Source organism: Nyctereutes procyonoides, unplaced genomic scaffold (genome assembly GCF_905146905.1).
Source record: "Nyctereutes procyonoides isolate TBG_1078 unplaced genomic scaffold, NYPRO_anot_genome, whole genome shotgun sequence".
In the NCBI taxonomy this organism is placed as follows: domain Eukaryota; kingdom Metazoa; phylum Chordata; class Mammalia; order Carnivora; family Canidae; genus Nyctereutes; species Nyctereutes procyonoides.
The window spans coordinates 5,274,208-5,548,113 of record NW_026575131.1 but is presented as its reverse complement, the minus strand read 5'-3'; the positions used below and the strand labels follow the sequence as shown (position 1 = coordinate 5,548,113).

General features: G+C 39.4%; 1 protein-coding gene and 2 non-coding genes across 8 annotated transcripts; 1 reads left to right on the top strand and 2 right to left on the bottom strand.

Annotated features, from left to right (window-relative positions):
* Positions 1–31,399: 31,399 nt before the first annotated feature.
* On the bottom strand, positions 31,400–270,146 carry TMCC1 (transmembrane and coiled-coil domain family 1). 6 transcript variants are annotated; one of them, XM_055343373.1, is made up of 6 exons: positions 270,059–270,146; positions 213,687–213,742; positions 209,330–209,595; positions 57,410–58,344; positions 37,812–37,947; positions 31,400–35,411 (listed from the first exon to the last, which is right to left on the bottom strand). In XM_055343373.1, exons 3-6 carry the CDS (start codon positions 209,552–209,554, stop codon positions 35,097–35,099), a joined length of 1,611 nt encoding a protein of 536 aa, XP_055199348.1. In that variant the 5' UTR covers positions 209,555–209,595; positions 213,687–213,742; positions 270,059–270,146; the 3' UTR covers positions 31,400–35,096. The 6 variants fall into 6 exon arrangements, with proteins under 6 accessions (XP_055199348.1, XP_055199347.1, XP_055199352.1 ...); XM_055343372.1 differs by lacking the exons at positions 213,687–213,742; positions 270,059–270,146 and having other exon boundaries at positions 209,330–210,019; XM_055343377.1 differs by lacking the exons at positions 209,330–209,595; positions 213,687–213,742; positions 270,059–270,146 and adding an exon at positions 150,082–150,304.
* On the top strand, positions 186,292–186,395 carry LOC129522653 (U6 spliceosomal RNA). Its single transcript, XR_008666950.1, has one exon. It is a non-coding gene; the product is annotated as a U6 spliceosomal RNA (small nuclear RNA).
* On the bottom strand, positions 246,447–246,550 carry LOC129522640 (U6 spliceosomal RNA). The gene has a single exon (XR_008666940.1). It is a non-coding gene; the product is annotated as a U6 spliceosomal RNA (small nuclear RNA).
* Positions 270,147–273,906: the final 3,760 nt, after the last annotated feature.

The window sequence follows — 273,906 nt, the reverse complement described above, 5'->3', positions numbered from 1 at the left end:
CCCCATCCTGCCCTGTCTATCCTCAGCAGAGCCATGAGGAGGAGGAGGAGGAAATGTTTTTCTTCTTCAATTGGAAAAAATAACAGTGGGGCCAGGGCTGTACTGGGAGGGGTGCCTCCTGCCCCTCTGTCCCTTGGGCCTGACCTAAGAGAATGCTTTCCCTGCAGGAAATGCTCCTGACACGCTGACTGCCCCGAGTATGGATTTGGTGACAGGAAGGTGCTGGAAGCAGAATCCTCTGGGAGAGCACAGCACCCCCAGCAAGGGCCTAGACTGTGCCAGGAAGCTATCACTGCTGCTTCTAGGGACCTTTACCCAACTTGGTTCCTCCTGAAAGGAAGAGGTAGGTTTTATGATACCTGTTTTACAGATGGGGACGCTGAGGGTCAGGAGGGTGCCAGCACTTGTCTATAGCTGTACAGCCTCCTGGCCTCCAAACCCTACTCTTGGCCATTGCATCCCTCTACCCCCTTGCCTCAGCTGAGAGACCTGAGGTCCAGGGCCACCTCAGCCCCTAACTACCTATGTGACCTTGGTGGCTCCACCTTGCTTTGAGCCTCAGTCTCCTTATCTGGAAAAGGCGAATATAATCCATCTCACAAGACTGCTGTGAGGATAGAAAAACATAGACATGTCGTTTGCCTAGCATGTCAGGAAGTATGATATCCGTTGCTTTTCCTGCTCTGAAACATGGGGTCCTCTCCCTCAGACTCCTCAAACTGATCATCTGTCCTCGACTCAGGAAAGTCCCACCAGACCCAGAAAATATCATTCCCATAGCAGCTGCCACTGAGGTGTGTCTTGCTGGTGCCATTAAGGGCTCAGATTCACGAGATCACCTCGTTTAATTAACCCTCCACCGGGTCTCCCTCCCACTCATTAACATGGAAGCCAAGGTTCAGAGAGGTCTAGAGGCCTGCCTGAGGTCACACAGCAAACAGATGGCCCAGAGTGACTCCTACTCCCTCCCTTGCTAGCCTCACCCCTTCGCACTAGGTCTCCTGTCATTGCTATCATGTCCTACCGGAGTTGCCCAGGATGGGCCAGGGTGACCCTAGAGTGGCCTCGCTGACAAGAGGCACAGTACCCATCACACTAATGTGTTTAAATTACAGACAATTGGTGCTGCCGGTGTGGCTCCGATGATGCTTCCACAGTGCAGATGCCATGGAAAACTAGGGGGTTCTAGCCCCCTTTAGAGTTCTGGAGTATACCTTCCTCAGCCTCCATTGGATGTCACCCTGGGAGTAGGGTGGGGAGGGTGATCCAGAAAGTCTGGTTTCAGGGCTTAGGAGGGGTGGCCTGCCCTTGCCTGTGACAATGTGCCCCTGGTCATTGCTCTGTCTTTGTCTCCCAATAAGGCTGGAGGAAATGGTTCTCATTCCTGTGTGTGAGAGATGCCCTCTCTCAACTCCAGGCACATGCTTGCCCTCTGTGGAGCGGACACGGCAGGCTGGGGTGGGGACCTGGGGCCCCCATGCACCCATCCTGGGCGCCTGGCCTGACAAGCCCCCGCGTGGCCCCTTTGTGCTCTGTGAATCGGATAATGGGCGGCATTCTCAGACGTCCAGTCATGGCTCTAGGCCCGTGAAAGGACCCGGCAGCTCCACACTGAGGCCTCTGTCCAGCAGCAGCCAGGGAGGGGCAGGCCGCCCCAGGGGTCCCCACCCACATTCCCAGGCTGCAGCCATCTCCAGAGGACAGCCACCCGGGGCAGGGCCGACTAGGGTCAGGTGATCCCTGAGCAGCCGGCAGGTGCTCCATGAATGTCTCTGATGCCAGGAGCCAAGGGGGGGTAGAGAAAGCCCAGAGCTAGGAGGATGGGGAGTCACATGGGTGGGGCACCTCCTATACCCTAGACATTTCCCAGCCAGTCCTTGCAAGATCCCCACAGGCCTGTCTTGTTGATCCCATTTAATGGATGAGTAAACTGAGGCTTAGGAAAGCAAGCCGATAGCTCTGGATTTGAACCCAGGTCTGTCTGACCATGCTCATTCCGGCAGAGGTTGAGTAAGTACCTACTGCATGCCCTGGGAGCACGGCAGCGCCTGTGCCCTCAGGCAGCAGGGCTGAGGGGATCCATAGAGGACACTGGAACAACAGGCCCATGTGAGCAAAGCAAGGCCGGCTTCCCAGGGAAAGTGGCACCTGAGCCAGGTCTAGGGAGCGCTCACACAATTACTGAGTATCCAACATGAACTTCATCTCATCCCTTCCTGCTGCAGGGACTGTGGAGCCCAGGTAAAGAGGGGGAAACGGAGGCTCAGAGAGGGCGAGTGACTTACTCTGGGCCACCAAGCTGCTCATGGTACAGTTGGGACTTTCATCCAGGTTTGGCTGTTCCCTCTTCTCCAGGAGGGGGCCCAGTGACGATGCAGGGGAACCCCAGTCAAGGCTGTGGAGCTGTCACCCTGTAGTCCTGGCACCTGGGTTCAGATCCCTACTCTCTGCTTCCTATCGATGTGATCCAGGGTGAGTCCCTTCCCCTCTCTGGGTCTCTGTTTTCATACCTCTCCCGGCCGTGGGGATCAAATGAGATAATCCCTAGACAGTGTGTAGCCAGTACCCGGCCCTCAGTAAATAATCAGTGACATTTATTATTAAATATATTGATGGTAAGGTGTTGTGCCCACAATCCCTCCAACTCTGACTTCTGGAAAGTCCTGCCTTTGCCCTACCCTAGGGCTGGGGGGAGCTCAGAGCTGGCTTGGGTTTTTGTCGGATGCCCACTTCTCGCTGTCCTGCCTCCTCTCACCTGCAGCCAGGGTCCCATCTTGACACCCTTTTGCTCCCTCTCAGACCACACCCTCCTCTGGTCCTCATTTCCCCTTCTGTACATCGGGGTGATACACCTTGTGCCCTCCACAGAGCTGGCCAGTGGTGTTCAGTCTCTGCTCAGGGTGGGAGCTGGGTCTTTCCTCAGTGGCTCCCTGGAATCTAGACCCCCGCCTCCAGACCCCTCACCTCACTCAGCAAGTGTGTGGGAGATAACAAAATAATAATTACCATTTCCATAGCCTGACCCTGGCTGGGCCGAGTTCTAGGCACTTTGCATCTATTACTCTACTGAAACCTTACAACAGCCCTTCAAAGAAGCTGCCATTATCATACCCATCTATTGGTGGGGAAACTGAGGCACAAGGCCATGCAGTGACTTGCCTGAGGTCACAAGCCGGCATCTGGAGCCTGGACTCCAGAGTCCTTGTTCGTAATAGCACAGGGTATATGGGAAAGGCTGGCATGGATGAGCAGGGCCCAGGTCTTACTGGCCCTGTGGCCTATACAAGTCTGTAAAGAGAGTGTCCAGAGAAGATGTGTTTCCTGTCTTGTTTTCTGGGTGGACTTTTCTGCATCCCTCAAAACCCAGCCCAAATGTCACCTGTCCTGGGAAGTCCTCCCCAGTGAACTCCTAGGCATCCCTCCAGGCCTGCTCTAAATGACCCTTCTGAGTAGGCTCCCTTGAGCCCTGAAGCAGTGCTAGAAGCCTCTCCTATCAAATCGGTTACCCCATAGTATGAGGTCATGGTCTTCCCCAGTGAGCCGAGTGATCCCCTGGACCTTCCAGGGTGAGACACACAGTCACTATGTTGGGATGGCTGGTGGGCTGTATCACCACCCCAGGACATCTGCCAAGCAGAATCAGAATCATGTTTTTTGTTGGAGGCCTCCTCCCTGGGCCTCACTGGTCAGACCCTGCCAAAGCTGCCTCCTGACCCCTCTTTGTCCATGTGGCTATGCCGACCATCTATCTTCTGGAGACCAGGCATTCCTGCTCTGCCCACTGCAGCCTGGGCACCCCGCTGGGCCTCACAGTGACTCCTCACACCTGATTCCTGGTGCAGTTTCGAGGTCTGCCCCTCTCCGTTCCACCTCCATACACAGGCCAAGCCCAGCGTGGAATAAAACACAGGAACAGAGCCCCTCCTTCCTTGGGAATTGAGAATATTATGGGGACCCACAGGGGTGGTCCATACTATCTTCAGCTCAGCCTCATGGGGGAGCCTATCTTTATTTTTCATTTATTTTTTAAATTGTTTGTATTTATTCATGAGAGACACAGAGAGAGGCAGAGACACAGGCAGAAGGAGAAGCAGGCTCCATGCAGGGAGTCTGATGTAGGACTCGATCCCAGGACCCCATGATCATGCCATGAGCTGAAGGCAGACACTCAACCACTGAGCCACCCAGGTGCCTTGAGGAGCCAATCTTTAATCAAAGAACTCAAATTATGACATCACCGAAACTCAAAATATCCATCCTAAGAAGGAGGGATACCAGGTGATTCTAGGAGAGTTTCTCAGACAGAGGAGCCCACCTTGGGTTGGTGAGGGCTTCCTCAAGGCAGAGGCTTGAGACCTTGAGAGCTGAGATCTGCAGGATGCTGAGGGGTGAGGAAGGTGAAGGAAGAGCTTTCCCGGCAAGGGGAACAAGGGCAAAGACCTACAGGTGAGTGGCCGGCTGAGCCCTGGAGGAACAGAGCGGAGGCCCCCAGGCTCGTGGTGCGGGTGTAGCGGAGGCTGGAGGGCCGGCCGGGCCTGGGAGGGCCCTCTGTCCATGCCGCAAGCTTGAGAAGCCGTTGATGGCTTAAGAATGTCTTTCTGAGGGAGAGGGGTAGGTTGAGGATGGACCAAGGGAGGACAGGGATGGAGCTTCTGAGGACATCCAACCAGGTGATGCCACGGGCCTGAACAGGGGCTGGCAGAGGCAGAGAAGGAAAAGGTGGCCTGAGGGCTGAGTAGGAGGTGGGCTTGCCAGGCCTGGGGTACCTGGTATGGGTGGAGAGTGAGGAGAGGGAGGCTCCAGCCGGGGAGTTCCTGAGTCTTGGGCTCTAGTACACTGGGGTGCCTCTATCTGAGTCAGAGAGCACTGGGGAGGAGCTGGTGGGTGGGTGATCCATAGCTCAGTTTAGGAGAGTGAGTTGGAGGGGCCCCTCAGGTAAGTGGGTGCAGACTCTGCTCTGTTTGCACACTCCCGGAGCTGGGCACATACCACCCCAGGCTGCTGGTTCTGAAGGGGAGGGGCTTTCTCACAGACAGCTGCCTGAGGAATGAGGAATGGGGCCCGAGCCCCCTGGCCCAGCTCCCCGCCACCAGGAGAGAGGCACCAGGGGCCCCATGGGGCTGCTTCCCCACAGCCCCCACAGGCCTGTAGGAGCCCCTGCCTGGAGGCTCCTGGTCTGTGCGTGGGGAGATGGTGACACGGGCACAAATGTGAGGATCTATGTGCATAAGCAGCAGTGGGAAAGTGCATTTGTGTGTGTGTGGGGGGTGCACACTGGGGTCACATGTACACAAATGGGGAGTCAGGAGCATGTGGGGGTGAGTGTACAGCAAAGGTCTTGCTGTAGCTTCGTGGTTTCTGATGCGCAGGGAGTGCCGGAGGAGGGCTGTTGTGGGACTCCGATCTGTGGTGCACGGCGGGGATTCAGGACCTCGGAGGTCATCACCACCTTCTCAGTCCTGGTCCTGCTGCTCCAGGGACAGAGGAGGTTTCCTCATGAAACTCCATGATTGTGATGACCCGTAGCCCAGTCTCTGTTTTGTGGAGTTCAGGCTGACCTGAAGTGGCCAGCCTCTGGCCTTGGCGGGTCCTGCCTCTGGCCTTGGCTGGTCCAGCTCTTAACCTTGGGCAGCCCAGCCTGTGAATAATTTTCAGCCCGGCCAGAGTCCCTTCTGTTGAAGAACTTGGAATTGGTTCTTTAGGGACTTTTGGGTGATGCCATTCCTCATCTTACTCAAGAGCAACTTCCACTGACCACAGCTGCGTGTCTCAGCATGAGCCACCATCCTTTGCCAGGACTTCCTCCCACCCCCCAGAGTCTCTTATCCTTAGTCAGAATCTGAGCCCCAAAGGCCCACAGTCTCTGGGTCCCTCGAGTGTGCAGATTAAATCCCATAAGACCCTGAACTTCCTCCCTTACCCTGTCTTCCCATCTAAATCTCCAGGGTGTCCCCAAGACTTGGCTCTGGCTTCTTCTTCCAGGCAGCCTTCCCAGACCTCCCAGGCTGGGTTAGACCTCCTCCTCTGGACTGCTGGGGTGACCTGTGCTTCCACTCTCAGAGCACCCACACCGGGTGACAATACCTGTGGCTCTGGCTTCCCCACCAATCAGGGGGAATCTCAGGAGCTGGATCTTCTTGGGAGCATATATCACTAGGCAGAGTGTTAGACTCAAAGCAGGTTCACAAGGATAAATGAATGAATGAATGAATGAATGAATGAGAGGAAATGAACAAATGTTCTTCCATCATTTCCTGGGCCAGTGCCCATTCCATACAGCCTTGACCTTCTCTTCCCCCCCACCCCCTGGCCTCTCACGAATGTCCTCACCTGCACTCACCCACCTGCCAGGAAAGGTCAACAGCCCTTGCCCTGCCATGGGGAGAATTTGTGTGTCCAAAATGAAGGTTTTCCAGTGAGGATGTGACTTGGCTGGGTTAAAATTTATAGGGCAGTGGTACCAGCCTCACGTCCATCCCCTCAGCTCAGGGCCATGGGCAGGGGAAAGCCACTTGGGTCCATAAGCAGAACAGCGTGGAAGGCTGTGGCGCCAGCGGGATCCTGGTTCACATCCTGCTTCGCCACTTCCCAATCTGGGGACCATGGTCAGACCCATCTATCTGTGAGCCTCTGTTTCCCCATCTGCAAAAGGGGGGGGAGGCTGTGCCTCTTGGACTCACAGTAGTCTTGTCACCCATTGTGCAGCCCCTGGCAGAAAGTTAAGACCTACAAGGCCTGAGGTAGAAAAACACTTTTGGAATAAAAGCAGCTAATGTTTATCGAGGCTGCCCAGGAGCAGACACTGCTCCAGGAGCATCACAGGGATTGTTGTATTTGCCACCTTAGAGGAAGCCACTTTTACTCTTTCTTCTACCCATTTTACAGAAGGGGAGATGAGGCATGGCAAAGTTAAGTGACTCGTCCAAAGTCATAGAGCAAAGGAATGGCACAGGCTGGACCCAAGCCTAGGTAGGCCCCACTGCGGTGCGCACAGGGAGCGCCTAGGAGGTCCTGGGTGCCCTGTCCCTTCCTCCCACACATCCAGGGGTCGGCAGCTAATCACCGTCCATCAGTTCAGGACTCCTCCACCTCCAAGGCTACTGCATCCATCCAAGCCCCACCTTCTCCTGCCTGGATGCCTCCTCCCACTCCTTCCTCTTCCTCTCCCCAAATCACTTCTCCACGCAGCAGCCTCAGGGGTGCGATTGTAAATCGCACAAATTGTAAATCTGTTCGTGTTGTTTTTCTCTAACTTGAAATTCTGCAAAAGCTCTTGGGGTAAATAAAGTCCTGTCTCTTTTCCCTCATCCACAGTCTCTGTGTGGCCATCCGGCCTCACTCCAGGCCCACATATGCATCAGCTGGTCCCACCACCTGGTTGGTTCTCCCTCCTGCCTTCCTACTCAGCCTGAGGGTGGCCAGACACCCTCACACCCACCCTACACAGAGCTCATGGCACACTAGTTATAGGATTATTTAACATCAGCAGGTGTCTCAAGGGCGGGTCCTCATCTGTCCTGTTACCTGCTGCTGCCCTGTGGCCAGACACTCCAGGAGGTGCTGCTACATCCCTAAATGAGCCATGGTAGGACCTTTGGGTTAGTTTCACGTCCAACAGAACACAGACTTGGGTAGTTAGTGGTGGCAGATGCACAAGGTCTGTGTGGGGGCACACGGTGGTGGAGACTTTGAGCAACTGCCTGGGGAGGGAGCCCTATTTCCAGCCCCGGGAAACAGGAAGTGAGTCAGGGTCCCGAGAAGGCCTGCCGGACACTCGGCACCTTGGGTGCGATTGATGAGCGCCTGGACGGAAGGGCCAGCCGCACCTAGGGAAGCAGGAAGGAGACCAAAGGAAGAGGATAGGAGGGGAGACCCTCTCCCCAGCAGAACAGGCGGCCCTGTGGGGCCCCAGCGGAAGTGGATGAGGTCATCACAGATGCAGCCACCCAGCCCATTGTCCCGTTACACCTGGGGTTGGCCAGTGTGGCAGGAGTAGCCATGAGTCCCAACACCCCCATCCAACTGACACCAATCCTGGGTCCCTCCAGAGCGGGTGTGAACTTATTTCACTTACTCCCCATATCATATGAGCACAAGGTCTCACTGGCCGCATTTTCTAGAAGGCTAAAGAGAGGCAGGAGCTTGCTAGGGTCACATCAGCAGAGAGGGTAGCATGAGATTTGGACCCAGCTCTGCGCGGCCTTGGAGATTTACATGGAGATCCAGGGGCACAGGAAATTCAAGACACCAGCACTGGCCTGGAGGCACCATCAAGAAATCCTGGGGCAGGTGTCTGAGGCCCAGGCTGGAGCAGGTCAGGCTCCTAGTCCTGGTTCAGTCTCTACCTAAAAACAGAGCCAATCAGGTGCTCTCTCCCCGGGCCTCACTCAAGAGGCCGGGCTGCCCAGGCCAGTGTCAAAGTCAGGAGTCTGAGGCTGGAAAGGTCCCCTTTCCTCCCTGAATTACAACCGGGGACCCCAAGAGTGGTTTTGGCTGGGAGCTGGGGCACTACTCTCTGACCTGCCAGCCCAGAGAAGGGAGCTGGCCCGGGCCCTCTGTGGGCAGTCCTGTCAGAGATGGGATGATGCAGGGGGCACTTTCACTTCCTCAGTGGGCCCACGTCACCCCCATTCCTGCCTGCCTCTGCGTTCTCACTTCCCCATCAGTGCCCACGGGCAGAATCGAGCACCCCCCACTGGAAAAGGAACTGAGGGCTTCCATGGCCTGGGCTCCAGCCTTGGGATGTGGGATTGGACAAGCAGTACAGCTACAGATGGGCGTCCTGAGGCCCAGCCACTGAGGGTGTGCGCGCCCCTGGGTCATGGGGTCAAGGGCAGGCACAATCAGACAGGAGATGATGCTGGGGGGGAGTGTTGAAGATTTTCATGTCTGAATTTTCTAAGTCTCCTCAAAGAATGTGTATTAATTGTGTTAAATACAAGCATGAGGCAAAAGTCACCAGAGAGGGATGTGGGTCCCGATGGATTTTTACAGGGAGTCAGGCCAGAAGCGCAGCCGCACCTGCAAAGGGAAGGGTGATGGGGTGAGAGGGGTCTTGGAAGGGAAGCACTCAGCCCCCACCCAGCCCAGGATCTGTCCCCTCCGCACAGCCCAGAGTGAGGACGGAGAGCCTCAGGGCAGCTGGTCACCTGTCTCGGGTTGTGCACCCAAGGCCCCCCCCCCATACAACTTCCAGGGCTAGACCCACTTGGGTGGTCCTCGGGATCCCCTTGGAAAGGCAGCCTCGGTGGAACCCCAGCTCTGCAACTTCCTGGCAAGGAACTGCCTTCATCTGTGCCTCGGTTTCCTCGGTTGTCGTGGAGCATTACCTCGGGGCAGAGCCAGGCACACGGTGAGCGACACATGGGGGCCGACAGCCGTCTGCCAGACATTGGCCACGGTGCCGTGTGCATGCGGGAGGGGGACAGAGTGCCTGTGCCGGTGCCCGGGTCTGCGCGTTCCTGTGCATGGACAAGCCCCCAGTGACATCCAGCCAGAAAGGGGCAGCCGTTTCTCCCGAGACCCGCCCTCTGCCTCCTGTCCCCCTCTTCCAGTCTGTCTCTCTTCGTCAGCCCTCGGGGCCACCAGTGCAGCCTAAGCTGGAGCCCGGACACCATGACGCCCTCGGGCCGCCCAGCACTGCCCGCAAGGCTGGGGAGAGGCCAGGAGGTTACCTTCGCAAAGGCTCCTAAGTGCTGATTTACAGCAGGTGTGAGCCCCCCCACCGTTCCCCCCCCCACAATTCACTTCTATTTGCAGGACCCTTGCCCCTCTCTTGGAGGATGCTGAGAGAAGGCAGGAGGGCGGTGCTCACGTTATTCTTAGCACCAGTAGCTGCGTGGTCCCATGTGATTTTTCTGGGTTCTGCTTTCGCCTTCAGGCCCCAGCTCCTCGGCGCCGAAGAGCCCACCGCCAGGGCGCAGCCCCAGCGCCGGCCCTTGCTGCCCTTGCTAGGCTGGGTGGGCACCTGCAGCCCCCCCGCCCACGGCTGTAGGCTGGGGCTGGCCAGTCAGGTTAATCCCACCGGGTGGTGCTGCTATCCCCATTTTACAGAGAGGGTAACTGAGGCTCGGGGAGAACTCAGTGCCCAAAGTCACAACACAAGGTCCACACACACCAAGTCCAGCCCTGTGCCCTGTCCCTGCGCACCACCCCCTAACCCTGGCCTTCCCATCTGAGTGTGACTCTCCCTCTGCTCTCCCCCTACTGCCTTTCCCCTCCCAGATCAAAATGCCTGAGCAGACAGTGAGGACCACGGCGCAGGGGCTGGGTCCCCCTGTCCCTCCTCAATTTGGGTGGTGTCCCCTGAGGGCCATCTTTAGGCCTCCTGCGGAGGAGAGGGCTGTAAATCAAGGCAAGCAGCCTACAGTGGGAGGCGGAGCCAGGTTAATGACAGCTAGAAGGTGCCATGTCACTTTAGCCCTGGTTGGGGAGGTCCTGGAGGTCTTCCTGGAGGAGGTGATGTCTGGTCTGAAGGAGAGGGGCCACCAGTGGAGGCAGGCACTGAGGGTAGGGACAACAGGGCAGAGACCCAGAGGCAGGAAGAAGCACATCACATCTTCCCCTACTCCTTGCTCACCCTGCCAAGCCTCCCCGCCCCCTCCCCTCCGCCCTCCTCCACCCACACCCATCCTCTCCTGGGGGCTCCTCTAAGACCGGAAGGCAGAAGGCGAGGTAGGAATCTAATCCCACAGCTCTCAGATGAGGAGAAACTGCTCCAAAGGAAAAAAAAAAAATTTTAATTCCATTGTTTCCGCTTCCAGATCCTGCCTGAAAAACAAAAACAAAACCAAAATCAAACCCCAGCTGGGGAAACTTTATCTGGCAAAGCTTTCAAGTAGGGGGTGTCGAATGGTGGAGCCTCCTTAGAAGGTGGAGAAAGGAGACCCTGTCCCCTTGACCGTGGGGTGGGAAGGACCACAGTGGCCGTGCTGCGGGTGCAGGGGCTCGTGCCTCAACCTTTCACGTGGGGCCCCAAGCAGCCTCCCTCCACATTCAGAAAACCGAGGGGTTGGCCGTGCCCGCAGGGCTGGCGTTTGAACCTCGGTCTTTCTGATCGCACAACCTGGCGGCTTGTCCACTGCGTGCCACCGTTCACAGGGCCCTGGAAGCAGGGCCACCTGACGCACACCCCGCGGCCTCTGCTCACACTCCCGGGGAAGTGTCACTTCTCACAGCCGGCGCCTCCATGTATTTTACATCATCAGGAATGTCCACTCCGGCCCCAGGCCGGCCTGGCTCCTCATCTCTGATGGGGACTCCAGGAGGCTCTGAAGTGACAGGAACGGGCTTCGAGGCGCACCATGGTCCTGGGGGATCCCTTCAAACCTTCCCCTCCACTGCCCGTGGGCTCCGTGCCTGGTGCTTCCCACCCCCTACGGTCCTCCGAAGGGGTATGATTGGGCCCATTTGACAGATGGGGACACTGAAGCCAAAGCACTGTTCTGACGGTTCCAGAAGAGGCAGGGGGCCCGGGGCAGGCCAGGCCGACCTCCACGGGGGTGCTGGGCCACTCCTCCTTCCCACCCCTCTCCAGGGGGGACCTCTCAGCCCCTGGTTGGGCTTTTCCCAGAGCCAAAGCCGGAAGCACAGGTCCTGAGTGTTTGTTCAGGCCAGGCTGGGGCTCCGGGCAGGCGAGGCGGAAACGGCCGCAAGATGTTTGTCCAAGCGGGGGCTCAGGCTCTTGCCAGGAGGAAGGAGAAAGGCCAGAGAAGGGCCAAGGCAGCAGGCCGCGTGGCCTGGGTTCTTGGCTCCCGGCTCTGCCCTCCTCACCCGCAGGGGTGAGCTGCATACGGTAGGCACAGAGGAAACAAGCAATCGCACCTGGGGGGGGGGGGGAGTCTCCCTCAGCGGGGGCTCAGGCCACAACCCCAGGCCCCTTTATCTCCTCTTCCGCCCCCACTTCCCCCATCTATCCTCTGAGAAACCTGCTGACTCCGCCTCCCAAATGCACCAAGAGCCCTGCTTCCCACCTGCCCTGCCACCCCTAGAGGCCCAGCGTCCTCACTGGTGTCCCCTTCTCCCCTGGAGGCGCCAGAGAGATCCTATTAAGATGCAGATCAGATCTTGTCAGTTCTTGCCCAACTTGGCTGTCCCAGGCACCCCCCCCCCAGCAAAAACCATCCATTATGCCCCGAATTATGTCCCCGCCCAGCACCTCAGAGTATGACCTTGGTTGGAGAGAGGGCTTTTCATGAGGTGACTGAGTTAAAATGAGGTCATGTGGGTGGGTCCTAATCTAATGGGACAAGTGTCTTTATAAGAAGAGATGGGCGGGGGAGCGGTGCCTGGGTGGCTCAGTGGTTGAGCATCTGCTTTCAGCTCAGGATGTGATCCCAGGGTCCTGGGATCAAGTCCCATATCCAGCTCCCTGCAAGAAGCCTGTTTCTCCCTCTGCCTGCCTCTCTGCCTCTCACTCTCTCTGTGCCTCTCATGAATGAATAAGATCTTAAAAAAAAAAAAAAAAAGATTAGGATGCAGAGGGCGATCACACACACAGAGGAAAGACCACATGAGGACACAGCGAGACGGTGGCCATCTGCAGGCCAAGGAGGGAGGCCTCCAAAGAAACCAGACCTGCTGACACCTGGATTTTGGACTTCCGGCCTCCAGAACTGTGAGAAAAGAACTTTCTGTGGTTAAGCTGTGGCACTTTGTTAGGACTGTGGCACTTTGTTAGCTGAAGCCAACGAACATCTCGGTCTCATCTGTTTCAGCGCCTGGTCCCCTTTGCCTCCGCTCAGCCACACGGGCCTCGGGCTGCTGCTTGCCAGGCCGGGCACGTGCCCACCTCCAGGCCTGGGCCGGCGCCCTTTCTGCGGACTCCCCAGGGCTGCCACCGTCTGATCACTCGAGTCCCCACTCAAACGCCCCCCCTCAAAGAGGCGCTCCCCCAGCAGGCTGCTCACTGGAGCCGCATGTCATCTGTCTCCTCGGCCAGACTGCGCCCTTCCCAGGGTGGGCTTGTCGCCTGTGCCAGACAGCGCCTGGCGCGCAGTAGGTGCGTGACCGAGATCTGGGGAAGGCAAGCAGGCCTCCAATGCCGGGGAGTTGGGGGGGGCTCGGGAGGTGGTCCTCAGCGGTCCCCAACTGACCCTGCCTCCCACGCCCTGGCTTCCAAACCCAGCACCTGCCTTCACCCACCCCTTTCCCCATCTGTCTCTCCGTGATTCTTCCAGAGGCTGGGCTGTAGACTGAGTGTGGCCCCCTCAAATTCGTATGTTAAATCGTCACCCCCAGTGCGATGGAGGAGATGGGGCCTTGGAGAGGTGGTGAGGTCGCACGGGGGAGCAGCCGGGAACTAGGAAGCAGGCTCTCCACAGACACCAAATCTGCTGGTGCCTTGATCTTTGGCCTTACCAGCCTCTGGAACCATGAGAAAGAAATGTCTGGTGTTTATAAGCCACTCAGTGCCTGGTATCCTGGTACAGCCGCCTGTGTGGACTAGGGCAGGCTCTATATCTGGAAGGGAGGCGGGATGGCCAAGCAGGTGGGACTCAGGTTGAACCCGGCGCCCTGACTTTCAGTCTGGGGACTCCATGCCAGCTCCTTCCCCTATGGGCAGGAAGTCTGGGAAGGACTCAAGGACAGGAAGTTCAGGGACTGATGGGGGACAAGCATCAGCCCACTAGGGTCGGCACTTGGGCTGACGCTGGCCCCAGGACCCATGCCTGCACCTATGCAGTACTTGGAAGGCCAGGAAAGGCCAGGAAACCATTGGGACTTCCTTCCAGTGGGACTTGCTAAAGCTTAAGGGGTGCTCTGGGTGTTTACTCCTTTGTTTAGACCATAATACTCTCTGGACACAATTCCACACCCACTGGAATGGCTGAATTTACAACTGACAACACCAAGAGAGGACAAGGATGTGGGGCAGTGAAGACTCTCACACACTGTTGGAAGTGTGTTTGTGTGAAATGGGGCAGCCCCTCTAAAATCCCATTTAGTAGTCTTTTAAAAAGTCAAATGTAGGGATGCCTGGGTGGCTCAGCGGTTAAGCCTCTGCCTTCAGCTCAGGTCATGGTCCTGGGGTCTGGGGATGAAGTCCCACATTGGGTTCCCCGCAGGGAGCCTGCTTTTCTCCCTCTGCCTATGTCTGCCTCTCTATGTCTCTCATGAATAAGTAAAATCCTTAGAAAAAAAAAAGTCAAACGTAGACTTACACAACCTAGCATTCCTAGGTATTGAAATATGAAAATACATCCACGCAGAACCTGTACACAAATGTTTCTAGCAGCTCTGTTAATAGTTGCCCTAAACTAGAAGCCATCCAGATGTCCTACAACTGGTGAACAGATCAACTCATGGGAGTGCTGCCATACAATGGAATAAAAACCCACACGGGCAGCCCCAGTGGTGCAGCGGTTTAGCGCCACCTGCAGCCTGGGGCCTGATCCTGGAGCCCCGAGATGGAGTCCCACATCGGGCTCCCTGCATGGAGCCTGCTTCTCCCTCTGCCTCTCTGTGTGTCTCTCATGAGTAAATTAATAAAATCTAAAAAAAAAAAAAAAAAAAAAAGAAAGAAAAAGTTGGGATGCTTAACTGAGTGAGCCCCTCAGGTATCCCTATAAAAAAAAAAGAACCCACACAAGGGTTTATAAATTTATAATATTTTATTAAAAAAAAGGAACCCTGCTATTATTGGACAGAATAAGGTGGGAGGAATCTTAAAGCCAGTTTAAAGTCTCCACACTGTATGCTTCCAATTTAGGACATTCTAGAGAAAGCCAAGCTATAGAGACAAAAAAGAAAAAAGAAGAAAGAAGAAAAGAAAGAAAGAAAGAAAGAAAAGAAAGAAAGAAGAAAGAAAGAAAGAAAGAGAAAGAAAGAGAGAGAGAGAGAGAGAAAGAAAGAAAGAAAGAGAAGAAAGAAAGAAAGAAAGAAAGAAAGAAAGAAAGAAAGAAAGAAAGAAAGAAAGAAAGAAGAAAGAAAGAGTATCAGTGGCTGCCAGGGGCTGGGTTAGGGTCAGGGATCAACTAGGAAGGGGCCCCAGGGAATTTTCCCGGAAGCTGAGAATGTTCTATCTTGTTCTGAGAAACAAAAATTCATCAAACTTCACATTTGAGATCTGTCCATTTCCCTCTAGGTAAATTTTACCCTAATTAAAAAAAAAAAAAAAACGGGGTGGGTGGGGGGGATGTTTGAAAACCCCTGCTCCCCTCGCCAGGCCTGCAGGTGGGCAGCGCTCAGGGCAGAGGTGGGTTGGGGAGGACCCCTGGCCTCCAGGACGGGCGCCATGGGAGGGTCCCGGGGGAGGGCTCGGGGGTGTGTGTGTAGAGGGTCCCGGGGGAGGGCACGGGGGTGTGTGTGTAGAGGGTCCGGGGGGAGGGCACGGGGGTGTGTGTAGAGGGTCCGGGGGGAGGGCACGGGGGTGTGTGTAGAGGGTCCGGGGGGAGGGCACGGGGGTGTGTGTAGAGGGTCCGGGGGAGGGCACGGGGGGTGTGGTGGGAGTGTGTAGAGGGTCCGGGGGAGGGCACGGGGGTGTGTGTAGAGGGTCCGGGGGAGGGCACGGGGGTGTGTGTAGAGGGTCCGGGGGGAGGGCACGGGGGTGTGTGTAGAGGGTCCGGGGGGAGGGCACGGGGGTGTGTGTAGAGGGTCCGGGGGGAGGGCACGGGGGTGTGTGTAGAGGGTCCGGGGGGAGGGCACGGGGGTGTGTGTAGAGGGTCCGGGGGGAGGGCACGGGGGTGTGTGTAGAGGGTCCGGGGGGAGGGCACGGGGGGTGTGTGTAGAGGGTCCGGGGGGAGGGCACGGGGGTGTGTGTAGAGGGTCCGGGGGGAGGGCACGTGGGGGGGTGTAGAGAGTCCGTGGGAGGGGTGTAGAGGGTCCCGGGGGAGGGGCTGTGGCTCGCGGCTCGAAGCAGCGCCACCTCCGCGTCCCCCTCGCCCCGCGGCCCCGCCCAGGCCGAGAAAGGCCGGACGCGGGTCGGCCGGGTGGCGCGGGGGCCCATTGTCCGCACGTCCGCTGCAGCTCCGCCCCTGCCATTGTCCCGGGGTGAGACCCTAGGCCCGAGCGGTCGGCCGGCGGGCGCGGCAAGGAAGCGGGCTGGGGGAGGGACGTCCAGGTCGGGCCCCGGGGAGGGCACCGAGGCCAGGCCCTGCCCCCCGCCCGCCTGGGTCGTCCGAGGCCGCCGAGCCCCTCGATGCTCCCGCGGCGCGAGGCCGCCAAGGGGCGGGGAGAGGGCGGGGCCTCCACGGGGCGGGCCCCCACGGGGCGGGGCCCCCAGGGGGCGGGGCCTCCACGGGGCGGGGCCCTCAGGGGCGGGACCTCCACGGGGCGGGGGCTCCACGGGGCGGGGCCTCCAGGGGCGGGGCCCTCAGGGGGCGGGGCAGGGCTCCCGGGGGCGGGGCCTCCACGGGGCGGGGCCCCCGCTGGCGCAAACCCGCCCCCTCCGCGCCCTACCCGCACCTCCCCTCCCGGCCCCGAGCTCCTCGGAAACCACGGACGCCGCGGGAAGGACACTCCCTCGCGCTCGCGGGCGGTCACCTGGGAGCGGGGCCAGGGCGGGGGGTGAAGGGCCCGGGGACCAGCATTCCTGCCCGCGCTGACGTCCCCGCCCTGTGCCGGGCGCCGTGGGCACGCCGGGGAGCCGGCCGGGGTCCTGTCCGCGGTCCTGTCCGCGGTCCTGTCCGCAGGCATCCCCCTCCCAGCGCGGGAGACCGGTGGGGAGGGCTCGGGGCGGGGGAAGGTGCGGGCGGGCGGGTGTGAGGGCCGAGGCGCGTGGGGGTGGGGGGAGGTCAGGCGGCCGGACCCACACTAGGGGTGTCAGGTCTAGCGGGGGCTCGGTGGGGCTTGGATGCCCTGCTGGCTGAGGAAGGGGGCAGGAAGGCCTCGGTTCTAGCCACGCTCAGTCTCGTCTTCTCCGGGCCTCGGTTTCCCTACTTGTAGAAAGCATGTGATCTGAGTTGGAAGCTCTGAGATTCCGACTTCTTTCAAGCCGAGATTAATGTGACTTCACATTAGCTGTTCGCAGAGGCAGACGGATTTGAGCAGCGGGGAAATCGAGCCGGCGTAGGGGGGTGCGGCCGCGGGAGGCCGGAGCCCGCCGGGTGCCTGGACCCGCCTGGGCCCGGGGAGGTCGGGCGCCGCGGCCAGAGGCTCTTGGACTCGGAGGCTGCGCTCCCCAGGCCGGCCACCCGGGGGCGACAGAGACCAGGCTTCCCGCACCTGCTCGTTTTCAGGTCGTTTCCATCACCCAAACGCTGTGAGAACAGTACAGAGAACTCTCGCACCCCCTTCTTAGCCCCGATTCACCAAGTTTCCGCATTCTTACCCACTCTCTGCATATTCACATCCCCCTTCAAGCACCGGAGAGTAGGTCGCAGACGTGACGCCCCTAGACTCTAAACCCTTCAATGAGTACTTCCCAGGAGCAAGGGCGTTCATTCTGTTACACAACCACAGCAGAGTTTTCAAGATCAGGGGATTTCATCATGAGGCAATACTATTACTTAGACTGCAAAACCTTGTTCGAATATTGCCACTTATCCCAAGGAGGTCTTTTACAGCATGCTCCCCTAACCCACCACCAGCTCCCCCCACTCCACCCCCACCCCCAGGGTCCCCTCCAGGACCACATTTAGTTGTGGGCTTTTATTTTACTTTAAAGATTTTATTTATTTATTCATGAGAGGCACACAGAGAGAGAGAGGCAGAGACGCAGGCAGAGGGAGAAGCAGGCTCCATGCAGGGAGCCCGACGCGGGACACATCCGGGGACTCCAGGATCACACCCTGGGCTGCAGGCGGTGCTAAACCGCTGAGCCACCTGGGCTGCCCCCGCCCCCACCCCCTGTGGCTTTTATTTTAATTGAAAATAAAATACCCCGTGGGTATCCCGTGGGCTTTTATTTTAATTGAAATTTATTCACTAAGCTTTCCTGGGCTGAAGTAATTTGAGAAGATGGATATAGAGATTTCCAGCCTCACCATTCTTAACTGAATGACCCTGGGCAGGTCCCAGGTCCTCTCCACTGAAAGTGCCAAGGTCTGGGCAAGGCTCATGGGAGAGGATGGAGCAGACAAAGAATGCGCTTGCATTCTGACATGGAATCTTTCTTTCATCCTTCTTGGCCTGACCCATTTCCCCAGGCCCGTGGTCAAGGGGTTCATCATCTCCACGCACCACAGTCTTCAAATGGGGCACCGACTCTTTAAAAAAGCAGCTTCTTGTTTTGGGAAAGAAAGGCAAATGCCCCCGACCCAAGGTCAACAAAAGGCCAGTTGGAAGTCCTGCCCTGGGTCTGGAGAGGAAGAAGGGCTCTAAGGGCTCCAAAGACTGGGAAGAAATCCTCTTGCCAGGCAAGTAGTTCCCATGTTTTGCCTGTAACAAAATTGCAGGAGGGCCCTCATCTTCTTGTCAACCAATAGAGATTAAACATAATTTCTTTATTTTGTTTTTCATAATTTCTTTAAATGGAAACATACACAGAAGCAGAGGGACCAGTATAATGAACTCTCACTTACCTATCACCTAGTTGCAACAAAAAGTAACGCTTGATGATGGATTACTATTGATTTGGCATAAGACTCAAAAGGAAGTTAAAGGAATTTTAGAGTTAACTTGCTCCAATACCACTCCCTTTCTTTTCTGTTGCCTCTTTATGTGACAAGACCTCTGAGTGCTTATACATGAGAACTAGGATGAGATAAAAGTGAACACTGTCTCATCATAGACATAAGGAATATTTGTCGGGATCCCTGGGTGGCGCAGCGGTTTAGCGCCTGCCTTTGGCCCAGGGAGTGATCCTGGAGACCCGGGATCAAATCCCACGACGGGCTCCCGGTGCATGGAGCCTGCTTCTCCCTCTGCCTATGTCTCTGCCTCTCTCTCTCTCTCTCTCTCTCACTGTGTGCCTATCATAAATAAATAAAATTTAAAAAAAAAATTAAAAAAAACAAAAAGGAATATTTGTCCACTGATACACAAAACCAGGGAAATCTGATCAACTCATTAAAAATGCATTCCAACAATATTTTGGGGATGCCTGGGTGGCTCAGCGGCTGGGCAACTGCCTTTGGCTCAGGGTGTGATCCTGCAGTTCCGGGATCGAGTCCCACATCAGGCTCCCAGAGGGAGCCTGTTTCTCCCTCTGCCTGTGTCTCTGCCTCCCCTCCCCCCCCCCCATCTCTCATGAATAAATTCTTCAATATTTGTAATATTTTTTTTAATTTTTTTATTTGTAATATATTTATGTTTTGATCAGTTGCATACTAATAACATTTGTAATGATAACTTTCCAGAATAAGAGGGTTTTTTTTAAAAAGATTTTATTTATTCATGGGAGACACAGAGAGGGAGGCAGAGACGCAGGCAGAGGGAGAAACAGGCTCCATGCAGGGAGCCTGACCTGGGACCAGGATCACGCCCTGGGCTGAAGGCGGCACTGAGCCACCTGGGGATCCCCAGAGTAATAGTTTTTAAACACTTACGTGATTTACCATCACAGAAAATTTTAAATATTTGAAGCTTTACTTGTCTATAGTTTTTCCTACAGAGAAGTAGGAGCATGTAATCACATAAGAATATATTACCCCAAGCTGAAACTTTGTGGGTGCTGTGGATTCAAGTTTCAAAATATTTGTTAATAATCAACACATTCAAAAATAATGACATAAGGGGAGCCTGGCTGGCTCAGTCAGAAGAGCACACCACTCTTGATCTTGGGATTGTGAGTTTGAGTCCCACACTGGGTGTAGAAATTACTAAAAAAAAAAGATAAATAAAAATAAAAAAACAATGAAGTAAAACTTCATTAATAAAGAAGAACTTGTTTTTGTACTTTTTATGTGAGTGGTGGTGGGTATCCAATCACTATGCTCTTTAGATTCACTGGAAGTATTACCAATAGTGATGAGACAAAATGTCAATATTTAAAATATCCTGGAAAGCACATTCTTTACATCTGATTAAACTTTAAATATTGTGTCAATTTAAAATTGTGTGAGAAGATGAACAGTGTTTCCAAATTCCTTTGGGGGCCCACCTGTAAATTAGTTTGCAGGTCTGAATTGTGGGAACCCATTGCATACTGGCCTCCCTCCAGACTTACAAGTTCCTCTGGTACTTTTGCCATAACTGGGAGATTTCTAGTTCAATCTGTGACCATTTCACACTAGGTATCTCACTTTTCAAAGCTGGAACCAACCTAAAGTGCCCTCATGGGATATGTGTTATAGGCTCCCAGGGCCCCAGCCACCACCTATCCGTTGAGGGGCTGTAGGGTCCCTGGAGAGAGGAACCCCTTCCTGTGCTCCCCTCATAATCTGGGGGTGCTGACAGTTGGGTAAATGCACAGCCACACTCACTGCTTGGTGGTTACAAGGGCCCAGCCTAGCTGGGGCTAGAACAGATACTCAGAAAAGGGAGGGAAGACCATTTTTGGTCTGTTTGAGGGACATTCATTGTAGGGGAAGAAGGGTTGGTCGAGGAAGTCTTCTGAGAAGAGGTGCTTTTTGAAGGAAGAATAGACATTTCCTAAGTGGACAGAGGGATGGAGAAGCAGGAGGAACAACATGCAAAGGTGTGGAGGTGACAGCGTGTGGCAACATTGTGTCACAGCTAGAGCAAAGGACACATGGGAGCAGTGCTTCCAAGAATAGCAACACAAGTTGACATCCTCTGAGCCTGTATGATGTATCAGATTCTGTTCTAGTTACTTTGACAGATTAATTCATGAGACCCTCATAGCTTCATGAAGCAGGTGTATTTTTACCTCCATTTTCCAGCTGAGTTAAAGAGCCAGTGAGAGGTGATTTGCCTGAGGTCACGGGGAGTCACACTTGGGCAGAAGGCAGGTTGCCTGCTCCTAGGACGGATAAGCACTGGACAAAGTCAGCTGTGTGTCCTTGCAGGTGTCCGGTCAGAGTGCCGTGCTGGTGTTAAGGCAACTCTTGTGTCTTAGGAGCTTATGGGAGACACATGAACAGACAGATCAGGCCAAAAGGGGGGTTAGTTAGAATCATACTGGCATATGTTACCGGTCAATCCGTGGTGAGGATAGAGTGTGCTGACTATAGGAGTGGCTGGGGCCAGCAGCTTGGTGCCATGCTGTGTGTTGTCTCACCTCTCCTTGCTGGCCCGGCGTCTCCCTGCCAGAAGCTCTCCCTTACGAACTTCATGCTTACCTGCTCCTGTGACCCCAAAACTAGACTGACCCTCTTTCAGGTCCTGAGCCTGACAGTCCCAGACTGAGAATAATGGTGACTCTCATGCAGACAGCATGGCTGACGCTGGGGGAGGTGTGGCTCCACAAGGATGGGTCCTGGCAGATGGTCCCTCATGGGTCAACCATCACATGTGTCTCCCGGCTGCAGGTAACAAAACCCAACTGGAACAGTTTTAGCAATAAAGGAAAGTGAGTGGCTCATGCCATTGAGGTTCAAAAAATGAAATGGCTTTGAGGATGGCTGCATCCAGGAGTCAGGCTGGTTTCATGAGGAACCTATCTCTTGTCTCTGTGTCTTGGCTTTGCCTCCTTCCCTCTTGACTTCATGCTTAGTTAGGCATGTTGAGCTTGGGGCAGCTCTGGGCACACAGGACTCTTATAGATAGCAAAAGGGGGTAGAGTCCTTCTTTTCCAATGCAGCCCGCTAGAGCCTCAGGACTGACCCTGACTGGCCTGATGAGATCACTTGTCCATCCCTCCAGCCAGGGTTCATATGGGGTCTTCTTTAACTAAGGGGAGCAGGAGTGGGGAAAAGTGTTTCCTGAAAGCAGACTCAGTCACCAGAGAAAGGGAGGTAGCATGGGTACACCACACCTAAACCAATAGATGCCATTCAGTGCAGTGGGTGCTGCAACTGAGACCGCAACAACAGGCAGAGACACCTGAGTGTGTGAGGGGAAGTCAGGACAGGCTTCGCAGAGGAGTGGCACTTAAGACCTCAGAAAGTCACACACTGAATTACCATATGACCCAGCAACTCCACTCCCAGGTGTACACCCCCAAAGAACTGGGAACAGTTACTCAGACGGGTACATGTACACACATTTATAGCAGCTGATTTGGAACAGCCAAAAGGTGGAAGCAACACAAGTGGTCACTGGTGAATGGCTACACAAAATGTGTTCATACAACATAATATTATTCAAACATAAAAAGGAATGAGATGATGCCACATGCTACAACATAAATGAACTTCTTAAACGTTATGCTAAGTCAAAGTAGCCAGGCACAAAAGTCACATATGGGACGATTCCATTTCACCCCCTACTCTCACCCCAGTCCTTTAATCATTGCCTTGATGATACCATTTAAATGAAACATCCAGAATAGGTAAATCCACGGAGACAGAATCAAGAACGGTGATTAGGGGAGTGTGGAAGGGGGGATGGGGAGCATCTGCTGAATGGCTATAGGGTTTCTTAGGGTGGTAAAACTTTTTTAAACCAGATAGACAGTGGTTCCACAATATTTCAAGTGTACTAAATGCCACTGAATTGTTCACTTTATTATTTTATTTTACTGGTTAATTTTATTATGAGAATGTCATTTTAATAATAATAAAAAAAAACCCACCACATTTGACCAGAAAAAAAAAATCAAAATAGACAAATACTGTCTGCTATCTGATATTTGCCTCAAATGGATCTAGTTTGGGGGGAGAGGGGAGTGGAGAGCAAGTGCAGGTGAAGCAAGATAGACTACAAATTGCTAACTGTGGATTTGGGTTCATTATACTATTTGTTTTTTGCCTATCTTTGAAAAATTCCTTAATAAAGTTACGTAAAAGAATAAGAACTTGGTAGGCAGACAGATGAGGTGGTGGTGGTGGTGGGGTCATTGCAAGAAGAGGGAAGAGCATATGCAAAGGTCCAGAGGAGTAAAGTGGCACCAGGCATGGCCTAAGGAAGTGGGACACCCATGTGAGGGCCTGGGCCAACCAAGTTCCAGGTCACACAACTAGTGGTAGGCTGAGTTGCTTTCTTTCCTTCTTTCCTATCTTCCTTTCTCCCCCTTTCTTCCCTTTCCTTCTTTTTCCTTTTTAAAATAAAAATCTTGGGGTACCAGGTGGCTCAGCTTTGAGTGTCTGCCTTTAGCTCAGGTTACGATCCCAAGGTACCGAGATCAAGTCCCACATCGGGCTCCCTGCAGAGAGCCTGCTTCTGTCTCTGACTCTCTGTGTCTCTCATGAATAAATAAAGTATTAAAAAATAAAAAAATAAAAATCTTGATTTTAAGCAGGAAGTCTCAAAGCAGCTCTAGGTCAGCAGTCAGAGTCCAAGAATATTTCTTACTTATTGGTGGGGCCACATTCAGAAGCCATTTAATCTTACTTTGGACATAACTCTGAGTCAGGATATATGGGATCCTACCCTACGGTGGATGAAAAGTTTTTAGAGGGGAAATGGAAGCCTTTTAAGTAAGTCAAGCACTTAGGCAATAATGAAATGTGATGGTCGTAGCCTGGGTTGAGAGGATATAAATAGGAGAGCTAATGAAAAGATGTATTAGGATAAAAATACATAGTCATCAAGGAAATGCAAATCAAAACCACAATGAGATACCACCTCACACTAGCGAGAATGGGGAAAATTAACAAGGCAGGAAGCCACAAATGTTGGAGAGGATGCGGAGAAAAGGGAACCCTCTTACACTGTTGGTGGGAATGTGAACTGGTGCAGCCACTCTGGAAAACTGTGTGGAGGTTCCTCAAAGAGTTAAAAATAGACCTGCCCTACGACCCAGCAATTGCACTGCTGGGGATTTACCCCAAAGATAGAGATGCAATGAAATGCCGGGACACCTGCACCCCGATGTTTATAGCAGCAATGTCCACAATAGCCAAACTGTGGAAGGAGCCTCGGTGCCCGTCGAAAGATGAATGGATAAAGAAGATGTGGTTTATGTGTACAATGGAATATTCCTCAGCCATTAGAAACGACAAATACCCACCATTTGCTTCGACGTGGATGGAACTGGAGGGTATTATGCTGAGTGAAGTAAGTCAATCGGAGAAGGACAAACAGTGTATGTTCTCATTCATTTGGGGAATATAAATAATAGTGAAAGGGAATAGAAGGGAAGGGAGAAGAAAGTGGTAGGAAATATCAGAAAGGGAGACAGGAAAAAAAAAAGAAAAAAAGAAAGGGAGACAGAACATGAAGACTCAACTCTGGGAAACGAACTAGGGGTGGTGGAAGGGGAGGAGGGCGGGGGTGGGGGTGAATGGGTGATGGGCACTGAGGGGGGCACTTGACGGGATGAGCACTGGGTGTTATTCTGTATGTTGGTAAATTGAACACCAATAAAAAATAAATTTATTATAAAAAAATAAAATAAACTTGTTTATAATAATGAAAAAAAAAAACCCGCAATGAGATACCACGTTAGACACATAGGATGGCTATAATTTAGAAGTCAGATAGTAACAAGTGCTGGAGAGCCTGTGGAGCCTGCTGGTAGGAATGTAAAATGATTCAGCCACTTTGGAAACAAGCTGATAGCTTCTCAAAAGGTTAAACATAGTTACTATATGACCCAGCACTTCCACTCCTAGAGAAATGAAAACATATGTTCATTCAGAAACTTGAGCATGAATGTTCACAGCAGTGCTACTCATAATAGTCAAAAAAGTGGAAAAAAGCCTTAATATCCAATGATGAGTGAGAACGTGGTATATTCATACAATGCAATATTACTCAGCAGTAAAAGGAATAAAGTACTGAAACGTGCTACCATATGGATGAAACTTGAAAGATACCTTAAGAAACATCTCAAAGGACCATACATTTCAGAATTCCATTTGTATGAAATGTTCAGAGTAGGCAAATCTATAGATAGAAAGTAGATTAGTGGTTGCTTCATGCTGGGAAGAATGGAGGAAGAGGAGGGTGATAGCTAAGGGGTGTAGGGTTCCTTCTGGAGGTGATGAAAATGTTCTGGAATTAGCAATGCTGGATGAGCAACTCTGTGAATATACTAAAAACCACTGAATAGAATACTGTAAATGAGTGAATTGTGTGGTTGTGGGAGGCATATCTCAGTGAATTTAAAGCAATTTACTGTTATTAAAAAAAAAAAAGAATAAAGGTAGTCTGGGTTGTTTTAGTGCAGGGCCAAGAGTGTCATACTCTGATAATCCACGTGTGGGCTGACAGCCTGTCATGGCTATTAAATGAATTTCAGTAGGAAGTGTGTCATATGTTTTGGAAGATACCTACGGAAAATGAATAAGAGGGAAAAAAAAAAGTTTTCAGTACTTAAAGCAGTGTGTCAGGTACTCTATTAAAAAGAGGTTGTCAAGACCTCCTGGGCATGCAGAATGAAACTTCAGGGATTTACAATACTTGTGAGGTCAAGTTTTAACATGCACAAATTACACATACTCTTTGTCTGAGAAAAAGGTTCATTGATAAATTCGAATTTTATGGATATTTTGGGAAGTAAATAAAGGGGTTTTCAAATGGAAAATTGAACTTTATGATAGCCATTTATTTTTATTTATTTATTAGGGCATTCAAAATGGACAAAAACTTTGTTGCTTGATGTTTGAAATTCTTACATTTTGTGCTTGAAATATCAACTATTAAAAATACATTTTTTAATGGGTCATCTGAGTGGTGCAGTCGGTTAAGCATCCAACTCTTGATTTCAGCTCTGGTTGTGATCTCAGGGTCATGGGATCGAGCACCGCATCCAGCCCCATGTCAGGCTCTGCACAGAGTCTGCTTAAGATTCTCCCTCTCTAGCTTTGCTCCTCCCCGCTGTGCACTCTCTCTAAAATAAATAAATCTTTTTAAAAAATACATTTTTTAAAGGACATGAGGAAATTTTGAGCTGCCTGCACTACTTCTCTCAGATAACCCATTACAGTAAATGAAAAACTAAATGAGATAGAACTGTGATACTTTTTCTTTTGAACACTGGTTTTTGAAGTACCAGAGATGTCTTGATGTGCTCTGTGAGAATTTTGAGTAGCTGAACACAACTTGTAGATCTCATGAAGAGCATACTGAAGAGAACTGGCCCAATTATCATTCTTTTAATGCTCCCATTAATTGCTTTATATGTAGGGCAGCCCGGGTGGCTCAGCGGTTTAGCACTGCCTTCAGCCCAGGGCGTGATCCTGGAGACTCAGGATCGAGTCCCACGTCGGGCTCCCTGCATATGGAGCCTGCTTCTCCCTCTGCCTGTGTCTCTGCCTCTCTCTCTCTGTCTCTCATGAATAAATCAATCAATCTTTGGAAAAAAAGTTGCTTCATATGTCAACACCATGATACCTTATATTTAACTTTTTCTTTTAGATCAGGAAATATTTCATACAGTAAGAGAACAGAATGCCCATGTGCCCACTGTCATGCAGACACCTTGTTATGTCTGCTTCAAACCCCTTTCCTGGCTTCCTGCTCCACTCCTCCTCCCGTACACCCAATCCTATTATGGTCATACTCAGATCTCAGCTGCAAATCTCCACTTCATCCTGTCTCAATATTTAACTCTTCCCGTGGTTATGGCCAATGCTCCTAAGGAGATCTTGAGCTAGGCAGCAAACGCTAAGAATATCATTTTATTCCTAGAAGAGAACTAAGGTAACTTTATAGTAAGGACACTGGGATCCAGGAAAAATAAGTGATTTGCCTTCTCACACAAAGTCTGAAATCCACAAGTCTTGATTCATTGTCCAGCAAGATGGAATAGTAGAAACAGCATAGCCTCTAGAGGCAAACTCAGCCGAGTTCAAATCCTGACTTTGCCATTGATGAAACGACTTGTTCGTAGGGAAAAATCCAAACACTTATCTGAGCTTCTGTTTTCATTGCCAACATGAAAATTACACTAGCTCCTCTTCATAGCAGGGATAAGAACAGAAAGTAACACAAGTAGCACTGTGCCTGGCACAGAATAGGGATTCAATCGTGAAGTTTTAAATTCCACTTTTTAATGAGCACCTGTTAAATGTCAGGCATCATTCCTGGCACTGAGGATATAGCCCTGAACATGACAGTGTCCCTGCCACTGTGGCTAAGAAATCATCAATAAAATTATTAGCCAACTGTATGTCCATCCATTTGCAGGTTTTTGATCCCTATTGCTGTGTTCTCTTTTTGTTTACGTTTTCTTGACAAATACTGACTTTTCCATTTCCCAAACCAATTCCGTAGCCAGGGCTGCCAGGGACAGCCCAAATTCTGGCTACTGAGCCCCTTGTCAGCTGAGAATGGGAGTCAGGATATATTCTGAAGAGATCCAGATGAGAGAAACAGGTCCTTGTCCTCAAGGGATTCTTGGTCTAATAATAATAATAATAATAATAATAATAATAATAATAATAATTGAGACCATTTGTGGAGCACTTACTTGAGGTCAGGTGGTGGGTGAGACACTTTACAATTATTTCTTTTAATCCTCACAATCATCTCTTTAAGGTATGGTTTTTGTTTTTTAAAAGTAATCTCTAAGCCTAATGTGGGACTTGAAGTCACGACCCCGAGATCAAGAGTTGCATGCTCTACTCACCAAGCCAGCCAGGTGCCCCTGCTGTACCTTTTAATAGAATCTCAGTAACTGCTGAAATGAAGGAAAAAAAAAATTTTTTTAAACATTTATTTATTCATGAGAGAGAGAGAGGCCCAGGCCCAGGCAGCAGGAGAAGCAGGCTCCATGCAGGGAGCCCAACATGGGACTGGATCCTGGGTCTCCAGGATCACACCCTGGGCTGAAGGCGGCACTAAACTGCTGAGCCACCCGGGCTGCCATTCTAAAGGAAAATTTGATTGGACAGCTTAAACTGAAATTCATAAAGACAGAAAACTAGATTTTGTCGAGTACTCTTGCTCTAGGATTGAAGGATTCTAATGCCAAAGGTAAATTTTTTTTGAAGTAAAAATTGGGGTCTGATCTTCCTCTACCCTCAGTTTTCATACATCAATAAAATTTTGAAGCTCCTTCTGTATTATAGGATCAAAAGGCAAAAGACCAAATACCTCGGGCAGCTTTTCTCAATCACCCAACTGACCTGGGACAGTGAAAAAGAGGCTATTGGTTTCTTTTGAAATGATGACGATTATTTGTAAACACCAGGCTGGGTCACTACACCTCTCAAGACCTTTGATATGCCTCTCTCGTAGCGGTAGCTGTAGGGTGAAACTTTAACATGGCTTTCCAGATTTCTTACAACCTGCTCCCCTGCCCCCACCCTGCTTTTTTAACTTTGCTGCTGATTCCCACATTGTTCTAGGCAGCCTGCCAGTCACTCACAGCTCACACCCATTGCTGGAATCACTCACCTCGGGCTTTCTCACCTCCATGGCTTTAATACTGCTTCTTCAACTTGTAACCCCCTCCTTACCTCCACTCATCCCAAACACATCCCGTGCCAGCCAGATACCGCTGCCTCCTCCCAAGCCTTTCCCGATTGCCCTGTAAGAAGTGCCTCCTCCTCTCCTCTCCCACGCGTGGCCTCTGACTATTGCAACATGTATTTCATTCTACCAGTTCCTTTTCTCTTGATTTAGCACATCTCCGCAGCCCAGTCGCTGTACACAGCGGCTCTCAAATGCTGTGGGATAAGTGCCGGGGTGAGTTGAACAGGCTGTACCCACTACTGCGGTCACACCTCTCCATACATCCCCTTCTGGCAGCGGGACATCCTTTTGACCACCAAGCCTGGAAACCCAGGTTTCCAGAAAGCCCAGTAGATGGTTCACCCTGGTTCTAGAGACCCTTCTAGGGCAATCCTAATGCAGAAAATGGTCTATTATAATCTGGTATTAGAAACATTATCAACTCTTTTCATTTCTCCACAATGGACTGACCTTTTCCTTTTTACAAACTGTTGGTATCTTTAATTAGAAAACAAATACATTTTGCATTCAAGAGATTCGTATTTTCAGGAGTCAAGCATGAAAGCCCCCCTCACCCTGGAACGACTACGTGGGGACAGCTTACTGGGCAGTTCCATTTCTAGAGACTTACATACATACATTTACACAAACGAGAATATTTTGCATAAACAGGAGACAGTATACTACTCCACAACTGGCCTTTTTTTTCCATTTAATGTACTGATTTACACATGAGGCTGAACATTTTCTTCTGAATGCTTACTGTCCATTCATTTCCTTTTCTATGAGCTACTTTGTAGCCTTTTCCTATTTTTCTACTGAGCTGTTTTCTTCTTGGTTCATATTAACTCTTAGACTCACACATTGTAAACCCTCATCTTTTGTTATATATATTGTACTGACTTATTTTCCAACACAATTCATTTACCATTTCCTAACAGTATCATTTTGGGCAAGCCATTGAACCCAGGGTTGTTTCCTAACCTAGACAATGCGGGGACTGCCTGTGTGAGACTGTGAGGAGCAGTGAGAACTGCATGCCAAGTACTAAGCATTATGCCTGGCATTCAAGAACATTTAGTGAGTAATAAATGTTAGCCATTCTTCACTACCTAGACTCGAGGTCACAAGCTGGCTAGGTGGCTGGCTTAGTTCATAGAGTTTAAAAGTAGTACATTTGAATGTTTTGGTGAGATATATTTTCTGGTTGGCCATAACCTTGCCTGTCTCCCCAGCAGCTTCTCAGATTTGTTACCAGCCTTCCACTCTTCCAAGTTCTTAATGAATGAAAATAAAGCATGCTTTGAGATTATACATTATATAATTATTATAATCAGGCCCGCTCTTTGTACCTGTTATGCCCTGCACAACATGTGGATATACTGAGTTCATAGTGTAGCCTACTATGGGGTTGGGCAATGTTTAACGTGCATATATGTACATGGCAGCCTGGTCCACACTTCAAGAAATTTAAGGCATTCTCACTGCAATTTAAAAAGCTTTTACAGGGGATCCCTGGGTGGCGCAGCGGTTTAGCGCCTGCCTTTGGCCCAGGGCGCGATCCTGGAGACCCGGGATCGAATCCCACGTCAGGCTCCCGGTGCATGGAGCCTGCTTCTCCCTCTGCCTGTGTCTCTGCCTCTCTCTCTCTCACTGTGTGCCTATCATAAATAAAAATTAAAAAAAAATAAAAATAAAAGTTTAAAAAAAATAAAAATAAAAAGCTTTTACAGAGGCATTCTTTATTTTCACAACACCCACTAGGTAGGATCAAGATATCTCTAACGTTCAGATGGATAGGAGGCAGAGCTAGTAAGCTAGAAGTGTGGGTCCAAATATCTCAACATTCAAATTGTGGCTGTCAAGAATCAAGTCATCAGGTACCTGCTTGGTACCCTTGTCAAAGGAAAGATGAGAGCTTCTGGATTTCCAAAGGCTGCCCTAGAGATCATTAAGGAGAAACCATAATAAAAATTACTACCTCTGGGGTGCCTGGGTGGTTAGGTGGTTTAAGTGCCTACCTTTGGCTCAAGTCATAATCTTGGGGTCCCGGAGTGGAGCCCCACATCAGGGTCCCTGGTCAGTGGGGACCCTGCTTCTTCCTCTCCCTGCCCTCTGCTCATGCTCTTTCTCCAATAAATAAAATCTTTTTGTTTTTTAAATAAAATCTTTTCTTAAAAAAAAAATTACTACCTCTAGGGATGCCTGGGTGGCTCGGTCAGTAGAGCATGTCACTCAATCTCAGAGTCATGAGTTCAAGCCTCATGTTGGGCACAGAGATTACTTAAAAAAAATTACTACTCTCTAACAAAACCATAGATGGGATTTAGCTAGATAATAACCCCTTCCATGTATATAAGACCTCAAATGTCAAATGTTTTACAAAGCGTATTTATATACCCATCATAACATTTATTTTTTTTTTTTTTTTTTTTTTTTTTTAAAAGATTTTATTTATTTATTCATGAGAGACACAGAGAGAAAGAGAGGCAGAGACACAGGCAGAGGGAGAAGCAGGCTCCATGCAGGGAGCCCGACGTGGGACCCGATCCCGGGACTCCAGGATCATGCCCCAGGTGGAAGGCAGGTGCTAAACCCACTGAGCCACTCAGGGATCCCCCCATCATAACATTTATTAACAAAGCCTTATAAGAATGAACAGCAATTATGAATATAATCAATGGTATTATAACAGCATTGTATGGTGACAGTTGGTAGCTACACCTCTGAGCACAGTGAAACACACTTGTAAAAAAGAATGGACAGGGATTATTATACCCATTTGGGGTCACTAGATGAATCTGAGGTGGGGGGATACCTCTAAAAAACTTCCTCCAAATAACTAAAAGGCAATCTTACCTACCAGTTGAAAGGAATTGTGGCAAAGTGACAGTCTGAAATGATGGGTATAAAATCTTGGGTGACAGCCACCTACCTCTCAGTTATGGTTTCAAGATACTGAGTGTGCGCACACACACACACACACACACACACACACACACACAGATTTTCTAAATATACAAACTAGTGGAAAGTTTTCAAACTGACAAACTTGTCATGGAAACTGAATAAATATGCAAAAGAGCAAAATAAACCCGAGTCCAACCACCTCGTTAATAGCTGAGGTCTTTATTTCAATTTGTATGTACAGTAAAAGTGCTGCTGAGAATATGCAGCAACCAGACAAAACATAAATGTAATTCTCTCTCAACAATTAGCAGCTTAAGATCTATCAACTACAGTGTTAACGTTCACGCGTTCACAAGTGTCATTTCTGTACTTTTCAATTCGTGCAAGTGAGTTTTTATTCTGACACACTTTGATAAAACACACTTACAGTCTAGTAGTCAGTCCTGCTGAGGGCATCACCTAGCGTACACAACACACAGACAGAAATGTTCACTCTTAGAGCCACATTCAAAACGCCCCGTTTCATTGGGGGTGGGAACCATAATTTTGCCTGTGTCAATTTATTGATTATAGTTTTTGGTTTTGTTTTGGATGCAGTATTTTCCAAAGCTGAAAGGTAGCTCCTCACTGGAGCTTACTTGGAATTCAGCATTTCCTCTGACTGTACCTCAAAGGAATATGAAGTCAGAATCAAAACCAAATGCAGTGGAGACCACATAAAAATATGCTCATTATTAGGGCATGGCTAGCAAGGAAGGCTTGATCCCAGTGTTCTTCTTGGTCTCAGCTTTTTACTTCAGTTGGGTGAAGGGGATACAGGGGAGAAAGAAGACCCCAGTCAATCAAGTGTAAAATTTAATGTACTTTTGCTTCTGAAGGAGCCAGTGGAGTAGAAAGCCTTCCTTGCTAGGATGCACTGGGTATATATCAAGGAATTAAAATCGGAGCAGACAGAAGTGCCCTTCAACTGAGTCATAAAAAAAGGTAAAATATTAGTTATTCTACAACCTGAACAGAGTCGCCCAGGCTACCACAGCCAGCCTCAAGCACCAGCACTAACAGGTAATCCAGGAATGCTTCATTTCAAAGGGAATGCACGTAGTCTTTAAAAGAGAAGAAGCATTAAAGCAAGGGGAAATGTCCGCTCACAGAACAATTGTTAAACAACCATTAGAGTGAGGTTATAGAAGAGCTTTGAATAGACCAGAACCCAGGAACAGCCACAATGCAGAGAACCACAAAGGCAACAGGTGTGGGCAGCAAGAAGTGGGGGAAGGCATGAACACAGATGCATGGTTACAAATAGCATTAAATGCAGACAACTGTCAGGCCTGGTGAAGAATCAAAGGACAAGACAGCTGGAAAGCCATTACTGTGACTGACCTAGACTGAAGCTCCTTCCTAAGACAGTTTGAGAGAGGATGGTGGGCAGTTAGCATGGCCTGTTTGGCTGGGAGCTCAGGGGGCTGTCCAGAGGCAAAAACCTTCCTTTGATAGAAATTGTCCCATAGCAAATGGAAACAATTTCAATCTATCATCACAGTGACTTCTAGTGCCCACAAAACTTAGTAGCCTCTACACAGTTTAGGGGACTCAAAGGTTCTTAGAAAAGCCAGAGGATGGCGACTAGGGCCTCTTTTTGATAACTTTGTGGGGCTCTCTTCATTATTCTGAGTGATTAAGCTAGAGCAGAAGGTTAGGAGAAACTATGCTAGTTTGACAAGGTCATGGTGTCCTTTGGCACTCCTGCCTAAAGTCACTGCAATATTTTTAGGCAAAATTAACAACATTTAAAATACATAGGCATGGTAACAATTTGTTTTTGGCCTGAACATGAATTGGTTCCAATTATTTTTTTAATAGAAAATTCATCCCTGTAGTCCCTGCTTTGGGCACTAATTTTGAGAGGTCAACAGAGCTAACAGGTTGTACTACAATCATCTGGGGATGGAGTGAAGATTGGGGTACCTGAGTTAAAATATCAAAATGATTATGGAAACAACATGCTGACTCTGAGAAGGCCAGCCTGCAAAAGCTGCAGGAGGCTGGACCTGTCATGTAAACCATCCTCTCAGACGGACAAGGCAATGCTAATCTAGTTCCAAAAGAATTTCCTGGTATGGGAAGAGTAGGCAAAGCATGCTTTGCTACTCTTTTCAGAGCATATTATGTGCCCTTTGCTCATCACTTAGTTGCACAGAACTGAGGCCAAGAGGGAACAGCATTTGTGATTCAATACTATGAATATGAAAAGATTAACCAAGCTTTCTAGATATGCTCTAAAAGCCCAGTTCCATTCTGGTGGAACTGGTGATAGCATGGGGAAGAAGGCTCAGTCGTTTTTTCTAAACTGTCTATAAAAGTCCACTGAGCATAGGTATGTTAGTAAGTCAGTCTAGATGAATAGGAAGCAGACAACATTTTACACCCCAAACTTGGGTCCTTCTAACCTGACAGATCCTTTTCTGTTCTTTAGGGAGAACCACCCTCAGTTGATTCTCTCAGGCAGACAGAATAAAGCTTTGAAATTAAGGATGCTGGGGCCAAAATGCAGAGAGATTTCACATCACTTTGGTTTCAGTAATTAGGGGGTGTTAAAAATAAATTAAGGGAACACAAGGAATTATGTATGACTGTCATAATATAGTCTCAGTTTTTCCTAAAGACAACCCCAGCCCAAAGTCACTGGGTGAACATTTTCTTGGGGCAAAAAAAATCTATCCTATCATGCTGGTTTGTGGAAACAGCCTCCTCCTCTCCCTGCACACCCCTTTCCTCTCCAACCAAGCCAAGCCCATGAAGTGGTGGGGATGGGGTGGCAGGACACCAAAAAGCAGCAGCAGCCAGAGGAGGAAGTCTAAGCTGCATCTCAAAACAAGGGCATCAGAGGGAAGCTTTTATAGCAAGTCTTCCTTTACTCAAACTGTTTCAAGACAAGAGGGAGCAGCACACTTAAATATCCACACATTTCTTCATTTAAAAACATCACTTCTTTATTTCAAAGGAAAAATAAAAGACCCTCCCAACCCTTTCCAAAAAAACCCAATAATAATAATAACAATAATAAAAAATCCTATTAGAAACCATAAGGAAGCACTGAGAGTTTGAGTATTACATTCTTCAAGTATGCTGTTCGGATTTTCTGTTTTTTAAGTTGGTGACTATACACATATTTAAAAAAACCTTAAAAGTGCGGCCAAGGGATTTTGCTTAAAATTAAGTATTTAAAGGGCTACTTCAAAATACTGTAGTAGGGCTTTGCAGTGATCCTTTGGGGCATGATGCTCTCACTTTTGTATCCTAGCAAAGGTTAAGGGACCAGGTTCAAAAGTGATCATACTTCCAGGGTTAGCATGAGTGGCCAACTTGGGTGAGAAAGCCAGGGAGAGATCCATGTGTTCTTCCACGGACAAGGACAATCCACCCTGAATCCAAAAATTCAGACATGGAATGTGGTAGGATTTCACAGTAAAGTTAGTCTGGGAGGGGGAGAGGTGGTGAGCCCAGACGAGGCAGGGTGTTAGGTTTAACTGGTTTCCCTAATCAGGTTTTTGCATCTTTTTAGTGGGTTTTAGTGCAGTCCTTCAAGCCACAATTTAGAATGCCCTTCAGTGTGCTCCAGATTGTTGGTTCATATTAAAGGACTGTTTAAGATTTGCATCCCAAGGAAAATCATGCTACATAAAAATGATCCAAGATTTTTGCCCAAAAAACTTCTTGGATAAAATCTAAAAAATACTATTGCAATTGCGTCTCTTGAAGAAAAAAACATTATTCTAAATGTAAACAGATTCACTCAACTCTTTTGTTGTAGAAAACTTCAGAGTAGGTAAGTTGCTGTCTAATTCTTCGCTGCATGCACTCGCCAGAGGGTAGGGGAGCACTGCCTTCTTGTGCCAGCATCATCTGGGGGAAGAAAAGAACCGTTCCACATAGCTGAAGAGGGCATCCCAGTGCTTCCAGAGAAAGGCAATGAAAACCACAAGGAATAAAGTGCTGAACGTCCTGTTGCGAGTCTTCATAAGAGGAACCACGCAGTTGGCTACCGTGGAGACAAAGACCAAAAGGACCGCCATCACTGCCAGAAGGATGTTGATGAGTTTGCCCAGAAGGTTCCGGGCAGTGGCATTCTCCAGCCCTTCCAGTTGTACCACCTGCTGCTGCTGCTGCTGCAGCTCCATCTTGGAAATACGGGTCTGGCACGCCTCCAGGGCCTCCTGTGGGCCAGAACAGGGAATAGTTAAGCCTTCTATTCACAGTATTTTGAATAGTTGACATGCACTTTGGGTAAGCCAGATGCATCTTGAGCTATGCCAATGATTTTAAATGTGTTAAAGTCTCAAATATGAGAAGCCAAATGTGTAAGTCATTATTCAAGTGACTGTTATTCACCTAAACTGCCCTTCATTGCATTCCTTGTGGGATGGGTCACAGGAAGTACCAGCCACACTTAGATTTGGTCTCGAATGTTTTAATGCCAAGACCTCCAGTATATGATTTCTTTCCATTTAAAAATTACTAAATTAAGTTTCACAGGACAATGATCATGGCGGGGGGGAAATTTTATTCTTGTTCAACATAAAACATTTCAAATAGGATACACAGTCTCTCTTGATATTTTTCTCAAATTTAGGTCTTAGCCTTGAAGTAATACTGTCAGTTTGATATGTGTTTATTCTTTCACCTGTTTAACTGCATACAAATTTAAGCCTAGGGAAATGTATGGAATTATTTTTTGACTTTCTATCTTAATACAAATAGTATACTATAGGAACTAATCCAGAGCTCATTTTTTTTCACTCAACAGTGGGTCCTGCCAATCCTTTATATGTCAATGTGTAGAGATTTACCTCATTCTTTTTAACTGCTATGTGGCAGTTTATAGTATGGACAGATATGTCACAGTTTATTGAGTTCCCCGTTGGAGAGATTTTAGGTTATTTTCAACTTTCCCACTATACCAGCGATGAGGTGAATATCCTCTGGACATACTTGTACGTACTATCCATTGTTTTCCGAGTCAAGTCAATCACATACATGAGAGTATAGGGCTCTCTGATCTATTTTCGTAAGAAGAGGATGTTCCCTCCCTTTTAATGCCTGTAAGGACACTATGCCCAAACACTAGACCAAACGTTTTAAGTGATATACTCCCTTCAACCCATGAGTTTATATGAAATTTACCCTCAACATTCAGAGGACAGAACCTATCTCCTTAGCTATGGTCAGATATCCTCTAAAGTTCAGTAGTGGTGGGAGCTCTAGGTTTTTCTGGTCTTGGTTTCAATGTGTCCTGGTTTCCTGGGATTTGAGATGAAGGCTAGGCAACTTCAGACTGAAGCAAGCTAATGAATAGATAATGAATACTACCCAGCCCAGAATGATCATGGGGAAAAAACTGAAACATTAACAGAATTCCAGAGTCTGGAGAAGATGGCAGCTGGGCAAATGATTCAGACATTCCCTTGATTCTTTTAGGCTATAATACAAGATTCCTGGACCACTTCTCTTCCCTAAGACTAGCTTATTTCAAGATGCTTTCATGTGAAACCAGCAACTGTTCCCTTAGAAATACCTCCCAACTGGAATAAGAAAAAGTTACATATTCTATTTCCTCACAGCATAAACTAGAGGGTCTTAAATATAACTGTCTTATGTGTTACTCTCACGAAATGGCCTGTAAAAGGTTTGGGCTTGGCAACTAGGACAAAAGCTCCCTTTGCTATAGAAGAAGACAGGATGGCCATGAGTCCTGTCAGAGCAGCTCCTGAAGTAGTAATCAACAGATATAATAATGCATATGGTCTTCTATATACTGAGACCTGTGATCCTCAGAACATTTCTTATGAACCCAAGCAAGCATACCACCCCTACATGGTATAGACTTTTGAGAAATGTACCTCATTTGAAGAGTAGGTATATTACAGTTGGTATAACCTTCTCTTGATACTCTACCTTCCCCCCCCTTTTTTCCTAAAATTTTCAATATTATGGTAAAATATACCTAACATTAAATTTACCATTTAATTTTAACCATTTTAAAGTGTACAATTCAGTGGCATTTGGTAAATTCATAATGTGCAACCATCACTCCCACCGTATTCTATAACATTTTCATCACCCCAAAAAGAAATTCCTTACCTCTTAGCCATTACTTCCTAATTCCATCTTCGTGCAGCCCCTGGGCCCCACTATCTACTTTCTGTCTCCATAGATTTGCCTGTTCTAGATATTTCATGTAAATGGAATCACATAATATGTGACCTTTCGTGACTGGCTTTTTTTTCACTGAGCCCAATGTTTTCCAGATTCATCCATGTTATAGAGCATGTATCAGTATTTTATTCCTTTTTCTTCTTCTTTTTTATTGTGGCAAAAGAAACCTAACATAGATTAATTAACCATTTTTAAGTGTATAGCTCAGTGGTATTAAATCCATTCATAATGTTGTGTAGCCATCACCACCATCTAACTCCATAGCTCTTTTCATCTTGTAAAACTGAAACTCTGTAGTCATTAAACAAGAACCCCTCATTCCCTTCAACCTCCAGCCCCTGCCAACCACCATTCTACTTTTTCTTAGTCTTTTGCTTTAACATCTGATCCTTTATGCTAACCTGGATGTCCCGGGCCCGTTCATAGGACTGATATGCAATTTTCTCTTCCATGCTGGCCAATTCCTGTTTCAAGTTTAAAATTTCATTCTGGTGGAGCTCCGTTAGGTCATTTAGCTGTTCTTCTAATCGTTCACATCTAGGAAGGGGGAAAAAGTTAGAATTTTATGCATTCTATATTTTTCCTGGTATTATTCACATTTAATCCCCAAAACCCATTCTGCAAGGGAAGAAAACAAAAGCACAAAGAAATTAAGTCAGTGGCCTGGGGTAACAGGGCATGCTAGTGGGTAAAGCTCTTAGTCCCTGGACTGGACAGCTTGTCACAAGGCCATGTCATAGCAGCAACATGGTTTTTCCACAGTCTTCTCAACACACAGTATTTACAGCAATGCCAGCAAGCCCTGGTTAGCTTTGAGCATACTCATAATAAATGAGGCAGTTCTTATTCTGTTCTGAGCAGCATAGGGGAGAGGCAAAAACTAGAATACAATTAAGCAGGTCTCATCAGAAGATAAACAGCACATAAGTGGAAACTGACCTTCTAGCAGTCAGCAGTAGCTATTCTGATACTGGACAGATCACTCACCTGGATGTTCACGTTTCAGAGCCCATCATCCTCATGGCCAAGCATAGTGTCTAGGACATCTCAGTCAACAAATATTTACTGAGAGACTGCCTTTTACCATGTATGTTCAAAGTACTGGGAATACTGTGGTAAGCAACACAGAATGCCTACCCTCAGCAGTTTACATATTAAGGTGTGTGTGTGTTGGATGGAAGGAAGCAGAAAAAAACCAAGACAACTGAAGGTATGGATAAGTAAAATGAAGAAGATCAATAGGGGTATATATATGACAGGGTGCCTGGTGGTAGGTTAAGCTGGAATGGCCAGAGTCCTGTTCAGCACTCTCCAACAATGTCAGATAAAACTTGAACCATGATTTGAAAGGACTTACGAAGATGTGGGGGTCAGAGCATCTTAAAGCAGAAGGAATAGCAAGTATATAGTTCTCAAGATGGGAACTAGCTTGACAGGTTTGAGGGACACAAAGTAGGCCAGTGTGGCTATATCTGAGGAAAAAAAACAAGAATGGAAGGAGATAAGATTCTTTGGGAGGAAGTCATTTAATTCATCTTTTATCTCTAGCACTTGGGACTACCTATAAGAAGTTTATTTACATAAAGGTGGAATATGGGTAGGGCAACTAAGAACCAGTAGGATTGAAGAAGGTTTAAAGGGAAAGATCAGAGGTTTCAGGTAGAAAAAGAACACGGATAAAGCAAGGAGAAATGTACAGGACAACTGGAATGGTGAATCTATGTTGGAGAGAAAAGGGAAATCCGGCCTTAAAAGGTAGGTATGGGAGTTGGGATTCTGGAAAGACAGTAAATGGGCCCAAAGCAGACTGCTGATGGGGAGGGTGACATGATAAACACAATGTTTTAGGAATATGGGTTAGGTAGAGGAGAAAAGGATAGACTGGGGTAGGTTGTGTGTGGAAATCCCAGGAACCAAAAAAGAGCTAAGTAGGGAGGAGGATCGTTGAAAACTACACGTTAAAACAGACAGCCTCAGCAATCAGACAACAAAAAGACATTAAAGGCACTCGAATTGGCAAAGAAGAAGTCAAATTCTCCCTCTTCGCCGATGACGTGATACTCTACATAGAAAACCCAAAAGACTCCACCTCAAGATTGCTAGAACTCATACAGAAATTTGGCAGTGTGGCAGGATACAAAATCAATGCCCAGAAATCAGTGGCATTTCTATACACTAACAATGAGACTGAAGAAAGAGAAATTAAGGAGTCGATCCCATTTACAATTGCACCCAAAAGCATAAGATACCTAGGAATAAACCTAACCAAAGAGGTAAAGGATCTATACCCTCAAAACTATAGAACACTTCTGAAAGAAATTGAGGAAGACACAAAGAGATGCAAAAATATTCCATGCTCATGGATTGGCAGAATTAATATTGTGAAAATGTCAATGTTACCCAGGGCAATTTACACGTTTAATGCAATCCCTATCAAAATACTTTCTTCAGAGAGTTAGAACAAGTTATTTTAAGATTTGTGTGGAATCAGAAAAGACCCCGAATAGCCAGGGGAATTTTAAAAAAGAAAACCATATCTGGGGGCATCACAATGCCAGATTTCAGGTTGTACTACAAAGCTGTGGTCATCAAGACAGTGTGGTACTGGCACAAAAACAGACACATAGATCAATGGAACAGAATAGAGAACCCAGAAATAGACCCTCAACTTTATGGTCAACTAATATTCGACAAAGGAGGAAAGACTATCCACTGGAAGAAAGACCGTCTCTTCAGTAAATGGTGCTGGGAAAACTGGACATCCAAGTGCAGAAGAATGAAACTAGACCACTCTTTCACCAAGGCAAAAGAAACAAAAGCAAAAATGAACTATTGGGACTTCGTCAAGATAAGAAGCTTTTGCACAGCAAAGGATACAGTCAACAAAACTAAAAGACAACCAACAGAATGGGAGAAGATATTTGCAAATGATGTATCAGATAAAGGGCTAGTTTCCAAGATCTATAAAGAACTTTTCAACAGCAAAGAAACAAACAATCCAATCATGAAATGGGCAAAAGACATGAAGAGAAATCTCACAGAGGAAGACATAGACATGGCCAACAAGCACATGAGAAAATGCTCTGCATCATTTGCCATCAGGGAAATACAAATCAAAACCACAATGAGATACCACCTCACACCAGTGAGAATGGGGAAAATTAACAAGGCAGGAAGCCACAAATGTTGGAGAGGATGCGGAGAAAAGGGAAACCTCTTGCACTGTTGGTGGGAGTGTGAACTGGTGCAGCCACTCTGGAAAACTGTGTGGAGGTTCCTCAAAGGGTTAAAAACAGATCTGCCCTACGACCCAGCAATTGCACTGCTGGGGATTTACCCCAAAGATACAGATGCAGTGAAACGGGACACCTGCACCCCGATGTTTCTAGCAGCAATGTCCACAATAGCCAAACTGTGGAAGGAGCCTCGGTGTCCATTGAAAGATGAATGGATAAAGAAGATGTGGTTTATGTATACAATGGAATATTACTCAGCCATTAGAAATGACAAATACCCCCATTTGCTTCAACGTGGATGGAACTGGAGGGTATTATGCTGAGTGAAATAAGCCAATTGGAGAAGGACAAACATTATATGGTCTCATTCATTTGGGGAATATAAATAATAGTAAAAGGGATAGAGGGGAAGGGAGAAGAAATGGGTGTAAAATATCAGAAAGGGAGACAGAACAGGAGAGACTCCTAACTCTGGGAAAGGAACTAGGGGTGGTGGAAGGGGAGGAAGGCGAGGGGTGGTGGAAGGGGAGGAAGGCGGGGGGTGGGGGTGGATGGGTGGCGGGCACTGAGGGGGGCACTTGATGGGATGAGCACTGGGTGTTATTTTGTATGTTGGCAAATTGAACACCAATAAAAAATAAATTTATTATTAAAAAATAAAATAAAATAAAATAAATGGTGAAAAAAATAAAACAGACTAGAAAGGGAAAAATAAACACATCTCTAGCTTATGGTGAATAACATGTAAGCCCCTCTGTCAGACAGAATATACTACCACAGAACACTACCTGGGCACAAGTACACACCCAATACTAGTATAGAAGCCTCAGGGGACTGTGTATTAAAACAATAAAAATGACACCTAAAACTACCCTTCCTTTTTCTTGTTCTTAACACCTATATATATAGTACACAACTTTTAAGGAATAGAAGTTTTCTGTTAGAGGTAATTCTTATATTGCAGTATCAGTGATATTCTCCCTTCCAATAATTATATCCTAAACTCCATTCTTTCTCTAAGAAATGATTTTTTTTTTGTTTTTGTTTTAAAGGCACAGTCTGAACCTTTTTACTGTATTACTGAATCTTACTAAGTTCTCCTTTATCCTTGATAGGTATCTGTATTGTTTTCTTTCACACTGAAATTCTGTTACTAAAGTGATGGAACAAATCAGAAGGTGTTTCCACCCTTTACTTGTAACTCAGGCCAATATTATCTGTGACTATCTTTTCACTTCATCTGCAGCCCAAGATATGTGCTCAGAAACTGGTATCACTCCTGGAACTGATTTTCTATCAAATTTTCCACCAGTTGCCATAAGAATATGTTGATACAGTACTGCCTTTTCAGGTTCTTCCTAGTTTATTTAGCTCACTATTTCTTTGTTGTTTTTAGTATTTGATGATTTCATCATTCTCTCACCTTACTAAAGATGGGATAGAGACTCTATAAAAGGACTGTTCCAAAGTATCAGTCCCTTGAAATTTAAGGGAAGGGCTGGGCCTTGCTGCAAATAATCCTCCTAAGCTAGGGATTGATGTTCGGTGGCAGGGAGGGGAGAATGGCAGTGGTGACAATCAATCTGCTGCTGAGAACAGACCCATATGACATCTTTGGCATGTGTTCCATAATTGTGTAGTCTTTCAGGAATGTTGGAGAATCTTATTTGATATGAAATATGGCTCACACATACCATTAGAACAGAATAAAAAGTAACAGCAACAACAACTGCTGCCATATATTCAGTTCCTACTATATATCCAAATTTGTTTTTTTAAAAAGATTTATTTATTTGGGGGGAGGAGGGGCAGAGAGAAATGCAAACAGGGTCTGTGCTGAGCCCAGAGCCCAAGCCCGAGTTGGGCTAGATCCCAGGACTCTGCGATCAAGACCTGAGCCGAAACCAAGAGTTGGTCACTTAATTTACTGTGTCACCCAGGCACTCCTACCCAAATTCATTTCTAAAACCCCAAGAAGGGGGTTTAGTTTACAGTTAAGGAAACTGAAGCTCAGAGAGATAAAGTGACTTGCCTAAGGGCACACAGAAATTAAGTAGGGAGCAAAGATTTGAATCCATGTTTGTTTGACTTTAAACCCAAGTTCTTAACCTCTACACTGTGATGATGCCACTTTGAAACTACTCAGGAAGCCCAGATGAGCTAAACTCCCTTTAAAAGTAAGAAATCTGAGTCAGGTCTACAGTTGATCCAAATTACATAGCCACACAGGGAGCTGGACCGAGCTACAGTGACATGATTGTTTGGAGCTTGATGTTAAGGGTGGAGTCAATGGGAAGAGGAATGTAATAACTCTACAAACATAGATTCAAAAAGAAGATAATAGCAAGTGTTGGGGAGGATGTGGAGAGATTCGAAATCTTATAGAGCTGGTGGGAATGTAAATGGTGGGTGCATCAGCTTTGGAAAACGGTTTGGCAATTTCTCAAAAAGTTATAGAATCACCATATGACCCAGAAATTCCACTCCAGGTATACATTGAAAAGAGATAACAACTTATTTCCACACAAAAGGTGTACAAAACATTCACAACAACATCATTCTTAATGGCCAAAAAGTGGAAACAACTAAATGTCCACCAACTGATGAATGAATAAATAAAATGCAGTGCAACCATACAATGGAATACTATTTGGAAATAAAAAGAAATGAAGTAATGACATATGCAACAATATGGATGAGCCTTGAATACATTATTCTAAGTGAAAGATGCCAGTCAGAAAGGACCACAAGCTGAATTATGCCACATATATGAAATGTCCAAAATAGGCAAATCTACAGAGATAAAGGTTAATGGTTGCAGGGTCTGGGCAGAATGGGAAGATTGGAGGGTGATGAAAATGTCCTAAAACTGATTATGGTGATGGCTGCATATATCTGTAAATACATTAAAAATCACTGATTTATGTAAGTTGAATGGGTGAATTCCATGGTATTATGAATTAGAACTCAATGAAGCTGTTAAAAAAGATTATGATGTCTGCAATTTACTTTCAAATGCATTAAAAAAAATGAAGAGGGGGATCCCTGGGTGGCTCAGCAGTTAGCGTCTGCCTTTGGCCCAGGGCGTGATCTTGGAGTCCCAAGATAAGTCCCACATTGGGCTCCCTGCATGGAGCCTGCTTCTCTCTCTGTCTGTATCTCTGCCTTCTCTCTCTATGCCTCTGAGTAAATAAATAAAATCTTAAAAAAAAAATGAAGGGAAGGGGCACCTGGGTGGCTCAGTCAGTTAAACATCTGACTTGATTTCAGCTCAGGTCATGAGATTGAGCCTGAGTCCGGCTCTGCGCTCCGTGTGGAGTCTGCTTGAGATTCTCTCTCCCTCTGCCCCTCCTGTGTGTGCGCGCACACACGCGCACACACACAATCTTTCTCTCTCTCTGAAATCAATCAATCAATCAATCAATCAATCTTTTTAAAAATGAGAGAAAGGATGGATAGATGGAAAGATTCTGATTAGATGATATAGTAGAATGTAGAATCTAAGGGGTGGGTGGTATGAAGCTCACTGTACAACTATTTCCAACTTTGCAGCATACTTGAGGTTTATCATAAACACAGTGGGGAAATGATTATAGGTATTATAGCCAGGAAAACTTGGGTTTGAGTCCTTGGGTCTGCCTATCATAACCTACTGTTTAGGTTAGTTTGCTTTTCTGAGTAAGTTCCTTCATCTATAAAATGAGGGTAATAGTACAGAAGCATTATTAAAAAAATCCATTTTTCTTCTTTCATAATTTACCAAGGAACATAATGGCCTTTTTGAAAGTGTTTCTACATATTAAAGAAGGCATCATTTGAAAACATGCTCCCTGAAAGGAATTCATAGGCAATTTGAAAACCTTTTTAGCCAGCCAAGTATTTCCTGTGGTGACTGATTCATGGCCTTAATCTCATTTTAGGCTCATCACAGAAATAAATACAAATATCTCACACTTGATCTTACATGTCTTTAAGATTATCATTATTTAAAAAAAGAAAATCATAAGGACATATATTAAATCATTGTTTTCTATCTAAAAGTAATTATTATATGTCAATTATATTTCAATAAAAATAAATGGATATCTTAACAAATCAGAAAAAAAAAGATTATCATTATTTCATGTACCTCCCTACTCCTCAAGACTTGTTAAAATCAGTATGCTCAGAAGAGATATATACCACAAACATTTAAAGTATTGTTTGAAAAAAAAAGTTCCCTTAGTAGAAGGAATCTTAAACTCTGGGGGTTAGAAAATATCTTAGAAATCTATTACATCTCTTCCAATTGAGGAATTATTTCTATGACATCCCTGACAAGCAATCTCTCCTTGAACACCTCCAGTGGCGGGGTTTCATTTTTCTAAGATGGTTTTTTTTCACTATTAGAGGAATTCTTTTTAAAACTGAACTAAAACCTACCTACTTGTGATTCTCACTCCATAGTTTTGGAGCCACAAAAAACAAGCTACTCCCTTGCCTGCATTACTTCTGATAGCTGCATTCAGCAACAGTTAGTAGTTCCCCATGTATTTCTTTTTTAAAAAAGATTTTATTTATTTATTCATGAGAGACACAGAGAGAGGCAGAGACATAGGCAGAGGAAGAAGCAGGCTCCCCACTGGGAACCTGATGCAGGGGTGGGGGTGGGGACTCTCAATGCCAGGACCCCAGGATCAGGAGCTGAGCCAAAGGCAGACGCTCAACCACTGAGCCAGGTGCCCTCCCCATGTATTTCTATAGAACAAATCCCTGGTAAAGCCTTAACTGCACTTGCATCTGCCAGTATCATTTTGAATTCAGCCGCTGAAGGTGATTTCTTTCAGTGTGCTTTCTCTGCACGTATTTGTAAAGATGAGCCTGTCTTTTACTGTCTTCATCCTGGGTGAAGATACGGAGGCCAAGAGTGGGCAAGGCCAAGCCAGAGCTCACAGGCTGCTCCTATAGAATATCCCAGTCCCAAGCCTGGGAACCGTGCTTGCTAGGGTAGCAAACACTTCAGTATGCATTATAAAAGGTCAGGAGAGAAGAAGAGGTAAGAATTAGGAGAGCCTTTCTGTTCCCCCCTCAACCCCCAAATACAGGCATTTAAGAAGTCCATGTTGGGGGATGAAGGTTTAAGTTAGCCTATTTTGTCATTTTGTCTGTGTTTAGGAGTCCTGTAGCTACACATCTAGTTGACTTTTCTTTTTTTTATTTTTTTTTTTATTTACTATAGTCATACAGAGAGAGAGAGAGGCAGAGACACAGGCAGAGAGAGAAGCAGGCTCCATGCACCGGGAGCCTGATGTGGGATTCGATCCCAGGTCTCTAGGATCGCGCCCTGGGCCAAAGGCAGGCGCCAAACTGCTGCGCCACCCAGGGATCCCAACACATCTAGTTGAAAAGCAAAACTGCTTATTTGTGCTTTATTTATCCTAATGTTTCTGTGAGTACCCACTGATTGAAGAGGACAAGAATAAAGTGAACAGAAAGTTGCCAAGTGCCAGGCAGATTAAGGTACAAAATAGTTTTCTTCCCTTAAAGCTTTAACACTTTTTTTTTTTTTTTAGATTTTATTTTTAAGTAATCTCTATACCCAACATGGGGCTTGAACTAAATAAACCCTGAGGTCAAGAGCAACATGCTTTACTGACCGCGCCAGCCGGTGACACACACAGAGGCAGAGACACAGGCATAGGGAGAAGCAGGCTCCAGGCAGGGAGCACGATGTGGGACTTGATCCTGGGTCTCTAGGATCATGCCCTGAGCTGAAGGTGGTGCTAAACTGCTGAGCCACCCATGCTGCCCTCTTTTCCAGAATTTAGATCCAAATTGAAATAAGACATTTAGATTTTTTAGTATATATAATTTTAAGTCCCTACTTAATTAGAACATGCTTTACTGACTTATTTTACCCATTGTTTGAGGCCCCCCCTTCTTTTTTTTAAATTTTTATTTATTTATTTAATGATAGTCACAGAGAGAGAGAGAGAGAGACAGAGACACAGGCAGAGGGAGAAGCAGGCTCCATGCACCGGGAGCCCGATATGGGATTCGATCCCAGGTCTCCAGGATCGTGCCCTGGGCCAAAGGCAGGCGCCAAACCGCTGCGCCACCCAGGGATCCCTGGCCCCCCCCCCCTTCTTGAAATATATCCTTTAGTATTTCTTTTAGCAAAGGTTCCATGAGTGGTAATTTTTTGTCTACATATGTCTGGAAGTGTTTTAATTTCACTCTTTCTTGAATAATAAATTAGGTGCACATAGCATTCTAAGGTCACAGTTATTCTTCCCTAACACTTTGAAGGTATGACTGCATTATCTTCTGGCAGTATAATATCTTCTTTGGTCCATTTGACACTGAATTTCTTTCATTAACTACATTTCCTTGTGCCATCTGGAACTTTCACTTGAGAGTATTTTATACAATTTTATACTCCTGCATATATCTCTATTTTTGGGCTGTTTCATGGCTTTGTATTGTGATATGTTTTGGATATTTTCACTTGTGAATACCTAAGATGACTTATAAATAACACCTTAGGCTGCCCCTCAGATTTTTATCTGTTTGTAAAGAGGGAAACTCTGTAATTATATAACACTATATATAAATATGTAATACCATATGAGAATCACTGAGTACTTGCAAAAGTCCTCAGCACTTATTCCCAACACTCTTGAACCTTGTTATCTAAGCCAGTGTTTATCATACCGTGGTCACTAACATGTCAAAGATTCTGGAAACCATTTTCAGACTAGATTTGGTTCATCTCATATTATACCTAAGGCTCTCAGTCTTCACTCCTTCCACTTTGCACCTTCTTTGTACTTCTGTTTTTATGCAGTTTTTCTTTAAGAGATTCTTTTATTTGAGAGAGAGAGAGAGAGTGCAAGTCCGGGAGGAACTCCAGTCCAAGCACAGGAATGGAGGAAGGAGGGGAGGAGCAGAGGGAGAAGAGAAGCGGACTGCTGGAGGAGGCCGCTGGGCTCATCCCAGGACCCTGAGATCATGACCTGAGTCAAAGGCAGACAGACAGCTTAACGGACTTAGCCACCCAGATGTCCCTGTTTTCATGTGGTTTTATGCAATTTGTGCTCAGCCTAGGTTTGGGATTCAAACTCTGGCTCTGCAACTTACCAGTGTCCTCTCACAGTCACACAGTCACAACTTACAGTGACCCTGTGAGGAGGCGATCTACCTACTGCAAAGTGCAACTGTGAAGACTGAACAGGAGTTCGATGTCAAATGCCCTGCACACAAATGGAGCTCAGTGGGAGAGATCTATCATAAGCATACGTTTGGTTTCATTTTTGTCTATGATTTTCCCAGGTCTCTCCAACTAACCCTAATGAGGAAGTTCAAAAGAACTGCTTGTTGACTGCCATGTAGCCTCCCCAAGCTTTGGCTCCACTGTTCAAGGCTTCCTACTTCCTACTTCTTCATTTTTTATCTATCTCCACATTCTCAATTTTACATTTTCTAAGATTTTTACTGTTCCAGTATATTCATAATTTTCCCTGACATCACACAAATGAATTTTCTGGGTACACATTCTGTCCTTCTCAAGAAGGACAAGAGAGGCACAAGCCTCTTTTACTTCCTCATCAGGAGGGCCAGCACAAACATACAAATGGGTTCTTGCTATTTCCCTCACTCAAGTTTGCCAGATAACTAAATCCATTCACTGACCTGTTCCAAGCTTTCCTTTAAATTGATGAAACTGTCCTACCTACCTTCCTTTCATGGTATGTGTTTTGTTACGTGTGAGGCAGAAAGTATCTCAAGTAAATTTCATCTGATCTTTGGAAATCTCTAGACAGAGTCAATTAGAAATTGTTAATCCTCACCATGCTCTTGTGGAAAATAAAGTCCTTCAGAGATTAAACAATTTACTTACGGTTACATGAGAAGTAGCAAGATTTACTCAAGCTGAGAGTTTTTCTAAATGAGAAAACATACTATTGTTCTCAGATAATAGTAGTTTATTAACAAGTAGTTAAATAACAAAGTAGCATTTGGGTAAGCAGAATGAGCTCCAATTCCCCGCAGATGAAAACAGACCAACAGGTTAGGAGATTTGCCATGGTGACATAAAGCTGCAGAATTCAAGGGTGAAGCAAGACCCACAACTGGTCCAGTTGAAACAGCCCCATTAATTCACCAACTAATAACTACTAGCATTTACTTTCCTCTTTACATCATAAGAATTACCTGGAGAATGATGACTTTCTGAAAGAACAGAAAAGCCACAGCTGTTATTGTGTAGCTGAAACGCTATTACACTTAAACATTTTTCTTTCTTTTTTTTTTTAAAGTAGGCTCTATACCCAATGTGAGGCTTGAATTCACGACTCTGAGATCAAGAGTCACATGCCCTACCAGCTGGGCCAGCCAGGCGCCCCTACACTCACACAGTTGTGTTTGGGTTACCATAGTAAGCACCTCCAATCTGCAGGAAACATCAGGAAGGAAACCAAGAAAGCCATAAACTTTGAGGTTTTTGTAATATGTGACAAACAAAGAGGTTGGCAAGATGCCCTTGGTGTCTTGGAATGTAGGTCTTCTGGGTTGTCTCAGTAGAACTTTCCTGGGCCTCTCATTACTAAACATTTTTGCTGATTTGTTCACCCAGGTCATGGAAGTTTGTTCCTTAGCTTTTTTCACAACCTCACAACCCACAATTTGAAAGCACAAACCTGATAAGGCTTAGCAACTTCCAAACAATTTTCAGTACCATCAGTCATTTTTATGTGGCTTACATAATCTACATGTGAAACTATGGTATGAAATCAGGCTAACACAAAGAACCCAGTAAAGACGAAGTGATGTCATTTTGGGTGGAGGAGTGCATGTGGGGGAGGAATTTAGGGTTCAATCTATATCTAGTTAATCAATGTAAACATCAAAGCATCAAAACACCAGCATCAATAATAACAAGAACAATAACTACCCACCCCCACATCACATCGCATGCCTTTTTATTGTGTAGCATCTGCCTCTGATTCATAAAGACATTTCTACATTAATCCTTACCTCCTTTGTCCCTGGGAGGTACTTTAATTTGTAATTAAGAAATAGGAGGCTGTACTGAGAATCCAAACCAGTCGGTTCATGCTTCCTGTTTCTAGATTTTATTCTTTTTAAAAAGTTTTTATTTCTATACCACTAATTAAATGCAAAATGTAAACAACAAAAGGAAAAAAATACCTATTGCTCCAGCTCCCCATTGACTTTCCATTGCTCCCATTATTAATATTATAATCTTTTTTTGCTTTACTAGCTAGTGTTTACTTCCTACCTAAATCCTAAAATAGGGAAGTCAGATACCTAGGGAATTTGAAGAAAGAACACCTCTGTCTTCGCATTAAATATTAGTATCAAATCAAAGACTAGGGTAGGAAAAGGGGAATGTAAACTGTGTACAGCCTTTCACATGTGATTTTTTCAAGTCAAGAATTTTCTCTAAGAGATTTTAACCTCTTGATATGATGGCAATTAGAGCTCTCTGGACATGAAGGGGCAAGGTAGTTCTCGATCCTACCAGGTGTATAATTTTGACTGGTACATCCTTCCATAAGACTCCAGCTGGAACACAAAGTAGTGGGGGATTAATAATCTCATTTTGAGATGTTTTACTCAAAAGTCCTTCCCAAAGCATTACAACTCAAAGATAACTTAGACACTTGAATATGACTTAAGTTTAACTATTAGCAAACAGAAAGCCTTAAGACTGTGAGATCTTTTAAAAATGTAGGTTATGTCATATTTTGGCAGGTGAAATCCATCCCCCACCTTGAAGCAAAATCTACTCTAGTTACAAAATATAAAAAGGTATCTAGGGGCGCCTGGGTGGCTCAGTGGTTCAGTGTCTGTCTTCAGCTCGGGTCCTGATTCCAGGGTCCTAGGATTGAGTCCCGCACTGGACTCCCTGAGGGGAGCCTGCTTCTCCCTCTGCCTGTGTCTCTGCCTCTCTCTGTGTCTGTCATGAATAAATAAATAAAATCTTTATTTTATTTTAAAAAATATTTTATTTATTTATTCATGAGAGACAGAGAGAGAGGCAGAGACACAGGCAGAGGGAGAAGCAGGCTCCATGCAGGGAGCCCGACATGGAACTCGATCCCTGGTATCCAGGATCACACCCTGGGCTGAGAGCAGGCCCAAACCACTGAGCCACCGGGCTGCCCCAAATAAAATCTTTATTTATTTATTTATTTATTTATTTATTTATTTATTTATTTATTTATTTATTTATGATAGACATAGAGAGACAGAGAGAGAGAGAGAGAGAGAGAGAGAGAGAGAGAGAGGCAGAGACACAGGAGGAGGGAGAAGCAGGCTCCATGCCGGGAGCCAGACGTGGGACTCGATCCCGAGATTCCAGGATCGTGCCCTGGGCCAAAGGCAGGTGCCAAACCGCTGAGCCACCCAGGGATCCCCAAGTAAAATCTTTAAAACACAAAAAGACATCTAGATTTTGTTGTAGGTAAACAATTAATAAATAATAAGGCAAAAAATGTTTCAGCCACTGGATTAGTCAACACCATAGTCATCTTCTTAGATCAAAGATAAGCCTGGGCTCTTTTGGGTCAAATTCCTAATGAGTGAGAATATGGATGAGTGTCACACTGGGAATGTTTCATCTAGTGCATCACTCTTTGGTTGTGGCTCAAAGTTTGGAGACATCTCTGAGAGTCAGGGGTGCTTCCCTAGTTGGGTAATAGGTCACTAGGACAGGATGGCTGAAGAATCTTGTAGAGCAGGTAGGAGAAAAACAGGAAGAACCAGGTCCCAGGGCAAACACCAACAGGGACCTGAGGTAGCTTCTGCCAGTGTTTGACCAGAACAGAGACATAGCTAGATTAGGGGTATGCTGTGTGGTAAACACTTGAATACATTCCTGGCTGAATTGGGGAAAATGGATGTTCCCTCCTTTTAAAAAAAAAAAAAAAGATTTTTAAATTTATTTATTCATGAGAGACACAGAGAGAGAGGCAGAGACATAGGTAGAGGGAGAAGCAGTCTCCTCACAGGGAGTCTGATGCAGGACTCGATCCACAGATGGGGATCATGCCCTAAGCCAAGACAGATGCTCAACCACTGAGCCACTCAGGCATCACTGAATGTTCCCTCCTTAACTTTTGTTACCTCATTTGTGTTGAAGCTGGAAAAGATGCTAGGAAGCACTGATCTAACCTTTAGTTGGAAAGGAAAAATACTTTATTTGGAATGGAAGGACTTTCAGGGTAGGCAGTGCATGATCTTAAAGACAAGAAACCACAGATGCCTAAAGCATATAAAGAATAAATAAAAGCTGGGGAGGGGAGACTTTCTAGGCAATCTGGAAACTTGGTAATGACACCTTTCTAATTTCTAACACCCTGGCACACCACAGACCATATTAGGTGCTACACTTACAACATCCTCTTTAATAATCTGAACAACCTTCTACAATAAGTATCATTACCTTGTTTTTATATAGGAAACCAAAGGAACCAAGGCTCAGAGGAATTACATATGATCACACAGCAGAACTGAATACTGAATGCAGGCTTGTTCCACCTTGATTACTACTGAAGTAAATACTTTTTCTCTCCCTCTCTTCCTTCCTCCTTCCCTTCCATTCTTCCTCCAATACCTCTTCAGAGCTATACCGTGAAGAGCACATACATATGGAGCACATATGGAAGGTCTTACTCTTCTTAAGAACATATGGGCTTTTTTCCTCTACAGAAGCTAATTTGATCTAATATTCTCAGTTTCTATTTCAAATGTATTGTCCAAACTTACTCTATACATACTCTGGAGACTCTCAGATCAATTTATAGTTGACATAGGTCTAACACCTGGAGTAAAGGTCCCAAAAATAGCTGTGTCTGATCATATCTTCCTTATATCTAATGATGATAAAATAAAATAAAATTATATTTAACTGACCATTTGTTTAAGTTAAAAATCTGAAGGCTTGTGCCTAATTGGGCACCTAGTTACTGATGGTTGTACTGCATACAATGACTGCTCATGATGACTGCCGCCTTCTGTATTTTTGCTCTTATGACTCAGGGCAATTTAAAGTATCCCTGGGCTTAATACAAACAGTCTCAGAAGCTGATTTCCAAAGGACAGTAATCCCCTTAAAATAGAAGCTTTGAAAATGGCATTAGTGCTCCTTAACATGAGGAGGGTTTTTAGCCTGCCCTACATGACACTGCTACATACAGGTAGTAGCTGACTGGATTCCCAGCCAGATCCCCAAAGGGGAAAACTAAAAAAGGAACCTGTAAAACTGTTAATGAATGTTTTCCTAGTTCTCTCCTATTTTTTTAAAAAGATTTTATTTATTTATTCATGAGAGACAGAGAGAGAGACAGGCACGGGGAGAAGCAGGCTTCATGCAGGGAGCCAGTTGTGGGACCCGATCCCCCATCTCTGGGATCTGCCCCGGGGCCAAAGGTGGCGCTAAACCACTGAGCCACAGGGGCTGCCCCTCTCCTATTTTCAATACATTTTTGCCTCAGCTCAACTTTTTCCTATGGTAGCTCATTAATATATTATACCCACGTTGGGAAAAGGACTAGTCTTCCACTTTTTAGCAGATTAAATATATGTCAAAACCATTTTTACTGTGTGACCTGGCAAAAGTCACTTTATCTTTCTGGGCCTCAGTGTACTCATATGTAAAATGAGATTAAACTAGATATCTAAGGGCCCTTCTATCTCTGAAGTACTATGTGAACCCAGGTTCTACTAATAAACCTGTGATCATACTTTAATGGGTTGTACAGACTATCTGGACAGGAAGAATCTGAAGTCAGCACAATCCCATCACTAGAAAAAATGTCTAAACCTTGCATCCTACTTTCCCAAAATACATGCTCTCACTTATATCTGAGAGCCCAAAGTTCAGCTTAAAGACTAAACACCTAGTTCCTGATCAAAGGCTGAGGTGGAGCTCAGATCCAAGCTCTCTTACAGTGGATTCCTGGGCTGAATGCATGTGGGTGCTGAAGACATACTCAGCCACGGCATAGTTATGTGGGTGAAGAGACAGACTCTACTACACAGGCTTCTGAATGTTTCTGATTATTTTAGAGTGAGTAGATGATTTTGGGTAAAAATCTTAAGTTGGCACTACTTACAGGTAGAGAGGAATAAGAAGCACACTGAGTGAGTGATTACTGAAAAGGGACTCTGCAAAGGGGGAAGTAGGATAGAAGTCAAAGTTTCCTCAGTAGGTTTGTTTTTTTCTTTGCATTCACAGAATTTTATAAAATAAGTTAGGAAGACTCAGCTTTTAGTGAAACACACACTTTGACCTGGAAAAGGCCCAATATTCAATGCAGTCAATTCTTCCTAGAACTAGACTATGGGCTAAGTCTTTCAATCATATAGATTTCAGCTAGACTATAGTCTTTTGATCATAATAAGTTTCAGGGTTGAACTTGTGGGAAAAAAAACTGTCCTGAAATGAAAAACAAACTAACAAAAAACCATTGGCTTTGGAGTCCCATATACCTGAGTTTTATTCCTGGCTTTACCACTTACTAAGTAATCTTTTGGCAAAATGTAAAACACCACTGGGCCTCCATTTCCTCATCTGTAAAACAGTGATAATATAATCCACCTGAAGGAGCACTCAGAGTTGAGGATTAGCAAATACATGTAAAGCATCCAGCATTATGCACATCATAGGAGTTCTGTAAATGCTCTGAATGGTAATGCCTTCCTCTATCTCATTTAAATAATAAGCAGCAACCCTGTATACAACCTCCCTCCGGTCAACTCACATATTAATAAAATAAACTAAAGCACAGAAACAGAAATCCATTTAGAGTGGACTCTTAAGTCCATCCCTAGGCTAGCCTTCCTTCTTAGACAAAAAGCCAAGCCTACAACAGAAATGAAATAGAAATTAGTAAAAAGAGGGTGTTGCAGGCAGCTCAGTAAAAGTGTGGAGGTATGGAAAGGAGAAAAAACAAATTTTATAAAAACGAGACAAAAGAACTTTAAAGAGCAAGCTGTCTCAGACTGTTTACTGCAGAGCCACATAACCTTACTACTCTCACTGACCTGAGACTATCACTGAGCTAGAACACCACTGTTCTATACTATTTCCAATCAAGCTAAAGTTTAGTGTATAATTCTGTTAAAAGAAGGTAGAGAAATTCTCTAAAAAGGCTTAAAATGTGAAAAGTTTTGATGCTTAAGAATAAGCTTTAATGTGTGGGAAAATTTCACTTACATGAAATGGTTCAAAGATCAGCAAAATTAAGTATATTTATTGGTTAAAAACATGTAACAGAGGATAAAATTTCTAACTACTCACATGGAAATACTAGTGCCGCAAAATAGCTCAGTGAAACAGTTGTGACATTTCTTGGAAAGAAAGGCTTTCTTTCTTCAAGATTCTGTTTGAAGGAGAGTCCATTCTATAGCTGAACTGATATAACAAAAGTAAGATTACACATTATATATGTCTTCCCCTGGCTCTCCAAGTTTTACCTCTGTTTTTATTTATTTTTTTTTTTTAGTAATTTTTTTAAATTCATGAGAGACCCAGAAAGAGGCAGAGACACAGGCTGAGGAAGAAGCAGGCTCCCTGGGGGGAGCCCAATGCAAGACTTGATCACAGGACTCCCAGATCACACTCAGAGCCTAAGGCAGATGCTCAACCACTGAGCCACCCAGGCATCCCTGTACCTCCGTTTTTAAAAACTCTTAAGTTTTCTTTATTCTCTCTTTACTCCATAAAACTAATCATTTATTCACTATAGAAAACCCAAAATACTGTGAAAGAAATGCACTTCTCATTACCTCACAAGTGGTTGGGACTAGATTCTTATAAGGGGGTGATAATAACCAGCTAAAAGTTCTGTCCTGTCCCTGAATTATTTTAAATTGATACAAAGGTGGGCCTTGGGAAACCTGTTTTTCCCTCTGATTTTCTCATATTGGCCTACAGCTGACTTGAGGACATAACAAGCACTAAATGAATTTTAAGCTCTGAAAGAATTTAAAAACTGGAATGTTTTACCATCCATTCAAAATAAAGGGGTCAAAGCAGGGAGTTTGTGTTTTTTGTTTTTTTTTTTTTTTTAAGCATCTAACTGTGGGAGGCCCAGGTCTCCATTCAGAGGGGTCTATTTTAATAGCAACAGTAGCAGCTGCTACCTAACATCAATTGTGCACTCACAGGACCTGGCAATAAGCTATGTGCTTTACATAAATTATTCCATTTAAATGTCAAAACAGGGACGCCTGGGTGGCTTAGCAGTTGAGCTTCTGCCTTTGGCTCAGGGAGTGATCCTGGAGTCCCAGGATCGGAATCATGTCCTGGGATGGAGTCCCACATAGAGCCTGCTTCTCCCTCTGCCTATGTCTTTGCCTCTCTCTTTCTGTGTCTCTCACGAATAAATACATAAAATCTTAAAAAAATATATATCACAATAACCTTATGAAGGACTGTTATTATTCTTATGTTATAGATGAGGAAATCAAGACTTTGAGAGGGTTAGAAACGTGCCCAGTTTTCAAGGTTACCAAGTGGCAGAACTAGAGTTTGAACTTGGGAGTTGGGTTTCACACTGTACAGAAGATCAGGTGTTTTATTTTTAGAGTCCATTTGAATATTTGTTAGATTGCTCACTACTTTAGATACTGTCTTTTAAGTATATGAAAGAACATACAATACACTGAAATAATAGATAGTAATATATTTGCTTTTAGAACTTCATTTCTCTCTCCTACACTTTTCTTCTCCCTTGAAGTCTTAAATTAGAATTGAAGGACAGAAGAACAAAGAGGGAGGACTGAATTACTAATATTTTCACCATCTGAAAACAGTAGGATTCCCTCAAGTCAGTATTTGGGATAGACCCAAAACTCAGGCTTTTCAAGGCCTGCCTTAAGCTGTGGCTTCTGTATGACTGGCCCTTAATCTGTATCAATGAGGTGGCCTGTCTCTGGCTGACAGAGTTTGGACATGAATGAGTACTCTGTGGGGGATATAATTTCTCTCTGCATTGGATGGAAACAAGGGGAAAAATATGTATTTAGAGAACTAACAGTGGTCTAATATGAATATGGAATATTACATGAAACAGAAGGCAGACCACCTTCTTCTCTACTTTTAGCACAGATTATGACTCAAAGCAGCTAGCCCTTGGAGAATTCTCAAATGATTGTAGAGACATTTCATGTTTAAGTCCACGCCCATTCAAAGATTTGCCAATTCATAACAAAGGTAACAGACGTGCTTATCTGGATAGACTTTCAGTGTAATCTCTCTACACCAATTGCCCACATAAGTGTGTTTAAGGTCAAATACCTAGAGTGTTCATTACATTTTAGTCAGGCTATATCTGTGATTTTTTAAAGATTTCTTAGAGTTCAAGGGGTTATAGATCTTTTGAATTCAGTGTAGTATAGTTATAGGTTACAATGATTTGTGGTTCCGTGATTATAAATAAATAGGTGGAATACCTCAGAAAGCTTGGGCTTCATGTCAAAGTCCTAAACTGGAATGGAAGGCTGGAGAGCTACAGTAATTGTCATCCCCTGACTCAAATGCTTCATTGGTGTATGATCTTAGGAGTCACTTAACTGCTGCGCCTCTATTTTGCTCTCTATGATAGAACTATGTGGATGTCCTATGACATATCTAAAGTGCTCTGGATACTATAAAAGATACTCTAGACAGACATCTTAAAGCTTAAAAGCTTCCCCATATCCAAGGGGAACTGCAAACAAATAATTTAGAATTTTAATTCCATTTAACTTACCTATATCGTTCTTCCTGTAAGGCCTGCATTATTAATGAATAGTCTCTCTGATAATGTTCCTTGAGAGTCTCAAAGGATTCCTCTAGTCTGGCCTGGGTTTCCCGGATCTCCTGGATCTCATGTAGTAGTGCATCAAATCCTGAGCTCTGCATATCCAGGGTATTTGTTTTGGAGCTGGATGCTCCTACAGCAATGCCTCCAGTGGTACTGTTGGCTCCCACTGAGCCTGAAGTGGCACTAGAACAATCTTCCTCACTACCATATTTTGGGCTTGATTGAAAGTTTGAAATCACCCCCAAAGCCTTCCCCCCATCATCCACTTGTCCTTCCTCTAAAGAGTCCTTCAGGTTAGGGATGTTGTCTGCACTGCCAAATTTATTCCGAATTAGTGAGGCAATCTCTCTGGGTTTTGAGACTACAGCCCCTGCTGCTGAATGGGTTGCCTGGGAGAAGCTAGAAAGTCCGCCTTTGACACTGTCCACCACACCTTCACTGAAGCCAGTCACCTTTGCTCCCACATCCTTCAGACCCTGGTGCATGTCCCTGAAGACATCCTTTGGCTGCCGGGGAATCCCATTCTGCTCCACCTCTCGGAGCTTCCTGTGGTAGTGCTCAAGCTTCTTTTGTAGCTGGAGGATGGTTTGGGCAGATTTCTGGTTCTTCTTCTCAAAGACCTGCTTGATGCGGGCAGCCTGCTGCTTGTCTGCACTGTTGGCAAGCTTCAAGTACTCAGCAACGTTGTCATCCCGGGCTGTTTGTGCAATCTTGATCTGTTCTGTGAGTTTCAGGATCTTCTGCTGCAGGTGAGCAATAGCAGCCTTTGTGCGCTGAGGGTCTGGTGTTCCATCCACAGAGTCTGTGTGGATGCTGCCATCGGTGCTGGAGGCCACTGCACTGGAAGTCTGGGCGAGGCTGCTTACTTCCAACCGCTCGATCTAGTATAAAGAATAAGAAGTGGATGTTAGAAGGAGGCCAAGAATCATCAATAGGCCGGATGTACTGAAAATTTGCCTATTCTCAGATCTCAGCACGGATAGTTGACCGAATTTCTCCTGTCCTATACAAGCCCCATCTCTCTCTTGGATACTGTCTTTATATAAGGATACTTTGCCTTCCACAAAACAGACAAATGAAAAAAGATTTGCACAAGATGTAAACTGGGGGTATTCATCCTTTGTTAGATAATTACAATATTTCTTTAAACCCAGTCTCATAGTAAATTTTTTTTTAAGATTTTATTTATTTATTCATGAGCGACACAGAGAAAGAGATGCAGAGACACAGGAAGAGGGAGAGGCAGGCTCCACACAGGGAGCCGGATGTGGGACCTGATTCTGGGACTCTAGGATCATGCCCCAAGCCAAAGGCAGATGCTCAACTGCTGAGCCACTCAGGTGTCCAGATTTTTTTTTAATTTTTAAAAATATTTAATTTATTTATTTATTCGAGAGAGAGAGAGAGAGAGAGAGAGAGAGAGAGGCAGAGACATAGGCAGAGGGAGAAGCAGGCTCCCTATGGGGAAGCCTGATGTGGTACTTGATCCTAGGATTCTGGGATCATGACCTGAGCCAAAGGCAGGCTCAGGCTCAACCACTGAGCCACCCATGTGCCCGTCTCCTAGTGGATTTAAAGCGTGATTTAACTCACAGTTTTCACACAAACTTTTGTGAAACAAGGTATATCTGCATTTCAATTTAATTATATGAAAATAATTTTAGTATTCAGACATTGCTATAATTCCAATCCATGCTCTCAGATTTTGGTCATCCAAAATGTTGGTGAGAATATGTATTTTACTGGCTAGCTATAAAAATCCAACTTTTATCACAGTGTCTTATTACCCAAAGTAGTTAAGGGTGATGGGATTATTCTATTCTAATAGGGACACTCATTTGGTAGCTGGAGACAGGTGAAGGTAAGAATGAGAAGGTACTGCTCGAAGTGCCAAGGATGAATGTGGTATACTCTTAAGAGTATCTGTTCCAGATCACAAACAACTGTGATATACTTGGGCAAAAGAAAGTGAATACTCAGGGAGAAAGACAGAGGTAAGAAAATTTTTTTAAAAATATATTTTTATTTTTTTTAAAGATTTTATTTATTTATTCATGAGAGACACAGAGAGAGAGGCAGAGACACAGGCAGAGGGAGAAGCAGGCTCCATGCAGGGAGCCTGACGTGGGACTCAATCTGGGGGCTTCAGGAACACACCCCGGACTGAAGGCGGTGCTAAACTGCTGGGCCGCCAGGGCTGCCCCAGAGGTAAGAAATGAATCAAGTCAACAACTAAGTTCAGGCCTTTTGGAGCTCAACTTTTGTGAGTTCTATTCAGTAAAAGTTTTTTTTTTTTTTACTTAGATAAGAGATTCCTAAACACACACAATGACTATCCTTCACATGGTTGAGCAACTATTCAAAGGAGATGAAGAAAAAGACAAGCTGCTCAGATTTGAAAACTGAAACTATTCTATTTCAAAGCTGTTAGCCAAAGCTGGGGAGAGGTCAGGTTTCCCTAACAGGAGAGAAAAACCCCTGGGTGTGGTTTGTCATGAACAGGAGTAGGGCTCATGCAAAAAGTCTGTAGAAACTGCTCTCTACTGAGCAGTAACAGAAATAAATAATGAAAGAACGATCTCAGGGTAATAAAAATGCCCAGTATGAGTATCAAATTACAAATTTACCATCTTGGAGATTAAGAGCCTACCCCTTTACTTGGTCTTCATCTCTAAATCTATAACCAGCAGTAATCTGGTAGAAAGAACTGTATATAGTTATCCTCATATTTTAAAAATAGGAATTACATTTTTGTGATAACATACCAAATCTGAAATATTCGTGAAATACTAATAATTAACTTGTCAGTCTTTTTTTCATCTTGGTTGTATCTCCTCACAGTTTCCTATCTAAGCAAGAATTATGGTGATCTCTAACTCCAAAAATATTAGTTCATTAGTGGAAAGTTCATTACTGGAATTAACATATTACTGCTGATGTGAATAAAAACATTATTTCCTTTTTAGATGAACAAATTAGAAATAATGTGGATTTAAAGATAATTTAAAACTGAAATGAAGAGCAAAATGACATTATGTTCCATTGATAACAAAAATGTCCAGAATAGTTTATGGACTACCACGGTAATTACTTTGCATAACTTCCTCCATCTGCCCCATTCATTTTTAGGTGCAGTGAAAGGTCCAGAAGGAAGTAGCAGAAAGGAGAATAAGCCAGAGTTCCAGATAACTATGTTGCCAAGAGTTGAAAAAGGAGCCCCTGGAAACCCACTTTCTTCAGTGCCTTACAGTCACTCTCTTAAGTTGCACAGGATTCTTACCATGTGATTTTCTTTCTGAATGGGATTTCAGATCCCACAACTATAGTATGTAATAGACCCTGATTGTGTACTTATGTCTAATATAAACTCAAAATCTACTACAGGAAAGGAAAGGAAATATAAAATACCATAGATCCAAGATTACAAACTCATGCATTTTGTAGTTTTCTTAGGTTCTTTGCCATTAATTCCAATGTTACTTACATGCAGTTTATTGTCTAAAGAAGTGCAAATACAGAAATCAAGTTCAATTATTACTTAGGGAGGATAAATATTGATGAAAACATAGCTTTGGTATTAGAATCAAAATTTTATCATATTTCTAAACTTGAAAAAAACACAACAAAATTTCAATGTAATTATTTACAAATGATCACAGTTTAGTTGTGATTTTATTTCCGTACACAATAACTAAAGAAGTAAACCAGACTATCTTTAACCTGACTTTTGTTCTACCTAGGCTGTTTGGGGCCACACTACATCCTTCCAGTATGTGACTCCCACCCTGAGTCATCAATATCCCTGAAAGAGGACATCTGACAGAACCCACTGTTCTCAGCCTCCAAGGAAAACTAACCCACCGCTTCAGCAGGGGGGTAGTTTAACACCTGAAACCATGAATCACCTGATTACTCAGTAACTCTTCCCAATTTTGGCAAGCACTATCCTTAAAAAGGAAGGAGCGAGAAGAGGAGAAACTGAGAGGCGGAGAGGGGAAGAAAGAGGAATACAGGTGGCAAGAAAAAGATATACTGATCTAGAGAGTTACAGGACAGGGGCTGTTAGTATCCTCTTGGTATCTTTTGAGCTATGAACAAAAGCTCTCAGAGGTAAGAATACTTAGCCGTGAGTTATAAATGCACCAAGTGAAAAGTGGTTTTCTTTTTCAAAAACCTCTGCTGGCATATTAGGTTATCTATGTATAACTACATAAAATTAGATTCCTACCTCATTCCAGACAACTAAATTGCAAATGTGAAAAGCAAAATTTAAACCTTTTAGAAGGTAGTATTGGAAAATATGGAAGGATTTTCTTAAACATCCATGAAAAGGCACTAATTAGGGCAGCCCCTGTGGCGCAGCGGTTTAGCGCCGCCTGCAGCCCGGGGTGTGATCCTGGAGACCTGGGATCGAGTCCCATATCAGGCTTCCTGCGTGGAGCCTGCTTCTCCCTCTGCCTGTGTCTCTGCCTCTCTCCTCGCTCTCTCTGAATGAATGAATAAATAAATCTTAAAAAAATAAAAAAAAATAAAAAAGGCACTAATTAGAAAAACAAAATTATTGAATCTGATCACATTTAGTGTAGTAGTGAAGCATAGATTCTGGCAGAGAACTGCTTGGGTTCAAATCTAGCTTTGCTACTTATTAGTCACGTGACCTTGTTTGGGCCAGTTACTTAATCTCTGCATCCATTTCATCATCTGTAAAATGGAGATAATACTAATGCCCACTTCAGAAGACTGTTTTCAGGATGAAATAAGTAAATAAATATAAAAGCGCTCAAAAACAGTCCTGGGCACAGAGTAAGCAGTTAGTACTTGCTCTTATTTTTGTATCATTTTAAGTAGTTCTTTTAAAAGATTCAAGTTTTAAAAGATTCTAGAATATACTTCTTTTCAAGATCTTTCACATTTCAGGCATAATCATGGGAGATACAGAGTCTGAACCAAAGGAATAATGTAATTCAACACTACAGTAAAGGCAGTAAGAGTCCTTTCTTGACTTGTTGGTCTTATGGCTAGGCAGTTGCCTGGCAGCAACCCTATAGAGAGGCACTGTTAGCACTAATTTACAAATGAACCGACTGTGAGGTGCTTATTACTCCCTTATCACATGGCAGTTTGACAACAGCAGCAGCAATATCACCTACTCAATAGGGCTTCATGTGACCATAGCTTGAGGGCTTTAATGAATGACCATACCCCCTGGTATAGCAAGTCCCAACCACTTATGGCTTGGGACAGAATTAATTTGTACAGAAAAAAGCAAGGACCAAAAACCAATCAGTTAAATATATTTTGACCACTTATTGTAAGCTAGGCAATGAGCTACACAGCTAAAGGTATGGTCAGAGCCACAGTTCATTATCTAGCTGTTACTATTAACAAGTAGACATATTGTTTTGTTTGCGCTTTGTCTCTTACAATTAAGAATTCATGGGGCACCTGGGTGGCTCAGTGGTTGAGTGTCTGCCTTTGGATCAGGGCGTGATCCCAGGGTTCTGGGATCGAGTCCCACTCCCTCTGTCTATGTCTTTGGCTCGCTCTCTCTCTCTCTTTCTCTCTCTCTCTCTCGTCTCTCATAAATAAATAAATAAAATCTTAAAAAAAAAAAAGAATTCCTTTGCCAGGGGGTTCCTGGCTGGCTCAGTCAGTAGAGCATACGACTCTTGATCTTAAGGCGGTGGGTTCAAGCCCCATGTTCTGTACAGAGATTACTCAAAATTAAAATCCTCAAAAAAAAAAAAAAGAATCCATTTGCTAGGCTTACATTACCTATTAACAGATATGAATTAATTGATCAGAAAAAAGCCCAAGAGAAAATGTAAACAGCAATGCCTCAAAACTCCTATTAATCAGGGGCAGAGTAAAGCCATCTTGGGAAGAGTATTTGATAGTTTTATAATGGCTTACAGTTTTCACTTGCATACGCATTGAAGATCTATCAACTTTCTCTGAGTATACGAAAGTCTCAGAACAAGGCAGCACCCAGCTTTTAGCACAATCATGTATGAAGAACATGGTGGAAAAGAGCGGCGACAGAAGTAGAAGACCTGCGTTCAGACCTGGCTTTGCCACCTTACTAGCTAGGTGTCTTTGGGCCACCTTCTTTTTTTTTTTTCTCTAAAGATTTTATTTATTCATGAGACACACACACACACACACACACACACACACACACAGGCAGAAACACAGGCAGAGGGAGAAGCAGGCTCCATGCAGGGAGCCCGATGTGGGACTCGATCCTGGACTCTGGGATCACGCCCTGAGCTGAAGGCAGATGCTCAACTACTGAGTCACCCAGGTGTCCCTGGGCCACCTTCTTATTTTCCTTGAGCCTAAGTTTTCTCATCTATACAATGGGGTTATCATTTTCTCATGAGATTATATGAAAAAATGTTAAATGCATGTTAAATCAGATTATACCACCAAACACAGTGGTTTAATAAGTCATCAATTTTCTAGTCTTTACTTGGTTCATAACTCAAAATCCAAGTACTATATGTAACTAGGGGAGAGTCAGAAATCCCTGACTTAATATCACTATCTTCAATAAAACCCAACAGCAGTCCTGTCTACTTAGTGCAGTGAAGTCATTTTATCTACGCTTTTTTTTTTTTTAGATTTTATTTATTTATTAGAGAGAGAGAGAGGCAGAGACACAGGAAGAGGGAGAAGCAGACTCCATGCAGGGAGCCTGGGACTTGATCCTGGGCCTCCAGGATCTCACACCCTGGGCTGAAGGCGGCGCTAAACTGCTAAGCCATCAGGGCCACCCCTTATCTATGCTTTATAGAGTATTGGTTCTTTCAGGAAATCTCTGCACTATTTATTTACACTAAATAATCCACATCATTTCTGAGAAAAATAAAGAAGGCATTTTAAGGTAAAAGAAGGGGATAGAAAGTGAGGAAGTCTTTGTAATTTGAAAACAGAATCTGGAGTATTTTGGTTTTTCTGAAAGTGGATCTTTTATTTCTTTTCTTTTCTTTTTTTTTTTTTTTTAAAGATTAATTAATTGGGGTGGCCCGGGTGGCTCAGCGGTTTACTGTCATCTTCAGCCCAGGGCCTGATCCTGGAGACCTGGGATCGAGTCCCACGTCAGGCTCACTGCATGGAGCCTGCTTCTCCCTCTGCCTGTGCCTCTGCCCGCCCCCCCCCTCTCTGTGTCTCTCATGAATAAATAAATAAAAATTTAAAAAAAGATTGCTTAATTGATTGATTGACTCATGAGAGACACAGAGAAAGAGAGAGAAGGGAGAGAGGCAGAGACATAGGTACAGGGAGAAGCAGGCTCCCTGTAGGAGCCTGATGTGGGACTCAATCCTGGAACTCCGGGATCATGCCCTGAGCCAAAGGCAGATGCTCAACCGCTGAGCCACTGAGGTGTCCCTGAAAGTGGATCTTTTCTAAGGCCAATTTCACAGAATGGGTTGTGCAGCAGCAAATTGATTACTTAGGCACCTGCAGACCTAGTTCCATTGTTCTTCCAATATTTTAACCTCACAGATATGGGGCCATGGTTTTGAACCAAAATTGGGAGTATGTGGCTCAATTCAAGTGTGCTTAGTGGGAACAAAAGAACAGAATGTTGGATTTTTGGGAGACTCCCCCCATCCAATAAAAACTGCAATCCCTAGAGATTTATAATCTTGGTTTTAAGAACTGCACAGAAATCTATCTTCTAATCAATGAGAAACACAAAGATGCTCTGATTCATCATATACATTTTTGTTTTTCTGCCAGGCAAGTTGTATTGAGAACATACAACAGAGGAAAGAGTCCTGCCTTAGAAGTTATACAGCTCAGCCTTTGATTTTTGTATCATCATTTTCTTGAGGCTTGCCTTTGCTAACACCCCCAAAACCATATCCTTAACAAAAAGAAAAGAAATCCCACAGTCTATTAGCACTCTGTGCAGAAAGTATATATTCATTATGGGAAGACTTTTCACCTATTTCCAGAATCTCAGTAGAAATGGCATGCCCTACCCTTCTTACAGTAAGCACAACTCTGTTGAGCAATTCTCTCATGTGCAATTCTGACTGACATTTAGTCTACTGTGGAATGAAGAGGAAATCTCAAGTGCAAGTAGTAGAAAATAAAAATGAACTAAGTTCCACTAGCTCACAACCAAGCAAACTTTAAGCATTCCATTTTTACTTTGGAGCTAAAATCAAGATTCAATGTATATATATAGTCTTAAAAATAGACCTTTTGGGGATCCCTGGATTGCTCAGCGGTTTAGTGCCTGCCTTGGGTCCAGAGTGTGCTCCTGGAAACCCGGGATGGAGTCCTGTATCGGGCTCCCTGCTTGGAGCCTGCGTAGAGCCTGCTTCTCTCTCTGCCTGTGTTTCTGCCTCTCTCTCTCTCTCTCTCTCTGTCTCTCATGAATAAATAAAATCTTAAAAAAAACAAACAGACCTTTTTACCCTTAACAAAAGTTTTTTTTTTTTCTCACTTGATAAATAATCTTTGTACAAATGGAGTATACCTGTAAGTTCTGGGATGACTCTTTCATATTTTTACACAGAACTCTGGTTATATGCAACAGCCCTGGGTTCTATAGAGAGGTGTCTGGATCACTCCAGAGGGGAACAGTGGAAGAAAGTGAGCAGAGTATCTGATTACCTCTGTTTCATCTAATATTTATTTATATGAGTATTCTGGGAAACGTTTGCTTAGAAAAATAAAATGTCTTATTGCTTAATTTAATTTTATTTTTTTAAGATTTTATTTATTTATTCATGAGAGAGACAGAGAGAGAGGCAGAGACACAGGCAGAGGGAGAAGCAGGCTCCATGCAGGGAGCCCGACGTGGGACTTGATCCTGGGTCTCCAGGATCACACCCTGGGCTGAAGGTGGCACTAAACTGCTGAGCCACCCAGGCTGCCCTTATTGCTTAATTTGAAAAAGTGTGATATATAAATAATACTTACGATAATAATACTGGCCACTTTTTTTAAAAAAAGATTTTATTTATTTATCATGAGAGGCAGAGAGAGAGAGAGAGAGAGAGAGAGAGAGAGAGAGAGAGGCAGGGACACAGGCAGAGGGAGAAGTAGGCTCCATACAGGGAGCCCGATGTGGGACCCGATCCAGGATCACGCCCAGGGCTGAAGGTGGCGCTAAACCGCTGAGCCACCAGGGCTGCTCAATCCTGCCCACTTTTAAATCTGGCACTATAGTTTGTCTCAAACTTCCTTTTTGTACAAACTACAACTTTTCTATACCCAGCACTTTTCAGGTCCATTTTCCACAAAGAACAAAGTTTTAAAATTATCTCATGGGTGATACCACACATGTAAAAATGAGTAGAGGACATGCTCACTGAAATGCAAATTCTGGTGGGGTTTGATTGCTAGTTTTGTGGCTCAAGATCCTACCACATCCTTCAGCAAAATGACAAAAAACTGTATCATGGATTACCTGGGAATAACGGAAACCTTAAATTTAAATCCACATATGCTAAGGGTCACACCCGTAATTTAGTTCTTCTGACATAGCATGCTGTTTCACCTACAGGCTCTGTCCACATAGTCCAGGGCATGTTCTTCTTTCCCTTTCTGGCTTCTACTCATCCTTCAAGACCCAGTTCAGGTGTAATCTCCTCCAGGATATCTTTCGTGACAATCTCCCTCTCCCAGATGGATTAATGGCTTTCTTCATATTCCCATATAGCTAAACACACCTCTCTCAATGTCCTTATCACATTATATTGAAATGATTGCTTGGGTGTCTTGCATCTATTGACCTAAGTTTTTGAGGACAGGGATTAAATCATATTCATCTTTGTACTCTAAGAAGCTAGCACAATGCTTTGTGCAATGATACCCAGTAAATGTTTAATTTAAATTCTCACTAGTATCTCCTTAACATGATCCTTCTAGTCTCATATAAGTGACTGAGCCTATGTTACTACAAATGGAATAAACATGAGAATTATTATAAGAAAAATAGCTTTTAATAGATGATACTCATTCCTCCAAGGCTGCTGGGGAAAAACTGACTCTGTTCAATATCAGTTTAGTATCTGGCCCACCTTGCTCCAACCCAACTATAAAATATCCATTATAGGATCTAGGACTGCTATTCAGAATTGCTTTGTCACAGGAGGACTGGTTTCCTAGCTTACGTAAAAGATCTGATTGAGGATTAGCACTGCCAGGCCTGATGTTTGGACTCACGAGAGCTTGGTCAGATGATTTACTGTCATTTTAACAAACCTTTGAGGAATGTCTCCTATGAACAGGGCCTATCTACGTTAGGCACTGGAAGTAAAAAAAAAAAAAAAAAAAAATATATATATATATATATATATATATATATATATATAGGCACTTAAGGAGACTGCCATTCTAGCAGTGATGGTGTAAGTTGACAATAAAATGCTGCTTTGTTGTGGTTATTATGGTGAAGTGTTATTTTTATGAGTATAAGTTCTTTGAGCTAGAAGGAACTTAAGAGATCATCCAGTTAAGAAAATTTGATAGAGGAGTAACAGATTGTGAGAGAAAGATCTCTCCCTGATAACAAAAAGAATGAGTAACATTCAATGAAAATAAGGAAAGGTGCCATTGTTCAACCTAATCAGGGAGTTTCAAATATCAGTTCATGTATGCTACTGGAAGTATGCAAACAGAGACTTCATGCTTGAATGCTAAAAATGTCACATGAGGATACATGACATTTAGAATAAATGATCCAAAATTCCTTCTGAGATTATAATTTGTTAAAAAGAAATAGTGACTCAGGCTATGGATTATTCAAAAATCATTCTCACGAGGCTTCAGAATGAAGAATGAATAGTTTGAAGCACACAAATCGGCTAATGCTAAAATTTGTATCTATTTTCTGAGCATGTACCAACTAGGAAAAGAGAGTCACACAGAAATGTTGTCACTGCTGAGGATTTAAAAATACACAAAAAATCCATGTGTGGATTAGCCAATTTGTAAAATCTGCCCCCAATGAGTTCCCCTTTACAAGTTAATTCCTTACAAATACTTTTATGACACAAGTTTTCTTAAAAGATTTCTAAGCCTCCGCTTAATCCTATTTCACTCAGTTTTGATAAATTGCTAAAGCAATGAAAGAATTTGGAAAGCTCCATGGGGGTGTGATAACCTGATTATCCCTGAACTTGTTCAGTAGCTTGAAGGATGGAGGCTCTATCCAAACTATACATCCCCAAACCCTTTTTAGGGTCTAAGTATTCTTCTTCCTCTTAAAATGGTCTTTTTTTTTTTAAATTTTTTTTATTATTTATTTATGATAGTCATACAGAGAGAGAGAGAGAGAGAGGCAGAGACATAGGCAGAGGGAGAAGCAGGCTCCATGCACCGGGAGCCTGATGTGGGACTCGATCCCAGGTCTCCAGGATTGCGCCCTGGGCCAAAGGCAGGCGCCAAACCGCTGTGCCACCCAGGGATCCCCTTAAAATGGTCTTAAATACCATTTCTTTGTTAATGACTTCCAAATGTATGCCTGTAGCCCATACTTCACTGAACTCTAGCTCATATATCCAACTCCCTACTTAGCATCTCTTCTTGGATGTCTAACAGTCATTCTGAATTTACTATGTACAAAACTGAGTTCCTGATATCCCCCAAACCTGTTTTTCCTGTAGTCTTCCCCATCTCAGCTAATGGCCACACTTCATTGATCTACATGCATATATCCAAAGCCTTTGAGTCAACTTTAACTCATTTTTCTCTCATATACTCTATCCAGTTATCGATATCAATAATCATAGCTGCTAATACACATATAGTACTTACTATATGCCAGGCAATGTTCTAAATGTTTTGTATGTTTAGTAAGTTGTGTAATTCTTATAATGACACTACAAGATGGGTATGACTATATTTTATAGTTAAGAAAACCAAAAGATAAAGAATTTAAGTTGTTTAAGATCATGAAGTAAAGAAGTGGCAAAGCCAATGTTTGAGCCCAGACAGTCTGATTCAGAGTCTATGTTGTTATCCCCTACATATACTACATTGCTCCAGCAAATGTTTTGGGCTCTACTTGCTAAAGAGTTGCAGAATCTGATGATATCTCTCACTAAATCTCCACTGCTGCCACTCTAGTATAAGCCACTATCAGCTCTTACCTGGACTACTGCAATAGGCTCGTAACTATCACTGGAATAATATTTTTATAATCAATTCACACAGCAGCTAGAATGATCCTTTAAAAATGTATCAGGTCACAATAGTCTTTTACACCTAAAACGGCCAAGGGCTCTCTGAGTCAGAGTAAAAGTCAAAGTCTTTACAATGACCTGAATAACCATAATCTGGCACCTGTAGCACATTTGTTACCTCCTTGACTGTATCTCCTACTACTCCTTCCTTTACTCCACTGCCACCAGTTACAAAGGCCTCCTTGCTGTTCCTGGAATATACCAGGCATGTACCCATTTCAAGGCTTTTCTAGTTAGTGTTCCTCCTGCCTGTAATGCTTTTCCTCAGATACCTGCATGACTTACTCTGTCATGACTCCTTTGCTCCAATGTAACCACAGTAGCATCTCTTAGGTGTCTCTACTTTCTTTATGGATGCCAGTCCTTCCTGTCTTGGCCATTTTTTTCAAAGGTGATGAGGAATAGCAAGATTTCAGTTTTTCCAGTAAGTTACAAATAAAATATATAATGAAAATGACTATTTCAGGGATTTTGTATATGAAATGGAGAACATTTCTCTGATGTATCTAGATATCTGCAGGGTAAAAATGCAGAGACAGCCTAGAGAAAATTAGGAATACACAGATGGAGGAAGGATATGGTGCTATTATATTAAGGAAGCAGATTGTACAAAGGACTGAGGTTTCTACTATTTAATTCATTTTGCAATTATCCTTTGATCTCCTTATATAAGGCACTAAAGAAGGTGAATCTCTGCTTTCAAGAAACGCATGATGTAGTTGGTGAGATGTGAAAATGATCAACTGAAATACAGGTCTGATTAAGTAAATGATACAGTAGATATGAAGGCAAAGTACCTAAAAAGAGAAAGGAGTCACATATTCTGAAGGGAAAGAGAACAGAGGAGGCTTCTTGGAGGAGGTTGAAAAGAAAAGAAAAGAAATGATCCTTGAAGAAAGAAGTTTTTGATTAAAAAAAAAAAAAAAAGGTAAGGAAAGGCATTTCAGGATGACAACCCAGTATAAGCAAAAGCCCAGGAGAAGGAAACGTAGTAGCTTTTTAAAGATAATTGAAAGGTTCATGAAGCTATAAAAATAGGGTTCTGGTGGGAGATGAGCTCCCAAGGTCAGTCTAAACCACTGTTTTGCACTTTATTCCAAGCATATTTCTTTTTTTTAAAGATTTTATTTGCTTATTCATGAGAGACAGAGAGAGAGAGAGAGAGAGAGAGAGAGAGAGAGAGAATGGCAGGAACACAGGCAGAGGGAGAGAAGCAGGCTTCATGCTGGGAGCCCAACATGGGACTCGATCCCGGGGCTCCAGGATCATGCCCTGGGCTGAAGGCGGCGCTAAACTGCTGAGCCACCCAGGCTGTCTTATTCCAAGGATATTTCTGAACGCTCCTCAATGGTAATAGTATAATCTTCTCTGGAATCTAGATCTAGAAGCTACTTGACTATATAAAAATCTACATGTCCAAAACCAAACACCATGATTCTCTTGTAAACCTGGTTTTCTTATGGCGTTCTCTATCTCAGGAAAAACATCACTACTCATCAGGTTACTAACAAGCCCAAAGCCAAAAAACCAAACCAAACCAAACCAAAGCCCAGGAATAATTCCTGACATCTTCTGCCTTTTGCTTCTATTCAACACCAAGTCCTACCTATTTTACTTTCCAAATTTCCACCAAATTATAATACTTTCCAATCTATCTCCACCGCCATCACCTTAGAACAAACTCTTGGCATCTCTCTCATGGAATGTTGACTGATCTACCTACACTCAATTAGGCTTTCAGTTAAGCTGGAGAATTTTTTTTTTAAAGATCTATCTATCTATCTATCTATCATCTATCATCTATTTATTTATGATAGACATAGAGAGAGAGAGAGAGAGAGAGGCAGAGACACAGGAGGAGGGAGAAGCAGGCTCCATGCCAGGAGCCCGACGCGGGACCCGATCTTGGGACTCCAGGATCGCGCCCTGGGCCAAAGGCAGGCGCTTAACTGCTGAGCCACCCAGGGATCCCCAATTTTTTTTTTTTAAAGAAGTCCTGGGTGCCTGGCTGGCTCAGTTAGTACAGCATGAGACTCTTGATCTTGGGTTCATGTGTTTAAGCCCCACTTTGGGCATAGTTAAGTATACTTAAAAAAAAAAAAAAAGTTCAGGACACCTGGGTGGCTCAGCGATTGAGTGTCTGCCTTCAGCCCAGGGCGTGATCCTGGAGTCCCAGGATGGAGTCCCGCATCAGGCTCCCTGCATGGAGCCTGCTTCTCTCTCTGCCTGTGTCTCTGCCTCTCTCTCTGTGTCTCTCATGAATAAATAAAATCTTTAAAAAAAAAAAAGGCAAAAAGAAGTCCTAAACCACCCAATGCTTAAATTATTTTAGTAGCCTCCCAAAACTCTTACAATAAAGAACAAATATCTGACTATGGTCTATCAAGTCAGTCCTATGTGATTAGGCTCTGGATCTATTTCTCTAACTGCTTCTTACAGCATGCTTCTCCTACTCTAGTCAAACTGGCTTTTTTCAACCCCTGCTGCTCATCCTTTCTTCTCACCACAGGGCCTTTGCACCTACAATACCGCCTACTTATCCTATCTTCAACTTTCAGCCAGACCCTTTGCTAGGTGTTTGCTCATATACTGATGAGCAAAACAAAGTATCTCTGCTTTCATGAGGCTTAATGGCTAAATGGAGAAAAGTGGCAGAAATGGAAGAACCAGTAGTCAAATAAAAATTGTGAGAAGTACTACAATGGAAAAAAGAAAACCAAGTGCTATGAGAGAAGGAATAATGTTAAGGGAGGGAAATCTACTTTAGATTGGGAGGTCAGAAGAATTGAGCAACATGGCATTTGAACTGAGCTCTCAAAGATAGAAAAGGAAGTTGTTATTTTAACCAGGCCATAAATGAGGAAAGGTATTATTACTGTGAGTTTCATGTGTCAAGAGAATATAGAACTTGGAATTTCATCAAAATCAAGATAAAATACAGAGTTAAAGCAATTCCAAAAAAGAAAAAAAAAAAAGATTTGTCCATTCACTGCTTAGAATTCACTTAGTAAATAGTTGAGAGTATATCACCAAAAAGGCTTTAGGAAGGAGAAGGATGCTGAGAGAAGTAAAGATCAGTAAACAGGAAGGGCCCACCTGCCCAGTAACCTAATAGAGTATATGGATAACTGTATTTACAAGGCTTATATAACCAATGAGTCAGCAAAAAGTCAGATGTCAATGAATCTCTTCTGTGCCCACTCTAAACAGCTAGGAATCTTGGCTCTCTCTACTATTGAGAAGAGGGGCCTGAGAACAAGATGTCAGGTTAGACTACTAAAACAATCAACATATTTTCCAGCAATACTTGCCTAAGTTAAAATGAGGAAAAGTAAATCCTCAGGCTTAGAAAAATCTAAGATACAGGATCCAACTTGAAGTAGATTAGAGCAAAGTGATTCTGGTAGGTTTTCCAAGATCTAATACAACCCATTTCTTTAACTTGTCGTAAAATGTTTGTTATAGATTCCAAAATCAAGACCCCAAAATCTGCTGAAAACCTCAATTTTAAAGAGAAAATGTCTTTATCTTTCTTGGTGCCCATAAATATTTCAGGGTTACTTTCTACATCTATCTTTTCTCTAATAAACGCTAATTGTATTATTAATGGTAACAGAAAAAGTTTTAATAATGACAGAATTGGGTCTGGCAAAGAAAACCATATAAAATAGAACATAAAGGGATTAAATCACAGTACAGGCAAAGAGATATAGCACTAACAGCCACTTGATATTGAACAGCAATGATAATGAACCCAAGACAAACACCCACCAACGCACAGCTATGAAAATAGCAGACTCCTCATCCTGCCTTCCTCCACCTCCATACTTATGTTCTCAGCCTATTACTGTTCCAGTGGCAACAACTCAATAAGAGCAGGGAGTTTTTATTTTTTCTTTTCCACGTTAGGGCATAGGGAAAGCTGGGAGGAAAAAAGGAAGGTAATTATAACTGTTCAAAGAAAAGAAAGGGTATCTGTTAGTTGGCATTCTTTGCTCTGGAAATTCCTGGTTTCTGCCTGTTCATGGACAGCCGAGAAAACCTGATGATTATCTCTGAAGGTCACAACTGAATGATCAAGAATAATGTTTTCCTTTCTGGCTTCTTGGGTCATGCCTCTTCATCAAATATGATTCTGCAAAATTTTTTAGTTCTTGCTAAGAGGCAATTCTATGTAGCTGATTTAGAAAAATAAAGATAATAATTTAAAAAACCAAGAAACCCTCCCTCCCAAAATACAAGCAATACATTTATCTTACCAAAACCCCCTGTCAGGCAGTCTGCTGATTTTGCTTGCCACAAAGCTCATCCTTCATTTGTGTACTGTCAGAGCAAGCTTGGATAGTCAGAACAAATCACAACCTCTCTTGACTATGTGCTCTTTCCATTTGTCCCCGCTTCCAAACTGCAGAGAAGCTGTGGCAGTCTGTCACGGCTGCACATACTTGGTTTCCGAGAATAACGCTGTAAATGAGGACAGCTACCACTGGGAATGCATTCCCCCACCAAAGAGCCAGCCGAAATGAAGCTTCTAGTGGATCCCTTGGCTTCTCACCTTCACAGCCTCAGAGAAGTGCCTTTCACAGAACAGGCAGGTACAGCTGCACCACATCAACATCCCCGCATAGCCAATCTTCCGCAGTGCCCACTTAGCCTATGTACAGTTCCGGGTCTGTCTCATACATCAACTCTTCGAGCTTTCTACATCTGGGAGCCTGGGAGGACTCTGTGCTGAATAAACAGAAAGCTTTTGCCAAACAAGCATCGTGTGTGTGTGTGTGTGTGTGTGTGTGTGTGTGTGTGTGTGTGGTTTGCTTGAGCTGCTAATGCAAATGAATAGTTTTACTCTGAGAATGGAGATCACAGACAGTATCTGCCTCTCTTCTGGAGCTGTGAGCATCTTTTATAAAAAAACAAAAAGCATCAAACTGGCTGAATTTAAAGCTACAGGGCATTAATTCACCATTCACATCTGTCTTCTTTAAAACCAGGTACGGTTTAGAGAAACGCTTAAAGAAGGTTAAAAACATACTAAATAAATGTTGAGGCAGCCTGGTTCAATAAATACAAAGAAAAACCAATCTACCCATGTTTAGATAAAGGACTAAAAGATTTCTGAAACAATTTCTATGCTTTCCTAATGTTTCTTATTTTTCATCTTAGGTTCACAAGATAATTTAAACGAAAATTGAGTAGGAAAAAACTGAGCATGAGATGCTGAAGTTTTATTCACTATGGATGAAGGGGAAAAATGCTTCTGAATGAATGGCACTGGAGTTTACTGAAATCTACACAATAGATTAAAACACCACAATCTTTAGCCCAGGCTTGGCTCCTGCATCATATGCTATTTATTGAATACCCATTATACTGCATTAAAGAACGGCACATTGTAAAGAGATTGTTCCTGCACCGAAAAAGTCACGTTAGTTAGACAAGCTATCAGATCTGAGCTTTATTTCTTCATTTGTAAAAGCAGTTCTGTGAAATGTACACAGGAAGAATTTTAGTTATTACAAAATATAGTGTAGTCTGTAGAATATGTAGAAATATTTCTCTGAAGTTAATACACAGAAAGGAATCAGACAAGACAATCTGAGAGTTTAGTGCCTAAAGCTATGAAAATTTCTGTACTTCTACTTAAGTATGGGGCTAGAGGCTCAGACCAGCATAGTACTAAGAGGTCAAAGAAGGTCTTTCCATCAGCATTCACCAGCTTCGTGTAGCTTCCTTTGTTTAAATCAGATGAATAAAATCCAAATCACTTTAAGTGAATTTGAAGAAAATTCTGGGTTGAAATCATGGTTCCAGAAATTCCTGTTCTATCTCTAGAGACACAGAATTCTGATCTTGACTATCCAGAACAAATTAATAAAGAATTTAATGACTAATACAAATTTTGTCTTTGCTTAAAAATTAAGTTGCAAGGTTTCAACACAGTAAATATTTGTTTCTACAAAAACAAGAGAAAAAGCAATCCTTTTTTTTAAAAATTTTTTTTTATTTATCTACGATAGTCACAGAGAGAGAGAGAGAGAGAGAGAGAGGCAGAGCCACAGGCAGAGGGAGAAGCAGGCTCCATGCACCAGGAGCCCGACGTGGGATTCGATCCCAGGTCTCCAGGATGGCACCCCGGGCCAAAGGCAGGCGCCAAACCGCTGTGCCACCCAGGGATCCCGAGAAAAAGCAATCCTGCACAGCTAGCATCAACACCAGCGAATGTTTGCTTAGTTCTGTTTATTATAATTTTTAATATAGCTTCTTTTAAGACAATCATGTTCATTATAGAAAACTTTGAAAACACCAGTGGGCATAAAAGAAAGCAAAAATTTGTAATCTCACCACTCAGAGAAAACTTCTATCCTCATTCCTTACTGCTAAGATCTTTTTTTAAAAAGAATTTATTTATTTATTTACTTGAGAGAGAAAGAGCGGGGGGGGGGGGGGGGACCGGGGAGGGGTGAGAAGCAGAGAGAGAAGGACAGGCAGACTCCACACTGAACAAAGAGCTCAACACTAGGATCGATCCCATGAACCCAAGATTATGACCTGAGCTAAAATTAGGAATCAGACATTCAGCCGACTGAGCCACCTCGGTGCCCCTGACATGCTTGTGTTTGTCAGATAGTTATTATTATTATTATCTACTCCCTCCACTTAGTTTTCTCCCTGAAATACAAGTTATAATTGATATAGGTGGTTGCGACTATACAAGGAACAACAGTGATAGAGAAATATGAGTCCTTTTGTTTTTCAAAGAAAAAGAACATTTTTGTCCCAAAGTAAAGTGGCAGTCTGTCACAGAATTTGAAAAAAGGACAAATCTTAGGAAATGAATTTGATTTGCCATGGTTTATGCTACTGGGATCTGAAAAGAAGCCATGAAATATGCAAAAATATTTTGGCAAATTTTTTTTTTTGGCAAAATTTGATGAGTTTTGATGAGCTTGCTTCCTTGGCTTACAGATTAATCCTTCATCTTATAACATGAAAGATTATTTTTTATCACCTGTGTAATTTTATTTGAGCAGAAAAACCTTCTGGCTTTATGTTTGATTCATTACGTTCTTAATGAATAAAAACCAAACCAAACCAACCCAGAAAGAAAAAAAGGTTCTGTACTGATGGAAGAGTTAAGAGTTTTTACAACTGCATTCCCTTAATATGTATTATAATGTTTTATTGTCATTTTGACCCAATAACCAAGTATCATTTCCCTTAATATGTATTATAATGTTTTATTGTCATTTTGACCCAATAACCAAGTATCATTTCTCACCCATGATCCTATCTTAATCAAGGGTTCAAATCTCCTTTGCCAACTCTTAATTTTTCTTTCCTAAAACTGGGTCCAAAATACAGAAAAGTAAAAACTTTTAGAATAACTTTGTTTTTTTAAAAAAAGATTTTATTTATTTATTCATGAAAGACACAGAGAGAGAGAGAGAGAGGCAGAGACACAGGCAGAGGGAGAAGCAGGCTCCATGCTGGGAGCCCGATGTGGGACCCGATCCCAGATCCCAGGATCACACCGTGAGCCAAAAGCAGATGCTCAACAGCTGAGCCACCCAGGTGTCCCTAGAATAACTTTTATACCTAAAACTATCTTTTAGAGTCTCATGGAAAGGACTGTGCAAGGTACTCTATAAACTGCTACTCCAAAGAAAAAGACTCTTAGGGACATGCTTTCAGACTATACCCCTATATTGGATCAGGATGTCTAGGATGCTTTTTAGCTCAAAGTAGATGTTGCATGAGAATAGATTGTTGACCCAAGTTCTATCTGAACAGGAACTAATGACACTCAAAGATCTGATAAAGGAAGTTTTATTGTGGTTATTTGTGTAGAATACTGTTGATGTTACCTTTATATTCTATTTTTTTTTTGTGGCTATATGAGGAAGTCCTTTCACTTTTTTCTTAAACTATTTTCAAGCCACATTTTAATAGATTTTTGTTTTTGTGATTCGAAATAAAATAGGTGGTATCTGATTTTCACTGAATACTCAGCATTCAGGAACTTACTGAATTTTCTGAGTTTTCCTTAGCTTTTTATGACAATACAGTTATTTTGCACAGGATTGATAACACTCTTATCTCCTTTTTATCAGGCTATAATTGGATTATATGACCATATGTATCTGTAATGCTATATCTGAGAATGATTTTTCATTTAATCAGATATGAAAAATCACATTAAGGAGTAATAGTTGACTTCATATATGGCACCAATGCTTCCCAAAAATCCCCCCTAGGAAAACTGACCTACTTGATACTTGGTTACAGGGTCCTCTGACTTATAGGTGGTAAGGAAGGTCAGTTACTTCCATTTTGCAAGCCTCAGAGCAAATGTTGGGATATTTGATGTTAACTCACCCAAATTTATCAGCATAGCAGGTGAAATCTAGTGAGTTTCTTAAGCATGGTTTCCTAACCTCTCAATGGTAAATAAAAGAGGTGTTTAAAAGTCCAACCAAAGATTCTTTTTGAAAACTTCTATACATAATTTTGTGGCTCAAAACTAATAGCTCTGGGGCAGCTGGGTGGCTCAGCGGCTGAGTGTCTGTCTTGGGCTCAGTTCGTGATTCCGGGGTCCTGGGATCAAGTCCTACATCAGGCTCCCCACAGGGAGCCTGCTTCTTCCTCTGCCATGTTTTTGCCTCTCTCTCTCTGTGTCTCTCATGAATAAAAAGAAATAAAATCTTTAAAAAAGCCCAACAACTAACACTTCTGGATTTGCAAAGAAAATTCAAGGATGTCTGTATCATTTTAGTATTCTTATTGTACCTATGTAAATAGGTCAAACATAATGAGACCAACCATTTTGTGATCAAGAATAGTCTTTGGAAATTACGACAGATCACAAGAGGGATGAGAAATTGTCAGCAAAAATTGTGAAAGACTAAATGATAAAAGATTTCAAGTGTCCTTTCAAGGGAATGCCCATTGTTCTCTATTGGATCCTTTGGGGTTATGTGATTGCAAAAAAGTATTCAACTTTAACTTTAGCTAGGTTATTTTGCAACTCTGCAGAAATGGAAATTACCCTGTGGACAGTGTTGATGATGCAATGCAAATGAATTCTGTCTGGTAGAGAATATAGATTTCCTGATTTCCTTAAGTCCAATTCTCATTTGGACCGATTTTAACACCCTACCAGTTCCTAATAATTGGTTAATTAGGGAGTGAAAAAAAACTTTGACACGTGTTCATTTTGTATGAGAATCGTAAGTTTTTTTAAAAAACTTTTTCTTTTAAGATTTTATTTATTTACTCATGAGACACACACAGAGAGAGGCAGAGACATAAGCAGAAGGAGAGGAGAAGGCTCCCCACGGGGAGCCTGATGTAGGGACTTGATTCCAGGACCCCAGGATCATGCCCTGAGCCCAAGGCACATGCTCAACCACTGAGCCACCCAGGCATCCCAAGAATTGTCATTTTACCTTTAAAAATAACCTTTAACATTTGGATCCTTGACCTTTTATTTCTCAAAGCATCTAATTAAAAAACAATTGTTTAGCTGGAGTTAGCAAGCCACAGTCTTCTGCCTATATTTATAAGGCTCTTACAAAAGAGTGAAGAACTATTTTCACATTTTTAAGGAGTTGTAAAGAACAAAAAAAAAACCCAGTATGTAACAGCAAATGTGGCCCTCAAATCCTAAAATATTTTATACAGACCTTTATAAAAAATTTGCCAATCTTTGCTTTAGATCAAAACTACAGCGTGTCACCTGGCATAGACATTTTATTTTTTATTTTTTAAAGCTTTTTTTAAAAGACTTTATTTATTTATTGATTGATTTATTCATGAGACACAGAGAGAGAGAGAAAGGCAGAGACATAGGTAGAGGGAGAAGCAGGCTCCATGCAGGGAGCCCGATGTGGGACTCGATCCCGAGTTGAATGAGAATCTGCATTGTTCCTGAAAAATAGTATAAGCACAGGTTCACTGTCAAAGCTCAAGCCAGGAAACTCACTCCTAGAGCTTCACTGAACTGGATCAATGTATACACAATAGATACACACACAGCAGTAGTTAATGATTCTAATCATAAAGGAGAAAAGATAAGGAAAGTAACAGGACACCTTCTCCTGCGGTCAATAAATATGTTCTAATATTAAGAATTAATGTCCCTTCAGATTCTAATTTACATACCAATGTTTCCTCAAAAGAAATTCCTTTATAAAAAAGATTTAATTTATTTGAGAGAGAGAGCACAAGAGAGAGCAGAGAGTACAAGTGGGGAGTGGAAGGAGAGGGTCAGAGGGAGAGGAAGAAGCAGACTCCTAGCTAAGCAGGGAGCCCGGTGTGGGGTTTGATCCCAGGACCCTGAGATCATGACCTGAGCCGAAGGCAGACTGACTGAGCCACCCAGGTGCTCCTCAAAGAAATTCCAGGCTATAAAACACGAAATGACTGTTGTGCAAAGGGCATAAGTGTACTAAGGGCATATTACTACTCCTAATGTCTATATATCTGGGATTCTCACTTTTTAATGAGGAAGAAAGAGGGAAGAATAGAAGGAAATATGCCTGGAGACTGTGCTCCTAACCAAGGTTACTCTTGATATTTTGGCCATTATGGCCTCCATGGGCTCCACGCACTAAACGCCAGCATCACTTCCCTCCCCAAGTCTTTGTGACAACCAAAATACTCTCTCACATTTCCAAAAGTTGGGGGGAAGGGTGTGATGGGAGTGGTGGGGTGGGAGATGAGTTGATAGGTTCCTGGACATCTGAAATCTGACTGAATTTTACAATTCAAGAGTTTTCATAAAAGATGATTCATTCTTTAAATATCTGTAAGTTTTCAATCTTGATTTTACTTGTCAGAATCCAACAACAGATGCTGTTTTGTTCACTGGCCTGATTTCCTTAGATTCAACCTATCTGAAATACTTTAAAAAAAATCTAGGGATGCCTGGGTGGTTCAGCAGTTGAGCATCTGCCTTGGGCTCAGGGCGTGAGTCCCACATCAGGCTCTCCACGGGGAGCCTGTCTCTCCCTCTGCCTATGTCTCTGCCTCTCTCATGAATAAATATAATTTAAAAAAATCTAATATTAGGGTGCCTGGGTGGCTCAGTCAGTTGTGTCCGACTCTTGATTTCAGCTCAGGTCATGGTCTCAGGGTTGTGAAATCAAGACCCGCAACACACTCCATGCTGGGCATGGAGCCTGCTTTAAGATTCTCCTCCTCTCCCTCTGTACACCCCCTCAATCATACGCTCTCTCAAAAACAACACACAAAATTCCAAAAAACAAAAAACTAATATAACAATATAATTACCTGTTCCAAAGAAGAGAGAGGAAACCCTGTTCTGATATTTCTATTCCATTAGAGTTCACAGACTTGTATAGTATTTGAACGGGTAAATTAACATAGGAGACCACTAAACTCTCAACCACTAAACTAAGGACTTCTGGACACAGGTCAACAATCTATGGTCCTAGTCAAACTACTTATAAGATAAGGCTCCCTAAAAATTATATAAGGCCAATTCATTATGATTATTTAAAAAAAACCAGGGGTGACTACATATGGAAGGCCCAACATTCACTTCTGGTTCTCCAGGGCAAGGAGACAGGATAGGCTCAACAAATGTCTGTTGAATATATCAGTAAAAAATAAAACCATAAATCATATCACCTCTAATATATGCTTATATTATTTAAATCTACAGATAGTTGTGGCTGATTTCTGAATTGGAATCTTCCATCTTTTGTATTCAATGTTTTACAGAACCACTTTTGATTACTAGGCAGTATTTGTTTACAAATTTATTTTAATTCTCTAAGGACTGGGTTTAGCTTCTAAGATTCTACAACCACATAAAAAATAATTACCTCCTCCGCAAAAGTTCACAGGATCCCAAAATAAAGTTGCAAGAAACCCCAAAACATAACCCACCCCATGATTAAATGAATTTATTAGAAATGTCTGAGGGACAAATTTCTCATATAAGACTAAGAAGCAATAAATATGGAAGATTTCTGTTTTCAAGCCATTATTTAGAAAATCAATATGGAACTGTTTCTAGTTTGTTCCTGACTTCAGCAGCCACTCATGAAATAAATATTTTTTTTTATTTTTCTATGATGTGTTCTGAAAAAACTAAATCTATAAAAAACTATAAATTTATAAAAAACTATAAATCTCCTTATGATTTGATAAAAAATTTGTAGAACATTTGAAGTTATAATTGAGAAAACTGCTAAGGCTTTATAAGGTGTTATAGAATTTGTAGACTACTAATCTAGGGAGTTGGAATGGAAAAGTCCTAATTAGAATTCCCAATAACCTAGTGCTTGTCTTAATAACCTTATGGGGGAAAACTTTAATAAGACAAATTTGTTCATGATCAATAATTGATAACAATGTTCTTTTAGTGTTTCTTTGTAAACAAAATTGAGATGGGGATACTCTTAGTCATTTCATTTATTCTTCTCAACTACTAGGAACTGTTTGCTCTCAGGGTGTCTCACGTTTTAATTATATTAACAAGAATGTTTCTGATACAATATCCTAATATTAAGGTAAAATTAATAACACCATATAGACTCTCTTTGGTGCAGTATCTAAATCACTTTGTTAAGTGTTAAGAGATTTGCTAGACCTAGTTGTAGCATTTAATTTAGTTCTAGTTTGCTTTCTCTTCAACTGAAAATGGTGTTAAGAATAGTTGCCCTTTCCATAAATTACATATATGTGGTACAGCTGAATCACATATGTGATGACTTCTGCTTTTCATTCGCGAATACCAATTGATTCCAATTATATGGCTCAAAATTTTAATTATTCTTTTTAGCTGCTTGACATCTTCAACTCTCGATTAACATTAGCAATCTCTTTCACCAAGAATTTTAATGAAGAGGTTGAACAGGACAGGAACTATCCTGCAGCAAACCATCAGAGAACTTGTTCCAGGCTGATATTTATCTAGTTAGTACTCTTTTCATAGCCTCATTCACTTACTCAGTTATGAATAATCAGTTATTATTTCCCCCCAAAGATATCATAAAAAACTGTTAAAGGCACTGCTGAAATCTAGATATGCTGTTTTCAGAGTACCTCTAATCTACCAATATAGTAATCTTATTTAAAAAGGAAATAAGGGCAGCCCGAGTGGCTCAGCGGCTTAGCGCCCCCTTCCACCCAGGGCCTGATCCTGTAGACCCGGGATCAAGTCCCAAGTCGGGCTCCCGGCATGAGCCTGCTTCTCCCTCTGCCTCTCCTCTCTCTCTCTCTCTCTCTCCTCTCTCCTCTCTCGTGTATCTTTCATGAATAAATAAATAAAATCTTTTTAAAAAAAAGGGAATGAATTTACTTGGGATAACTCAAATTTAGAAAATCTGTTTAATACTCTAGTCATTAGGGTTTCTTTTATAAAGTACTTATTCATGTACTCCTAACCACTAGTCCTTAACGGTAACAATTTAGTGCTAAGTAGACTGAAAATTTGTCTGTTTTTCAAAGAATTAACAGTATCTAGAAAAATACCTTGCTACACCTAATTGTAACATTAATAAAAACTGAACTTAAGTATTATAGTTTTACTTTAAGACTCTTAATGTTCAGAAATTTTAGATCATCAAGAAAATATTAAAGGTACACACATACACCTATTTCAATGTACATATTTACTAATTTCAATTCCAATGTATTAATTGGCAGATCTCAGATATTAATATCAAAGATATACTGCTCTCATTTAAGGCAGATTTGGTTTCTGCAAAACAATATGCAAATTAAAGATTTACATATAGGATAATATTTATTACATTTAATAGTATTACACTGGACTTAAAAATGGTTAAAGAAATTATAAAATGAATGATTTCAAAGCAAATAATCACTCTACCCAAAGTAAAACGACTTTATCTAAATCCAGGTTTTCCTGTATACTATTAGTTCCAGCTGAAGCAAGGTAAAGTTCTTCATTTACTGTCTATAGTTTGTAATTAAAAATAGTAATCATGGGCTGCCTAGGTGGCTCAGCAGGTTATGCGTCCAAATCTTGATTTCATCTCAGGTTATGAACTCAGGGTTGTGAGATCAAGTCCTGCATTGGGCTCCACACAGTGTGTGGAGCCTGCTTAAGATTTTCTCCTCCTCTCCTTTTGCCATGCCTCCCCACCCCCAGGAGGGAGGGAGGGAGGAATGAAGGAAATCGGTTAAGAAACTGCTTTTTAGGGGCACCTGGGTGGCTCAGTCAGCAGAGCATGTGACTCCTGATCTCACGGTTGGGAGTCTGTGTCTCAATAATCTCTTGTGTGTAGAGATTATTTAAAAATAACAATAATTGCTTTTCAAACCTAATAACTGTCTAGAAACAGAATATATGCAAAGTCTGAGGCCTGAGTCTCTATTTCTGAGAGCTATAGGAAAATATATATTTTATTTTTAAAACCAATCTATATATGTCTGTACATGTGTATTTATGTACATGATATTCATCTGAGCCTCCTAAAATCTGAAGATCATGAGAGGTTATCTTGTGAAACAGGTTTATCATGAGAAATAAAGCTCTGGCACATTAACTGAATTCCCCAAGTTCCTATCTAGTTATGGAGCGCTGGTACTATAAACCAGGTCTCTTGAGCCTCCGTCCCTGGATAAAATTCTTTTTAGAAACAGCAATGAAAAAAAAAAAAAAAAAAGAAAAGAAAAAAGAAAAAGAAAAAGAAAAAGAAAAAGAAAAGAAAAGAAAAGAAAAGAAAAGAAAGAAAGAAAAGAAAAGAAAAGAAAAAAGAAACAGCAATGCAATCTAGAGCCCTTGCTCCAAGGTGAAAATGTTCATGCTGATCAGTGAAAACCATAACCACCTGGTCAGTAAGAACCAATAAGATTTCTACCTTACTCTAATCCTGCTTTCATGCTCCAAAAGAAGATACTGAGTGTAGTTCTACAGATCTTGCTCATTGTTTGAGGTATGAACAGCTGCCACCTGGATGTCCTGCACTTGGCTTTACTATTTCTCTTTATCCGGCTCCAAAACTCAGAGGTAATCTGGCATATAATTAATTCAGTGCAGAATAACAGTCAAATGATGCAAGCAATTTACCACAGCTCACACAAGGGAAAACATTAAACAGGCAAAAGTTAGATTGTTCAGAAAACGGCCTATATTTAATATGATAAAAGGAACTACCATAATTGTAAATGCAATGATGTAGAATCTAAAACCAGCTTTAGTTTAGGAAGAAGTATGTAATACAAATTCTCTTTTCCTTTCTCCTCTCAAATTATGTGACCTTAATGGCAGTTTTGCTCTTCAAAATGAAAATGGAGCTCTTAGAAATAAAAAGAATTATCTGAAGATGTAGAGTTGTGGTAAACTTTCTCCAGACTACCCGCTCCTCCATTTCATTCTCACATATTAATCCATGTAATCTTTACTTCTTAAAAAAGATTTATTTTCTAATTAGCAGCTTCTTACCGTTGCTGATGCTGCTCTTAATAGCTCTTTGGTGAGACTCATCTTGGAGTATTTGATCTCTCACTCTGAACACATCTTAGCTCTAGTGACAGCCATTAACAGAATAAATGAAAAGCCTTTATTTCTAGGAAACAAGAGTCCCCTGAACCCACCTGATAACTGTCAAATGGTGACAATATGGCATCTGGTTCCTTGGTAAGGAAGAAGGCTGCACTATCTTTTAAATATCTGATTAAATATCAGCTATTTAATGTTGTGGTACTTCAAATGGGCATCAAAATTACTTCTTTCTGGAGATTTCTGGGTGGCTCAGCGGTTTAGCGTCAGTCTTTGGCCCAGGGCATAATCCTGGAATCCCGGGATTGAGTCCCACATTGGGTTCCCTGCACGGAGCCTGCTTCTCCCTCTGCCATTGTCTCTGCCTCTCTCTCTCTCTCTCTGTGTCTCTCATGAATAAATAAATAAAATCTTAAAAAAAAACACAACAAAATGATTTCTTCCCATTTTTAAATGACAATACTATAACATATTTATGTATATCTTAGTGAACTTCTGTGGGTATACTAATGTAAATTCCATCAGTGTATCAGAGAGTGCATATGTTTTACACTTTGGTAGAGATTACTAAATTACCCTTCTGAAACATTACAGCATTTGGACTATTACCAACAGTGTAGGCAAATGACTGTGCCAGCTCTAGGTATCAAACTTTTGCATTTTGATTACTCTGATAAGTGAAAATAAGGTCTCATTTTAATTATGGGATGCTTGGGTGGCTCAGCGGTGAGTATCTGCCTTTGGCTCAGGGCGTGATCCTGGAGTCCTGGGATTGAGTCCCACATTGGGCTCCCTGCATGGAGCCTGCTTCTCCCTCTGCTTGTGTCTCTGCCTCTTCTCTCTCTGTGTCTCTCATGAATAAATAAATATTAAAAAAATTTCATTTTAATTGTCAGTTGCATTCCTTTAATTAGGAATATACGTGACCATTGTTTGATATGTAATTTGGCCATCTATATTCCTTTTTGTGAGCTCTTTTGCATCCCCAGAAGAATCCTTCCCCTGAATTTGCAATCAAGACATAATTAAAATGTGTCTATATTAAAAAAAAAAGATTTTGTTTGTTTTTCAGAGAGAGAATGAGTGCGTGAGCACATTCATGCACACGTGTGCATGAGAAAGGGGGGAGGCGCAGAAGGGGAGGAAGAAAGAGTATCAAGCAGATTCTGACCTGAGCGTGAGGCCTGATGCAGGGGTTGACTTTGACCCTGAGATCATGATCTGAGCTGAAACCAGGAGTTGGATGCTTTAACCAACTGTACCACCCAGTTGCCCCAGAATGTACCTGGATTTTTAAAAAAAATAGACAATAGAGGAACCACCAGATTAAAAAAGCCAACTTGAATTAAGTTCCTACACTCTCCAGAAATGATTCTCTATAAACTTATCCTCACAAATTTCCACTGAATATAAAATCCTTTCTTTCACCCAAGTATCAATCTAAATAGTTTGTATTCTTTACTTATCCTCAGATTTCCAACAACCACTACACTTTTCATGAAGAGCAACTGAAAATTAAAGGACATATTGTAATTACTGTAATTCTATTTCCTGGGTTATACCTCTCAAATGTTCCATTTTACTTGTCTGAAAAATAATCTGGATTGTTCCCCAAACTATTTTAAAATCAAAGATATGGGACGCCTGCATGGCTCAGCAGTTGAGGGTCTGCCTTCGGTTCAGGGCGTGATCCTGGAGTCCTGGGATCGAGTCCTGCACTGGGCTCCCTGTATGGAGCCTGCTTCTTTCTCTGCCTATGTCTCTGCCTCTCTCTCTCTGTATGTCTCTCATGAATAAATAAATAAATAAATAAATAAATAAATAAATAAATAAATAAATAAATCTTTAAAAAAAAATCAAAGATAGGCTCCTATCTAGTATATCTAATAGAGTCAAATAGAGGACTAAAAGAGGACTACTTGTACTTTAGGTACTGAAGATGCATAGGCAGTTTTCACATGTACACTCACATACCCTTCCCCTTCCTACCTACATATGGGGATTAGAAGTATAAACATGAATATGACAATTATGGCAATAGAGAAAGGAGTATCTGAGGTCTTTTTTGCTTTTTTGACCACTTGAGACTATATATTGAAAATGTTTTCCCTCCTACTTCGAACCCTGTCCCCAGTCTACACTTAAAACACACACACTCATGTCTATGCTCAAGGTAAAAATATATGAAGTCCAAATGAGCCTATCTTTAGTTTAAAGGCCCTGTGTTATTTAACTGGAATTAAATTATGGACACTCCTTACTCCCTAGCTGAAAATAATCTCCCTTCTCTAAACTTATATAAACAGTGTAACTTCTATTTTATATCACCTTCCGATTTTTAGTTATTTTTGCGAGTGTTTATATTTTCTAATAGAGACCATGAGTCCTTAAGTCAGAGATGTGTCTTACACATTACTCAACTCCTGAGAGCACCTATTACTGTACTTTATACTGAGTGGCCAGTCACTGTTTCATTCTCGCATTAGGTGAGTTCATATTCGTAAAGTGCTTTGATTAGTGCCTGTACATTAAGTTTATTAAATAAAATAAATGAAAGAAATGGATCAATTTTCCTTCTCTACTAATTTTTTTCCATCAACATTTTCCCCATCTCCTACCTTAAAGAAACTTTTGACCCCATTTCCTCTACCAGTTACTGCTCACTTCTCTGTTCCTTAATGAAGTAAAATTCATTAAAATGATCCAAAACTCAGTCTCCAAATCCGTCTCTTCCCATTCTCAAACTCACTCAACTGGTTTTAATCTCATCATTCTACCACAGAAATGTTTGTCAGATGACCAATCATTCCCCTACATTACCATATTCAGAGATGAGTTCTCAATCCTTACCTTACTCAACCTAGCAGCATCATTTGACAGAGGTGATGTTTCTCTCCTCCTATCAAGTTTCTATACTTGGCTTCCAATATACCATAGTGTCTTGATTTTCTTCATCCATCATGGGCCACTATTCCTCCTCTTGGTCTTCTCACACTGGATTATTCAGGGTCAGTTCTTTTTCCTTTATTTACCTTCTTGCCTTTATTTACATTCATTCCCTCTCTTGGTAACTTCATCTTGTCTCTTGACTTTAAATACCATTTAATTGTCATACCTCCTTCAATTTTATTTTCAGCCCAGAACTCCTAAATTCCAATTCATCAGTCGATTCAACATTCTCACTTGGACATCTAACAGATATTTCAACCTGAACTCTTGCTCTTTCCCACAAAACCTGCCCCACCAGAAGACATTTCAGTTAAATGACAAATCCATTCTTCCAGGTGTTCAAGCTGAAATCCTTGTAGTCATCAATTTCTCTTTCATACCTTACATCCAATCCACCAAAAAATCCTGTTGACTGTACATTCAAAATACATCCAAAAATCTAATCACTTCTCATTATCTTCATTTCGGCTACTTTAGTCTGAGCCATGATCATATCTTGTCTGGGTTACTAGAATGGTCTCCTCACTGGTCTCCCTCACCACCATATAATCTATTCTCAGTACTAAGCCAGAATGATTCTTTAAAAATAAAAATCAAATCATGTCATTCTTCTTAAAATTCTTCAATGCATTCCGTTTACATTCAAAGAACAAGCCAGTCCTTAAACATGGCTTCAAGGGCATTTCTGATCTGGCTCTCTGTGTGGGAGATTAATAGCCACAAACTCATCCAATCAAGTATGCCCTTCTCTTTACAATTTGACTTTCTCATTCCTTCCACTCAGTTGAGTGGCTGAGTGTCTGCCTTCAGCTCAGGGCATGATCCCAGGGTCCTGGGATCAAGTTCTGCATCAGACTCCCCACAAGGAGCCTGCTTCTCTCCCTCTGCCTATGTCTCTGCCCCTCTCTGTGTGTCTCTCATGAATAAATAAATACAATCTTAAAAAAAAAAAGTGGAATCAATTTCTCCATTCTGTGAAACTGGGTTTGGTCATGGACTTTCTTTGGCCAAGTGAAATATCAAATGTGACACAGCAGAAACTTGAAATGTGTTTGTATATTGAGGCTTGTTCTCTCTTGCTGGACTCCAGAAGGCTTTATATCTCAGTTAATGGCAACTCCATCCTTATAGCTGTTCAGGCTAAAATCCACATACCAAATAGAGACAGGCTCAACTAACAGCCAGAATCAACTATCAGATATGTAAGGGAGACCACCTTGACCATCCAGCTCCACCTGAGCCATCCAGGAATGATAAGGACCTCCAGGCAAGACCAGCACAAGAACCATTCAACTAATCCTAGCCCAAATAGCTGACTCACAAAACTGTGAGGAAATAAAATAGTTGTTTTAAGCCACTCAATTTTGGAGTGGTTATACTGTAATAGACAACTGAGAAACTCTATTACATCTTTGAAACCCCAATTCCTTCCACTCTGTCCTCCCTTTTTGCTCTAGACATACCAACCTCCCTTCTATTCCTTGTATATAAAACACTCCTGCTTTTGTTCTGGCGGTACCCTCTACTGGGAATGCTCATTTATCAGTAGTATGGCTACCCTGCTTATTTCTTTCAAGCCCTTCCTCAAATGTCTCTTTAATGAGACTAACTATCTTTTTAAAAATAGCAATCCCCCCCAGCACTTCCAATCTCACTTACCCACTTTATTATTTTTATAGCTCATCCTCCTTCTCTAACACACCCTGTAGTTTACGTACTAGCTTTATTTTGTATTGTCATCTTCCCCTACTAGAATGTAAGGTTTAGACGTGAGAGGTGTTTTATCTTTTAAAAGTTCATTGTTTGATATAGTGGCAGCGCGATAAAAATAACATTTGTTTAAAAGATAAAGCACCTATATATGACCAAGTGATTACACACGTATGTTCTGAATTGCCACTGTAAATTCTAGGCATTTGTACAGAAAACTCAAGCAATGTCAACATTGCCAAAGAATTCTCTGGAATGTATGCATTACACATATGACTTAAACATATATAAAAAAAATATAGATGTGTGGTGTTACAGGGTTATTAAGAAAGGAAAAAGGGGATTATTCTTTAGAACTGGCCAACATCTGGAGATACTTTAATCTCATTAAAAAATAGATATAACTTCAACATTGTCCAGCTTTCTAAAATTCTCCATTTACTACCTAGAGTCAGATACATTTACCACTTGACTCTTCCTTCAAAATATTCATTCTGTAGTTTAGAAAATGAACTCTTCACAGAGCATGGCACAATCTCATGCAAGGAGGACATACATATATCAACCCCAATCTATAGCAATTTGATATATCCAGACAGACATAATAAGAATTACAGATGTGGAGCAAGTACCTCATTTCTGAATATTTTAATCATTGCTTCAATGAGGGCATTTTAGTTCACCAGAGTCAATGAATAGTTTGATAAGGAAGAGGGAGACATGGGTAGGGAAGCAAGAAAATAGTTTCACCTATAATCATTTACTCAGGTACTCAGTATATTTTTAAACAAATTTTCTCTACTCATGAATTAATAGAATCATGGAGAAATTCAACTAAAAATGTTTAAATTATGTTTTATGGTCCCTTCCTCCCTTTCAACTGTCAATAAGAGGGGAAGGAATTAATTTCTGTTTTACGATCAGTCTCTACCTCCTATCCTTTTAGGGCTCTCCTATGAATTCTTTCTTTCTGATCACCCCATTCAACTTGAGCTAACATTCTTAATAAAACATAGATAAGTAAACTGACCTTTTATAACCCCAGAACAAACAGAGATGTGCCAAGGTTTTAAAATCCAAGATACAGAACAAACAGAAAAAAAAGAGGTACAGAGCAGAGCCACAAATCTCTCAATGAAGACAGTATTTAAATTATTAACCATTTGTCATAAGAGTAATTTTATATCAAACTTTAGGGTAAAAAATTTTGTTGGCTCAAGGGCAAACAGTATTAATGTATATTCACTTTAGAATCAGGTAAAAATCATGGTAAAATCAAGCTATGGTCCAAGTTTTCTACTCAAGATTGCAGATCAAATGTGAAAATGGTGGTTGTGTTGCATAAAACTGGATCGTCTTCCTATCCAGTTATATCTAAGGGATCTGTTCTGATCTGGAGACAAAAACTTTAGCACTGAGATATGTGCACACTGCTTTACAATTCAGAAAATTGCCAAGTCTTTGGGAAAAATACAGTGAAAACAAGTAGCTGAGTGATAAGAACCTTTGTTTTTAATGTGAGAAATACTTCAAATGGCTCTAATCCAAATTCTTATTTGTTATGCATGCTTAGAATCTTCAAATTTAACCCAAGTTTTTCCTAAGCTGTCAAAGGCAAACGAAACTCTTGTTCATTGAAGGAAATACTTATTTTCTGATAACTTTTTTGCCCGAGAGAGAGAGGATGACATTTACTATGCACTGAAGCAGTCGGAACACTCTCCAATATGATCTGAGCATGCCCACACAGCCAAAGATTGCTCTGTACATTCCGCCCAAAGAGCTATGGGCAAAATGAACAACTGGGAAACACATAACATGCTTCTTGATTATTGCAACCTCACACAAGTCGGTCCAAAAATAGCAAATGCCCGTGGCTGAGATCTACTGCTGAAAAATGCTGAGTTTCAGGAGCTCAAAGCATTTCCTGTGTCTGTCTATTTAACCAGCCACCATTTAAAGCTGTAGAATTATAGGATTAAGGAAGAGATTTAAGAAAAAAAGACAGATACACACACATATACAACATACGGTTTCCGAGGACAGTGAGGGTTCCATGCTTGTAAGGGAGAAAGAGGAGGAATATGCCGAATAACCCCCGGGTTTCTCCCAGATTTGAACATGCTGTACTGTGGCATGAGGTCAGCAGAGACTGACTCCAGCCCTGTGAGGCTGAATTCTACCCTGACAAAGCAGTATCACTGTAATATGAAGCAAAAGGATCCAGGGCATGTTGGCAGCTGTACAGAGTGGCTGTTCTAGAAAGTTATGGCAATTCCAAAACAAGAGATCTATGCTGTCACATGAGATAATCTTCAGCCCAGTTAAGCAATAAGCACCAAAAATACTTGAATCCTAACCTCAGGCAGCTCAAAATGTTAAAAGGTAGGAAAGAACTTTTCTTCTTGAACCTATTTTGTTTCTGGAGGAGAGAAGAACAGGAAGTGGGAAATTTGAAGAGCTATTGGTTAATTTGATTTGTATCACTAAAAATATATTGATTTTTGTCTGAGCTGGGGCACAGTCTTCTGGACACTGTGACCTAACTGAGAAGCCTTAATCCTTCTCTGTGATTTTACAACAGAACAGGGAAAATATCCTGAAAATATATTTTTGGTAATGGATATATGCCAGAACTGAAGATATGGTAAAGAAACTCATTCTCACACATATCCAGAAGGCAAAAGTTGCTACAACAAAGGTTGCTACCTAATGCACATTATTGTTTCTTTTTAGGTCACCAAGAATCTATATAAGTGTACTGTTAGAAATTCTTCTTTGAAATTAAGTGAACACTAAAAAAGTCTTAAATAGGAAAAGGAGTCAGACCATGGTATTTCTGTCAAGAGAAAATATAAGGCAATGCACATATAATCCTTTAAATTTTGTGGTCTCTCTCTTACATTATGAAAGTTCTACTTCGGATCAGAAGTGATGCAATATTTTATTTTATTCTTAAAGATTTTATTTGAGAGAGAGCAGAGAGAGAGAGAGAGAGAGAGCAGAGGGGAGGAGCAGAGGAAGAGGGAGAAGCAGACTCCCTGCTGGGCAGGGAGCCTGACATGAGGCTCCATTAGGCAATTCCAGGATCATGACCAGAACTGAAGGCAGATACTCAACTGATCCATTGAGGCGCTCCATGAGCTAATATTTTTAATAAATAAAATTTAGCCAGGAAGCAGCAGTAAACAAAAGACACGGAGACAAAATAAAACAGTATGAAAGCACCACTGTAAAGTAAATTAAGTTCTTCAACAGTTCAGTATTAGCATAGATTAAATGAAGTTAGAATTTTATTTTTTTAAAGTAGGCTCCATGCCCAACATGGGGCATGAACTTGCATCCCTGAGATCAAGAGTCACATGTTCTATTGACTGACCCAGCCATGTGTCTCATGAATTTAAATTTTAAATAAGTTTAAAATTTACCCTATGCCATACCATTGCTTAAAAAAAAAGTTTTTCCAAAGTTCTCTGTTACTTATATAAGAGTCCAAACAGCCAGGTATGTTATACAATGATCCTGATGATCAGGTCTCTGGCTGATTTCCCCATTCTATCTCCTCTGTGTTCCATTCATTGAACTACCCATTACTCCCATTTTACAGGAATAGAAATGAAAAAGTAGGAAAGTTAATAACTTGCTCAGAGTTAACTGGCTAAGTGGTAGGGCTGGTATTTAAACCAAACTGTACAATTCTCACCCTACACTTTTACCTACTACGTAGTTATGTTTACACTAAGAACTCTTTAAGGAATCAGCAGACAGAACATGAGCACCTACGATGATGTTCAGAAAAAGAAAAGTGGGGATCCCTGGGTGGCGCAGCGGTTTGGCGCCTGCCTTTGGCCCAGGGCGCAATCCTGGAGACCCAGGATCGAGTCCCGCGTCGGGCTCCCGGTGCATGGAGCCTACTTCTCCCTCTGCCTATGTCTCTGCCTCTCTCTCTCTCTCTCTATCGTAAATAAAAATAAAATAAAAAAAATAAAATTAAAAAAAAGAAAAGAAAAGGAAAAGTGAAATCACCATAGGCTAGAGAAAAAGTTCAAAGAGGTAGAACTGGAGCTGAGCTGTTCATTCAACTATCTGAGGCATTATTTTAGAAAAACATCAAAGAACAAACAAATTGGGCAGCCCGGGTGGCTCAGCGGTTTAGCGCCTGCCTTTATCCCAGGGCGTGACCCTGGAGACCCCGGATCGAGTCCCGCGTTGGGCTTCGTGCATGGAGCCTGCCTCTCTCTCTGCCTCTGCCTCTCTCTCTGTCTCCTCTCTGTGTATTCTCATGAATAAATAATAAAATTAAAAAAAAAAAGAACAAACAAATTATACCTACATGCTAGCTAGGGAAGATAGCCAATAAATAAATGTAATATATATATATATATATATTGGTGATGGGTGGTATGGAGAAAAATAAAGCAGAATAAAAAGGACAGAGGATGATGGAACCTCTCTGATAAAATACATCTGACCGGAGATCTGAATGAAAGCATGCAGATATCTGGAGAAAGGTGTTCCAAGAAGAGATACCAAGTTCAAAGGTCTCGAGACAGGAATAGATTTGGTGTGCACAAAGAATGCCAAGGAGGATGAGTGAATAAAGGAGGCAAAGCAGAAAAGTGGGAGAGAGAGACTTGGTGGATGGAAGCAGGGTCAAACCACGTATGACACTGTAGGCTGTTGTAAGGAAGTCTTGAGCAGAGTTAGGAAAGGTTTTAGGTTTCAACGGAATCACTCAGAGTAAAGAACAGACAATGCTGGAGTGAGTAAGGGCCAGGGGACATGAGAGTGCTTAGGAGGCTATTATAATAGTCCAAACAAGATAGCTGAAATCAAGTACCTATGACATGTTATTTGACATCCACTGAGAGAGCAAAAAACAGGTATTAACAAATATATAATGGAAGTACGGTGGGGAGTGATAGGGAAGAAAGAAATAAAGGAAAGGCTTTCACTTACAAAATACACTAGTTTTAATTATAAGTATTAATTCACCAATTTTGAATTTAAAAAGAGATGTACATAATTTGATTATTTATAGATTTCTAATTTCCGATCAAGTTTTTTCCAGATCTATACTTCTACCTGAATACCTAATAGGTGACCTTACAATTTCTAATATAATTTTCCCATTCATTAAGAATTTTACTTCAAGGGGGGATCCCTGGGTGGCTCAGCAGTTCAGCGCCTGCTTTTGGCCCCGGGTGTGATCCTGGAGTCTCGGGATAGAGTCCCACATTGGGCTCCTGGCATGGAGCCTGTCTCTCTCTCTCTCTCCCTCTCTATCATGAATAAATAAATTATAAAAAAAAAAAAGAATTTTACTTAAAGGGCACCTGGGTGGCTCAGTTGGTTAAGCATCTGCCTTTAGCTCAGGTCATGATCCTGGGGTCCTGGGATCAAGTCCTGCATCAGGCTCCCTGCTCAGGGGAGAGAGTCTGCTTCTCCCTTTCCCTCTGCCTCCCCCTGTTCATGCTCTCTCTCTCTCTCTCTCTCTCTCTCTCAAATAAATAAATAAATAAATAAAATCTTAAAAAAAAAAGATACTGGGGTGCCTGGGTGGCTAATTCAGTTAAGTGTTTGATTCTTGGTTTCAGCTCAGGTGATGATCTCAGGGTTGTGGGATTGAGCCCCGCCTCAGGCTCTGTGCTGAGATTGTCCTTGTCTCTCTGCTCCTCCCAATTCATGCTCTCTCTTAAATAAAATCTTTAAAAAAAAAAACAAAACAATTACCATATGATCAAGTAATTCCATTGCTGGGTTTTTTACCGAAAGAAAACAAAAACACTAACTCAAACAGATATACATACCCCTATGTTTACTGCAGTATTACTGACAATAGCCAACATAGGGAAGCAACCCAAATGTTAACTGATCAATGAATGGATAAAGAAGATATGATACAAATATACAATTGAATCATTAAAAAAGAACAAAATCTTGCCATTTGGGACAGCATGCACAGACCTAGAAGGAATTATGCTAAGTGAAATAAATCAAAGACAAATACACAATTTCATTTATTTGTGAAATGTAAAAAGCAAAATGAACAAATAAACCAAAAGAAGGAACACACTCTTAAAATATTCTTAGAGAACAAAATGGTGGTTGCCTGAGGGGAGGTGGTGGAGGGAAGGATGAAATAAATTAAGAGGTACAACTTCCAGTTATAAAAATAAATAAGTCATAGAGATAAGATAAATCATGGAGATGAAAAGTACAGGATAGGAAATACAGCCGATGATACTGTAATAATTGTAGGTTAACAAATTGTGACTGTACTAATCACACTGAGCAGTGAGTAATGTGTAGAATTACTGAATTAATATGCTCTACACCTGAAGCTAATACAACACTGTATGTCAATTATACTTCATAAATAAATAAATGGCTGCTTGTGTAGTTACACCTAACCCCACCACTAATGCATAATCCATTCTTTTCATCATTCCGTCTTTTTGAGAATGTGTATAAACAGAATAGTAGTTTGAGAATATGTATAAGCAGAATAATATTGTATATAATCTTTGGGATGATTTCTTTTACTCAGCACAATGTGTCTGAGACACATGAATCCAGGATATTGTATGTAATGGTTCATTTCTTTTTAGAGTGGTAGTCCACTACATGGATATACCATGGTTTGTCTATTCACTTGCTGAAGAACATTTGGGTAGTTTCCACTTATTGGTAATCATGAACACAGCTGCTCTAAACAGTGGTATGTAGAATTTTGTGGAAATTTAAGTTTTAATTTCTATAGGTTAAAAATCTGGGAAGGTTGGGTCACATGTGAAGTGTATATTTAACTTAAAAAGAAAATCATCAAACTGTTTTCCAGAGTAGTTGTACCAATTTCTTTCCCTATGAACAATGAATAGGGTTGTCTGTATCCTTGTCAGTATCTGAAATGGTCAGGTTTTATTTGCACCATTAGATTAGTAATATCGTGATTTTAATTTCCATTTCCTTAGTGGTTAATAATGCTAAATATTTTTCTTTCTTTTGTTTTTAAAGATTTTATTTATTTATTCATTAGAGACACACACAGAGAGGCAGAGACATAGGCAGAGGGAGAAGCAGGCTCCATGCAGGGAGCCCAACGCAGGACTCGATCCCCGGACTCCAGGATCACACCCCGGGCCAAAGGCAGATGCTCAACCACTGAGCCACCCAGGCATCCCTCTGTATTTTTTTTATACAAAAAAATAAGCCAAATATATATATATATATCACCCTTTGATAAATAGACTATTTAAGACATTCAAATTTAACCATTTTTCTTTTTTTTCTTAAAGATTTATTTATTTATTTATTTATTTATTTATTTATTTATTTATTTATTTATTCATTCAGAGAGAGCGAAGAGAAAGGCAGAGACACAGGCAGAGGGAGAAGCAGGCTCCATGCAGGAAGCCCGATGTGGGACTCGATCCCGGGTCTCCAGGATCACACCCCGGGCTGCAGGCGGCGCTGAACCGCTGCGCCACTGGGGCTGCCCTCAACCATTTTTCAAATGGGTTTTTACCCAGCCAGTTTTGACAGTTTTTAAAATATATTTTGAGTATCTGGCTTTTGTCAGATATGTGATTTGCAAAATTTTCTCCCAGGCTGTAGCATGCCTTCTTATTCTCTTCATAGTGTTTTCCATGATTAATTTTTTTAAGATTTTATTTATTTATTCCTGAGAGACAGAGACAGAGAGAGAGAGAGAGAGAGGCAGGCAGAGACACAGGCAGAGGGAGAAGCAGGCTCCATGCAGGGAGCCTGAGTGGGACCCGATCCCAGCACTCCAGAATCACGCCCCGGGCCAAAGGCAGGCGCTGAACCGCTGAGCCACCCAGGGATTCCCCTCCATGATTAAATTTTTAAAAAGATTTTATTTATTTTATTTTTGCAAGAGAGAAAGCAAGTGAGCACAAGCGTGAGTGGTGGTGGGAGGGGAGACTGAAGGAGAAGCAGACTCCCCACAGAGCAGGAAGCCTGATGCAGGATTCAATCCCAGGACCCTAGGATCATGACCTGAGCTGAAGGCAGACACTTAACCAACTGTGTCACACAGGTGCACCTCTCATCATTAAAAAAATTTAAAATTTCTTTGATGAATTCCTTTTTATCATTCCTTTGTAATGTTCTGAATTGTGCTTAAGGTGTCATACCTAAGAACATTTTGCCTTATCCCAGATAAAGATTCTCTATGTATTTCTCCGAAAGTTTTATGTTTTAGGATAGATTTCAGATCTATTTGATGTTCATTTTTGTATAAACTGTGAGATCTAGGTAGAGGTTCATATTTTTGCATATGGCTATCAAATTTGTTCAAAATCTTAAAAATAAAAACCCACTATCCATTTTCCATTATCTTTGCATTTGAATGAAAAATGAATTAAGAAATATTTATGTGGTTCTATTTTTGGACTTTCTATTCTGTTCCAGCAATCTATGTATCTATCTGTTTGCCATTCTGATTACTGTAACTTTATGATAAGTCTTGAAACTGAGTAGGATCTTTCACTCATCTTTATCCTTCTTTTGAAAAATTGGTTTGGTGATTCTAGTTCCTCTGCCTTTCCATATAAGTTTGAGAATAGCTTGTCTACAATTACAAAAAAAATCTTGAGATTTTTTTTTTTAACTGGAATTGTATAAATCTATGGAACTGGAGAGAAATGACATTTTTAAGCTGCAGAGTCTTCCAATCCCTGAATATATCTCTATATTTTTTAAAAGATTTTATTTATTCATGAGAGACACACAGAGAGAGGTAGAGACACAGGCAGAGGCAGAAGCAGGCTCCCTGCAGGGAGCTCGATGTGGGACTCGATCTCGGGACACCAGGATCATGACCCGAGCCAAAGGCAGATGCTCAACCACTGAGCCACCCAGGCATCCCTCTGTATTTTTTTAATATATCTTTAATTTCTTTCATCAGTGTTTTATAATTTCAGCATACAGATCCTATAGTATGATTTTTATACTTAAATATTTTTCTCTTGCTTTTATAAATAGTAAATCCTTCCCCCCAATTGTTCAGTGCAAGTATATAAAAGCTCAGTTGTTTTGTGTGAGTTGGCACTGTATCTTTAGATCTTAGTAAACTCATCTATTAGGTATAGGGAGTTTCTTCTGGATTCTTTGGAATTTTCTATGTAGGCAGTCATTTAACTGCAAGTAGAGGCAATTTTATTTCTTCCTTTTCCATCTGTATGTCTTTTATTTCTTTTTCTTGCCTTATTGTACTGGCTAGCATTTCAAGTAGAATGTTAAACAGAGTGGTCAGAGAAGACATTCTTGCCTTCTTCCCAATCTTAAAATGAAAAGGTTCAGGCTTATACCATTAAGTATGAAGTTAGTGCAGTTTAAAAATTTTTTTGTTAGATGTCTGTTATCAGTTGAAGAAATTTCCTTCTACTCCTAGTTTGCTGAGAGTTTTAAATAATGAATGGCTGTTAAGTTTTGTCAAATGCTTTTCCTGTATCAACTGATATATGGTTTTGATTCTTTGGGTTGTTAATATTATGAATTCTATCATTTGATTTTCAAATACTGAACTACTATTGCATTCCTGATACAAACTACACTTGCTCATGGTATATTATTCTTTACATATAGTGCTATGTTCAATTTGTTAGTACTCTGTGGAGCATTTTCTCATCTATATTTATGAGGAATATTGGTCTGATGTTTTGTTTTTCTGTACAGCTTTTGTCTGGTTTTGATATCAAAGTAATGTTGACCTCATAAAATGAGAGTTCACTTCTTTTATTTTCTGTAAGAAATAACAAAGAGTTGGTATATTTCTATAATGTGTGGTAGAATTTACCAGTGACTCTATGTGATTTCTTTTTTCAGAATGTTTTGAACTACAAATTTCATCTCTTTAATAGTCATAGAACTACTCAAGCTATCTTTTCAACTTAGGTGAGTTTTGGTAGTTCACTGAAAATTTGGTCTCCTTCATCAAGTTGCTGATTTATGTGTTTGGAGTTATGTATAGTAGTTCTTTTTAAAATTTCTGATGGGGGATCCCTGGGTGGCTCAGCGGTTTGGCGCCTGCCTTTGGCCCAGGGCACGATCCTGGAGTCCCGGGATCGAGTCCTGCATCGGGCTCCCGGCATGGATCCTGCTTCTCCCTCCTCCTGTGTCTCTGCCTCTCTCTCTCTCTCTCTCTCTCTCTCTCTGTCTGCCATAAATAAATAAATAAATAAATAAATAAATAAATAAATAAATAAATAAATCTTTTTTAAAAATATAAAAAATAAAATTTCTGATGTCTGTGGGCTTATTTATTTATTTTTTTTAAGTATCATGAACCAGGTGCTAGGTTCTTTAAGTTCAATTTTTTTTTAATTTTTATTTATTTATGATAGTCACAGAGAGAGAAAGAGAGATAGGCAGAGACACAGGCAGAGGGAGAAGCAGGCTCCATGCACCGGGAGCCCGATGTGGGATTCGATCCCGGGTCTCCAGGATCGTGCCCTGGGCCAAAGGCAGGCGCCAAACCGCTGCGCCACCCAGGGATCCCTGTCTGTGGGTTTATAGTGATATCCCCTTTTTCATTCTGGATATTAGTACTTTGTATCTTCCATTATCATCTTGCTAGAGATTTATCAATTTTATTAATCCTCTCTATGAACCAGCCTTTTCTTTCCACTGTGGTGGCGCACACCTTGTAGTCCCAGCTACTTGGGAGGCTGAGGCAGGAGGATCACTTGAGTCCAGGAGTTCTGGGCTGTACTGCGCTATGCCAATTGGGTGTCTGCACTAAGTTTGGCATCAATATGGTGACCTCCAGGGAGCAGGGGCCCACCAGGTTGCCTAAGGAGGGGTGAACCGGCCCAGGTCAGAAACAGAGCAGGTTTAAAACCTCCATGCTGATCAGTTTTCACTGTTTTGCTCTATTGTTTCTTTGTTTTAAAATTCATTGGTTTCTGTTCTTATTTTTATTATCTCCTTCCTTCTGCTTGCTTTGGGTTTATTATTTTTACACTTCTAGTTTGTTAAGGTTGCTGCTTAGGTTGTTGATTTGATATCTTTCTTTTTTTCTAATATAAGCATTTAGTGTTGGGCTGTCGACTCTTGGTTTTGGCTGAGGTCATGATATCAGGGTCATGGGACTGAGCCCAGCATCAGGCTCTACACTCAGTGTAAAATCTGCTTGAGATTTCCTCTCTCTCCCTTCCTCTGCCTCTGCCCCTACTCATGCTCTTGAAAATAAATGAATAAATCTTTAAAAACATTTACTCTGATAAGCTGTCATTTAATTGGCATGTTTAATATCATTTACATTTAATGTAAATTGTTGATATATTTGAATTCAGGTCTCCCATTTTATTTATTTTATTTTAAAAATTATTTATTTATTTATTTATTTATTCATAAGAAACACAGAGAGGGAGGCAGAGACATAGGCAGAGGGAGAAGCAGGCTCCCAGGACCCTGGATCATAACCTGAGCCAAAGGCAGACACTCAACCACTGAGCCAATGAGATGCCTCATGTCTCCCATTTTATTATTTACTTTCTGTCTGTTCTGTTTTTCAATCAATTTTTTTCTCCCTTCCTGCCCTCTTTTGGATTCAGTTTTTTAGTACTTTATTTCAATCTATTGTGTTCTTTACTACATTTTTGGGGGGTCAGATTTTTTTTTTTTTTGTGATTGCGCTAGGGATCACAATATACATGTGTAACTTTTCACAGACTACTTAGAATCAATATTTTACCAGTTCAAGTGAAGGTACAAACTTTATCATTAACACCATTTTAGGTTCTTTTATCATCTCTTCTTATGTAATATACATCCATATTGAAATGTAATGTTATAATTCTTTGCTTTCTATTGTTAGTTGATGAATTCAAGAGAAGTATAAATATTAACAAGATATTAACCATTTCTGTTGCTATTCCTTCATTCTTGAAGTTCCAAGTTTCCTTCTGTCTTAACTTCCCTTAGCAATCCTTTTACAGCAGGATCTAGTAGCTGCAAATTCTTTTAGTTTTTCTTCCTTCGAGAAAGTCTTTGTTTTACCCTCATCTTTGAGGGATACTTTTGTGAGACGTAAAACCCTAAGTTAATACCCCTGCCACAGCACTTTAAAATGTAGTTCTAGGGCAGCCCAGATGGCTCAGCGGTTTAGTGCCGCCTTCAGCCCAGGGTGTGATCCTGGAGACCCAGGATCGAGTCCCACATCAGGCTCCCTGCATGGAGCCCGTTTCCTCCCTCTGCCTGTGTCTCTACCTCTCTCTCTCTCTGATGAATGAATAAATAAAATCTTTTAAAAAATGTAATTCTACTTCTTTCTGTCATCCAAGATTTCTGGCAAGAAACCTGTAGTCATCTGAATAGTTGTTTCCCTGTAAGCACTACATCATTTTTCTTTGCTTTCAAGATTTTTTGTCTTCAGTTTTGGAGTCATGATAGTTGTAGTTTTCATGTGCTCAGGTTTTGGTTTCTCTGTCTTTATCCTTTTTAGGATTTCCTGAATCTATAGGTTTGAATCTTGAATCTCTAGGTTTAGGTTATTTGCCAAATTTGGGAGTTTCTAAGCATTATTTCTTCAAATAAATTTTCTGTATCACTCCACCTCTCCTGTTGGAACTCTGATGACATGAATATTAGATCTCGGTCACTGTCCCACAAGTCCCTATGTTTCTCTTCAGTTTTTTTCCTCAAAACTCTCCCCCAATCCACTGAATAATTTCTTCTTATTTATTTTCATGTTCACTGACTCTTTTCTCTGTCATTTTCATTCTGCTATTGATCCCATCTAGGGACCTTTTTTTCATTTACTGTATTTTTCAGTTCTAAAATGCCCATTTGATCCTTTACCTCTTTTATTTCTTTGGTGAGACTTTGTATCTTTCTGTTCAAGAACGTTTGCCCTTACTTGCTGGAACATTTTTATAATTGCTGTTTTAGAGTTTTTGTTGAATAGCACTATGTTTTTTTTTTTTTTTTTTGGCATTGGCATCTTTTGACTGACTTTTTCCAGGTGAATTGATTTTCTTATTTTTTTTAAATGCCAAGGAATTTTTTTATTGTATCCTGGACTGTTTGGACATTATTATAAGATTCTAGGTCATCTTAAAATCCTATGGAGAATACTGGTATTTTTCTTTTAGTAGGCAATCAACCCAGTTTTCTTCAGGCCATAGTTTCTGACTAGCCTTCTGTGGATTGTGGTTTCAATTCAGTTAAGTTTTCAAAGTCTCTGCAGTGCTATTTGAATCTGTCCCATATGTGTACCACCCTTTTGCCAATCTGGTACCTAAGCAGTGGTCTAACTCATAGTTCATTTTTCAGAGAGTAGACATGTTGTTTGGGGTTGAATTTCTACATATATAACACATGATTAAGCCCAGGAGCTCATAATAAAACTTAAAGAGTTTATTTCCCAAGCTTTTCCCTTTCAAAATCTCCCCAGTATTTTCTGGTTCATGAGGGTTCCCCTTTCCTGCCACATAGCCAGAAAGCTTGGGCTTTATTTACTTCACTGTCACATAACTTCCATAATGCCTGTGTCTGGAGCCAAGCAGCTGAAGGAGAGAAAAAAAAAGCAAATGGGGTCATTCTACCTTTTGGGACAAAAGCTCCACTGATCAGAAAGATTCCCTGCCCTCAGGGCTTTATGCTCCTGCCAGACCCCAATCTGCTGCTATCACAGAACAGCTTGAGGTTCAGGGTACAAGAGAGGAAAGAAGAGAAAAAAAAAAAAGGATAACAGAAGGTTTCTGTACTTTCTTTGCGCATTAGAATATTACTTTCTTATTCCCTGCAGCAGAACTAATAGTTTCTCCTGGAGTTCTATTAACATTGATGCCCACTTCTGTGTTTTAGGCTGTACTGGATTCAGGCCTGAGGATACTAGAATGGGAGAAATCTGAATTCGACTCTAGTTCTTTTTTTTTTTTTTTAAGTTTCAGTTTTTTTTTTTAAATTTTATTTATGATAGTCAGAGAGAGAGAGAGAGAGAGAGAGAGAGGGGCAGAGATATAGGCAGAGGGAGAAGCAGGCTCCATGCACCGGGAGCCCGACATGGGATTCGATCCCGGGTCTCCAGGATCGCGCCCTGGGCCAAAGGCAGGCGCCAAACCGCTGCGCCACCCAGGGATCCCTCGACTCTAGTTCTGTAGTACTTCAAGATCTGTTTTCCTTTCCTAATCTACCTTTCAGAATTCTCAAATAGCTGCTCCATGTGAGATTTTTAAAACTGCATTCTGTGGGGGAGACTCGGTGAAGTGTACCTGCTCCATCTTACCCAGAACTAGAATCTTAAGCTACTAAGTTTTGAGGTGGTTTCTTACATAGCAACAGATAATTGGAACACAATCCAAATCAAGAACAAATCATTTAAGTGCAATGCACATGATATAACACATTTTTTATACATTTTCTCTAGAAAAGTCACCAGATAATTACCAGGTAGTGGAATATTCTAAGCTTTCTTAATTTGGTTCCTAAGAAATAGATTCAGTTTCTTTACTGGAGTAATCAAAATGATAGCAATGAAAACTGTGAACACTTGTTACTTAGTAGAAGTGGGTTTATTCTGCTGTCAGATGTGATTTGTCAATAAAGGTCTTGACATCTCATTCTTTCATGCCTTTGCTGATCATCGGTCAGAAGAGCTAAGAGAATCATGGGAGGAAATTGGAATGACAAGGATAAATTTGGAAAGTGAAAACGCCTTATAAAAGAAATTCTTTCCCTCAAAGTTATTCTTGTATAGAATTCCTAAGAGGTTTTTTATGCTCTTGAAAACAAGTATTTTACCAGCAAGCAGCATTTCATTCAGAATAGCCTACTAGACTGCATAATCAAGCAATGATATTTCCTAAGGGAAAAATCTAGGATGTCAGTGAGCTCCACTGTCTTTTCATAAGCTTTGCCTGACATAAGCATATCACAGGCAAAAATTTTGAGTGTTTGTAAAGATATGGAGTAATGGGAACTTTCAGACACTGCTGAAGGGAGTTTAAATTGCTACAGTCACCTGGATAGCATTTTGGCCATATCTACTTATATTAAACATGAATATATTGCACAACCCAGTAATCCCATTTCTAGGTATGTGTGTGTGTATATATACATATATATATACACACACAGAGAGTAGACATGTATATATATATACAAGAGAGTTTCTCTAATATATATATAGAGAATATATATATATATAATATATATATTAGAGAAACTCTCTTGTACATGTGTTCAGGGAGACATTTTGAAGAATATTCATTGTAGCACTTGTTTATGAAAGCAATGAAATACTGGAAACACTTTTAATATCTATTAACAGAGGAATCAATCTAAATTGTGGCATATTCACCAACAGAATACTGTACAACAATTAAATAGAACAGCACTGTATGCATCAATGTGAGTAAATCTCAAAAGGATGACAGAGTGAAAAGAGAAGTTATAGAATACTGTGCATTATTTATGAATAATGCATATGCAATGAAAATACACAAACATATGTCCATGGAAAATACAAATCAGAATAGTTATCTTCAAAGAAGGGGGATGGATTGAGGAATGGTACACACAAATTAAACTTAATTTGAAGTAAACACAGCAAAATCAGAAGTTTAAAAAAGCTCAATAATGGTCCTTGGATATTTATTATGTTATTCACTTCTGTTTGTTTGAAATATTTATGACAAGCAAAAAAGAAAAAATTATGAAAACATATATACCAGTTACATTGCTGTGTAACTAGTTACATGAACACTCACGTTTGGTGAAAAAATAATATTTTGACAGTACATAAGCCAAATACACACATATACAATAAAAATTGTGTTTAAGAAGGCTAAGAGAGGGGCATGTGGGTGGTTCAGTAGATTAAGCATCTGACTCTTGATTTCAGCTCAGGTCATGAGACTGAGCCCCATGCTGGGCTCTGCGCTGGGCCTGAAGCTTGCTTAAGATTCTCTCTCTCCCTCTTCCGTCTCCCTCTGCAACCTTCCCACCACCCCCCTATTTGCATGAGCATGCACCCACTACTCTCTCTCTTAAAAAAAAAACGATAGCTAAGAGAACCAGGGGCTATGAAGGTACTTCTTAAAAGAAGTACATTTCAAAACTATGAAAATGAGAGCAAGCAGATGTGACCATGTGTAAGAAAGATGATGACCAGACTAGCATCTGTTACATCTTAAGTAAGGATCCCATCAGTCAATATTCTGAGAGCTGAGCTGTCTATGGTCTCTGCTTTCCCCAGCCATCATCTGCTACAATACAGTAGAGCAGGTTATATAGCACATGTGTAGTTTGGTAGTGATTCTACTCAAAAGATGGTAACTGATAGAAGCTGGTCTACTACCTGGGGGTGCTTCTGGAGCCTCTGGGAAGAGTAAAGCTAGACTGAGCAGGGCCAGAAGACTTGCTCTTGCCTACAGAATTCAAAAGTGGTATACTTCAGCCAGAGCAGCAACAGGAGTTTTACTCACTTTATACTCTCTACTGCTAGCTCTAATATGACTTGGTAGGGAAGGGAGTAGGGAATGTATCTTTCTAAGCTTATAAATGACCCAGAAATCTGCTAGGTCATCTAGCTGAGGCTGCAGATCTCTTACAAGGAAGTGAGGACAGGTAACAAGTTCCAGAATCACTGCATTCACTTGGTACCTACTAACACAAATGCCAAAATATCTATTATAATGGCTCCTCTGCATCTATAACTAGCAGGGTATGTCTATTAACCCCTACGAAGCCTGTCAGAATGCTATGCTGTAGTCATTCACGATAGAAAAGACTGCCGCAGTTATTTCAGCACACAGTTGTCACACTTTAGTTACATATTCCCTTATGCTAGTAGTATAATATTGGGCAAAAATACATCTAGGTGGTTGAATCACTGTGATAAATTTTTCCTCCTTTAAAAAGTGAAAGTTGGTCCAAGTACTAATAAGTCATCATCTTCTTTTTTTTTTTTTTAATTTTTGTTTTTTCCTAGGAGTGAAACACATGGCTTTTGGCTTTTGCTATATGCTTTTATTTTTTTCCATCCAAGTTTTTATTTAAATTCCAGCTAGTTAACATACAGTCCAATATTAGTTTCAGGTGTAGACTTTGGTGATTCATCACTTACTTATAACATCCAGGGCTCATCACAACAAATGCCCTCCTTAATGCCCATGACTTCCTTAACCCACTTCCCCCCCCACCCCTCCTCCAGTAACCATCAGTTTGTTCTCTATGTGATAACCATTCTTTTGAGGTCTGGGCAGTCTTTCTCTCTTTATTTTCAGTTACAAAAAATTTCAAATATATATATATATATATATATATATATATATATATATATATATATGTAAAATAGAATGTTATAATGAAGAGCCATATATCCACCACCTAGATTTAACAACTGTTAATTTTCTACCATATTTGCTTTGTCTTTACACACACACACACACACACACACACACAGAGCTAACCCACTTAAACTAAATTACATATGATATTCTACACCAAAATATTTCAGCATCTCTATACAAAATTTAAAGGCCATATGACTAAATAACTTCAATACCATTATCATGCCTACTAAAATTACCTTCATTTCCTAATATCATCCAATATCTGGTGATACTAAAAGATTAAAAAATTAACAAACTTCCTAAGTGAAGTCAGAGAAAGATATGATTTCATTCCAAAGGAACAAAGAAAAAAGAGATAACAAAAAAACAGACTCTTAACTATAGAGAATAGACTGGTGGTTACGAGATGGGAGGCTAGTGGAGGAATGGGTGAAATAGAAAAAGGGATTAAGAGTACAGTTACTGTGATGAGCACTGAGTAATGTATGTATGCTGACTCAGTTGTATACCTGAAACTAATATAACACTATGCATTAATTATACTGGAATTAAAAAAATAAAATATCACTTCTAAGAATTAAAAAAACTGTACATATATCCATATGATAGAAATTATAGTTTTGTTCTTTTGAAGATTTATTTTAAAGAGAGAGAGAGTACATGCACAAAGGAGAGGGACAGAGGGATAGAGGGAGAGAGTCTTCAGCAGACTCCATGCTGATTAGAACCCAACACTGGGCTTGATCTCACAACTCTGAGATTATGATCTGAGCCAAAACCAAGAGTCAGATGTTTAACTGACTGTGCCACCCAGGTACCCCAGAAATTACAGTTTTAATAACACTTTTTGAAAAATACACATTGGACATCTGGACTACTCACAATAGTTCCATTGTCACCAAGGTTCTAAGCCCATAGGTTAGAAACCATTGGTCTATGATTCATAAATCCTAGGGCAGGAAAACAAAAAACCGAAAAAACAAAAAACAAAACAAAACAAAAACAAATTCAACTTCACAACAGTACTTCTTTTTCAAAAGAAAGAAATTTTAATTTTCACATTTGTTTTGTTGGTTTTCAAAACGCACATCCCTGCTCAGGTACTACATTAATTAAGAATACTGAGGCCTGGAGTGGATCTCTATATATTATTATACCATTCTGTTGTAATACCAATTACTAGTTCAAAAACTACCTTACGTCCAAAAAAAATTTTAGATGACTTGTAAAATTTATGTATTTTTTATAAACTCAATAAAAATTATAACTAAAGAACAACAAATACATTAGAGGACAGGGAGAAAGATAAATGAATTAGAAACATAAACTAAGGCTAGTTACTGCAATTGAATACCTATGAATTTTCTGGCAAAGATGGAAATACACTGTACTTTTTCATTAGCTATTATAAAAGCGCCTAAGAATTTATCAGTACACTTAATTGCAGGAGAAATATGCATGTGGACTTTTATATAAGAAAAACTAACAAAATTTTTAACAATGATTTCTATAAAAAATGGAAAAGCATTCTTTGTATATGATTCTGATATCCATCTGCAACAAAAATCAAGGACTTACTATAAAATTATAGTTCATGGTTTCTTGGCCTGTTGGCTAAGATCAAGTGTAAAATCATAGCTCAGTGAGTGAGTTTCTACAACTTCAGGACTGCAGCTTCCTAGTAATGTGACTTGATACTGGAAAAAGGCTAGGATATTCTAAGAGACATGTGTGGCATCTCCCTGAGCATATTGCTGCCAAATATCAAGGATCTAACCTGAGTTTTTTTACAGATGTTGTTCAGCATATACTACAAGGCTGAGCTCACTGGCAAGTGGTCTGGCAATAAATTTATAACCTCCGTGGATTAACAACTTAAAAATTTTTTTTCCCCTGATTCTGCTTCCCTGCAGAACACCAAACAGGTTCAGTGCCTTGTGTTCATAAGGGGTAAAAGGTCTGGCATCACCTTGTCGCATAAAGTAATGAAAAGAGGAAAGATCCTGGAAATCTAAGCAGTCTAATTTCAGATTCCTTGCCCTTAAACACTACATAAGAGAGAGGCAAACTAAATTTAACAATCATACGTTTAGTCTTCTTTTCCTTCTTTCCACCATTTATTAAATGCACACATGATGGCAAAATTAGCACATGGCATCAGTTTTTGCTAAAAATAATGTTTCTCAACTCAACTGTATTTTCTTCAGAATTCCAGCTCTGTCATTTCTTTTCTTTCTTTCTTTCTTTCTTTCTTTCTTTCTTTTCTTTTCTTTTTTTTTTTTTTTTGCTCTGTCATTTCTAAGATGCAAAGCAGTATAAATAAAAACAACTCAGGTTTTGGTGATCTCTGATGCTCTTATTTCATCTTCAAGTGCTTCAGACTGCCTCAAAGAGAACATGAGCTCAGTATGTATTAGCTGTCTTTCCTGTCCATATTTCTACCTCAGATATACTCGCATAGTCACAATCATCATGAATTTCTATGCAGAAATCCAAAGTTTGCAAATCATAATTAGAGTTCAAAGTCCTTTGCTCCCCTGTGCCAGCTGATGACATCTCCAATAGCTCAACTTCATCAAAGATTAGCAGGTCTACTGCTTGATAATTTAGTAGCAGCAGGATAACAACTAAAGCTTGAACTTTGTACTTGTCATCAAGAAGATAATGGCATGGGATAAATTAAGAAACAAAAAATTGTTCTGCTCTTTCCTTGTACTCTTTTTGGTCTGTCTTATATTCCCAAATAATGTTTCTCAACTCAACCATGGGGAGGATAAGAAGTGTGCAAGGGGTGGAGAAATTAGAACCATAGAGCACTTAAAAGTGCTTAGTTCCACAACATCTGGAGAATATCCAAAGGCATTTTATTGGTCAGTGAGAAGAGTCTTCAAAGGATATGAATAGGAGAATGAATTCTTTTTTAAAAAATATTTAATTTATTTATTCATGAGAGACACAGAGAGAGGCAGAGACACAGGCAGAGGGAGAAGCAGGCTCCCTGTGGGGAGCCCGATGTAGGACTTGATCCCGGGTCTCTAGGATCACGCCCTGAGCAGAAGGCAGATGCTCAATCACTGAGCCACCCAAGCGTTCCAGGAGAATTAATTCTAAGAAGTACCCTCCTCATGGTTTAAAGCAAAGTCCACACATCTCTATAAGTTGTAGTACTATTCTGGCCTCTTGTACTTACCACTTCTTCTTTCCATCTTGACTTCATTACTTCACTGGTTGGTGTTCTGTCTTCCCTTTGTCTCTGGATAAACATTTGACTGTGCTTTATAACATCTAGCTCTTCTGGGATTTACAGATTAATCATATGGAATATAACCTTTGACCTTATTAACATATGGCACTGTTCCACCTTGCCTCTGAGATCACCTAGTTCAGGACTCATCACCCCTTTGGAATTATACCTTACCTGTCTAATAATTTAAATCTCACTGGTGCTACCCTACTCCTGGCAAGTGGTCTGGCAATAAGTTCATAACCTCCGTGGATTAATAACTTAAAAATTTTCTTCCCTGATTCTGTTTCCCTGCACAACACCAAACAGGTTCAGTGCCTTGTGTTCATAAGGGGTAAAAAGTCTGGCATCACCTTGTTGCATAAAGTAATGAAAAGAGGAAAGATACTGGAAATCTAAGCAGCCTAATTTCAGATTCCATGCCCTTAAACACTATATAAGAGAGAGGCAAACTAAATTTAACAATCATACGTTTAGTTTCATTAGAGTTCAAAGTCCTTTGCTCCCCTTGTGCCAGCTGATGACATCTCCAACAGCTCAACTTCATCAAAGAGTATCAGGTTCCCTTCCTCCACCCACCAGGATCTTTCAAGGTGAAGTCAAGGTAGTATGAAGAAATCATAGATTAGAGTCACTGTTCCACTTACTGATCACTTAAAAAAAAGATTTTATTTATTTATTTGACAGAGCGAGCATACAGCAGGGGAGGAGTGGGAGTGCGAGAGGGAGAAGCAGACTCCCCACTGAGCAGGCCCAATAGGGGGCTCAATCCCAGGACTCTGGGATCATGACCCAAGCTGAAGGCAGACGCTTAACTGACTGAGCCACCCAGGCGCCCCTTTATTTACTGATTAAGTGTACAATTTTCATAACCACCAAACATCAGTTTCTTCATTATCAAGTTAAGAATACAGTACATCTTGCAGAACTGTTCTGAGTACAAACACACATACTATCCAGCTGCTGCTACTACTACCACACTGAATAATATCAAAATTTCAAGTATTATAATCCTTTCTATGAATATGGCTCTTTAAAAAAATTAATTTGAAAACTTTTGTAAAGATTTTATTATTTATTCATGAGAGACACACACACAGAGAGAGAGAGAGAGAGAGAGAGTGGCAGAGACAGGCAGAGGGAGAAGCAGGCTCCACGCAGGGCTCCATGTGGGACTCGATCCCGGATCTCCAGGATCAGGCCCTGGGGCTGAAGGCGGTGCTAAACCGCTGAGCCATCCAGGCTGCCCAATCAAAGTAATTAATTTGACATCATCTCCATTTTACAAAAAAGGTTGAGGTTTACACAAAATCCTGAATATGGCAGGGCCTTCAATGTCAGCTATTATTCTGAAGGTTAGGCGACTTTTCAAGGTTACATACCTAGTGCAGGTTAGGATTAGCACCAAGGAATTCTGACTCTTACTAACATTCTTTTCACTATTTTGCCATTCAGTTAGTGGCCTCTACTTCTACATTCATTTGGAGAAAATAAAATTATAAATTCTATTTCTCATGCTGTTTTAACCACTTTTATTTTCTCCATATTGGCTTTCTTTATTTTATAAATTTACAGCAGTTTTTCCAACTTAAACTTCTTTCAAAGTTTCTCTATACATTCATCCTAATAACTAAATATTTCATGACTTATTTCAACAGAAGAGGTTGAGACCATCAGGTCATTTTTTTCCTTTTTTTTTTTCCTTCTTTTTTTAGTAGTCTCTATACCCAATGTGGGGCTTGAACTTACAACCCTGAGATCCAGAGCCACACACTCCACCAACTGAGCCAGCCAGGCACCCTGAGACCTTGAGGTCATTTCTTGATCAACACTGTAACTTTACTCTCTAATTTCATACTCAAACTTTTTGGCAGAGGTCTCATCTATTACTTAAGGTTTCTAACTGTCAGCCACAGGCAAATGACTCTGTGATGTAAATACCCTGACCTCACACACCTCACACATAATTTACCTAGAAGCCAAATTAGAATGCTTTCATTTGTGCTATTTATCTGTCGTTTAAAAGTAATGCTTAAGAATCATTTCTTTGGGGGCACCTGGGTAGCTCAGTGGTTGAGTGTCTGTCTTTGGCTCAGGTTGTGATCCCACAGTCCTGGGATCCAGTCCCATACTGGGCTCCCCATAGGGAGCCTGCTTCTCCTCCTGCCTATGTCTCTGCCTTTCTCTGTGTCTCATGAATAAATAAACAAATAAAATCTTAAAAAAAAAAAAAAAAGAAACATTTCTTTGCCAAGACAACTCAAAGGAGAAAAGAATAGTCTTTTTAACAAATGGTACTGGGACAAGTGACTATCAACATGCAAAAATATGAAGCTGGATCCTTCTTCATACCATATATAAAAACTAACTCAAAATGAACCAAAGATCTAAATGTAAAAGCTAAAACTATAAAACTCTTACAAGAAAATATGGGTGTGAATCTTAGTGACCCAGTTAATGATTTCTTAGATATGACACTGAAATTATAAGGATCAAAAGAAAAAATATATTAAGAAAACAGTCAAGATTAGAAACTTCTGTGCTTCAAAGGGCACCACTAAGAAAGTGAAAAGACAACCAGAGAATGAGAAAAAAATTTGCAAATCATATTAGAGACTTGTACACAGAATATATAAAGAACTATGACAACTCAGTATTCAAAAGAAAACCTAATTAAAAATATACAATGGACCTGAATAGATAATTCTCAAAAGAAGATACACAGTCAATAAGCATCATTAGCCATTAGGTAAATACAAATCAAACCCCAAATAAGGTACCATTTCATACCCACTAGGATGGCTATAATAAAGAAGATAATAACAAGAGTTGGTGAGAATGTGTTGAAACTAGAACTCTCATAGACTGCTGATGGGAATGTAAAATGATTCAGTACCTTTGGTAAACAGTCTGGCAGTTCTTCAAATGATTAAATATAGAGTTATATGATCTAGCAATTCCACTCCTCAGTATATATCCAATAGAAATGAAGACATATGTCTACACAAAATTTGTATGTAGATATTTATAACATTAATATTCATCATTATTCATAAAATCAAAAAAGTAGACACAACTCAAATGTCTATCAACTAATGACCAAGTGTGTTATACTGATACACACACACACACACACACACACACACACACACAATGGAATATTTGGCAATGAATACCCATCTATACTACAGCATAGATGAATCTTGAGAACAGTGTGCTAAATGAAAGAAGCTAGTCACAAAGGACCACTTATTGAATGAATCCCTTTAAAATAAAATGTCTATGCAAATCTACAGAGGTAGAATCTAGATTAGTGGTTACTTAGGGCTGGGGTGAACGGAGAGATTAGGCAGCAATGGCTAAGATGTATATACTTTCTTTTTGGAGTAATAAAAATGTTCTAAAATTGACTGTGGTAACAGTTGCAAAAGTTGTAAAAGTTGTAAAAGTCATGCAATTGTGCAACTTCAACGTGTGAATTGTATGGTATATGAATTATATTTTAAGAAGCTGTTAAAATTTGTTATATTTATTTAAAAGTATTAAACCGTTAAAAATCACTCCTCTACGAAATATTTCTAACAGGATTTGGTTCTCTTATCAGCCACACCAACTCTTATGATCCATATAGGTTTACTACACAGATGCACTTGATTAAAGACAGAATGACAGATCTTAAAGAAAGCCCTAGGCAAGGAAGAGAAGAAAATATAGATTGAATCGTGGTTTTGGCACCAATTACCTGTGCAGAAAAGTCTCACTATGGCCCAACGTCCTCATCTCTGAAGCCTCTTATGATAAAAATTCTTGGCTGAATCAACTGAGAAAGATCTTTTTGTACTATATATAAATTTGAGCTTAATGAGCAGTTAAGAATTCTAGGGGGTGCTGGAACAAGGCAATAAGGAAGGAATTAAACATTCTAATAAAAGACTTCTGTAGGAAAGTGTCACTTGTACTCCATGGTATCTGCTATAGTAAATCTGTGGATTAAGCAGTTACTCCCCTGTATATTTATATAAAATATTCAGACAAAATATTAAATAATAAAACCAGAAGACAAAATGGTAGTCCATTACACAAATGACACTGGGTAGTATAGTATGTGTCAATGATACCAGTATTAGAAATACTTAAAAGCAAGGTTATGCTGCAACGTATCATGGAGTCTTTGGATGAAGAAACATCTCTTCACCATAAACAATGTATTACTATTTTCATTACAACTACTACTATCAAAATCACTAGGAGAATAGTGACCTTTTTATGTACTATGCAATTCATATACATTACTTCAATTAATCTGCAAAATAACCTGCATTCTAGTTATTTATTGGCTTCATTTTTAAAGCCGAGAAAATTAAGGGTCAGGGTAAACCACTGCTTACTTTTGCTATTCAACTGATCTCTGATATTCTCATAACCTGACCTACTTTAAATGACAAACCAATCCCAAGGGAGATACTTCATTTTATTCTACTTATCCTAAAGGAAGGTAGCTACCTTGTTGTGTTCATTTTTGTTCTGATGTCTTTTGACCACATTGTGACAGGAGCTCAACAGGACCGGATGGCTTGTGAACTACATATAATACTCACATGGTACCATCTCTGGGTACTGGCTCCTGTACTCTCACCCTGGAATGCCCAGCTATGTCTCTGTATCCAAGATCATGTGTTCTTAAATGCTCAACTGCCACGCCCCCGTTAAACTGTGCATTCCCTTTGTGGAGATTCTCTTCCTTTTCCCAACTCTCACAGTATTTCATGAATGAATAATAAAATACCTGTTCTGAGCCAGATCCTCTGAATGGGCACCAAATTAGTTACAAAGATTCACTGTATTTTTCAGACCAAGGAAATTAATTATATGTATGTTTCAGTGTAAAAAACTGGCAAACAGGTTAATCTGTCTGCAAAATGCCCTGTCTTGCTAAAGAAAACACCTTGGCTCACAGCTTCAAAAATATAGATAATTGAAGGTGTGAGAAGCATTCTCAAGTTCAGTTTCTAAACTCTAAGAAAAACTTAAAAACACATAATCTGGTTGCTATTTATTATATTCCAATTCAAATTAAAAAAATATATCTTTACTGTTTCATAAAATACAAATCAAAGCCAGTGTGTTTGGATAGGTTTGAACTGCCACATTGCATGTGTTTTAAAGAACAATTACTGTCATAACAGCATCTGATGAACCTGTTCACAGTGAAAAGCCTCTTTAATTCTAGTGACACCAAAGAATATGACTCTAAAAGAGTTTCTTATAAATAATCCAACTTCCTAGATTGACTAATATTGTCTTCCATGTACCATGTCAAATGCAAAATGAGTCTTTACATTGTTGATATATAAATCTTACAACTTTACCTCATAACTTTAATGCTGGTAACAAGTAGGCATCTGGCCTAAGAGGACTCTTGTAGCAATTTCAGGGGAAGATGTGGGAGAATGCAAAGAGGGCTGATTTGTTGTGGAGAGTTTTTAGAAAATAAAAAAATTTTTTTTTGAAAATAAAATATTTTTAATTTGAGAGATTTATCTCCAATACTTTCTAAAGAAAATAAAAATAGCATGTATATATCTCCTTCCTTATATCGCTACCCATGTTTCCATTTATCAAATATTTATTATGTAATCAATATATTACCACATATAGAGTTTTACATGTATTCAATATAATCCTCATAACAGCTCTAGGAGGAAGTTATTACTACTACTACCTCCAACTCAAAGATGAAGCTGAGAGGATAAGAAACTTTTTCAAGGTAATAAACAAGTAATGGACAAGGGATCTGAACCTAGGTTTTTTAGCATATAAAGCCTATCTGTGCTATTAACTACTTTTTAAAACAAAGATTTTACTTATATTTATTTATTTATTTATTTATTTATTTGAGAGAGAGAAGCAGAGAGGGAAGAAGGAGAGCTAAACAACCTCAAGCAGACTCTATGCTGAGGATGAAGCCCAATGTGGGGCACATTCCACGACCCTGAGGTCATGACCCCAGATGAAAGGGAGAGTTGGACACCCAACCAACTAAGCCCCCCAGGTGCCCCAACTTTTAATTACTTTCATGATAGTTTTAGAAAATCATTTAGAATATAGCAAGAATTTCAAGAGACTTCTCCATTATCATACAAAAAATGAAGATAAAATTTCTTAGAAAATATGCACTTGTCATGTGCTAAACCAAATAAGCTAGTTTCATTAACCAAATATCAAGGCACCAGCTACCACTGCTACAGGCACTACACAACCTACTAGTAAAATTCTTTCATTGGAGAGTACCAAAAAAAGAGAGAAAAATTTCCCAACAGTTTAAAATATGCATTTATGCATTTATGTTTTTTGAAACTCACTCTTCTCTTTGGCTTGTATGATGAGATTACAAAACATTTTGTTGTCATGTCCTACACGAACTGCACACCTTTCTTGTGGGCTCATAATCCAAATAACACCAACAGCATCCCAGCCAGAGTGCTAAAGCAGAACACTTCACACCACAGCTTAACTTCTGCCAAGAGCAGCTTCACATTTCTCTAAGCCTAGTTGTTTCCACAAGAATCCTCCCCTTCAGAGCAAATGCCCCGATGGGAAACCCTGTATGTCTACAGCTGTGGTATGTAGCCTCAAGGGCAGCGTTGCCAGACATTCTGGACCCCAGGGGTTTTAGTCTCTTTCTTGAGAAACATTTCAGTTGCACAAAGCATGTCCTTGCTACCAAAGGAGAGAGATACTGCTGACTCTCTTCTTTTTGTCTATTTTTTAAATCCCTGAAAGGGAGAAAAAGAAATTAAGTATTCTTAGAGAAAATTTCATATATATCCATGTAGTTTGAAGAACTTTTAATTTTTTGTAATATGGAGACTGATGATGACTGTGTAATATCAAGTATTAGAAAATTGGATACCAAATTTATCCCACTCATAGACTCAATGATAATAAGTCAATCATACATATTCTCCTTTGTGAACTCGTATAATATGTGTTTTTCCATAAGGATATTGGGAAGCTAAGGAAACTCAATAAAGTATTGCTAGCAATCTTACAAGAGAAAATGAATGAATGTAGGGACTATCTGAAATAAATACATTCTCACTAGTTTTAAAGTTAGAGCAAGGCACACATTTTATTATTCTGTACACTTGTTTCCCTCACTCTTCTTTTTGAGAAAAAGGGTAACAGAAGGCAGAGTCTCTTGTGTCCAACATTACATCACCAGCACCCTGTGCAATGCCCGGTACACGGCAGGCGTTTGGAGAGAACGGTCATGGAACAAAGGGTAGGAAGCATACCTACTTCTTTCTTACTGGGCCTCTTCCTTTGTAACCTTGGGCAGGTGTTTTAATCTGAGTCTGTTTCCTCATCAGAATAACAGGAATAATCTTTACCTTACTATATATGTAGTGTGAATAAAATGCATTAAGGTACCAGAGCTTTTTCTTTTAGGCACAAAAAAGGAACTCAATAAATTAATTCCACACATATGAAGGGCCTAACCTAAAACTTAAGTTTAATTCTGAAACACATGCTCCATTAATGTTCGCTGCAAAAAGATTCCTAAAATTGAATTTATAGAGGACCCTCAGATACCCATTGTCTTTTTAACAATATGATGCAATGGTTCAACCTTTTTTAGATCAAATAGACCCTTTGAGAATTTGATGAGAACTATGCATTCTTTCTCCAGAAACACACACACACAGATTTACATATAATCCAAAGAAATTCATGGACCCAAGATTAAAATGGCCACATATAACTTTTTGCTTTGGATTCAGGGAGCTCCAGACCTGAACTATCATTCAACTTTATCAGGTAGACCATCTATGTTCTCCTTGCCCTTCTTTAAAAACTTCTTTATATGCTCAAGGGAATTTTTATGTGTATAATAAGTATATTTAAGATATTTTATTTTATATTTTATAATATTCAATTTATAAAGCTGCAAATTCAAAAACCAAAGCTTAAGCTTTGGTCCTTTAGCTTTTAGGACTGGATTATAAATCACACGGTTCTTTCCAAAGCTTAGAAAATTTTGGCAACTACTTTTAAGAGGTACATAAATAATATTTGGTCCCAATTATAAAGTGAAATACTTTTGTCTTTAAGCTACATTTTAATTTATAATTGTTTATTTCATTATTTTTAAATTTAAAAAATCTGAAATAACCACAATATTCCAATCCAATACCACAAGGTTCATAGTTTTCTTCCTTTCCAAATTTGGAACTCTTTCCTCTTATAGTGAAAAATCTGGCTTCTACTATTCTCAGCATATTTACTTATTTTATTAAGCCCCTACCCTTCTCTATGTAACCCATCTCATACCTCTATAGCCACTTCTCCTCCCTGGTGTGGGCACCCTCCTCATCCCTTTTGGGTTCGACACCCTGTACTAAGCTCCATCACCCCATCACGGATACACTGTTCACCCTACTTGGGCTCTGACACCTTTTATCTGGATAGATCACCTCCCCCTTCTCCATACCTATTTCCTAGGCTCAGATGCACTGCAGTATCATCTCCACCCCCACCCAACCCTTGCAGTGGCTGGAACATTCTTTTCTCTTATAAATATTAGGAAGTAACCTTTAGACTGAAGTCTGGAAAGTCCTTGGGAGCATCTGGGAAGAGGATGTGAAGAAAAATGAACTTTAAACAATTCTCACATGGGATGAAATCTGGAATTGTTATTGTTTTGAATACTTAGGGAAACAGTCTTATTTGGCACTCCAAGCCAATGAACAGGTCATATTAGATACACCTAAATAAATTTTGACCATATTACCTAAAGAGATCCAGTGCAAAGAGACTGTGGCAAACCCAAAGTCAAATTTGTCTCAAAACTGTATTAAAATAAATGGCCACATCATTATCCCATTCCTCCTACACACAGATAAATGAATGAGATTTGTTTATTAAAAAAAAAAACAACAGAAGTGCCAACCAGGAAGTAAGTTAACTTTTAGTTACAATTTCATATAATGTTTCATAAATCACTATAACAGCTATTGCTTACTAAATATGTACTATATATCAAGACCTCTACTAGGTGCTTTGTATGCCTAGCAAATTTACATTTCTACAACAACTCACTGAGTTCCTTGCAAACAAGAAAATTGAGGTTTAGAGAAATTCTTATCAAAAGCTGCCCCCTCCAAAAAAGGTTACTCTACTTGTTAAAAAAAAAAACTAGTAAAGAATATAAGTAAAAATCAAGCAAATCTCCCACATCTAGCAAAACTGTTCAAGGATAGAAGACCTCTGGGAAGAGGTTCTCAAGTATCAAATATGAATAATTTAAGTGCTGATGCTATATATAAAAAAACTCCCAAAGAAGAGCCAGTCTACTACTTATAGTTACTGGTATTAATAAGATGACAATAAACTACTGTAGTCATAGTATAGGCATTAAATACAAAATCCGTCCAGCCACCTATGAATACAGAAAGCAGAATAGGAAAAAAAAAAAGGTTTCAATCTCTGGGCACCTTAAGACAGGTACATGAGTTGCAGTTTTGTTTTGATCTCTTAAAAGGAAAGAAATAAAAGTATCTTCAGTGTTTGAGAGAGGAAAAATGACAAAATATTTTAATATGAAAAACAATTTTGTGTTCTTGATCTTAGCTCATAAGGAATTTATTTTTTTTTTCTCATAAGGAATTTAGATTAACCCTGAATTTGGTTTGCCAAAGCTGTTTTAACTATCACTGTAAAAGTTTCATTCTGGAGTAATAAAACAAGACAGTAGGAGAAGAGGAATATTTAACATGTAGCATGAACATATGATGTTTTTCTGAGTTTATATGTACATAGAACAAATACTCTATCTCAATGAGGCAAATGAATGTTCCAGAAACACACACACACACACACACACACACAAACACACACACACACACACAGGGACAGACTGAATCCTGCTAAGACCATCACCGCTTTCTAATAGGATGATTCTAAAATTCAAATATTCTGAGTACCTACAGGTTGCTTGTTTTGAATCTTGCAGCAGACCTGTAAATATTAAGTGGCTCTCCATCAAGCGGTGTACTTCTTCACCAGGATAGAAGTATTACATTATTATGAACCATTTTAGAAAATAAACAACCTGTTCTAACTGGCAGCTTCACTGACCTGTAATAGGTATAGTTAGGACATGTCATCATTGACCTACAGGACTGTCTTCTCTTGGATACAAGAAGGACATTTCATACGTCTCAGTCTTTAATAATATTCATACTCTTTCAACCAGAGTGTACATGTTTTTAGAAGCTATTCTATGGAAATAGACCTAAGTACTTTAAATTTTTACAGAAGATGTAGTAAAAAAAAAAAAAACATTGTAATATATTTTCCATCTTCAACACTCAAGTTGAATTCTCTGTGAAATTCAAGCTGCCTGTCTTCTTTTATTTATCCTTCGGAGGGTGAGGCCTTAGTACCCCTTGTTCTGAAACCTAATTGTATGCGAGAGGGGCAGTGGAGGATATTTACTTAACATGCATAATTTAAAAGTTTGCACAAATGACAGAAGTGACTGCTTACACTATAAAATCTTGACCCCTCAACGTAGCAATCTCACTATTACCCAGCTATCAGCAATAAAACTATGCCAGTTCTCTAGGTAGCATTCTGGAAGGACGAATGATCATATCAGCAAGATCCTCTGAGTTATGTTACTCTATCTCTTTCCTTCATGCTTGGAGTTGGGTTGTTAAACCCATTCAGCCATTATATTAATATCCCCATATTCACAGCAACAGAATTGTCAGTGATTCATTATACATATTGCTGCAAAGGATTTAATAAAACAAAGACAAAAACCAACCCAGAACAGTTATAAAGTTTCCTTTCTGGATGGAATATATCCCAATTCTTCAGCCGTTTGGAAATCATCAGTGAATGCTGACAAGGTATACTAATAAAGCTAATTTAACCCATTAAAACAATAAACTCCAAATGCCTATGTTAGACAAAAATCAATTTAAAAGTAAAAAGCACCAAAAAAAGAAATTAAAAAATTAAAAAAAAAAACGAAATAAAGTGCTTAGCAAATTAAATCTAGCAATATATAAAAAAGATAATTAATACATTACAAATAAGTGGGATCCATTCCAGGAATGCTAGGCTGGCTCAACACATGAAAATCAATTGATGTAATTCACCATACTAATAGGCTGCATAAGAAAAACCAGATGTCATATCAAAAGATGAAGAAAAAGCTTTCATTAAAATTCATATCTATTCATGATAAACCTCTAGCAAACTAAGAATAGGAAGAAACTTCCTTAAACTAGAGAGGAGTATTTATGAAAAACTGACAGGTGGCATCATACTTAATGGTGAGAGAATGAATGGTTTCCCTTAAGACCCAGAATAAAATAAGGATGTCTTTTCTCACAATTCTTATTCAACACTATACTAAAAGTCTTAGGTAATACAATAAAGAAAAGAAAAAGAAAGAAATAAAGGGCATCCAGATTGGAGGGAAAGAGAAAATAAAATGGCTGGGAGTCTACTATGAAAAACAGCTATGTCTTTAAAAATCTAAGAAATAGAGGAAAGAAAAAAAAAAGAAATAGAGGAAAGAAAAAGTAGAAAAATGCTTTTAATATTAGTATTTTTCAGCGGAAGATCCATTATTTGTTGGCAAATAACATTTGTACTCATAAAAATAGAAATTAGGGGTAGGAGAGGTCCTGTGGACTGAAGGCATATGTCCCCCCCTAGAATTCATGTGTTAAATCTTAACCCCCAAGGTGCTGGTATTAGGAAGTGGGATGTTTGGGGGATGATCAGGTCATGAGGATGGAATCCTCATGAATGGGATTAGTGCCCTTACAAAAGCATCACCAAAAAAAGGACAGAGAAAGTTTCCCTGCCCATTCTACTATGTAAAGTTACAGTGAGAAGATGGCTAGTCTATGAAGAAGCAGGTCCCCACCAGAAACTGAATCTCCTGGCACCCTGATCTTGGATTTACTTCCTAGACTTCCTAAATTTCTGCTGTTTATAAGCCACTCAGTCTGTTCTAACAGCCTGAATAGATTAAGATCAAGGGCTTTATAGTCATCACTGCAGTTTTTAAGATTTTTAGAATTCTAGAAAAGGAAGTTTGACTCAATGCCCCCCTTTTTAAAGATTTTACTTACTTACTTATTTATTTATGAGAGAGAGAGAGAGAGAGAGAGAGAAAGCACAAGGAGGAGGAGGGGCAAAGGGAGAGGTTGGAGAAGCAGGCTCCCTGCTAGTGGGGAATCTGATGCAGAGTTCAATGTGGGGCTCGATCTCAGGACTCTGGGATCATGACATGAGCTGAAGGCAAATGTTTAACCAATTGAGCCAACCAGGTGCCAATGTTATAAATCAATGCAGATTTATAACACTGTCTGGAATGTCTGGATTAAGTGCAAGTGATGAATAAAACTATAATTTCTTATAATTAGTAGCATAAAGCTATGAGAGAGGCATCTTACAGTTTACCCAGAATTCAAAGGAAAATAGTGTTAAGATGTTAGAGAATCTCTACCATAGGCCATGAGGTGATGAGGGGATTCCAGGGGGTTTGGGTTGCAGAGCTGAACTATATTATTTGTGAATTTAGTCAGCATCCAATGAATTATCCTAATTCAACTGTCTAAAAATAAGAAGAAATGGGACCTTTACTGAAAAAGTTTGAGGATCTCTTATTTCTAATCTGAAACTAAAAAAAAAAAAAAAAAAGGAATTATCACCTATGTAGAAGATCTTTTTTTAAATTGTATTTATTTGACAGCAAGGGAAGGAGAGAGAGAGAGAGCACAAGCAGGGGGGTTGGGTGGGTGAGGGAGTAGCAGGCTCCCTGCTCAGCAAGGATGTGAGGCTAGATCCCAGGGTCTTGGGATCATGACCTGAGAAGAAGGCAGATGGTTAACTGGCTGCGCCACCCAGGTGCCCCCTATGTAGATTTTGAGAGGAATTTTCTTGGCCTCTGATTCAGGTATACTCTAAGCCAAATTTATTTGGGGTAAGGTTCTCCTTAGAAGATCTGCAGAAAGCTTAAACCTCTCCCACCCAGGGTAAATATAAAACTGAAAGGTAAAGATGGGTTGCTGACTACTTGAAATAAGGAGCAAAGGGAAGGAAAGTCATGCAATAAATGTCTTCCTCTTCCTTACTTCTGTGGAAATGGCAAAACCAAGTCAAAATAAATCTACTTGATAAAACCACTCATCTCTATGTGAGCTGGAATTGCTTGGTAGGTCTGAGAGAGCAGACTGATAGAATGATAATGAGAAAGCGATGCTCTGATGTGTTAGGATGCCATGCCAGACTGCTAACTAAATTCATTCATTCAAATAATCATATACACAATCATCCACACATACATTTTGAGTTTATTTATGGCATTTGTAAGGCTCTGGGCTAATATGTGTCGAAAATACAAAGATGTCTGTGTTGCTGAAAAGCACCCCACTTCCTAATTGTAAAAATGAATAAATATTTCAATTTGCTTCAGGTATATTATACTTAAAATGGAAGCCAGGACACAGTTCTCCTTTATAATCTAGTTCAAAGATACTTTATAACAAAATAAAATTATAAAAGTCCAAACAACTTCAGAAAGTCATTTTTAAATACTTAGGGGCACCTGGGCAGCTCAGACGGTTAAGTGTCCTCTTGATTTCAGCTCAGGTCATGGTCTCAGGATTGCAAGATTGAGTCCCACATCAGTCTCCGTGGTGGGCATGGAGCCTGCTTAAGATTCTCTCTCCCCCTCTGCCCCTGCCTACTTCTAATAAAAAATGCCCACATATTTAGACATATGGACCTCAATGTGTTCATGAGTTTATTAAAAAAACAAGAAACAAGCTTATTGAGAAGTGCCTAGAGAAATGATTTAAAGCAGATGTAGGTATTTTGTTTTCATTTATTATAAATCCTACTGATTAAATGTTTCTTCCTCCTTCTTATTGTCCCCTACTCTGAGAAACGTAATCATCCATTCTTTTCCTAACTCAAGATAAGATTTGAGGGATAAATTATAAAACAAAACAAAACAAACCAAAAAACAAACCAAAACATGGGTCTAGTCCTAAATGAAATTAATCTATCCCACAAGAGAAGATCAGGATAAAATTATAACACTACTATTTATTTATTTAGTTCAAAGTATTTCAATTCTCACATTTAGTAGAGTCAGACAGTTTCTTCATTCATAAAATAAGGGGTTGGATTATGTAATCTTTAAGGTCTCTTCCATCTCTAAGAGACTGTGATTTTCTTTTATCCTTTTGAAAACAGGCATAAAGAGCTATACTATGACTTGCCTGAGGCTAACAGAAATTTGTCAGCATGGCTAGGATTGGACCCCTAATTCATCCCTGAATTCATTAGTGTTACACAGAAAAGTCAGACTCAGCTCTGATCTAATGGAGCTCAGTCTAATAGGGGAGGAAAGGCAAGTGAACGGTAATGGACATGACCCAGTTTTAGGTACAGAGCCAAGAGAAGGTAAAGAGGTATGACCTGGGAATTTCATCATTTCTTCTTTCAAGGCCTTCACATCTTTCTGCCAAATCTGATTATCTTAGGAAGCAATGTAGGTTAGACCTCATATACTTATGTTCTCAAACTAATATCTGGAAATGATGTAAAGTTTCACATTTTTACTCTTGACCAGAGGTAAAAATGAACCAAGAATAATTAAACCACATCTCACTTCTTATAGCACATACACTATACTGATTTAAAGGGGAAGCAGGGGAAGGGGAACACCTGGGTGGCTCAGTGGTTGAGCATCTTGGCTCAGAGCATGATCCTGGGGTCCAGGGATCCAGGGATCAAGCCCCACATCAGGCTCCCTGCGAGGAGCTTGCTTCTCCCTCTGCTTATGTGTGCCTCTCTCTGTGTGTCTCTCATGAATAAATAAATAAAATCTTTAAAAAATAAAAATAAAGGGGAAGGGGAGGGGAATTACAAAATTTATTTTTTAAATGCTCTTCATTATTAATAACAAACCTTCCCTGGATCAAAGCAATGAAGAGTATCTTATCTACTTTTTCCCTTAGCAATGAAAGATCTTTCTATAAGGTGATGATTATCTAAAGATTATTTTAGACAATATACTCTTTCTGATTTTATTATGTTTGTCATGAATTCAAATGAGCCTATCCTACTATGCATTTTTGGTGCAAAATGAAACTTTTATTTCCCTTATATTATTAAAGGGGAACATGCTGTCCTTGGCAAGCAAACAATTTTGTCTGAGTTTGATAACTATTTGAGGCTTCAAAGGATTCTATAATTATCTCAGGTCCAACTAAATGGAAAAAGCAAACAGTTAAAACTATAGATATGTTTTTTGAAGCATTAAGGATATCAGTTTGATAGAGTTTAAACACTATCAAAACACTCTTCAGCTACAGATTTTAATTCTAAAACCTCATCAATTTAGAGGATCTGGAAAGTGTGAAAGTTTCCCCACATCCACAGGAAATACACTCTGATTTGGGTTTAAGGATACTACACAGTAAAAATAGAATTTGCAAATGCAATCTATGTACTTGAAGACAAAGAATGAGTATGATTAGATTATTATTAAAAAAAATTTTTTTGAAGATTTTAGTTATTCATGAGAGACACAGAGAGAGGCAGAGACACAGGCAGAAGAAGAATCAGGCTCCCTGTGGGGAGCCTGGTGTGGGAGTCGGTCGATCTGGGACTCCAGGACCACGCCTTGGGCCAAAGGCAGACGCCCAATTGCTGAGCCACCCAGGGATCCCCAGTATGATTAGATTAAAACCCAAATTAAATTTCTGGTCCCCTAAATTATCACTCTTATAAAAATGAAGAGATGTAGACAATAGAAATATCACTGGCACTACCTTTAGGAGATTAGATGAATCAATTAAGAAAACATATACTATTAGTTTTCTGTCAATGTGATACTATGAGAATACAACTTACCAAAATCTCTGGGTATCTGATGGTCTTCTCTTTAATACCTCCTTAATTCTAATTTTTCCCAACTAGAATACTCTCAGATATCAGCCTGATCATAGTGAGAATGGTGGGAAGGGCAGGGGAGAGGTATTATAAGGTAGTATCTGATCTTGGCTTAAAGAATGGGTAAGATTTAGATACCATGATTGGGGTGGGCTGGGAAAGGAAAGGGAAGATAAAGTGATCCAAGCTGTAAGAAAAACCTAAGTGAAAAACAGAGTGAACAAATACAGAGCCTACATAGCAAACAAAGAAAAATTCAATTTGGCTGAACATTAGACTCACTGGCTAATGAAGTTAAGCTAGTTGGTGCTAATTCATGAAGAGGCTTAAGCCATAAACTGAGGAATATGAATTTCATTCTGAATACAAAGGGAGCACTTGAAGGCTGTATGGCAAGAGAAAGATGATAAGAAACATAGTTTAGAAAGATTTATGTAATTAGTATGCAAACAGATTAGGGAAAGGCAAAATTGGAGATGGAGGCAGGGAAGAGTTAAAAAGCTACTACAAAAAAAAAAAAAAAAAAGCTACTACAATTATCTTGAAAGAAGTGATGCTGGCCTGAACTAGGTTACTGGGCAATGTGAACAAATAAGAAAGTACAGACATACAAGACATTTTAATTATAGCAGTACAATACCTCCTTAAGTGGGTAGACAAAGAGAATATTAAGAATGTAAAATATATATGCAATTTATTTAAAAGACAAAAGATTATTTTCCTTTCTATATAAAGAAAGAGATCCACAACCGTACAGAGATTCAGTCAGAAAAAAATATACAGATGGCCTAAAAACATAAGAAAAGATGCTTAACACTGCTCACAATAAAATAAGTGAAAATTACACCAAGAAACCATTTTTCACCTATCAGGTTAATACAAATTAGAAAGTCACAACCGACTAAGTTGGTAAGATAATAAGGAATGAGTGCTCTCAGATATCGGTGGGAATGCAAAATAGCGCAATCTCTTTGGTAGGAAATACAGAATCTGGCAAAGTTATTATCACTTTTAGTAACTAAACTCAAAGACACATTAGTAAAGAATATGAAAAGATATATAAACAAGCCTATTCACTGCAGTACTTTAATTGCAAAAGCCCAGAAATAACTCCAGTGTCCCAAAAGACAAAGCTAGATGAATAAACTATAGTTTAATCCTGTAAGAGACTACGATGCAGCTTTACAAAAGGAATGATTATCTCTGTATCTTGTTATAGTGAGATCAAGTTTGTTTTTTTTAAAAAAACAAACCAGTATATCAGAATAGTACACTGACATTTTTCTAAGAAACATGCATATAGGGGCACATGGGTGGCTTGGTTGGTTGAGCATCCAACTCTTGGTTTCAGCTTTGGTCTGGTCTTGGGTGGTGGGATTGAGCCTGGCCTGAGGCTCTGCAGCAACTGCCTGGGATTCTTTCCCTCTGCCTCTCCCCCTACTCATTCAAATAAATAAAATCTTAAAAAAAAATAAGAAAAGAAACGTATATGTATATGAGTGTATGTTTGAGTATGGAAGAAAATATATTTACACCTTTGTTTATCCTTTTTAAAAATGGAAAGCAGGGGCACCTGGGTTGTTCAGTGGTTGAGCATCTGCCTTTGGCTCAGGTTATGATTACAGGATCCTGGGATTGAGTCCCTGCATCAGGCTCCGAGCAGGGAGCCTGCTTCTCCCTCTGCCTATGTCTCTGCCTCTCTCTGTGTGTCTCTCATAAATAAATCAATAATCTTAAAATAATAAAGCAAGCAAGCAAACAAGCAAAGGTGTGCCTGAGTGGCTCAGTCGGTTTAGTATCTGACTCTTGATTTCACTCAGGTCATGATCTCATGGTTCATGGACTCTGCCCTCATTGTGGAGTCAGCTTGGGATTCTCTCTCTCTCTCCCTCTGCCCCTCCCCCTATTCATGCACATACACTCTCTCAAAATGAATAAATAAGATCTTTAAAAAATAAAAAATAAAAATGGAAAGCAAAGCTTCCCCATCTCCCCTAAAAGTTACTTGTTCAGGGGAAAAAAATAGGTGTAATGGACAAAGAAAGAAACTAGATTTCTCTGTTTTGCAGATTTGACTTTGGAACCATTTGTATGCTTAAATAAGTATAAAATCAAATTAAACCAAAATGGAAAAAAACCTCCCAAAATGTAAAAAGTGAAATGAAATAAGCTCATGTCAAATTGGTAAATTAACAACACAGAGAATTATTTCAAGTGACTTTAAAACATATTTTTACCTTACAGACAAAAACAACTACAAAGAAATATTGTACCATTTTCAATTGTCATACTGGCATAACACAGAAGCAATGGGCATACTCAGTGTTCAAAATGGTACTATTTCTCACCAAAAAGAACTAGAGATCCTTGGAAGAGCATAATTGATTCTTGATCTGGAGAAGAAAAGTTTCTCAGCTTTTTTAGATTACATAAGGACTACTGAGTCATGTCAAAAAATTTATGAGCTATTTCCAAGAATAACATTATTTAGGGCACCAATCAGTTTACTACTTGGACAGAGGTACCACGTTATTATGAATTATATATTGAATATTCTTTCTCTAAAACTGTCAGTAGGCTGAATAAATCTTCACACTAAAAATTCCATGAGTATTCTATTAATACACTATCTTTCTCACTGCAGATCACCCTCAACAAATGTATATTAAGAATCTAGAAGTTGTAAGTAAGTAAAGTAAGTCAGAGAAAGACAAATACCATATGATTTCACTCATATGTGGAATTAAGAAACAAAACCAATGAGCAAAGGTGGGGGAGAGGGAGGCAAACCAAGAAACAGACTCTTAACTATAGAGAACTAATGGTTATGAGAGGGGAGGTGGGTGGGGGAATGGGTGAAATCTGTGATGGGGATTAAGGAGTGCCCTTGTGATGAGCATTGGGTGACATATGTACCTACCTGTTGAACCACTAAATTGTACACTTGAAACTAACATTAATTACACTGTATCTCAACTAACTGGATTTTAAATAAAATTTTTAAAAAAAGAATCTAGAGGCTGAAAATATAATCATGAACATGAAAGATGTGTCCCTACCTTTATAGAGCTTAGTCTAGTGGAAAACAACGGCAATTCAAAATATTGAGATAGTACCCTGGTGGAATGTAGTAGAGAGTGCTAAGAGAACATAAAACAGGGGCAACTAACTCAGAGCTGGTGGATCGGAAAGTCTCTCTGAAGATATGACACCTAAGCTGATACCCAAAGGACATTCAAGAGTTTTCTTATGTTGCTTGTTAGTTGGGGATGAAAAATGGGGAGTGGGCAACAAGAGGGTCAGGAAAAAGACATGTGCAATGGCAACTAGAGTAGGACTCACTGAGGGACAAATGGTAATTTAGTGTGGCTCGTATATAGCCAGGGTGGGAAGGGTGAAAGATGAGGTTAATGAGGAAAGCAGAGGTCATGTTGTAAAGAATCTCTACAGATTATGTTAGGAGAGTTTTGGTCTTGTCAAAGAAGAATTTTCAGGAGAGAAATGACTTCATTAAATCTGTCTGCAGCATCTAGAATGGAGTAGATAGGGGCAGTAACATAAGAAGCAAGGAAACCAGTTAGAAGACTGATATGGAAATCCAGGTGTGACACTGTGGATGGAGACATGTACATTCAAATACAAGAATCAAGGCCTTCATTGGTTGGGGTGAAGGAGGTATGCAGGGAAAAATAATTAGAAATTGAAGATAAGGGATCCCTGGGTGGCGCAGCGGTTTGGCGCTTGCCTTTGGCCCAGGGCGCGCTCCTGGAGACCCGGGATTGAATCCCACATCAGGCTCCTGGTGCATGGAACCTGCTTCTCCCTCTGCCTATGTCTCTGCCTCTCTCTCTCTCACTGTGTGACTATCATAAATAAATAAAAATTTAAAAAAATTAAAAAAAAAAGAAATGGAAGATAATGCCTAGGCTTCTGGTCTTAAGCAAATAGTTTCACAGGGAGTGATATTTAATAAGAAACATTGTAAAAGGGGCACATGGGTGGCTCAGTCAGTTAAGAGGCTGCCTTTGGCTCAGGTCATGATCCCAGGGTCCTGGGATTGAGCCCTGAGTCAGGCTCACTGCTCAGAAGGCAGTCTGCTTTCCTTCTCCCTCTCACCGACCCCCCCCACCCCACTCATGTGCTTGCTCACTCTCTCTCAAATAAATAAATAAAATCTTAAAAAAAAGAAACAAACAAACAAACACTGGAAAGGAAGTAGGTTTGGGAAAAGAAAGGAGAAGGGAAAATTAGTTCATTTCTGACCATGTTAAATACTGGGTGCCTCTGATACAACCCAAAAAAGATGTCAAGTAGGCAAATGACTCTTTTTCTCATTTCCCATACTCAATCCATTACCAAATCCTGTCAGGTCCACCTTCAAAATATAACAAAAAATCTGTCCACCTCTCTTCATTACCACATTTAACTACCCTACTACAAAGCATCATTATTTTCCTCCACAGTCTCTATGTATCCATTTTATTTTCTAGGCTTCACATGGTGGGCAGAGTGGTCTTTTAAAAATATTAATCAGGGAGCCTGGTGGCTCAGTCAGTTAAGCATCTGCCTTCAGCTCAGGTCATGATCCTAAGGTCCTGGGATGGAGCCCCACATTAGGTTCCTTGCTCCGTGGGGAGCCTGATTCTCCTAACCCTCCTCACTTGTCCTCTCTGTTGCTATTATCTGTCTCCTTCTTTCTCAAATAAATAAATAAAATCTTTTAAAAATATATAAATCAGATCATGTTAATCTCTATTTTTTGTTAATCTCTATTTTAATCCCTAATGTGCTTCCTATGAATTTTAGAATAAAAACAGACTTACCACAGCCAAAAAATCCCTCCATGATATGCACCCTTTTACATATTTTATTAATTGCTCTCACCTAGCCCTACCTACAGTGACCAGTTCCTCTGCTTCTAGGGAATTTCTTTTTTCATCAGAGAATTGCTCACTTTTCTTCATTCCCCTTTCCTCCTTCAAAACACAAGTCTTGCTCCTTGTCTTCAGATTTCAAGTATCAACTCTTCAGAGAGTTTTCCCTAGCCACAATCTATCACATTACCTTGATTTACTGTCTTTGCACTAGAATCTGTAATTTTGTTTATTCCCTGCAACATAAGCTCCATGAGAAATGAAACGCGTTTTACCTTTTTCACTGCTATACTTTGTATAGATGGTATACAGTTGATACATGTTTGCCAAATGAATTAACAAATAAATACATGAATAGGGCTCAGGGTGAGATCCTGGAGTCCCCGGACTGAGTCCCACATCCAGCTCCCTGCACGGAGCCTGCTTCTCCCTCTGCCTGTGTCTCTGCCTCTCTGTCTCGAATGAATGAATGAATGAATGAATGAATAAATAAATAAATGGAACTACTCTACTTTGAGTTTAGAAGAAAAATCTTAGCTAGAGATACTGATTTAGGCATCTTTCAAATGTGAATAACAAATAATGTCAGTGAAATACATTCCTCATGGAAAGTATAGAGAGAGAATAAAAGAGGGCTTAAAACAGAGCCTGGAGGAACATCAACATTTAAAGGATATGCAGAAGAAAAGGGGTACCCCAAAAGAAGCAAGAAGCCAGCGCCAGAGAAAAAGGAGAAAAGCCAGCTAATCTTTCCAAAGTGCAAGATGCTGTAGAAAAGCATTCTTTATTAGAAAGGGAGGTAAACTATGTATTCAAGGGAGTCAGATATATAGTCAGCAAACATTTCTTAAGTGCCTACCATGCGCCAGGAACTATGTTATGCTACGGAGTTGAAATATAGGAATAAAGTTAAACAAGAAAACAGATGAAACACTAATCACTATTCAAAGACTGATATAATCTTCTCTAAGTATGTTATGAGCAAGTCTCAATCTGATTCTTAATTATCACAACTGTTGAGAGAATTAAATGAGGTCTTGTTCATAAAGTGCTAAATATAATATCTGCAACAGAAGAGGCACCCAATAAATCACAGCTACTGTTACTCAAATGATCTTCCCATCATGGATGAAAAAATGTACAAAAAATACCAGTATACTATAACAATTTACAGTAACCTTCCTAGGGGAATAATCTGATTTAAAAATCCATGTCTATTCTAAGAATACTAAAGTAAGCAAAGGGATGGGATTTTTTATGGGGAAACCACTGAGAGGTACTATCTCAAGGTTTTTTCCAACATTCCAGTTTGGTTTCAGTACAGGCAAAGTAGTATTTAAGTGACTGAAAAGTAGATTAACAGACCCATAGACTTCAGTGCACAGCTATTTATTTAGCTTCCCCCCCACCCCAGATATGACTCAGAGAAACACCACACACCTGCCTTCTTCCTTGAGAGAGAGGCTCCTTGGGTTTATCCTATTCTAGAACAAGACTTCTTGACTTTTCTAAAAGTAGACAGGTTAGAAGGAAAAGCACAGTATGACAGCCCAAATATATCTCATTTTTTGTGCTTTATTTTTTTAGATTATATTGTTTAATTATCCTCATAAGAGTCAAGAGATTTGCCTGTTTTTAAATAAGGAACAAAAGTACACTAAGTTGAAAAAAGACAAATTCCTCTGAAACACTAAACAAGAAAATGCCAGAATGCTTCTCACTTAAAATCCAATTGGGAACATGAGGCTGAAATACCATTGATCAATAGGAACCTTTATTTTGCATGCTACACAATCCAACCCCCAACCCAAATGCCTCCTTCCTACCAGCGCACACTACTTTCCATTGATTTCCCTCTACTTTAGTTGTCGCCTCAACTCTAGCGATCAAGGCTCCAGTGATTATCTTCTGGCCAAAGGAAAATTATTTTCCTTGTTTCTCTTTTGTTCTTCTCTAACAGACTACTAGTTATTTTGTCCGGACCATGTGGGCAGCAGGGCTACAGGCCTTCTGCCAGTCACAAATGCTTAGCAAGCAAAAGTAAACAAGACATTCTTCTAAGCCGAAATGTTCTAAAAGGAAACCATAGCATTTAAGTTTCTGAATATTCTCAGGTAAATAGTCTGTTTACTAGACAGAGTGCATTAACAGACAATGGTCTGGAATAAAAACCAACCAATTCAAAATTTAAACACAGATCTAAGTTTTCCTTTACTATTAAGGCCAAAAGAACATGAAATTGGAAAGTAATACCCTAATCGTAACTCAATCACTATGCATTTGTGCTTGTGCCTCTGTAAGGCTAAAGATATTTTTCCCTTTCTGGCCTTCAGACCAGGTAGAATTTTGTAATATCGGATCTCTTTGCAGTATAGCATAATTGCTAGAAGTATAATATTTTCTCAATATTAATAAGGTCCCTTTTAAACAATTATTAAAACAGCTTAACTCCATCCTAACAAGGTTTTGTTCTGTTGTTTGTGGGTGTTTTTTTTCTTTTGAGACTCTAGCATCAAACAACTGCTTTTTGATTTGGCAACTTATTCAGAATTCAATGACTTGTGGTAGAAGCACATCTTCCACCATAATATACAGAGACTATCTAGCAGCAGTAAATCAACTAAGTGGTTAATCATGTGCTTATTGGTAGTAGAAATTAAAAACCAAGATGTAATTTCCAGCTTTAAACCCCTTGTCAGATTTTACTTCTAAGACAACATTGCAAAATTTAAAAATGTCTCATATTTTAACTTCATTTCCCACACAGGGCTAAAGTCAAGGAAGTCTCTTGACATAATTTTTTCTGAGTAACAACCATAATGTAAAACAATCATAAGGTCCTTAACAATATATATATATATATATATATATATATATATATATGAGAGAAAGAGAGAGACGGAGAGTGCACACACAGGTGGAGGGAGAGGAGAGAGTGAAGCTCAAGCAGGCTCCATGCTCAAGTTAGAACTCAACTCAGGGGTCAATCTCAAGACCCTGAGATCATGACCTGAGGTGAAATTAAAAAGTTGGACACTGAACCAACTGAGCCACCCAGGCACCCCTAGGGTCAGTCCTTATCAATCTTAAATTCTTTCTCTAGGTTGCATTCTCATCACATATACTCATCATTTTACTAAAAATTCTCTTTCTAATATGGTATTCTATTTTAAAGATGTGGTACATTTTTGGTGGTAAGGGGGAATCAGGGAAACCTCTCTCCTTTAAACCACCCCAGCTTTCAGATATAACTAACATATTATGGCACATTTAACTTTGCATGGTAGTTGGTTCTTTAATATCATGGGAAATATCCTCACACAGTAGTGGTTATGTAACTAAGTTACAAAAAGAACATACTGAAAGTCTTCATGATGAAGATTTGCCTCTCTGAATTCCTTTTAGATCTTAGATCAAATGGCCTGAAGAATAGGAAATATGAAGTCCTACCTTTTCAAGTAAAATGCCAATCATAACAACATTCTACATCTTAAACCAAAACAGAACAATGTGCGGTAAGGTAGGACTCCTTTTGGGAAAAGGAGGTTTGATCACTTAATAGTTTCAGCAGGTCTAAGGACTATTTCTGGCACCAATGATGATACATCCTATAAGTCAATTACTTCATCTCTCTAAGCAGCAATAAGATGAAGATAATACCACTTTGGCACTTTTATCCCTTGCCTGTCATGCCAGAATAGTTGTTCAATGATATTTCTGGAACAACAATAAAAAACTTTGGTCTGAGTCCACTGCTGGACTGATGTCTGAGACCACTGATTGTATCATTTCAATCCCTTTCTCACTGCCATATTTCTCAAAGAAGCTGCCCACACTTACTAATTTCATTTCTCCATTCCATATTCTACACTTTGTTACTGCTGTTATCTAGCTTCCATCACATTCTACTGAAATTTCTCAGTAAGATTTTGTTTTGCCAACATAATGGAAAAAACAGTAAACTGAAAGGGTCAGTCGAGAACTTAGGTTCAAGCCATCAACTTGACATTTACAAACTTTGTATAATTTAAGTATTTCATTTGTAACACTGAGCATCACTTTCCTCATTTGTAAAATTAATGGATTAGATGACAATCTCTAGGATGTCTTCCTCTACTAAATCTATAGTTGTATGAATAAGTTCAGTCAGTCTTCACTTTAATTTCTCTTTGGCATTTGCCACTCATCACTACCTTCACTCCTTTATTATCCACTCAAAACCCTTTCACTCATGACTTTAAGTGTTACTTCTAAACTAACTTCATGATCATTATCTAACCCTAAATTCTCTATTTCCAAATGCAAAATCTCTTCATTTAGCCATGTAATCTTCACCAAAGATGTAATATACACACTCAAACTTGCACTCAAACCAACAAACCACCCATCAGCTTGCCCCAAATCTCCTATTTTCTTAACAATTAAAATCCTCATTACCCAGAGTCTTGGCTTAAAATCTGGGTCTTCCTTCTTTCATCTCAGTTTCAGTAAATTCTGTTGATCTTTATTCTAAAAAATGGATATTCGCTCTTTTTAAATTTCATCATTCATGACTGGATTACTCTAAAAGCCTACTACTTATTCTCTCAATCCTAGTCTGTTCACTCTCCAAACTATCCAGTATTCTCTTGCACTGTTCCATATGGTAACCACTAACTATGGCAATTTAAAATCAAATATTAAATTTAAACTTCAGTTCCTTAGTTGTACAAAATGCAGTTTTTCAAGTGCTTAACAGACACATGTGGCTAGTGACTATTATACTGGATGGCACAGATATAATTCCATTCTCACTGAAAGTTCTATTGTAAGGAGCTATTTCCTAGACAAAAAAAAAAAAAAAAATTAAAGGACTGATTTGAGGGAAAGTTTTTTTTTTTTTTTTTTAAGATTTTATTTATTTATTCATGAGAGACACACAGAGAGAGGCAGAGACAGAGGCAGAGGGAGAAGCAGGTTCCCTGCAGGGAGCCCAATGCGGGACTGGATCCTCAAATTCCAGGATCACGCCCTGAGCCAAAGGCAGAAGCTCAACCACTGAGCCACTCAGGCGTACCAACAACAAAGTTTCTTAGCACACTATTTACATCATAGGTTTCCATCTACTTAAGAACGTGGGCTAGATTATTAATACTTAACAAAACCAGTCTGAAATCCTTATTCTGGCATCTAAACCCTCCGCACTTGGCTTCACAAAACATCTTCATACATTTTCTTTGCTAAATCTGTTGGCCAAGCAGTTTTCACTAATTATGTAGGGCACTATGCTCTCATTATTACATTCATTCCTTCAATAAATAAGCAAATTGTAGGAGACACTTCCAGGTTTGAGGGATTCTGCAGAGAAGAAAACGTACAATAATGTTTGGAATGATTCATTGTTCCCTCTCCTCTCACTGGTTCTCTGCCCATCTGTTTTTGAAAGCCCATCTCCTTCAAGCTCTCCTTGCTTACCTTTCCCTTGGTAAGCTCTCAGAGCACTAGTATATAGGCCACATTTGGACACAATTAAATAGATTAGTTTGTCTTCTTTCAAGCTTTATCTTCCCAATCAGAATTTAAACTAAAGGAATTTGGTATTTACACCAGAGAGAAAAAGACAAAATTAGTAAATGATATAGTATATTAGAAAGTAATAAATGCTAGAGACAAAAAAATAAAGCAAGGGGATATGGTAGTTTTACAGTGCTCAGGGAAAGTCTTGCTGAGATGATTGGAAAAGATGACATTTAAGGAAAGATGTGAAAGCAATGAGCAAATGAGTGATGTAGCTAACTGGAGGAAGAACATCCCAGGCAGAGGGTAAAGTACATTGCAAACATTCTGAGGGAGGAGTATGCTTAGTATGTTCCAGGGACGGCAAGGGGGCCAGTATAGTGGAAATGAGCAAAGGGGAGAATAGAATATGACGTCAGAATTAACAGATAGATTCTGTAGGCGACACAGGGTGAATGAGAAAGCAAGACACTGGAGGGTTTTGATCATAGGAATGACATCATCTGGCTTAAGTTTTATTAGTATCACTCTGTCTCTTGGATGAAGATAAACTCTAATGGGGCAAGCATAGATGCTGGAGGACTAGTTAGAAGGTCAATACAATAATATAGATGAAAGAGGAGGGTAGGAAAAACCAGAAATAGACATATTTAAATATTTTAAAAATGGAAGCAGGAGGATCTGCTGGTATATTAGGAATGAGAATGAGGTATTGAATCAAAGATTTTAGCATGAAGCATGGAGATGCAAATAAATGAAAAGGAGAAGACCAAGAAACCAGGGAGCAGGGAGGATACCAGAAGCTTTTGGACACATTTTGAAATATCTACTAGACATCCTAATGGAGATGTCAAGTAGGCATCTGAATATACAGGTCTAGAGTTCAAGGAAAAGATCAGGACGATAAATGTACATTTGAGAATTGTCAACATATAGATGGTATTTAACATCATAAGACTAAATAAAATCACTAAGAAAGCAGTATATTGGACTGAACCTGCATTGCAGTATTAATTAAAATCAAGAAAGGAGACTGAGACTGAAAGACCAGTGAGGTGGGGGAAAACCCTGAGTGTGATATCCTGAAAGCCACATGAAGAAAGTATTTCATTGAGGATACACCCTCCAAGTACTAACTGTTGCTGAAAATCAAGGTAACAATTGATCATCGATTTAGTAACAAAGGGGACACAGGAGATCTTGGCAAAGCACACGCGAGGGACTGATACTAAGGAAATGAGTAACACCTATGTTTTGAAGTCTTCAAAGCTGTAGAATTAGAGTGGTACTGATAGACGTAATAATCTCTCATTGCTTAATCCTCCTTTGACCCCTAGGGGGAACTTTTTTTTTTTTTTTTTTTTTGGTATAGAAGGAGTTGGAAAAAAGAGAGGAGCGTCTCTTGGATATTGTGTCATCATCTTTTCTATACTTTTCTGGTGGTTGTTGAGTACCATTTGATTATCATATGAGTTGTGGTATGTTATTTCTTACTATTTGGAAGCTAGGAAAAAACCCTCCCATTTATCAGCTAAAGCATTATACTTAATAACTTTTAAAGATAAAAGAAAAAATTTTTCAAAATCTGTGAATTTGGGATCCCTGGGTGGCGCAGCGGTTTGGCGCCTGCCTTTGGCCCAGGGCGCGATCCTGGAGACCCGGGATTGAATCCCACGTCGGGCTCCCGGTGCATGGAGCCTGCTTCTCCCTCTGCCTGTGTCTCTGCCTCTCTCTCTCTCTCTCTCTCTCTCTCTCTCTCTCTCTCTGTGTGTGTGTGTGTGTGTGTGTGACTATCATAAATAAATTAAAAAAATTTAAAAAAAATGTTTAAAAAAATCTGTGAATTTAACAATCAGAATGGGAATTCCATGTAGGCTGTCCCTTAAAATTAACTATTTTATACTAGCCTTTTTGTTCTTTCCCTTAACCTGAGAAATAGGCAAGGTGGTTCTTAAAGCCACTATCTTCACAACTTAACAAAGTCAGACACAAATACATTTCTACCGTTAAAAAAAGGACTGAGTTAGGTTTGTCAAACCTAGTGACAACTCAAATATTGTGTTACTAGTCTCTTGGGATGAATGAAACATGAATCCTCCTGTTTTTCAGGTTAGCTAGAGTCTGAAAAGTGTCATATACCAACAGTCTCTTTATTATCTAAATATCTAAAGTATTTGCTCACTGAATAACAGAGAAAGGAAATTTCATTAGGATGTTTCTAAGTACTGATGTTTATGTAGGAGTCTAAATGACAAAATCTACAGGGGCACAACTTTCTAAATCTCAAAATCTAGGAAAAATGCAGTCAGACACAAAAATTTTTCCAGTGGTCAGTACAGCTCTAACATTTATTTTGTGATAATTTTCACACACAAGATACAGCGCTTATTAAAGGTGGTAGATTATCATCCCTTGACACAGACCTTTATTTATAAAAGGAAGATGGGGAGAGAAGCCTCTATTTTCAATATGCACCCAAACAGAAAAAAAGGACTGAAAGCCACGTTAGTTGTCCTGAGTATTTTTTTTGTCCTGAATATTTAAAAGTACTTGACAGTTGTAAAATGTGGTGTGAAATATTACCTTATATTTAAGAGTTTTAAATACCATTCCAAATATATTCATATCCATTGTCTACTTGTTTCTATGAGGTAATAAGAGTAAACAATATGCCATTTTAAGATTCAGGAACTAGGCACAGAGAAATTAAATTATTTATCTAAAGTCAAACAAAGAACTCTGAGTTTCTACTTATGGGCTCTTTTCATCATATCAAAAAGATGAATTTAAAATGTAAATACCTGGGACACCTAGGTGGCTCAGTGGTTGAGCGTCTGCCTGCAGCTCAAGGTGTGATCCCGGGGGTCCCAGGATGGAGTCCCACATCAGGCTCCCCATAGGAAGCCTGCTTTTCCCTCTGCCTATCTGTCTCTATGTGTCTCTCATGAATAAATAAATAAAATCTTTAAAATAAATAAATTAAAATATAAATACCTATACGAACCAGGATAAGGCTGCCAGTTAATTGCCATTTCTGATAAAGTTTGGTATCTACGAAGAAGATAATATTAGCAGATATTCAACAAATATTTGGTGTCTACTATATGGCACGTCTTATCAGACATGAGATTACTCTGCAGGAGAGGGGAGGCTGGAGTAAAAGTACCCAAGGTAGGGATGGTGGCAGTAGAATGGAAAGAAATGAAAAGAAAGTAGACAAGGAGATTAGCCACTTTTTTTTTTTACTGTTCTTTGTACTTAAATTCATTCATGAAATAATACTTATTTAGCACTTATCAAATACCAGATACTATTCTATGTTTCTGCATGAGTGAACAAAAGAGGTAACTATCTTTATCATAAGGTTTACACTGGGGGCACACAAAAGAAAGAAAAATATATAATGTATCAGATGATACTAAACACACTGGAGGGAAAAAAGAAAATAAACTGAGGAGGAAGATAAGAAGAGTTGGGGAAAGGGTGTGTGTGTGTGTGTGTGTGTGTGTGTGTGTGTGTGTAAGAAGTAGTTTGCTATTTTAAATAGTCAAAACCTTGCTGAAAAGGTGACCTCTGAGCTGTGACCTCAAAGATGTACAAGAGCAATCCATACAGATATAGATCTTCCTTGACTTATGATGGAGTTACATTCCAATAAATGCACTGTAAGTTGAAGACAGTGTAGGTCAAAAATGCATTTAATATACCTAACCTACGAAACATCATAGCCTAGCTTAGCCTACCTTAACTGTGCTCTGAATGCTTGCATTAGCCTATAGTTGGGCAAAATCATCTAATACAAAATCTATTTGATAATAAACTACTGAAGAGCTCATGTGATTTACTGGATACTGTACTGGAAATAAAAAACAGAATGGTTGTAGGGGTATAAAATACTTCTATCAGTTGTTTACCCTTGTGACTGCGACTGACTGGGAGCTACAGCTGCTGCCACTACCTAGTACCACAAGAGAGTGTTATACTGTGTGGATGGCTATCCCAGGAAAAGATCAAAATTCAAAATTCCAAGTACAATTTGTATTGAATGCTTATGGCTTTCACATTATCATAAAACTGAAAAGTCACAAGCTGAACCATGATAAGTCAGGAACCACCTATATTTGGATGAAGAGCTTTATAGGTAGAAAAAAGAATAAATGCAAAGGAATGGAAGCAGAACTGTGGTACATTTGAAAAACAGCAAGGAAGGGGTGCAGCTAGAGTGGTATATGTAAAGGAAGTGAACAGTAGGAAATGAAGTAGATGTTCATCTTTACATACAACCTACTATCTCCATTTACTATGCTCCAAGTTCTTTCCAAGTTGGAATATATACAGAATGTATACTATATGTTCTAAAATTTCTTACAGTTGTAATGGTTGGGTGTTATTGAATACAATGATGAATAATAACATAATTTCATAAGACTCAAAACCCAAATAATCATTCACCACTAGCTACTGAGTAGAATGGGTCAGATTTCCAATTCTGTCCAAAGAGAATCTGTTGAGACGAACCTTTGTGGCTAGTTTCCTTTTTTTTTTTTTTTTCTGAAAAGATTCTATTTATTTATTCATGAGACACACACACACACACACACACACACACAGAGAGAGAGAGAGAGAGAGGCAGAGACAAAAACAGGTTCCCTGTGAAGAGCCCAATGTGGGACTTAATCCCAGGACCCTGGGATCACGACCTGAGCCAAAGGTTGATGCTCAACCAGTGAGCCACCCAGGTGCCCCTGTGGCGAGTTTCCTAAGTTTCAACACAAACATACTCTACACCAAAAAGAGAATGGGAAGTTATACTCAGGTTTTGTTTGTATCATTTCATTGTATATCTTCAAATAATTAAAAGAGAGGGAAAAAATATTAGGCAAGTATATTAAAGAGTTCGCAGCTAAAACTCCACATACAAAGTGATAATATTAAATGATCCATATATATTATATATCTCAAAGACAGTTTTCTAGATTTCCCTCTCTGTTCACTCCATGGAAGTTAAGCCATTTAGGCTAGAACTCCATTACCCTGGTTAAATTTCCCCATAGAAAACATAAATTATCAGATTAGATTTTGAAAGGATGTTCACATTAGAATTCCCTAAAAAAAAAAAAAGATATAAAATTTTCAGTAAAGACAAAGTGATCTGCTTCTTAGAGAACACCTGATAGAACAAATTTAAATTTAATGGAAATTTTCTGTGTTACCATAGGCCAAGTCTATTTACATTACCTTCTTTTTTAATCTACATGTTTTGCAATAGGGTTCTGTTACAGGTCTATGAGTAGAGCAGAGACTAAGTTCTAACTAACCCCAGGGTGTCCAAAAGGGCAAATTTTTCTTTTCATTTTCTCATGTAAACCAAAATGATTAAGAACAAATCAGAAATAGTTCATATTATTAAGTATCACATGCATATTCTATATATAGACATGACAAGTAAAATGTGTTCCTGTCTTTATACACCATTTCTAAAACATGCTTTCAAAATAGTTATGATTGGGGATCCCTGGGTGGCGCAGCGGTTTGGTGCCTGCCTTTGGCCCAGGGCGCGATCCTGGAGACCCAGGATCGAGTCCCACATCGGGCTCCCGGTGCATGGAGCCTGCTTCTCCCTCTGCCTATGTCTCTGTCTCTCTCTCTCTCTGTGTGACTATCATAAATTTAAAAAAAAAAATTAAAATTAAAAAAAGAAAATCTTAACAAAATAGTTAGGATTAATTTAGCCTAAACAGGTTCATTTAAAGGATTCTTAAAAGGTTAGTGATTCCATACTACAAACTTATGTGTTACACACAAAGGTTATCTTCCAGCTGTGAATAATAGCTGGATAGTTAAGAGAAAGTACCAAGCCTAGAAAGATATCATTTTTCAACCATTAACCTTTAAGTGAACGATTAGCCATGGTTTTCACTGAAAAATAATGAGCCTGAAATTCACTTCTACATTTTGAACTTTTAAAACATTTGACTAGACCTATTATTTCAGAAATACATACATACATACCACGTATGTAGTAAATAGTTTTAAAAAGCAACTCAGCCCCAGGTCCTTTTTCAGAAGCAATCACTGTACCTATCCAAAGATAGTCTCTGTACATATAAAAGGGGGAGCAGGTATATGTGCGTATTTTAAACTATATTTTTAAATAACAGTCACTTCTTTTCAAAAATACTCATGGAAAGGGACATCTGGCTGGGTCAGTAGGAGAAGCATGCCACTCTTGATCTCGGGGTCATGATTTCAAGCCCCATGTAGGGTGTCGAGATTACTTAAAAAATAAATAAAACTTAAAAAAATACTTATGGGGGCACCTGGGTGGCTTAGTTGGTTAGGCTTCCAACTCTTGGCCTCAGCTCAGGTCTTGATCTCAGGGTCATGAGGTCAAGCCCCACATTGGGCTCCACACTCAGTGTGAAGCCTACTTAAAAAAAAAAAAGAATTTATTATATATGGAATAAATTTATGGAATAACAGAATAATGAAAATATCACCACCTTAAATTCATACAGTACTTTACAGTTTTGAAAGCACTTTCAAGTATATTTGTTCACTGATCTTCAAAACTAACATCCCTTGGTAAACATATTTCTACTTCAAAGAATCATCTAATTGAGTCATTTACTATATCCATGTCTCTTAGGAAAGTAACACTCAAATCAACCCCAAATGAGATTAACTGAAGAAACAAAAAAAGCAACACACATCCAAGGAGGTTAACTATCTTTTGTTGGTGGCATTATCTGCTTTCTCAGATCTACAGTCTATAATTTACTCTAATTTTTAAAATTTCAACTGGCATCAGTATCACGGAAACATTTCAGAGTTACCATACACATATTTCTACATTAGTTCCTCTATTTTAGCTTATTATTGCCAATATATTTGAATATGAAAACCATTCTCTATTCCTTACCTATTCCCACCACATCCATAACACATGGAATTAATCCTACTAAGGGTCTCGTTTCATTAACATAAGAGCAGTATCAGTCTTCCTATTTTGGTTCTATAATACAACAATCCTTCCATGCTGATGATACCACTAGTTGATTTAGGCCTCCTAAAAGTGGATTAATGATTCACAAGAAGATGTAGCACTTAATTTCTGGCTAAATAGAAACACCAAACATTATATTTCCAAGTATGAAACCAGCTGATGTCAGGGCACCAACATCCTCTCTCTGAAATAAATAAAATCTTAAAAAAAAAAAAAAAAAAAAGAAGAAAAGAAGAAAAAGACATCCAGTTGATGTCTGAAGTGATGGAGATATGATTAAATAAAAATGGCATAGGGCACTTGGGTGGCTTAGTGATTGAGCATCTGCCTTTGGCTCAGGTTGTGATCACGGGGTCCTGCACTGGGCTCCCCGCAGGAAGCCTGCTTCTCCCTCTACCTATGTCTCTGCCCTCTGTGTCTCTCGTGAATAAATAAATAAAATCTTTTTTTAAAAAAAGGCATTAAAAAAAGATGTTGTGCATATTTCCATGACTTAAAAGCATCCATCCAGTACAGACTCCCTTGCCCATATATTTCAGGTTTTAAATTACATATAATATTTCACTGTACCCATATAGTACTTAACATTAAAAAGGTTCAAAATATATTTTTTAAAACTGTGGTAAAATCTTTTTTTTAAGATTATTTATTTATTTATTTATTTCACACACACACACACACAGAGAGAGAGAGAGAGAGAGAGAGAGAGAGAGAGCCAGAGACACAGGCAGAGGGAGAAGCAGGCTCCATGCAGGGAGCCTGATGTGGGACTCGATCCCAGGTCTCCTGGATCAGGCCCTGGGCTGAAGGCAGATGCTCAACTGCTGAGCCACCTGGGCTGCCCTAAACTGTGGTAAAATCTAAATAAAATCTACTATTTTGGCCTTCAAAACACTTTCAAAAGACCCTAATTAAAATGGAAGTGAAAGATTCCTCCTCCTTTAAGTGGTAAGAATACATTCATAGGAAAATTAAGTAAGTCATATATATTATCTCAAGTCATAATCCCCAAAGAGATCAGAGGGAAATTCAAAAGAAGGGGCATCTGGGTGATTCAGTCAGTTAAACATCCAACTCTTGATTTTACCTCAGGTCATGACCTCAGGGTTGTGAGACTGAGCCCCAAATCAGGTGTGTGGCGTCTACTTGAGACTCTCACTCCCTCTGGTCCTCCCTTACCCCTCTTAAATGCTTACTCTCTCAAAAAAATTTTTTCCAAAAGAAACTAGTTTTGAAAAAAAGTTTTTATTATGAACTCAAATTATGATCGATACCTCACTAAATCTTAAGTTTCTTTTGCTGATACAAAACTGATACCAAATGGTAGGACACTACCAACGTACGAAGGGCAAGAATAATGTTTTTAGACAATCATATTTTCAAGTGCTCTACAAGTGTGGATTAAATGATTTCAACAAATCAATGGGTGAACTGTGTGTGGGGGGGAGCCCACAAGTCCTATTTCTCAGTCATTCATGTTTTCACAGGCCAACTCAAGGTATACTGTATGATTTTATATTTTATGTTTTCTTCATATGAAAAAAAGTATTTTAAGATTTTATTTTTTTAAGAGAGAGAGAGCGCATGTGCAAGTGAGAAGCAGGGGAAGGGGCAGAGGGAGAGAGAGAAGCAGACTCCCTACTGAGCAGGGAGCCCTATTTGGGGCTGGATCCCTGCACCTGGGATCATGACCTAAGACAAAGACAGATGCTGAACTGACTGAGCCACCCAGGTGTCCCTTAAAAATTTTAATATAGCAAGAGAGAACATTCAAATCAAGTAGGAAAAAAATGTGGTATGAACTGAAAAAGCATCAAGGTATCATTAATTTGATGTTATTTTAATTATCTTTGTTTGATATGGAGAGTACATTTTGTGTTGCTATACCTGTCCTAAAGAACTTCAGCCTCTCATGAAAATGTTAAAGATAAATGTGAACCCCAAACTGAGATAGCTCTTTAATTCCATATCTGGAAAATTAAAGTCCAAGTTATCTTAGAACAAACTTTACAGCATTGTATTTCATTTTAAAAGGGTCAGGAGGGGATCCCTGGGTGGCTCAGCGGTTTGGCACCTGCCTTTGGCCCAGGGCATGATCCTGGAGACCCGGGATCGAGTCCCGTGTCAGGCTCCTGGCATGGAGCCTGCTCCTCCCTCTGCCTGTGTCTCTGCCTCTCTCTCTCTCTCTCTCTATGTCTATCATAAAAACAAACAAACAACAACAGCAACAAAAAAACAAACTTTAAAAGGGTCAGGAAACATATATTCACAATTTCTTACACATGTATGAACAAACACTAGAAAGATAAATGAGAAACTGGTTACCTATGGAGGTAGGGATATAAACCAGGAGAAAAGACAGAGCTGGAAGCAAGGTTTCACAGGGAATTTTTTTTTTTAAAGATTTATTTGTTTGAAGGGAGGAGTGGACAAAAGGAGAGGCAAGGGAGTGGGGCTTGATCTCACAACCGTGAGATCACAATCCTAAGATCACGACCTGAGCAAGGACCAAGAGTGAGACACTTAACCAACTGTGCCGCCCAGATGCCCCCATAATAGGTAATTTTTAATTTTTGAACTTATAAAAATCATTACCATTCAAAAGTAAAATAAAAGGGTATAATATTTTACTGGAATAATCTGTCTTCAAACCATTTCTCAAAGCCCCCTGAGCTTTTATCGTACCTCCTAAAAAACTGAAGTTCCTGCAAAAAAGGAAAAGACTGATTTTCTATTACCCATATAAAAGATAGGGAAGAGGGGAGGTTAGAGCCAAAGTTACTTAAGACCTTCTGAATGTGTAACTCATTGTATTTAAGCTCTTTAACATTATTATAGAAACTTAAGAGTAACTTTTTCTCTTTCATAGAAGTTCTTTTAAAAAGGTAGTACATTCTAAAGGTTCATAAAAATGCATGTAGTTAACTTCAACCTACTAAATTAAATATGGCTTTATTGAATCAACTATCTTATTCAAACCAATGTTTCTCTGGCCAAAGAAAAAGAACTTCAATTGCAAGAAACACTTACCAAGTTTGACTGATAAATTTAAACCCTATTGGACATTAATTTCAACCGCAGGGGAAAAGAGCTGCTCTAAGAAGTTACCCAAGTGTCTTACTATACTGTTTTCTATAACCATGTATACACATACTGGGAAACATCAGAGACCATGACAGTAGAATGACTAATACACCAGAAGCTCATGGAGACAGTTGGTGTGGGGAAACAGAATGGGTTTGGAATTACTAAGTTTGAACCTGACTCTACCCTCCTGATTTGGATAAATGACCTAACTTCTCCAAATCTGTTCCTTTAATGACAAAATGAAGCTGATACCACCTAACTTGAACATCTGTTGGAGAATCACATGATAATCCACATTGGCAGGTTCCAGATTATTCTGACTGGCTCATGCAGAGCATTGGGGCAGAAAGAAAAAGTTTTGTTAGTAAATATGTTTAAAGTCACATGTGAGGGATCCCTGGGTGGCGCAGTGGTTTGGCGCCTGCCTTTGGCCCAAGGCACGATCCTGGAGACCCGGGATCGAATCCCACATCGGGCTCCCGGTGCATGGAGCCTGCTTCTCCCTCTGCCTGTGTCTCTGCCCCTTTCTCTCTCTCTCTGTGACTATAATAATAAATAATAAATAAATAAATAAATAAATAAATAAATAAATAAATAAATAATAACGTTTAAAGTCACATGTGAGAAAACTATGTAGAAAGAAAATAACCTAAAGTGACAAAGAAAAAAGAGGAATTTTCTGGGAGTCAGGTAACTGGAATCTAGTCAAAAAGAATTATTGAACACATCTTTTTAAAAATGAAGCTTTTTACTTCATCTATTTCTTCATTTACTTCCTCCTTTTACAAGTTCAGATGTGAACATGTATTAGCCAACCTAGAGGAATCATTTGAATACTCTAGAGAAAATATCCGGTTTAAGTAAACATGGCTATCAAACTTAAGATAAAAATAATTTAAATTAGATATTAGGTTTAAAATCACTGCAAACATTTATAAATATTTCCTTTCAAAAAATTTCCAACAGAACTTATAGATGATCATGTGAATATTCTTTTTTGTTAAAATAGGAAATTGCTTTTAAAATATGAGATCATCTTAAGACATTTTTATACTTGTGGAAGATTATTTCTTATTGGCAAAAATACTTGTTACTAAAGTTGTAATCATATGAAATTGCTATTATTCAATTGTTTTTGACCTACAAAAACCTAATTTCACTTTCAGTGTTCAATCTCAAGAAACATATGGGTTAAGCTGAAAAGACAGAAGAGAGGTACAGTGCATTCACTGAAATTAAAAAAAGAAAACTGACACAACTATTCATTTCTCCTTCATATTTCAGCACCTATACAGATTGAAACAATTAATATTATTTCTTTAATTCATTATTGAACAGATGCTATATTGAGGGCATGTGATAGAAAACAAATTTCCTTAGATTTGGTTCTAACCATTCAGTATAGGACCCAGAAACCACATTAAAATGGAGGGGAGGAGTGACAGAAAAGAGGAGTTAAAGAGGTTATTTCTTTTAATGTTTTATATAATGTACTTTTTATTTCTTCATGTTGCAGAGAAGATTGTTCCTAATTCTCCCAAAGTGTCTTTTCTATAAATCACAGCAGGACTTATAGCATAAAGTGAAAAGCATGAAGTTCAAAAAAATAATTGGAAGAAAAATATTGGTAGCAAAGCACCTACACTATTTGCTAATTAGAAAATTATCACCTGGCTCTGAACTATTTCAGACACCCTTGTGCAGAATAATTACTGACCTGAGAATCTACATATCTGCTTATTTTTATTTATTTATAAAAGATTTTACGTATTTATTCATGAGAGACACAGCAAGAGAGGAAGAGACACAGGCAGAAGGAGAAGCAGGCTTCCTCCATGGAGCCTGACGCAGGACTCGATCCCAGAACCTTGGAATCACGACCTGAGCCAAAGGCAGATGCTCCACCACTGAGCCACCCAGGGGCCCCCATATCTGCTTTTTAAATGTACTACATATTTGGAAATATATAAACCAGAGGTTGTTCAAAGAGAAACAAAAAATGATTCTTTTACAATTGCTTAGAAGAAATTTGGGGGCTTCTTGGTCCACTACCCCCAACACAAATAGTTAGACTTGGGGGAAGAGAAGCAAGGGGAAATTTATTTTACTACTTCTAAAAAGCCCATTAGGCTTGGGAATCCAATGATAAAATTTGACATGTGGATGGACCAAAAGCTTTGCTCATTTCTGCCCGAGTGCACACTTTCTACACTGAGGTCACTTGTGAAGAACTAAAACATCTTCTCTTTAGATAATAACACATTTTAGGATTTAACAATTCTGACTAACAACCAAGAAAGTGAAGCATGCCTACCGATTTACCATTTGTTTAAGTTTCTCCCTGCAGGGAATGAACTGCAACACAATTCAGCCACCAACTTCTAACTTTTTTGAATAGGCTTTTTAAAGAACAGAATGATTTTTGAAATAAAGCTGAATTCTCAGCACACCTCTTTCCAAACTAGTTCCTGCACCAGCTAAAAAGAGAGCTCCACGACTGGGTCAAGAGAGGGCTGGCCTCCGCCGGAGCTGATTTAGAAAATCAGCAGCCCCTCTTCCAAGAGAGCTTTGCCTTTTTTTTTTTTTTTTAAAGTTTGAATTTCTTAGGTTAAAAGAACTTTTCCCTCAAAGCTGCACAAATGGAACCTGCTTTCCAAGCAGAATTCTGTAAAAAATTGATTTGTGAGCCTTCCGGTTACTGCTTTTCACAGAACTCCTTCATTAAGTATGCAAATTTCTTAACATGACCACTCACTTTAACATTTTCATGCAGGTCTTGCTTATTTATTTTTTTGGAAGTTTTCCCCAGTTTAAAACCAAATTTTGTACAAAAAGTACTGATTCCACAGACCAATAAGGCTTTTCTTATCTCGGTCAACAAGCTGCTAGATTAATCGCTAATTAAAAATGCACTTTTTACCCACTATTGTCTTTCAGGCACACTCCTTTGGAAACTGTATCTCAGAAGCCAACTATAACTTGCACCAAATTCACAGATGACAGGTTTGGTTTTAGGGGAACAAAATCTGGAGTTGCCGGTGCAGTCAGCCTGAAACCTTTGTGTCTGTCAGACGAAAGAACAAAAGGCAGCGCTTCCTCCCCCAACCCCTCCTCGGCTCTGGAGGAAGGCAGGCTTGACAGAACAGTTCTAGAGAAAAAGGAAACCATGCGGAATCTAGTGAGTTTCCCCTAAACACACACACAAAGCTACCCAAGCTACCCACCTTGGATAGCTGCCTCCTGAGGCTAAAGCGTTGAACCATGGTCACCCTGAGTAATCTTCACACAAAGCAATCCACGAAGGGAAGGGTGTTGTGTTTTGTTTTGTTTTTAAAAAACAGCTTCTTGGAAAAGTCGGTGGCAAAACATTTTGAAGACTGTCACAAAAGTCCAAAGAATTTCCCCGGGAGTCTTAGCAAACTTGGAACCACTTCATTGTTCCATCGGGAGATACTGCAAAGCCTACGTCGGAGAGGGCGGGCGCACCCGGCAGGGAGGGGCGGAATCCTGGAGCTGCTGCGCCCAGGGCCAAGCTCGGTTAGACTTCCTGTGAGTCAGCCGTGAGGGGTCTAGACAGAGGGACCACTCCTGCTCTTTCCACCAAATCCTCAGCCCAGGATGCCGCTGTGGTGTCATCTAAGACTCCGGGGGGCCGAACCTGATGTTCTGGTCGGTATGGGGCGAGGAGTGGCGCACTGGGGTTAGAAAGCATCAGCTTCAAGCAGAAACCTGGCAACCGCAACCATTCCTCCCACCAGAAAGCCCTCCCAGTGGAGGAGGTCCCCTGCAAAGAGTGACATCCCCTTCTCAATCTCCACCTCAGGTAATCTGCTGGGTAAAATGGTGTGAATAAAAGGAGGTGGCAAAAAGCCCCTGCCTGTACCAGCTCTGCTCGAGGAGACTCCTCCCAGCTGGGCTCGGCAGCTGTCCGGCTTTGTCTAAGGTAATTGGCCAAGCCTTTCCTCTTATTCACAGGGAGGAGTCCCGCCCTGGGAAGGAATGTCAGGTGCAGAGACGCATACTTGGTGAGTGACTTCAACTTCGTTACAGGGTGACTTCAACTTCCTTACCAAGTTAAACAAACTAGGGCTGCCTCCTGAGCTACTTGACTTCTCTCATTAAAACAATGTAATTTTAAAAAATTTACACACATAGCAAACAAAAGGAACAGGTCAGGGTGAATTAATGTAGGTAAAGAGGTATGAAAATGATAATCCTAAGGGCAGTTGCAAAGATAAAATATTTTGCTATCATTTGCCAGTCTCTTCCTGTTTGATTATGCTGCCAGACAACCAATGTAAGGACAAAGCATCATTTGAGTGAAATTTCCATTCTACATACTCCTCTCTGAATTGTTCATGACTCCTAAGTGATTTTTAAAACTGACCAGGGCAGAACTTGTTGGTACATATTAATTTTCCTTGCTCTAGTGATTCTCAATCTTGTAACCATGATTACATCTTATGCTACATATAGACTTTGCTGGAATGAACCCACTACGTGCAGTCCCTGTGTTAGGCATTTCACATCTATCATCCTATGTATTTCTTAAACACCTCTGTGAAATAATATCCCAATTCTTCAGATAAGTAAAGCAGGAATATTCTTAAACATCAGTATTATTATGAGGAAACCATATAGTGTTACTATTTTTTTCTTTGTGCAAAAAATGTGAAAAATGAGTTTGAAAAGACAAATCTTTTATACAATGGTTATTCTCAATTATGCTCTTTTCACTCCAGTTTCCAATTATCACCAAATATGATGCATGATTTTAAAAACCTCACCTAAAATATCACACACATATTTCACAATATCTTTGGAAGAGTAGGAAACAGATTCGAACAAGTAACAGGATGCCATAGCTCCAAATAAATCACTCTAACCAATTATATATATAAATTTTATTCCAAAAACCTTAAGTGGAAAAGGGTTGAATATATTTAAACTTTTTGTGAAATTCCAAAGGTAAGAAAACTGTAATCAACAACTATGACTAAAAAAAAGGCTCCTTCACATCTAAGGTTCAGAGTAACCTAATATTTAAACTGACTGAAATTTAAGTCCAAGTGAAAGGTAGGCTGACAGAGAACCTGAGTTCTGTTTATGTTTTGTTCTTTGTTTTGTTTTGGTTTGGTTTTAAAGGGTAAGAATACTAGTACTTCCAACTTTTTCCTACAAGAATGAAACCGAACATACAGAAAATTTCTCCTGGGAATGAAGAAAGACCTAATGAGATGCTGGTGTGGAAATAGTGAAGTTCCTTAGAGAAAGACATACTGTTTTAAATATAAACATGAGGTGTTTCTGATATAATCAACTGGAATCCTAGATAATTGCTAGATTGCAAAGAATTGCAAGATTCTTTCTAACCCACACCTCCCAAAGAAAGGAAAGAAGAAAAGGAATTAGAAAAAACTGGGATACTTGGGTGGCTCAGCGGTTGAGTGTCTGCCTTCCACTCAGGGCATGATCCTAGGATCCTGGATCCAGTACCAGTCCTGAGTCCCACATTGGGCTCCCTGCAGGAAGCCTGCTTCTCCCTCTGCCTGTGTCTCTGCCTCTCTCTGTCTCTCATGAATAAATAAATAAAATCTTAAAAAAAAAAAAAAGGAATTAGAAAAAACTGTCAAAAGTCTACATACCTAGATACACAAAAAATGTCAACTATGAATTGAACAGGATATAAATCCTCAAAGTCCAGATACACATAAAAAGACTTACAGATTAAAAGAATGGTGTCTTCATTCTGGGAGGAATTTACTCATTTTTTTGTCTATTAAAATAAACACGAACTCTAATTGTTCAAATGCAACAAGGCCTATTAAAAATCATTTGAGTATATGCATGCAATCCAATCATTGATAAGATGACAAAAAAATTAAAAAGAACTTCAAAAAACATAGCTGTTAGGAGAAAAATTAGAATCCCTGAATATGATCTATTTTGAGGTGTCCGACAGCAAAGGATGAAAATAGTAGACCAAGATTAAAGGTTATGAAAGAATAGCTAGAAAGACAGAAATGTATAACCTAGAGAAAAATCAACAGCTCTGCAATCATTCTTTTATTACTCCAAGACCTGAATAAACAATGTCCTTTTCAGTAATCTGTGAAAATCCACAACCCCCATACTGTATGTGGAAACAGACAGGAACTGTCCATGGGCTTCTTAATCTTTTTGGATCATACACTCTTTATGGATCTGTTAAAAGCTATGAACTCAGTCACAGGAGTGACATACACGAAAATCATGAATGGACATACTGTTTTTTTGACACAATTCCAAATGGTTAATGGATTCCCCTAAAGCTTATCTACATACCTCATTTTAAGAACTCTTGTTCCCTTGGGGTGCCTGGTGGCTCAGTGGTTAAGTACCTGACTCTTCATTTTGGCTCAAGTCATGATCTCAGGGTTGTGAGGTTGAGCTCTGCACTGGGCTTTCAAGGAATATGGAGACTGCTTGAGATTTTCTCTCTCTCCCTCCTCGTCTGCCCCTCCCTCCCCTGCTAGCATGCTCTCTCAAAAACAAAACAAAAAACCCCACAAACTCTTGTTCCATTCATAAACAAAAACGAGATGAACATCAATCACTAAGCAATCCTGTCTTATGTTTTCCATCATAGGTAAGAGTTCTAAGTTGATTTGGGAAACAGAAAAAAAGTCTGCCTTTGACATATTGGCCCCAGTTCCCCAAACATTTTCCTTGTCAAATAATCCACTTCCAAAGCCACAAATAGTCTTTAGGAAATGGTATTTTATTTGCTTTAGTTTTTATTTTGTAGAAAAACAAAGAAAAATATTTTATTCTCCTTGTTTTATCCATATCCATCATCTCTAACCCCACACTAGGGATAACATTAGTACTTATCTTATTATACACTGTCCTGCATATGTATAAATATATGTAAGTCTGTTTGATTTAACTAAAACTATACTGCTTTCTGATTTGCTTTATCACTTAAAAAGCCCCAAACAGAAGCACCTGGATGGCACAGTCAGTTAAGCAGCTGACTCCTGGTTTCAGCTCAGGTCGTGATCTCAGGGTCATAATCTTAGGGTCATGAAATTGAGCCCTCTGTCGGGCTCCACACCAAGTGTGGAGTCTACTTGGATTCTCTTCTTCTCCCTTTGCCCCTCACCCACCTCTCTAAAAATAAATAAATGTTTTAAAAAATTCCTAAACAACAACAGAAACATACAAATACCTTGGATAAATATTCATAAAACTTAAATAATCATCCCAATTTAGCTGGTTTCTATATTTGAAACACTTGTCTCTCCTCCTTTTGTATCAACTTCATTCTTAAAATTTTGTATAAACACATTTTTAAATAAGTTGATATTAAAGTTGTATACTACTGAATATCATGTAGTACGAACTACACTTTTATAGAGAAGTAAACTAAAATTCAAAGAGGTTTTCAAACCTGCCCCTAAATCACAGAGGTATTATTAGAGTTGGAACTAGAACCAAATACAAATTTCACTACATTTGCTGTTTCCATTACATCATGCTTCCTCCTATTTTTAATAATTTAAAATGCACTAAAGACAAACACTACTTAAGACATTCATGCAGTAAACTTTTTTTGAAACTGAATAATGATTCTATTTAAAAAAATGTGAACCTTTACACTTTAAGTTGAGTGAGTCTCCCCAAAGCTTGGCACAACTGAAGTAATATGCTTAACAGTTCCTTTCCCTATCTCCTTGGTGTCCATTCTTGTAGGAGAGTAATAATAAATAAATCATATTGTTCAAACATCATTGTGGGTTTTAACCAGAGTCCTGTGATAAACCAGAAGTAACAGCAGCCAGAAGTAACAATGCTAGCTAGCTACCAGTCAATAAAACAAAGCATAAAAATTTAATGGGCTTTCATTATCCAATGCCACGTCATTTCAGAAAGCCCCCTTTCATTCATGCACTAAACAAGTATTTTATGACACCCTTTACTTTTAAGGAGGTTACATTGTAGTCAGGAAATAGAAAACATAAACAATTGTCATTAATGTGGCAAGTGCTATAATAGCAGGAATAGCAATGGAGTGATGAACTTTTATGGGACAAAAAAAAATCTTAAGCCTGGAGTCTTTAAGGTTTGAGAGGAATTTTGCAAATAGACAAAGATGGAGGAGGGCATTCCATGCAGCAGAAAAAATACAAGTTAAGGACACAGAAGTGTGATTCAAGTGGTAAGTAAAATTCAGTTTCTCACATTAATGAGGCAACATATTGTTAGCCTGCAGTGTTCAGAATTCTTCTGTTTGTGGAATGGGAATTTCTGTAACGAAATTCAGTTATTCCTCCTTTCTAAGTTGCACATTTGTTTACCATTTTTCTATAAACTGCCAAATGAGAAATCTTTAACAAATAATAATGTGACAGGTTCTCTCTTTATAGAAGTTATGACTCTTTTATTTACTGTCTGCCTTTAAAGCAAGTAAGAAGGAAATCTACTTTCAAAAAAATTTAGTAAATAATGCTGTCAACTTTGGACTCCTGTGGCAATTCAGGTCCCTTAAATGATACGGGATTTCTATCTTGCAAAAACAAATTTCATTTGGCAATCCCACAATAGGTAACAATACAGATACCACGTTTTATCTACATAGAACAGATTAAGTAATTTGTGTAGTTATTTATAAAAGTCCAAGCCACTGTCAATATAAATAACCCTGAAGGCAGTACATTTTACTAAGTAGTAAAAAGATGTCGATGATCAAAAAATTTGAATACTTCTTATAGTCCATTCCATAACTAATTCATTGTGATGGCTGATTTAAAGAGCAGTCAACCACATCAAATAGCATTTTTATTTTGGTGAACTAGGCATGGCTCTTTCAAATATGCTAAATTAAGGTTGCCTCCTTTTTATATCAGCAGTGTCTTAAGAGTTTGCATTTATTTACCCCAAAAACCTCATGCCACGTATCACCTACAGTAAATGCATACAAGGGAGAGGGAGAAAAGAAAAGGTAGAAGAGGGAGACAAAAAAGAATTTATGTGCTTACCAAGTGCCAAACAACTAAAGAAACTATTATTTATTATGTTGCAAAAAATACTACAATTATAAATATGGAATAATTAAACATTGCAAAAACAAGTCCTTAAAACAGTTTATAATGTATTCCAGGTGCTGGTCCCTGCTTTCCCTTTCCAGACTACTTTTTTTTTCTTTAAGATTTATTTATTTATGATAGATATATATATATAGAGAGAGGCAGAGACACAGGAGGAGGGAGAAGCAGGCTCCATGCCGGGAGCCCGACACGGGACTCGATCCCGGGACTCCAGGATCGCGCCCAGGGCCAAAGGCAGGTGCCAAACCACTGAGCACCTAGGGATCCCCCCTTTCCAGACTACTTTAAACTTAACACAAATTTCAGCTTACATGTCTGTACCTTTAGGAAAGCCTTCTCTATCAACCCTCACCAACCCCTTTCTCTACCTTACCAAATGATTCTTCCTTACAACACTGTACAATAGTCCCTCCCCTTAACTTTGGAGGATACTTTCAAGACCCCCCATGGATGCCTAAAACCTGTGGATAGTACTAAACCCTATATATATAATGTGTTTTCCTAGACATACACATTTATGATAAAATTTATAAATTAGGCAGTTAGAAATTAACAATAACCAGTAACAAAATAGAACATTACGTCCATATATTGTAATAAACGTTATGTGAATTTGGTCTTCCAAAATATCTTATTGTACTGCACCCACCCTTCTTGTTGATGGATCTGAGATGATAAAATGTCTACACGAGATGAAGTGAGGTGAATGATGTAGGCATCGTGACTACTATCCTGACCTTTGGGGCCCTGGGTGGCTCAGTTGGTTAAGTGTCCAACTCTCGACTACAGCTCAGGTCCTGAGATCAAGCCCCACATCAGGCTCCACGTTCAGCAGGGAGTTTGCTTGAACTCCTCTCTCCTTCTGCCCTTCTCCCCTGCCTGTGCACTCTCTCTCTTGCTCTCACTCTTTCTCTAAAATAAATCAATCAATCTTTAAAAAAAACAAACTACTATTGACCTTCTGACCATATGTCAGGAGGATTATCTCCTTCTGGGCTGCAGTAAAAAGTAAAACCAGTATAAGACGGACTGCTGTTATTAGAATCTATTCATCTTCACCTCCCTCATCAAAACATAGGTCTCTTAGGGACAGGGATCCAAATGTGTTCCTAGCAGTATTCTGGCACCTTCTAGGTCCTTAAATATGTATTGAATAAATGGCTTTAAGAATAAAGCCATGTTCAATGGCTCTATACAATTTCAAAAGATTCTAAGACATTCTGGGTTTCCCTCCATTTCCCTTAATGATCTCCCAAATCCCCCAAACTCCCTGATCTTTCCACCTAATTGAATTCTACTTAACCCTTCTATTCCACTTTTGTAAGAATTAATGTTATTAACTATTTGTCAATTATTTATCTTCCATTTATGAAATACTCTTTATATTTCCAATAAAATATTTCTTGTGAAAATTCAGAAAATACAATAAAACATAAAGAATAAGAAACTTCGGGACACCTGGGTGGCTCAGCGGTTGACTCAGTATTTGACTCAGGGCATGATCCCGGGGTCCTGGGATCGAGTCCCACATCGGGCTTCCTGCCGGGAGCCTGCTTCTCCCTCTGCCTCTCTCTGTGACTCTAATGAATAAATAAATAAAATCTTAAAAAAAAGAAAAAAAGAATAAGAAGCTTCATTCAAAATATCACCATACAGAAATAACTACCACCAGTGTTTTGAAGGATTTCTTCTTGCTCTTTAATTATGTAAGTAATTTATGAATGCTTAATCACTGTAACCACTGTTATCAGTTTATCTTTCCTTTACAATGAACTTACATAATATTTACCTATAAAAGTATGCAGTATCAGATGATCTCACTCATATGTGGAATTTAAGAAACAAAACAGGATCATAGGGAAAGAGAGGAAAAAATAAAATAAGATGAAATCAGAAAGGGAGACAATCCATAAGAAACTCTTAATCATAGGTAACAGTCTGAAGGTTGCTGGGGGTTGGGGATGGGGTAACTGAGTAATGCACATTAAGGAGGGCACATGATGTAATGAGCACTGGGTGTTATATAAGACTCATGACAATCACTGACCCCTACCTCTCAAACTAATAATACATTGTATGTTAACTAAATTTAAAGAAAAATAAATTTTAAAAACGTTTTAAAAAATATGGCAAAAAGTAGTATGCAGTATTATCTTCAGGTTAGCTTGGTATGTTTCTTAGCCCAACTAATATCATAATATACATTTTAATTAAAGCTCCCTTTGCTGTGGTCTGAATGCTTGTGTCTTTCCCAAAATTCATATGTTGGAATGCTAAAGTCCAATGTGATATTAAGAGGTGGGAACTCTGGGAGGTACTACACTCATCAGGTTGGATTTGTGCTCTTGTAAGAGGGATCCCACAGAGCTCCCTAGCCCCTTCCATCATGTGAGGATACCACAAAATGTCTACAACCTGAAAGAGGGTGCTTTCATGCCATACTGGTACCCTGATCTCAGACTTCCAGGCTTCAGAACTGTGAGAAATAAAATTTTGTTGTTTATAAGCTACCCAGTCTGGTATTTTGTCATAGTGGCCTAAATAAACTAGATATTGGCTTTTAAGAGTTCAAGAATTTAGAAATTTTTGTTGGAAGAAATTTAGAAATTTTTGTTGGACTCCTAATTCTGGGAAACAAAAGGTTTTCAGAGAGGGGGGGGAGGGATAGGGTAACTGGATGATGGGCACTAAGGAGGGCACTTGATGGGATGAGTAATGGGTGTTATACTATATGTTGCAAATTGAATTTAATTTAAAAAAATAAACTGCAAAAAAATGGGAAATTTTGCCAGTATATGTAGATCTCCATTATTGCTACATAACATTCTACAATAAAGACAGTTCATTTAGTTGAGTTTATTATTTTATGTAGTTTATTTTTCTTGATGACAAGTTAGATTATTTCTTGTTTCTGCTGGTACAAAAAATATTGCCCTGTACATGCCTACCTTTGGACATACGATATTTTTTTCTCCAGGACAGATACTAAGATACGACTCTACTCATTCAAGATTCAGCCCAAGGGCAGCCCCAGTGGCGCAGGGGTTTTGCGCCGCCTGCAGCCCAGGGCGTGATCCTGGAGACCCTGGATGGAGTCCCACGTCGGGCTCTCTGCATGGAGCCTGCTTCTCCCTCTGCTTGTGTCTCTGCCTCTCTCTCTGTGTCTCTATGAATAAATAAATAAAATCTTAAAAAAAAAAAAAGATTCAGCCCAAACTCATTTTCTTCAGTAGCCAACTCTGTCCAGTTCCGTTCACTGTCATTTCTGCTTCTGTATAACTCAGAGTGATACAGTTCCTGTACTTTTGTATTTGCTACTGAGGTCCTGTACTGTTATGTAAGTTTTTTAAGCATTAAGTATAGGATTACATCTTATACTTTCTGTATGCCAATTATATAGTATCTTAAACAGTGCAGACATTTAATAAATATTTGTGGAATATCCTGAAAACCGTAAAGGAAACCATAATTTTGTCTGATAGGATATATAACTGTTCTACTACATTATTTATTTATTCCAATATAAAAGATTACACAAACGAATGTTGAACTATTACTGCTTTAGATTCCATTTTCTCCATTTGTAGAACTCACAAAGGAGAAAACCAAATGCTTTACTCAAGTTCAAAATATTTTAACTCCCTTTTAATTTCATGTCTTCTGAAGAGAAACATTATCTGGCAGAATTTATACTTCAAAAATTGATACTAGGGAGAATGACATCAACAAATTTCCAGATGAGGTAGATATAGGCCTTCCTTCTCCCATACAAGCAATAAGTTAACAATATATGGACCAAAATACCACTACAAAACTTTAGAGAATAGGTAAGAAGCTATAGCACCCATACATGATAACATGATGAACAAGACAGGATAAGAATGAAATGTGTAGAAAAACTTATGGTGTTTGGTGCACCCATTCACGCTACTTATGCACAGCATAATGTGGAACAACCAGGAGGAAACCCCCCATGCTAAGGTTTTTCCCTCAGGAACACAAACAAAACAGACTAATGTCCTACATACTGGCTTGTATGAGGGGCTGGTTTCTGTCTTGACTGACTCAAAGCACTGAGAGGACTAGATGTTGCCAAGTAACAGGTAAGCAGCAACTTAGAACTGCATTTCTGCAGGTAAATGCCCCGGGACCTAAGATCAGAAATGGTTTGAGAGGTTCTAGAACCTCCAGCCAGGTAGAAGTGAAGATATTCCCATGCAGAAATTCAGTATGCATGCATCAAGTGTCCAAATCCCAGCCAAAAAAAACCCCCAAAACCCCAGCAAGCAAGCAAGCAAGCAAGCAAACAAGGAAGTTTGACCCAATTAAAGGAACAAAATTCCAAAACAGACCTTAAAGACCTACCCAAAGAAATACACACATATAAGGTGCCAGACAAAAAATTTAAAATAAATCATAAGAATGCTCAGCTAAAAGAGAATACAAACAGCTAAAAGAAAACAGGAAAATGATGCATGAAAAAAATAATAAAGAGAAACTATAACAAGAAAAATTCAGGGACGACTGGGTCGCTCAGTGGTTGGGTGACTGCCTTCAGGTCAAGTTGTGATCCTGGGATCTGGGATTGAGTCCCACATCGGGCTTCTGCGGGGAGCCTGCTTCTCCCTCTGCCTATGTCTCTGCCTCTCTCTCTCTCTCTCTGTCTCTCATGAATAAATAAATCTTAAAAAAAATTTTTTTTAAATAAAAAGAAAAATTCTAGAGCCAAAAAGTACAATAACTGAATGGAAAATTTCATTAGAAGGGTTCAACATCAGAGCTGAACAGGCAGAAGAATCAATGAATTTGAAGGCAGGTCCTTTGAAATCAAAGTCAGAGGAGCAAAAAGAATGAAGAAAAGTCAATAGACTAAGGGATTTATGGGAGGGAAACTATCAAGTTGATTAACCTTTGCATTATGGGAATCCCACTGATAGAAGAAAAGGAAGAGAGCTTATCTGGAGGAACAGTAGCTGATAGCTTCCTAAATCTGAGGAAAGAAACAGACATAAAAACTGAAGAAGCTCAAAAGGCTCCAATTAGGATAACTCCAAAGAAAACTGCACTGAGATACATTTTAATCAAACTCTCTAAAGTCAAAGAAAGAATCTTAAAAGCAGCAAAAGCAATTCATCACATACAAGGAAGCTTCCATAAGATCATAAGATTTCTCAGAAAAAAAAATATCCAGGCCAGAAGAGAGTGAGACGATATATTCAAAGTGCTAAAAGGAGGGGGAAAAAACAAATTTTAACAAAGAATATTGTATCAACCAAAAATGTTCTTTAAAAATGAAGGGTACGGGGATCCCTGGGTGGCGCAGCAGTTTGGCGCCTGCCTTTGGCCCAGGGCGCGATCCTGGAGACCCGGGATCGAGTCCCACATCGGGCTCCCGGTGCGTGGAGCCTGCTTCTCCCTCTGCCTGTGTTGTGTCTCTGCCTCTCTCTCTCTCTGTGTGACTATCATAAATAAATAAAAATTAAAAAAATATATTAAAAAAATAAAATAAAAATGAAGGGTAATTTAAGACTTTTCCAAATAAATTATAGCTGAGAGACTAAACTAATAAACTAAAGCTGAGAAACTAAAATGATAAACTGAAGTTAGTTCACTGCAATTAGATCTGTTCTACAAGAAATGCAGAGGACATCCTTCAAGTTGAAATGAAAGGACAGCAGACAGTAACATGCTGCATAAAAGTATAATGGTCTCAGGGTGCCTGGGTGGCTCAGTTGGTTAAGCATCTGACTCTTGATTTCAGCTCAGGTCATGATCTCAGGGTCCTGGTATCAAGCCCCATGCCAGGCTCTGTGCTCAGCCTAGAGTTTGCTTGTCCCTCTCTGTCTGCTGCTCCCCTCTACCTGTGTGTACGTGCATGCACACACACACACACACACACACACACACACTCTCTCTCTCTCTCTCTCTCTCAAATAAATAATAAAAATCTTTAAAATATATGTATATAAAATGATCTCTGGTAAAGGTAAATACACAGATAGAGTAACCCATACTACTATTAATTTGGTGCATAGAATTTTAATGACAAAAACATACAAAAAAAAGTATAAGTCTATGTTAATGGGTATACAATATATAAATATGTAATTTGTGACATTAATAACATAAAGAGGAGGGTGGAGCTATAAAGCAGTAGTTTCTATATGGAATTTAAATTAATGGTTTAAAAAACAATGCTAGGGTTGCCTGGGTGGCTCAGTGGGTTGAGTGTCTGCCTTTGGTGGGGGTGGGATAGAGCCCTGCATTGGGCTCCCTGCTTAGCAGGGAGTCTGCTTCTCCCTCTGCCCTTCCCCACTGCCAGTGCTCTCTCTCAAAAAAATAAATAAAATCTTAAAATAATTTTGAAAAGTAAAAAGTAAAAAACAATGCTATAACTTTAAGATGTTTTATGCGATTTCAATGATAACCAGATAAAAAGTATCTACAGAATATATACTAAAGGAAATAAGATACTAAAGCACATCACTACAGTAGTCCCTCTTTATTTATTTTTTTAAATTTTTATTTATTTATGATAGTCACAGAGAGAGAGAGAGAGAGAGAGAGAGAGAGAGAGAGAAGCAGGCTCCATGCACCGGGAGCCCGATGTGGGATTCGATCCCGGGTCTCCAGGATCGCGCCCTGGGCCAAAGGCAGGCGCCAAACCGCTGCACCACCCAGGGATCCCAGTAGTCCCTCTTTATAAGTTTCACTTTCTGTGGTTTCAGTTACCTATGGTCAAGTGCAGTCTGGAAGCAGATGATCCTTCCCTCTGATGTATTCTCATAAGATCAATAGCGGCTTAATGATATTCCACAATGTGTTTGTCATTCACCTCACTTCATCTCATCACACAGGTATTTAATTATCTCACATCAACATTAAAATAAGACACTTTGAGAGAGAACACAGTCACACAACTTTTATTATAGTATATTGTTATAATTGTTCTGTTTTATTATTGTTGTCTTATTGTGCCTAGTTTACAAATTTATTTTTATCATAGGTATGTATGTATAGAAAAAAACAGTATATATTGGGTTCTGTACTATGCAGTGTCAGGCATCCACCAGGTGTCTTGCATTGTATCCTCCATGGATAAGGGAGGACTGCTGTATAAAAAATAAACAGAGGGATCCCTGGGTGGCGCAGCAGTTTAGTGCCTGCCTTTGGCCCGGGGCACGATCCTGGAGACCCAGGATCGAATCCCACGTCGGGCTCCCTGCATGGAGCCTGCTTCTCCCTCTGCCTGTGTCTCTGCCTCTCTCTCTCTCTCTCTCTCTCTGACTATCATGAATAAATAAATAAAAAAAATCTTTAAAAAAAATAAATAAACAGAACACAGGAGCACTTGGGTGGCTCAGTCAGTTAAGCATTTGCCTTCAGCTCAGGTCATAATCCCAGGGTGCTGAGATGGAGCCCCGCATCAGGGTCCCTGTTCAGTAAGGAGCCTGCTTCACCCACTCCCTCTGCTATTCCTCCCACTTCTGCTCTCTGGCTCTCTCTGTGTCAAATAAATAAATAAAGTCTTTTAAAAAAACAAACAAAACACAAAGGAAAGCAGTGAAAAAGGAGAGACCAGAAAAGCTAGAAGATATATAGAAAACAATTAACAAAACAATAGTAAATCCTTATCAGTAATTACTTTTTATGTAAATGGATCTACACAAAACCTGAACATAGATAAATACAGCAGCTTTATTCATAACTGCCCAAACGTAGAAACAACTCAGATGTCCTTCATTAGGTGAATGGATATACTGTGCTATATCCAAACAATGAAATATTATTCAGGGATGAAAAGAAATAAGCTACCAAGCCATTAAGGCACATAGAGAAACCTTAAATGCATGTTATTAGGTAAAAAAAGACAATCTGAAAAACTGCATATTGTACAATTCCAACTATAGGACATTCTGGAAAAGGCAAAACTATGAAGACAGTAAAAAAAAAAAAAAATAGTAGTAGCCAGGTATTAGAGATGGGGGTGAGGGAAGGGATAATTGGGTAGTGAAAATATTGATACTTTAATAGTGGATATGTGTCATTATACATTTCTCCAAACCCACAAAATGTACAATACCAAGAATGAACCCTAAAAGAAAAAATGGGCTTTGAGTGATTATGATGTGTAAATGTAAGTTCATCAATTGTAACAGATGCAATGGGGGATGTTAATAATGGAGGAGGCTATGCATGTGTGGGAGCTGGGGTCATATGGGAACTCTCTGAAATGTACTATAAATCTGAAACTGCTCTAAAAAATATAAATCTTGGGGCACCTGGGTAGCTCAGTTGGTTAAATGTCTGCCTTCGGCTCAGGTCATGAATACCACGATCCAGCCCCATGTCAGGGTCCCGGCTCAGCAGGGAATCTCTGCTTCTCCCTTTCCTTCTGCCCATCCCTGCTTTGTGTTCTCTTTCTCACTCACTCTCTAATAAATAAATAAAATCTTCAAAAAAAAAAAAGGATAGAAAAAGATAGTTCATAAAAGTGGCAACCAAAAGACAGTAAAAATGGTAATTATATGAATATCAGACAAAATAGACTTCAAATCAAAATCTGTTACAAGAAACAAAGGATATAATGATAAATAGGTTGGATCACCAAAAAAAATCTAACAATGATAAATATTTATGCACCAAACCTCAGAGCTCCTAAATATATAAAGCAAACTGAAAGAAAAATAGCTACACATAGCAGATTTCAATACTCCACTTTCAAAAATGGATAGAACAATGAGACAAAAGAGCAATAAGAAAATAGATGACTTTAATAACACTATAGACTAATTAGAATTAAAAGACACAGAACACTTTCACCCAACAACAGTAGAATATATATTCTTCTCAACTGTACATGGAACATTCTCCAAGAAAGACCGCAAGTTAGGACACAAGTCTTAACAAACTCAAAAAGATTGAAATCATACAAAGTTATCTTTCTGCTCACAATGGAATAAAATGCAAGGAAAACTAGAAAATCTATAGTTGTACAAACAATACACTCTTTTTTTTTTCAAACAATACACTCTTAAACAACCAATGGGTCAAAGAAGTCACAAGGTAAATTAGAAATATCTAGAGACAAATGGAAATGAAAATTCAACATATCAAAACTTAAAAAGTACAGCAAAAGCAGTGCATTTGGCAGTGTAAGCAAAAGAGGGAACATTACAGCAGTAAACAAGTACATTAAAAAAGAAGATCTTAAATCAACAATCTAAGTGTACCTGAAGAAACTAGAAAAACTAAATCCAAAGCTGGAAAGAAAGAATACAGATTAGATCAGAAACAGAGAACAGAACAAAAGAAAAAGATCTATGAAACTAAGAGGTGCTTTTTTAACAGGATCAACAAAGTTAACAAAGCTCTAGCTAAATTATGTGAAAGCATGAGAGCCGGCATGTGGGTGCGTGAACAGGAGAAAATTAAAATCAGAAATAAAAGCAGGGGGCAGCCCGGGTGGCTCAGCAGTTTAGTGCCACCTTCAGCTCAGAGCATGATCCTGGAGACCCGTGATCAAGTCCCACGTCAGGCATCCTGCATGGAGCCTGCTTCTCCCTCTGCCTGTGTCTCTGCCTCTCTCTCTCTCCGTCTCTCATGAATAAATAAATAAAATCTTAAAAAAATGAAATGAAAGCAGGGACATTACAATTAATGGCACAGAATAAAAAGGATTACAGGAGAATACCATAAATTAGTAAGCCAACAAAATGGTTAACTTAGAAAAAAATGCGAAAATTTCTAGAAAGTCACAACATAACCAAGACTGAATTGTAAAGAAATACAAAATATTAACAGATAATAGGAAAAGAGAATGAATCATTAATGAAAAAGCTCTCAAGAAAGAAAAGCCCAGGACCAACTAGGTGGCATCAATCTAACAATTAAAACAAAAAATTTCTATGAACCCTCCTAAAACTGTTCAAAAAAGTTTAAAAGGAGGAAACACTTCCAAGTTCAATCTAAAAGGTCAGAATAATTCTTCTCCCAAAGCCAAAGACACTACAGAAAAACTACACACCAATATCCTTAATGAATATCATCAATGTAAAATTCCTCAGCAAAATAATAGCAAAATGAATTCAACAGCACATTAAAAGGATTATACACTATGACAAAGTGGGATTTATTCCTGGAATCCCAAGATAGTTCAACATTTGTAAAGTGATTAATATGCCACAGTTATAGAAGGAAGGAAAAAAATCATATGATCATCTCAACTGATGCAGAAGAAGCATTTGACAAGACTCAAGACACATTCATGATAAAAACACTAAAAAACTAGGATTACAGGGAAACTACTTCAACATAAAAAAAAACCATTAATGGAAAGCCCACAGCTGACATCATACTCAATGGTTAAAGACTGACAACTTTCTAAGACCAGAAATAAAGCAAGGATGCCTGCTCTCACCACTTCTATTCAATATAGTAATGGAAGACCTAGTCAGAGCAATTAAGCAAGAAAAAGGAATAAAAATTAGTAAAAGGCACCCATATTGGAAAGGGGAAAACTAAAATTATCTTTGTTCACAGATGGCATGAACATATATATATATAGAAAACTCTAACAATTTCACACAAAAGGATGTTAACACTAATAAATGAATTCAGCAAAGTCGGGGGATACAAAATCCGTACAAAAAAATCAGTTGTGATTCTATAACAATGAACAATCTGAAGAAATTAAGTAGAAGAAAATAATTCTATTTAAAATAGCATCAAAAAGAATAAAATAATAAGCCTAACCAAAAAGAAAGACTTGTACACTGGAAGCTACATAACATTATAGAAGGAAATTTAAAAAGACACAAGTAAAAGGAAAGATATCTTCTGTTCCAGGATTGGAAGACTGAATACTGTCAAGGTGCCCATACTACTCCAATCAACCTACAGACTCAACAAAATCCCTACCAATACCTCTGCGGCATTTTTTTTTTTTTTTTTGCAGAAATAGAAAAATCTACCCCAAAATTCATATGGAATCTCAGAGGACTCTGAATAGCCAAAAACAGTTTTGAAAAAGAACATAGAGGACTCCTATTTCCTGATTTCAAAACGCTTTACCAGGATGCCTAGCTGGCTCAGTTAGGATAGTGGGTGACTATCTCAGGATTGTGAATTCAAGTCCCACATTGGCTGCAAAGATTACTTACAAATAAAGTCTCTAAAAAAAAAAAAAAAAAAAAAAAAAACAAACCAACAGGGCAGCCCTGGTGGCCCAGCGGTTTAGTGATGCCTTCACCCTGGGGTATGATCCTGGAGACCCAGGATCGAGTACCATGTTGGGCTCCCTGCATGGAGCCTGCTTCTCCCTCTGCCTATGTCTCTGCATCTCTTTCTCTCTCTCTGTGGCTCTCATGGATAAATAAATAAAATCTTTTTTTTAATCTTTTTTTTTAATCTTAAAAAAAAAAGACAACACTTTACAAAGCTGCAGTAATCAGAACAGCATGGGACTGGAATAAAGACAAAGATCAATAGGACAGAATAGAAACTAGAGAAATAAACCTTCACATATATGGTCAAATGATTTTTTTAACACAAGTACTAACCCCACTCTGTGGGATAAGGAACAGTCTCTTCAACAAATGGTGCTGGGGAAACCAGATGGTCACATGCAAAAGACTGAAACTGGACCTTCATCTTACACCATATACAAAATTTAACTCAGAGGACACAAAAAGCAAAAAAAGATTATTGGAACTTTATTAAACTTTAAAACTTTTGTGTAAGGGAAACAACAGAGCAAAAAGGAAATCTCCAAAATGAAGAAAATATTTGCAAATCATGTATTTAATAAGAAGTTAACATCCAGTAAAGGTAAGAACTCCTATAACTCGACAACAAAAAGCAACTCATTAAAAAATGGGCAAAGGACTTAAATATTTCTCCAAAGATAATATATAAATGGTCAATAAATGGGCAGCCCGGTGGCTCAGTGGTTTAGCACTGCCTTCAGCTCAGGGTATGATCCTGAAGACCGGGATCAAGTCCCACGTCGGGCTCCCTGCATGGCCTGCTTCTCCCTCTGCCTGTGTCTCTGCCTCTCTCTCTCTCTCTCTCTCTCTCTCTCTCTCTCTCTCTCTCTCTCATGAATAAACAAACAAACAAAAGGTCAATAAGCATATGAAAAGATGCTCAAAATCACCAATCATAGGGACACCTGGGTGGCATCCCCTAGGTGGGACTCCCCTGGGTGGTTAAGTGTCTGCCTTCAGCTCAGGGCATGATCCCAGAGTCCCAGGATGGAGTCCCATATTGGGCCCCCTGCATGGAACCTGCTTCTCCCTCTGCCTATGTTTCTGCCTCTCTCTCTCTCTCTCTCTCTCTCTCTGGGTCTTTCATGAATGAATAAATTTTTAAAATCTTAAAAAAAAAAATCACCAAAAATAAGAGAAATGTATGTAAATCAAAACTGCAATGAGGTATCACTGCACACCCATTAGGATGGTTACTACAAAACAGAATATAAGTGTTACGAAGTATGTGGAGAAATTGGAATCTTTGTGCATTGTTGATGGGATAACAAAATAGTAGAAATGCACTATTAATAAAATAATAGTGGAATATGCATGGCAACTCCTCAAAAAAATTAAAAATAGAAGTACTGTATAATCCAGCAATCCTACTTCTGAGGATATACCCAAAAGAATTGAATGCACGGTCTCAAAGAGGTATTTTGCACACCTGTTTTTTATAGCAGCACAACTCACAATAGCTAAGAGATGGAAGCAAACCAAGAATCCAACAAAAGATGAATGAAAAAACAAAAATGCGGTTATAAATCAAAGGAATATTATTCAGTCTTTAAAAAGAATATTTTGTCACAAGCTACAAGATTCTTCAGTGAAATAAGCTAGTCAGATAAACACTAAAAATTGATTATACTACTTATATGAGATATTTAGTCAAATTCATAGAAACAGAAAGTAAGTGGTTATCCGTGGCTGGGGAAAGGTAGTGAAGGGAAGGTTGTTAATTGATAAAGAGTTTCAGATTTGCAAGGTGAAAAAGTTCTAGTCTGTTTGGCAACAGTGTGAATATACTTAATATTACAAAATTATACACTTAGAGTTAAGTTGTAAATTTTATGTTAGTGTGCTGTTTACCACAGTTTTTTTTTAAGTGATACTAATTGTATTTTTATCTCCAAGTATGCCCCTTGTTTACCACTTTTGTTTCCTTAAATGTCTCTTTCCTTTTCTTGCATTTAGGCATGGAGATCGACCAACCAATGTCTTTTCCCAGAAAAATGGGATCTCCTCTAAATAATAGGACATTCTCTCCAGACAGAAATGAAGAGTTTTGACAATAACATATCACTGCAGAGCTTTAAATACCCAGGACAAAAACAAACCAAAAAAAAGGTTTATCGTTAGGAATCCTTATAAGTGAGCAGACACCTATTCCTTTCTGATTTTTCATAATACCTTATTAGTTAATAATCACACAATGTTAAAAAATAATTCTTTAAGAAATAACTTCTTTACTTTTCATTTACATTTTATTGCTTATAATTGGCATTTTTAAGAGCAATTACATTAAAAATAACTACAACACTAAAAGAAATAATAATCTGAGGTTTTGTTCTCACAAGTGGTACCCCATGCAATTGTTTACAATGCCCAGAGCATGTTCAATATGACAGTACCATAGTCAGAGAGACAAAGGAACAACTCTTCCCTCAAAGACTAAAGAAACATCTCTAGCAGTGAAAAATGAGAACACTGGTCAAAAGAAAAGACCCAAAGACCATGCATATGAATGGTTAGCAAACAAAGCAACAAGAGAAGGTTGTTTAGGATTGTTGTATCTCTCTTATTGAGAGAACTGCTTTAGCATATAAAATGTCATTCTTTATCCTTAATAATACTTCTTGTCTCTGTCTAATTTATCTGATATTAACATAGCTTAATCACTTTTCTTTTGGCTAGTATTTGCATGGTATTATCTTTTCCTGTCTTTTTAGTTCCATCTTGCTATTTATTTTAAATTTATCTCATGAGTTCTTTGTTCTTTTCCTGCTTTTCTATTAATCAACTATTTTTAATATTCCATTTTATTTCTTCTATATTACACTTTTTTGTAGGTTTTTTTTGTTATTATTTTAGTGGCTATCCAGAAAATAATAATTCCTAACTTGATACAGTCTACCTTAACCACATTCCAAACAATACAAGACCTTAACAATTTGACTCCATTAACCTTACTCCATCCTTTTTGTTATTGTTGTTGTACATTTTATTTCTACAATGTTTTAAGCCTCTCAGCAGTCATATTATAATTTTAAAGCTCAACTATTAACTAACTTAAGGAAACACAGATGCAAACTAGAACACACAGTAGATAAAGAGATTTCAATAAAATTTTGGAAGGTGAAAAACAGATGGTCCAGTATAAAGGATTTAGGTTTCAGCTTTTCTCTGGGCAGGAAGTGTTTGGCAAGGTAGTAGGTCGTGTAAAGAAAGCAAAAGAAGCAAGCAAATTTATGCTAAAACTACAGAAAGGTCAGGACTTACAAAAGTATTAGGGGCTCCTTTAAAAGCAAGAGCATAGAGTTGGGTCTGAAAATAGAAGCATTGGTTAAAAGTATTTATAATGAGCAACCAGGTCAGCAGATCTTTCTAACACACAGGTGACCACTCCAGAGGTGTACTTTCTGATGAAACTGAAACAGGGACCAGAAGGATTCCAGACTGAGAAACTCTAGATGCAGTGGAGGGCTGGAGTGAGGTACCATTCTGAGGACAGAATGATTAAACTAAAATGAGAATTTCAGTCCTCTTCTCTGTCTTCCAGAACACCTGCAGCCAGGCTTAACTACCAGTGCCATGACCCACCCACCCATAAAGGCAAGAGTTTGAACAATTCCTCTGGAAAACCTGACTAAAGAAAAGACACTGACAATTGGAGGAGCCTCCAATAAAATGGATCTCTGCCCAATTACTCTATGATAAAAACCATCAACCTACAAAAGCCTTCACAAAGGACAGCTTCCAAGAGCATTTTAATGCCTCTCTGAAATAAGAAGAGAAAGCCATGGATGACTAGACTTTTGAGAAAAGCCTCTAATAAAGAAGACAGAGATAAAACAACCAGAAAACAAAACAAAAAACAAAAACAAAACCTTCCAAGAGACAGAAACAATATAGGAAGCAAAAGATATTTTCAGGGACTAAAGAAAACAAAATCTTGTAGACCAGGATGTAATGGAAAAAAAAAAAAAAAAAGCATTCACAGAAGAGGCAAAAATACTTAGAAAAAAGACAGGAAAAATATTTAATAGAAGGACTGAGAAATAAGTTTTAAGGAAATTTCCCAGAAATTAGAATAAAAGAAAGAAAAACACAAAAGAGTACATTAGGAAATCCAATCTTTGACTAACAAAAAGAACAAAACATAAGTAGGGGAAAAAAATTAAATAATGTAAGTGAACTATAGCTATATGCAATAACATGAATGAACCTCAGGCATGTTATTTTTGCATAAAAATCAAGACATACAAGACTACATAAACTATGATACCATTTTATAAAGCCCCAAAACAAGTACAACTAAACAACAGTACATATATAATTAACTACCTTTTAAAATGTAAAGTGAATGAAATACAAAATTTGGGACAGTAAGAGTATCATATACAGTTCTAAGACCATAGTGATGGTAATGTACCCATTCTTAAATTGTGCACAAGTCATTTATTTACACATACACAATAATGTATCATAGCTTACATGAAATTTTTTTTAATATAAATAAAACATTACATAATAAAAATTTTTAACAAAATCAGCTTTCCTCCACTCAGAAAAAGTGCTTGGCAGGTTAGTGAGAAGTGTGGGGGAAATATATTTTTGACGGAATAAAAATTAATATAAAATAGTTCTGTAAAACAAATGTTTCAAGATCCAAACTTTGAATACTCAAAGGTATTCAGCCCAACAAATGCCAACAAGACTCATACCAAGGAACATCTTTGTAAAACCTCAGGACAATACAGAGAAGACATTTTAAAATTCTAGAGAAAAAAAAAACAAAAACCAGATGCTATCCAAAGGTTCAAGAATGAGTATGGCATCAGATTTTTCAATATTAGCAACTAGAAAATAAAGACACAATGCTTAAAAATTCTATGGGAAAATTATATCTCACATAAAATTCTACACCAAGTCAACGAAGTATTACAGTAAATAAAGAGTAAAATAAAGGAATTTTGAAATGGGCATAATCTTTTTTTTTTTTTCTGTAGTGACAGAGTGTGCATGTGTGTGCTCAGTGGGAGGGGCAGAGGGAGAGGGACAGAGAGAATCTTAAGCAGGCTATACACCCAGTGCGAACCCCAATATGGGACTCAATCTCACCACCCTGAGATCATGACCTGAGCCAAAATCAAGAGTCAGTCACTTAACTGACTGAGCCACTCAGGCACCCCAAAATGGGCATAATCTCTAAAAAATTATCTCCTCTGCATCCTTTTTAATAAAGCTCCTGGAGAATGTGCTTCATGAAAAGAAAGGAATAAAGCAATAATGAAAACAACATTAAATCAAAGAAACAGAGAATCTGTTATTTATTAACAGATGAAGGGAGTCCCAGGAAAAAGGTGTGCAACAGTCTTTTGAAAGCAATCCATTTAAACTGGAAGAGAAGTGAGGGCATCAAGAAGATGAAACTGAGAGGGATACATGGTATTTTTAAAAGTATTCAGAAGATCTGCAACTCTTTCAGAACTTGGAAATGGCTCAACTACAGCTAGAAAGAACAATTAAAATTGAAGCAACTAACTCCAGAGACAACAACAACAAAAAAAACATATAAAAAGGAAAATATAAAAAGGAAAATGTAATCATATTGTACTTATAAAATTCCAAGTTGTTGGATGGGAGCAAAATGTGCCACCCCATTACGTGTCTTTTTGGCAGATGGATGATTCTAGGCTGGTTATTTTTAAGAATCAGAAGGCTCACAAAGAGGGAAGCTTTGGTGGCTCAGCCCATTAAATGTCTGCCTTCAGCTCAGGTCATGATCCTGGAGTCTGGGATGGAGCCCCTCATTAGGCTCCCTGATCAGCAGGGAATCTGCTTCTCCCTCTGCCCCTCACCCTGCTTGTGCTCTCTCTCTCAAATAAATAAAATCTTTCAAAAAATAAAAAAGAAGGCTCACAAAGAAATTCTGACCTTCCCCCTAAATGCCTGAAAGAATTTAGATAAAGGATCTGCTCCACGAAGGGAGCTATCATACAGATAACTACAGTATAACCTGAACTTGGTGTGGTAGACAGGGAGGAACTTAGCCTAGTCTGTTTGTTAAAATTCCTTTTTATGCTCCACTGGATCTGTATGATCCAGCAAACATCTGTTTACCAAACATCTACTTTTTCATCTTCCTAAGAATTGTCTTCCTTTCTCTCAAGTCCCAGACCCCTACCCACTTCTCCTTAGCTCTAGATGGCATATAAGCCTCAACTGCCTGACTTCCTATGGGCCTCATATTCTTATGGAGCCATCTTACTTAAGTAACTAAATATGATTTTCTTCTGTTAATCTGTTTTTTTTTAAAGATTTTATTTATTTATTCATGAGACCCACAGAGGCAGAGACACAGGCAGAGGGAGAAGCTCTGTTGCGGGGAGCCGATGTAGGACTCGATCCCAGGACCCCAGGATCACACTCTGAGCCAAAGGCAGACGCTCAACCACTGAGCCACCCAGGCGTCCCATGTGTGTCTCATTCTTATGAAGCCCCATACATATGTAATTAAATATGATTTTTTCCTGTTAATCTGCCTTATGTCAATTTAATTCTTATACCAGCCAAAAGAACCTTGAAGGAGAAAGGACCAATTTTCCCTCCCCTATAGTTTTGGTAGTTGGCAGGATCTATACTAACTGGAAAACTTGCTCCTGAGACTTGCAGAGGAAGAGATCCTGGGACCTCTGACAAAAGCCAGTAGAAGGTAAGATTTCTTACCATGTCAGCCTCTGAGATCTCTGACTGTGGGGTCCGGTCTAAGTGAAACTGGTAAGAATCTAATGTCTGTCTGTCTGTGTCTCTTTCTAAAATGTAGATTAGCAGGAGAAAATATTTGTGGAAAATATTTGGGCATAATAACTCTGATAAATTTGGTAATGAATACTCTTGATCTTTTTGGTCCTATAATTCCTCGAGATGGTCACTATTTTTTTCAGTTGTGCTGTCCTAAGGAATAAAAACCATAGGACAGAACACAGGGATATGCACTAAAAGCCTGCTTTTCAAGCCAGCCTCAGAGACTGGTGAGTTCACAGTTCTCACCAGACTATCGTCTATTTACACAAACTGCTGTGGGTCCCCCTAAGTAAAAACTAGATGAGGTTTTTCTTTTCATCTTGTTATATCCTGAAAGCCTGGCTTTGTGACCAGTGAGAATATTCTCTCTGGTCTCCGCCATCCAGAGGGTGTACTCTGTAGGGTACACCTCAGGAGTCGGTGAAATAGACCAGGTTCGCAGGCATAAAGTCATAAGCCATTACACATGTGTCCCTTTAGCATCTCAACCTTCATTGCTTTGTCAGTGTTGGCAAAGTCCCATTCCTGTAGCACCTTCCTGGTGTCACAGATAAGGGGGTTTGTGTTAGAAGCATCTCATGTTCCTGTAAGAGACCAGAGACACCATTTTCATTACACCATCCTCATTGTCTGCAATGAAGGCCTCTGCTTTCTTAGACTATCTCTAGGAGTGAATTTTCTGGACTTTAAGAGCTGTGCATTTTATACTCACTTCTGAGATGCTTCTTGCATACTTAGTTGAGCCATAAGAACTAGTAAGAAAAAAAAAAAAGAAAAAAAAAAGAACTAGTAAGAAGGCTTACTAGTTTGAGTCATTATTGAGATTAATAGATCCTACTCATCAAAGGCCAGATGATCAATCTTTTGAATTGGAAAAATACATATATTTTAAAAAACTTTAGGGAGGGCAGCCCAGGGTGGCTCAGCAGTTTAGCACCACCTTCGGCCCAGGGTGTGATCCTGGAGACCCAGGATCGAGTCCCATGTCAGGCTCCCTGCATGGAGCCTGCTTCTCCCTCTGTCTGTGTCTCTGCCCCCTCCCTCTCTCTGGTCTTTCATGAATAAATAAATAAAATCTTAAAAAAATTTTTTAGGGCATTCTCATCCTAAAATGATCTTATTGGTTATGTGGAATGACCAAATTTTAAAATGCACACAAAGAAATATAATGACTTAGCCTTAGCGACTCCTTTTTACAAGATGAAAGAATAGAAATTAGAACAAAAATTAAACTCTACATCCAATATAAATTCTCCCTTAAAACCCAAAGAATTAAGCATAGCACCTTTTGGAATACCTGATAATCTTACATCTAAGAACTTCAGTCCCTGAAACTGTAGCTATATTTAAAAAAAAAAAAAAAGGCAGCAAAATCTTACTAAGATAGTTTGAATCCTAATAGCTTGGCTTGGCTTCTTGCCTGCCTGGGACAGGCCAGACCATGGATTCTTTCTTTAGGCTATCTTTGGGAATTACTGGATCTTAAGAAGGTAGTAATCTTTTACAGCCCTTTGAAGATGCCTCTTGAGTCCATGAAGTTGTTCAGTACTACCAGAAATATTTATTGTTTGTCCCAGCTAAAAACTGACAAGATATTTAAAATGATTTTAAGTAACTCTATAGTTAAAGTTGATCAGAAATTAGGAGGTTATATTCAAAGCCCAATAGGAATTTTTATTTCTCCTACACTAAGCTAAAATAAAACTGTACCTAAAAGGAAAAGAGCAATTTGCAGATAATGTAATTGAATGTGCAGATCAGACCCATGATATCATTAAGGCTGCAACCCAATTCTTTGGGGGGAAAAAATGAGAGCAGCTGCCCTAATCTTATAAATCTTTGCAAAACTAAAAAAAAAGCCCTACAGGCAATCCAAAGTCCATCAATTCTTTTTTACCAATTTAAAAATCTCCTCTATTTATTTCAAAATGCTTGTAAATTATTGGCTTTAGTAAACCAAAGTCCTTCTGGGAGGAACTTGCCTCCTTTCTCAGTCTCTTCAAGATTTAACTTTTGCCATGACTTTGAAATGTAAACAACTCAGGAGGTATCTAAAACAATGCCCACACTCCGATAACACTAAAGTGGGGAGAAAAAAAGGTAAAGATGACTTTTAAAAGTACAAACTGCAAAAAGGGCTCTCTCACCCAAACTTTAGACCACAGACTCCTTCCAGAAACAAATACAACCTTAAAAGTCTTCACAAACAGTAAGGGGCTTTAGCCATCTGAGCAAGTAAACTTTATTCCAATTGCTTTTTATAAACTAGTGAGTTTTATATATTTTTTTAAAACAGAAGCTCTAAAATCTCTGTGTTTGCACCCATATGTATGTCTATGTGTATATATTATAGGTATGATATACAGATATTTCCCTACCTCCAGATGGTATTCCCAAAATTAATTTGCAAAAGAGCTGTATATAATTGACTGAAAGATGAGTGCTTACATAAATTCACTATTTCTAAACTCTCAGAAATACATCCAAATGCTTTCCAAGTTCATATGATCTGGTAAAACTCTTTGGTAAATAAAAACTAGTTTAAGTTTGTTGGTTTAATACAGACATGTCTTTAAAGTTATCAACATTAAATATAATATTTTTACTCTAGGTTTACTAATCAAGTAAGTTCATGTTATCTCTTACAAAATTTGTCAATAAGAAAAGTAGCTTGGATGAAAGCTGACTTTGTCTAATGTCTCATGAATTTTTTGTGAAATGTAACCACCATTGTTGAAAGCAAATGATTTATTTATTTATTTTAAGATTTTATTTATTTATTCATGAGAGACACACAGACAGAGAGAGAGAGGCAGAGACACATGCAGAGGGAGAAGCAGGCTCCATGCAGGGAGTCTGAGGTGGGACTCGATCCCGAGTCTCCAGGATCACACCCCAGGCTGAAGGTGGCACTAAACTTCTGAGCCACCAGGGCTGCCGGAAAGCAAAGGATTTAGATAGCTATAAGTGAGGCAGGAATTTTTAGGCAATCTTTTTAGCAAAAATTATGTTTTATGGTATGTGTACTTAAAAATAGTTCACAAAATATTTCTGGCATCCTAAAACTTCAGGGTTTTGTTAAGTAAATGATAGAAATTAATTGAATATGTAGATTATTTCCAAATAATATAAAATAATGAAACATTAATAACTGAACATTGGTTTATCTACTTATCTGCTAACCATCATCTGAGCTTTCAGTGAGTTGTAATCTGGTGGAGGGCATTGCCTAAGTGTTGACAGCTGCTGACTGATCAAGGCAGTGGTTGCTGAAGGCTGGGGTGGCTGTGGCAATTTCTTAAAAGTAAACAACAAACAATGCAGTCTGTCACATCAACTGACTTCCTTTCACAAACCATTTCTCTATAGCATGAGATGCTGTTTGATAGCATTTTTCCACAGCAGAACTTCTTTCAAAATTGAAATCAATTTTCTCAAAACCCGCCACTGCTTTATCAACTAAGTTTATGTCATATTCTAAATCCTCTGTTGTTATTTCAACAATCTTCACAGCATCTCCATCAGGAGTCGATTACATCTCAAAACCCACTTTCTTTGCTTATCCATAAGAAGAAGCAACTCCTCATCTGTTAAGGTTTATCATGAGATCGTAGCAATTCAGTCACGTCTTCAGACTCTAATTCTAGTTCTCTTGCTACTTGCACCACATCTCTGCAGTGACTTCCTCCCCTGAAGTCTTGAGCCCCTCAAAGTCATCCATAAGGTTTGGAATAAACTTCTTCCAAATTCCTGTTCATACTGGTATTTTGACCTCTTCCCATGAATCACAAATGTTCTTAATGGCATCTAGAATGGTAAATTCTCCAGAAGGTTTTCAATTTACTTTGCCCAGAGCCACCAAAGGAATCACTATCTGTGGTAGCTATAGCCTTATGAAATATAACTTTAAGAGTTTATTCATGAGAGACACAGAGAGAAGCAGAGACAAAGGCAGAGGGAGAAGCAGACTTCCTATGGGAAGCCTGCTGTAGGACTCCATCCCAGGACCCCAGGATCATGCCCTCAGATGAAGGCAGACGATCAACCACTGAGCTATGCAGGTTACCCTCTGTTAATCTATCTTATGTCAATTTAAGTCTTAGACCAGCCAAAAGAATCTCAAATAACAGAGGAAAATTAGAGATGACTTTTATTTTTTAAAAGAAATTTATTTATTTATTTATTTATTTATTTATTTATTTATTCATTCATTCATTCATTCATTCATGAGAGACACAGAGATAGCGAGAGAGAGGCAGAGACATAGGCAGAGGGAGAAGCAGGTTCCATGCGGGGAGCCTGACGTGGGACTCGATCCCAGGTCTCCAGGATCATGCCCTGGGCTGAAGGTGGCACTAAACCGCGAGGCACCCGGGCTGCCCAAGAAATGACTTCTAAATTCTTAGTTTCAACAATTCTCTGAAAGACTAAAGACAAAGATACATATCTGAAATAATATTATTTCTTAGCTTCATTTGTTCCTGTAGCTTACTGTTGGTCTAAGGTCACAATTCAGTTTTCCTTTGTCAGAATGCTTTTCAGAGTTTCCAGCTGTGATTTAAAAAAAAGAAAAAAAGGTACTAGGACAATACAGAATTGAGAAGCTACAAACAACAAATGAAAAGACGTAAAAAGTAACAGCAAGAAAAAAAAATCCCAAAGGTTCTAATCTTTAAGGATAGAGAATGTCTCTACAGAAAAAGACTTAAAACATTCAATCATACAAAAGAAGAATAGCTTTGACATTTTCAAACTGAACATAAAATATGTAATAAAATGTGATTTGTAATAAATATTCTTCGGTCTTCTATTCACATTTATTGGCTCATAGCTCCCCAAATTCTTGGAATTTCCTAAGTATTAAGAGCAAAGGGAACATCTTTTGTTATAGTATTTGGTCTTTGGTCCCTAGAACCTGAAATAGCTTCGGTGCATAAAGGGGACATATTATTCAAAACAAGCCCCCATTCAACCACACCTGATTTGATGCTAATGCGGTGACTTGTGGAAAGCCTCTAGTTAACCAACCACTGGATGGGAGCTGGCTGCCAGGGAAACTAACCAGGTAATTAGAGTTGGAATTTTAGCCCCCCTCCCCACCTCCAAGTAGTAGCGAATGATTGGAGATTGTGATCTATCACCACACACCAATGATCTAATCAATCATGTCTATGTAATGAAGCTTCCATAAAAATCCCTCAACTATGGGATTCTGAGAACTTCCAGGTTGGTGAATACATGGAGATCCTGGGACAGTGACATACCCAGAGGGCATGGAAGCTCTGTGCCTCTTCCTATATAGCTTGCCCTTCGCATCTCTTGGCCATTCTGGAGTTATATCTTTTTATGATAAACCTGTAATCTAGTAAGCAAAATATTTTCCTGAGTTCTGTAAGCCATTCTAACAAGTTAATAGAACCCAAGGAGTAAATGGTGGGATCATCTGAACTATCTGATCAGATGGTCAAAAGCATACATGAAAACCTGGATTTGCCAGTGGCAACTGAAGGCGAAGGGGAAGCAGTCTTGTGGGTCGGTACCCTTAATCTGCGGGCTCTGAAGCTATTCTCAGATAAGGTCAGAACTGCATTAAATTGTGGGACACCCTCCTGGTATTGCAGAGAAGTGCTTGGTGTGGGGGGAAAAAACTACACATCTGGTGACCAAAAGCATAGTATGGTATATGCTGTAGTAAAGGAGAGATACACAGGAGTGTCTTTTCCTTTCCTTATATAAACATCAATTCCTATTGCAAAGATTTTTTTTTTTTGCCAGTTTCAATGTTAGCTAATTCTTTTTTTTTTTTTTTTTACCTAATTTTAGGTAAATTCCACTAAAAGAGGGGAAAAAAAATAACTACTCAGTAAACTTACTCTATATGTGACAAAGTTTGACTGCTCTAAATAAAATTTTTTATTCAATTGATTTTATTTAGTAAAACACTAGAGCTACAAATCCTTATAATGATGAAAACAAGATACAAAAGTCAAGTTTGTCTTGGATTTCTGTACCAATCCACAAATCTGTACCCGAATGCAACAAAAGATAAGGACATACAAGTAGGAGCAAAAAAACAAAGGATATACACCAGTACGTAGAGCCAAGGCAGGTAATTTATACTGTGGCCTAAAATCTCCTGAGCTATAATCAGATCATAAAATCTTTATTCACATTCTCATAAAGCTCAACTTCTGACAACAGAAAATAGCCTAAATTCCATCTTTTTGCCAAGAAACTTAAGCAAGATCACCTTATACTTGAAAGCCTTGTGGGGGAACATTCCTAAGAAGAATAAATTAACCTCACAAGTATTTATCTGCTTAAACCTAATCTGATTCTGTTTGGTATAACTCATCACAAACTTTGTAAAGACATTGTGTGACACCCAAGGAGTATGGAAAATGAAAAGAAGCTTATCAGATAAATGTTTCCAGTCATAAACAATCAGTTTCAATACCAAAATGGGTAGACTGTTTTCTTCAGCTGCTTTGCATCTTTGTAGCAGACAACAGTTCCAAGCAAAAAAATAAATAAAATTAAAAAGTGAACACTGTTCTTTAACCTAGAAGAATGTATAGTTGTGTCCTGAACAATCTATAATCGTTGAAAACAAGTTCAATGTTGTTGGAAAGCCTCTGGTAAGCTAAAGCCAGAAAACACTGTTTAAGATATTCTACTCCTACACTGTGATACAGTGGTTATTTAAATGTATATTTGCATAGCCACTTAACCTATGACACTTTTATTAATAAACTAAGCATATGCTCCCCAGGATTGCATTGTGTTTTATAAGCTAACGTTCTAGAAAACATTTCCCACAGAACACCCATATGGGGTAGGTTATACGGATCTTCAGTTCTTGTGATGCACTACTCATTGTTAAGATTACTATCAAGAAATGCTCAGAAATAAGCAGATTAGAATTAGAACTCTCTTTCACTTTTATGGCTATTCATTCTGTGGTTTTTATATTTAAAAAGAGAAGTGCTACTGAGATGGAAATCTCAGCAAAATGCAGGATTAGTCATTTTTTTAAAATCTCAAGTTCTCGTGATTCTAGCATTTGACACTCAGACTCACTGGAGCAGAAGGGCTTCTGCCTCTATGGGAACAATGAAAGAGAACAGGGTATTACATAAACCAGGAAAGAAAACCACCGCCACAACAGAGAAACTTAAGTAGGTACTCTGTAGCACTACAGTCATATCCACAATACTCAAATCAAGTATAGTGAAAAAGCTATTAAGTTTATTGATGGCTTATCTTTGCTAACTGAATTTCACAAAACTACTCCCTCACCAAAAAGAAAAAAGAAAAAGGAAGGAGGGGGATTCTAAAGTTTTTGGTTTTAAGGTGATACAATTTTGAGCTTTAAAAAGTGAAGCTATTCAATTATACTGTAGAACAGATTATTTTTAATGAAATAGTACTCATATATTTTAGAGAGAAATTATTTACTAAGTCATCTGTGATATGGTACACTTTAAAATAATTGTTCATTCTAAACTTGCTTTCATGTTCTCTTTCTCCCTGCCTCTCCTTTTTTATTTGGTATGAAGAAGCAGAGTAAAAGTCTGTTGATAAAATTCATTGTTGGAATTCCTTACTTATATATTTATTCTCCCATACAGTCAGACTATAGGCTTATAAGATGCCTTAAAAAACTTTTTCCTATGTGTAGATGACTTGAGAATCAGAAATTATCAAAAATTTTTTTGATTTTTTATTTATTTATGATAGGCACACAGTGAGAGAGAGAGAGGCAGAGACACAGGCAGAGGGAGAAGCAGGCTCCATGCACCGGGAGCCCGACATGGGATTCGATCCCGGGTCTCCAGGATCGCGCCCTGGGCCAAAGGCAGGCGCCAAACCACTGCGCCACCCAGGGATCCCAAATTATCAAATTTCTAAAGAAGACAGCAGGAGAAGTCATGAGCAGACGGTCTGGATGAAGAAGTTGAACAATTTCCCAGTGTAGTCCTATTCCAGATCTTCATTCACAGCCTAACTTTCCAACAGTGTTTCAAATTTAAATGTTCCACCTATGAATTCCTATCTACAGTCACAGAATTTAGGAGTATCAAAGGTTATTTGGTATAGCTGGACTCTTCAACTGGAGTCCTGGGAATTTCCCACAACATGCATGATGTTTGGTTCTCTAGATTTTGTCTGATCGTCCCAAAGTAGCCTACCTCAAAACTAGACAGTTCTGTTGTCAAATCTGTTCTTATATTGTGGTTAGCATCACATACCCAAGGTAAATATAAAAAGAATTCTTTAAAGGAGAATTATTCTAACTTTTAATCTTGATCTAAATATAGGTTACATGCACCCCAGTATTATGCAAGACAATCCAATGGACTGTGGTAAGAAAAAATGATAACTTCCACTTATGTTTTTATCTCATGCTTTTATTTTTTATGTTATATGATGTATGTAATTTACAGAAACAATTATATGTGCACAATTTATAATTTAAAAATACTGGAGATACACCAAAGGTATGGGTGAGCAAAATAATTTGGAGGCCACTACTCTAGATAGTTAATGTCCTTTTATTTTTTTAAAAAAATATTAGGTCACAAGGGACCTACCTATATGATTATGGATCCAAGGTAGATATTAAATGCCCGTCATCAGTGTACCATGAACTATGCATAAATATTCAGCATGAGAAATTAACGGCACCCAAATAAGCTTTCAAAATGTCAAAATAATAAACTTTCTTAGCAAAAGAGCACAGAGCGATGGACTATTCAGCTCTCCAAGTCTACCATGCATGTGATAATTGTGTAGACACATACATACACACTCAGAGAGAAAAAAGGGCCCATAAGGATATCTTTCATTATCCCTCCAACCTAAATCTAAAAATTAAACTTAATTTGACTAAATTTATCTACATTTAAAGGCTAACCTGGATTCCTCAGAATACTAACATTGAAGTGACACCAAGAAGATATCAAGGTCCAATTTAATTAATGCTTAAAACTATACGTTGTGTCCTTGAAATTAGCTTTTCAATTATATTTTATTTAGAGCATATTACCAAAATGCTTTAATAGAGTCAGATATAGGAAATACTTTAAGTTTTTAAAGAAAATGTTCATGTTATAAGTAAATTCTAAAAACAGGGCAAAGGAATGAAGATTGAGTCTTTGGAAAACTGCCTTATCTAGGATCTATAAAAAAGCAAGCACATTTACATTAAATTAGGTTTTCAAGGCACACTTTCAACCAAAACAACCTTCCTAAACCAAAGTAAAAATCCTATTATTTACTAACCATGAGAGACTCTGCAAAGTTCAGAATTTAGGCCAACATTTGTGAAGAGTTAGTTCCATAATCTGGTTGGTAATTAAAAATAAGACTTCGGGGGTACCGGGGTGCTTCAGTCAGTTCAGTGTCTCCCTTTGGCTCAGGTCATGATCTCAGGGTCCTAGAACTGAACCCAAGTCTAGCTCCCTGCTCAGTGGGGAGTCTGCTTGCCCCTCTCCCTTGGCTCCCCCTTTGTGCTCTCCCAATCGCTCACACTGTCTCAAGTAAATAAATAAATAAAATATTTTTAAAAAATAGACTTCGGGATTGTATGAAGAGGTATATGTATCCCTAGGTTCAATGAAGCATTATCTAAATAGCCAATATTCAGAAGCAACCTAAGTATTCATGGATAGATGAATGGATAAAGAAGATGTGATATATATACACAATAGAATATTAGCCATAAAGAAGATTGGAGGGGCACCTGAATGGCTCAGTGGCTGAGCGCCTGCCTTTGGCTCAGGTTGTGATCCTGGGGTCCTGGGATCAAGTCCTATATTAGGCTCCCTGTAGGCGAGCTTCTCCCTCTGCCTATGTCTCTGCCTCTCTCTGTGTGTCTCTCATGAATAAAATCTTAAAAAATTGGAATCTTACCATTTGCACTAATATGAATAGATCCAGTGGATATTATGCTAAATAAGTCTGACAGAGAAAAACAAATATCATATGATGTCACTTATATGTGGAATCTAAAAAACAAAATAAAACAAAACAGAAACTGATACCTGAAGCTGCTGATTGCCAGAGGGACAGGGGTACAGGGGAGGAGGCAAGCAAAATAGATGAAGGAGATTAAGAGGTACAAATCTCCAGTTATAAAATATGTAAGTCATGGGGACATAATATACAGCATAGGGAATATAGCCAATAATATTGTAATAACTCTGTATAATGACAGTAACTAAACTTACCATAGGAATCGTTTCATAACGTATAAAAATATCAAGTCACTATGATGTGCATCTGAAACTAATAGGATATTGTATGTCAATTATACTTCAATAAAAACAAAAGAATTACTTCCATTACTGGTTGGTAATTAAAAATAAGACTTTGGGATTATATTAGTATTAACCAAGAAAACTGTGTTTAAAACACACTGCAGGGGGCACCTGGGTGGCTCAGTGGTTGAGCATCTGCCTTTGGCTCAGGTCATGATTGGAGAATCCTAGGATCAAGTCCCGCATCAGGCTCCCTGCAGGGAACGTGCTTTTCCCCCTGCCTGTGTCTCTGCCCCGCTCTCTGTGTCTTTAACGAATAAATAAATAAAATCTTAAAAAAAAAAAAAAACACTGCAGGAAATAAGAATCACTAGTATACAGAAGAATTAGTAGGTTATTTCATCAAACATTACTCTCAGCAATACCAGAAGGTATCAGCAGAGGGCCTCTAGAAATCATGGTACTAAATCTTCCCAGTAACATCTTTCCCAAGTAAACCAGGAAATGAATTAATTCCCTGCCACTGATATTTGCCAAAATGATTTATGTTCAAATTAAATTGTCAACATCTGATTAAGACTCTAGCTAGCAAATCAAATATGAGAATTTCTCTCCAACTAAAAAATTTCGCATCCAAACCAGGAAAGCAATATTCAAATGTCAAATACTGCTTTCCAGATTACAACTTGCATGGTACGATCAAATTTTTCCAACAGCCTCCATGAAAGTGCCAATACTATTTTTAAAAAATCTCTGTGAAGTGTAAGATCATGATATCACAAATATGATGGAGAAGCAACATTTGCTATCTTACCATCCTAATAGGAAATAAATGGCTAAGAAGAATTTCTTCTTCTTTGGCCCCTAGATCACTCCCCCATTATCACATCTGATTTCCAGAGAAATACTTTACTGCAATCCCAGAGACTTCTTTTACCTCAGTAGGCTGAAATTTCTATTATTTTGAGCTGGGAATTACTTTTTGTTTTGTTTTTAAGACAAAACCTCTTTGAATTTCAAGTATCACCAAACAGACATTATTTTTTATTTTATTTTTTAAAGATTGTATTTCTTCATGAGACAGAGGGCGGGGGGCAGAGACACAGGCAGAGGGAGAAGCATGCTCCATGCAAGGAGCCTGACATGGGACTCGATCCCAGGTCTCCAGGATCAGGCCCTGGGCTGAAGGCAGTGCTAAACTGCTGAGCTACCCCAGCTGCCCCCAGACAGACATTAAAGAAGACAATGGTGAGGCACCTGGGTGGCTCAGTCAGTTAAGCATCCGATTCTTGATCTCAGCTCAGGTCTTGATTTCAGGATTGTGAGTCCAAGCCCCACATTGGGCTCCATGCCCAGCATGGAAAAATAAAAAACAAAAAGAACTGAGCACTGTTTAAAAACAAAAGTTACTGAAGATTTAAGTACAATAAATGACTATATTCCTAAACATGCCACAAAACTCTTAATAATTCTGATTTGAACATATCCATACATTAAATAATACTACAAATATAAAGTAAGGAAAATTAGGTGCTGAAGGTAGGAAATATTAAGTGACATTCTCCATCTTTAACACAAGATTAAAAGAAGATATAATTTGAAAACATCTCACTCTTAAAAGCAAATATTTTAGAAACAAGAGGTAAGTTCTTCAGAAAAGTCTTCTTTTCTAGCATTCTCAAAATTACTAAGCCTCTGTCATGTTTAAGTCACTATCTATAAAAATTTCAATTGTGCTGAATTGAATTCTATGAATTTCACCAAATGAAAATTAAAGATATGAAAAATTTGATTGCAAAAAGGAAAAATAATTTCAAAATGGAGCTGTGTACATTAAAAGAACCAAACAGTACCTTAAAATTAGGAAAGTGATAGCTCAGCTCTATTCCCTGCTCTATCCATATTTGGGTATTATGTTTTGTTCTAGAGACCATAATTTAAGAGGAATAGTGATGAATTGGAATAATCAAGAGCTGATGTACCAGTATGACTAAGTACTCAACATTATATTATGGAAGAACATCCCAGTGCTTTCCTCAGCAGCACATATACAAAACTGGAACAATACAATTGATTAGCATGGCATGTGCACAAGGATGACATTCAAATTTGTGAAGCATTCCATATTTGTCATGGACCTCTGGGGTCCTTAGTGAATTGTTGAAACCACAAATTTAGATCTATGACTGTCAAGAATCAATTGGCTGTGTAGTTTTCCAATGAAGCCCTGGGAGGCTACCAATTCATTTAGTATCCGAAGAATCCTCAGAATCTCTGAGCTAGAAAGTATTTTTAAGCCATTCTTTAAGCCTTCTCCTTGAGCTATTTACTCTAGGCTTTATTGATGGCTATGAGATTACTCTTGGCAAGACCCACAACAAAGCAGTGGTCAAAAACATGACTTTTGGAGCTAGAAAGGCATGATTCTGACATTGAGTAAACTTCTAACCAATTGTGTGAACTTGGTAAGTCACTTCAACTTCGATCTTCTGTTTTCCTCACTTGTAAAATAGAGACAGTAATATTTCACAGTACAGTGTTTGTAATAAAGATTCACTATTACATTCTAGCACTAAGAATGCTTGTATCAATAAATATTTGCTGAATTAAAAAATAAAAAAGAATATCCAAGGATTAGGGATTATTTGCCTAGCAAAGTAATTTTTCAGAAACACTCACATTAGGAAAGAAATCCCTGTCTGCAGAGGCACTACATACTCTGGCCCTAACTGGAGAAATACAATTTAATATAGATTTCAGTTTAATATGTTAGATTTGTCTAACAGAGAAATCTGAGTAGAATGAGCTTCTTTGGGAGAGTCTCAGAGGCCAGATAATCACTGGCGGAGAATGTTATAGAGCTGAATAAAATGATTGTAGAAGTCCCTTCCAACCTAAGATATCGTGTTAATGAAAGGCTCCAAAAGTTAAGTGGAACTTCCTTTAGAACAATGTTCCAGAATTTTTGTCCTACCCCTCAGACAGTTGTAGCAACATGGCAGAGGCAAAACAACCCCCCAAAGCATAGAATTAAAAAGAATCATTGTTGAGGCACCTCAGTGGCTCAGTCAGTTAAGCATCCCACCCTTTTTTTTTTTTTAAGATTTTATTTATTCATTCATGAGAGACACACAGAGAGAGAGGCAGAGACACAGGCAGAGGGAGAAGCAGGCTCCACGCAGGGAGCCTGATGCAAGACTGGATCCCAGGACTCCAAGATCACACCCTAGGCTGAAGGCAGATGCTAGACCGCTGAGCCACCCAGGGATCCCCCAAGCATTCAATTCTTGATCTCAATACAGATCTCGAAATGAGGGTTGTGAATTCAAGCCCCACGTGGGGCTTATTAAAATAATAATTATAATAAAAACAGTAGTAGTAGTAATATAATATTTTTTAAAAGACTCATTGCTACCATCAGATTACCTGTCAGTCAGATTACCTGAAGCAAAGATAAATAACCTTGCATTTCCTACTTTAAAGCACTGTTTGGAGGCTAGTAAGACTGTAGTGGCTTCTGGACCTCCAGTAATTTTACTGTGGCTTTTGACAGTGGATGTGGAAAGCAATGGGAAACTTCTACTCCTTCATCTAAATTTCTACTTTATTCATTTCTACTATAAGAGTTAATTATCAGGGGGCACCGGTGGCTCAGTGATTGAGCATCTGCCTTTGGCTCAGGTCATGATCCTGGGATCCAGTCTCAGGAGCAGCCTGCTGCTCCCTCTGTCTAGGTCTCTGCCTCTCTCTCTGTCTCTCATGTATAAATAAAATCTTAAAAAAAAAAAAAAGAATTAATTATCAGGCTTCAAATCTGACTTCAATTGCTAAAACCAACTAATTTTTTTTTCCTCAACTGTTTTAGGAAAATTAGTCTCCTTAGATATAGGCATCTAGTTGGCAGGTTATCAATTTTTTGGCAGTCTAGATCCTTCTAAGATTTTCTATACCCTCTGCCTTTATATTATACTGCTCACACTAAGTACATGATAAAAAAAATGTGCAATATTGAGGCATCTGTGCTATAGTAGAATGAGCACAAAAAATTAGACTCAGTCATGTACTAGCTCTCTGGTCTTAGGCAAGTTTAAAATTTTCCCTAAGCCCTAATTACTTCATTTGGGGGAAAAAAAAGAAGATCATATCTACCTCAAAAAGCTGACATGCAATGTAAATTACATTATATACACAAAAAAGTTCTTCCATACATTACTCAATTAGCTGAATATGATCCCACATAATAATATTAATACAAATTCACCCCCACAAAACATCCTTGCAAATATCATTACCAACTACATGTAAAAGATTCTCAATTATTTTTTTTAAAAAGATTTTATTTATTTATTCATGAAAGACACAGAGAAAGAGAGAGAGAAGCAGAGACACAGGCAGAGAGAAGCAGGATCCATGCGGAAATCCCAATGTGGAACTCAGTCCCGGGTCTCCAGGATCATGCCCGGGGCCAAACGCAGGCGCTAAACCACGGAGCCATCCAGGGATCCCCAAGATTCTCAATTATTGAATGAATCATTGAAATTCAATATTCTCAGGGCAAATTTCTTGGTATTGTAAGGCAATAAGAAAGATGATGGAAGGATGGTTCTCACCTTCATCCTCCTTTCTTAATTGTAATTCTCCAACATTACTTTGTGATGAATATTGAGACCACAATTACGAGCTCTCTTCTACCCCACCCTCATCAATCTCATAATGCAGAAATTAGCTCCATAGAGACTGTATATTTAATTGGTTATCTCAGTAAATAGAAGAGGCCTTATTTTATGCCCTGTTTAAATAATTAAGTACTCCATTTTCCTATTATTTTGTTTAGACATGTGAGAGAATCCAGAAAGTCACTGCTCATATTTTAACTATGAAGGGTATTCAAATAACTCTAAGGAATCATTACAGTATTTTATTTCCATTGCAACTCATCTGAAAAAAGAAAACAAGAATTATTTAAAAGTAATAGCATAAGAAACCAAACAGGTAGTAATGATATCAGTCTTTGTCACTGTTCTTAGATTTCTGCCCTCCTTCAAACAAGCTGATCTAGTTACCAATGTCTGAAAAAAGAAAAAAAAAAAAACAACTTTATTTTCTCCTTTTCTTGTCTCCAGCTTGAAAGAACTGGCATTCTTCAATTCTCTGACATGATCAACAGGATAAAAGGGCAAGAATGCTAATAAACATGGAATCAGTGGGAATCCAAGGATCTGGACCTGGTATCATTCATAATTAGGTGTATAATCTCAAATAAGTTTTAACATCTTTGGGTCTAAAATGAGGAGTTTGATTAGGATTGTCCTTAAAGCTTAGTAGTCTGAGTCTTTGCTAATCACTTGGCAACAGCTGGGGATCTACTGGCTGAAAATCAGTTGTGTTGCAAGGGACTAATTTTGCAACCCAAAGTTTCTGAATTCTTAATTTCCTCATTATTACAACTTTGAAATCTGAGTCAGCACTTCTTATCCCAGTTAGATGTTACGATGATAAAATAAAATGTATTTGTCAGTTCTTGATAAATATTTGACTTGATCTTTGGCTGGAGGTATGAATATTCTTATAATATATAAGCCAATAAGTCCTTGCTAATTCTTTTCTTTAAAGAGACTTGTCACAAGATTAATGTTTTTTGAGAGGGGAAGAGGCAGAGGGAGAGAGAGAATCTTTTTTTTTTTTTAAGATTTTATTTATGCATGAGAGACACACAGAGAGAGAGAGAGAGAGAGAGAGAGAGAGAGGCAGAGACACAGGCAGAGGGAGAACCAGGCTCCATATAGGGAGCCCGACGTGGGACTTGATCCCGGGACTCCAGGATCACGCCCTGGGCCAAAGACAGGTGCTAAACCACTGAGCCACCCAGGGATTGCCCCCGCCCCTTTTTTTTTTAAAGATTTGGGAGAGAATCTTAAGCAGATTCTTATGCCTGGCATAGAGCCCAACACAGAGCTCAATCTCACAATCCTGAGATCATGACCTGAGCTGAAATCAAGTCGAATGCTTAACCAACTAAGCCATCCAGGTGTCCCAAGATTAATTTTTAAAATCAAACATCTTTCATATCTCTAAAATGACTCTATTTAGGAAAAGGGTATTTTCAAAGTCCATCTATATATAAAATGAGACATAAATCAATGCAAATAATATACTGTGACCCTGAAGTATGAAAGTTCCAAAGTGAACTCTAGTGGTTTCCACTGACTGACAAGATCACAGGTCATAATGATGCACTATCAAAATAAGTCAATTTTTAACAAATATTTACTAAGCCTAACATTGTGCTAACCTGTCAAAGTTGCCTATTTTTCTTGAGATAAAATGTTCTACTATGATCTCTGAAAAAAAAATCTGTTCTAGTGATAACCTTATATAATATATGATCCTGGTCTCTCCCTCTGTCTACCTATTTATCTACCTCTAAGTCTTTGGAAATTAACCATCACAAAGGAAGACAGTTTAACAGTATTATAGATAAATAAAAGAGTAGTGGGACTCGGAGTGCCAAAATTCTCTCCCTAAGATTCAAGGCTAAACTGATAGAGTACCCAATCCTTTGTACATAAAAGGGAAAAGCAGAAGTGAGGTCATATACTGTATTTCTTTAGAGGTCTAATTACTCTGAAGTCCATATCTGTTTTGTAATGTAAAAAGAGGTTAGATAGAACTTAAAGAGTGAACTCAACATTCTTTTATGTTGAGTCTTCATCGCAAAAGCTGCTGTTACAAACAGGAATGTAACTCATATTTTTAAAAATATAAAAGCTCCTCCCCCCAAAAAAACCTTTTAGAAGCATCCTTATGATAATTTTGCAAAACAAATTTACCAAGTTCAAGAACACCCTATGACAATCATATCAAATGTCAAAATAAGATCATTAAGGATAGTCAAAATAGGGGATCCCTGGGTGGCTCAGCGGTTTGGCGCCTGCCTTCAGCCCAGGGTGTCATTGTGGGGTCCCAGAATCAAGTCCCACATCGGGCTCCCTGCATGCAGCCTGCTTCTCCCTCTGCCTGTGTCTCTGCCCCCCCCCCCCCTCTGGTGTGTGTCTCTTGTGAATAAATAAATAAAATCTTTTTTTTTTTTTTTTAAAAAAAAAAGGATAGTCAAAATAGGAATGCCTGGATGGCTCAGCAGCTGAGTGTCGCGAGCATCTGACTTCAGCTCAGGGCCTGATCCCGAGTCCCCAGATCAAGCCCCACATAGGGCTCCCTGCAGGGTGCCTGCCTCTCTCCCTCTGCCTGTGTCTCTGCTTCTCTCTGTCATGAATAAATAAATAAAATCTAGAAAAAAAAAAAAAAGATAGTCAAAATATATTTTGGGCCACTAAATAAATACACTATATTAAAAGAAACATACACATTCTGGACCTCCAAACTAGGGTCAATAAACCTAAAGGTTACTTATTTTAGCAACCAAATTTTGCTCTATAAAGTACCTTTAACAGAAAACAACTAAAAAGCCAAAATATATCTCTATCTCTGGCTTATTCCTACTTTTCTAAGCTCGAATTATTCAATGTCACCTGCCTGTCCCTAAATACACAGAGATCTCTATCGGTGTTCATCAAAAATTTAAAATTTTAAGCTGTTTTGTGGAAAACGGACATTATCTTACCATTTTTCCCAGACAAATCTCTAGGTTTTAAGTTGTGTTTACCTTTAATTTTTAAAAATCCTAACAGTCATGAAGTCCTACCTAGTCTTCTATTATCTATTCATTTTCAAAATTATCATTTCGTTCAATATTTACAAAGGGCATCCACTACTACTACTATATCATAGTCATTGTACTCAATCCAGCTCATAATCCTAATGATCTCCTGTACTAGTTATTTCTCAAGTCATAATCCATATTTATTAATGTCCTGTCCATAGGAAAGTCATCCCTTCGCTTCCATCTGAGGATCCTGGCCTAGGTGCACCACCTGGTGGTCAGCAGTAGGAACTACTCCTACCACCTCATTTCTTCCCCACTGGGAGACAGTACTCCTGAACTTTCAGGTTTTGCTCACAGCTCAACTAATTCAATCTTAGAGATCTCCCTTTCAGGAACTCCTGGGTGGCTTAGTCAGCTAGGCGACCCAATCTTGATCTCAGGTCTTTTTTTTTTTTTTCATTTATTCATGAGAGAGACAGAGAGACAGAGGGGCAGAGACAGACACAGGCAGAGGGAGGGGCAGAGACAGACACAGGCAGAGGGAGAAGCAGGTTCCATGCAAGGAGCCCGATGTGGGACTCCATCCCGGGACTCCAGGGTCACGACCCCGGCCAAAGGCAGGCGCTAAAACGCTGAGCCACCCAGGGATCCCCTCAACTCAGGTCTTGATCTCAGGGTTGTGAGTTCAAGCCTCACACTGGTTGTGGAGCCTATTAGAAAAAGAAAAAGAAAAAGAAAAAGAAAAAGAAAAAGAAAAAGAAAAAGAAAAAAAAGAAAAAGAAAAGAAAAGAAAAGAAAAGAAAAGAAAAGAAAAGAAAAGAAAAGAAAAGAAAAAAGTAAAGCAAAACTCCTTTTTATATGAACTGAGTAGGATGCCATACTGATGTGATTTACCAAGGAGGCAGAGTCCCTTATTTATAAACCCTGGGTAATCCACAAACTCTAAAGCTACATATTATTTTAATAATTTTAACAATGAAACTGAGAATGAGAAAGAATGGGTTTTTGAAAGCTAATTCAAAGAAAGACTGTAGAGAGTGGGGGGCACTGAGCTGGGGGTGCCTCTGACAGTGCTGGCCTTGGTGAGAAGTCCTTCTGGGCATTCTTGGCCCTGATTCCACCTTGTGGAAATAGGGGCACAGGAAAGCAGCCTAAAGCTGCTTGTGCTCCTGACATGCCAGTCTGGAGGCAGAAAAAACAGCTGGGGTAGTGTGCTACATGGGACCTCCAGTATGGGGAAAGCTGACAGGCAGTACCTTTCCCTTGTCCTCTGCCCATAGCTATCCAATTCTGTTCCATGGAAAAGCTGTACATAGACCTGGAAACCATGATTCTATCAAGTTGGTACAGCCTTTTCAGTGTGAAATTATCCCAACATTTGGGCTCTTAGCCACCAAACAGACGAGATTACCAGGAAGAGTAGTCCTACCTCTCCCTTCCATTCTGCCTGCCTGCTCCCTTTCCTATTTTCTCTGATTTCCAGATCCAGTCAGGCATTACAAAATAATTCTCCTCTCTGTCCATACTGCAAGTAACCCACAAAACTTCCCTAACTGCAGCCTAATAAAAATATACTTTTTTTTCTAAATTCATCCAAAAGCAGGAAAATGATATAGTAAGCTCTGAAGTGATAGTAACTTTAATAGAGAACTAAGATGACTAACCTCGAACTTTCTCTTCATAAGCTTCAAAGTTTGCATCTACCTTCTATTTCCCTTTTATTAAACTTACTCCTTCTCGAAATGGCAAAAAAAATCTCATTTATTGTTACTATTTTACAAAATGAGGAGTATTTAAATAGCATTGACTAGTATTGTTTCACTATTTAGTTACCACTGTAATTGTGAAATAGTGTATAATATTTTACCTTGATTTTAGAGGAATGGAATTTTGGGGCCAGTCTGGGAATCTACAAACCATTTCTAACACTGAAATTCAAAAGGACTTTTCCCATAGAAATAAACAATTGACTGTTGCTTTATAAGCTGGTAGATGCTTACACTATATAACAAAAACTTCTCAGCTGAGCTGATACCTTAGCTGTTTTTTCCTATTTTATTCCATCTTGAACATAAGTATAAAAAAAAATACATTTTCAACATGCAAACCACTTTTCAGAACTCCATAAGGAGGGCTCCCTATTTCCAATCATATCATGAAAATTACTTAGTTTCACACTCATTAATGCTAAGCTAAAGCCCTCTCCCCTAAACAGAAATTTTAAAAATCAGTTATACATAATCATGTACTCTTCCAAACTTCTCCCATTACTTCCTCTAAATGTTTCACTAGTCCTTTTTTGTTTGTTTTTTAAAGATGTTGTTTATTGTTTATTTATTCATGAGAGACACACAGAGAGAGACACAGGCAGAGACACAGGCAGAGTAAGAAGCAGGCTCCATGCAAAGAGCCCGACATGGGACTCGATCACCAGGTCTCCAGGATCACAGCCTGGGCTGCAGGCTGTGCTAAACCGCTGCACCACCAGGGCTGCCCTTCAGTAGTCCTTATACTAGTTAGTCCTAAGGTTCTAGGTAGGAAATAAAGATAACTAATATATGGTTCTAGCCCTCCAGGGACTCAATTGTGGTTTTGTTCTGTTTTTTTTTTTTTTTTCCTCCAATAAGGAGAAAACTTTAATTAAAAACTTTAAAGCACACCTCAGGGCACCTGGGTGGCTCAGTCAGTTAAGCATCCAACTCTTAATTTCAACACAGGTCATGATCTCAGGGTCTTCAGATTAAACCCCATGCTGGCTCCACTCTCGGCATGGAGCCTGCTTGGGGTTCTCTCTCTCCCTCTCCTCCTCACCTTCTGTGTTCATGCGTGCTCTCTCTGTCATAAATAAACATACACATCTCAGCTACTTTGAAACTTGAAATTTGCAGGTATTGTGTTGTCTTAAGATGGTGAAGATCTATATTTACTGTGCCTTACCCTCCTAAGACATCCTCCAAGTACACATGTTCTATAAAGCCCCTGTCAGGGATCCCTGGGTGGCGCAGCGGTTTAGCGCCTGCCTTTGGCCCAGGGTGCGATCCTGGAGACCCGGGATCGAATCCCACGTCGGGCTCCCGGTGCATGGAGTCTGCTTCTCCCTCTGCCTGTGTCTGTGCCTCTCTCTCTCTCTCTCTCTCTGTGTGTGACTGTCATAAATAAATAAAAATTAAAAAAAAAAGCACCTGTCAATAACATGACCCCATACTTGGCTTACCCTCCTCTGACCTTCTACCACCCTTAACTCAGTAACATCTGATTTTATACTGTTCTCTCTATCGAAGCTTTCAACCACAAGGATGGGTTATAAGTATGCTGTAAATACTAATCACCTCAGACCTCCAGGTAGCCAAGCAGAGCCTAGAGAGACTGGATCAATTACCCTGGCTATGAACATGTCATCACTTTTACCCTGCTGTACTAAACAGATATTTCATTTTTCTATGTGTGCCATGGAAAAGACTGGGAAGTAGAAATTTAATTTGTGGCATTTTCAAATTAGAAGTGACAATAAATATTATTTAGTAAACTTATCTGAAAAATGAGGAAGATGAAACCTATGAAATTTAATTTGTTTAAAGTCACATTTGATATTTAATAACAGGAACAAGTCATTCTCAGAATTTAAAACGGGCCCCTGACTTCTGGGCTTGATTATACTACATCACACAGCTTCTTAAGTTACCACTTAGGTAAATCTTGCCACCCCGAAAGACTGTAAGGTCTTTGAGAATAAGGCTGTAATACAATTTATATGTAGCTCTCATATCTCTCAAAGTGCTAATCTCCAACTCAGGGCTACTTAAGGATAATTACTGGTGGAATAAAAAGTCTTCAGTATAAAGAAATGTCCCATTTAATGAAAAAGACAACTACAATCTCCATATTTAGAAATTTGTCTGAATAATATAAATATTTATGTATATTCATGTATGTACACAAGTAGAATGTAAGAAAGTGAACAAATCCACTTTGGGAGAAAAGGTACCTGAAACTATACCTTAGAAGTAGTAAACTGACATGACTATTCTAAAAGCTACATATAGGGCACCTGGGTGGCTCAGCTGGTTGGGCTGCTGCCTTTGGCTCAGGTTATGATCCTAGGGTTTCTGCTCAGCGGGAAGCCTGCTTCTTCTGCCTGCCACTCCCCCTGCCTATGCTCCCTTGCTCAGTCAAATAAATAAAATCTTTAAAAATAAAAAAATAGGGATCCCTGGGTGGCTCAGCGGTTTGGCACCTGCCTTTGGCCCAGGGTGTGATCCTGGAGTTCTGGGATCGAGTCCCACGTCGGGCTCTCTGCATAGAGCTTGCTTCTCCCTCTGCCTATATCTCTGCCTCTCTCCCTCTGTGTCTCTCATGAATAAATAAAATCTTTTAAAAACTAATAAAAATAAAAATAAATAAATAAATAAAGCTACATATAAGGCAACTGGCTCAAAATGGAGTCACTTACATACTAAGCCCCATGTTCACCAAGAATCTAATTACAGTTTCGCCTCTCCCAGAAAGATACTCTTAAACCAACAAATCAGGAATTACCTGATCAGTATTAGGTAATCTGCCTCATTACCCCTGAGATGCCCTGTGGGGACAGTAACATAATATCAATCTGTTTTTTGGTGTGTTTGTTTTGCTTTGCCTAGTACAACTTTCCTGTTTCTGGCCCTTTCTGTCTATAAAAATCTTTCCCTCTGTACAGCTCTTCAGAGCTCCTTAATTTGCTATAACGGATGCTGTCCCATTTATGAATTGTTGAATAAAGCCAGTAAGATCTTTATATTTTACTCAGCTGAATTTTTAACAATGTGAAAAGCATTAACATTTAAACCATACAATATAAATTTAATACACATAAATCAAATTCTTACTAGTAACTGTTCCAAGTATTTTTCCTCACCTATCTGGCATTTATAGACAAGGTTATGACTTAAGGCCTTGGTGTGCACTATCATCCTCTCCTGTTAATAATACCAAGAAAAACCAATTTCAGTAAAATTTCTTTATAGTAGAGGCTTTTGGAACCTTTCCTTTTGCTCTTCCCTCTGCCTCGCCTACTCTTTCCCCAGTTATTTCTTGGTTTCTTCCCATCCTTCAGATCTTTGCCCACATATCAAGGCAAATAACCAATGTACTTAAAATTTCCTGTCCTAGAATTCATCTCCTTTCACAACTGTCATATTGTATAAGGATTTCTCACACTATACAAAATACAGCATTCATATGAAAATTTCTGTAAGGTGCAATGGCATAAAGCAAAGAAATAATTACCACTAACTTATATGAAAAAAAATTTTTGATCATCCCCAGACTCAAAAAGTGACCTCTCTTAGGCTTTTGTGATACACTAGGACACATCTTGGTAACAGATGCACAAAATAAATTGAGATAAACCACAGATGCTCACAGACAGAATTCAAAGCTATGACAGCTTGAACTGTAGTTACCAGGAAAGGAGCTTGTGAGTAGTACTTTTACTGCTACGGCTGTGCCCTCTGTAACTGCTCACTACAAAACAAACACTGAATGCCATTGTCACTTTTCACCGTTTTTTGTAAAAGCAAAAGTCCTCTTCAGATTTTTTTCAGATAGCCAAAACAAACACTAACATAGGTATTTCATAAAAGCAAAAGCTTAATGTGAATTTCTGAAAAGTAGGAGATAACTATTTTATTTACTATTTTACTTACCTTTTTTGTTTTGTTTTATTCACTCATTTATTCACAGTGTCTTTTTTTTAATATTTTATTTATTTATTTATGAGAGACAGAGAAAGAGAGGCAGATACATAGGCAGAGGGAGAAACAGGCTCCCTGTGGGGAGCCCAATGTGAGACTCGATCCCAGGACCCTGGGATCACGACCTGAGCCAAGGGCAGATGCCCAACCACTGAGCTGACCAGGGACCCCAGCTTATTCTCAGCACCTAAAACAGGAACGGACAAAGTATGGGTCATAGCCCAGATACTGTCTACCACAGCCAAATCCAGGTATGCATTTACATATTATGGGTGGCTGCTTTCATGCTACAATGCAGCGCTGAATAGTTGTGAGAGAGAGACCAGATGGTCAAAAATACTTACTATCACTACTTACAGAAAGTTTGTAGAGCACTGATCAAAAAACAATGTTAGGTCAAATACTCAAACATTTACTGAGCAAATGCATGAAAAACAAACAGTAGCAAAATATATTTCTGATCCCACAGTGTTTTAATAATAGATATAAAAGAAGAGCACATAAACTAAGACATCACCATGGAAGCTTTTGGTGCACTCACCTAGGTTTGCACTTTCATCTGTACAACTTTTCATAGATTCAAAGAACAATGTTGGCAAGAGCACTAAAATTCAGGCTTGTTTAAAATCACTCAGCTAATATATACAATGGAATATTATTCAGCCATTAGAAATGACAAATACCCACCATTTGCTTCAACGTGGGTAGAACTAGAGGGTATTATACTGAGTGAAGTAAGTCAATCGGAGAAGGACAAACATTATATGGTCTCATTCATTCGGGGAATATAAAAAAAAGTGAGGGAGATTATAGGGGAAAGGAGAGAAAATGAGTGGGAAATATCAGAGAGGGTGACAAAACATGGGAGACTCCTAACTCTGGGAAACAAACAAGGGGTAGTGGAACGGGAGGTAGGTCGGGGGATGGGGTGACTGGGTGGCAGGCACTGAGGGGGGCACTTGATGGGATGAGCACTGGGTGTTATATGTTGGCAAATGGAACTCCAATTTAAAAATATAAATAAATAAATAAACCTAATTCCGCCCTCCCCCCCAAATAAGATAAAATAAAATCATTCAGCTAGTATATGACAAATTCAGGACAGAAGCTTTTTCCTTTTTAAACTGATTTCCATTATAATCAAGCAAACTTTAATGTGATAATTATTTTCCACTCTTCAATTTGAGGATGAAGTATAAAATCTGACTGAATAATCTTACAAGTAATCTGAGGATTTCAAAGTTTGACTCACCATGAAACAATGATTATATGTAAAACCTGATGGAACCAAACTAAAAATCTATTCTGAATCTGAAGGCTACCTTTCTCCCCTAATTCTGTTCATTTCTTCCCTTGATGTTATCACTTTATTTTTAAACATTAATAGTATCCTAATATGGAGGCACATTTATATACTACATTGAAATTTCAAAGCATTTACTTAAATAATCTAAATTTATATCATAAAATGTATACTTGACTTCAGGACCACTATGAATCTTACCATTGTTCAAAACACGGCCTATCTCTAGCATACAGTCATTAAAACACACATTCAATAGCCATCTCAAGTTATTATTCTTTCATTGGGTCTTCTTCTATTGTAGTAACTTAATAGTTTTTCTAAGATGTTTTATGTTCTTGCATAAGATTTACATCAAGGCTCATTATTCCTTTCTTCACAGAGAACTCCTCTCTTGCTAATCAACTCTCCTTTCCTTCTAGGGAAATCCTATTCCAGACCTTCAAACTGATCATTGTCATTCTCTTGCTTTGATTTCACTGTTCTATTTAAGGGTGCTAAGACCCTGGTTTCAGCCATCATCATTTCTCGCCTAAATTCTACAACAGACTCCTAACCATTCTCCTTTCACCCTAGACTCCCTGCAGACTACTCATATGGCAGGCAGAGTGATTCTTTAAAAAAGAAGTCGGATAGGGGCGCCTGGCTGGCTCAGGTGGTTAAGTGTCTGCCTTCGGTTCAGGTCATGATCTCAGGGTCTAAACTACTGTTCTCTTTCACTTGAACTGCTATAATAGCCTGCTGGCTCATCTGTCTACGTTCAATCTAAACCTACTCCAACCCACTCTCCATGCTATAAATGTAATGATAGTCTGTAATCACAAAGTTGACATGGCACTCCACTCCCCCAAGCCTTGCTTAAAAATTTTTGATGCTACCATCATTCTTAGGTGAAGAAAAACTGCTTAACATTGTCTGCAGACCTCTATATGAACTGCACCTATCTCTCCAGTCTTAACCAGTATGCACCTGAATGCATGCACACTTGCCAAGTATATACACCTGCCATTCTATCCTTCGTACTCAACAAACCTCCCCCTTCTTAGGACCTTTGTACTTGCAGCTCGACTACCTCATTCAGATAAACCTGTTTATCCTTTCAATCTCTTTCACTTCCTCAGCAAAGTCATACCCTGACTTCCTTAACTAGGTCAAATGTCCCTATGATATCAGCTCCAGTAGCATTTGCCACAGTTGAAAATTTTATGTTTTACGTGTCCCCATCTGATTATAAACTCCATGAGAGCAAGAATCACATCACATCATATCACATAATATCTGCAGTGCCTAGCATGTATCAGGTAATATATATTTGCTGAATGAATGACTAAAAGCATAAGCCGTAATATGGAAATATGAAAACTTTACAGGAAGAATAAAAAGTGTGGGAAACAAGTGCTAAGTTCTGTATGAGGCAGTAATGACATAAGGTAAAGAAGTCCACACGGGCTAAATTGCGGAAAGCCTTGCATGACATTTTAACGAACTTTCTTTACTCCTCACATAATAGTGGACCCAGTGAAGGGTTTTTTAGCAGTGGAAATGGCATCATTTGCTTTGTGCTTTAGATAGCTCTCACAAGCTACATGCAGTGTGGACAAAGGATCTGAAAGGGCAAGGAGATGGATGGAGGCCCAAACTAGGGCACAAATTTGGGGACTGTGTGATTGAGGGGTGAAAGTGATCAGAATAACTCTTTAAGGTTGCCAACATGGGTGACTGGTGGCTTCAGAAAGTCATATCTAGTAACTATCAAACTCATGGGCTGACTGCACTAAAATCATGTGGGGCCTTGATTAAAAATTTTCTTCTAACTTAGAAATCCTGGGAGTGGCACATAAAAATTGTATTTATAACTAGTGTCCTAAATGATATCTTCTGTAGTCACACAAATTTGGAAACAACAAAGAAAACATACTAGAAGATTGAAAAGTTTATGAGAGATAATGATTAATTTAAATTAGGAAATGACGAGTTTGAATTACCTATGCAGATAACCAACAGGCAGTGAGAGAACTAATTCTGAACATCACAGGACTGGTCCAGTTGGAGACCAATATTTGTTGGAGGCTGAAAGTATGACAGCATTTAAGTTCACAGAAGTGAAAAGAGTGGTATGGCTATGGTTAAAACCCCAAAGGACACAACACTTAAGATACAGGGAAGAGGGGGGATCCCTGGGTGGCTCAGCGGTTTGGCACCTGCCTTTGGCCCAGGGCGTGATCCCAGAGTCCCGGGATCGAGTCCCGCGTCGGACTCCCGGCATGGGGCTTGCTTCTCCCTCTGCCTGTGTCTTGCCTTTCTATCATAAATAAATAAATAAATCTTTAAAAAAAAAAGATACAGGGAAGAGGATTTGTTCATTATTCAAAAAAAAATACCCTGAAATGCTATTTCTGCATGAGATATGTGTATACAAAATGTTGTCCTACTAGATTTGGGAGGGATATCAAAGCTAGACATGGCACCTCTTACAAGGCCTGTGGACAGTTGTAGGCCTTCTCTCAACACATCAGCCAAAATGTCACAGGCCTTACCATTCAAGTCCATAATATACCCTCAAAGAGTGTACATTTACTAAGGAAACACTAAGTCATTTTATTCCCCAGAGTTTTGTTGTTGTTTTTTTAAGATTTTATTTATTTATTCATAGAGACACAGAGAGAGAGAGAGAGAGAGAGAGAGAGAGGCAGAGACACAAGCAGAGGGAGAAGCAGGCTCCATGCAGGGAACCCGACGTGGGACTTGATCCTGGGTCTCCAGGATCACACCTCAGGCTGCAGGTGGCACTAAACCGCTGCACCACAGGGGCTGCCCCCGCCAGTCTTTAACTTAGAGGAGATCCTTACTCTCCATTACCCAAACTAACATCCTAAGCCCTTCCTTCAAAGCTTTCCCAGATTCCATCGGACATAATTAATTACTCTTTCCCTAAACACGTTTTTATATTGCTTGTGGCATATAACACATTCTACCTTGTATTATATTGTGGAAGCAGTAGAGTGTTACAGAAAGAAAACTAACCTACAGAAATCAAAAGCTAAATTCCTTACTTACAAGTTGTGTGACCCTGAAATCACTTATGCTTCCTAGTTTGTGAATTAATGACAATAAGGACCTTCATTACCATTTCATAGAATTACTAAGAAGACCAAGTGAGATCATTTATGTTAAAGCACTTTATTAAAATTCATAAATTATTGGGACACTTGGATGGCTCAGTTAAGTGTCTGCCTTCTGCTCAGGTCATGATCCCAGGGTCCTAGGATCAAGCTGGGCAGTGCTGAGCAGGGAGCCTGCTTCTCCCTCTGCACCTCCCCCCTGGAGGAGTGTTGTTTTTTTTTTTGTTTGTTTTCTCTCTCTCTCTCTCTCTCTCTCTCTCTCTCTCTCTCACACACACACATACACACACCCATAAATAAATAAAATCTTTTTTTAAAAATTCATAAATTACTTTCTCTTCTATCTGTACATATTCTCTTTCCTGCAAGTTCTAAAATCATAAGAGATTGGGAACAAGTGCTATGTACCTATTGTCCACCACAGCATTTATATTAGAATATCTTGCATATAACAGACACTCAGAAGTTTAGTCAAATATGCTGAATAGAGGATGTGAGACAAAAACGAGAAAAGTGTATATTCTGATTCCAAAAAGGACCTGAGGCAGCCAACATGCATGTTTCTTTGACCACTCTATTAACTATCCAGCCAATAAATTCTATCTTCCTTGCTCATTCCCCTTTCTGAAATAACCCTTTCTTCTACCCTCACATACTCACATATCTAAATCCTTTTTCTCCTATAAGACCCAAATCAAAGCACCCAGCTCCCCCTCCTACTCTAAGCTTTCTATTCACTTCAAACCAAAAGTATCTTCCATCTTCTCAACTTGTCTGTACACTTATCATTCAGATAGTTTTATTTATTTATTTTTTAAGATTTTATTTATTTATTCACTAGAGACATAGGGAGAGAGGCAGAGACACAGGCAGAGGGAGAAGCAGGCTCCACACAGGGAGCCTGACGCAGGACTTGATCCTGGGACTCCAGGATCATGCCCTGGGCCAAAGGCAGGCGCTCAACTGCTGAGCCACCCAGGCATCCCAAGATACTGTTTTATGCTGTTTGCTATATCTCCAACTAGACTGTAAGTTCACAGAGTCTAGGATCAGAAAATCTTCAGATACTCTGCAAAACTTTATAAGTGAATAGTAGGTATAATAGAAACAATAGAAATAGAAATAGAAAATCTTCAGATACTCTGCAAAACTTTATAAGTGAATAGTAGGTATAATAGAAACAATAGAAATAGAAATAGAAATAGAAATAGAAAATCTTCAGATACTCTGCAAAACTTTATAAGTGAATAGTAGGTATAATAGAAACAATCATAAGATTATATAGTAGCCATTTTAAAAATCTGAAGGATTTCAGAAGGATCTGAAATAAGATCGTGTTGTATATGAAATGCTAATCCTAAATTTTTGTAAATTTGGTGCCAATAGCTGATTGTTTCTATCATAATATCCATATAAATGAAGTTCACATTTTAAAGTACAGAAAAAGTACAATTGTTTGTATCTCCCACATACTCAAACCAATGTCCAGCATATTAAAATGGAAAGACCATTTGGTATGGTAGGTAAAAGCAGTTTTTCAAAGAGATAATGCCCAGAACATAGTTGCTACTAAAATATATCTAATCAAAATATAAATGGCCTAACATTTGGTACTTAAGTTCTGAAACAATGGCATACTTAATTCTGTTTCTGCTACTTCTTCAAGAAAAAAATAGCTGTTTTAGAATTAATGAGAAAATTGTATAATGTACTTAATACATTGCCTGCCACATAATAAACATGCAATGAATGTCGCTATCATTATCATCACTACTAATCCTAAATATCTCTTGATTAATAAGTATTTCATATATTATTTAACATATAGAAAATTATACTGGAAATTTAAATATTTTCATTTTATCTCCAACTCCATATATAAAAATAGTTACCATAAATTACAGTATTACAATAAACTATGTTGTAATATTATATAATCAGTAATAATCTATAAAAGAATATTTATAGGGGCTTCTAAGTGGCTCAGTCAATTACACATCTGAGTCTTGGTTTTGGCTCATGTCATGATCTCAGGATCATGAGATCAAGACCCCCAACCAGGCTCTGTCCTCATGCAGTCTGCTTAAGTTTCTCTCTCCCTTTCCCTGTGTACCCCTTGCCAGCTCTTGCTCTCTAAAATAATAAATAAATCTTTAAAAAATATGTAAGAATACTTATGGATATCTGAAAATGCTCCAGATAGAATCTGAATCAAAAAGGATATAAATTATACATTTAGTAAGATTCTGGTTTTATTTTAAAAAACTAATCTCAATAGAACTAAATTTAAATATTCTTCTATATATTTTTTCATATTTAGGTAAGAAGTATATTGAGAAAACATGCCAAAATATTGGTATTTTTGTTTTTTCTTCTTTTCCTTTCTGTATTTTCAATGTTTTCTACACTAAACATGTTTTTTTTCCAATTCAAAACATTTAACTTAAGCATTTACAGAAAAAAATGCCTTTGTGAATTTGAAGATGATCCTTTATATGATATAATTTGACCAGCTATATATGGTATATATTAAGTACCCATACATCTACTTTTTAGAGATGAACATGTTGCAAATATTCCAGCAGACTGAATGTGTAATAAGATTTGTCTGTGGGAAAAAAATGGACCCTGGTAAATCCAAAAAGGAAGGGAATGAGAACCTTTTTGTTCAACATATCATGACTGCTCCAACCAGGTCCCATTTCCACCATGAAGTCCAGCCATGTTTTGTACATATAGGCACAAATAAATACTTGCCAAATCTGATTTTAAAAAAGAAATTTTGGGACACCTAGATGGCTTAGCAGTTGAGCATCTACCTTTGGCTCAGGGCCTGATCCCGGAGTCCTGGTATCGAGTCCCACAACAGGTTCCCTGCATGGAGCCTGCTTCTCCTCCCTCTGCCTGTGTCTCTGCCTTTCTTTGTGCCTTTCTTTGTGTCTCTCATGAATAAAAGCATAAAATCTTTAAAAAATAAAAATAAAATAAAAAAGAAATCAAGCTTAAAGTCCAAAAACCTATTTTGAAAACTCACTTTATGTGGCCGATGGCTAAGGCAGAAGCAGGTAGCTTTCCAACACAATGGATACATTTTAAAATCAACTCAACATTTGTCTTAGGGTTAGGTTTGTACACAGGTACGTGTACATGCAAGTCTATAAAAACGTTAATAATAAGGGAGAAAAATATCAGTGTACTTAAACAAATATCAGTGTACTTAAACAATTAAAATATTTCATCCTCAGACATTGGAGTTAAAAAAAAGATACAAATATAGAGAAGCCAGTATTTAGAATTTGAAACAATCACTCTTTCAGACTAAGATACAACAAAGTAGAAGCTCTCTAGACTAATCTTCATTCTTAAACTTTCCATTTTCTCTGAAAGATATGCAGACTTTATGCTCACAGGATAATCAATGTTCATGGCTGGTACAGTTCCACATCAGTTTGTTAGTTATATTCATTATAATTAAATAGTTTAATTAAAACCAATCAGATATGAGCATAAAAAGGGCTGTTGCTTCCCTTTTTTTTTTAAGATTTTATTTATTCATGAGAGACAGAGAGAGACAGAGACATTGGCAGAGGGAGAAGCAGGCTCCCTGTGGGGAGCCCAATGCAGGACTCGATCCCAGGACCCTGGGATCACTACCTGAGCCAAAGGCAGATGTTCAACCACTGAGCCACCCAAGGTGCCCAAAGGGCTGTTGTTTCTATGAAAACTAAGGTTCTTTATTAAGTCTCAAAAGCATACTGCTTTTTTAGAAATGAATTTAAAGTGGGTAAGGCCTTTCAAGAGATTATTAAAATCTAAGAGTCTATCCCATGATGCTTCACAAATTATCACCAGGTTATCATTCCACTATATAAAAATTTTTAAACTAGAAATTATAGTCCATGCAAAGAGCACAAGAAAGGTATAGACATCCATTCAGTAGATTTATATTTTTAAAATTTAAGGCCTTGGTTAAGTTAAAGCAATTAAAAATAGAACGACCAGAGGATCCAGTAATTGCACTAATGAGTATTTACCCAAAGAATACAAAAACACTAATTTGAAAACAAATATGCACCCCTATGTTTACTGCAGCATTATTTACAATAGCCAAGTTATGGAAGCAGCCCAAGTGACCACTGACAGATGAATAAAAAGATATGGTATATATAAAGAAGATATAATTATGGAGTAGTAGTCATAAAAAAAGAATGAAATCTTGTCATATGCAACAACATGGACTGATCTAGAGTACAATGCTGAGCAAAATAAGAGAAAGGCAAATAATAAATCATTTCACTCATGTGGAATTTCAGAAACAAAACAAAGAGGAAAAAAAACCCAGACTCTTAACTATAGAGAACAAACAGGTGGTTACCAGAGGGGAAGTGGGTGGATATGGGTTAAACAAGTGAAGGGGATTAAGGGTACATTTACCTTGATTAGCACTGAGTAATATATAGAATTGCTGAATCACTATATTGTACACCTGAAAATGATATAACACTGTATGTTAACTACACTGGAATTAAAATAAAAAAACAAAATGAAATTTGTGGGTTTTTCTGTAAATACACGTATTAAACAATTTTTAAAAATGTTCTCCCTTGGCTCTCAATGAAATTTTTTAAAAAATTTATTTATTTCAGAGCTGAAGAGAGAAAATACAAGCTGGGGGTGGGGGAATGGAACAGGAACGAAAGAGGGAGAAGAATAAGCAGACTCCACACTGAGCAGGGAGCTGGACTCAGGGCTCAATTCCAGGACCCTGGAGTCACAACCTGAGCTTAAGGCAGACATTTAACATACTGAGCCACCCAGGCACCCCTCTATGAAGGTTTTTCAAAACAATATAAATGTATACATATGCTTTACTTACAATTTTTTTTTTAAACATAGAAGTCTGTAATCCCAGAATCACTAGTAAAAAAATTTCTTAGGGATGCCAGGGTGGTCCAATGAGATAAGCATCTGACTCTTGGTTTTGGCTCAGCATGGAGTCTGCTTAAGACTCTCTCCAGCATGCATGCGCATGCTTGGTCTCTCTAAAATAAATAAATAAATCTTTAAAAAAATGTCTTAGTGCTGTCTGGTACAGATTAATGTGAATTATATAGTTGCACTGTTAGTTTCTATTGTCAACATTTTTGTCCTTTAACAATGACCAAATATCTTTTTTATTACAAAGACAACTATTATGCACATAAATATATGTTACTTTTTCTCATTTGTACCTTTAATTTTAATGATCTGAATCATTATTCTATCTGATTCTGTGGATATGGCAACCAGACAAGCTTAACTTCTTGAGTTTAGCTTTACTGTCTATTACTTGTTTGCTTGTTTTTATGTCCCACTCAGATAGGAGAGGTTTAAAGGTACTAGATTCAATATTTGGATTTCCAGACTAAATAAATATCCAGTAAAATAAACTTACCTCTGCCAGAAGCAGACACAGAATGAAAGAGATTAATCATCAAAACTTTATGGAATACATAAATGTAAAGCCAAAAGGCAGCACAATGGTAACTTATAGGGCAGACTTGGCCAACAAATGTGTTCTGTTTGGCTTCCATAATCTCTAAAATCAAGAGATTACTAAGCTAGCTTTCAAGTTTCTCTTGAAAAATAAGAAGGCCTGGCAAGACTAGGCTCATAGTCCTAAATCACAATAAGCAGCACAATAAGCACAATAAGACAACGAAGAGACTGCCCCTTTAGACAGGACCTGTACTCTTCAGTTTGTCCAAATCACATAACATGAGTTCACTCACTGTCACTACCTGCCTGGCTACACGTACCTAAGTTTTCAAACCCTAGCAGAACTATTTCTCCTATTTGCCTCAACTAACCTTAATTAAGACATGGAAATGAAAGTTATATGAAGAGAGTTTCCCCTATATTTGTTAAGCCTAGTTGTCCCATCCAACCTAAAAAACCTGTTTATTAAGAGTAAATTAGGGGCACCTGGGTGGCTCAGTAGGTTAAGTGTCTGCCTTTGGCTCAAGTCATGATCTCAAGGTCCTGGGATTGAGCCCCACATCTGGCTTCCTACTCAGCAGGCAATCTGCTTCTCTCTCCCTCACCCTCTGCCCCTCCCCCTGCTCATGCTCTCTCTCAAATAAATAAAATCTTAATAAAAAAAAAAGTAAATAATAGGGGCACCTGGGTGGCTTAGTCAGTTGAGTGTCCAACTCTTGGTTTCAGCTCACATCCTGATCTCAGGGTCACAAGATCAAGCCCCACGTTGAGTGCAGAGTCTGCTTATTTCTCTCCCTTTCCATCTGCCCCCTCCGCCATTCATGCACTCATTCTCTCTCTCAAAAAAGAAAACAAATCTTTAAAAAAAATAAAAAGAGGGATGCCTGGCTGGCTCAGTGATTGAGTGTCTGCCTTCGGCTCAGGGCATGGTTCCAGAGTCCTGGGATCAAGTCCCACATCAGACTCCTCGAGGGGAGCCTCCTTCTCCCTCTACCTATGTCTCTGCCTCTCTCACGAATAAATAAATAAAATCTTTAAAAATAAAGAAAGAGTAAATCATAAGAATGTATATGCTCTACTACAGAATGCAAAATGTATATTAAATGCCAATGACATGGTACAGTATATGAAAATTATAATAAATTTAGTATATTCCATGCTAAGCACAGAAAAACCCAGATTCTAGAATTTTCTTGCCTTCATTAATGTAAGAAAGTCAAGGGACGCCTGGGTGGCTCAGCAGTTGAGCGCCTCCCTTCGACCCAGAGCATAACCCTGGAGTCTGGGGATTGAGCCCATATTGGGCTCTCTGCATGGAGCCTGCTTCTCCCTCTTCCTGTGTTTCTGCCTCTTTCTCTGTGTCTCTCATGAATAAATAAATAAAATCTTTTAAAAAATTATTTTAAAAAAGTCAATTTGTGCGCAAAACCAAAATAAGAACAAACAAAGCATCTCTGCTCCTCTGCCATAGAACTGAGCCTTTTTTTTTAACACATAAAGAACACATGAAGGTTTTAAAAAGGGTAAAATAAAATATAGCAATATGTTAGGAAGCAAATAGGAATATAAGCATCCACTCATTAGCTAGAATGAATATTATTCATCTCATTTAATGAAAAACAAACAAAACAAAATAGAACTATTTTTTTTACCACAACTTTGAGGTACTTGCTGAAATACCTCTTTTCAGTTACCAAATAGAATTGTGGAGAGTTCTAGCTAAAAAGAACAGTAAGTTAGCAGAAAAAGGAAATCTAGCAGACCTACCCGCTCTGCAGTTGCCTCATCCCCTGGTAGACATGCAGCAGCAGCAGCACAAGCTATTTCCATCATAGCAGAGCTGGTTGGAGCATCAGTTGTGGATGAAGACCTGGGTCGGCCCGACTGCATAACAGTTGCCATCTCCTGGCCAGATTTCCTGTTGATTTGGGGACTTCCCTTTGGGGCCTCTGGTTTGCCCCGCCTACTATGTAAGCTCGTCCCTCTCTTCATCTTGGGTGGTACTCGGATCTGCTGCAGGACACGATTCAGAGCTGTGGGGTGGGTGGGGACACCATCAATCTCAGCACATGCGTTCTGGCTTTCCAGATCCATTTCAGGTTCTGGATCTGCCTGAATTTGTTGCACATCGTGTGGAGACACTGATGACCTCCTGCGCTGGTGCTGGAAGAGATGCTTCAAGCCTTGGCCAATCACATTAATGTTCTCCAAAGCATTGTGGGTCATTTTAGACAACTTTTGTTCTGATTCTGTCTGCTTTCTGGCCTCTGCATCTTGGGATTTGCCTCCAGGATCAGGGTCCTCATATAACTGTTCACTGCCCGAAGGCTCCATTAGTAGACTTAATACGCTTATTTGCAAACTCAAAAACTTTTAAACACACCAAGACTGTCAAATTAGGTAGGCATTTGCTTCAACAGTAACTACACATGCAGCTGTGAGACGGAGGCTTCATGCCTATCTAATGTTAAAAAAAAAAAAAAGGAAAGAAAAGAAAAGAAAAGAGCCTCTTATTATACATTCATGCAAAATCTCCAGTGTTAAAGAAAGCATGCCATGAGCCAAACAAATAGGCACTATCATTATGCAATCTTTAATCAGAAGATTAAAAGACAGTTTTCTAGATAGTGGGTAATGATTATTTTCTAGAATAGGAGAAAAAGCTCAGAAAACAAGTACACAGCAAATGAAGACAGCAACATTAAAAAAAATCCCTACAAATTTCATTATATGAAGAATTGGATATTAGAGGAGTCATCTTGGAATGGAAACCATAACATTGACAGAACAGCCATTACTCAGGAAATCAGGAGGGAACAGACCATTCAATATGCATAGTATAATTGGGCAATTTAATTCCTCTCAACTCATAACCACAGTTAATTGTCTATACGCTGAAACTCAGCAAAATAAATTCAAAGAATAAGAGTGAGAAGTGGATATCCCAATCTAACTGTATGTAGATTTTAATGAAAAGAGGAATTTCTTGTTACCATTCACATTCACCAGGTTCACTGGTAAATAGAGGTGATACATTTGCTCTACTGAGAAGAAAATGGAAATAGAAACCTTGTAAGCTGAATTCTCTGAAGCACAAATGACTGTCTGGCACCATATGAGCAAATGATACAGACAGAATCTATCTTCAGAGAGACTAGAGCTTTGCTCAGTACCAGCTATCAAGAAGAGAGATTCAGAGTCGCTCCAGAAGTGGGGAACACGAAGCAAGATAGTTTACATCTCAAATGGACAAGTGTTGGACAGCTGTAGTCAGTCTCCACCCCCACCCTACCCTGCAAAATAAGAAAAGAGATTCAAAGAAATCCCTTTCTCTGAATAGTGTCATCTCTGACAGAAGCTCCCACATACCCACATAAATTCAAAAGCAAAGAAGTAACACAGTAACTGGGTATGATGAGAAAGTAAAGAAAAAGAAAGGATAAAATGCAACCACACACCAATATTAAATGAAGGAAATTAAAAGGAAGCTGAAACTAAGAGATATAAAGTCAGCACAACTGCCATGGTTATGGAAATCACATGCAAAAAAACAAGAGCGGAAGATGGTAGGGAAGAGATTTTTCTTAATGGAAAGAAATAGGTAGTATTTTTATATTGAGTTTTTGCAAATATATAAATTTGTATTAATGCACAGAACCTGCTAGAGGGGACAAAATATGGTGTAGGAGGTTATTTCCTTATTTTCCCTCAACATTTGTTCAATGAGCTTTAAAACTCCCTACACTCTACCAAGTACTTTGTTTGAAAAGCCTAAGTCACTACCAAAGAGGCCCTCTGGTAGTCATGTTCTGGGGATACGGAGATTTCCTGCTACCAAGCAGCAATCTAAAAGGCATAAATTAGCTGGATATGAGTTCACTGTGAATTCACGGCTGCTGGAGTTCAGAGGGATGGGCATGCAAACCTGCTAGAGTCTTCTTCATTGTAACTACTCTCAGAAGACCTTCTTACCATGCATATGGTACTGTCATTGTGGCTCTGCTGTCCATATTTTTTCATGGCTATTTCCCCACCCTCTGACCTCTTCATGATTCAGGAGCATAAACATCGTCAAAGACAAAGACATTTATCTCTCACCAGTACCTTCCTACTTTCTACATACCACAAAATCCTTTGCTCCAAAACTAGGCAAATGAGTAGCAGTCATGACAATGGGAAATTTCAAGGCCTTTCACTCAAATTCTTTGTGGCCATGCTAAAATCCTGCCATACCACTGGGGCTTCTTACCCTTGTCCTGATTGTGCACTGCTTTTGTTCTTTCTTCTTCCCATTAAGGGAGCCAAGAAAGAATCCCTTAATCCTTGTTAGGTTAATGACTGTCTTGGCCTTTACTGAGTTTTCTGGGGCTCCTTGAGGGTACTATGTTGCCAATAGTACATGTATTTAATTATAGTCACCTTCTCTCATGAATTTGTAGAGCAGACTAATAGTTTTTGAATTATTTCCACTCTGCAAAGCATTGAGTTCCTCAGAGAATAAGAACTATGTAACCAAGATAATCCAGTAACTAATCTCTTCTTGTACTGGACAATTTAGACCCTAAGAAGATGGAAGGATATGAAAGCAGCAGACTGAGAATAAGGAAGCAATTTACTCTTTTTCTTTTTTTGCACTGTATTAGCTAAATAATACAAATGACTTTTTTTTGGTTTTAGAAGCAAAAAATATAAAATAAATTCTTCCATGAGAGTTAAAAGATACCATGATCAAAAGAATGGTGTCAAGGTTAGTTGGAAAACCAAATGACCTACTTGCCTCGTATATAAAGATATTATCTGTAAACTTGTTTATTTGGGCAGTGTTATAAACTAATCAAGTGGCCATCCGCTTCTTAGTTTTTAAAAAAAGGAAAACAGTACATTCTAATAATTAGTAACTTCATTTGAGGTTTCACTAGCATTTGTGCATCATTTTTATTTTCAAATAGCTGGAAATGATTATTACAGACAAAAATGCTAGCATTCCTTTAAAAAAAAACTAGAAATAGGGTGTCAAGCCCACACTTACACAGGCCATCTATACAGTTGCAAAGGTTATATACTAGAACAGTAATGAATTCTGGGATTTCTAAAGGCAAGACATTCCTTAACCATACTAACTACAGCAGAGGCTTAAGCATGGAATCCTAAAGAAAACTAAGTTGAGCTTTAAACAACAAGTTGTAAGAATTTTGAAAAACAACCTGCTGCACTACAATGTACTAGTACTTATACTTGCAGCTATCATCTGCTTTATTACTGTGCTATCAATATAATAAATATAGTCAAAATTTTGAAGCTTGCTAATATTTTCTGTATGCCTACAGAAAATCTTTAAGGTTATTTTTCAATATACACCAAAAAAATATTAAGGAAGGTAAAATACTGTGCCAAAGATAGCAATACCAAAGACAGCAATGATATAATAACTAAATATAAAATTGTTGACAGTAAGAATGCAAGCACTAAATGAATTCAGTAATGTTAAAGTTTTTTAGGACTCCCCTATCTTCTTCTATAAGATAGCAAATTCAAATGAGTAACAGCTGCTCAGTTTATAAAACTCTCAAAATAATATATTGAGATACCTGGTTTAACACAAACAAGTTCAACCACAAAGTATGCTTTTATAGGAAAGAAAAGTTGACTTCTCTTTTATTCACTCAGTTTCTCTGAAAAGTAAAGTTCTTATAAGTAAACCAGAAAAAGTAGAGAAAGAAAAAAGAGAGCAAAAAGGTACGGGGAAAAAGGGAGACAAGGGGAAAGAATACAAAGTAGGGAAAAGAGAAGGAAGAAGTAACTACTTACAGACCAGGCACTGCAGAGAACTTTGTTAAATTCTCAAAAATTTTAACAATTTTCCTACAAAAGTTTCACCAAAGACATATTATACCATTACTTCACATTCAAGAAACAAGCTATTCTGAATATCAGAAGTTTAAAAGTTATGTTTTAAAAGTCTGGCAAATATATAGGAGAGTGCTCTGGAAAACCATTCAAATTATATACAAATTCTTTTTCTTAATTTTGTGGGGAAGGGGGTATAATAGATATGGTGACCAAAGCTTTTTGGTTTGGCTATGAAACAAGTTATTTCACTAACCATAAAGAATTATATACTTGCCTTTATCACTCTTCCTCAAGTACTTCTAAGGTATACAGGAATCCTTTTAGGACAAGCTGAAAAGCAAACATTAACAATTATGAAGAGAAAAACTTAGAGGGGAGAGATTAATTATTATTTATACAGAAAAAAACTGAGCTTACATATACATAACAAAATGTTAACAATCTCTCAATGACAGCAGTAATTTTTCCTAGTATTTTCAGTATTTTCTAATTTTTCAAAAATGTAATCAACATTTTTTTGGAAAAAAGAGTGTTAATTTGTTAGTACTTAAGAAAGTATACATGTCATAAGTAGCAATGAGTATTTTTACACTACAATACTGATTAGGAAGAGCTATTAATTCTAATCTTCAAATAACATGAAATACAAAACAAGTACTAAAAAACACAATTTAATGAGCAAATTTTTCAAGTAGTTTGCAATTCTTTGCAATTTTGCATTCAAAACTAACTCTAAAAACTGTATCTATCATGTACAATTGAGAATCATGAGGCACAAAAGTTGAAAATTTTGTGGAAAACAATCTTCTGACAGCCATTAGCAGAGAGGCAAGTTAATTAGATAAGTATTTGGGGGTATCTGCTATGTGCCCAGCATTACACAGACCAAATGAAAGCATATTATCCTGCCCTCAAGGAACTCACAATCTGAGACAGAAAGTAAGATTTACATATTTAAAACTTAAGGAAAATATCACAAAACAGTATCATTAAGCTAAAATGTGTGAGAAAAACCGCAATTACCATTAGAAGATCAGTTAAGATTAAATTTGTTCTGGAAAGCTTCATGAAAGAGAAAGAGGCTTTCGATGAGCTTTGAAGGACAAAAACAGGAATAAATAAGCAGGAAGATATGGGCCAAGACTCCCAGCTAGAAGAGCAGTAAACACAGTATGTTTGGGAGCCAGTAAAGAGGCCAGATGACCATACTGATGGATAGGGATTCCTGAGGCAGCCAAAGCATGGGGTGGCTGGTGGGTAAATGTGAGAGAGGACTTCCTATCACATAATCTTTTGTACCTTTTGAATTTTGTACCTTATGACTCTTATTATATATTAAAAAACTAAACATTTTTTTTTTTAATTTACGATAGTCACACACACAGAGAGAGAGAGAGGCAGAGACATAGGCAGAGGGAGAAGCAGGCTCTATGCACCGGGAGCCTGACGTGGGATTCGATCCCAGGTCTCCAGGATCGCGCCCTGGGCCAAAGGGCAGGCGCCAAACCGCTGCGCCACCCAGGGATCCCCTAAACATTTTTTAAAAAAGAAGAAAATATATGTTCTCTAGGGTAAACATTTTTGAAATAGTATAATTACTACATTAATTAAATAGCAATACCAAAGAAAATACAAAGAAAGAAAATACAAAATTAAAATGCCCAAATGAATGTAAAAAAAAAAAAAAGACGGAAAAGAAGATCACAGAACAAGTATAACATATAAAAAGCAAAACATGGGAGGCCTAGGTGGCTCAGTGGTTGAGCGTCTGCCTTTGGCTCAGGGCATGATCCCTAGGTCCTGGGATCAAGTCCCACTTCGGGCTTCCTGAATGGAGCCTGCTTCTCCCTCTGCCTGTGTCTCTGCCTCTCTCTCACCCTCCCTCCCTCTCTCTCTCTCTTTTCTCCCTCTGCCTGTGTCTCTGCCTCTCTCTCACCCTCTCTCTCTCTCGCTCTCTCTCTCTGTCATGAATAAATAAATAAAATCTTTTAAAAAATAAAAATAAAAAGCAAAATGGAAGAGGTCAAATGTAAACCCAAATATTTCAGGAATTATACTAATGTAATCAGATCAAAAGACAAAAATAATTACACTAATAAAAAACAAGATTCAACTATTACAGTGTTCACAAGAATCACACCTAAAATACAAAGATAGAAAACAGTTAAAAATGAAAAGTACAGGGGGGATCCCTGGGTGGTTCAGTGGTTTAGCACCTGTCTTCGGTCCAGGGCATAATTCTGGAGTCCCGGGATCGAGTCCCAAATCAGACTCCCTGCATGGAGCCTGATTCTCCCTCTGCCTGTCTTTGCCTGCCTCTCTCTCTCTCTGTCTCTCATGAATAAATAAATAATAAAAAAAATTTTAATAAAAAGTATAAAAAGGTCATACAGAAAAGGAAAGCCTCTCTAGCCATATCAATAGTACTCAAAGTAGACTCTAATGCAAAAAAGCACTTATAGGTATAGAATTCTTAGGATTCAATGTGTAACTCATCAGCAAGATATAACAGATTAAGTTGTATGCATGTAATAACATAGCCTTCAAATATATAACATGAAAGTTGACAGAACTACAAGTAGTAAAAAATATCCATAATCACAATGGGGAAACTTTTAATACCTCTCTCAGTAGCTGACAGAACAAATGACCCAGAAAGAGGGAAGAAAAAGATAAAAATAGAGATCTCTATAGCATAATTAACCAGACCTACACTACCCAATAGTTGCAGAATACTCTATCAAGCACTGAGAGAACATTTACCAAAACTGATCACATGCTAAGCCCTAAGGTAAGTCTCACAAGTTATTCTCTGACCACAATGTGGATTTCTAACGTTTAAAAAATGGAAAAAAAAAAAAACACTCTCCCCTTCCCCACACAATTCCCATTTTCTCCTGATCCAAGTGTTATGCAATATAGCAGGGATAGGAGATGGGGCAAAATGGGTGAAGGGGACAGGGAAATACAGGCTTCCAGTTATTGAAGAAGGCATGGAAATAAAAGGCACAGCATAAGGATAGTCAGTGAAATTGTAACAGAGATATAATGGGACAGGTGGTAGTTACACTTGTGGTGAACATAGCATAATATGTTCACTAAGCTGTATACACCTGAAACTAATGTGACACTATATGCCAACTATGCTTAAAACACACACACACACACACACACACACACACACTTTAAAAATACAGCAGGGAAGATCCCTGCGTGGCTCAGCGGTTGAGCACCTGCCTTTGGCCCAGGGCGTGATCCTGGAGTCCCGGGATCGGTCCCACATCGGGCTCCCTGCATGGAGCCTGCTTCTCTCTCTGCCTGTGTCTCTGCCTCTGTGTGTGTCTGTGTGTGTGTGTGTGTGTGTGTGTGTGTCATGAATTAAATAAATAAAATCTTAAAAAAAAAAAAATACAGCAGGGGTGGGGCAACAGAGGCTGGACAAGCACCCAAGACCCTGAAGGGAAAGCATTCTGACTAAAGGAAATATTATCCCAAGAGCATGGAAGAATTCCACTGCAGCTAGGAGGATTTTTTTTTTTTAAGATTTTATTTATTTATTCATGGGAGACAGAGAGAGGCAGAGACACAGGCAGAGGGAGAAGCAGGCTCCCGGTGGGGAGCCTGATGTGGGACTTGATTCCAGGACCCCGGGATAACAATCTGAGCCGAAGGCAGACAGACACTCAACCACTGAGCCACCCAGATGCCCCAGTTAGGATTTAAAACACAAATTTTGACAAACTGGTTAAGACTGAGGACTATAATCCTAAGAGTGATCCCACCTGAATATAAGGTTTTTCTCCAGAAACCTCAAAAGAATCTCTGATCAGGAAGGATCTGAAACAATGCAGAAAAAGCTCCTCATCCTTGCCCTCATTCACCCCTAATTCAGCTTAGAGAATGGAACAGGCAATGCCAATCAGCCCAGACCTATTTCCCTATCTCCCTCCGGAACAAAAGGCTTTATCTGCAAAGAAAAATTCATCAAGGCCTATACCCTGAGAACACTGGCAACTGGAGTTAAAGAAAGAGACCAAGAATATGAATGCTCAATCTTCACTCCCTAAGTTAACAATAGGGTTCCAAGAGCTTTAAAAAACATTGACTAGGGACACCTGGGTGGCTCACTTGGTTAAGTGTCCGACTTGGTTTCAGCTCAGGTCATCATTTCGCTGGTGCAGGGCTCCATGCTCAGCAGAGTCTGTTTCAGATTCTCTCTCTCCCTCCCTCCCTCCCTCCTTCTCTCCCCCAGCCCCATTTGTGCACTCTTTGTCGCTAAAATAAATGAATTTTTAAAAAATCTTTAAAAATTAAAAAAAAAAAAACTTGGCTAAAGTAAGGTTTTAAAAAATTAACCTAGATACTGCAGTTGGGTAAAAAGAAAGGAGAAGCTCTCCCCAAGGAATGGGCATGTAAAGTCTTGTGAAGGTCATACCTCAGAGACTGGAGGTTCTAGTATCTGCCTAAATCTGAGGCTTAACGGGCCATCACAGAGCTCCCTTCACCCTCCATTACCATGCTAATAAGCTCTAAGAGTAACAGTGAAATATAGCTGTAAGAGACAGACTCTGAGAAATAGCACAAAGATAAAATCCAAAGCCAAGCAAGGAGACAAGGGAAATGTTAAGTCTCTGGGTTCCCATGGCAAAAACAAGTATCAACTCTGGTAACCACAGCAATAATAAATTTCAAACACAGCCCAACCTCTAAAAATTAACACAAATTCCACCTTACAGGACTAGTAAAAGGAAATCTGCAGTCTTCTCTAAGCATATAAAATATTTACTTCAGTATTTCCTGTCCTATACAACATGTTCAGCATTAAAAAAAAAATTATGAAGTATGCCAAAAACACAGCTTGAAGAAACAAACCAATCATCAGAACTAGACTCAGATATGACAGATTTTGGAAGTATCAGGTAATTTAAAACGTAGTTATTAATATGTTAAATGGACTGTAACAGAAAAGAGAGACAACATGCAAGATTAGGTAGGTAAATTCACAGAGGCATGAAAATAGTAAGAATCAAATGGAAATTCTAGAAATAAAAACAGAGAAACAAATAATAACAAAAGCTTATTATAGACTTCAAACAGCTGAAAAAACAATCAATCAACTTGAAGAGAAACTAACAGATACATCCAAACTGAAATGTAAAAAAGAAACTATAGTAGGAAAATAGGAGAGAACATGTGAGAAATGTGAGAACTTATCAAACAATATAACATAATATACTTAGAATGCCAGAAGAGAGTGGAGAGAAAATTTTAGAATCCCCAAGAACTTACCAAAATTAGTGACAAGACACCAAACTACAGACTTTAGAAGCTCCAAAAACCAAACAAGATAAATATATTCTTCCCCCCAAAAATACATACACCGGGACGTATCATATTTAAATTGCTAAAAGGCAACACACAGAGGAATGAAGATAAAAGATTACAAAAAAAGTTCTATCAGAAACTTTGCAAGTAAGAAGACAGTGGAGTGACGACTTGAAAATATTGAAAGGAAAAAAAAAACTGCCCAACAAGTACTCTGTATCAGGTGAAAATATCCTTCATAAGTGAAGAAATAGACTCTCCCAGACAAAAAACAAACAGAGAATTTATTACCAGCAGACCCACCCTATAAGAAATATTAAAGGAAGTTCTTCAGGCAGGAGGAATATGATAAAGGTGACAAGTTTAGATCTATACAAAAAATGAATAAACGAAGACAAAATAAAATCTTTTTTCCCATTTTCAATTTCATACAATTGGTTATAGTAGTGAACAATGTACTGGGTACATATGTAGCATATTAGTGAAATGAATAACTACAGCATTATGCTGGGTTATGCTACCCATGCTGGGTACTACAGCATATGTAGTGAAATGTGTAAGATACACTAAGATACATGTACTACAAGTAAAGTGGTATCATTTGAAGGTATATTCAGATTATTTTTAAATGAACACTGTAAACCCAAAGGCAACATTAAAAACCATTTTTTAAAAGATTTATTTATTTGAGTGACAGAAAGAGAGCATACAAGCAGGGGGAGGGGCAGAGAGAGAAAGAGAATCCTTAAGCAGACTGCCCACTGAGCACAGAGCTCAACATGGGGCTGGGTCCCCTGACCCTTAGATCATGACCTGAGCCAAAATCAAGACACATACACTTAAATGACTGAGGCACCCCTAAAAACCATTTTAAGTATAAGTAAGTCAATAGGGAGGATACAAGAATACTAATAAAAAGCTCAATTCACACTATAAAAGGCAAAAGAAGAAAAAAGAAAGAAATACAACATATGGGGGGGCCTGGGTGGCTCAGTCAGTTAAGCATCTGCTTTGGCTCAGGTCATGATCCCAGGGTCATGGGATTGAGTCCTGCGCATCAGGGTCCCTACTCGGCAGGAAGTCTGCTTCTCCCTCTCCCTCTGCCCCTCTACTCACTCATGCTCTTTTCTCTATCTCTCAAATAAATAAATAAATAAAATCTTTAAAAAAAATCAAAAGAAATGCAACAAATAGAAAATAGCTCACAAGATGGTGAGTTTTAATCTAGCTATATTAATAATTACTTTAAATGTGAATGGTCTAAAAACACCAGTTAGAAGATAAACTGTTAGACTGGATGAAAAAACATGGTCAAGCTAAATGCCATCTACAAAAAGGCTACTAAATATAAAGATTTAGATAAGAAGAGATAAAGCAGGGACACCTGGTGGCTCAGCGGTCGAGTCTCTGCCTTCAGTTCAGGGCATGATCCTGGAGTCCAGGGATCGAGTCCCACATCGGGCTCCCCATAGGGAGCCTGCTTCTCCCTCTGCCTATATCTCTGCCTCTCTCTCTCTCTCTCTCTCTGTCTCTCATTAATAAATAAATAAAATGTTTAAAAAAAAAGATAAGATAAAGCAATAAAAAAAAATCATACACTCACCAAAAGAAGGTTAGCCAAATCAATTTCAAAGGACTTCAGAATCAGAAAGACTGTCAAGGAGAAGAGGGCCACTACAAAATGATAAAGGGAACAATTCTCCAAGAAGATGGAATAATCACAAATACATATGCACCTATGGGCACCTGGGTGGCTCAGTCAGTTAAGCATCTGCTTTTGACTCGGGTCATGATCCCAGCATCCAACAAGTAAGCCCCTCATCAGGCTCCCTGCTCAGGGGAGAGTCTGCTTCTCGCTCTCTCTCTGCCGCTATCCCTGCTCATTCTCTCATACATATGTATGTACATACATACATACATACATAAAATCTTTAAAAATACATACACACCTAAAGTAAGAGCTTTAAAATACATGAGGCAAAGACTAATGGATCTAACAGGAGAAACAGACAATTACAGTTAAAGACTTTCAACTCATTAACTGTTTAAAAAAAAAAGTAGGTAGAAAATCAGGGAACAGACCTTCATAGTACTACCACCTAACTTAAGTGATATCTGCAGAACGCATGGCCCAATAACTGCTGAATATACATTCTTTTCAAGCATACTTGGAACATTCACAAACATATACTGTATTCTGGGCCATTAAACAAATCTTAAAAATCGTCTTTTTGAAAGATTTTATTTATTTATTTGAAAGAGAAAGAGTGAGCAAGAGAGAACACAAACAGGGGGAGGGCAGAGGGAGAGGGAGAAGCAGACTCCCTGCTGAGCAGGGTGCCTGATGCAGGGCTCGATCCCAGGACTCCGGGATCATGACCCCATCCGAAGGCAGATATTTAACCAACTGAGCCACCCAGGCACTCCTAAAAATTGTTTTTTAAAAATGATACAAAATACATTCTCAGACCACAGTGAAATTATATTAAAATCCATAGCAAAAGATCTGGAAAATTCTCCCAACTATTTGGATATTAAACAATATATTTCTAAATAATCCATGGGTAAAGAGGAAGTATAGAAAAAACGTTTTTTCTTTTTTTTAGAGAGCACATAAGGGAGCACATTGGGGAAGGGAGGGGGAGAGGGAAAGAGAGAATCTTAAGCAGACTCCACACCCAGCACAGAACCCAACATGTGGCTCAATCTCATGACCCTGAGAAGATGACCTGAGCCAAAATCAAAAGTCGGAGGCTTAACCAACTAAACCACCCAGGCACCCCAGAAAAAAATTTGAAAGTATTTTCAAGTAAGTGAAAACAAAACATCAAAACTTGTAGGATGCAGCTAAAACAGTGCTCAGAAAAATTTATAGTTTTCTAATATCTAATATGTATATATTAGAAAAGACCTAAAATCAATAACCTAAGCATCTACCTTAAGAAACTTAGAAGGCAAATTAAATCTAAATCAAACAGAAGGAAAAAATAAATAAAAATCAGAACAGAAATAGGGGCACCTGGCTGGCTCAGCCAATGGAGCATGCAACTCTTGATCTCAGGGTTGTGAGTTCAAGCCCCATGCTGGGTGCAGAGATTACTTAAAAATAAAGTCTTAAAAAAAATAGAGCAGAAATCAATGAAATTGAGAATAGGAACAATGAAGAAAACCCACTGAAAGCAAAAGCTGGTTGTTTGAAAAGACCAATAAAATTGAGAAACTTCTACTTCTGGCCAGGCTAAGAAATAGGAAAGACAAATTACCGCAAATAGGAATGAAAGAGAGGGCATTAACACTGACACAACAGCTATTAAAAAGATAATAAATATAATGAGCCCCTCTATGCTCATAAGTTTGACAGCTTAGATGAAATTAACCAATTCCTTCAAAGTTGACACAAAGTACAAAAACTATACAAGGAAAAATAAATACCTGAATAACTGTATCTAAACAAAGTGAATCTGTGGTATTAACTCCTCAAAAAAGGGAAACTCCATACCAAGATGGTTTTACTGGTTAATTTTACATAATCTCTTGCAGAAAAGAGGAGGGAAATTTCATGTCATGAGGCCAATACTAATACTAAAACAAATACTCAAAACTAATACTAAAACAAGACAAAGACATTACCAAAAGACTACAGATCAATACTCCAAGTTAACATATATGCAAAAACCTCTAACAAAATATTAACCTCAGCAATCCAAAGCCAGCTCAACACTAAAAAAAGCAGTCAATGTAATTCACACTATTAGACTAAATAAGAAAACCATAATATCATAACAAGAGATGCAGAAAAATCAACTAAATTCAACATCTATTTATGACACCCTCAACAAACTCAGAAGGGAAATCTCTTAGCCTAATATAGGGTATCAATAAAATCTAAAATCAGGAAAAATAATGTAGGTGGAAATAACATTGCATTCAGGAATGAACAGAGGAATAGACATGCAGAATGTGGACTACTTGTAATTTAGCATCCACATAGAGTTCATATCCGATGTCTATACATAAACAAAATAGTTAAAATGTTTGAAACTTACAAATCCTATGTATATAAATTCAGACAATATCCAACATTAGGGTTTGCTTGTTTTTTTAACTTCATTTTCAGGAACCTACAAATCAAATTCAGGGTTTGCATTGGTAGTTTTTACCTTAATTCTGCCTTTGTTCTTTTTTTTTTTAAATTTATTTATTCATGAGAGACATAGAGAGAGGCAGAGAGAGAGGCAGAGACACAGGCAGAGGAGAAGCAGGCTGCATGCATGGAACCTGACGTGGGACCAATCCCAGGACTCCAGAATCACACCCTGGGCCGAAGGCAGGCACTAAACCGCTGAGCCACCCAGGGATCCCCAACATTCTGCCTTTGTTCTAACACTACTTGCAGTTTTATAATCACCTGCATCCTTTGACCTGCATCCCAAAATCTGGTCTAAGAAAGCAGCTGATAGAGAACTGAATCCTTTAGTTTTCTGATTTAACTCATGAACTAGTAAGAGTACAAGCTCTTAACCTTCAAAATACTTCCTTCTTTGATCTAAAAATTAGATCCCCCCTTTATTCTGAAGATGTATCTTGGTCCCTCCAGAAAAGAAAAATGGAGAGAGGGGAAGATATACATGAGGCTAGTTATTCAGCTTATGTAGAGGGTACTTGTTTTAAAAGCGAACCTGTATTATGAATCACAGTGTATTAAGAATGTTCTAGAATTCCTTCTACATGGGTCAGGCCTTAAGTCCCACTTCGTGTGTGTGTGTGTATGTTAAAGCTGTATAAATAACAGAGCATGAAAAAGAGAAAAATCATTTTAATAGAAGAAAAAGGAGAAGGAGAATATCCTGAAGAAAAAGTACAGATAACCTGTAATATTTCTCTTTCTTTAGATATTCCCACCAATTCCCAGAAAAGATTACTCTTTACTCCCATGAAGGTGAGGAAAGGAAAAGACATCCAGCTTTCCTAAGAAGTCTATAGTCCCCACATAGTTTTTGAAGTAAAGATGCATAAATAAATACTATAAAGTACAGATCAGGTATCTATTATACCTGATTAAATAGTGAATAGTTAATAACCAGTAGAGAATAGGTAAATCCTTGCCACTGAAGCTCAAAGAGGGAACATTTGATCACTCAGTCAACCCTCACTAATACAGACTGAAGCACTTTCAGGGTTCTCAGAAAGAGCCCACAGAAATGTCCCCAAAGAGTCTAAGAATACACAATAGCAAGAGTCCTGAAATATTCAGGAAAATACCCTTAAAATACCCTAGGAAAACATCATGGGACATGTGGAAAAGGGGGGAGTGGAGCTCAGTGTCTTCCAAATACTTTGGTGTGAGGGCAGCCAAAAGGGGAAAAAAAGTTCTGTATGTTCATTTCAAACGAATAATAAAATTCTTCTGTATGTTCATTTCAAACTTCTGTATGTTCATTTCAAACTAATAATTCTGTATGTTCATTTCAAACTAATAATAAAATTCTTTAAGTTTCCTCCTGTGGCATTCCTCACTCTCTCCCCAAACATATCCACAAAAACTTAAATATCATATACTTCAAGCTGTTTTTCTTTTTTCTTTTTTTTTTTTTAAGATTTTATTTATTTATTCATGAGAGACAGAGAGAGAGGCAGAGACATAGGAAGAGGGAGAAGCAGGCTCCATGCAGGGAGCCCGATGCGGGACTTAATACCAGAACCCTGGGATAATGCCCTAAGCCAAAGACACGCTCAACCACTGAGCCACCCAGGCGTCCCTCATTTTTCATCATATATACCAACTAATGCTTTGAACGACATCAGCTACATCATACTTAGTTTTACAAGGGACTTTCTTCTGAGAACCCAACATAGAAAAATCTATCAAAATAAAATTCCTGATAACTTCGAAAAGCAGAAGAATAAGCAGAATGAACCAAGTGAAGGCAATTCCTGTTAAGATCACTGAAAACTAAGTAAAAGCCAAAACAGATTCTACACACCTTCTAGTATAATACATTTATATTTTAAAGTTTATCTTTGAAAAAAATCCTAATTTCAAAAAATAAAAAATAAATAAAAATTAAAAAAAAATTTTAAATCCTAATTCCAAATTTCTTATATCATTAAGTATTCACAATTTCTCATTTGAAAGAAACAGGAAAATACACTCATGATAATCATGTAACATGTTAATGTTACATTCAAAATGCCGTTGGTATGTCAAATTTTGTTCATCTGCCCCGGAGTCAATCTTAAATCTCTCTAGAGAAATAGAAAAACATAAAGTTTAGAAATAAAACCTAATCATGTTTTTCAGATTTTAGAAATGTCCCCAATTTATGCTTTCTCCTTCACTATAGGTCATTTGAGATGTTTTCAATGGTAACACATACTTTATGCTTTGCTACACTGAAAATTTATTCAACAGTTCTATTCTTGAAGTCATTATTTTTTCTCATGCTTCTATTTTATTAGGGGCAACATTTTTTCACCACTTCCTAAAGAAATTCATGATTTAGGAACATCTTTTCCCAACCCAGTCATTCACACTCAAAACAAAATTTTCTGTTGACCTCCTTGTTTTATACAGCACTACTGAACAAATAAATATGTAAAAAACCCAAGAGCTGAGACAGACACAATCAAATAAGTTCAGCAGACATTTATTTACCAGAGGAGATAACGTCCTCTCCTCAATATATATATAGTTTTACCAAACTTCCTTGTATTAATTCCATAAATAGGGCCAAAGAAAGAGGACCTCACTAAACGCATGTTGACTAAAAAGAAGAGGTGGGTACAGTACCTTGGCTTAAGCTGTTTTATCAATGAATGAGCATGCAAAAATGAAAATATAAAATAAGAAACAGTGTCACATTAAAGTGAAAAATAGGATCAAAGTAAGAATGTCCAGTAAATAGCTAATAATTCAGGGATTCCTTTCATAGGTTGTATTTTATTTAAGCCTTCTACTTAGTGCCTGACTTTAAAAAACTGTTACATGCTCACAAAAATGCTTAGAGATCTCTAGCACTTCCAATTCTAAGAAATTATTTCTCCTAATGAAGAATTCTTCAAGAAGAATACAGGGTTATGTAGTGAGTTTCTAAAAAGGGGTCACATGTCAGTGTGTCATGGTTAAGCATCTGCCTTCAGCTCAGGTCATGATCTCAGGGTCCTGGGATCAAGCCCTGTATCATTGTCAGGCTCCCTGCTCAGCAGGGAGTCTGCTTCTCCTTCCCTTCACTTGTGCTCTCTTGCTCTGTCAAATAAATAAATAAAATATATATTAAAAAAAGAAGCAACTGCATATACAGGAAAAATCAAGGACTATAGGTCCCTAGGGAAAAGCACAGGCTCAAAGAAGACCTTAAATTTACACCTAAGGCTGACCCTTGGCACAGAGACAATCTGCTATAATCAAAATAACAAAAAAACAGCAAACCTTAGGGAAGTGAGAGAACTGGATTTCAAGAATTACCACACTATTTGATTCAAATGTCCAGTTTTCATGACATCTGCGTGGCTCACTCAGTTAAGTGCCCACCTTGGGCTCAGGTCATGATCCTTGGGTCTTGGGATCAAGCCCCATGTCAGGCTCCCTGCTCAGCGGGGAGCCTGATTCTCCCTCTCCTCTACAGGTCCCCCTGCTTGTGCTCTAAGTAAATAAATAGAATCTTAAAAAGAAAAAAAAAAGAAAGAAAAACATCCAGTTTTCAACAAAAAAATCACAAGGCATACCATAGTAAAGTATGGCTTATTCAAAGGAAAAAAATAAACTAAAAGAAATTGTCCCTGAGAAGGACCTAAAGGCAGAGCTATTAGACAAAGATTTAAAAATAACTATCCTGGGGGGGTCTGGGGTGGCTCAGTTGATTAAGCAATGAAATCTTAATTTCAATCAGGTCATGATCTCAGAGTATGGGATTGAGCCCCATGTCAGGCTCCAAGCTTATCAGTGAGTCTGCTTGAGGGTTTTCTCTTTCTCCCTCTCCTTTCGCCCCTTTCCCCACTCACGCTCTCTCTACAATGAATAAATCTTTTTAAAAAATTAATAATATAACTACCCTAAGGATGCCTGAGAGGCTCAGTCGGTTAAGCTGCTGACTCTTGATTTTGGCTCAAGTCATGTCTCCAGGTCCTGGGATCAAGCCCCACATCAGGCTCCATACTCAGGTGACTTGAAATTCTCTCTCCTGCTCCCTCTGCCCCTTCTACTTATGCTCTGCTCTAATATAAATAAATCTTTAAAAAAAATAGTACTCTACAATCCAGCAATTTCACTACTAGGAATTTACCCAAAGGATACAAAAATACTGATTCAAAGGGATACATGAACCCTGATGTTTATAGCAGCATTATGAACAATAGCCAAATTATGGAAAGAGCCCAAATGTCCATCAACTGAATGGATAAAGATGCAGTATATCATATACAATGGAATATTATTCAGCCATTAAAAAGAATGAAATCTTGGTGCTGCTTGCAATCATGTGGATAGGACTTGAGAATGTTATGCTAAGTGAAATAAGTCAAAGATAAATACCATATGAATTCACTCACATAGAATTTAAGAAAGAGATGAACACAGGGGGTGGGGGGAAGAAGAGAGGCAAACCAGGAAAAGACTCTTAACTACAGAGAACTGAGGGCTGCTAGAGGGAAGTGAGTAGGGAGATGGGTTAAATGGATGATGGGTATTAAGGAGGGCACTTGTGATAAGCACTGGGTGTTTTAAGTGATAAATCACTAAATTCTACACCTGAAACTACTATTACACTATTATGTTAATGAACTGGAATTTATATTTATTTTATTGAAGTTCGATTTGCCAACATATAGCATAACACCCAGTGCTCATCCCATTAAGTGCCCTCCTCAATGCCCACCACCCAGTTACCCCAGCCCCTTGCCTGCCTCCCCTTCCACTACCCTTTGTTTCCCAGAGTTAGGGGTCTCTCATGGTTTGTCACCCTCTCTAATTTTTCCCACTCATTTTCCCTCCTTTGCCCTATAATCCCTTTCACTATTTCTTATATTTCCCATATGAGTGAAACCATATGATGATTGTCCTTCTCCAACTGACTTACTTCACTCAGCAGGATACCCTCCAGTTCCATCCATGTTGAAACAAGTCATGGGTATTTGTCCTTTCTAATGGCTAAGAAATATTCCATTGTATATATATACCACATCTTCTTTACCCACTCATCTGTTGAAGGACATCAAGGCTCATCTGTTAAAGGACATCATGTCTCCTTCCACAGTTTGGCTATTGTGGACATTGCTGCTATAAACATTCGAGTGCAGGTGTCCTGGCATTTTACTGCATCTGTATCTTTGTGGTAAATCCCTAGTAGTGCAATTGCTGGGTCGTAGAGATCTATTTTTAACTCTTTGAGGAACCTCCACACTCTTTTCCAGAGTGGCTGTGCCGGTTAGCATTCCCACCAACAGTGCAAGAGGGGTCCCCTTTCTCCACATCCTCTCCAACATTTGTTGTTTCCTGTCTTGTTAATTTTCACCATTCACACTGGTGTGAGGTATTTATCTCATTGTGGTTTTGAATTGCATTTCCCTGGTGGCAAGTGAGGCAAAGCATTTTCCCATGTTCTTGTTGGCCATGTGTATGTCTTCTTTGGTGAAATTTCTGTTCATGTTTTTTGCCCATTTCATAATTGGATTGTTTGGTTCTTGGGTGTTAAGTTTAATAAAAAGCTTCTGGACAGCAAAGGAAACAGTTAACAAAACTAAAAGACAACCTACAGAATGGGAGAAGATATTTGCAAATGATAGATAAAGGGCTAGTCTCCAAGATCTATAGAAAACTTATTAAACTGAACGGGAATTTAAATAAAAACTTGAAAAAAAAACTTACATAGGTATGTGTATATATAGGGAAAAAAAGAGAGTATAAAGTTTGGTACTAACCACATTTTCAGGAATCTGCTGGGGGTCTTGGAACATATTTCCCAAGGATAAGAGGGAACACTACTATATACAGTCATTATAAAGAAATCTCTTTATAAGTTACATGAAATGATCTCCAATATATCACCCAATTAAACAGGAAAAATTTAGAACATTTTGTATAGCATGTTGTCTTTTGTGTAAAAGGTGAGAAGTAAAGGGAGAATATATATACAAACTTAGTTTGTACATGTATTAAAAAAATCTGCAAAAAAGTAAAATCAACCCACTCTTCTCATTAAATATTTTTAGAAAATATAGCTGTGCTATTTATGTTAACATGTGATTATTTTTTACTTTTTAAATGAATTAAACATCTTTTATATGTTTTAATTGCTAATACAGTAAATATTACTAGATAGAACCCAAATAAAAGCTTTTTGGGGTCCTCAATAATCTGAGTATAAAGGAGGCTTTCCACTAATTTAAAAACCACTGGTCTAACTCATGGACAACAAGGATAGACTGAGAAATCGCCCCAGATTAAAAGAGACTAAAAGGAGATATGAAAACTAAATACATGTGTGACTGCACTGGATCCTGAACCAGGGAGGGAAAAAAAAAGGGAGATAACTGATAAAAATTTGAACAGGATCTACAGATTAGGTAACAATTTGTACTTATGTCCATTTCTTGATTTTTATCATTGCACAATGATTAATAATTGGGGAATTTGGGTAAAGAACTTGGGAGAATTCTTTGTACTATTTGTTGTTGTTGTTTTTTAAAGATTTTATTTACTTGAGAAAGGGAACACAAGCGGCCAGAGAAGCAGGAGAGAGAGAAGCAGGCTCCTCTCTGAGCAGGGAGCCCCAGGTGGGACTCGATCCCAGGACCCTGCGATCATGACCTGAGCCAAAGGCAGACACTTACTGACTGAACCATTCCAGATGCCCCTGAATTTAAGCTTTCATTTTGAAATAATTTTAGATTTACAAAAAAAAGGTGCAAAACTAATACAAAGAGGTTAAGCGTCTGCTTTCAGCTCAGGTCATGTTCCGGGGGTCCTAGGATCAAGCTCCACCTCAGGTTCCCTGCTTAGCAGGGAACCTGCTTCTCCCCTCTTCCCCACTCATGATCTCACTGTCTCTTGTGCTAGGAAATAAATAAAATCTTAAAAAAAATTTTGTTAAATTATTTTTATTAAAAAAAGTGATTTAAAAGATTGCTCAAACTAAGTATTGGAAATGATGTGGAGCAAATGGAGCTCTCCAACACTGCCAGTAAGAATTCAAAATGATGTAACAACTTTGGGAAAAGGCATGGCAGTGTGATAGGCATATATGATTAAGTCAAGGATTCTGGGACTGGGAGATTATCCTGCATTATCCTAGTGCAATATTATCACAAGGATCCTTCCTTATAAGTGAAAGGGGGGAGGCAAGAGAGAGATGGAACAGAAGCAGAGGTAGGTGGAATGTGACTGCAGCTTTAAAGATAGAAGTTCAGGAACCAAAGGGTACGGGCAGCATCTAGAAGCTGGAAGAGGAAAGGAAATGGGATTCTCCCTCAATTCTCCAGAGGAACATAGCCTTGCTAACATCTCTATTTTAACCTAGTATGACTCACTTCAGACTTCTGAACCCCAGAAGTTAATAAATATACATTGCTTTAATCCACTAATTTTGTGGTCATTTGTTACAGCAGTAGGAAACTAATACAGCAATTTCTTACAAAATTTAATACCTACCATATGACCCATCTATTCCTAGTTTTTTACCCATGAAAAAGAAAACATACAAATACACAAAGACTTGTACATAAATGTTTACAGCAGCTTTATTTGTAATAGCCCCAAACCAGAAATATCCCAAAAGTCCATCAAAAGAGAAATGGATAAATAAATCCAGACAGTAGTATACTACTCAATAATAGAAAAAAACCCATCAATACACACACTAACACATATGAATTTCAAAAGCATTAGGCTGAGTGAAAGAAGCTAAGCAAAAAAGAATACAAACTTTATTATTTCACTTATATAAAATTACTTATATAATATACATATATATGTATGTATACATATAAAACTAATCTATAGCGGTTGCCAGTGGATGGAATTGAAGGGAAGAATAGATTATAAGGGTTAAAAGGAATAAGAGGAAACTTTTGGGGGTGATGAAAATGTTTATCTGATTATAGTGATGGTTTCAAAAGTGTATACTTGCAGGGCACCCAGGTGGCACAGTCCATTGGGCATTCAACTCTTGGTTTCACCTCAGGTCCTGATCTCCAAGTCATGAGATCAAGCCCCGAGTGGAGCTCTGAGTGGAGTCTGCTAGGGTCTCTCTCTCCCTCTCCCACTACCCCTCACCCTGTGCTCACTTGCTCATAAATAAATAAAAATAAATCTTTAAAAAAATGTATATGTGCATGAAAGCTCATTAAACAAGTTTTTTTAAAGATTTTATTTATTTATTCATGAGAGACACACAGAGAGAGAGGCAGAGACACAGGCAGAGGGAGAAGCAGGCTCCAAGCAGGGAGCCTGACATGGGACTCAATCCTAGATCTCTAAGGTCACACCCTGGGCTGAAGGCGGCGCTGAACCATTGGGCCACCGAGGCTGCCCAAACAATTTAAATATGTGCAAATATATTCCATGTTAACTGTACTTTATTAAAACTGTAAAACAAATGTAATAAAGTGATAAAGAAACAAACACTAGTTTGGGGGTACCTGGGTGGCTCAGTCAGTCAAGCAACTGACTTCTGATTTTGGCTCAGGTCATGATGTCAGGATTGTGGTGTTAAGGGGGCTCCTAGCCCAACAACAGTCTGTTTGTCCCTCTCCCTCTGCTCCTCCCCTCACATACTTTCTCACTTCAAATAAATGATAATAAAATATTTTTTAAAGAAAGAAAGAAGCACTAATTTTGAACACCTACATACCCAACAGTGAGCCAAGAGCTGTAAGACAAACAGGAAAAAATGCAAGCAATACAGAAGAGGAGATACAAATCTAGATGTTAGAATAAAACAGTCCTAAATTTGAGTATTAGTTGCAGTACTATCAACAAAGGGAGCCTTGGCTGTCTAAGCCTGAGTCTCATTTTCTAGAGTAATGGGATAATAATATCTAGTTCATATGGCTATTGTAAGGATTAAAAGAAATAATACATAAAAATTATGTCAGTAACCTAGGAAGTACCCAATTAATAGTAGCTATAATAACAGTATCTTTTTTTCCCCAGAATCTGATGGACTGCATGTTCCTTTACAGGTGAGGCCTACTTAACTCTTTATTTATATACAATTCTGACAAAATTATTTAAATAAAGGGAGGATTATAAAAGGCAGTGCATAGAAGTATCAAGAAAACTCAGAGCAAAGAAGGAAAAAAGGTATCACATTATAAATTAACTGATGGTACTAATGAAAGCCCTGAGTCATCAAGAATGGATTGTATTGGGGATCCCTGGGTGGCTCAGCAGTTTAGCGCCTGCCTTAGGCCCTCGAGTCCCGGGATCGAGTCCCACATTGGGCTCCCTGTATGAAGCCTGCTTCTGCCTCTGCCTGTGTCTCTGCCTCTCTCTCTCTGTGTGTCTCTTATGAATAGATAAATAAAATATTAAAAAAAAAGAATGGATTAGACATAAAATACTATTAGACATAAAATACTATCGTTAAAAGGGTAAAAAAACATTTTCTTACAAGGTTAAAAAGGAAAACACATTTTAGAAAAATTACTGTTCTAAAACATAATTTCTTTCAAAATTATACTTCTTCAAGAAGTAAACTTTACTAATTACCTCTGTAATCCCCTTCAATATTGAACAAATGAAATATTACCATATAAGACAAAACAGATTTTCTGTAGCTCTAAATAATTTACTTTGCACAATTCTCAACAATCCTAAAGATAAAAATTCTTTCAAAGCTGAATCAAAATGGTATACCAAAAGCAGACATTCATACAAAAGTTTTTAGTATCTCTTAAATGAAGTAGAATATTTTTAAGATTTTTATTTTATTTAGGCAGCCCAGGTGGCTCAGCAGCTTAGCGCCGCCTTCAGCCCAGGGTGTGATCCTAAAACCCTGGGATTGAGTCCCACATCGGGCTCCCTGCATGGAGCCTGCTTCTCCCTCTGCCTGTGTCTCTGCCTTTTTCTCATGAATAAATAAAATAAATAAAATAAATAATAAATAAATAAATAAATAAAATAAAATAAAATAAAATAAAATATTTTTTAAAAGATTATTTTATTTTGAGATAGAGCATGCACAAGCACAAAGGGAGGAGAAAAAGGCTCCCCTTTGAGCAGGGAGCTCAATCCCAGAACCCTGAGAACATGACCTGAGCTGAAGGCAGCTGCTTCACTGACTGAACCACTAACACTTCTGAAATGAAGCAGAATTTTAAACATGCAGTACATTCTGCTATTATGGTTCACTCACCTACTAATTATGGGCCCTTGAGCAAATTACTTAATTTGATCTCTAAAGTGTGGATTCAAATATTTCTCATTCCATAGGCTTACTGTAAAGAATGAAAGATAGTACATGTATGGAAAGCACTCTATATAGTGCCTGCTACAAAGTAAAACACTCAGTGTTAGCTCGCATTGCTTTTTTTTTTACTACTGTTGATGATATACCATATCATAATCATAAAGTAAATTTAGCAGAGTAAGATTTAGGAAGGACTGTATTTTAATATATACTTATACATACACATATATAAATATATATATACACACATGCATATTACAAAGGATTATATTTAATGCAAAACTGTAAATTCTATTCTAAATTATACTGATTAGGTAACATTTCAAAACTGTTAGTATTTACTACAATGTCTACATCTTTTTTTCTTAAAGACAGATGCAAAATCTGTAACAAAGTCTAAACCTTTGGAAAAAATGTGAAAGGATACTACTAAGCTCATCAATTCATGTTCATCTATCAACACTGTTCAAATATGTAATGACTTATTCTTTTGTATATCCTTTCCCACCATGCAACTAAACAAATGTTTAAGTGCCTTAAAACTGTAAGACATCGTAGTATCTTAGTTCCTAAAACCAAAAGAAAGCCTACTTTATTTTTTTTGAAAGCCTACTTTATATCCAACACATGATGTTAACAATATCTACTTAAGCCAGAGCTAAGATACAGATATTTAATTTCCCACTGTCTTCCTGTAACATAAAGTCCATTATGAAATAACTTGCATCCAAAATACTGACCATTTGCTGATGAGATGAGGCAAAGGCTTAATCATGGGACGGCATTCACAGAAAATTAAACCAGTGAACCTAAGACCCGCCCAATAGTGGGGTTTATCAGGGCAGGGGCGAGGGGCCCTCCCAGAGCAACCTATACAACAATTTTCCAAACTATACTCATAATGCATTCATTCCCAGGTCACTACTCAGAAGCATTAAATAAACCACTGCACAACCAGAGCCAACCAAACATGTTTTGACAGATCCAGGCCAACCAATTGCAAAGCTTCTGAATATGCACCCCCACAGGCCTATGTAGCACCAGCACTTGGATCTAGCATATGTTCCTTTCCTTACTACAGGCCTAGTTTTGGATTTTTTTTTAAAGATTTTATTTATTTATTCATAAGACACAGAGAGAGAGAGAAAGAGAGAGAGGCAGAGACACAGGCAGAGGGAGAAACAGGCTCCATGCAGGGAGCCTGACGTGGGACTCGATCCCGGGTCTCCAGGATCACACCCTGGGCCAAAGGCGGCGCTAAACCACTGAGCCACCTGGGCTGCCCCTAGTTTTGGATTTTGAGGAAAAAGAAATAAAACTGTCAGTTGAGTAGATCAAACATCCAGCAGAGTGAGTAGAAAAAGACTGTCCTAAAAATTCTGTCAAACATCCGCTCAATAGAAATGAAGGCAACTTAGCTATAAAAAACAATACGATATAAATTCAGTATACTCAATCTTTTTAAAAAATTTTTCTGGGCAGCCCCGGTGGCGCAGCAGTTTAGCGCCGCCTGCAGCCCGGGGTATGATCCTGGAGACCCAGGATCGAGTCCCACATCGGGCTCCCTGCATGGAGCCTGCTTCTCCCTCTGCCTGTGTCTCTCTCTGCCTCTCTGTCTCTCTCTCTCTCTGAATAAATAAATAAATAAATCTTTAAAAAAAATGTTTTTCTAAGATTTATTTATTCATTTAGAGAAAGAGAGCATGCAAATGTGCGCACAAGCAAGAGGAGAGGAAGAAAGAGAATTTCAAGCAGACTCCCCTGTGAGTGCAGAGCCCAACTCGGGGCTCAATTCCATAACCCTGAGATCATGACCTGAGTAGAAATCAATAATTGGATACTTGAACAATTGAGCCATCCAGGTGCTCCCAATATACTTAATCTTTTTAAAGACCAAAAGAATAAAAAAATATTCAGAGATGCTACTTTCAATACATTATAAACAAGCTAGCATAAATAGAAAATATAACTCAAAGTCAAATAATATCTTATGTTGATTCCATTAGACAACATGCTTCTGAGCAATGAGGTAATTTACGTCTTAACATTTTACAATATTCTAGAATAAAAATAGAAGGCTTACAGAAGAAGAGATTGTTGGGTAGGGGGAATATACTATTAATAAACTGCAATTATCAATTTAAAACATAGCCTTGGGCAGCCCCGGTGGCTCAGTGGTTTAGTGCTGCCTTCAGTCCAGGTCATGACCCTGGAGTCCAGGGATTGTGTCCCACATCGGGCTCCCTGTATGGAGCCTGCTTCTCTCTCTGCCTATGTCTCTGCCTCTCTCTCTCTGTGTCTCTCATGAATAAATATTTAAAAAATAATAATAATTTAACAAGGTCCCATTAGCAGGAATAATGAAGTTTATTCATTACAGGCCTTCGGTGGCTTATTTAAATGAGAAAACCATCGAAAAGTCAAATTCCATTGAATACTCTAAAATACAGCAATCTAAATGGTTTGATTAGTTTCACAACAAAATTAGATTTTTTTTTTTTTTTTTTACATTTCATCATCAAGTCCCAAAGCAAAGACAAATCTCTGGTTTATCTTAAAGTCTGAATCTCTTAGTCAACTTATTTCAAGATAGATTACTGAAAATAAAAGTAAGTCTACTAAAAATTAACACTTAAGAAGTTAAAATTTCTAGACACTTAAAAAAATAAGCTCAGTGGGAAAAGCAGAAGAAATCAGGGCAAAGTTTGGATGAAAAACCCTTTTCCACCATACAAAACAAGAAGACAGACATCTTCCCCATGAATTCTGGCAAGGTCAATTCCCACCCTCATTCACAAAATTCTTGGATAGCTTCCTTGGCCTAAAAAAAAAAAAAAAACCCACGCTATTTCACAGTGACTGAGTAAAGCCTGGGTATGGATATGGTTACTTAGGGGACTTGCCTATTTTGATGGCAAGCAAACTGTTCCCTATGGTGTTTCAACAATTCTTAAGTCATAAAAACAGTGGGTATTATAATTCATGACAAAACAAAAAAAAGTAAATAAAGTTAAGATATCTTGTTATAAATTGAGGCTACATCAGAAATTATTTACAATTTAGGAAAAGATAAACATCTATCCAGAAATTATGAGAGCTAAAGAGAAAGAAATGCTGGTTATTAAGATTCAAAAACAGCCAAATAACTTAGCATGAAAATTTAGTAACAAATCTTCCTCACTCTTCAAAGTTATTAGTCTCTTCAAACAAGGTCAACAAAAGATTGCCAAAGCAAACAATCTAGAACTAGGATTTTATTCTCCTGAGACAAATTGTACATTCTGCTAAAACAACTGTATCAATGTACAAACCTTTCAATTTATGATTTTTCTCACAATTTTTTTTTAATTTTGGTCATCTACTACCATTTTTATAAAAGAAAAAGAATGAACGCCAATAAAACATATTAGTGGTCTCATTACACTGCTGGTAGGAATGTAAAAAGATAGAACCATTATGGAAAAGTTTGGCCGTTTCTTTCTTTTTTTTTTCTTCAAAGATTTTATTTATTTAATCATGAGAGAGAGAGAGAGACAGAGACAGAGGCACAGGGAGAAGCAGGCTCCATGCAGGGAGCCTGACATGGGATTCGATCCTGGGTATCCAATATCACGCCCTGGGCTGAAGGTGGCACTAAACCACTGAGCCACTGAGGCTGCCCAGTTTGGCCGTTTCTTATAAAATTAAACATGCAGTTATCTTATGTCCCAGCAATGTCACTCCTTGGCATTTATCCCAGAGAAATGAAAACATATGTTCACCCAAAAACTTATACATGAATGTTCATAGCAGCATTATTGATAATACCCTAAACTGGCAACATGAATGTCCCTGAATAAGTGAATGTTTAAACAAACTCTGGTACATCCATACCATGCAATACTACTCAGTAATTAAAAAGGAGAAGCAATGATAATGATACATGTAACAAGCTGAATATATCTCATGGGCATCATGCTTAGTAAATGAAAAAAAATCTCAAAAGGTTATATGACTCCATTTACACAGTATCCTCAAAATGACAAAACTACAGAGATAGAGAACTGATTACTGGTCATCAGGAGACAAGGACAAGGACCAGACAGAGGCAGTTTCCCCTCCCCCCCCCCCAAAAAAAACCCAATGTTTTGAACTTATGCTGTAAGTTTTAAGTTTTAACTTAAGTTAAACTTACAGTTTTGGACTTTGGACTTTCAAGTTTTAACTCTGGTCTCCAGTGAAATTATCTGCTAATTTTCCTTAAATTAATTAAATTTTAACTTTGGTCCTGTCTCCAGTGAAACTATCTGCTAATTTTCCCCTTCAACTAGTTGGTTCACTAAATTAGCAGCAGCTAGTAAGGCAAAACATGGCAATGAAGTACTTCTAAGTCATTAAGATAATCTTACAGGAAAGGAAGTTTAAGGACAGTGAGGTGCAAAGTTGAGTCTCACAGCAACTCCAATCTTAGCTGGTTAACCATATCTGGCTGTCAGCACCAAACATGGAAAAACTATGTATAGAGGCCAAGAATGGCACACTGATAGTGGGTGTTAACTAAAAAATAAAGTCAAATGGACTAAATGTTACTGCATTTTGATCCTAGACCTTGTTAACTAATTAAAAGGCACACCTTACACAAGCAACAGTTTTTCAAGGAGAAATACCATATTAAATGTACAAAATTTCAAAAAAATTAAAATGTAAAAAATTGATAAAGCAGGGAGGGAGGAGCCTGGGGTGGCTGAATGGTTAAGTGTCTGTCTTTGGCTTGAGTCATGATCTCAAGGTCCTGAGGACAGAGTCCCTTTTTGGGCTCCCCACTCAGCAGGGAGTCTGCTTCTACCTTTCCCTCTGCCCCCCCAACTCATGTGTGCTCTCTTTTTCTCTCAAATAAATGATTTTTTTTTTAATTGACAAAGCAGGGGACTTAGGAAATACTACCAGTGTGCCTAACCAACGCCTTTTATTTATTCCCAATTTTTCTAACTCAGAGTTAGCCAGAAACAGTACTCCTGGACCTCTAGTTACCCCAAAATCTAAAAAGTATTTCTAGAAACAATTAAAGACAATATTTACAGTAACCTATCACTGAAAGCTAATAGAATTTTTCGCAAAGATGTAGTAAGAATGTAAGCCTGAGCTCTCTACCCAAAAGGAAAAGTTTCAAAGTACTGTAGGACCAACCATCATAAGTAATTCTTTTTTTTAAGATTTTATTTATTTATTCATGAGAGACACAGAGAGACAGAGACACAGGCAGAGGGAGAAGCAGGCTCCATGCAGGGAGCGCGATCTGTGACTCTATCCCGGGACTCCAGGATCACGCCCTGAGCTGAAGGCAGACGCTCAACCGCTGAGCCACCCAGGCGTCCCCATAAGTAATTCTCTAACCTTAAATTTCCTCATGGGTTACCACAGTATCTACCCTCACAGAATCATTGTGAAGATTAAATGGAAAACATTTAGAACAGGGTCTGATAATGTATGAACATTAATAAAAAGAAACCTTACTAAAATGGGAGTCAGGAGGCCAGTAGGGGGCGCTCTCGTGCCCCACCACTGGTAGTCCACTGCAGAGCCAACAGGAACAGAGAGGTACCGTAAGTCCATTACTACTTTTTTTTTTTTTTAATTCATTCATGAGAGACACAGAGAGAAAGGTGCAGAAACACAGGCAGAGGGAGAAGCAGGCTCCCCACAGGGAGCCCGATGTGGGACTTGATCCCAGATCTCGGGGTCACGCCCTGGGCCCAAGGCAGACAGACCCTCAACTGCTGAGCCACCCAGGCTTCCCAATCCATTACTACTTTATTTTTTTTTAAAATTTTATTTATTTATTCATGAGAGACACAGAGGGAGGCAGAGACACATAGGCCAAGGAAGAAGCAGGCTCCCTGCAAGGAGCCCAATGTGGGACTGGATCCGAGATCCTGGGGTCACACCCTGGGCGAAAGGCTGACACTCAACCACTGAGCCACCCAGGGGTCCCCCATTACTACTTTAGCCACTACTTTACTACCCCAGCAGAAGAAGAAAGAAAGGTTTTTCTCCTGCCCCAGCAAAAAAAAAAAAAAAAAAAAAAAAAAAGCCCAGACAATGAAAGACTGACAACCCAGCCAATGAAAAGCTACTACACTTTGAACTCCCTATGGACTTTTTACTCCAGTGGACTTGTTTGTAACAGCCCTCCCAATTTCCCCCTTTCCTCTATAAAACAGCAGTTGAAATCCTCTGCTATTCCCAAATAAACCTATTTTTGCTGGTAAAATAACTGAGTTTTCTTTTTAAGGTTAACATACAGAATAAGTACAATGAAAGTATTAATGTAAAAAAATTGGGGCCCCATGATGGCACAGTTGGTTGGGCATCCAACTATTGATTTCGAATCGGGTCATGATCTTGGAGTCTTGAGATCCAGCCTGCCTCGCACTCTTGAGCTCAGCAAGGAGTCTGCTAAAGTTTCTCTCTCCTTCTCACTCTGCCCTTCCCTGTGCTCCCTCTTTCCGTCTCAAATAAATCTTTAAAAAAAAAAAAAATTTAGGAAACGCCAGGCACCTACACAGGCAGTGGCAGCAGCATCCTGCCTCCTGCTAGGAATGCTACAGCAGGTGTTTCTCATTACCCTGGGCACAACAATCTTAATTTCTTTGTGGGAGGTTCTTGCCACTCAATTTTTTTTCTCAATCTGGTAAGAAAAGTAAATCACCAATCGAGCCTAATCATAAATATACACTAAGTTGGAAGAATCAGTAAACTGAAAATAAAATACAATAAATGAAACTACAGTTCTTTATAGACTTAGAACCTCTTTCTACAGCATCACCTCATATTTGTAGATCACATTGTAGTTTCAAATTCCTTAACATATTATCTCATTTGATCCTTACAACAATCCTGTGATGTCCTTCACATGTTACACATAAAGAAAATGAGGCTTAAGTGACATGTTGAAGGTCACACAACCAGCAAGTAGAAGAACTGGAATTTAAACCTCTCAACTACTCTACCACAGCTGCCTCTCTAAATGGGGATAAGCTTTACAATGCTAATACAGTTTTTTGAATAGCATCCTCCATATTTCAGCAAATCATTAACAGCTCAAAGGTATAATGAAAATTCTGAGTAAATCAAAGAATCACAGTATTTTAAGGATCATTTTAATGTAATCTCTCATTTTATATATGCTCTTATAAAAAGAAAATGTTTTTAATACTCAGGGTCAAAAAATGTTCTTGTTTAATGTTCCCATGTTTCAACACCCACAAGCATTTGTGGAAGCTGAGGAAAAGAATGAACGATTAAAGCATACAAAACCCCAAGTTACTCTATTTTGCCTGATTATGTCTTTGTTTCCAACATATCTGTTAGGGGGAAAAAAGCCTCTTCTTGATAAGCACACTTCAAATTTAATATTTTTTCTGACAGTCCATATAAAAACTTATACAAAAATGTTCATAGCAGCATTGTTCATAATAGGAAAAGTGGGAATCAATCAAAATGTCCATTTACCAATAAATGAATAAATAAAATATGGCATATCCAAAAAATGAACTATTATTTGGCAATAAAAAAGAACTGATACATGATACAGAATGGCTAAACTATGAAAACATTTCATGTAAGTGAAAGACGCTAGTCACAAAAGACCACATTTTATGTAAGTTCACTTATATGAAACATCTAGAATAGGCAAATCCACGGATAGAGAAAGTGGTTACCTAGAACTAGGACAGGGAGTAAAAATGGAAAACACTGCTAAATGTGTACAGTTTCTTTTGGGGTGATGCAAATACTCTGGTGATGGTAGTACAACTCTGTGAATATAATAAAAACCACTTACGTGTATACTCTAAATGGGTGAATTCCAAGGTATGTGAAATATACTTCGAAGCTAATAAAATAAGATGTCAAGAAAGGGGAAATGGGTACCTATTATACAGAAACTCTGTATTATCTTTGCTTAACTTTTCCATAAATCTAAAACTTCCAAAAGATATAGATACATAAATTAGTAAACACAATTACATAATAAATAGCTAAGTATAAAGTGTAGATTAAAGTAGCACCACAAAACTGGAAAGATTCACACACAGTCTAGGGCAAAAAAGCAGTGAATAAATATTAAAGGTAAAAAATGAGAGCAGGCCTTCCTTGCTCACAGGGTTACACAATAGCACAGGTAGAGGAACAACAGAACTTACAGACCAATAACAAGCTCATCCTTCATTTGACCAAACACCTTCCTCTTCCTACCTACATATAACTTTCATTATAAATTTACTTTCAAACAACCCCAAAACCTCCAGAAAAAAAAGTCTACACAGAGAAGAAAATGCTGATAAACAACACTGCCACCTTAACAATGTAAAACTACTTCCTCTTCACCTTGGATTATGATTTTATTAGAAAAACGTTTTAACACAATTATGCATTATCTATTTCTAAAGATAAAAGACCTTAGTCTCTCTACAGCTCAGATCTTAGTATAGGGTTCAAGACTCAAATTATTGATGAAGCATAAAGGATGTCAAGATTTGTAATCTGCTTCTTAAAATTAATAATAAAGCACTCAAAATATTTTTAAAAAAGGATACTGACTAGAAATGGAAAGAAACTTTCTGAAGGAAGAAATATTCTACATCTTAATCAGATTGGTGTTTATATATGTACAGCTATATGCATATGCAAAAATTCACTGAGCTATGTATACCTCTTAGATTTGTGCATTTACTGGAAATTATACATTTAAAAAAGGAGTTTAAAAAATAATATTCCACAGAATTATCTTATTATTCCAAATCATATGATGTAGTAAGAGTCAGATTTTCATCTTCTTTTAGTAAAAAGAATCAAGCATAGAGAAGTAAAGCAATCTTCTTTGGTATCTCAAAATCAAGAAGAAAAACAGGTCTCCCAACTCTGTTCTATCATCAATCTAACCTTTGTGCCTCATAGACAATGAGACTGAATCTTGAGATTCTTCTGAGAGTGAGAAAAGACAAGAGGGCAGAACCAATCCTAGTTAAATCAACATACTCACCATCCCCAAATGCCATATCCTTATTCTCCAAAGAGAAAATTATTTAAATTCTATGCCCAATGTGGGCCTCGAACTTATAACCCTGAGATCAAGAGTCACATGCTTTACCAAATAAGCTAGCCAGGCACCCCAAGAGAAAATTATTTCTATCTAGAACTGGTTATGAAAATATACAAAGAATGCAGAAGTAGTTCTCAGGTTCACACTCCCTCTAAAAACTATAATGATGCTTCCTTGTGCTTCATTCTGTAGTTTTTCTAAGAGAGTTCTAAGGCACCATACTCTCTTGCTTTGAGTTTTGACCATTTACATGTTTAGAGTGAGAAAGTAATGAGTGCACAGGTTTGGACTCAATGAACTGAGATGAAATATGGCTTTTATTTCAGTTACAAAATTTTAGCATTAAACTAGATCTGAGCAGCCTATTATTCATTTAGTGAATAAAGGAACTAAATCCTAAAATAGTTAAAGGACTTGCCTAAGACTTCACAGCTAAGAAGTGGCAGAGTCAGAGTTGAATCTAGCCTTCCTCAACCATACCACTCCTATACCTATGCCCAGTTAGAATTAGCATACTATCTTACCTAAAGTGATAATTACACTCTGGGGAAACATGGTTCATATTATCCAAATTCTCATACCTATCTGTCTGGCTCACCATACTAATATCTTAACTAATTTATAATCAGAATTATAACTGTCAACCAAGTTACAATCAGTACCCTCTTTGCTCAGCAGTAAAATCCCCTTGGTAAATTGGATTGACACCAAAAAGTTATTTGGCACATAAATAATCAAGGCAAACAGAGAAGAATGGTTTTAAAGAATGTATGCTGCAAGTTCTTCATGGCAAACTGTATTACTTCACCAAAGACATTCATACAGCCATTTATCCAATCAGCAAAACTGAACTGCCTACTAGATATCAGGCACTGAGTAGGACAAAGGAAATCCAAAGAGCTTTATACAAGGGACTCTGGTTTAGGTAGGCAGACAAATAACAGATTGTGGTAAGGGTTATGATGTGATAGCCAAGGTGCCACTGAAGCCCAGAGGAGCAACATCTACTATAATCTGGAGGGTCAGAGAAGTCAGACCAGCTTCTTACTCTCCCAAGCAAAAACATCTGCTCTAGAAGCTCAGGGTTCTCATTCTTGAAATCTACTATTTTAAACACTGGTCTCTTACGGACATAAAAGTCTCCAAACCTATGTCTGAGACAAAAGAAAAACAGCATTACAATATTATCCTACTTAAAAAAATATATTATCCTACTTTAAAATTGTCATATTCATATACCTGTATGTGTATATATTTTCAAAGAGACATGTATGGAAAGATATTTACAAAAACTTTAATGGTAATCATTCCTATGGGATGGAATTTCAGATTATTTCAACTTCTTTACACTTTTCTGCATTTTTTAAAAATGTTATTTATAATGAGAGAGAGAGTGCACAAGTGGAGGCAGGCGCAGAGGGAGTGGGAGAGGGAGTAGCAGACTTCCCACTGAGCATGAACCAGAGGTTGGGCTCCATCCCAGGACCCTGGGATCATCACCTGAGCTGAAGGTAGATGCTTAACTGTCTGAGCCACCCAGGCACCCAATTTTCTGCATTAATTTTTTAATAATACTCTACCCTACCCTATAGGGGTGCCTGGCTGGCTCAGTCAGTAGAGTATGCACATGCATACCTCAGAGTCATGAGTTCAAGAACCAAGATGGGTAGAGAGATTAATTAAAATAAATAAAAATAAAAAAGAATACTGCTTTAGTTTTTTATTCTGGTATAACCAAAGTGAGTAGGACAGGGCAAACACACAGACTAAAGCTGAATAAATTATCACTGTACTTTTATCACCCTGCCTCTCCTATTCAGAGAATTATTTGTTGCATGGGGACACTAATGCAGCATACTTGGTATCTTTTATTTTACACTTGTAAGAAGGGCCACTTCTAGGAAAGTTTCTGGAGAAACATGAAAGGTAGATGGGGACCAAAAATAAAGGGGCTATAATCACAACACTAAGGTATTTAGACTTCATTCTGTAGGTGACAGAAAAACACAGACGTGTTTTTGACCGAAGACTAACAATCAACGCTACTTTTTAATAAAGTATCTCTGATAGCAGCTAGAATAAACAAACAGGAAATAACATAAAGACAAAGATGTGTTGAAAAGTTGTGGCTATATGTTTAAAAAAACCTAGAGAAAAAACATTTTTATCCGCACTATCTCGGGTGAATGAGAATATAAGCAGTCTCCTACTTTCAGTGTTATACATTTCTATAATCCTTGCACTTCTTAAAATAAGTATTATATTTATAACCAGAAAAAATGACTTCCACAATAACTCAAACGGGAAGCAGGGGAAATGATGAAAGCTTGAATGATAAGCTCTATAAGGGCCACACATATCTTATTTACCACTATATCCCTACCTATCTCCCCAACCTTGTACAGTGCCTAACACATATTAGGTGTTTCATAAGTGTGCCAGAATGAAAGGGTGAATGCGTCACCAAATGTACATTCTAAAGACTCAATGAAAAAGAAACATTTCAGAAGTAAATACACATTTGTTGATCAACATAAAGCCCAGGAACAGCAAGAAATTAAAGATAAGTCCAAGTTTTATGGACTAGTTGGCTAAGTGAATGATGAACCATTTAATCAAGATAAGTAAAACTAGAGGAAGAACAGGTATACAGGAATGCAAACAGATCATGGCAAAATGCCAATGAATTTGGGAGAACGTATTAAGTTTCAGGAACCAGTAGGGAGTGTAGGCTGAAGATGCAGATTTAGGAGTCACTCATATGAAGCTACATTAGAGATCAGAGCTACAACACACCCACTATTGACTCTCGTGTTCTTAATCAACAGCAGAACAAGACAGGCAAATCAAAATAAGATACCCCGCTATTCTGGTAGTGCTGATACCCTGATTTTTGCCCCACTGATTTTTAAACTTATATAATGAAATAAAAACACCTTAGGCTTCAGAGTCTTCATCTCTCATTTGCTTCCTAATAGGATACAAAGGCCCACAGTTATATTTTTACTATTTGCTACAAATTCTGGGCTCACAAATCCAGGCCAGATCAGACATTCAATACACTTGGCATTATTTACCATAAACATACAAAATTCATATACTGGTTTTATTCAACATTAACCACTGGCAAACTAATATAAAGTAATGGTTTGTCACGGACTTTTTTTTAAGATTTTATTTATTTATTCATGAGAGACACAGAGAGAGAGGCAGAGACACAAGCAGAGGGGGAAGCAGGCTCCCTCTGGGGAGCTGATGCAGGACTCAGTCCCAGGACTCTGGGATCACACCCTATGCCAAAGGCAGATAGATGCTCAACCACTGAGCCACCCAGGTGCTCCTGTCACTGACTTTTTAAAGTTTTGGTTTGAAATTTCTGAAAAAAATTAATGTTTTGGGATAGTTCTCTTTATCAATGACAATGTTTTTACCGCTTCTTACAATAGGACAGGAAAAGTTTTTTTTTATATTTTCATCCTATTTGAGGATTACAACATGATACTTCCAACTGTCCTCAATTATGCAAGTCTCTTCCCCCTTCAGGTCATTTTTATGTATGAAATGGGTTTCCCACTGTTTTAGCTCTACCTGAAGAAATCCATCCTACTACTTCAAACTGCTCTTATCTAAAAACTAAGTTCAAAAGGTCAGCAAATGGGTTAGGCTAGTCTCATAAATGAAGAGAAACACAATATAAGACTAATTTGTATCCATGCTTTTAATCATGTTATCTTTCATACCTGCAGTGTTATCTGTTTTTTTCCCACATTTATCCAAATAAAGGCTACAGATCATATCCTCCTAACCACTACAACACTCACCTACTTTGAATTTCCATAATACAAATTAGTGGTCTTCAAAAGTTAGCTAAGGCTTTGGTCATGATTCCAGGGTCCTGGGATGGCTTCTTGCTCAGCAGGGAGTCTGCTTCTCCCTTTCCCTTGCTCAGCAGGGAGTCTGCTTCTCCCTTTCCCTCTGCTCCTCCCCACTGCCTGTTCTCTATCTGAAATAAAATCTTTTTTAAAAAATAAATAAACTCTAAATAAAATCAGACTAGAAATCTGACAATCATAATACTTCATACTTCTACAGTATATTTACATTCTTTGTCAAAACATGACATGCTTAAAACACAAGGGAAAAATTTTTTTTCTTTTTAAATTATTTTATTCAAGAAGGTGGGGAGGATATACCAGTGACTGAGCTGAGGCCCTGAGTATCTAAAAATATGGAACACTTCACAAATTTATATGTCATCCTTGTGCAGGGGCCATACTAATCTTCTCTGTATCATTAACACAGGGTGTATCTTTAACACAGGGAAAGTTTTTTTACAAAGGTTAGTCAACTGGCCAGATTTTCTAAATCTCAAGAAAACAATTTTTTTAAAAACCAGCTTAAATAATACTCCTCTGAACCCAAACAATACTGCACATGGCACTATTTAGGGATATATATGACTGGAAAAATAATCATTCTATGATGCTACTTCCATCCTCTTTGGATAGGTGTTAAGAAAGCTACTAGTTGATAATTGTCTAGTCCTATCCTAGTATGAGTAGAAAACCCAAGGTAACTCTTCCAGAGTAAAGAAAGAACATGGCCATGTAAATAACTGAAGCCACAGAGGGTGGGTTATTTCACACTTTCCAATTCAGCCTATATGGTGATTGGCTCTGTATGCTTGTTTTCAAGAAAATGACTTAAAGGCCACACTAAAATTTTTAAAAGTAAGGCTTGGAATGAATTGAGTCACTGAATCAAAGCTAGAAGGGATGCTCACAATTTTAAAAATGGAGAATGAGACTCTAATTAGATCCCAAAGGTAGCTGGAAGCAAAGGTTAGAGCCAAGGCTTCTAACTTCCAGAAAAGATACTTATTGAGTGCTCAGTATCTGTGAAGAACTCTGATAGGTACTATATTAACTAGTGCCCACTCTTGTTTACTAAGACACTTTCCATATATGTTCAAAAACATTTAAAATATTAAGGCTGGGGCACCTGGGTGGCTCAGTTGGTTGGGCGTGTAACTCTTGATTTTGACTCAGGTCATAATCTCAGGGTCATGATCTCAGGGTTGTGGGATCCAGCCCCACACTGGGCTCCTGCTCAGTTAAGTAGTCTCCTGAGTTTCTCTCCTTCTGCCCCTCCTCCCCCCCCTGCACTCACAGACACGTGTGCTCTCTCACTCTAAAATAAATAAATCTTTTTTAAAAAGTATTAAAAAATTAATTAAGGCTTACATTCTAAGGAAATTTCTGTATTAGAACAAGACAGTGTCCACATTTCTGAAAAGCATGTTAAAATAAGCAGGCAAAGGAAAAAAAAAAAACTTTAAAGTAGGAGAATTTAGAATTTCACATGAATTATCTTTCCTGTCCTTGTTTACCATTAAAAAGATCTCTACCTAAATCCCATGACACAATAGTTTAACGAGTCTTATTCCTGTTGGAAAAACAATCCTGTTTTTGTCACACTGGACTAAAGAATTAGCTCTGTCACGGGATTAGAGTATAGCCATCTGAGGACAAAAGTCTAGGCAGAAAAGAAACAATACTGGAATTTGATAAAGACCCCTCAGGAATATGGCATATAGCTGTTTCAACAGCACCTTTCATCTAAAGATCTCAAAATAAATATTATTTACATTACCAAGAATCCAAACAGTGGCACCATAGCCCAGTAAAGAAACATATCAATGACTTAGAGGGAATTCAATACTAATGTTCTGAAACTTAGCCTCTGCTCTAAAAAACAGTATTTAGTTACAGTTGACCCTTGAACAAGGAGAGGGTTAGGGCCGCCAACATCCCGTGCCAACACCAAAAATCTGCATATAACTTTTGACTCCCTAAGAACTTAACTACTAATAATAGCCTACTGTTGACTGGAAGCCTTACCAATAACATAAACTGTGATTAACACATATTTTGTATGTCATACGTATTCTTTTTTTTTTTTAAATTTTTTTTAATTTTTATTTATTTATGATAGTCACACACACACACAGAGAGAGAGAGAGAGAGAGAGAGAGAGAGAGGCAGAGACACAGGCAGAGGGAGAAGCAGGCTCCATGCACCGGGAGCCCGACGTGGGATTCGATCCCGGGTCTCCAGGATCGCGCCCTGGGCCAAAGGCAGGCGCCAAACCGCTGCGCCACCCAGGGATCCCTGTCATACGTATTCTTAAAGTAAGCTAGGGAAAACAAAATGTAAGTAAGAAAATCACAGGGAAAAAATACATTTATAGTACTATAATGTTTTTATAAAAAAAAATACCCCATACATTAAGCGGACTTGCATTAAGTTCATACTCATATTGTCTGAGGGTCAACTGTATTTGGATTTTGTCCCTTGTTCCAGGCAAAGGGCTCCTAAAATCCCTGGAATTTAATGAGTGATAGAAGTGTCTTTTGTTTTTCATAATAAGTCTTTTTCAACCACACTGCAGTTTATGCTAATGAGACTCTAGATGGACCCCCTACGTAGCTCAAAATGGGAACTGGTTGTCAAAGGGACAAACCACATGATTAGAGGATTAAAACTTTCAGGCCTGGGACGCCTGGATGGCTCAGGCATTGAGCGTCTGCCTTCAACTCCTCGATTTGGGATCGAGTCCCTCATCAGGCTCCTTGCTCCTTGTGCTGAGCCCCTCATCAGGCTCCTTGCACTGAGCCTGTTTGTCCCTCTGCCTACGCCTCTGCCTCTCTGTGTCTCTTATGAATAAATAAAATCTTAAAAAAAATAAAAAAAAAAAAACTTTCAGGCCTCACTCCCCAATATAGGGGAAAGGGAGAGGCTGGAGAATAAATTAACTACCAATGCCAATGATTTAACCAAATATTCCTAGGTAACAGAACCTTCTCAAAAATACCTCAACAACAGGGTTCAGAGAGCTTCTGAATGAGTGAACACATCAAGGTACAAAGAGGGCAGGGAAGCTCCCCATACCTTGCCCTATGCATCCTCTCCACTTGGCTGTTTCTGAGTTGCATTCTTTATAAGCCTGTAAACATAGGTAAAGTGCTTTCCCAAGTTCTGTGAGTCATCCCAACAAATTATTGAATCTAAGGAGGGATAATGGAAACCCCAGTTTTTTACAAAGCTGCAACTGGTGTCTACAGGGGAATCACTCTTATGGAACAGATCTTTAACTTTAGGATCTGACACTTTAACTCCAGGTAAACAGTGTCAGAATTGAATTAAATTGTTGGACTGTTGGTAAATTGAACACCAATAAAAAATAAATTTATTATTAAAAAAAATTGTTGGACTGGTATCACAGAACTGGAGAACTGGTTGTGGTGTGGAAAAACCCACACACAAATAGTTAATTCCAGTGTATATTTATAAATCTTAAAGATACAAATGGATTTGTTGATATAATCTCCCAGTTTACCTTGCTGAAGATGTATAAATAGAAGGCCCCCAAATTTAAGTAATGTTAATTTTATGTTACCTGAGGTGCCTGGCTGGTTCAGTCAGTGGAACATGTGACTCTCGATCTCAGGGTTGTGAGTTTGAGCCCCATGTTGGGTGTAGAGATTGGTTTAAAAAATAAAATCTTGGGATCCCTGGGTGGCTCAGCGGTTTAGCTCCTGCCTTCAGCCCAGGGCGTGATCCTGCAGTCCCGAGATCGAGTTCCACACTGGGCTCCCTACATGGAGCCTGCTTCTCCCTCTGCCTGTGTCTCTGCCTCTCTCTGTGTCTCTCATGAATAAATAAATAAAATCTTTTTAAAAAAATAAAAATAAAAATACTCTTTAAAAAATAGTAATAATTTTATGCCATGTTTATGCCAGGCACTAACCTTGGGGTAAATTATTTCCATGTATGCAATTCTGAAAGACAAATACTGTCCCCAATAGCAGATGAAAAAATTTAATGATTAAATTTCCCACTACACACATAAAGTAGCAGAGAACTAAATCTAGTTTTAAAACAAACACACTCAAAAATAAAACACAAATCTCTGTCTTCTTCTACACTATGGCAACCTTTACTTTTTATTATGTAGTATAAAATTATAAACTCTCTAACAATCCTTAAGAACATGCCCCATGGGATCCCTGGGTGGCTCAGAGGTTTAGCGCCACCTTCAGCCCAGGGCCTGATCCTGGAGAACTGGGATCAAGTCCCACATTCGGCTGCCTGCATGGAGCCTGCTTCTCCCTCTGCCTGTGTCTCTGCCTCTCTCTCTGTCTCTTATGAATAAATAAATAAAATCTTAAAAAAAAAAAAAGAACATGCCCCAAATTATGCTCTTGAAAGACTACTCTTAAGGGGAAGGGGGAAGGGTGTGTGCCAGGGTTAAGGCTTTTGAGTAACAGTGCAGGCCCCATACCTGTTGGTACCCACATGGAGCTGCATCCTACTCATCCTACTAACAGAAAAGCCAAAGCAGATAGTAATGCTGTGCCTTTTTGTGGAGCCAAACCTTCTCCCAGCTTTATCAGTCGTCAAAAGCAAGTTCCACTAGCCACTTTCCTGAAAATTCAAACAAAGCTGCCCTCAGGAGCTGACTACAAATCCAAGATATTTCTAAGACTCCTATAATCTATGTGCCAATCTCCAGTTTCAGACCCATATACAAGTAGTTACCACAGCTTGCCCAACGAAGGCTATTCAGGAAAATTTGTAAGCACCCATAACATAACTGTAGCTCCTGGGAGGGAAAGCAAAGAACTCTCCCAGTCTCATCTCACAATCCATTGTTAAATCATCTACCCCAATTCAGTAAATGAACTGTGGGACAGGAAAGGAAAGGGGCAGAGGGTAGAAGGAAAAATAGGAGGGAGGGAAGGAGGGAAGGAGACAGACAGACTAGCCTTAAGAGATCAAGGGGTGCCTGGGTAGCTCAGCTCAGTCAGTTAAGTGTCTGCCTTTGACTTAGGTCATGATCTCAGGGTCCTGGGATCTGGATCCAAGCCCCATGCTGGGCTCCCTACACTGTGGAAAGCCTGCTTCTGGGAAATACAAATCAAAACCACAATGAGATACCACCTCACACCAGTGAGAATGGGGAAAATTAATAAGGCAGGAAACAACAAATGTTGGAGAGGATGCGGAGAAAAGGGAACACTCTTACACTGTTGGTGGGAATGTGAACTGGTGCAGCCACTCTGGAAAACTGTGTGGAGGTTCCTCAAAGAATTAAAAATAGACCTGCCCTACGACCCAGCAATTGCACTGTTAGGGATTTACCCCGAAGATTCAGATGCAATGAAACGCCGGGGCACCTGCACCCCGATGTTTCTAGCAGCCATGTCCACAATAGCCAAACTGTGGAAGGAGCCTCGGTGCCCATCGAAAGATGAATGGATAAAGAAGATGTGGTTTATGTATACAATGGAATATTACTCAGCCATTAGAAACGACAAATACCCACCATTTGCTTCAACGTGGATGGAACTGGAGGGTATTATGCTGAGTGAAGTAAGTCAATCGGAGAAGGACAAACAGTGTATGTTCTCACTCATTTGGGGAATATGAATAATAGTGAAGGGGAATATAAGGGAAGGGAGAAGAAATGTGTGGGAGATATCAGAAAGGGACACAGAACATAAAGACTTCTAACTCTGGGAAATGAACTAGGGGTGGTGGAAGGGGAGGAGGGCGGGGGGTGGGGGTGAATGGGTGACGGGCACGGAGGGGGACACTTGACGGGATGAGCACTGGGTGTTATTCTGTATGTTGGTAAATTGAACACCAATAAAAATTAATTTATTAAAAAAAAAATTAATTTATTAAAAAAAAAAAGCCTGCTTCTTCTTCTCTCCTCCTCCTCAACTTGTGCTCTTTCCCTCTTTCTTTCTCTCAAATGAATAAAAATCTTTTTAAAAATTAAAAAAATAATTCAAAAAAATTTTTTAAAGAAATGCTGCCAAAACATAATAATAGGGATGCCTGGGTGGTTCAGTGGTTGAGTATCTATCTGCCTTCGCCTCAGCACGTGACCCCAGAGTTCCGGATGGAGTCCCACATTGGGCTCCCTGAAGAGAGCCTGCTTCTCCCTCTGCCTCTCTCTGTGTATCTCTCATGAATAAATGAATAAAAATCCTTAAAAATTTTTATTTAAAAAATTAACATAATAATAGTCCATATACAGATCTAGTATTCTAGTTTTCTACTTTATATACTTTTTAAAAACTGTATTTTTTGGTATTGTATTCTCTTGCTGGTTGGAAAACATTTTTTTTAATTATCAAGGAACTAAAGTCAACAAGACTTTTCATTGCTACCAATATTAGCACAAAGGAGAGAGTCTACTTGAGATTAGAAAATCTTAAGAGCTGGGAGGGGCAAGAAAGACCATGTAATCCAAACTCCTACAGGAACAACTATATCTCCAGAAGACAATCATCCAGCCTATACTTGAATATCTCTAATGACAGAGACCTCATAATTTTATCTCTTCCACCATCAGACGTCTTACTACGTAAAAGTCTCCACAGTGGGATGAAATACATCTCCACCATAACTTCTACCCATTGTCTGTCCTCTAGTGCAATACAGATGATAAGTCTGCACCCTCTTGCTTAAAACAACTTTTCCAATGTATTTGGATAATTAAGTTTTCCAGTATTATCTTCCATAGCAAAATAGCTCCTGATTCTTCAATTGTTCTTCATTAGATATGGTGCCTAGAGCCCTCAGTATTCTAGTCACATTCATCTGGGCAATTTAGATTATCACTGTCCCTCTGAAGTGTAAAATCCCTAACTGGACACAATACTCCAGATATAATCTGACAGTAGAAGAACAAAGGGACTATTACTTCTCTTAATTTAGCATATATATCTAAATTTAGCACTGTACATCTATAAATATTCATCAATGACAGCCTCTTTTCACAGCCACATCATACAATTAACCTACCTGAGACTATGGTGGTTTGGCCTTCAAATGAAAAAAAGAAAACAAACAAACAAAAAACCCACTATTTTGGGCCAGATCATTTCTGTTAAAGATTAAGACTCTAGGGCAGCCTGAGTGGCTCAGTGGTTTAGTGCCACTTTGGGCCTGGGGCGTGATCCTGAAGACCTGGGATCGAGTCCCAAGTCAGGCTCCCTGCATGGAGCCTGCTTCTCCCTCTGCCTATGTCTCTGCCTCTCTCTCTCTCTCTCTCTCTCATGAATAAATAAATAAAATCTTTAAAAAAAAGATTAAGACTCTACACTTCTATCACACCTGTCAATTTTATACTTCACCCTGCTTAGATTGCCTTTATTATCTTTGATGCAACCTGTAGCCTGATGTCCACCTGTAGTCTTATTTACAAAATTTTTAGTAAGCATGCATATTATACCATTATTTAAGATCTAGATCTATAAAGCTTGGCAAAAAGGAGAACTTACAAGCCTGTATAATCACACTGTGATTTATAATAAAATTAATAAGCAAACCAGGTTTAAAGACCAACAAACTGATAGTTGTGAGGAAAAAGCAAAATAAGTCAAATCTATAATGTGGGACACCTAGGTAGCTCAGTCAGTTAAGCATCTGACTCTTGATATCACCTCAGGTCTTGATCTCAGGATCATGAATTCAAGCCTCGTGTTGGGCCCCATACTGGGCATGGAGCCTACTTTAAAAAATAATAATAAATAAATCGATAACACTTTTTACCTATCAGAGTAGCAAAGATCAAAGTAGGTAACATATCTAATTTGTAAGGAGTGGAAAGAAGTATCCCACAGATTGCTGATAGGAATGTAAATTGATTCCAACTTTTAAAAGAGCACAATTTGGAAATATCTATAAAAATTTTAACTATATACAACTTCATTGCAACTTTTATAATAGTAAAAGTGCTAGATGCTTGTAGTCAAGCCCACAGCCACTTCTCCCTTCTTCCTCATTAATCAGAACTCACATTTGTTCAGTGTGGTAATGTGCCCAACCTCAAGAGATGACTCATGATTAGTTGAAGCCAACCATAGCTATCATATTCTCTTTGCCAGGTAATCATTTTCCCAGACATGCCTGGAGTCAGGGGCAGCAAGCAATCCGACCCCCACTGAAGTATAAGGAGACATCACATGGCGGTGCTACTCAAATTCACAACATCAGCATCCCATGGGAGCATTAGTGATACAAATTCCCAGGCTCGACTCTAAACCTACATTTCAGAATCTGTCAGTGGAATTTGTATTTTAACAAGTTCCCTAGGTCAGTCTTACACACACTCCTGAAGTTCATGAAGCACTGTTTAGAAGACTTCTGGGAATTATTTTCTCCCCATTTAAAATGGCCAAGCCTTCCCATTAGAAAAATATTTTGCCTTCCATTTCCTGTTTTTGAATGCAGTTAGTTGTACTGCGTAGAGTTAAGACAGTCATCCTACAACCAAGAGGCTATATAGAGAAACTGAAAAACCAATATACTAAGGATAACAGAGTCAAGGAGAGGCAAAACCTGGGTCTAATTTTACCAAGTTACTAACTAGCTCTGACCCACCTATTTCCTTGTTTCTATTTATGGGACACAATTCAGAGGCTTTACTATTTAAGCAGCTGTTAGATATTGTTACTGTTACTTACAATTGAATATATCTTAAGTGATACACTTTATCCATGGAAACTAATCCAGCTTAAATTCTAGTGGAAATAATAATTTGTGTCATTTTTTAAGAGAGGCAGTGTTCTATGTTATATATTTACTATAATTTTACTTCTTTGTTATTCCCATATGCCCACACTGCCTTAAGACAACCAATACTAGTCTGAAACCACCAAGATTTGGTCCCAATCTGCTACTTCGTTCCAACTAGAACATAATCTCTTCAGGCAGAAACTTTATGCACTGCATTTCCAGCAGCTACAACAGAACCAAACATCTATGAAAGTATCTGATAATTATTTTTTAAATAAGCAAATGAAGAAAAAAAAAAGGTCTTCCATAAATGCCAAGACTAAGTTGTATCTAAGTATAACTTGTCTACTTTGGTTGTTTGCACAAGATCATCAGGCTGAGGATGCTACAAAGATTGAACACTTCTACTAAGGATAGATAGGTGTGAGGAGGTTCTCACAGTCCCCTTTGACAACCCAGTTAGCATTTATAGTGTCTCTAAGCCCTGTAACTTAGGAAAGAAGAATAGCTGAAAAACAGTTGGTTCCCAAAAAATCCTCATATTTCTTTTTTATCGTAACTGCTAAGGATGATTTAAAAACCCTAAAGGCATGAAATAAAAATTCAAGAAGAATCAGTGGTTTAGGATACCCTAAAGTTTTCAAAACACATTTTCCAATATTAAATGGGCAATTAATCAAACCAGTTGCTAATGAGTACTTAAACATCTTAAATCTTTTCCTATCCCAGACATTTATCTAAGAGTTGCAGATTTTTACCTAAATACAACCTTAAAGGCAACATCTCCAATTCAGATTTTTACTCCCACTGCCTCATTTAAACCATTCTTACAAGGTTACCAATAACTTCCACATTGCTAAATCAAGTGGATATTTCTCAACCCTCATCTTAATTGTTTAGTATTTAACACAGTTGATAGCAAGCACCATTTTCCTCGTTTGGCTTCAGTAGACCCTCTCACCTGGATTTCTTCCTACTACTCTGGCTGGTACTAAGTCTCCTTTGATTGTTCCTCCTCATCTTCCTAAATTTTTTTTTTTAAGATTTTATTTATTTATTTATTCATGAGAGAGAGAAGCAGAGACACAGGCAGAGGGAGAAGCAGGATCCACGCAGGGAGCCCAATGCGGGACTCGATCCCAGGACTCCAGGACCACACCCTGGGCAGAAGGCAGGCGCTGAGCCACCCAGGGATCCCCATCTTCCTAACTTCTAAAGACCTCTAACCACTGGTCCATTCCAGAGTTAATTAAGTTGCTTCATTTCTTCTTACTCCTATCTCTACTCATTCCATTATTGACCTCACCCAGCCTCCTGGCTTACATATACTGTTTTTGTCAGTAACACCTAGCTATATACCTTCAGCAGATCCTCTCTCCTAAATTCCAGATTCATAAACCAGCTACGTACTCAACATCTCTACTAAGTCTAGCAGGCATCTATAGTATATGTCCAAAACTGAGCTCCTGTTCCTCCCTGCCAAACTTGTTACTCTTTCAGTCTTTCCCAGATGAATAAATGGTGTCCTTGCAGGAACTTCGAGCAAATACCTTCAAATTGTCCTTCACTCCTTCCTTTTTTTCAGAGCACACATCCAATCTATCAGCAAAACCAGTTGATTCTACTAGAGAAATATATCCAGAACCAGACCATGTGTCACCACACTCACTGCCACCCTACAGTGCAAACTGCCATCTTCTCTCACTTGGTTTACAGGAATAGCCTCCTAACTGGTGTTCCTGCCTTTGCCCTTGCCCAATTCACCATCAGCCTATTACTAACAGCAGCCAGAGGTATGATGTCAAAATGGAAATCAGATCCTGTCATACCACCACCCAAAACCCTCTAACGATTTCCCATTTCACTCAGCCTAAAAACTAAAGCCCTACAAAGGACCAATAGCACCAGCAGCAACTGGGAGCTTGTTAGAAATGAACCCCACTTCAAACCTACAAAATTAGAATCTGAAGTTTAACTTAACCACCTATGTAAACCACATGCACATTAAAATTTGGAAAGTACTTCCCTGAGGCACAAGATAAGCACCTAACCCTTCCCAATTCTTGCCATTTCCCAAGCAAGCTTCTGTCTCAAGACGTCTGTACTTGTCATCACTCATTTATCTGCCTGACTTGCTCTCTCACACCTTTGAAGCCTTCACTCAAATGTCACCTTCTCTGTGACCACTCAATCCCTTCCTTCAATATGCCCTATTTCCTCTTTCCTTTTACTTTTCTCATTAGAACTTGTCATTATAAACTAAAGCATTTTTACGTATTTATCTGGTCTAGTCTATCCCCCCACATAAACAATAACTTCTTTGTAAGTTATTTACTTCTTTGTAAGTTCTTTAGTAATAAATAAGCAATATAGTAAAACAAAATATAAAAATTTATTTCATGTTTTTTATAGCAAGATGATGCTCATATCATACAACCAAAAATACAAATATTAGGTAGTCTGGCAAATAGACCAAGCACTCTGGTGCCTTATTAAGACAAATATTATAGGGACACCTGGGTGGCTCAGAGGTTGAGTGTCTGCCTTTGGCTCAGCGCATGATCCCAGGGTCCTGGGATGGAGTCCCACATCGGGTTCCCCACAGGGAGCCTGCTTCTCCCTCTGCCTACATTTCTCCCTCTGCCTATGTCTCTACCTCTCTCTGTGTGTCTCTCGTGAATAAATAAAAATATTTTTTAAAAAGACAAATATTATAGAACAGATGTCCATATCAGCAGATGTCTATGTCAAAAGGAAATATAACATGTAGGTCTGGCAGAAAAACAAAGTCAATGTGGAAACCAAGACAGAAAGTTAATTTAATACATTTGGTGGTTTTGTATACCCTGAGATAGCTTACAGAACTAAGAATCTTTTGGCAGCAAATTAAGATAGTATTTCTTGACACTTGCCATGTCACTGCATTTCTATCAAACTACAAATTATAGAATATATAGTAGGATGAAATGAAATACATTGAATGGGATTAACAGTAGATAAGACACTGCAGAAGAAAAGATTTGTGAATGTAAAGACATAGTAATAGAAACTATCCAAAAGGAAACCCAGAATACAAGAAAACTGAGGGGAAAAAAAGGGTACAGTATCAGCCATTGGACAAACTCAAGGAGCCTAATAACATATATGTAAGTGGAATCTTGGCAGGGGAAAGATTTGAAAAAATAATATCCAAAAATTTTCTAAATTTGATGAGAATTACAAACCTACAGATCCAAGAAGCTCAACAAATACCAAGTTCAAGAAACATGAAGAAAACTAAAACTCCACCAAGAAATAATTGAAATCAATCTCCTCAAAACCAGAGTTAAGGAAAAAAAAAATCTTAAAAGCAGCCAGAGGAGATTGAACCCTGTCTCAGGCTCCACGCTAAGCAGTCTGAGGATTCTCTCTCTCCCTCTTCCTCTGCTCCTCCCCCTGCTCCCACACACATGTGCTTGCTCACCCTCTCTCTAAAATAAATAAATCTTAAAAAAAAATTAAAAAGTAGCCAGAGGAATAAAGAATGGAGGAAAATATTTGCAAATCATGTATTTCATAAGTAATTAACATCCAGAATATAGAAAGAATGCCTACAACTCAACAACCACAAAAAATGAACCCAATTCAGAAACGGACAAAGGACCTGAATATTTATCCAAAGATACATGAATGGTCAATTAGTATGTGAAGATATTCAACATAACTGATTATTAAGAAAAGGCAGATCTGGGGTGCCTGGGTGGCTCAGTCGGTTAAGCAACTGGCTTTGGCTCAGATCAGGATTCCAGAGTCCTGGTATCAAGCCCTGCTTTGGGCTATCCGATCAGTCCGCTTCTCCCTCTCCCTCTCTCTTTTACCCCTGCCCTGCTCTCATGCTCGTTCATATGCTCTCTCTCAAATAAATAAAATCTTTTTAAAAAATGCAAATCAAAACCACAATGAGGTATCATCTCATATTCGTCAGGAAGGCTCCTATTAAAAAAAACAACAACAACAACAGAAAATAACAATGTTGGCAAGAATGTGGGAAATTGGACACCCGATCCACTGTTAGTGGGAATGTAAAACAATAGAGCCACTGTGAAAACCAGTATGGCAGTTCCTCAAAATTTAAACATAATTATCATATGATCCAGCAATTCCACTTCTGGATACATACCCAAAAGAACTAAAAGCAGGATGTCAAAGAGGTATTTGTACACTCATGTTCACAAAAGCTCTAGTCACAATAGCTAAAACATGGAAACAACCCAAGTGTCCACTGACAGAAATATGGAGAGTAAAATGTGGTCTATACATACAATGGAATATTACTCGGGCTTAAAAAGGAACAGAATTCTGACACCTATTACAATATGGATAAACCCTTATGACATTATGTTAAGTGAAATAACCCAGTCACAAAAAAGATAAATATCATATGATTCCACTTACACGAAGTACTACCTAAAGTAGTCAAAGCCACAGACAGAAAGTAAAATGGTGATTACAGGGGCTTAGGGAATGGGGAGTTATTTATTTATTTTTTCTCATAACTAGTTTATTTTTTTTAAAGATTTTATTTATTTATTCATGAGAGACACTGGGTGGGGGCAGGGAGGAGAGGCAGGGATACAGGCAGAGGAAGAAGCAGGCTCCATGCAGGGAGCCCAATGTGGGATTCAATCCTAGGTCTCCAGGATCAGGCCCTGGGCTGAAGACAGCACTAAACCACTGAGCCACCCAAGCTGCCCAAGTTATTTTTTTTAACAGGCACAGTTTCACTTCTGTAAGATGAGTTCTGGAAATATATGGTTGTGATGGCTGCACAATGATATGAATGTACTTAATACCACTGAACAGTACACTTAAAATGGTTAAGATGATAAATTTTATGCTACATTATACCAGAATTTTTAAAACCTGAATGAAAAATAAAAAGGCAGCCAAAAGAAAACTACCACATATTATATACAGAGGTATAAAGAATGGTAGCTGACCTCCCACTGGAAACAATGTGGACCAGAAAGTGAGGCAACATCTTTAAAATACTTAAAAATACTGTCAACCTAGAATTCTATATCTAGTGAAAATAGCTTCTATAAATCAAGGCAAACTGAAGTCTTCTTCAGACATACCAAAGCTGAAAAAATTAATCACCAGCAAAGCTGCAATACAAGAAATGTTAAAGAAATCCTTCACTCAGGCACCCGCGAGCCCCACATTGGGCTCCCTCTGCTTCTCCCTCCCTCTCTGCTGTTCCCCCTGCTTGTGTTCTCATGCTCTTGTTCTCAAATAAATAAATAAATAAAATCTTTTTTAAAAAAAGAAGAAATCCTTCATTCAGATGGAAATGTACCAGTAGAAATCTGGAACTACACAGGAAAATAAAGAGCACTGGAAACAAGTAATAGATATAGTACTTGACAAAGGCTTTTATTATAAAGAGATAACAGATTCATCTACATTGTTAAATTATGGGGGGGGCAGAAAAGCACTAACAAGAATTTTCATAATATACCTACCGTCCAAAATGCTTATCTTTAAAAAATAAAGTACCCTGATTAATAGAACTAATTTCCTATCACAACATCCTTTAGAGAAAGTCAATATTATCTTTTCTACAAAAAATTGTCCCAAGGTACAAGTTATTTGTCTGGTAATAGAGAGTGAGTTTTCAGACAAGTAAAAATTAAAATATTCTTGGTCCCAGCCCAGTGTTCTATTACACAAACACTTTTAAAGGGCTTGTCTCCAGAGACATTTGTAGGATAAAGTATGTTAATGGTTAATATATAATTTATCTATATTCTGTTATCTCCAGGGAACCTCAAAGTCACTTAGAAGTAAGCTTATAAAGCCAGCAAGAATGTTCCTTGCTTTCAATAAGTATGACAAACAACATTAGATTTCAATGAATTGGTCAGGCTACCTCAAAGTGGCAAAAGAACACTTTTGCCAAGTCTTGCTCAGGAAAATGAATTTATCAAAGCAAAGATGTTGAAGCAATAACTGCAAAACACAGCTTCAGGTTTGGGTGCTAAAGTAAGAAAAAGAAAACATATATTAGTGTTCAATGCCACTTTACTATAGTTCAAACTTCAGAGGGAATGTGGTTAGTAAGAATAAAACCTCTATAATATCAGTGATGCCAAATAGATTACAGAATGGGAATCCTGCCTACTATTCCTCTAAATACATAATATTAAAATAACTCATACACTCAGAGATTCCTTTAGACCACAAGCAGATCTTGTGATCCAACTTCACAATGACTACTTGCTACTCAGAAAGAAAACTAAACAGTATACAACATAATTCACGATGTTCTTCTAACAGAATTCTAGTGAAGGCTACCCACTGTTGCCCCATCTGGACCAAAATTCTTACAAAGACAACAGGAAAATTCTGTGATTTCTCTATTCACTGATGAATACCATCCCAAGATAAAGTAGCATTCTTTCAGCACTTTACACCAAATAAATACACTGGGTAATGTAACTTCCCTTTCAATATGAAAAAATAAAAATTTATCAAAAGAAATGTTATCTACCCGAAAGAATCTAAAACATGTTCAAACAAAAAAACTTTCCACGGATGTTCATAGCCACTATTATTATTATATAATTATTCATGATAGCCAAAAAATGAAAAAAACTCAAATGTCCATCAGCTGATAAGTGAACAAAGTGTGGTATGTCCATACAATGGATTATTTATCCACAAAAAAGAATTATATTCTGAAATACGCTACAATGTGGAAGAATCTTAAAAACACTCTTAAACAGAGCAGCGCCAGTGGCTCAGCGGTTTAGTACCGCCTTCAGCCCAGGGTGTGATCCTGGAGACCCAGGATGGAGACCCAGGATGGAGTCCCGTGTCCGGCTCCCTGCATGGAGACTGCTTCTCCCTCTGCCTGTGTCTCTGCCCCCTCTCTGTCTCTCTCATGAATAAATAAATAAAATCTTTAAAAAAAAACACACACATTCTTAAACAAAAGACCAGATGTTATATAATTCCACTTAAATGAAATATACAAAATCAGCAAACCCAAAGGGACAAAAATTCTTGTGATTGCCAGAGGGTGGAAAGAGGAACTGCTTAAGGAATAAGAAGTTTCTTTTTGGGTTGATGAAACTGTTCTGGAATTAGATAGTAGTGATGGTTGCACAACACTGTGAATGTACCTAAAAGCGTCCATACATTTTAAATGAATTTTATCTGAATAGAAAAGAAAAAAATGTTTCCAAATGTTGGTTGTCTAATACTTCTATCTCCCACTACGTAACAGAAGGCTGTGTTCACAAAAATCATTCAAAAATACTTCTTAAGGGGATCCCTGGGTGGCTCAGTGGTTTAGCACCAGCCTTCAGCCCAGGGTGTGGTCCTGGAGTCCCAGGGAGTCCCACATCGGGCTTCCTGCGTGCAGCCTGCTTCTCCCCCTGCCTGTATCTCTGCCTCTCTCTCTCTCATAAAGAAATAAATAAAATCTTTTAATAAAAATAAGAAAATACTCCTTAAAATTTAAAATATTAACATTCTGGAAAAGGCAAAACTATAGGAACAATAAACAGATCAATAGTTGCCAGGAGCTAGTATCAGGGGAGTTAAATAGGTGAGGGATAAATTTTTTAGAGCAGTGAAACTACAGGACACTGTAATGGTGAATATAAGATACTAAAAGTTTGTCAAAACTTTTAAAAAACAGAGAATAAGCCTTAATGTATTCAAAATTTTAAATAATCTTTTAAGAGATAAAGGGATCTCTGCATAAAATGCAGAATGTGACAAAATAGTCTAAATGTATTACAAATATGAAACAACCTCACAAAGCAGGTGAAGGAATAAGGTGCTGACCAAGTACTGCTAGAAGTAAGTGGAGTCAAGATTAAAGGCAAAAGGTACTATCAATAAGCACTGTGCTCTGGACTATAAAGTTGTTTCCCATAGGTACACAGATTAACAATGTTTAGCTTAATATAGACAAATGGTTACATATAGAAAGATTTACAGATGTGTATCTATACAGTTTATTTTATACACATATATCTCCTTATTCTGTCACTCAGATGGCCTAGAAGCAACAATACTCAAGTAGCAACTAGCTCATCTAGCACCCAAAATCTTAGTTTCTGATACCACTTCCCATAAAAGGAACTAGGGCTCCTTAGAAAAATGGCTGACACGTTAGAAACGACAAATACCCACCATTTGCTTCGATGTGGATGGAACTGGAGGGTATTATGCTGAGTGAAGTAAGTCAATCAGAGAAGGACAAACATTATATGGTCTCATTCATTTGGGGAATATAAAAATAGTGAAAGGGATTAAAGGGGAAAGGAGAGAAAATGAGTAGGAAATATCAGTGAGGGTGACAGAACATGAGAGACTCCTGACTCTGGGAAATGAACAAGGGGTAGTGGAAAGGGAGGTGGGCGGGGGGTTGGGGTAACTGGGTGATGGGCACTGAGGGGGGCACTTGATGGGATGAGCACTGGGTGTTATGCTATATGTTGGCAAATCAAACTCCAATTGAAAAATACACACAAAAGAAGAAAGAAAGAAAGAAAGAAAGAAAGAAAGAAAGAAAGAAAGAAAGAAAGAGAGAGAGAGAGAGAGAGAGAGAGAGAGAGAGAGAGAAAGAAAGAAAGAAAGAAAGAAAGAAAGAAAGAAAGAAAGAAAGAAAGAAAGAAAGGTAGATGGCTGACTATAGGACTAGAACATCATTATATAAAAGATGAGCCTGGAGTATTTTATGTTGCCAAAAACAAAGTGCTCATTCACACATAACCATGGGAGTATGTCAAAGGGAAGGGATACAGAAGCCAAGTGAAAGAATTCCCAATGGCCAAACCTCAAATAACTTGAGCAACAAAATTTACGTAGATTCTCCACCTTGAGGTGGAGCATAACTCCTCACTCATTAAGTATAGGCTATACAGAATAACTTTCTTCCAGAGTATGGCACAGAAAGGGAGGGACAAAAGGGTAACTTAAGAGTTGAGAAAAACACTACCTCAAGTTGGGTGACCAAGGTTAACATCAACATCAGCAAATGATATTACTAGTATGTACTCTTGATTTGTGGTAAGAATGACCTCTGTGTTCTTTCCAAAATCACATTACCTCAGTCTAACCATCAGGAAAGCATCACACAAATGCCAACTGATGAACCTTCTACAAAAAATACCTAATCAATTATCTTTGAAACTGTTAAGGTCATTAACAAGGAAAGTCTGAGAAATTGTCAGAACCAGGAGGACCTGAGAAGACATAACTATGACATGTAATGTGGCATCCTGAATGGGATTCTGGAACACAAAAAGCAATATTAGGGGGAGGTATGTGGGTGGCTCAGTCGGTTAAGCATCTGACTCTTGATTTCGGTTCAAGTCATGATCTCAGGGTTGTGAAACAGCTCCGTGTCAGGCCCTGCACTAGGGGTGGAGCCTGCTTAGGATTCTCTCTCCACCTCTCCCCCTGTCCTTCCCCACCTTAATCCCCTCTTGCTTGCTAGCTCTCTCTCAAAAAAAGAAAGGGAGGGGGACATTAAGGGAAACACTGTGGAACTCTGAGTATGGACTTAGTAAAAATGTATCAATATTGGTTTATTACCTGTGACAAATGTACCATACCAATTTAAGATGTTAATAATAAGGGAAACTGAGTGTAGGACAGATGGGAACTCTGTACTATCTTCACAATAATGCAGTAAATATAACACTGTTAAAAAAATGTTTATTTTAAAAGTTTATTTTTTTTTAGTTGTAAACTACTTATGATCTACTTATTGCATGCCTGAAATTTTACTCAATGCATCAGGGCACAAAAGATACCTGAAATATGGTTTGAGCCCTAAAGAAACTTACTGCCTCACTGTGAGGTAAGAAAAATGCTCATGAAACAAATATAAAATATAAGGAAACCTTAAATTTAGAAATGTAGATAAAGGAATATTAGGAATATAGAGAAGGTCTAGAGTTATGAGGGTAGACGCCATTAAAGGAATAAAAGTTGAGCTTGTATCTTAAAATTTACTTGATGGTACCAAAGTAAAAAAGAATAAATTAGTACACTCATAAGAACCACCAGAGGGTGAAAAAAACAAGACTAAAAGAAATAAGAGAAATGAAGAAAACAAGACTAAAAGAAATGAAATTTAGCCCTGAAAAGAGAGGACTTAAATGGGAGACAAGAGCAGTGTTCAAATACTTTAAAGAGTCATGGGGCAGAACAGAATTACATCATACAGTCATTTAACTTACTAACTGACCTCTGGTAAAATGTGACCAACACTCAAGGACATAGAGAGTGACAGCTGTTTGGTAAAACCACAACAGGAAATGCCAATTTGGAAAGACAGGAAGCAGGTGGCCAAGTTGTTCTCTGCAACTTTTCAAAGGACAGTGTGTATATGAGCCCACTAAAGCAAAAATTTAAATCTAAATCTTGCAAACATTTACTAACCACTTACCATGTATATTATCTCATTTAATATTCACAATACATTTATAAACATTTATTAATCTAAGAGACTTAAAAGTAAAAATGCAATAAAACAAGTTCTGCAAGGGGGTACCCTGGGTGGCTCAGTCAGTTAAGCAAATGACTCTTGAATTTGGTTCGTGTCTTGATCTTCAGGGTCATGGAACAGAGCCCTGCATTGGGCTCCTCGGGTTCCTAGATTAGCAAGGAGTCTGCCTGAGATTCTCTCCTCCTCCCTCCCCCTCACCCCCTTACACCCGCATGCTCTCTCAAATCTTTAAAAATAATAATAAGCCCTGCAAAGAAGCAGGAACACATTAAAATTCTTCAGCATCCACCACCCCTGATAAGGATTTGACAGCTGACTTAAAAAGCAAAATTGTTTAAGGCCTACAGATCTACATAATAATTTATTTCCTCTTGCTCCTCCCTCCAGGAATGCTCAGCGGCTCTCAGTTTGCAAAGTATATAAGAATTATATATACAAAAAAAGCATGCACACAATATTTTTTAAGCATTTTAAGGGATTTCTTTCTTTCTTTTTTTTAAAACAACACTGCCAGCCGGGATGCCTGGGTGGCTCAGCGATTGAGCGTCTGCCTTTGGCTCAGGGGGCATGATCCAGGGATCCAGGATCGAATCCCACATTGGGCTCCTGCAGGGAGCCTGCTTTTCTCTCTTTCTCTCTCTCTCTCTCATGAATAAGTAAATAAATCTTTTAAAAACAAACAAACAACACCAGCCAACACCAGCCAGGCTTAAACTCACCTTGAGATCAAGACCTGAGCTGAGTTGAAAAGTCAGACGCTTAACCGACCAAGCCACCCAGGTGCCCCGCAATTTAAGGGATTTTTCAAGAATAGTTTTCATTTTATGGGATTTTTGTTTCAAGTGCTGACTTTAGAACTGAATCCTGGAAATGAGGTGCAACCCCACTGCAGTTTACTCCATGGTCACTGTAAAGCAGCATCAGGGGGAAAAGGGAGAAAGTGTAAATCCTATTACAATATGAAGAAGAATACTCTAACAATTAGAGCTATCTAAAATTGGTATAGGCCACCTCAAAGTAATGAATTTACTGTCATCAAAGCTTTCAAACAGAAGCTGAAAAATCACTGAGAACATTTTAGAAGAGAGCAACTGGGTAGAAAGCTAAGATCCCTTCCAAGTCTTAGATGAATTATGGGTAGACTTTTTTTTTTTTTAAGATTTCATTTATTTATTCATGAGAGACACACACACACACAGAGAGAGGCAGAGACACAGGCAGAGGGAGAAGCAGGCTCCACGCAGGGAGCCGGATGTGGGACTCGATTCCAGGTCTCCAGGATCACACCCCGGGCTGCAGGCGGCGCCAAACCGCTGCGTCACCAGGGCTGCTCTGGGTAGACTTTTAAAACCTGACAGGAAGAGGGCAACCTAGTTAAGAACAAAATGAAAAGAGACACAAAGCCAAGAATGACATGGCATGTTAAGTTCAATGCTGGGGAACATAGGAGTAGCCCATTTCCACCTGCAGATTTTTGTACCTGCTCTTTCATTTGCCAGCAAAGCTTTTCCATCTTTTAGGACACAACTCAAATATCTTCTCCCTAGTGAGGCCTCTCTACCATCCCCACCACTCACTTATCACCTCATCTTGTCTTATTTTCTTCATAGCAGATATCAGGAATCAGCAAACTTTTTTTAAGATTTTATTTATCTGGGGCAGCCCGGGTGGCTCAGAGGTTTAGCACCGCTTTCAGCCTAGGGCCTGATCCTGGAGACCTGGGATCGAGTGCCACGTCAGGTGCTCTCTCTCTCTTTCAATCTGTCTCTCGTGAATCAATAAATAAAATCTAAAAAAAAAAAAAAAAAAGATTTTATTTATTGATTCACGAGAGACATAGAGACATTGGCAGAGGGAGAAGCAGGCTCCCTGCAGGGAGCCCGATGCGGGGGATTTGATCTCAGGGCCCTGGGATTGTGCCCTGAGCCAAAGGCTCAACCACTGACCCACCCAAGCATCCCATCAAACTTTTTCTCTAAAGGGCCAGATTACAGCCTACAGGCCAAAACCAGCTTCTCCCATGCTTTAGTATGGCCAAAGAAGAATTAAGAAAAACAATATTTTGTGACGTGGGAAAATGATAGGAAATGCAAAAGTTTAACTAGAACATAGAAACACTTGTTTATGTACTGCCTGTGGCTACTTTACACTAAAACAGAGCAGCTGCAACAGAAACTGTATGGCCCATAAAGCCTAAAATATTTACTTTCTGATTTTTTACAGAAAAAGTTTGCTAACTGCTGACTTACAGCATTACCTGAAATTATATGTTTAACTGCTATCCTTATTCTCACACACAGAGAAAAAAAAGCTCAATACAAGGACCTTATCTATTTTGTCCCCCACCATAGTCCAGTACTGAGAAAAACTCCTGGAACAAAATAAGGACTCAATAAATATTTGAGGGGTGCTAGGGTGGCTCAGTTGGTTGAGGTCTGTCTTTGGCTCAGGTCATGGTCCAGGATCCTAGGATCGAGTCCCACATCAGGCTCCCCACAGGGAGCCTGCTTCTCCTTCTACGTCTCTGCCTCTGTGTGTCTCTCATGAATGAATAAATATTTTTTAAAATAAATATTTGATGAATAAATAAATGAGTGATCAATAAATATCATTCTGAGGGATGCCTGGGTGGCTAAGCGGTTGAGCATCTGCCTTTGGCTCAGGTCGTGCTCCCAGGGTCCCAGGACTGAGTCCCACACTGGGCTCCTTGCATGCAGCCTGCTTCTCCGTCTGTGTCTCTGCCTCTCTCTGTGTGTCTCTCACGAATGAATAAATAAAAGCTTAAAAAATAAACAAATAAATAAATATCAATAAATACCGTTCTGAGGAATTTAAACTTAAGTTTTCAGCCATTATAGGTTTTGTACATATACTACAGGCATAACAACTCTTGCAGAAAAAGGGGAAATGTTCTAGTAGAGAGAAGGAGCAAACAGCTTAAAGAAATGGTGGTCACCAACTAGTCCAGGTTTCTTCATCAAACCGTACAGGTGTTTTTGTGCTCATAAAAGGTGTTTTCAACCACTGGAAGGCTTAAGAACACTCTGTCTGCCAGCTGACTGCACTTTTGTTTATCTTAAGATGCAAATACCCTGAGAAATCTCATTTCCTATACATGGTACACAGCACCCACATCATGACAAATCTTAATGTTCATAATTATAACAGATCTAATGAAATTTTAATATCTAAATTTTCCCTTATACTGATCAGCAAACTATTCTGTAAGCAACTGAAAACTCTTTAGAAATTAAAAGGTTACCGCCCACAGACCAGAAGCAGCTTTTTAATCTTTTTATACTAGCCAGAGAGTGGGTGTGTGATTTCAAAAAAAAAAAAAAAAAAATACGAGCCAACTCTGTTGGTAGAGGACAAGATATAGTTAAAAGTCCCACCTAGAACATGGTTTGTTACAGGACACTAGTAAAACTACCACCTACTCACAATTCCAGTCTCACTGTTCTAATCTACAAATGGAGAAGAAAAATAAAAAAAAAAAAATCTAGTCCCTGGAAGTATCCTGTCATTAATACATTAACATTTCCATAAGGTTCCTTCCTCCAGGCTTTGGAACAATTTCTATACACAGGTACTTCAAAGGATGTGGTTGAACAGATCACTCCCAAAATTTAACATACTGGGTCAGAAGACATAAACATAGCAAAGTTTCATCCTAAAGCAGCTGCCTGCTTTTTAACCCCTGAATTTTTTTTTTTTTTAAGAATTGACTAATTTAGGAATTCAGACCTTTTCTACAGATGCTTCTGTGTATTTAAAGACTTGGAGCAACCATTTTGGATTAGAGTGTGTGTTTTCATCTTCCCTTCCTCTGTGACAAGTGAGGATGCAAAGGCAGCCGGTAAAGGCTTTGACTAGAATCTACCAAGATACACACGGAGGGTGTCACCCAAGAAAAAGGGGAAATCAGCCAACAGCTCAAGTGGGCTGCTTCAAGAAACTCTGCTGCAGATTCACCACCATCAACGCTGTTAAGGGATGAGCCAAACCAACACTTACACACACCTTAGCTCAGGATGGAGAAGGAAGGAAGAAAAAAAAAAAAAAGCGGGGGTTTGCAAAGCTATAAACGGATGTCTGGTCCTTCAGAGAAGGTGCAACTCGCGGAGCCTCGTCTTCCCCTCCTAAAAGGCGGAGATCAATCGCAGGCGGTGGGAGACCCAGCCCAACCAGCCCAGGCTCACAGCCCACCCTGCGGCACCCACCCTCCCCCGTCCCCGGCCCAGCGGGCCCCTTCCTCCCCTCACACGACAAGTTCAAAATCAAAACAAAAGGTGCAAAACTGGTTTCAGGTGGCCACGGCCGAGCCCCAGGGGCCAAGCGCGGGGGACGCCAAGGCGAGCGAGGGCTCGCAGGACCGCGGCCCCCCCGCACGGCCGCGGCCCCACTCCGCACACGCCCCTCCCTCCCCTCGGCCCCGGAGGCGGCGGTGCCGGGGAGGGGGCGCAGCCGCGGGGGCCCAGTGACAGCACAGCGGGCCGGGACGGGAAAGGGCCCGGCGGGATGCTGGAGGACCGGTCCTAGGCCGGAGCCGCAGCCCCGAACGGGGGCGACCGACGGTCCGAGCCGCGCCAGGCCGCGAGCGGACGGCCGGGCCCGCGTCGGCGGCGCCGCCGGGCCACGCTCCCCTCACGACGTCCCCACCCGCGGCGCAGGGGCCGAGAGGGGCCGCGGCCGCCGCCGGCATCCGGGGCGGGGGCACGCACTCACCGGCGGGGAGGGGAGGAGCAGCCGGCGTCTCCGCCAGCGCCGTGGCTCGAGCTCAAGCGCCGGCTCCTGCCGCTGCGGCCGCCGCGCCCGGTCCATCCCCCCCCAACCACCCCCCCTCCCGGCCCTCCCCCCGCGCCGCCGCAGCCGCCGCCGCCGCCGCCGCCGCCGCCGCCGCCGCCGCCGCCGCCGCCTCAGCCCCGGCGCGGGAGCGCGAGCCGGCGCGAGGGGGCGAGAGCGCGCGCGCCCGCCGCCGCCGCCCACAACCTCCGCCCCCAGCCGGCGGCGCACGCGCGAGGCGGCGGCGGGCGCGCGCACGCTCCGGGGGCGGGGACGGCCCCGGGAGGCGTGGCCCCGCCCACCCGCGTGGTCGCCGCGCTGCCGGCCGGGGGCTCCGCCTGGCGGGGCCCGGGGAGCGCGGCCTGCAGTCGGGCCTCTTTTCCCGAGCACCGACCGTCAGGAGCGCCGCGGGCTTGAGCGCGCCTGTGCCAGCTTCTCGGGATCACACCTGTTCCCCCTGCCTTGAGCGAAAGACCTGCCTGCCTTCTCTGATCTAGCAGGTTTGCGTCCGCTGCTGCGTAAAGGCCGGGGACGGTTCCTCTTTACCGTGCGCTATCAGCACTGGCAGCCATCAGCCCATCTTCTTACTGTTCCATTTTTCCAATTCAGTTATTCGTTCCTCACTTCTATCGTGCGGCTGCTTCCGTGCGGTAGGCCCTGTTCCATTTGCTGGGAGGACATTACGGAATGTGTCTAGCCTCATGTGAGGTTAGATCCGGTGGAGAAGGACAACATTCAAGGGAGACTCACACAACAGCAAAACTCGCTATTGCTAAAAGCTCTTCTGGAAGGGTGGGCGGTGGAAATTTTAGTCAAGGATATGCAGTCTGGAATGCAAAGGCTGACTCCAAAGGAGTTAACAAGGTGCAACAGCGGGGAGCTTGGCATGGGCAGAAGGGCGAGCTGAAAGGGCAGTGAATGTGGTGTTGAGTGTGGGAAGTGTGGGTAGGCGATGATTGTAAGGATTTAAGACCACAATTGGAGAATCCGGGGAAGCCAGTGAGGATTTTTCATGATTTCTATGTTGAAACTATCATTTGGATAGCAAATGAAAAGCTATCTGGAGGGGGCTCAGAGTTGGGACAAGAGGGCCCAGTTAGGAGGCTGCTGTTATGGTCAAGGCAAACTGGCGGTGATAGAGAAGAGCACTTCTTAGGGACAGGACTTGATAGGTGGGATGAAACGTTCAAAGCTAGGGAAGTGGCAAGGTTGACTTTTAGATTTGAAGTTGAGGGGGGGGGGATGCATTTATAGATCTCAGGTTTACTGGAGGAGGCCCCTGTGCTATAAATTTGGGGGCACCTATGTGGCTCAGTCAGTTAAGCATCTGACTCTTGATCTCAGCTCAGATGAGCTCAGTTCCAGCCCTGCATTGGGCTCCACACCTAGTGTGGAGCCTACTTAAATAAACAGTAAGTAAATTTCTAGAAAAAAATCTTCAGTGGGGCACCTGGGTGGCTCAGTCAGTTAAGCATCTGCCTTCAGCTCAGGTCATCATCCCTGTGTCCTGGGATGGAGCCCTGCATTAGGCTCCTTGCTGGGAGAGGGAGAAGCAAGCTCTGCCTGCCACTCCCCCTGCTTGTACTGTCTCTCTGTCAAACAAAAAACCCTTAGTGATCTCGAGACAGTCAAAGATTTCTTAGGGCCAAAAAGAAATAGTTCATAAGTTGAACCTCATCAAAATTTAATAACATTTATTCTTCGAAAGACACCGTTAAGGCAAACCACCGTTGGAAGGGAGAATTTGCAATACAATATATCTGACAAATGACTTGAGTCCAGAATATGTAAATAACTCATAACTGAGAAATAAAGACAATAATCCAATAAAACAATGAGCACAGGTTTTAGGAAACACTTAACCAAAGAAGATAAAAATGGCCAATAAGCAACAGAAACATGCTCAACATCTTCAGTCATCCAGAGATTTGCTCATTAAAAAACCTCCATGATCTACCACTAGACTCTCATTAAAATAGCTAGAATTGGGATCCCTGGGTGGCGCAGCGGTTTGGCGCCTGCCTTTGGCCCAGGGCACGATCCTGGAGACCCGGGATCGAATCCCACGTCGGGCTCCCGGTGCATGGAGCCTGCTTCTCCCTCTGCCTCTCTCTCTCTCTCTCTCTCTCTCTCTCTCTCTCTCTCTCTATCATAAATAAAGAAAAAAAATTTAAAAAAAATAAAATAGCTAGAATTAAAAAGTCTGATGACCCAAAAATCCCCCTCCTATACATCTCCTTAAATGTACTTAAGCTCCAAATAAAGACAATAATAGTCATACTTTCCCTTAATGTGATACAACTAACCTGCACACAACTGTAAACACAGAACTTTCCCCGAAAGAGGATACAAAGTCCTTAAGTGATGTTCCTAACTTTTGACATGCTGCAACTTAATACTGCTTTTGACATCCTGTAACTTAATACTGCAATATAAAGTTAACTATTATAAATACATCTCCATTGTGTAGTAGCAGTTAAATTTCTCCCTTGGTAATCCGGATCAGTAACCCCTGCCAATATAGGTACTCCTTTCTTACATTAGTTTCAGGTTTAAACCTAGTAATTCAGGACGCCTGGGTGCCTCAGTGGTTGAGGTTTGACTCGGGGACTGATCCCAAGGTCTCGGATCGAGTCCCACATCAGGCTCCTACAGAGAGCCTGTTTCTCCCTCTGCCTATGTCTCTACCTCTCTCTCTCTCTCTCTCTCTGTCTGTCTGTCTCTCATGAACAAATAAATAAAATCTTTAAGATAAATAAACCTAGTGATTCAACAAGTCTATATACTATTCTAGGTCACCATACGACACTTTGAATTTCGTTGACTATATTCCCTATACTGTACCTTTCCTCTCCGTAATTTATTCATTTCATAACTGGAAGCCTCTATCTCCCACTCCCCATCACTCATTTTGCCCATCCTCCCACCACCCTTCCCTCCGGCAACCCAACTTACAAGACTGTTCCTGCTTTTGTTTGTTCATTCGTTCATTTTTTTTTTTTTAGATGCCACATGTGGTGAAGTCATGTATTTGTCTTTCCCTGTCTGACTTATTTCACTTAGCGTAATAAGGAACTCCATTCTTTGTATGTTGATTCAGAGGCGTGAGATACCCAAAGTGATGAAGTGAGTCTCAGCTTCCAATTCAAAAAATTCATTCTTAGGACTCTGTTCCTCTAGAAGCAACTCCAGTACCAAAATCTGTATCAGTCAGAGTTCAGAGAAGCAGAATGAATAGAAGATAAGAAATAAGAGATTTATTTGGAGAAATTGATTTATGCAATTAAAGGAGGGAAATCGGCCTGTTAAGCAAATTTGAAACTGATAGGGTAGGCCGTCTGGAAGGGCAGACTGGAACTCTCAAGCAAGGGCTGAAACTGCCAAAGTGTTGTCCCAAGGCAGTATTTCTTCTTCAGGAGAAACTCAACTCTTTTTAAGGACTTTCCATAATTGATCAGGCCAAACCAGATTATCTAGGATAATCTCCCTTTATTTTTTGTTTAAGAATTTTTTATTTATTTACTACAGAGAGAATAGGGGAAGGAGCAGAGGGAGAGGGAAAAGCAGACTCCCACTGAGCAGGAAGCCTGACCTGGGGCTCAATCCCAGAGCCCTGAAATCAGGACCTGAGCTGAAGACAGACACTTAACTGACTGAGCCACACAGGCACCCCAATAATCTCCCTTTCTTAAAGTCAACTGATTAAGGACTTTAATCATATCTACAAAAATGCGTTCATAGCAACATTTAGATTACTGTTGAATAGTGTAAAATAAGTAGAGACTGTGGTA

Excerpts from the sequence above, each read along its gene's own strand:
- TMCC1 (XM_055343372.1), bottom strand. The coding sequence starts at position 209,896 with ATGGAGCCTTCGGGCAGTGAACAGTTATATGAGGACCCTGATCCTGGA. Across the intron at positions 37,948-57,409 it reads TTACAGGAAGAACGATATAG|ATGTGAACGATTAGAAGAAC; the intron begins GTAAGTTAAATG and ends CCCCCTTCCTAG. Across the intron at positions 35,412-37,811 it reads AACGGGCCCGGGACATCCAG|GAGGCCCTGGAGGCGTGCCA; the intron begins GTTAGCATAAAG and ends TCTGGCCCACAG.